We start from the raw sequence: 270,523 nt of genomic DNA on the forward strand, positions 1-270,523 counted from the left end.
ATTTCTGTCTTCATCTGACCTTGTAAACTCATTTTAATTAGCTTTGTTGTCTGACTCATAACGCATTTTTAATTTTGTCGACTTGTTTTTGCCTTGTGAAATTCTTGTCTCCAGGACTAAGGAGCCACAATGTCGATAAAGTGCATATTTTCCCTCACTTTTAAGTGAATCTAACATGACCACTGCCTTATTTTCCATCATCATCCTCATCATTATTAACATTAGCCTCATCATCAGTGTTTACACCATCATCATCATCACAATCATTATCACCACCACCAACGCCAACCCCAATATCGAGAAGCATCCAGAACACATATTTGTTGAATTGTCAGTCATCCTGGTATCATAGCTGAAGCCAAAATAAGAAAGACACCCATTCACTATTTGTGACAACAGAACAGCCGTGAACATGGAGGAAGTATGTTTTTACTTGCAAGACACTTGACACTGGCAGTAGCTCGCCTTTGAATCCATCTCAGCCTGCCTGGCCTTTGACGAGATCGGAAGCTATTTGTTTTCATCATCTGCACTTAGAAGCACTTGTTTACTGTCGACAGCCGTGCGAACAGGCATGTGAAAACTCAAGGCAAGCAAAGGCAGCTGTTGTTTGGCCAACTCTTCGCGGCTATGAAAACCTCAACATTCTGCGTATTATCAGTCCTGCTGTATTGTAATCCCATCTTAAGTAATGAAAACCCTCTCCGGCAATAAAAAAGTGTTATTGTCACCTCCAAGTGACAATAACAAGTGAAATAAGTTTGGACGTTTTTGTCGCCTCCAATTAAAAACGTAACAGTGGTAGTGCAGCTTGTTTTTCGGGGACATTTTGATCTGCTGTTTGTAAAATATACTACAGGTGTTCCATTTTTTATGCTTAGAGCCTCCTGGCAATAGCCTCTGCAGTGCGCCGCGCTTGGACACCGCTAAACAAGTCGCTGTATTGGAAGACGTAGTGCTGTAATCTCCTCTGGGGTTACTGAGAGCTTTTAATTATTCATAGATTAATAGACTGTAAAAACGTGTGTGTCCCTAGATGGCTGCTTTATGTCCTATAACTCTAACAAGCTATTTTTCCTCAGCTGTGCAGAGGAAAATTGTCTTTTTAAGTGAGTGGGTATTTTCATCAGTGGGATTTACTCACTCTCCCATCATTGTTTACTGGGCATTTACATTTGGCATTAATATTTATGAAAAACCATTTATATCTCCTGTAGAAGTGGACTCCTCTGAAGATCTGGATCAGACAATGCAAGCTGTATATTTACAGCAAAGAAACCTTATTGGAGGCTTTCAAATACAGGGTTCTGACCATAGGACTTGAAGGGAAAGGCAAAGGACACTTCTTCATATATCCTAGTGTTCTCCTTTGGTTCAGCTAAGATGGCTAGAATCTTAATAATGCTGTCATGGAAACAAGTGTTATTTCATGTGTGGTTGGTGCATGAGACTCAAAGTTGGAATGTTCGGTTGCTGGGATGTTTAATCAAACGATACCAAACTAATGCTCATTTCCATATCAAATATTCTACAGGGGGCATGCTATGTAAAACAGCCAAATTACCATTCAAGAAGGATGATTTGAATAGAAATGCCCTTTAGCTTGATGCAGATGTTGTGGTTCAGACTACCTTGTCATCGTTATGGGCATCATTATCGCAGGCCAGCTAATGCAGAAATCTGTAATTCATACTAAGCCATTACATCACCACATGGCCATCTTTGTAAGTAAACAACAGGTGTTGATAATTAAATAACAGGCTATTGTGATGAAACAGCGACCAAAACCAAGGACCTGTTTATCTGGCCATTAAGCAGCATTTTTTTAGGCATCATTAAAAAATAATGTCTTTGGTGATATAATGACAGTATCCAGCAGTGGCCAGTAGCCCGTGTGTATGATTCTTTGTATCATTATATGTACTTTCTATATCTGTGTGTAGAGAGGGAGAAGGCATGTTTCCTAAATAGTAAGGGGTTTCCACCGTTTACTGTTCCCCTGTCCCGGCTTTGTGTACCGGAAACTTGGATATGAATTCTTCTTGGGACTTAGACATCTCTCTGCCTTTATGATACCTGTAGCAGCAGCTCCGAGGAGACAGCATGCATCTTTTTTTTTTTTTTTTTTCCAGAGACCAAAATGAAATCCAATTATTTTCCGTGAGCTCTCTCCTCTAGCACCTCACTAAGCTGCTCAGAAAGTCATTCATGCTGCTCTTGAGTCTTTCCCTCTCCATATTTTTTTTTTCTGATAGTCTCTCTTTCCCTCTAGCTCTTGCTCACACACACACACACACACACACACACACACTGGGAATGTGTCCAACAGGTCTGTTTGTCCAATAGCCTTAGGAACAACTTGGAAATTTGGGTCTCTCTACAATACTGCAATGATTTTACTTTGATGCAATGATCCTTGCAATTTAACATGTAGATTCAAAGACTTTGGACTTATTTTAAACTCCACTAAACCAGTTTTTGTAATGCAGTAGTCTCCCACCTTACATTAGAGTAAGTATATTTATTTAGATATTTTCATATCTACTAATTATACATGCTCTTGTGGTTATTGAAAATTACATTCTCGCCTCATTAACTCTGTGTGTAGCTTCACCTCTGCTTTTCTCCCTCCACTTCTACTGTTCCCTTCTCATCTTCTTCTTCCCTTCTCCTCTTATCCCCTCATATTCTTCTTCTCTTCCTTTATACTTCTCTTTTTTTGGGACGCTGGATTTTTTTGTGTGTGCAATACATAAAGAGATCATATAATCTCCTACCTTGTCTCCTTTTATTTTTCTCTTGTCTCCATTTATATCTGTCTTCTCTTTTTATCCACTCTGGTTATTTGCCTCCACTTTTCTTCGACCTTCTTTGATTCCTGTCTACTCTTTCATTCCCTTCTTACATCTTACTGTAATCTTCTCCTCCTCGTCCCCCTTTCCATTATGTCCTCCTCTCTTCTTCTCCTCTGTGTCCTCCTGTTTTATTCATCCCCTCCTGCCTTCTCTTCTCCTTTTATTCTTTTAATTCTCCTCTCCTCTGTTCTCTCCTCTCCTTTTATTCTTGTGTTATGCTCTTCCTTTATTCTTCTCCACATCTCTTCTTACTCTCTACTCTTCTGTCCCCTTCTATCCTCCTCTTATTCCTCTCCTGCCTTTGCTTCTATCTTTTCTGAGTTTTGGACCAGAACACAAACCTCATACATTCACGGTTTATTGACAACAATATCTGAGATCTGATGATTCGGTCCTTGATATGAACTAATGTATAAACTAAATAGCAGGTCAAATAACTTTGCTTTTTATTAGCAATATCACAGTCAGATGGGCTGGTTAGTGACCGCTTAATGTTAAAAGTTTATAGTCAAGGGTACTGTAGGTGAAGTTTGCTAGTGTCAGCTAAAATAAACTAACAGTAGCAGTTTTTGCTGGTGATTTCAATCTTAAATAAACACAAATAGACAGCTGATGAATATATAGAATGATATAAATCATCTATTTACCACCAGACTGACTGAACTCTGACTGAACTAAGCTGCACCTGCATCCCTCCACTCACTGATGTCTGCCACTGAGCCGGCAGAGGGAGAGCTGAAGGGGGAGTGACAGGACGAACCGTGTTGCCCGCCCAGGATTGAGCAAACTGTGAAATGTATACTTTATTGGTATGTGTGCACATATATCACTTCAATTATTCAATGTAATTATACTAAACCTTATAATTTCCAGAATGCCACAATTTTACATTATGTTTGGTATAACAAGACTAGGTCAAAACCTAGTATATGGCTGGACCGTGTATGAGTGTGCCACGTGCCACAGCCGACCAATGGTGTAACTAACTCCGCTGTTGACAGGGGTTAAAGTGGGATTTGGCAGGTGGGGGAACCCTGTTTCGGAGGAGGGGGGGGGGGGGGGTTCAAAATAGTAATTGAAAACAAATTTCCTGCATTTCTACGGGGGGTAGATACATAATTGGTGGGGGGGTCAGAAAAAATAGTAATTTAAAACAAATTTCCTGCATTTCTACACCACCTAACCTCTTGGATTAAGTCAAGAAACAGCAACCCTGTATAATGTCAACCAAAAATGTAAAGATTATGTTATATTACTAGATTTCAGCATTGAGGTGCTTACATTCATGATCTTGCATAGGCATACTAACCTAAAAAACCTATTACTGGGAATCATGAGAAAGTTTCAGAGCGACAGACACAGAGCGTCCCCGTAACCATAGCAACTCACTCTCACTCCTGCCTGAGAGGAGAGGGAGAGACGCTGAAGAGCTGCTGACTGAGATTACTCTGAGCAGCATGCATGGGAATAAATTACAATATAATAATAATATAATAATAATATAATATATATAATAATATAATATAATAATTTGTGTATATTTCTCGCTATTCAGATGGTCTGAATAACTCTGCTGCGCTGTGCTGCTCTGTCTCGTCTGTCCTGCTGTCAGTTTCCTTTTTTCACGTCACGACGTTATCAGTTATGAATTTGTTTTTCACTGCGTGAGAAAATAGACTTGTGGCGTGAGAGCGTGTGATAAATGTCAATTGCGTGAGTCTCTCGGTCAATGCGTGAGAGTTGGCAGCCCTATGAACTCGCTTGTCATTATTATGTATGAAACTGCCAATCAGATTTATTTACTTATGTATAGTCCATACATCCATACTGATCGTTCCAGCGCGTCCCGTCTCTCTCTCCACCGCTGTCGTCTCCACCGCGCCCATGGCCGCATTGATCCTGCCGATCCAAGCGCCAGGCGCTCTGTTACCCGTCGGTGCCGAAAACGCTGTTCGCCAGACACCAGGGGCGCATCGTCGTCGGGACCCCGGCCGAAATCTCGGCCGGATCATCGGGAACAAATCGGCGCCCAGCTAGTGCCACTGGCCGGAACCGTGGCCCCGGGAAACTTCGGGAAGGTCGGCAATAAGCCCTCGGCATGATGAAACCTCCATGCTTGTTTGTGTCTCTCTCTCCCCTGACAGAACAGAGGATTTCAGGTGGACTGAGCTCTTGAGCGCATCGTGATATGATATAATTGTATAGATTCTACTTTAGCTTCAGCTTACATGCATGATATTGGTCAGCCTGCTTACTGTGTGGGAGAAACGGGCTCCTGATCTCAGCGGAGAAACTAGACGGCGGAGAAAACGAAACTTAAATTTCTGGCTCTGTGATCCTATGATGTGCCACGTGCCATGGCCGACCAATGGTATAACTTGATCACTCAGTCACTCAGTCAGTCACTCAGTCAGTCAGTGACAGACATTCGCGTTTGTAGGGCTGGCCCCGCTGTTGCGGTCCAGCCAAAAACCTTAAATAATGTAAAAACATCAAACACTATTACACATGTGTATTGAACGTTTTATTTATATTGCACTATCCAAAACACAAACCATTCCAAACAAATCACACTCAAAACAGAACACGGTGTGCCGTATAACAAATAAAATAAATTACAATGTGCAAAACAGCAGCATCCAACAGTTTTAGTTGTATCTATTAGCAGTGAAACATTGTAACATTGTCTTTAGGACAGATTGGCATTAAGAAAGACTAAGTGCCTCAGCTTAGAGGGGCTGATCCGGTTTCTTCTTTCTGTTATTACCTGCATACTCCCTGCCATCACCTTGACAAGTCGTGGGTAGACTGAAGCCTTGGTCTCCCACCAGCTCAGCGGGTCTGCGGCTCTTGGGATAAGGGGCTCCCCAAGATAGGATCTTACTTCCAGTATAGCATCTGCTGAGGGATTCCTTCTTGCAGTGTCTCCTGTTGCTCTTTCATCAAAGAGCCTCCAAACAGCAGACGTTTGTGGCTCCACTTCTAGTGCCCCTGCTCCCTCTTCTCCCTCTTGGCCTCCTGGTGGTGGAACCAGCTGGCTGCTGGGGCTGCATCTTGCTGCTGCTGCTGTTACTCTTGGAAGTGCCTCATCAACAGCTCCGTTGTCATTATAGTAAAGGCCAGCTTTTTGAACCTCGGGTCCAGTACGGTGGTTTCTGAGAGAACAGTACTGTATTCCATTCTGTGGAACTTTCTTTCCATAGATGCACAGAGAGCAGTCACCAACTCTGTCACTTTCCCTGTGATTACTGTTCCTTCTGTCTGGTGGTGGGCTGTTATTCTCTGCAGACCCTTGCACAGGAGTAGCATTTTGGAGGCTGTCACGTAGCTGAAAAAAGAGAAAACAGTAACTCAGAAAATTATGCTTTGTTTTATTATGTGGTTTATGGACTTTGTTCAGTTTATTCTTGTCTATTATTACTGCCATTCACCTCTAATATGCACCTCTAATATGCAATTATATAATAATAAATAATGTAATAACAATTATCCACTGTACCTGTCTGCACTGATCTCCACAGTGACCTGCTCAAAGGGTTCCAGCAGTGCATGTCTCTCGCACTACCTCCCCTTCTTCTTGGCTCAGAGCATCAACAGGTGCATTGATAATGGCCAGTGTAGAGATGATTGCATCCTTGGACTCCAGAACCCGTTTCAGCATATGAAATGTTGAATTCCACCTCGTAACACATTCTTGTTTGGGCCTCAGCTCAGGCATAGCCATCTGGTGTTGAGTAGACTTCAGCTTCTCTGTGGCTATTGTGCTCTTATGGAAGAATTCCACCATCTCCTTCACTTTGTCCGCTGTGGGCTTCATCACCTTCAGGGCATCTCTTACAACCAGGTTGATTGTGTGCGCGAGACATGGGTGGTGGGTCCATTTCAAGATTTTAATAGCTTTGTTATGTTAGCTGCGTCACTAACACAGCAAACCACTTTGTTTTCTACTTGCCACTCTTCACTCTTAGCAGTTCCTCTGCCAAGTTCTCTGAAGTGTGTCTGTCACTAAACTCATAACAGTCCAGAAGACAGGACACCATTTTATAATTTTCAATGAAGTGACATGTAACAGACATGAAGGAAGTGGTGGCTCTGGATGTCCAGCAGTCAGTTGTCAGGCAAACTGCTGTAGCCTTTTTAACTTCTTGCAGTGAAGCAAGTTCTCTGTCATACAGTCTTGGAATGGTAGTTTGGGAGAGTGTTTTCCTGCTTGGAAGAACATACACTGGATTAAGAGCATGGGTGTAGCTTCTAAATCCCTTGTCCTCCACGATTGAGAATGGTTGGAAATCACTTGCAATCATTTTAGCCAATTCCTCATCAACTGTGTTTTGTCTTGCTGGGGTCATGGCCTTTGGCGTAAATTGGCTTATAGAGCTCTGGGTTGTAATAGGTTGTGGTGTACCTGATGCCTGAGGTGTGGCTGTAGACACTGCAGCAGCAATGGTTCCAGTAGACGCACTAGCTTTTCCATGTTCAGTAGCAGGCACGCTAGCTTGCCTTTTTTCTTCTAACTGCACTGTTGGATGTATAATTCTAATATGCCTGTAAAGGTTGTTAGTAGACCCTGCTCAATATGATATTTGTACCTTGTTGTCTATGTTATTAAAATGCATCCAAATGCTACTTCGTTTGCGACTGTCACTCATCTTGTTTTCTGCTGTTCTGTCTGTCATCACATGTGATTGGTCACACGCACATACACATCAACACAACATTCAGTCAGTGCATGGAGTGCGCATGGCCGAGCAGTGTGGCAAAAAGATCATCCTATTATTCTGTCTTTTATTAATTTACCAAAAAAAAGAAAGAAAAAAAGAAATCGTCTCTCAGACAGGAGCCGGCTCCCATCGTTCACTTAAAGGAGCCGGCTCATAGAGCCGACTCGTTCGCGACCGACACATCACTAACTTGGAAGCCGCTCCAGCCAACTGCACGGCTTTTCATCCACGCTAGCTGCACGCAGCTAAGAAATCAAGGTCTAGCTCAAGTGACAACTAATAATTCAAGTCAAAATAAAAACATATGAACTTGGTGACAATACCAAAGCAGCTAACGTTGAGGTGAGGAGAGCTGTGTGCACGTGGATGATTTGACAACCTGGAGCTCTGCCCTCTGGCTTCATGGTTTGCCTCATTTGTATGAAGCTTAAGGCACAAAATCTATTTTAAAAGGCAAATAATGGGGCAGTGGCGCTTTCAATATTGCTTTGATTTTGACGTATTAGCATACTCCCAATATCCAGTGTCCATTACTTTTGCTCAATTCAAACAAAGTTGCAATTTAGAAATCCTGTCTACCTTGGCTTTACTATATTTGTATTTATGTCTTGGGTGCTTGCTTGTTTTATTTCTTTTTTGACCTTTTTTTGGCACACCATTGACAGTGGGTAAGCACTGTCAATAGTGCTGTCAATAAGCACAGTAAGCACTGTCAATCGCTGTCACTTGGTAGTAGCGTGCCTGCTGCTCATTGTGTTGAATGGAAATCTAATGTTGACACGCTGGAGACGGATGGCTAGTGTGGAGGCAGGGTGGCCTGGTGACTGAGCCTCCTTTCAGTGTAATTGAACAGTCTCATTTCAGTCTCATTTCAAAAGCTATACCTATTGAGAAAAAATGCTGTCTGGAATTCTTCAATATTATTCAAGTGTGAGTGTGGTCTTGTAAGCAAGTATTGTAAGCAAGGTTCTCAAGATCACAAATAACACCCATTGTATTGTGCTTTACAGACACACCAGCATTTTATAATAGGCTACTAGGTGTCAGGGTTTAAAAAAAAGAAAAAGAAATGGCAGATCATGGTCATATTTTATGCAAAAATGTGTTATTTGTCTGTAGAGCTCAGTTTCTGATTCCACCCCCTCGATCCAAATATGGACCTGAGCTCTGTCTGCTAACAGCTGAATCTCAATGCATGGCTGGTCAGAGGATTCACACTGTACACCTGCCCTGCTTCTGAAATGGAACGGCTTATATTGTTCGGGGGCTATTCTGCTGGGAAAGCGATGTTTTATGGTCATATAATGACATTTGCACTGCTTTTTCCACACAAACCTCCATCTACACTGCTGAAATAAGCATGTAAGTTTCGAGGAGGTGACAGCAAAAAAATGGAGTGGGTCTTGTATAGATGGGTTTCTCTGCAACGCCACATACAAAGTGAGGAATACAATCAAATATTTTCTATTTCTCCACTGTTTTTTCAACATATGCGCCCTACGGCAAAATAATGTGAACTGTTCATTTATGTTCCTGCTCACTGTCTTAGTATTAGTTATGTAGGCCTATTTATCCATGCTTCCCAATACGACGCAGCTTATCATAATACATTGAACATTATCTGTAAATTAAATATGTATTACAGACGTAGATGAAGCTCTGTCCTATAATCACAGAAGGAAATAAGCAGTGAGGAGCATCACCAGTCCTTTTCATCGGCAGAGGAAAGCCAGGGTGTGTGAGAGTGCAGAGCTTTAGGAGGCAACACACCAAGATTTCTGTATTATACTGTTCCCCAAACCTCTTACAAATGTGTCTACTAAATAGACCTAATTGGACTGTAAGTAAGTGATCAGCAACCAGTTAGGTTGGCAGATTGGCCTCAGTATCTGTGGATGTAATGTGATGCATGAGAATAAGTAGGCTACATAGTGTGTCCTCTTTCTTTACTTTCTTCTAACCAAAACCCAATTTCTTAAATGTCATTATGTGGTTAAGTTACAACAATCAGCTCACTGCTAAACACAAGAAAGGATGAAATATGATCAACTTGTGTTTCCAAGTGACCGCCATCCATGGCAGTTAGCTAACGTTACCATAAAGTGCAACATGGCTAGCTAAGTGCAGCAAGTGTCAAATCAGCTGGTATGCTAGCTTGCCAGTTGCAAAATTAAACATCTGTAGCTCTGTCTTTGTAAGCATCTAAGCAACATGACAGACAAAACAGTCACAGCCAATAAGACAGTAAAATAGATAGCTGAAGTAAGGCAGTAAGGTGTTGACATTAAGCTACTGATCATGTCACTGTATAGTTGTGGTCTGCTAGCAATTAATGCAAGCGTAAAGAGTTGCAAATGTTGCTAAATGTAACGTATCCTAGCAAAGATGCAGGTAAAACAATATAACACCAAGGTGCGCCTTGGGAAGATAATTGAATGCAGTGCCATTATACTGCTACTGGAAAAACAATGATAAATCAACTTTCCTGCCCCAGGGTTGGGTGCGCACCTCCCAGTGTTTACAAACAAGAAACAGATCTATAGGTCAGTGAATAGATTGGCCAGTGGCTCTTCGTGTCGCTCAACGAAATCTCTCAGGTTATTCCAAGATAAGCCAGGAAGGAAATATACAGCTGAATGATGTAGGGAGGAAGAGACAGCATCAGCTCATTTCACCTCTCTCTCTCACACATACTCAATTGTTGTCTTTCTCTTCTCGCTCTTTCTTCATTTCACTTGTTTTGTCTCTCTCTCTTTCTTCTTCTCACACCACCCACATAAAACTGGCAAAGGGTGTGAGCATGTATGTACTTGTGTTTTGTTCTGTTTCTGTACAGGTATATTTGTGTGTGTGTGTATGTGTGTGTGTGTGTGTGTGTGTGTGTGGGTGCATGTGTGTGGGTGCATGTGTGTATGCGTCTCTGTGTGCTTGTGTACAAGTGGAACTGCTGAGAAGTTGTCGACTCAACAAAAAGAAAACTTCAAAAGCATCTTCCAGCGAAGCCAACAATTGTGAAGCCACTGTTGTGTGAGAAAACTTCCTCTGCTACTGTCAACATCCTGGACTTCAATGGAAACACAGCAGGAGCACAGAGAGAAGGCACTTTAATTGGAATCAGTCTGAAATGTCTTATTTGCATAAAACATGAACAGACAGGCATACATACACATGCGTACACATGCACACATACAGCGAGCACATTGGCACGCGCACACACACTCAAAGACTGTATTCACTTAGATAACCTGCGAATAATCCTCCTGTTTTTTTGTTCCTGGTACAGATCAGAATATGCCCTCCACTCCACTTCACATTACAGCTCTCTTTTAGCATTGAAAACTTTTACAAAAGTTTCTAATGTCTCAGACTTCAAGTAGGAAGTGTCATTTTATCTCTTGTCAGAGACTCTTAGTATATACAGTAAGAAATGTAACATTCTGGAGCCATTCAAATTATTATTCCACTTGTGTCAACTCAAAAGAGTGTCAAAACTTCTTTTTACTTAAAAGCAAACAATATTAATAGCATTGTCAGAGATACACAGTTTGAGAATCGGGAAACTTTGACAGCAGTTTGTAGTTTACAGTGTGTAACCCTGGTTTAATTGTGAGTCAGGGCATGATGGGATGGGGAAACAGTCTGAAGAGTTCAGAACACACTTTGAAGGGAGAGAGCCGATCCCCCCAAAAAAAGAGGGGGATTAAATCTGTGGGCCTCAAAGAGAAATGACATACCTCCGGATATAACACGCTGAGCCACAAGCAAGCAGATAAAACATTCAGGAGTGGGCTGTGCTGTCTGACAGTCAGTGTCACTGCAACTCAGCACAGCTAAACATATGTAGTGTTACAGACTGGGATATTGTCCTGCTGGAGTACAGGAGTGAGAGCAGGATCTGATCCAGTTTCATTCCCTCTGCAGCAAGACTCCGCAACAACTCAACATATTAATACTTTTTTATTTAGGTAGCACTTTCCAAAGTTACAAAGTGCCTTACAAAGGAAGAAATAAATAAGTAAAAAATAAATAAATAAAATCAATAGTAAAAGAAAAAAAGCAATGTAAGCAAAGCAGGCAACATCAAAGGAAAACATAAAAAGGGAGGACAAGGGAATTAATAAAAGCTCATTACATAAAAGCAACTCTATAAAATTGAGTTTTAAGAATTTATTTAAAAGATGATGCTTATTTAGCCAGTCTGCTCCTCAGACAGCTTGTTAGCAAAGGCCTGATCATCCTGCTTTTAATCCGGACTTTGGAACAGCCATAGGGCAAGCTGGGGTTGTATGTGTTGCCGACTTAATAAAAGTGACGTAAAACAATTATAACTATGAATTATATTGTACTGCACTGGATCATATCATGAAACCACGTCGACTTTAAAAACTACACCTGTTAACACCAAAGAGCTGTTGTATCACAGTGTTGTAACTAAGAGAATCGCTGAACAAAATATTGAATTAATGTGTTGACTTAGCCTCTACAGTTGGAAAATCAATACTTCCTGGTATGTGAATATACAGCGCACCAGCCTCCAGTTGGTTGATGCTTATTTAACTTCTACCATACCGCCTAGTGTACAAGCGCACATTTGCAACCTTATGCAGCGCTCTGCACCACCTAAACAGTGCATACCATAATTCCCCTAAGCACTGTTGTTATGCATGAACGAAGAAACTAACACACAGAGCCCAGGTCTTATAGAGGTGCTCCTCCCAAGTAATCATTGTGAAATGCCTCTGTACACACATCCACACAAACATCTTTGTACATCTATCCTTGTGAGGACCTTCCATAGATTGCATTCATTCCTTAACCCTCACCAATACATGCCTAACCTTAACCCTTAGCCTAACCTCAAGCTAATTCTAATCCTAACCGTAAACCCAAATCCTAACCCTAAACAAGCCCCTTGTAGAAGTGAAGATAAGAATAAGAATGATAGATAAGGATAGAAGTACAAGAACACACAGAGAACACAGAAACAGGCAGACAGACAGAGCTATACACACAAAAATACACACAGATGCACTGCTTTCGGGCTGTCCTGATAATTTATTCAAAGTTTGCAGAAAAATAAATTAGTTTGATTAATTTGAAATGAGTCCACGGTGGAAAACACCTTGACCTCTTTCAGACTCTGGAAAAGAAGTGATGAAATGGAGGGAAGTGTGGGGGCACAATTAGTGGATATTGCTTTTCGGCTTGAACATGGATTCTGTGGCCTGCTTTCAAAAATGAATTCAAATAAGACACCAGAATAAAAGAGACGGTGGGAAAAGCTGAAAACAGCACCATTGTGAGCACTTACAAAAGAAGGTGACATTTTTCTGTCTCTCTCATTCAAAGCGCACGTAAATGGCCTCTGAAATCAGGTAATGTGCTGAAGTGAGTTACTTTGTCAGTAATGCTTATTAAGTTATGGTGCATGACATTTTCATATAAATAAATGTCAGTTTTGCTACTATCCATTGCCGATTGGGATAATACAATTGTGAATCAACCTACATCCAGCTCATGAAAGGTTTTACATTTGCTGTCCCTGGTGTTTGGTAAGTCTTTCCCTGTAAAAAATTCCCTACTTACGTTTCTGGCAGCAGCAAAGAGGGTTTGTTTGGAATAGAAGAATAACTAACATATATAACATAGCTGAGCAGACAAAAAAAGGGCCGGTATCTATAGGAACTTAAATTTTATCAACCTAAAATCCAAGGAAAACCAGTGTATCAAAGGTGTGTGTAAGCAGCTCAACTCAAAAAATAAGACCTTAACCGGAGTATGGCCAAATGCCAGATTACTGACCTGTCTTGGCAGGACTCTCTATTAGGACTTATTCCAATGCATTATCACAGCGAGGTCAGAACGCAGGTCCAGCAACAGGGGCCTGCATTGAGTCATGGCCCAAAGCTGAGGCTATCTTTGTCATGAAAACGCTTAAGAAACTCTGGGCTAGGATCTGGGCTAGCCTGTCTACTCCTTATACCTCCTACACACCAGAGTCATGACCATCAGTGCAAAAGGGTTGACCTAAGCTGACCCCACAAAATGACCCTAGTCAAGTGGACCCTACCCAACCCTCGTATCAAGTGGACTATTATAACTGAAATGTTGTGGTAAGTGTTCGATCACAGCTATTTAAAGACGTGTAACTGCAGTGTCAGTGTTACTGTGTTGACAGGACAGGTTTTAAACACTTTTTGGGTGCAACTGTTGGAGCTTGCTTCAGCCCCTTCAGTGTGCATTGGAAAGAAGCGCTCCCGGCCAGCTGGAGTTACATAAAGCTCTACAGTGTCTATAGTATGACCAAATTGTGAACACATTCAATTGTCATGATGGCAAAGGTTGAGTAAGGCCCACACACACACACATACACACACACTTCGCAGCAACAGGTTCATGTAGAAGCGGGTTGCCAGGTTTGACGAACCGAATAAGTCCCACCTCCCCCTATTTGATGATGCTGTGTTTTTCCTGCCAAAAATGTGTGAAGTGACACTGTGATGGCGATGTGTCATGTTTTTAAAGTTCACTCCCTGTATGTTGCAGTTGCACGCAGCGCATGACCAGGTTAGGTTAGTGAATGCATCATGATGCTGTCTTGTGAGAGGCCCTATCATGGCAGGAGGGGCCCTAAGCAGCTGCTTAAAATGCTTAATGGGTCGGGTCAGCTCTGCTATGAGGCTGCAGTGTTGCAGCATAATGCGGTTTTCCTGGATTGTGTTTGTGACATGGGACATCTTTCAAATCAGATGATGGGTGGAGAGTTAATCAGATCAAAGAGGGTGCTACTGTGTAAATATCAACCACATGCACACACACACACACACACACAAACACATACACACTAAAGGTAGACGTCACAATTCGCTTCGCTCCTAAAAAGTTCAACCGCAAAAGTGCTGCTTTTATTTTTTATAGTAATTGGCTGCTTTATGGTCTTTATCACTGGAAGCATCATTACATCCTGACTCAGCTGAGATGGGATTCCAACTCTCAGCCTCAATAGCAACCGTCTTCAATTAACCAACCATCTGTTCAGATGCACACTCATACAAATGAATATGTACACACTCACACGCATCATATATGTGCTTATATCTATGCACAAGCATTCAAAGTCAAGCATGCACAGAGAAAGAGTTCTCAAACAGCACCTGCTGATCTAATTGCTAGTATTTGGTTTATCCCCTTCTCAGCTAGTGTTTTCATTGGATTCCATGCTTTATACATATAAGATTAGATTGGGGAAATATTAGTTTTTGATGACAAAATTCAACAGATTTCTAACTGCCGTACCCCTGTGCATGTGCATGTGTGTTTGCATTGTTTGGAAAATACATGATACATGGTACATACAAAATACATGATCCAAGTGTGTGTTCAGCTGCAGCTCTTTGCCCAACGAGGCCCATGCATGTTTCATGAAGAGTTACAACAGTTCAGTGTTAAAGGCATTATATCATGTATACTATGTCATCTAGGGCAAAGAGAGCAAAGAGAGAGAGAGAGAGTGAGAGAGAGAGCGTTAGAGAGAGAGAGAGAGAGAAAAAATTAATTTTAATATACAGCTGATCCTGAGGTTGCATTCACTTCATTCATTTCAAATGCAAATTTAGTCTCAGCATTAGCGCATTGTAGAATTTCAATTACATGATTAGTGCCATTACATTCAAATTTCTATCTCCCAGAATGTTAATTTGCTCCCTCTACAATATATCCCCTCATATTCTCACCACAGCACCTAATACATAAAATCCCTGTTAAGGAACACTGTTTGTTTCCATACAAGACAATATTCTATATTGGTGGCCTTAACATCAAATGCAGCATTATTATATGTGATAAATAATCGGTCTCAACAGATATTCAGTAGATTTTTGCCTTTCATAGATATACTGGCTTTAGTGTAACTGGCTGAATGTAAATGTACTCCATGACTATAGAGATCAGATTTGACACCATTAAAATAACTCATTCCTCATAAGTCATTCCACTCTCTTGTCAGCCACAGTCTAACTGACAACTAGAGCGGTAACGGTTTCTGTATTGACTCTTTTCCTTCTCCCTCGGCCTCGCTTCCAATTTACTTGGTCCAGTTGGCCTCTGTATGTAGCATACAAATCTACATCAGGGTTGGTATCTTGCCATACAATGACCATCAACACCCAGTTTCTGTACCCTTCTGCATTAGTATTCTTGGTTAAAAATATACCAACGTCAAAGCATCTTAGATAAGTTGTTTTCCCCCCTTTGGTTTGCCCTGACAAATAGTCAATGGCGGACCTCTCTCCTGGTGCTGGCATGGTGCTAAAAAGAAGTGAAATGAAGTGTGGAGAGACGTTTAGACACTTGAGATTACTTCACTCGGCCAGCTCAGTGGATCTTTAATTAGGGGAAAGAAAGAATGTTTTCCTGTTTAATTAAGTATAGGAAGAATGTTTCCCCTTTCATTAGTGAGGGCCGGATGTTTTCCCCTGGCAATTAAACTCATGTGACAGACGTGCAGGCCATGTTTGCATTTCTGAAATTTATTTTGAAAACTTTGCCAAAAAAGTTTTGGCAATGAACTTTTAATCATAAGCTGATGCCCAGTCCATCTGTCAATCCTGTCCATTCTTCTGTCCTTCAATCCACTAATCCATCCATCCATCCATCCATAACCATTGGAGGTTGGGGTGCTTTGGTTGCTGCTACGTCAACTCAATTCAATTTGGTTTAGCAGAAAATGTGAAAAAATTAAATGTCTACAGCCCATAGTGGACTGAAGTATCAATTTGAATGAAACACAAGTAGCTGACTGTCTAAGTCTGCCACAAATCCCTTATTCAATTTAGCACAAAAATCAACCACACTAACTGATGCATCCCAATCTGAAAACATCTTACTTGCTAAGTGTATATCTATCCCTTTGCCCATCCATCCATCCATCCATCCATCCATCCATCCATGCAGTTGACCTTTATACTCGCCAAACTCTCTCCTGGCTAATTTTGTGGGGTCATGCATGGGGATTCTCCTTTCCACTGTGAGGATCTGTGCAAGACAGAAATAATTGCATTATTGGCACACTCAAGTAGCAATGTTAAACAAAGGGAAAGCCTTATTGATTACGGAGTGGGAAGCTTTATCGACAGTCAGCACCCCTGATCCTCTGGAAGAACACACACACACACACACACAAACCCACACACACCCACACACACTAGGATGTGAACTAGGAGAGATGCTGAGTACCATTTCTTTTGTGATGCCCTTGTCTCTGTCTTATGATAAACCAAGGTCTTTCCATGGATCTGAAATGGTTTGCATTCATCATGGGTTTACTGCTGTTGCTGTGTTTTCCAGGAAGAATGGCTCTGTCTGGAATCCTATTGTGGTTCTGTAATGGAATTAGCTTCCCTTACTATAGCCTTGTGTTGTCATTCATTGACTATATAGCCTGTTTGGTGACTGTTTATTCAATAGCTAGTTTTTCACTGCAAGGCGAAATGGGGCTTACTAGTGCTAGGGATAACTGAATCTGCTGATAACATGGGATTAAAAGCCCTATTAAACAATAGCTCAGCAGGCACATCACCTCCAATCGCAGTGGAATACAAACAGCATCGCCAGAAGTTTTGTTTTGGAAGATATTCAGTGGCATAGATAAAGAATAAGCCCTGTTTATCCTTGTTTGACAATGTAGAGGGAGCTGCAATATTTGGAGCAGCTAAGGTCGGGGTGATGTTATTTACATGTGATGGAAATCATTGCCTGCCATCCCAATTTCATGAAATGGGCCACTTTCTCAGGCACATGAATGACAATGGTGCGCAGAATAGCCTTACAATATGGGTAATGTCATTGGCATTCCATTCGTTTCTGGCAGTGGGTAAATAAATCGGAAACCCATTGCAAAGCGAGTGAATATTGAGTTATGTACAGCTTGTTCCATTGTGTTTTGCATGGTAATGGCGGTTTAAAATAATCAACATTAGCTATTTGAAAATCATGGTTCCACAGCCCAATTGGGACCTGAGAAGCAGCAGCAATATATCACAGTACCCAATTTGTTTTATTGTAGTAGTCCAATCCTGTAGTGAAATTTCTCAGATTATGTGTGTGCTTGTGTGTGTGTGTGTGTGTGCGTGTGTGCGTGCGCGTGTGTGTGAGAGAGAGTGCCTGTATATCAGATGTCATTCGTGTTTATAACGCAGCACCCAAAGTAAGGCCAAGGATCAGTGGGCAAAAACAGTAGACACATTTCACACACACACACACACACACACACACACACACACACACACACACACACACACACACTCAAATACCGCTGATCTGTTTATTCTCAGGCTTTAAAAGCTCTCAAGCTCCACTGAATATCTTATTATTAGATCAGAAAATTCATATATGACTCAAAACAAAGGTATGTATGCACGTGTGTGCATCCAGGTGCATGCCTTGTTGTGTGTGTGTGTGTGTGTGTGTGTGTGTCAATGTGTATTTATCTGCATATATGGATTCAGGAATTTCATTATTATGCTGCACACACATTCACCACATTGCTGTTGTCATTCCAGCTATATTTTCCAGTTTTCGTGCATAGCATATCATCATGATTTATGTTGAGATAAACACTTGCCTGAACAATCTATTTCAGGGATGCCCATCATTTTTGACATAGAGAACCAAAGGCCTTTAAGCTTTGTCATTATGGTGATTACTAATATACTTTGTCATAAAAAGCAATATCAAATTGAATCCACAAAAAAATCAAAGTGCATAAAATAGCACAAATAGAATATTGTTTTAATCTTTAGGAGGGCCTTTGACCACTGGATGCTGTTCTATTCACTCAGGTTAGCCAGACCGCTGAGCGGGCCGATCAAGAACGCTCTATGTCCCTAACTGACTCACTCCCCATTGTTGAAACACACATGCATGTCAGTCCCTTTGTGTAGGACATTGATATAACTAATCTACATTCACCCTTGAGCAGTTGCTGTTGGTTTATTTGGAAAAAGCTACCTGCAGACGAAAGGTAAGCTATCTTTCATTTAGTTTACTGTCTGGTGTGTCTTCTCTTGTATGCACGGATGTATGGATGTATTAAGGTATGGATGACATTAAGGTTCATAGTTTATATAGCAGCAGCCGATGCACAAGTACACTTGCATATTCAAGTTTGTTGGCACCAGCTGGAGCTCCTGTTGTTGCCGGACCGCCGAGTGACTGACTCGCATTGTTGAAATGTGAAATGGATTGCGAGTCTACTATAGATTCAAAGCAGCTGGCACAGGGCTTTGCCCAAGAGCCTGAAAATGTTGTCCTACGTCTCATTGACTTTCAGTGGAGAGGATGTATTTTCTGGAACCTACATACGTAAAGAGGGTCCAGTACCAATTATAGACAGAAAATCATGGGTCAAATGTTTCGATTCCTGACAGACACTGTTCCCCACAGGCTGCATTCGCGGTCCGGCAAAACTAGGCTTACCCAGTCTTGTTTAATCACATGTTTGTTGTGGATAAAGATGGAGCAAAAGAGGACCTGTGAATGTGAAAAATACACGTGACAATACTGGAATATAAAAAAAAAAGAAAATCTCTTGCCTGTCCTCCCGCTACTGGGCATGTGGATGTGTGATTTCATAACTGTGTTTATCTTTTCCTGGGATTTTCTGGCTGAGCATTTTTAATTAGCTTGCCATAATGATCCCTGAGTAAGCCGACTAGTCATCTAACCCAAGGCCTGTTCATCAGCTATGACGGTGAGCATCAGGTTCTCTTTATATACCTGGCTACTGGTACCCTATGGATCTTTATCTAGGCCAGCAACTTACCATTCTGCCCACACATATTATTCTTTCACACACATTCTCACACTTATTGTATCTATCTTGTTTGTTCGAAAGCCTGAGGTATTTTTGGTTTGTCTCATGTGGTGTGAATAAGCTCTGATTCCATGTGTCTTTTTGATGATTGTGAGCAGAAGTTGAGGTGTGTGTGTGTGTGTGTGTGTGTGCGCGCGCTTGCACTCACACTTGTGTGACTTCCTCAGAACAAAGCATCACCATTCCTCTTGGGCTCTTTCTTTCTCATAAGCAAATCAACAACTCTAAAAAGCACATTTTGCTGTACGCTATAATGTTTGAGATCATTTTTTTCACAGCTACAATCCCACCTAGGACATATTTTCCTTTATTGATGTAAAGTGATGACAATGCTTCAGGTCTTTTGTTTTCATCCTTCCCCATTACATTTTTAATTTTACTCAATGTCAAAAATAAAACCAGCTATTCCTTGTTTTAATCAATTAATCAATCAATCAGTCAATCTAGTGTAGAGTTATACAGTTTTATATACAGTGTACAGTATCTATAGTGGTGGTTGTGTTGGCGGTGGCGTATGTGTGTGTGTGTATTTACCAGTAATTTACTTTGCAGACTTTTGTTATTTTGCAGTTTTAGCTTTGCAATGACAAGACAATGACTGTGTCCTTTGACTCCTTATGACTTAATGATGCTTTTCAGCGCTGACTTACATATGTGAGTTAATTATAAAGAACACTGCAGTGTATACGGCTCCTGCTGGATTAATCTTTTATACCTCTCAAACAAACACATCTCACTCACTGCTGTGTTATTCAAGATCCTCCCAGACAGCTGCGAGCCAGACAGCTCTGTGGTTGTCATTCAGCTGAGTCCAAAACATCAACATCAAAACACACTTCACCCAAGAAAAGAGGTGATCCTCAGTCAAGCTTTGCCTGGGTCTCACAGAAGGTCTTCATCAAGGCAAGACTGAGGCTAGAAGGACAGATGAGGAAAGGGCATATCATCCCAGGGAGCCAGAGCGGACCATGCACAGACTAGATAGAAGGAGATAAACAAAAAAAACAAGGGCTAACATTTTTAAGCATGTTTTTAAGCTCTTTTAACCTGTTTTATGTTGGTGAGTAATACATTGCAATAAAAAAATACAAACAAATGAGTCAGCATGGTGTTTTGTGAGTGGCAGGGCAAAAGAGTTTTGTCTTTTTTCATATTTGGTGGGTAAAACATGTTTCACTACATATGTCATACTCTCATTTGTGTACTTTGTTTTATTATTCTAGGACAAGGGAGGTCCAAGGAAGCATATAAGTACTATTAATGATATATGTTAACCATAAACCAAATGTGAAATAACTGCCATATTACACAAATGTATTGCACAGGGTCCAATTTGAGTTACACTTGTTACAGAATGTAATGAATGTGTTACACTAAGGGCCTTTCACATTACAGAAGGGATATATCTACCACCACTTTCTTTTTGAATGTGAAAGCCAATGGTACTTTTTGACTTTTTGACCTGGTTGCGTAAAATCTGTAAAAACCTCAAAGAAATAGTGGCTACAGGACAGATGTTAACACCTTAAACTACTGTGCATTACAATAAGAGCACAAGCTAAGAAGAATAGTAATCCAGCATCCAATCAGTGAGAACGGGAAATCCAATAGTGTCGCTATGCATTTCCAGTTCAATTTAATGCATTGCACACATTTTCTCTGCATTATGCTGCTACATTGTATATGTGGGAGACAAATACAAGAGGCCAAATGTACAAATCCAGAGAATTGGATGCACATACAAATACCCCATCTGTCTGTATTCCCTTTATTCAGAAATGTAAAGAATTCATAGATTGGTGCACACAAACACTTTGTGTCAGGCACATTACATGAGCTCATTATGTGACCAAAGAAAACTCTCTCTGGGAGTGTGATGCCAACATGTTTGATGCTTTTGAGAGATACTGACACTGCTAATATAGCGCTGCATGTTTCACCAATATATGACACTACTGTAAATCAACACATTATATAACACCTAACCTGAATATAGCTTTGCAAGTCTTCTTTTCAGTTCCTCTGTACAATGTGACGAGGATGTTTTGGCTTTATCGTTGTCGTATTCTGGCAACCTACTGAAACGCGGATAAACTTGCAATGTGTTGACTGACTGACCGTTTGACTGACTGCTGTGTGTGTGTGTGTGTGTGTGTGTGTGTGTGTGTGTGTTAAAAGATGAGATAAGATAAGATAAACTTTATTGTCCCTGCAGGGAAATTTGTCATAGTCATTGTGGCAGCAACACCAAGGACATGAAAACAGCAACAAACAGCAGTTTAAGATAAAAACACATCTCACACACACACATCATCGTGAGGTAAAAAAACACATCATACAATCAGTTGATTAGATAAAAAACATCACATTGTGGGATAAATAACACATACACACATCAAGGTGGGATAAAAAACACATCACACAATCAGTGGATCTGTTAAAAATACATCATACACACACATCAAGGTGGGTTAAATACATCATTCAATCAGTGCATTATAAATAAATACAGAGAGGGAAAGGTGATACTGTGCTGGTGTAGGAAATGATGGAGACAGGAGATCCAAGTTGTTAGGTTTCCAAACCTGCCTGCGATCAGTGAGAGCAACATGTTATTGTGTCTGTAGAATGCATATTAAAATATACATGGATTCAAATATTAACAAGAAAAATATCTACAAGGGGAGGATTTATGTGTAAGTATGGGTGCATGTGAAAAAGGTGGGTGGGGGTGGGAGGTGAGTCAGCTAGATGAAAGGTTGTGTTGGTGTTACAGGTTACACAGGTTTCGACAGGTTTTCCATCACCCTGTTCCCATTACTGTTGACATGTATGTATATGACAGTATGAAAGCTGCACTATAGGCAACTTCACACTTTGGCGGCCCCAAGTGGCAGTGAGAGATAACTGTTTGAATTTGTTAAAGTTTGAAGGAATTTTTTTTTTTTTTTTAAAGATCATTTTTGGTGACATTTTTGCTTTTATTAGATAGTCCAAAGTTGAGAGAGACAAGAAAGACTGGGAGAGACAGGGGACGACGTGGTGGATTCAAACCCGGGACGCTGTGTTTACATGGTACGTGCCTTAGACCACTGATCCACCAGGATGCCCCAAGGTTACAGGACTTCATTACCCACAAATCATGTGATGTGATGCCAGCAAACTATACACTCCTTGAACCTAATGATACGTGCAATTCAAAGCGGGAATTCAGAAAATTCCCAGTTGGTAGGTCACGATTACGACCTCTGTGCGTCCAGTGCTCTAGGTCAGAAAAACCAGGGAAGAAACATTTGCCCAAAGTAAAATGTTCCTCATGCAACAGCTAATGCTATGCCAATTATATTTGGCAACGTTAGCTAGCTACTTACAGTAACTGTTGTATGTGCAACTTTACATTTCAAATTCATGTCAACCATTTACTACAGAAGTGTTTTGATAGATTTAAGGTAGGCCTAATGCAATGCTGATAAATAGTACATATTTTGATTTTTATAAGCATTGCTAATAATGCAGCAGTGTATGCCGCCAAAATAATGTGACATCAAATAACTGTATCTTGGACACAAAAAGCACATTAATGAATATATATGTGATTACGGGAAGAGGAAGGACAATTTACAACCACTTTTTTCAATATTTGAGAGAACATTTTATTTATGCGACCGAGTTCAAAGATACAAAGCTACTGAAATTTGAATGGTAAGAAATATTTGATCAAATATTTAAATCAGTGGTTGTAAATTGTTCTTATTCTTCCAATAATAACAGTGGTTTCACTTATTTTGCTTTACAACTTATTGAAGGTGGAGAAACACGCAGGCTATCTAATATCCAATATCAAGCTAACTTCACTTCTACTTGTAGACGGCACGGAGGTTTTAGAGAAAGCTTAGTGCTCGCGAGAACTGTCGTTGCCATGGCAAACTTGACTGCCGTCAATAAAAAGTGACAGTTGCATTATGGGCAATTGAGGCTACTGTCGGTGAAGATATTGGTATCTCTTCCTCTTCTCTCTTCTACCATGGATTTCGATGCAAAATGGTGAGTCTAGTAAGAAGCCCTTGCTTTCTGAGTGACTGACACCAAAACATGACGTTTAGACCTACCATTTATGTTTCAGTTAGCTGAAAAATGCTCTCCTTTCAAACTCCATTGTAGCTGTGCTGCAAATATCTCGATGTGAGGTAAGGTTAGGGCGGGAGAAGATTGGGGTCATGGTTAAAGTTAGATGTTGTTAGCTAGAAAAAAAACCTCGGCAACGTTACAATATGGCTCTATGGGGCTGTTTCTGTATACCACACAGATTGAGTGCGTCTCAGTTTACAAGCACTCAAACCTCAACACATTTAATCAATTTTAAAATGAAGTTGACAGAAAAAAAAATCTCACATGCTTTTGGCCCCAAGAGGCAGGCTAGTTTACTAGTGGTACAATGGTTCAGAAAAAAATTGGAACATATCTCGTGTTGGGTTCAAGGTTTGTGGACTACATTTTGCTTGACTGCTCCATATGAAGTTGACTATTTGAAGAAGAGCTTCTACTTTGCTGCTTTTTGAAGAACCAGTAATGGCCCCATACAGCATCATCTTATTTGATAAACCATTAATGTACCCCCACAAATAACCCACAGCATACTTTGCCTTAGCAACATGTGGTTTATATCATATTATCTGTCAGTTGCTATCGATCAGTCTCTCCGGATGCCCCTACCTCTTATGAGGGCCAGATTTCAGTATGCCATCTCTTATGTAGGTAATTTAAAACTGTTACTGTCAAAACCCTGAGCCTTAGAAGCATTCCTCACTTTCCAAATATCCTCCATGGCTTCTTTTTCTCTGTGGCTTGTCAAACTTTGATGAGACCTGGGGGAATGATGTCTTACCACTGCATTTCTGCATTTACAAAATTATACAGATTGCCCCAAGGAGTGCTAATTACAGGTAAACAAATAAATGTTTTAATAAGCCAAATATCTCACAGTGTAGCCTAAGTTTGACTGACATGAAATTAGGTGCACATGTCCAGTTATCTTTGCTATATTGAATTTTCTGCCATTTTGAATTTTGAGTGGCTTTTTCATTTTTTGACATATGAACCAAAAACTTCTTGCATAGCCTATGGAGACTAAATTACTCATGCTACAAAAATTATATATATTCTACACTGTATACTTATAGCCTACTGTTAAGGACGTTTCTTAGCCCAAGGGTTGCTGTGCCTCATTTACTGACATTTTTTTTTTATTATTTATCTTTACCTTGTTATTTTGTCAAGGGAAAGTTGACTGGGCAAGCTTGCTTTCTTCCAGCAACGCCCTATTTCACAGTCATATTGTTCCACACATTCACACCTGGCAGCTGCACAGTATAGGCCTAACCACAATCCTCCACTGTTATCTACTAAGCAGCGAACAAGTTACAAAGTCTTCTGAATTTTACACTGCTTTTTTGTATAGGCTATATTGTTGTATGTTTTAATGTTTCATTGTCTATTATATTGTTTCATGATTAGTTTCTATTTGTGGCCGAGATAAATCCAGGGGCAAACTCACAGTAGAGCCACATACTTGGTAAATAGAAATTGGTTCTGATTCTATAAGCAGCATGGAGAGAAGCCAGCCACTAGAGGCTGCACTAGCAGAGACACAGTATACGAGAGAGATCAATAATGAGAGAGAGACAGAGAGATCAATGAAGACACAGCAAAAAAGAGATAGTGAGATAGAATGCAATTCAGCGAGAGAGAGAGAGAGAGAGAGAGAGAGAGAGAGAGGGAGCGAGTAGCAGCGTACAAGCTTTCAGCCTGAGAGAGAGAGAGCATCCTGCTCACTAGAGTGAGAGAGAGAGAGAGAGAGAGAGCGAGAGAGAGAGTGTGGAGCACACAACCACGTTGCCCGTCCTCTTATTTCCCACTGCAGCTGTGAGCGGCAGAGTGAGCGGAGGAGAGGAGAGAGCACATCTGAGTCTTGTGGAAACAGCAGGACCACGTACCACTTGGCTGAGAGATCGATGCACTTATGCCACACCACACAGGACGAGTGAGCGGCCTGTAGGACATCTGTGTCCTGCCAGATTGAGAGAGAGAGAGAGAGAGAGAGAGGAAAACAAGGAGAGGAAGATTAACCAAGGCCAATTTGAAACCTTTCAGCTGATTACTCAGAGCAGGTGAGTTAACTTGTGCTTGTGTGGAATGGTGATGGGTGGCCAGCAGCTGCATTCTTTTTTTGGCAAGAGTGGTTAATTGTTAATTGTGTGTATGTGTGTACATGTGCGTGTTGGGTCCAGTATATTCACTTATGTGCATTTGTGTATTCATTTGCCTGTGTGTGTGTGTGTGTGTGTGCTCTCTGTGTTTTCACATGCATTAGTTTGTGCATCACTTGCAAACATAATGTGCAAGCATAGTCATATAGCCAGATGACTAATTAACTGGGGAACCTCTGTATCAATCAAGTCGTTATCTTGCTGAGCAGAGGGGAGCGCAACAATAGCTGCTTAACGACCCCCAAGCTGGTGCTGGTATGTGTGTGTGTGTGTAAGTGTGTGTTTTACAGGATAGTCGTAACAGGTGAAACGCCTCTGAAAAACGGCCACTTGAGCCATTTAATAGAGTCATTGAGAGCTTCCTTTGAGGTAATTAATTGGAGTTGCTGTCTTTACATGGGAATGGATGTGTTGTCCAAAGCCGAAGAGTATTCTTCAGAGGTGCAATCTTTTCTTATCAGATTTACTTTTTCCTCTCACGTTATTCATATCTTTGGATGAACATTTAGGGATTTGGTTTGAGTTTAAAGGGCCAGGTCACCTTATTACACATGGTATGACTATGTATGTAAGCTACACACATATGCCACTCCCACACATGCATGTATACGAGACATGTATGTGACCAGAGGTCAAAGTGCAGGGATAGTAGAAAAAGTGGTACCTCTGGAGCAAGTACAGATTCAACTCATTGACAGTTTAACTGGGATAGACTCTGAGACCCTCGGTAATTGGATGTTCACTCTACTGATCACCCCCGCCGCCCCTTTAGTTTTACACTCAATTTGATAAAAATATCTTGAATGTCGAGCTCAGGTATGACGATATTGTGGGAGTTCAGTACTTTCAAACTTAGTGAACCCCATGTCCAATCTAATGGATCTGCAGAATAATCACAAATATTTAAATTGTGCATTTGCTGACTGTTGTCCTCAGCTAAATGCCTACCTTTTCGGGCAGTTGTTAGCGAGAAAAAGCTTGAGAACCTAGCTCACTAAGATTAGTTCTTTCATCATTGACTCTCTGTAACTTACTACTCAGGTAATCTAGCTGTACTGATTTACTATGAACTATGTTGGCATTTTGGGAGGGTGTAGGCCTATATGTACCCTATCTCTCTCTAATTACAGAATGGTTATCTCATCTAGTTTGCAAATACTGCCATACTGTATGTGTCCCGTCTCTGTCTCTCTCTCTCAGAATCTGTCCCTCTCCCTTTCCTCTGCCCCCCTCCCCCTCTCCCTCTCTCTCCCATGTCATCCTGCGAAGGTTATTGCCATATATCGAGTTGGTCTAATTTGTCAAAGTCAGCTGGACATATTGTCCCATGGTCACAGCAGGGGAATGGGGATTCAGTGTTAGGTATTGGCACAATATTGAAACTGGTGGTGATATATACAGGACCTGAGACGAGAGAGGGAGAGAATATATGTGTGTGTGTGTGAGAGAGAGGGAGAGACAGGCAGAGAGAGAGAGAAAGAGAGAGAATGAACAGTTAGCCTGTACAGACATAGAGTGACAGACTGACAGAAAAACACAGAGAAATAGCTAGAGACAGAAAAGGAAAGACGCTGAACCACAGAGGGAGAGAAAACAATGCTGATATTGATGTCAAAAGAAACTCCATTTTCTTGCAAACTGTGAATCTGAACAGTTAATTTCTGACCCTGCCTTTTGACTGTGTGTGTAGGCTACGAATGTGGAGGCATGAGGTAATCGGTCTTTGGATTCATCATATCTTGCACGGAGCTTGGCTTTCCCTCTCTCCCATGTGGGTCCCGTGTCATTAGGCTGAGCCACAGTACAGACTCTGAGAGCTTACTCTCTCTCTCTCTCTCTCTCTCTCTCTCTCTCTCCCTAGCTGCATTGGACTCTCTCTGTCTTTCTGTCTTTGTCTTTAACTCTCTCTTGATCTTTATCCATTCTTTACTCACTTTCGCTCATTTCTTACTTACTCTTACTTACTACACACACTTTTGTTCCTACTGTATTCCCACCTGGCCAAGGAGCAGACGTATCCATACAAGTACAATTACATTTGAGGAAACGGATGCTCATAAAACATGCATCGCTGGTTCAATGTGGAATGTGAATATGTATGAATAATGTGGTTGAAATTCAAACGACATACAGGTTACTGTACTGTGGAACATATATTATGATTTTAATGTCTGTGGTTGGGAAGAGAATGTGGAGAAATGTTCATGTTATCCTTCAGAATATTGCATTTGAGTTGATTTGGAGGATTTTTCATTGGGTCGTGCATTACAGTTAAACTGTAAGTTTGCTATGGATATCCATAAGAAATTATATGGTGATGGTGACATAGAAATGTGATGATAATGAAATCTTACTAACTCTAAACAAATGCAGTGATATTCAAATGGTCATTTTCACTGTTCATATTTTACTGTTTGCATTTGTTGTGAGTCACTCTCGAAAAGTGCATGAGCTTAATGCAAAATGTTACTATAAATTGCTAAAGGAGCAGGTGGTATTTGTTACGTTTTTCTCAGTTTCACACCCACTGTGAAAGGGATTATCTCCGCTATTTTCATTTCTCTCTGTTTCCAAATCATTCACATTTACTGGAGTGCCAATGGGCAGCTGAACAAGATTGCAATCGTCTGTGTGGTAATTAATAATTTACATAATACTTCATTCTAGGGGATTTTTATTTTCCCCTGCGCCAGTGTTGATTGTGTTAGCTAAGCAACTACCATTACTTATCGTTAGGAAGACGGTAAAATGTGGACATATCCAACTCTCATTAGCAATTGCATCATCCATCAGATACGGCACAATTTCAAATCAGAGCAGCAGTAAAAAAAAACTGCAAATGGAAGCAGCATGTAAATACAGTAAGAGGATGGAGATCTTTCACAGTTTGTCCGGCTCTCTGTCGCTGTAATTGGAACTCCTGTATCCAACAAGCAGGCACATTTTTTCTTTTGTTTTTTTTTTGTTTGCTAATTAGATTAGCATTGTTATTTATTTATTTATTTTTTTTTAGAAATGAGCCCATGAAATGTTTACAGTTATCTAACATAATTCTCCACACTTAATTGTTTGTTACACATATTGTACATTTCAAGTTGTGCTATTTACACAGTCAGTACGGAGAAGTACGGAAAATTTTGCACAATCACAGTATTCGCTTCCTATCCTTCACCTCTGGGTTCATCTTTTCAGAAAGTAATTGTGGCTTAATCTGGGTGATACAATTTATGTAGGCTCTGCTCTGATTTATGTTTGCAGAGCAGAGGAGCCACACAGGGGTGTATGTCTGAACAAAATGTGGTCTTATTTTCTTTCTTTCTTTCTTGCTCTCTTGCTTCCTTGCGTTCGTGCTTTCCTGCCTCCCTGCCTCCCGAGGGGATGCCACTTTAGCTAACTGGTATACAAATGTTCAGGCTTATAAGGTTGGTTTCCCAACATCATTTTCACATTGATCTACATTTTCACTATTGGCTTTTAATGGAACAAAAATATGCTTAATACACTACAGGGGTTTTGCGTAGGGCAGGGTATTTGGGACTAATTCATGCCTAAAGGTAGTTGTGTCGTGCATCCACTCTAATGCTAAGGCCCTTTTAGTAAACCCAACACTGGAGACAATGCCAACAGTGAACAACACAGCTCTTCACTGTTTATCTCTCGACCACAAGGCACTTTATTATCAGAAGACGGATGAATGTAACAATTATGCTGATCTTATCAAGGCACTTTGTGTCTGACTGCCCTGGGCCTCACACAACACTGTGTGAGCATCTCTCTCATTCTCTTCTCTATTAAACAATCTGTGCACTCATTGAGCGAGGCAAAAATAATAGATGAAGAGCAGGAATGGCAATGTGACAAAGCGGCAGACGGAGCAACAAGTCAGCAGTTTTTGGTGGTTGGGAATGCCTGATCTGTGGAGATAAATTCCAAATAGCCCCCAAAGGTGTTGAGTCGCAGTGCTGAGAGCGGGGAACTCAGGAATCAATGGCAGGAGGCCTAAGAAAACGTTTTTCTGTTATACGGTATACCATTGACAAAGAACATTTATCTTATCATGCTGTTTTGATCTTGTGTAACCAGACAATTGATTGTGCTGTAAAAGTGGTTGGAAATGGATGGAAAAAAAAAACAAAAGCAAAAATGCGTATATCATAGATGATTTACAGAAGCAGGACAGGAGCTTTGGATTGGGTTTTTAAGCCTCCTGGGAGCTTTGCTTTACAGCATGTGTTAAACACAGCGAGGGATGGGAGGGAGTGAGGGAAGGGACGGGTGAGAGATAGAGAGAGAATGACAGAGCTTACAAGGTTGTAAAAGCTTTGGAGAAAAGTGAACTGTCCACTTGAAATAATAGCAGGAAATGTGTGTGAGATAGAAGTGAGCTTTACAGTCATTTGAGTGGAGTGGAGCTCTTTTAGCTGTCCATACAGTACAGTATATCTGTAAGGCAAATTTCCCATGAGGGATGACAGAGTTGAACTGATCTGAACCTCCTATTGATTTAGATCATATCTCAGAGCACCATAGAGACATCTTCACCTTGATCTTTATTTAAATGCTTGAAATCGCAGACATCCAAATTGCTTCCTTTCACAACTGTTCATCAAAGCAGTTCAGAGTTCACCTGCACGTTCTGGTTTGTAAGTACCCCCGTTTCCAGGATCCATGGCATGTAGCGTTGCATTAAGAAATACTTTCCGCAGCCAGCTTGTACTGTATCTCTTTTACAAGCGCCTGCCTTATGAATCTCGTGGGGGTACGCTTGAGAGGTTTTATTTTTATCCCCCATCCTCTAGTCCTCCCCAGCGTTTAGTGAAGCTGGGCAGGCCATGTTAATGATCCTCATTAGCCAAGGAGCTGGAATCCAAACTGGAATTCTTCCACTTGCACCATTACTTTTTAACATTTGGTGTGCCTCTCCCCTCCGTTGCTGTCTTCCTCTCTCTGTCTCTCTTTCTTTATGCACCCCCCCACCCCTCCTTCTCCAACCCCCACCATTTCTTTTTCTTTTTCTGTTACTCTTTCTTTGTCTCCCTCTCTCCCACCTGAGTGCCTGCACTGGGAGAATAGGCTGTAAAGGTCTTCCATCTCTTTCAACCTCTTCTTCAGACGAGCCTTTTTTTTTTTTTTTCAAATATATGTTTACTGCACAGTGTATGTCCCTGGATGTGGGCATGTAGGTGTGCCTGTGTGTCTGTTTGGGTGCATGCACGTGTGTGTGTATGTGTGTGTGTGTGTGTGTGTGTGAGATAATGTGTGTGTATACATGACTGTGTGCATGTCCTGTGAAAAAGGAAGGAAGTATTCCAGATGACCTCTGCTACCAGTTGCTTTTTCTCCCCCACTGAGAGGTAAAAAGCTTAAAGTTCAGGCGTGGAGCCCCCTCCAGGCGGCCTGTGAAGGATGTTCAGATATACAAACATGTCGGCTCAAGAGACACCTTTAGCTGAAGGGTAAATATGCTCTGGCTCTGTTTATACAACAACTGTGCTGCAGTGAGAGGGAGACGTTGTTTGATACCTGGCTGACTGGGGGATTATCTGAAGCGGTACAGTCCAGGCCGCAACACTGCATCATTTTGATGCTTATCTAAATGTTCTGTCTTTATGTAACCTTTATTTAGGGAGGGAAGTCACACTGCCCACTGAGGGGGAAAAAATCCCACTCAGTGTGCCCTGAATACATGAATTATCCTGAAATATAGGTTTGCTAGGTTCTGGTAAAATAAGTCTAATTTGCATTTTCGAGGAAGCTTCTAATTGCAGTCTCAGTGAGTCTCAGCGATGAAGTAAGGTTAATGGATTGCAGTTCTACCTTTTTTTCTGTGTAGTGAGGGATGTTGCTTGATATTTGGGTGTCTGGTTTTCTCGAACAAATCAAGTTCACAATTTTACTGAAGATACTTTACTAATAGTACAATATCATCAATAAAAATAATATTACTCTTTCTTGTCGGAGTGCTGTTTGACAGCTAGCTTGTTGTTTTATAGATGCTTTTGCTTTTGCTGTACACGCATCATTGCTACAGTAGCTCACTTCATTCATCTGAAGCTACTGTATAGGTTGTAGCTAGACAAAAAAAATAAAAAATAAAGCTTATTCTCCCTTAGTGTTCTACTGTAAATGCTTGATTTTTAGATTTGGAAGGTGCATCACGTTCTATTAGAAATATGTGCTTATCAGTAGGTTTGAAGTTAAAGCTGTTACAGTGTGACATTTGGGTATTTATCTAACACTATGTGCACTGGCGATTGGTGAGTTTGTGCACAAAGCTTAAAGACCTTATTTTCCTAGTTTTGGCCATTATGACGATTGATTGTGCTCAAAATTTCATCACTTGGTTCAGTGTTGAGCTTAACATAGCTCCAGTTTGTCGGGAGCGCTGCTCTCCAATACACACCCAGAGGGCAAACACACTTTCAGCCTCATTTATATGTTTCTTCATTGATTTTATTCTAATTTAAAGTTTGTGTTTTGTTCGCATCATTTCTTTTAGTGCATTTTTAGTGACACTTCATTGAGACTACAAGAATGTGCTGTTTTTTCACTGGCAGTTTGAAATAGTCTAGAGTATCAATAATAATGAGGACATAACTGAATTATGGTTCTATGCTGCAGCTTCTTAAACACAAATATGTCATAACATAAGTGATATCTCTGTCCACTTATTACTGCGCAGCACCCACTTCATTTTCACCCCAGGATAAAAACTCATTTGGGTCTAAAAAATACTTTTTAAATGAGACACGGCTGCCACCAACCAATCAAACCTGTACCTCCACACACCGGTTAATTGCATATGTGATTAAGGACTAAGACAGCTATTTGTCTCCGTGAATTTTCCATCTGTCTGCAATTTGCCAGGATGGTGTCATTAGCTTAATATGTCCTTAGCTCATACAAAAAGCAATTCTCATTCTGAGCACACACTGAGCAATTATAACTGCTGCACTTGCCCCATTTGCATAGGTCCATAGAATATGCATTCAGATAGATTAGATTGTCCGCTTAATATGCAAAACAGAGCTGTTTTGAGCTTGTTTTCACAAGTGATATCTAATAATTGGGCTGACTGTTACACTAGGTGCGCTTTTTTGTCTGATACAAAAGCACATGAATGTCACATCAATATCTCTCAGTTGTTACAATGAAAAACGATCTTTATTGAACTCATTGCATGTAAATTTCACCCTTTCCAAAAGGTTGTAGTGGCGTCCTCTGGTCATGTGTCCACCTCTCTCATCTTTAGGTGACAGCTTACCCCAAGGGTGATCTGCACTGTTAACATCAGAAATGACCTTAGAAATAAAGCGAGCATTTCAAGGGACTTACAGTCATATGAAGCAAAGGCCAAGTAAGGCAAAGGCAAATCAAATGATGTGTGATTGGTTAGAGGTTGAGTTTGAACTGTTTGTGTAGTATGGTGTGTGTGATGGAGGATGTGTCTAATATTGGGTGTAAATGTCCTTTTGAATGACACACAGAACACGAGTGGTGATGAGTCTTGCTAGCTACTGAATTAATTTCATTGTTATTTTAAAAAACTTTGCTAATTAGGATTTTGTCTCAAACTTTATTTGGTTATATAGGTGGGGATTTTACTATTATTTAAGTGCAGACCTAGTTTAATAAAATTTAACTCTGAAGAACTTGATTTCTTCTCTCCATAATTGCTTTGCAAACAGTTTAGATGGAAACAAAATCTTCATGGCTTCAAACAGAATAAAAAAAAAATAGCATTAACTCTGACTTCGTTCCCATGTTCTGTATATATATGGCGCTGCCAGGGCACAGGTTTCATTTTTGTTTACTTCTACATAAAGGATTCTAGTCTATTATTATGGGGAAAACCTACTGTACAACACAACTGTCAAAAAACAAACAAGCAAACATGAGACTAATGTGTGATGTCATCAAGCAGCAGTTTCTGAAGCTGCTCCACAGACATAGTGTGTTCGTTGCATTTGAGTAAGCTGCTTTTTTTTTTAGATGCTTACAGCACTAAATCTTAAATTGAAATTGAAAACTGATTTTCACTGCTGCCCTTGAATATGCATCTGTGTATCCCACAGCTGGGGCTTGTACAGCTGCTGTACTTAAAGTATTTTTATTGGCCAACATAGATTGGAGAATTTCTCACTCTACGATACAACAGTTTGACCATGACATCAATCAGTGCAATATCTCAGTCCTTACACCAAAGCATATTCTGTGTTCTATTTGTTGTGTTGCAACCTACACTTACATGACATTCCCCATACTCTACAGGCTTTTCATTGATCTCTCCCAATCAATATCTACCCCTTTGGAGGTAGATGAAATGATGAGACATTTTTCATCCTACTTTCATAGGGCTTCACTATGCACACCAGAGCTACCATTTGAAAGCCATGAGGTACCCTGCGGTCCTTGAAACCCAGTTGGAAGCAGGGTTCATTCCATTACACATTGTTTTGACCGTGTTTTGCTGTCAGATGTGTGACAGTCGATGATCCCTTTTACAACAATTGTAATGCTTGAACCCCTGAATAAGAATGACAAAGTAAAATACCATTATATACAATGTGTAATACAATCCTTCCCATCTTCACAATACACAAATAACAAGGCCATTTAATAACATTTATGGGGTTCCACTACATGTTTAAGAACTATACCCTTCATATGCCAATAAGGAACAACTAATAACTACCATAGTTTTGTATTATTTTCGGGTCAATGCTACAAACAGCATTTTCAGTCTCGTTCAAGACAAAAAAGGTATTTGGTACAGAGCTATTCTTATTGCAGAGTAACAGGTACATTAAATTCAAATACATTTGTACAACATGGAGCCAAAAAAAACAACAACCAAGAAAAAATAAAATGAAAGAAAAGTAGCAAGATTTAACTAATAAGATCTACTAACTGCTTTTGGAGAGAGTAATCCAGGAATTCTGCATCATTAATCTGTACACTGCTGTCTAAATCACAGGGATTTGTGACATTTCATGACTATTGGCTGCAGCAGCATCCTTTTCACAATAAATTAATATGTGCAGTGGTAGTCACATAAGTGCATAATAGTACATAACAGTAACACAATGCAGCGGTAGTTTTTCTGTTACCTTTACACCTCTGGAACAATTAAACTGTAGTGCTCTTAATTATTGTGGGGGTTTGAGAACACTAACTGCTGGAAACCGAATAACTTCCTGACAGCTACTGGGTCGCTAGGCAGTAAGTACTGCTGTGCCGCTGATTAAATTCACCCAATAATTAAGCAAACATCATTGATTCCCTGCAGAGAAATGGAGAGAGCGTGTCTTCGTCCCCATGCTTCCTGTAGCCCCTGCAGCGGTGGGCCAGTCAGATATCTGTAATTTGGGAAATGAGCAGAAGTCAATTCCACTTAGACAGACAGTGGCGGTCGGACACATTGATGTTCCATGCGTTGTTGACTCCCCTGATTTTTTTTCCCTCCCTGACTTCCTCTGTATAATTGACAAAGCGATCGAAGGAAGTGAGAATGTGCGTGCTGGAGAATGATTACGTTTGTCTGTGTGATTTTGTGTGCTGATATTACTTTAGTTTTTGAGCAATTTAGGACATTTGTGAAGGTTTAGGGTACCATTTTTAAAATGGGCTAAATCTAATCTGGGGTTTAGATTTATGGTATGGTTATAATTTAGGTTTATTTTAAGGTTAGGGTCAGTATTAATGTTAAGTGTATATTGCTAAGAATTAAGGTGAGGGTTGGAGGTTAGTTAAAGGAAAATTCCAACCTCTTGCAATCTTACACTGTTATATATAATCAGTCTATGATGTTCAATGTGTTCAAGGAGTTATTTTGTGATGAAGTGTTGTAATTTTTGTGTTGTAATTTTTGTTGTACCCACTTTCCCACATCTGTGTGGGCAGATGGAGTGCAGACCACACATGACACAGGCACACACACACCCACACCCACCCACACACACACCCAGACACACATTCCCACACACTCTTCAAAGACAATCTGTGCTCATAGTTGTGTGTTCGTGGGTATCCCTTCATGTGTGAGGGTGTGTGTTATTTCTCCCTCCTTGTGCTGAGAAGATTGTAGTGCTGAAGACATTGAAAAGTCTAAGGAGCAAAATAATGGCTGAATATTTCAAATACTTGAAATAAAAGGATACAGTTGATCTATCCTATCTTGCTGGCAATGTGTGAACTTTTGAGGCCACATGTCTTTACTGAGTACACCTCAGCTCCTTCAGCTGGCTAACGAGCCTATGTTTTATGTGTTGCACTCCCCTCACTTCTCAAAGCGGAGAATAGTTTCTGAAATCTTAATGTGACAAGTAGAAATACAGCACAAATGTATCTTGTGATATTTGAACTGTCTTTGCTTGGAGCGAAGCTAAAGCAGGGTGGAAAACGAGTTTTCTTTCATACAGAAATTGAGGGTTGGGAAATCTTTATTCTTGCTCTCATGGTGGCTGCGAGCGATAAAAATGAGTAGCTGGTATTGCACACAGGGAGCTCATGTTCGATTTTGTTTGATTCTGTGGCTCAAAACTGCACTGAGTCTATTCAGAGTGCAGCCAAAGTTAAAACCTTGAGGGTTATAACTGACAGACTCTTCCTGCTTGAGCATCACATCTATCTAGATACCCATCAAATAAAAATTCTTCCAAAACATTTTAACAAAGAAAGCGTTTCAGAATGTTGGCATGAATTCAAAGTTTTTGGTCATAGCATACAACCACTGACTACTATAACAATCGATATCTATCTGTTGTAATTGTAAGAAGATACCCATTGTAAATGATTGAAATGCTTTTCAAAAGCAGTGGGTCTTGAACTTTTTCCAGTCATGCTCCCCTTTGAACATTTTGAGATTTGAGATTTTCACCACCCAGCCTCCCTGACAACCAAATAATAACAGTTTATATTGTAGTTACAACAAATGTTTTTCCTAGGTAAGTAAAACAAAAGACAAGATGCAACATACTGTATGTTCAATCTGAAATATAACATGTCCATGTTTAGCCTGCTATATGTGTTTCCATTGACAATCGATAGCCAGTGGTGTTTGCCGCCAAATACAACAGATTTGTATTTTTTTCAACTGACTACAATTCATTTGCCTCAAATTCTCTGACTCCGCCATGCCCCTAAAACTTTTCCATTTATTTCAGGGCGGTTTGCACTTGCGGCTGCCAACAACTGAACTAGAAGATGCATCAGAGGCTACACTTAAATGCACCACAGGGATACTGAAGTATTTCATTCTGGAGTTTGTGCATGTAAATGCCAAGCTCACTAGAATTAAAAAAAAATTGGAGTCTTCTGTTTTCTATTCACAAACAAAACTGAAAACTCCATGCTAGTTACGAGCTTGCCATGTGGGAGCGAATGGATGAGTAATGCAATATTGTTTTTCATTAGCTATGCTGATGTTATATACATTCGTTTATATATTTAATTTGTTGTTATGGTTAAAGCAAAGCAAAAGTATGACAGCTTTATTTCATGCAACAGGAAACCTTGGCTACATTCACATCACAAGGCTTAATGCTCAGTTCAGATTTTTTGCTTTTTTTTTTTTTTTACCTGTTCTCATTCATGATTGAAAAGTGACCCATATCTGACATCAAGTATAAACAGACCTCTACTTTAAACTGGCCGCAAATGAACAAAGACTTTAAAATAACATAACATTTACTTTAACATAATTATGAAACCTACATCCAGCAACCATTTTAATGAAAAAGTCCAACATACAATATTCAGCTCACTACAATAACTTTTACTATAAAAAAAACATATGTTATAGTATTAGTTTACTTACTTTCTGAAGAAACCAGGGAAATTGGTATAAATCCACCGGCTACAAAAACACTTCTGCGCCCAATTTAAATCAGAAGAAGCTTTCCAAACAGCCGCACTGACAAATCGCCATAAAAGAAACAGTTACTTTCAGTTCAGCAGGGGCTTATAGTGAAGTTTACACCTGCGCAGGAAACCACAAAAGAGGCAGTTACTTTCAGTTCACCAGGTACTTATCATGAAATGTGTACATGCACAGTTCAACACGGACCTCAGGAAAAGGAGAGAAAAAGGCAGGCTCCTGGACAAACCGGAAAACCCATTTCCAGAAGCCCCATAGTGGTAAGCTTATCAACTGGAGGATTCAAAATTGTATTTCAAATTGTATTTCAAAATTTGTCCTGGCTCCAAGATATTTCTCTTACAGTATGTCTCATTTTGAGTAAGGCTACTTTTGTATGTAGCTCATAAAAACAGTTACAGATAGCCTTTTCCTACCATTACTTATCTTGTTTTGAAGCCACCCACCCACATATTAGCACATAATGTGCTGTTGTATTAAAGTATGTTTCAGGTAAAATGATAAATTTTGCTTTCAATAGGATTAACTATAGTGAATGTGAACAAAGCCTCCCTGTGCACTGTTTCCCTCATAAAGGCCTTTCAATGGTTGGATGGATTTTAGGGACACTCTCTTTTGTCTGAACATGATGATTTTTAAACTAGACCGAATGAGTCTGGCAATGTTAATATTTCTCATTACAGAAGCTTGTCCACCCAGAGAGAGCACATACAATGAACTATTCTTCTCTCTTTTTCCCATTTTCTCACTCTGTCTCTCTCTCTGTCACACTTTGCGGTCAGTTTTCAAGCCTTTCACACTGTAAGCCAAAGGAAGGATTCAGAATTGGCAGAGCGGCATTGTTCCAATCAAGCTAGTTGGACTCAAATCAGAGCAGCTCATCAAAAAAATCTTTCACTGGGTTGTTACAGTCTGGGTGAACAGCAAAGCTGAAACACATTATGTTTTTCATCCAACAAAAAAACTTGATCATAAACCTTATTCTTAACTAGAGGGTAATTGTATTAATTGCAATTTAAGAGTTAGTTATTTGTCTTCTGGGACAGATCAATCAGCATTGTACTAAATGATTCTCTCCCCCTGAAGAAACCAAAGATGTAATCTGTGATGCCTTGTCAGTGTACAGCCTGGAGCTGCTCCATTGGCAATGAATAGGTGACTGACTTTCTGAATCCACATTCAATTTTAAATGTCATTTCCAAATGATATTTTCTTTATAGTTGCACCATTAAGATCTGAACTATAAAATTTAAAAAAAGCTTACCTTCTGAAAATCATTCTGGGTACTGCCACAGTCACCTTCAGTCAGTTTTTCCAAATCACTGATCTCGGGTTGTATCAAACTCTTTCAGAGACTAAGTGAGCGCTCACTTACACAGACCAAACTGTCCTAGGGCGTATAAATGACATAATTCAAAGCTGGAATTCAGTGACATTCCCCTTTAGAACTAACCTTATTCTCACTGGAGGACTTATCTCTAAGCTTGAACAAAGGCAAAATATTCCGATCATTGCTTTCCATAAGCTTAAGCAATTTTTGATTTCTGCAGCTTTGCCAGTCTTTCAGTGATAACAGCCAGCCTTGATCTCTTGTGGGTGAAATAGGAATTAGCGAGCTATGCCAAGTTAAGATTTATTGAGATTGCTACAGTACCAGTTGCTGATAGAAGATGGCCATCATCTTTTTTAAAGGAGAGCATTGGTATTTTGTCTTTCTCTAGGCATTAACGTTGTCTACTGTACTGTTTGTTTAAACATATAATTACGGTATCTGTCATTTAATATGAACGGGAAGGCAATACTGATCCCTGATCCTCTCGTCTTAATTTCTACCACACTGACAATTAGGGCTGTAGTCAACCAAAGAAAATCTTGGTCGACTGAAATTCTACCTACTCTTCCAGGGGGTTCCCCAAGCGCCGGCTGCCGGCTATTTAGCCGTCTACCCACCTCTGTCTGGCCGGCTACTTTTATAACTGAATATCACTAAGGCTACGTACACGCTGCCAGAATTTGGTAGTGACAACCGAATTGAGTGAATGTGCATATGTATGGTACACACTGGAGCAGACCAGAGTAACATTACTGCGTATGTACGGGAGTCACTCCACTCCTACGATCTCACGATGGCTGTAAATAATGTCTGTAACCATAGTAACGTTTACTTCAGATCAATATTGCGGCTACCATTGCCTGTATTTTCGGTTTACTTGACACCAGTAACCAGAGACGTCAATTTATCCATAAGGTCTTAATAAACCACCACTGACGGCGGCGTCACATTCTCTTTTTTCACCGCATGGACTTCATAGTTTTAACCGCAACATTTGTGCCGAAGACCGCAGAACTGGTAGGAACAACTGCAATGTTGAGGAAACAGACTGGATAGAAACACTGAGAATGTCTCACAACACTTACCTCCGTCTCTTTCAAATTAACGATGGTAATGTTACGTAACGTAACAAGTGTTTCACCTTACTTCACATAACAAAAAGTTGTCCAGTCTGGTTCTGCTACACCCTACTCGGGATTCAGTGTCAATACCTAATTTTTTCAGGTTGTGAGTTCGATTGTAGAATGCAGTTGTCACTCTCCTTAATAACTGAACTGTCAACCGAACTGACAACCCTATTTAGTTGCAGTGAGTATGTAACCATTTCTGGAGTTGGGAGGGTCTAAAGAGGCTATTGACTGAAAGTCATGTTAATCTGCGCAAGCCATTCTCGTGCTTGATTTTGATATTTCCACCCAAATTTAACCAATCCTGTCAAGTCCCACTTGCACACTGACTCCATTTTGCCAATGTTCAAAATATAAATGGGAGAAGTAAAGGGAGGAACAGGGAAAAATCATAGGGGCTTCTGTTTTAGGAGGGTTTGTTAAAGCCCCAGTATGCAAGTGTTATGACCATGTAAAATTGGGGCATTTCCTCATTATTTATACTGATTTATGTTTCCATAATTATTGGATCTCAGTTCTGTGAATACAGTAGTACTCAGCAGAGGGATCCAGTATTGCTCTGAGAAGACTAAAATATGAACTTTGTTCTTATATTTATTACTATTTGTTATAATATTTTTGTTAGCCTACTTATTTCCTACAATTACAAATTGCATTTCTGCTCTGAATCAAGAAAGTACATTAAACATTCACAATTAATACAGATTATCTGTTTATTTTTCAATTGAGCATTGAGCCTTTAATAAAAATGTTTATTAATGTTATTTTAATTGTCATGCTTTCATAAACAAACTTAAGGTTTGTTAAAAAGTGACATCACCAGAAAAATGTATCTTGCCGCCACAAACATCCCTTAGCCGGTTACTTTTCCCATCTGGCTGGCTATTCAAAAATTTGGGGAAGCCCCTGCTCTTCCAGGGCTCCAGACTAACTTTTCAGTGCTACCAACTTTCTCAGTTGGTCGCACCAGCACATGATTTGGTCGCACCCTTTTTTTTCTTTCTTTTTCTTCGTAAATCTATGTATTTCTCATACACCACCGTGCCCCCGGGAACCTTCATGCTTTTGTGTCTCTCTTTCCGCCGACAGAACAGAGGGCTGTCAGGTGGACAGAGCTCGTGCATGTGCATGGAAAAAACGGCAATATGATGTAAATGTATAGATTGTGTGTGTTTGTTTTGACTTACCGCGGTCCCTCTGTCCCAAATGCATCAAGCCAGCCAGTAAAAACTCCGCTGTAGACTGTTAATACACAGTGCGTCCCCCCCTGTACACGCGCCCTGATGATGAAAGTGCGGGCAGGCAGAGTGCAGGTAAGGAGAGACCGAGTGAGCCAGCGAAGAAGAAAAAGTACTACTTTCAACCACAATGGCAACCACAAACGCAGTACCCGTGCCGGAGGGGCACCAAAACAGCCTAATCATCATGCACTCGCACAAATGAGTGAAATTTTAAAAATCTGCACGTTATCTCTAGATTAAAGGGCAACTTCGCCGATTTTCAATCAGCTTTGTATCATTACAATGTCAGTAGAAGATGTAAATGAACAGTGTTTAACTTCCCTCCATGTTGCCTGCAGCCAGAGCTCCCAGTTCATTTGCCGGCAAAAGGACGACTACAAACTACGTTTCTGCATTTTCTGTAGTGGTGCCTTCAAGGACGGTAAAATGTGGGTCTCCCAAAACACTCCTGTCCCATGCTACGCTAGCGATAGGGAAAAGCAGACACTAATATATCATACTACTAAATACTTTAAAATATCAGTATATTTGGAAGAAAACTAGTTTCATGATACGAGGCTGAATATCGCGCTGTTGAATCAGACACAACAGAGTCTGGAAGAGGAAGCGACTACCGGACCGGAGTGACGTTTCAGCCGCAGCTAAACTAAGCTAAGATGCTAAATTTCTCCATAATTCATCCAGAAGAGCTGAATCTAACACAAAAAAACAACTAGCTATTAATGGCGGAGCGGAGATGTGGCGCCACTATTACAACTTATGAGGCCGAATATAGTGCTGTGGAATCAGACAAAACAGAGTGTGGAGGAGAGGGCGACCAGGGGAGCTGTAACAGTGTCAGCCGAGAGAGACGCGCCTGCACCGGGGAAGGCTGAACACCTGTGAACGCCCGGTGACGATCGTCAGGGGGACAGACAGAAAACTCCGCGCTGCAACAAACTTCACGGTGCTTTGGTGAGCCTGACTTTGTTTTCTGACAGAATATTATATCGGACTTTGCCAACTCTGAATACAGAACAACAGCGAACAGCGACTGTGTTAACTTTACCTGTAACTTGCGGCTAAATGAAAATAAGCCTCAGTAAAGAGATATAATACTACTTTGTCTCTGCTAACTTTGTCTTTGGTACTACACTGACCGTGAACGCACCGTCAGAGTCAGTGACGCGTGCAATGCATTCTGGTTGTTGTAGGATTCCCCCTTAAGAGCGATATGGGGAATCTATAGCCGTTTTCTCAGTTTTCTCTGGTCATAGGGCTCCAATTTCAAAAATAATTGCACATTTCTACTACATGGGTGACATGGGTGACTTTTTAATAAATCATCATATTCACAGCAGTGAAATAGGCTTTTAACTAAATCGGCCACAGTGCACTGAGTGCTCTCCACCTGGTAGCCTAAATGAATTATAAATAAACATAAAAAGCTATTTGCAGCATATTAAATTATTTTTAACCTAATTATTTTAATCTGAAAAGATGACAACAGACTCAGAGCCTACCAGCGTGCGCCTGCCCATATTCATATGATTTCCGAAAATAGAACTATATCAACTGGTGATCCCAGCACAAGAACTATTGAGGAATATACAAAATAATTTTAAGATAATTGTTTTTGTCTTATTTTATTATAATAATAATAATAATAATAATAATAATGATAATTAACAGGACCCTCCACTATTGTTCCAGCCTGCACTGTGTGATTTCCGAACATAGAGCTACACCTATGGGTGTGATCTCAAAAACACAAAATAGCCTATTAACTTAAAGCTTTTACTCTTAAATACAAAAAGGCAAATCCATTTTTAAAATGAACATTTATTAAACAAACCAGCTCAAGGCGAGAACAATTTAGGCTACATAAAAATCCTGTAACAGAAACGGGCTCAGCCGTTTGGATTTTTAATCACCAATAAGCTCAAAACTGGTGTAAAGGCTGAGCATAATTTAGTGGAACACCATAATAACAGTACTACAGGTTATTAAACATTTTAAAAAATCTCCAAAACGAAATAAAATGCTTAATTCAAACAAGGCATAGCGGGTCTCTAAAAAGAAAGTGCACAATTCCAATATCGCATTAGGCTCCAAAACGAAATAAAGTGCCCAAATCCAAAAAGCACTATAATCTCCAAAACATAATAAATGTGCACAATTCCAAAAGGGCATTATAGTCTCCAAAACGAATTAGGTTGGACGAGTTCAAAGTTGTGAAAACGGGGGTGTTTTGACTTCCTGTCTTATGAGTCTTATAGTCTATTAAACCATATTATTAAAACAGAAACACATTTGTTGAGTAAAATATACAGTGCTCAGCATAAATGAGTACACCCCCTTTGAAAAGTAAGATTTTAATCAATATCTCAATGAACACAAGAACAATTTCCAAAATTTTGACAAAACTGAGTTTTATAGAACATTTGTTTAACTCATAACATGAAAGTAAGGTTAATAATATAACTTAGATTACAAAATCTTCAGTTTTACTCAAATTAGTTGATGCAAAAATAAAAACACACCACAACAAAAACTACTACATCTAGTATTTTGTATGACCTCCATGATTTTCAAGGACAGCACCAAGTCTTCTAGGCATGGAATGAACAAGTTGGCGACATATTGCAACATCTATCTTTTTCCATTCTTCAAGAACGACCTCTTTTAGAGCCTGGATGCTGGATGGAGAGTGATGCTCAACTTGTCTCTTCAGAATTCCCCATAGGTGTTCGATTGGGTTCAGATCAGGAGACATACTTGGCCACTGAATCACTTTGACCCTGTTCTTCTTCAGAAATGCAACAGTGGCCTTAGATGTGTGTTTTGGATCATTGTCATGTTGGAAAATTGCACGACGACCAAGGGCACGGAGTGATGGTAGCATCTTCTCTTTCAATATAGAGCAGTACATCTGTGAATTCATGATACCATCAATGAAATGCAGCTCCCCGACACCAGCAGCACTCATGCAGCCCCACATAAGGACACTGCCACCACCATGTTTCACTGTAGGCACCATGCATTTTTCTTTGTACTCCTCACCTTTGCGACGCCATACAGTTTTGAAGCCATCAGTTCCAAAAACATTTATCTTGGTCTCATCACTCCAGAGTATAGAGTCCCAGTAGTCTTCATCTTTTTCAGCATGGGCCCTGGCAAATCCTAGGCGGGCTTTTTTGTGCATGGGCTTTAGGAGAGGCTTCCTTCGTGGACGACACCCAGTGTACGCCGTATTGTGTCACGGGAAACAGTCACCCCAGTTTGGCTTTCTACTTCTTTAGCTAACTGCAGAGAACTTGCATGGCGATTTTCTTCAACGCTTCTCATCAGAAGACGCTCCTGTCGAGGTGTTAACTTCCGTGGACGGCCTGGACGTCTCTGTGAGATGGTTGCAGTTCCATCTTTGTTAAATTTTTGTATCACTTTTGCTACAGTATTCTGACTGATGAGTAAAGCTTTGCTGATCTTCTTGTAGCCTTCACCTTTCTTGTGTAAAGAAATTATTTTCTTTCTCAGGTCTTGTGACATTTCTCTTCCATGTGGTGCCATTGCTGACAGCATGAAATGGGAAGGGGTTTTCTTTGTTAAGTAACACCCTTTTATAGTCAACTGTCTGCTGGACACCTGTTTAATGAATAATTAGACTCACCTGTGGTTGAATTCTTGTTAATTAGAATTTTGTAGTCTAAAATTTAGCTTTGCTCCTAAGACTTTCATTGGGGTGTACTCATTTTTGCAACATGGTCTTTAATGAATTTGTTAGGAAAATTACTTTTTTGTGTGTGCAAATTAACCAATCTTGTTTGCAATCAATGGCCCACATTTGTGGGAGTATTTTGTAGTATAGTATCCCATAGAAAATGTTGATTCTGAAAGGAAACTAAAGGTTTTCTGACAAATCTGTTGGGGTGTACTCATTTATGCTGAGCACTGTATTTGAATATTATTTTTATTCATAATCAATGTTATTTCTAACACAATATAGCCTATCACTCAAAAATAAAATACATCAGGTCTGCATATGTCCCTCCCGCCCCCGAAAATAATGGATTAAGAAGCGCTTTTCTCCTTATGAAAGTAACACCAGCGATTGTCCGACCAATGAGAATTTAGTCGGACATGAGCATATTGACCAACCAATCGCCAACCGACCAGAAGGTGTCAGTCCTACTGACGATTGATATAGTAAGTAGGAGCTAAATTTATGCTCATGTGATTTTTTTAAAAGCCGTTTGAGGTCAGTGCTCCTGCTCTTAAAAACATCATTGAAAATGGCCAGCTGACAGTAAATGATGTATATGGATTAGGTTAATAATGTATTGTGGTCAAGACCGCGGCATGGAAATTGAATGACGTCTCCTCCAATTTAATTCAATTTCAGTATGACCTCTGAGTGTGTGTTGACATTTGTATGGGTGGGTGGGGTGGGGGCTTGGGTGGGTGGTGTGGGGGCTTGGGTCGGGGGTTGTTACGTAGTCCAGTCTTCCAAAAGGCACTGACTGACCTTTATCACAGTGTATATCAACTGACACAACCACTCATTTTAACTTTTCTGCATCTAAAACCCTTTTCCCCTATTGGAAAAGTGCACGACACAGCTCTGAATTACCCTCTAAATGGTCATGGTATCTAAAAAGGATTCTATACAGTACCAAAAACATTAAAAATCGTATTAAAATATTATTTCATAGTTTATGAAAAGCAGCACTTTATTGCCGTTATGGTGAACCTTTTGTTTTTCTTCACTGACGTATTCACAACTACTTTAGAAAGTTTGTGTGGTAATGAAGCGGCTAGCAATGTCACTAAATAATTGTCCACACTTATCCCACAAATGCTGGATGCACTCAACAATGGAGTAAACCAGATTTGTCTTCCCTGCTCAATGATACGCTGGGTTTTCTGTTTGTTTCTTATGCACTAAGTGAAATTGTACCAGAGATAAGTCGTCATGCTGAAAGAGAGAGCTGTGTTCTGCGATAAGGCAGAGAACCGTCACAAACGACAAGCTCTGCCATTTTTTCCTGCTTTCTGCCTCTTCTCCATCCATTCCAAGCTTGAGATGGTTTTGAATATGGATTCATTCTGAGGTGTTGATAATTTGAATTGGAACTGGTGCAGTAGATGCAGAAAACCCCCAAATGCTGTCAGTGTAAGCTTACAACAAAAGCAATTGCATGGTGGGAGAGAGAAATATTTCATCTCCAACAATGAGACAAGGTGGCTAATCACCCAGTTCATTTCTAATTAGCAACATGAGTGGTGTAGGGAGTGTAGGAGAATAGCAAGGGTTGTTGTTGGTAGCTGGATGGACTCTATGTTTTGCTGTGTGTTGCTGCTGTGATAGGCCCTTTGCCTGGAAACAGCAGTGGCTTTGCATCCAGCAACACCAGCCGTGGTCACACGGTGGCAAGTGATGCCAGGAAAAAAAAAATGCTGAATAAGTGGGTGTTTGGCACAACGTAGTGCTATTCTTTAATGACAGGTGCAAAGGAGAGATGTACAGTAGGCCAAATTAAGAAAGGAAACCTGTCCACGGTCATTACTTGAAACATCAGAATAAGAAGTTATGCTAGTTAGACATCTGAATCCTTGAAGGTATGATTTTACAATTGGCTTGCAAACCTAATGCAAACTGTGCCTTGGATCTGCGGTGAACTGTCACATTGAAGTGTAGTGAAGTATAAACATGCACATCGCTGCATATTATGTATTGTTATTTGTGGATATTTTGTGCCATGAATGTACAATCCATAAAATATCACATTGCTTATATTATCCAGGCATATCATGCTGGATTAATTTACAAATATGATTGAAATGCTAGACTAAATATTCCCTTATTTTAGAGGCTGGCATTACTTTTGACACTCCGCAGTCCTCCAGTTGGCTGCTACAGGCATGTGTGAGAGGAGAGCATGGGAGCGGGAAGCCATGAAACAAATTAGATAAATGTTTTTTCTGGAGGAGCGTTTAAATGGGATGCGGGAATCTTATTGAGCCAGCCATGCTTGAAATTGGGTGAAATCACATATTAACAGAACACGGAAGATTCTGCACTCACCTTTTGTTAACTCTGGTGCTCTTGCCATTGTCTCCTATGCAATCCCTTGCAAATAAGACCCACGTATATGAAGTAGGCTTGGATGAGAACATACACACGCACACACACACACACACACATGCACAGGCATACACACCTCACATCAACACTCTTTTTTCTCTCGTCTTTCTCTATCCACTTCACTACACTCAAAGCTAATTCAAAGGTCACTGATTTTGCCCAACCTGACTGTAATTTTCAATATAACCACACAAAGGTGCAGTGAGGGAATATTGAAACCTACTGGGGTGGAGAGGCCACGGCTATATGGAATGAATGAAATGAAATGTAGGAGAAAAATGTGTGTGTGTGTGCACTGTGCGTGTGTGTCTGTGTGTTTCTACAATCTCCCTCTTTCACATGCACACACATACCTACAAATCACCTGCAAGATAGGGTTTGTGTTTGGCTTCTTCTTTACAGACACTTCAGGTGCGTTTGATTTGCTTTGGCTGATGCAACAGAACTAAGTGGAGCGCTCCAAAAGAGATCAACCTGTTTCCCCTTAAGCAGGCCCAGATCCATTCAAATGCACCTAGTGTTCTTGAGAGCACCTCACACCTCCGATGTCCATAATGAGAGTTTAGAGGACAGTTAGACTTTCAATTACACAGTTTTGAGTAAGAAGTGAGACAGGAGGCTTCAACACTACTTTAGTTTGGGCTTGTCTTTAGTCATGAGGATTCATCTTTTTTTGTCATGCATTTCTTTTATTTACATAATCCTTAAGCAAGTAAAAGCAACGGTGAACCAATGATGTGTTTCACAGTTTGTTTTCGTCAGCTTCCCCTTGTGTAGAGACGGGTAGCTCTTCTTTCTCTCAGGTTGCTGTGACTGTACATATATTAAGCCACTAAGACAGTGACGGGTAAAGGGGGAATATTCCCTTTGCCTTTTTTAACCTGCATGTTTGTGCCCCCTCCCCCTCCTCTCATGTGTCTGCTCATCAAAGCTCTGTTTCACACCTTTAGGGCCATCTTTTTATCTTTATACATTTTAATCCTCAGTCCCCGCGCTCCCCGCTCATCTCCCTTTTCTCCCCTCCCAGGGTTGCCTTTGAAATCTGCCAAGGCAATGTACTGCCGTCTCAAACTTTTTTGCTTTGAAATTGCTTTATCAAAACTTACTTGATTGTAACTAAAAGATTGCAGTGAATTTAGAGACTCGCACTATGCTTTTTGTGACAGATGACTTTACATAATCTACATAAATACAATGTTCAATGCCAAGCAGACATATTAACTCTATGTATATCAGATAGCTTTATGTCTAGTGTACGTTAGATAGCATTACCTATAGTGTGCATTTCCAATAATCTTAATATAGAACATAGATATTCCATATAAAAAGGCTGAGGCCTCTTCACAGGAAAATGTGTCTTTTATTCACTGCGAAAGTGAGATATAAGTGCTGAGAATAAACCATCTGGTGGAAGTTTAAAAAAAGAAAATGGTCTCATTATTTCTCTTAAAGAAAAAAAAAAAGATGACCGTGAACTGTAAGAATAAGAAACTGGAAAAAATAAATAACACTTTAAAGATAAGTACTCCCAGAGATACAACGCCTTTTTTTGTAATTGGAATGTTTGCAAATCAATCCTGTTGGACAAATCTAAGTAATTGTTTCATGTCTTGTTTTCATCACACCCCCTGCTCATACACAAGCATTACTCGAAACTTGAAGCAACCTGTTACTACTGCTGACTGTGGATACTAATTCCCTTGTTCTTTTGTGCCATTTGGCTGTTAGTTACAACTGGTGTTAGTCACAGAGACAGCATCTGTCCTCTTTCTTTCTCTCTCTCCATTTTCTTTCTCTCTCTCCATTTTCTCTCCCACCAAAGTGGCACAGTTAGTAACTTGCCCAGACAGACAGGCAGACAGGCTAATCGAACAACCATCCAAATTCGAGGTGCCTTGTCCAGACGACAGACAACTAAAGCTCCGCCGCGGCAGCACTTGTTTGGCTCCGCCTTGGCTGAGACCAAGTGCTCCCATTCACGGCCTGTGTGTTCATATTTTATGGTTTTGTCTGACCGATGTTGTGGTTCTTGTGCGACACAATGGAGGCTTGGGAGGGGAGTTGTAAGGTTCACAGGGTTCGATCCTCTCTACTGGACTGTTTTCTAGTCGCCATGTTTTATTTTTTGTTTCTCTCACTCCCTCTCTCACTCTCTCTCTCACACACACATACACACACACTCTCTTTTCGGCCTTCCAAAATTGTCCAGTGCCAGACATAATTCAAAAAAGACAAGAAACTCCTTGTTCACTGTTCCATATCAGTCAATTACTGTCTGCATTTGTGTGTGTGTGTGTGTGTGTGTGTGTGTGCGTGTGTGTGTATGTGAGTGGGGTGGGTGGGTGGGTGTTTGGGTGTGTAGGTGGGGAGGGTGTTAATTGGGGGGGTTGGTGATTTTCTGTGTGTGTGTGAGTGTGCCAAAATAGGGGACAGTGTGGTGAGTGTGTGTGTGTGTGTGTGTGTGTGTGTGTGTGTGTGTGGTTGTCAGCCCTGCCTGTGTTAACTAACAAATCATCAGTGTCCTAATTTCTGTGTTGCTTAGAGGCTTGTTTCCAGTCCATAGACAGATCTGACAGTGATCAATAAGCTCCTGTCTGTGTGTGAGTTAGTGTGTGTGTGCTTGTCTGTGTGTTTGCATGCGTAAATGCGTGTGTGTGTGTCTGTGTGTGTGTGGATCATTAAGCTCCTCCGGGAATGACACTGTTCTGTTTTCAATTGGCAGAGTTCGGGGAATGGGGCAGTCATGTCATGGAAACAACTGAGCCTACATAGTGTTAGATAATCAGACTGTTCTGCAAAGTGGGATAGATAGCATGACATTACATGGCACCCCTCTGAAGTGGGTTGACGGGTTTCTTAGCTGGTCCTGTGAGAGGCTTCAAGGCATGATGCATCATTAATCAGCACACCTCTGTTATTAGGAGCTTTAGCTGAGCCTCAAAAAATTCTATTCATACCCAGACTGAGTCTCAGGGGTACGGCTGTTTTGTCCCAAGCCCAATGCTGTCTAAAGCCTGAAATTACTTTTGATGTTCTGATGATCAATATTTAATATGAGTATTTTTAAGCAATACTTTTGAACCCAAGAAATTAAAGCCCATCAGGGTATAAATGTCTTGTATTTGTCTAAATATTTTAATTGGGGTGCTGGGAGATCAAAGCCCTCAAAGAAAAAGATTTGATCAATTTGTGTGAGACAGCTTTATTGTTTACTACTCATTTGGAGCCTAAATGTTTGGGAAGATGGGCTAGTTTTACAGGCAAGGTCACCAGATTGAATCTCCTGACTGGTGGTAAAATCAGTGTGGAGCAGGGGAATGAGCAACACTCACATCTCCCTCAACAACAGCCGTCAAGGTGGCAGTTGTTCCTCCAGCAGAGCTGCTCAGCAGCAGCTCTCAGGTGTGAATGTGTGTAAATTATGTGAAGCGGGGTGGTGCTGAAAGAGCAACAAAGAGCAAGCAAAGAAAATTAGTTGTGTCAAAATCTTGCCAAAATATTGTGTTGTGCATCCATCATAGTTGGACTGCATCATGGGGGCCATTCAACTCCAGTAGTTATTGTATGAAAAATTAATAAAAAAAAAAAAATGAAAGAAGGCGCCCATTCTGCCCACTCTCCTTTTAAACGGACTAATGGGATTATTCCACTCTTCAAAATCCTATAAGCCAATGGTTTCTAATCATTCAGCCACCAGATATGGACCTTTTTTTTTATGAAATGTTTGTGATTGAATAATATTCAGTACTCATTTAAAAACTAAACCTATTACAGTAGGTTATTTTCACACAGCAATGTCTCACTATAGTTATGTAAAATTCAACAAGTATAAAAAATTGGGCTATAAAAAGATATATTGACCTTTGTCATTTGTTGTGATAATGAAAAGGGGGAACTATTATGTGTTTAATATATGTTCTCTTAACTCTCTGGTTAACCATCCGGTTGACCTTTTTAGGATACACTGTATGTGAAGAAATACATTTCAGCAAAAGTCCATGTTTTTGAAGTCAATGCTTTAATCAGGGGAAGAGAAAGAGGAGGTATGTTTTTTCAGCCTGGGTTAGGAAGCTCTAGTTCTCCTGTAGTTACTGGTGCCTACCTTCATTTACAAACAACACCCCCCCTCCCAAACTCCCAACATCCATACCAACCCTGATGAATGACAAAGGTACAGTGAATCTTTTTCACATAAAGTGAGTGAAAACATGGTGTTTTGCTTCCAGCTCAGGTCTCCTTCGTAACGGGACCGTCCTCTTCTCGTTCTTCTTCCTACAGGCTAGAGAGTAAAAGCATGTGGAAGCAGAGAGAAAATCTGATTCAGAGATAACCTAATCATTCGGCTTTGGCCTGGCAGCCCTTCCCCTGGCAGAGACACAGTGCAGGTGGCTGTCTGACGGCCATTGGTATTCTCTCCAACAAAGTGTGCTACTCAGATCAACTCTACAATATACCACTGGGAATGGGATTAGACCCTGTTTGCTGAGGCCAGGACACCAACTCTTAGTGGAGAAAAAGTGACACTGTTATCGACACTTCCCTAACCATCTCCAGATTCATAGCACGCACTATGCGTATCCCATGGGATGAAGCTGGTTCTTCTGTCCTAATTGTCATTGGTGGATAGGGTTTGATTTACTTTGCTGCTGTTGTGACAAACTGCCTTTGCTCCAATTTTACCAATCTGCATTTTTTCCATTGAAATGAAAGTTCCCACATTCCTTTGTGCTGAATAGCTTTTGTGACTCTTCAAAAATAAATAAATATAAATATAACCCACTGGATTATCAAAATGCATGACATCACTCTGGTAGTGAGGCTATTTCTAGTAATCCTGAAAAGCTGAAATTTTGGATATTCAAGAGGCGCGTTCCTCAGTACAATGCTTCTACTCATCTCTTTCTATAGGATGTATAGGAAGATGAAACACTCATAAATTTGTACCAAATACACCAATCAAGAGAGCAGAACGTGCTCTAAAAATATGTGTCGTCTAATTATAAATAATTTTAATTGGAATGGATTTTTTAATGAAAAAGTCACAACAGAATTATATATAAAAAGGAGCTGTGCATCCATCTCTTGTCTCATACTTTTTTTAATTAAAGGACTATAGTTGAGGAGCTATGTATTGTCCAAAAGCGAAATCCCATTATGCGGTTGCATTCATATCATAATTATGCCCATCTCTGCTAATCCACCAACTCATTTCATTGAGTCTACTTCCAGTTGACTAAATCCCTGACTCTTTCTCTTAATTCATTACTCATGCTTTGGTTGACATTTACTGAATTCATGGTATATGGGTGTAAATTAATACCATTATGAAATTGCTGGCTCTAATTTGTGGTGATTTAAATGAGATAAAAAGCAGTTTTGAATACTAAAGTTGAGTGACTTTGTATAATGCAGAAAATACGCATGGTGCAGCCCTGAGAACTGAAATGAATGGCCCTGGCAATTGTTTGGGATTTAAGAGTAAACTCAACCATTTTGCATTAAATCTCCTCTCTATTATGATAACATGCTACAGGCATAAACTGTATGTGTTAATGTGTGTGTGTCTGTTTGTGTGTGTCACTGTGTGAGTGTGTCATTGTGTACTTTTGTGTGAATGTGTGTTTGTGTGTGAGAGAGACCGAAAGAGATACAGCAAAAGAAAGCGATAGAATGAGAAAATGTCCAACCAAGAAAAAACTGTTCAGGGATGAACAGGTACACAGTGAGACAGAGCTCTAAATGTCAGGACCTGTGCAAAGACCGGTGAGGGAGAGAGAGAGAGAGACTTCCTGACCCTGGTCGGTCCCCTATTGAGCGTTGCCATGGGAACAGGTGTCAGAGCCCAGATGAAGGGCACTGGAGGTTGAAAAGTGTATGTGTGTGTGAGTGAGAGAGTGAGTGACTGGGACGTTGCGTGGTCCAGTAGTCTGGTCATTTGTCATCAGCAGTGTGAAGACCAGTGTTGTGGTGCTCACAAGTCACACACACACACACACACACACACACACACACACACACACACACACACACACACACACACACTCTCTCAAGCCACTGCCACTTTAAAGAGATATGAAGCGAGTTGCTAAAGAATTCAAACCGAGACCCCCTTGCTGCTGTTGTTCCCTTGAGCAAAGCATTACTGAGGATTTAAACTTTAGGGCTAGGAGTTTGATTTCCACTTGGGTCAGTCATACTAAACATTTCACAGTGGATAGGCCATTGGATGACACAAAAATATAGGTAACGTTTAAATTAACTGATTCATTTAGGCTATTTGTCCATTCAATCGTTCGTCGAGAGCACTCACAGTACTTGGATAGAATCATCCACCAACTGGCGTTTCTAAAGTACTCTCTGAACGAAGACTCCAGTCAGTGAAAATAAATAAAAAACATGAATTTAAATGAGGGCTCTGTTGCAGCCATGGCGGCCAAATCATGTAGCAAATCAGACACTGCCAAGTTATCTATGTAAGCCAACTGGCTCTCTCCTAAGGCTTCGGTCAATCACACCAATAGACCGCCCAGATCTATCTCTCTCTTCTCTCTCTCTTTCTATCTTTCTGTCTGTTCTATGATACAGGCTGGGACTGGAGCTGGGGAAGGACTACACCACCTACTGGTGCTGTTACTGCAGGGTCAAAAGAGAGACAATTTAGGCTGCCCAGTGGTCTTAAACCACAGCACAAGAGGAGGGTTAAGTGGAGAGGCTGAAGCCCAGTGAGAGACAGAGGAGAGCTGAAAACAGTTCAGTGGCCAAGACCTCAGTTAGGAATCAGCCCAGCGCTGATGCACAAACTCCAAGTGCTTTTGCTGAGTATCAGTTAAACCATTAGTGATGACACAGCTAATTCATTAATTTGTTAACAGATTAAGAAAATAAAACCTTTGGAAACTGTTGCACATCAGATTTTGGATATAAACCAAGGTAACATTTAATCACAAAGAACACATTTTGCATGGTTTGTCTATCAGATTCAGATTCAAAGCTTCAAAGCTAGAGAAAGCTCTGTTGGCATGAAGTAGAATTGAGTGTTGCCAAAGCATATTACAATAGTACAGGATAAAATAAGGTACAATACAGATGAATATTGTACAATAAAGGATATGCAAGTAATTATCAGAACTAATTTTGTTCATATGATAAATATGATTATATACAATGCTATGGACAATACATAGATATGCAATACATCCTTGACCATTTAGTCAGTAATGAAGATTATAACACAATGAAACATATCTGCCAGCAAGTAACATTGTTTTCTCCTCCTCCCCAAGATCATTGTAAATATATACACAGTATGTAGACCTTAAAAAAGCTGCAAAACTCCTCTCATATTGTAGAAATGTTATGTTAAAAACATCTTGCCCTGCTAAGAATCTGCCCACAGCTAATGCAAACCATTTACACAAGCCAACAAAAGCCATGCTTTGTTTTGGCATACAATGTTTGATGATCTCTGTAATAATTCCAGGCATAAGGCTGAGCTGATGCCTTTGAAACAGACCCTTCAGCAGCCAGTGTTTGATGCGATAAGCTTGGTGACACAGTTCGGGCCTGTTGTTGAGCCTTTCTCAGGCCTCCGATAATATCAGATCTGTTTTGATGTATTATAAGAATATCTGCAAACCCTGCTTGTGATGCCTCTATGATCTCCTTGTGTGATTTCTTTATGCTTTTTGAACACCAATATGATGGAAAGACAATGAGAGAAACTGGTCATTAAATATGGAATATAACATGAGTCTAAGTCTTTTGTATTGTCTTCTAGTTTATAACAATGTTCAGTCAGTGGAAGAGACACCAGCCTTACGCATATATTTAAAATTTTATTCCAGCAACGCTAAACCAACGTCATAAGCACAGCTGGACCGCAGTCATAGAAATGAGCGATGCCCGCTATTTGGATGCTGCCGTGTCTTTTTATGACTTTTCTGGAGATGGTGTCAACTCCCAGTGACAAATGGTGGCTCTCAAAACCGTATCGTCCTGTTCAACAGGTAAATCATTCCACCTGAGCAGCTCCATTTTGTCAGTCTGCCCTGGGGGGGGGTTTCAGATGCGAAGAAGGGAGAAAAAAGAATGTGTGTGTGTGCGTCTGTGTGTGTGCGTCTGTGTGTGTGCGTGTGTGTGTGTGTGCGTGGGTCTGTGTAAGTCTCTCATTACCTTTTAGAATAGGAATAGGAGAGCAACTCTTTGAGCCTGGAGATTTGTGACACTGAGTTCAGTTGTGGGTTGATAGCAGGTGTTATAGGGTGTGTGTGTGTGTGTGTGTGTGTGTGTGTGTGTGTGTGTTTGGATTGGCCCTCACAGTGTGAAACAGTCTAATGTGCAAGCAACATTTAGCAAGAAGCTCTATTTTAATGGTTCTGAAGTCTATTACACTGGTGGTGCCACCTGGCTATTCTCCTCAGCAGCTATACTCCTGATATGAGTAATGGGCTTGGTTATTCTCTATCCATCCCTGCTTTATGAGCTCTGCATCCTTAAATGAGTCCACACTCACAAAAATGCAGAGATAAGTTTTGCTGTGAAAAGACATTTACATTTAAATCATGATCGGAGAACAGTGGCGAATATTTATCCTTCCTCCTGTTTTATAGACTCTTTCCTTATGAGTTTATGAACATTACCAAAAAGAAAGCGGTAATAACTTTTGCTGCAAAGTTGGATATCTCTTTGTTGGAGTGTACATCACAGCGCCGCATTGTGCCAATGCAGATGAGAAGGCAGGAGGAGGCAGAAAATGAGCTCATTCATTGGGCTGGAGTCCCCATTCTGCGAGGCTACAATCCGTTCCTTTTGGTGCCCGCCAGCCCCTTCTCTGCTGCCAAGCAGCTGAATCTTTTGCGGAGTCATGGGCAGCATGGCAGGGCACCGTCGAAGGGAGAAGCCAAACTGATCAGTCTTTTCAACTGCGGCCAAAAGCTGCCACCATAATAAAGTTAGGCCTTGATCATGTTGTCGTGATCCGCAAAACACACAACAGAGAGACAGAGGCAAGTACACAGACAGGCAAACAGACCCATCTCTGCTGACACACCCCTTCTCTCTATCTGCTCCTTCTTCTCTTACTCTCTCTCCATCTTTTTCTGTCACTGTCTCTCTACCTCTCTCTATGTGTCTCTCTCTGCCTCTCCCTTTTTTCTCTATCTCTCCTCTTCTCCAATCTCTCTCTTTCCCTGCTATCTTGGAAGCAATAACAGGTGCAGGTTTTCAGCCTCTCCTCCTGGCTGACCACTCAGAACCTCTCAAACCCACACACACACGTATGCATGTATGCGCAAACACACACACACACACACACACACACCCTCACATTCACTCCCCTGACAGGTTGAACAGTCAGGACCATGTGTTAGGTCCAGATGGGGCTGCTCTATTACTCTGGTTGGCTGGACTGGACTGCATGCATGCACACACACGCACGCGCACACACACACTCACATGCAAGCATAGGCACACACACACACACACTCATCTGGATGTACACACACACAAGGGCATAAGCACTTGGACATGCACACATGGATGCGCACACCTGTCAGAGTCTCCCAGGATCGACCTCAAGCGTTGCTTCTTCCGGGCAAATGGGAGTTTAATTATTTTAAATACTTGCAAAAAATTAGGGCCATGCTATTTATCTTCTTTGCAGCCGTACTGTCCAGCTGATGGCGATGTAAACGGGTCTTAGGTCAACATAAGGCTTTACGAATATGGAGTGATTTATTTGATGTCTGGCAGAGAGCTACATGTAAATCTAAAGCACCCAGCAATAATTTTCTTGCTAAAGTCTGCAAGAGTATACATCTAATCTGGGCTATGATGAGCTGTAACTGTGCATCTTATGTTTAAGGCCCTCCTCCAGGGACTTCACAATGAAATGAGTACAGCATGGCACAAACACTTTCAGGGTTTGCAGTTTGAAACCCATCGGGGGAAACACGTGCTAAATAAAAGCGTGCCCTCATTGAACTGTAAGAATATTATTAGAAATCATTGGTTTACAACTGGAGCAGACACGGCTGTGATTCTCCTGCTGCACACCTAAACCTCATTTTGACTGAGATTGTGAACCGTACAACTCTTTGAGATGCAGGCCTTCAACTCACTGAGCCAGTGCCTAGTAAATTGCTTGAGGGTCTTGACAGTTTTGTCAATATGTTGAGTTTTTATTGTAAATAGTTCGCAATATTAGAAAAGTTTTGCCCCATAGGACAAGAGGGTCCGTTTTTATTGTGGTTAGTTTTCTAGTAGAAACTTTTTTGTATCCAGATAATAAACAATATCTGCTTCTTCATTGTCATATTTTCAACTGTTATTTGTTTGGGTTATATGGGGTGGAACGGTTATTAGGTTAGGTTAGGGATAGATAGAGAATAGAGACATCCACAATTCTACCTCTGGTGTTAAAATAGATTAAATTACAAATTGGTCCATAACTACTATATTACAAAGTCATTGTTTTCCCTAACAGACATACAGGGCTTTAAAATGTGGAAAGCTTTTCAGTATCTCCTTCCCCCCTCGGCTGTGAGTATGTGCTGGTGTCTCTTACTGTACAGTTATGGTAAATGACATTACAGACAGCATGGTGGCATTTGCTTTATCAATCTGCAAAGGGGAAATGTGGTCAATTCTGAAGACTCAAGGAAGAAGTGGTGAGTTGAATAGTTGAATAAAAATATATTGGAAAGGTGAAGACTCGTGAAGGATAGAACAGAATATTTTTTCAGGGAAACATGGACTGTCCTGGCAAAGGTGTTTGCTTGAACCCCGAGTGACAGTGAAAGGAATGGATTAATGGATTGAAGGATGGAAGAGTGAACAGAGCAAAGGTGGGACAATTTGGTCTGTATTCTTTACCCAATGCACCTTTCAAAGTTAATTAGTGGTTGCCATTTTGCTTCTTAACTGCTGAGCACAATAACTCAAGTGACGACAGCAGTTCATGAGCTTTATCCTGTTTATTTATCAAATCCGCATGTGTATATGCTACATACCGGAGCACCCAGAGAGCTACCTATTTATCAATGGCCAGTGTTGCACAACTGATCATAAATTTGTGTAATGCATCAGATTGTGCATAAATGTATTTTCTCATGGTTGAATTATGGCTGTGCTGTACAGCTGTGGGCCATAACTCTGCCACACCATTGTTGTTGTGGAACTGAAATAAATTGCTTGTGCTTGCTCACCAAATAAACTTGTATCTTATTTTATAGGGTGCCCTCCTGAATAATTGGCACCATTGGTTAAGAGCAGCCGTAAAGTGGTAAGGCATAAACAACACAAGTAATGAATTACTTTCCACACTCAGAAAATTAAAAAATTATCCCGCATTCGAAATAAACAGCTTGTCTCCTTACTTATGTTGTTTATCTTTTTCATTCTTTTTGGCTTATTTTCTACCAAGGCTGATAATGATTCAGGGGCCACAGTATAACATCCCGTTGATTTATATGATTGCAAAAGTTAATTAAATGATTTAGGCTAATATGCAAATGAGTAATAGCTACTTTTAATGTTTAATATTTAATCTTGTTAGTTCATGAATTGGAACAGGGAGACTGGAAACAAGCAAAACACCTCTAGGGACTGTGTTGTATATACAGAGTTTACTTTCCCTGAGTTTGTTTTATTCACAATCCTCAATGTGTATGGAGGTATAAAATGTATATATTTATGAGTCACATAAATTAGCCTTAAAGGGAATCTTTACCGTGTTTAGTTTTCTTCAGGGAGGATAGGCACTGCAACCTGCTCAAAATATTTTATAATATTTTCCCTTTATTGAAATAGTGTACAGGCTGACCGCCCATTGCACACCATCCCGGTTTTTGTGGGAGTATTTCCTTGTCCTCAGTTGAGGGTCTGAAGTTGGGGAGGGTGTCGTTTTCATTTATTGTTTTCATAATGTGGGTATCGTGAAGCCCGTTGAGACTGTAACAGTGATTAAGGCTATACTAATAAACTCGACTTGACAAATGCTCTGCTTCCGTCCCTATTCTAGCAGCAGGCGCAGAGAAGTACAAACTGATGAAAAAGGATGTGGTGCGCGCAAATAACTATTCTTTTACAGATGCAAAGAAGCAAATAATATGTTCATGTTAGTTTGAACAATGCCAGGCCAGTGCAATCTGTACAAAAGGTCAGTGCAGTGAATGGGCAAAGAATTACATCTGACTGAGGGAGCGAGTGACTCAAGGCAGGCAATTCCTCGTTATCGGTCTCAACACCAGCGCTTGTTAGTCTTTTTGTATCACAGAGCCGGTAATTATCTCCTTTCCTCTGGGAGTGGGTAAGCTAAGATTATACCTTCAGAGACTACTTGAGTTAAAACTATGCCATATTATTCTTTGGCGGATAAATCAGTAAGGGTCACCTGCCACACTGGCCAGTAACTTATGCCTTGGTTATATACAGTCTTTGGTTTTTGCCTGTTCTCACATACAGCAGCAAACTAGCCTAACGCTACTTCAGCATTAATATCAAAATGTTAAACATTCCAACTTCAGCAGAGAGAGTGTTTGTGTGTTTGTGTGTGTGTGTGCGTGTGTGTGTGTGTGTGTGGTGGTGGGGTTACACTTAAAAATGCTCTCGTAATTTGAATTCTGTCGCACTTAATGCTGAATTGCAATCTGGATCCATTATGAGTGAGTGAGCAAGCTTTAAATTAACACACAGTCTCTGGTTCAACACAATTAGCACTGAAAACAGGTAGGGTGACATTTCTTTGGAAATGTGTATTAATTATTTTGGCTGGTAAGAATGATTCAGGTAGGTTTTTTTTTTTATGGCATCAGCCCTTGGCAGGTGAACTTCCAAGATACTGACACCAGTGTGTCTAGTGCTAAGCTTGAGAATCACAGGAATACACTCTGTGGGAGCAAACAAACGCAAGCTAAATTCCCTTGTCTCTTAGCATCCCTGCTTTAAAGCGATAAACCCCAAATCCCTGTGATATTTCATCTCTTTATCAACATCATTGTGGAAGCGCTGCCGACTACGTTCTTGTTTACTCAGGATTTCCCCCTGTCGTCTGTTCTTCGGGGAGCTAAATCCCTCTCCTCCTCCTCCCCCTCCTTCTCCTCCTCCCTCCTCTTCCTGCTCCCTGACTTCTCTACATTTCCCTGCCTCTCTGCCACCCTCTGATTAATTACAAGGTCAGTATAAACAAAAGGGAGCAGTTGTTCAGATGTTCTGCTATATCATTGGCCAGGACTATATTCATACTGTAGCCTTTCATTTATCAAGACTCGACCCTAGCCCGACTGGAGCCATTGCCTGCCTCAGTGAGGGCGATTCCAATTAATATAATGGACTCGTGGGTTGATGTTTTTCTCAGCACTCGCAATAACGCAGTCATTTATATGCTGATTTGCCATTTTTCAGTGTTGCAGGCCGCTGGACGCAACCCATAAATCCAAAGGGTGGCTCTGCAGGGCGTAACTCATCAAGGACATGTTTGGTCCCCAATCAAAACAACACTGAGGGATTTGACATTGAAGATTGAGCTGGTCTGAGCTGTGGCGGACTCGTACATAACGACAGGGTGTAGCATCGGTCTGTTGAGATTGCTTGTCTCAGCGGTATCATTAAACAAATCCCAACATTATCATCATACTAAATCATCATCCGTAGTCAGTACTGATAGATAAAATGGGGATAGCGTGGATGATTGATACCTTGTATTCATGAGACCAGCCAAAAGTAATCCAGTCAATGCGTGTTGTAACTGCCATTATTCGTCCTCAATGAGATCTAATCAGGGAAATGTATGTATGAGGTGTAATCCTCATAAACTGAAGGGCATGCATCTGTGGGGCATTTCACTCAGTTGAAAATTGTTTTAACACATTTTTTGTGTGTGTTTTCATGATATTGCAATGATTGCCGCATAATTCATAATTCATCTTTGGAGTAAGCCTGTCCTTTGTTGTCAGACACCAGTAATTTAATCACAAACACCCTCTTTGCTTACTAAACTGTTGATATACTGAAAATACTGTGTGATAAACATGTCACATATTTTTTCAGGGTGTTGATATGCTGCAGGGCATTTTCATATTTACCTCCATTACGGGGTTGGACGGGGGTTATCTTTCGCCCCATTCTGTCTGTCTGTTTGTTTGCTTATCTGTTAGCAGGATAACTAAAAAATGTATCGATGGATTTGCCCCATTGGTCATGGGGCAATGAATAACTTGTCATACCAATTGGCCAAAGGGGGGCGTGGTGCTGGGCCTCGCTTCTTACACAAAGGCATATAACATACGAACGGATTTCCATAACACCATCAAACTTTGTGGCCTGTCAGCAGACAGAAGAACAGGCAAAGCCTCCATTATTGGTCCAATCAAAAGCATCTGGGCACTGGAGAGCTCATTTCCAGTTTAGACATAACAGTCCTGACAATTTTTGCAAAATTTGGTACAGTGGTAGAAGAGCAGCCCTAATGGCCACTGAACAGATATAGTGCTGATTGGCCATGTGGTGTTGCAATAATCGGCAAGAATTTGAACAGGCATATCTCATATCCCATTTGAGCACCAGACGTGAAAATGTGTGCATCTCCTAACGTGAAACAAGTTGGTAATGGTAATGGGGCATGGAAGAAATTATTAACTTTTGGTGGAAATCTGACATGTGGAACTGGCATATCTTGACAATTGCATAGCGTTGGCGGAGGTATGCGCTCTACTGAGTGCCATCTAGTTTTGTAATGAGTGTATTTTTCCCCCTGTTGTATGTAACATCTCTCAGTACATTGGTACACAATAAACACACTGATCCCCCACAGGGAATACCTAGAATTATTCCACACAGTCTTTTGAGAATACAATGTAAACCATTAATCCCAGTCCTTTCAGGGAATATTCACCTAAAAAATATTATTACGAGAAGCACTTTTTGAGAGTTGATCCCAACACATTGGTAGGCTATGCAGCAAGCAAACACACACTTGTTCACAGTGAGGAATATGCTATTCCATCACAGAGAATGCTGTATGTACCACCTACATTGAAAAGCCTTTTGAAAAGCCTCTGGGTAACCCAGTGTTTGTTTTAAGAGTATAAGTTCATTCCAGTACACTGATACTCGACAACTATTCACTGATCCTTCTCAGGGAATATATTCCCTACCCAAAAAGATTATGTGTAAAAGCAATTTTTTAACAGCTCTAGAGCACGTACTGCACTTTAGACCATGGTTTCCTTTAATGCATACGGTTCATGACAAACTCAGTTTTAAAATAATATTTAATGTAAAGACAAGTACCTAACAAACATTCATTGAAGCCTTACAGTGTGAACGATAAACTGTAATATCTAAAAAAACGCTACGCTCAAACCTCTGCAGATGATCCAGAACGCGGCGGCGCGTCTGGTCTTCAACCAGCCCAAAAGAGCACATGTCACTCCGCTATTCATATCCCTCCACTGGCTCCCAGTTGCTGCCCGCATCAAGTTCAAGTCCTTGACGCTTGCCTACAAAGCAGCAACCAAAACGGCTCAGACCTACCTGAACTCCCTCATTCAGGTCTATGCTCCCTCCCGCTCACTACGCTCTGCCAAGGAGCCACGCCTGGTGCTGCCACCACAACAAGGCCCTAAAGGCTGTTTTATGGTTATAAGACAAGTGTCCGTCGACAGTGTCTTAAGACAAAAATGATGTAAAAAAGTGTCGTCCGACAATGTCTTGCACCTGTCGAAATTTGTAAGGTCGCAGACGCCGTCATTGATTTGTCTTACATTTTCATTGGTTGGCTGGACCAAGCATTCTATCGTTGCTATGAAGATGGAAACAGCTGTCTAACTAATTGCTTCGGTCGAGCGGGATAAAAGTAGTAGTATAGAAGTAGCCTAGTAAAAATAGTATTGGATGGCTTTGAGGAGAAATTGGCAGAACAGGTGAGGAAACATCCTCATCTGTAGCCCACGACTCATCACGAAGGGATTTTAAAGACAAAAAACAGCGAAGTGGGGGAAACTGCTGCAGCTCTTGGTGCGGACGGACATATTGGCAGCAAAACAGCGATAGAGAGGTCTTCGTGACAGGTAACGTTAAGCTTATAATGTCCGTTAATTTACTATAATGTCAACTTGATTAGCTACTGTAGCTCAGTGTGTGTGTGTGTGTGTGTGTGTGTGAGAGTGTGTGTGTGTGTTTGTGTGCGTATTTGAGACAGCTTGTGCAGACGTCTCCCGATACGTCGTTTGAGCATAAATGCCTCAGTGTTGCCACACTTTTCGTAAGACACCTGTCGACACTTGTCTTATAACCATAAAACAGCCTTAAGTCACTAGCCAGACTCTTCTCTTCTGTGGTTCCCCGGTGGTGGGACGAGTTACCAAACTCCATTCGATCTGCAGAGTCCCTCTCAATCTTTAAGAAAATGCTAAAGACCCAGCTCTTTAGCAAACACCTTCTCACCTAATGGACCATGTAACCAAACCAACCAAAAAAAACAAAAAAAACAACACCTTATATTTATTTGCCTCTATGCACTCTATGCATTGCCTCATAGCACTGCCTTGTAGCACTGCCTCGTAGCACCTATGTCCTGTTGGACCAGAACTTAGCTTTATGGCACTTACTCTCGTTGTTCTCTCCTGACTAGAACCTTGCTTGTGTTGTATGAAAATCTCATGTGTACGTCGCTTTGGATAAAAGTGTCTGCCAAATGGGAAATTTTAAATCTAATTTTCCAAAAGCCCTAGCTCGTATTTACTTTTATGGTACGGTTTCATCCGAGACCATTAGTACACAATCAATTTGTAAAGACTCTTGAGTGGAGAAACATAAGTACTCAACAAAAATACACTGTAGATCTCTCAGAGGATTTATAAATGAGGCCTGGTCCTCCAGGACCGTTGTTAATCTAGACCAAGGTCACTACAGTGGCCAGAGAGCTACCCTGTTTGTGTTTTGTGTGTGTACACATGTTTTTGTTTGTGTGTCTCTGTGTGTGCATGTGTACGTGCACACGTGTGCAAGCGTACATGAACACGTGTATGTGTGTGTGTTTTGCGTGTACCTATGTCTGTGTGTAGAGAAAATGAAGACCCACACACTCACCGCCAGACAGACGGAGGGACGTGAGGCCTGTGCAAGGTCAGTGTCACCCAGCCATGACAAAGCACCAGTGTTGTAAATAATAAGAGCTCTGACCTTTTACAGGAGCTAGATGGGCCATTTATCAGCTCCACGGGCCTAATGTCCACTTCTTTATCTGGAGTTTGTCATAGCTAGTACAAGCAATGAATGGACATTCATGGTTAAATTTATTTGCATAATGAAAATCTGTGACTCAGTTGAACAAAATGTCAAAAGAGCTACCTCATTTAAGACAGGGAGGAACACACGTCAACTGGGCAGAGGTAAACTTTTATTACCCATTTACTATCCTGGGGTGGTGCGATAACACATTTTTTATTTTTTATATTTCTTTTGTCCTCTGTCTGTTGTCTTTTGTCATATATAAAGTAGCCTTTGGTTACAATTGGACATACAGGTGGTACATTCACTTGTGTACAAATCAGCAGTTCAGACCTGGTGTGCATGATCCCCCCTTTGTCTAAAACAAACATTTATCAAAGGAAGCAGCTATTGATTTATGCAATAGGCAGTTTCATTTTCATGCTGGGAATTGATGATTTGATTGTTCAAACGAAGAAATCCACATACATGAGCAAGATATAGAGTTTGTTATTTAGCAAAATACAGTAGTACATGGATCATTTTTGATACAATATTAACTTTTTTACATAACCACAACACTTTGTCTGTAGTCTTAATTACATTGCTTGTAATGGGGTACATAGATTCCATTCCTTAGAAAATCTCTTTTTTACAGCATGAATTTGAGTAATTCTCTTTTGAAGGTGAATTCTTGTTCATCTGCAGGCATGGTTTGGGTTGGCTTGCTTTTCTGGTTTATCTTGCATTCCTCCTCCTGGATATTGGATTTTGTGGAGGAGGGATATTTCCATTGCACCTCTCACCTTGTTTGATAACTGTCTGTCATTGGCAAAAGACCGGAACCTTCTTTCATATTGCCCTTAACCTCCGGAGGCACTGAGTGGTATGAGGCTAGAAAGCCACAACAAAAGAAAAAAAAATGAAAAAGGCAGAAGGCAAAAGTCTCAAAGAAGTATTGACGCGCACCGCCGTTTTGATGGAAGACTACTGGGACCACACAACAAACCACTAAGACTGAATTTATCTTTGCTTCTTTCAAGGGCCTGACTGAGTATCTACAGTAACACTCACTCTTAGAGCCATTTTGAAAATGAAAGCCCTCGCTATATCATAAGCTTCACTCTGAGCAGACTAAACCCAGCCCCCTATTTCTTGTGTTAGTATTGTTTCAATGGCATCTCTACTTTATTTAATGGTGAACGAAAGAGAGAAAAGATGGATGTAAAGACAGGGATGTTGATACGACACAGCTGGGACCTGCAGTCAAATTCACAACACCAGAAATATTATGGTCTGTGTCTTAGCCTGCAGAGCAGACTTGAAAGCCCCAGGCCTCCCATTCTAATAAAGGGTCGGACATATCACTCCCATATTGCTTGTCAATAAAGACGATGGCCTCTGGGAGACTGGACATGAGAATAGCTTAATAAAAATACACTTCAAATACAGTTTACAGCCTCACAATAAATCACACTAACTCACGGCAACAAAACAATATGAATATCTATGTTTGTAAGCTTTGATTTTTATTGTTCTGAAAGACTGTCTTGAGAATTTTGCGAATATTTGAGAATTTCTCATTGTTTACACTCACAAAAACATCTTGTAAAACTAGTTGCTTTTATTTGGCCTTTGCTTATTCAGGGCGGTATCTTGAAATAAAGTATTCCATTTTTTTTTTTCCATTTTGTATTTCCTTAGGGGATCGATTAATTATCTTGTTACTTGAAAATTGTGATTTCAGTCAGGTGTTTCTCAGTCCCAAATAAAAATAAATACTTTATTTCTCATGTTCCTTAATATTGCTAAAAAAGTCCTCTCAGTCCATCCTCAGTCTCATCGCAACTTTTCCTCCAAAATGTCTATAATCTTTGCAAGGCTGCATTTCCTGGGTTGTTCAGACCAAGGACCATTTCTTCAAATGCAGCCTAGTTAAATATTTTAGTTACAGTATTTGCATCAAATCTTTCTCTACGGCTAGTTTAGATACTGGACAGTGTTCCTGCTGAAGTGCAAAGACTTTTCTTTATTTAATCATATTCTTTCTTTCATTTTATTATTCATTTTTGAGCTGTAAGGGCTGACAGGTGAAGCAAAAAAGTGAAATGGCATTAGATCCAAGCCCTTAATACTCTCCTCCTGTAAAACCACTTGTCCAAGACCTTTTCCCTGCAACCTTGACATTTTCACACTCCTTAAGTGGTGTCGCATAAGGACAGGCTTGGCACGTGAGTGAAGCAGATGCGACTAAATGTAAATGAAGACAAAGGGTCCAGCAGGTCTTGGTGAGATACAACAACAGCCTTTTAAAATCAGCAGAATCCTAACAATGAACACAGAGGAATTCTGTCCTTGCCAGTGTGCATCTTTGACAGGGTGTGTGATTCTTTTTTGCTGTTGTTGTGGTTTTTGATTAGTTCTGTATGAATATTCTATATATACACTTCTGTACATACAGAATGTGTACACATAGACACACACACACACACACACACACGTACAGTATATATAGTATATGCAGTATAAAGAAACAGTATATACAGTATGAAGACACAACAATGTGAAAAGAAAACATCCATGTTGAGTTGTGTGCAGACACAGTCATGTAGATGTTGATGCTTCAGCACGAAATTGAGGGCAAGCAGCATGTTTTTACATTTATGTGTGTATTTTTGCATTTGTGCGTGTAAACAGTTGTGTCTTTGTGTTTATTTTTGTCTGTGTCTATGTGTGCTTTGTGCATTGACCTGTTAAGAATACTTTACGCGCCTCCTACGGAGGAAGTCGGATCAATGACCCGGGTGCTCTTGAGTCCCTCCTATTGAGGCTGGCAGGCCGGGACATTCAGAGCGAGCTAGATGAATCGGGCAGCAGCTCCCCCGATCGATAATGATCTGGACTGCTGAAGGAGGCAAAGAAAGTGGGGAGGTAAGCGTGGGCCTACGGCAAAATGCAAACATCTGTGTTTGTGCAAACCAATTAATCGCAAGGGCTTGTAACGGCACTGATCACTGAACGTCCCCACCCTCGCCTCCTCCTTCATTATTGCTGCTTGCCATTCCCTCACCTTTTTCCTCGCTGGTCTTTCGGTCCTATCTGCCATCTGTCTCTTTCCCCCCTCCATGCCATTTTCCTCCGCAGCATTCTATTTTCATCCCTTCTCCTCCGACTCCCTCCTCCCACTTTCCTGAACCCTCTCCACCTCTTTATCTCTCATTATCCCTCCCTCACAGTTCTTGCATCAACCTTTCTAGATTAATTTTTAAGCCATTTCTGCATGTATACAATGGAGATAAGAGACAGAAAAGATGGTAGCAAGAGAGAGAGGATGACAAGCCAGATTTAAGTTGGGAGTACATGTGTGCCCTGAGCCCTCTGAGGCACTATAGGCCACCCCTTCTGTCTGTCTTTCCATCTGCTATCGTTCCTCAAAGTTTTGTACAAATTCCTAAAATGTCACTGCCTCTCCTCTTCCTCGGGTTCTAACTTTTTCCTTCCGCTTTGCTTTCCTTCCTCGTTCCTCCCTTTCCTCCCCCCCCCATTCCACTTAAACCCATTCCTAAAATGTCTCAGCCTCTCCTCTTCTGTCCTTCTGCATGTCTTGCTCCTTCTCCTTATCCCCCTCCTTACTTGCCTTCCTGTCCTTCCTTCTTCCCTTTTTCGGCTTCTCCTCTACCTCACATTCCCCCGACCCACCCCCACCTACACACACACACACACACACACACACACACACACACATAATGTTGAATTAATTCCTTCAACGTTCCTGCTCACCGTCGGTGGTCCTTTATCTCTGGGCGATGTGGAAAGGTGACTGGATGGCTCCCCATCATTAAAACCTCATCATCTGAGATGACACTGTCTACTGTTATTATTTGACTTTCACTTTTTTTCACAAAGGATGTGTTCATAAAATCCAATTGGCAGATGACTCTTTCACTGTGATTTAATTTAAGGTATATGTAACACGGAAGACAGAGTAACGCCAATGCTTGCGAGATAGAGAGAGAATTAGACCGAGAGAGAGGGAGTTAGATTGATAGCAACACTGGCTGTGAAAGAGACACAAAAAGCGAGAGAGAGAGAGGGAGAGAGGGGAAGACTGAGGCAAAAGAGAAAAAGATGGAAATGTCAGAGTGGATCATTTCAGTGGAAGACATGTCGGTCCATTCGCTCCTGAACAGAGGCATCCTAAAGGTCACGTCAATAATTCTCCTGTTTCTCTAGCTGGCCATTAATCATTGGGCCGTACGTCTGTCATCATAGGGGGCTAATGAGATCTACATAGATCATGTCTTCCTTTGGCTGGAGGACAACCCCGCTCTTTAAAAAAACATTCTCATTGATCTTGTTTTGCTCTCAGAGGATCCACGTGTGTCCAGAGTCTGTGTCGTGCCGCATTCCCAAACCATTTCTTCTTTTATTTTTTGCGCGTTTTAGATCTGGACACATGTAGGTAGTTTGATGGGGCTTTTGAAATAATGCGTGCTATTATAGAGCAAATCACATGAGAGCATGCTATTCATGATGGATGAAAGGTCCATTTTGAATCCAGTTTGTCCTACCAAAAAATCAGCACATACTTGGGTTAGGTTTGAAGTGAACCCTTAAAACTGACTTGTCTTAGTTTTTTGGTTTTAGAGAGTTCACTCATTATTTAAGAAGATGAATAACTCTATTCCAGGCTAAAAATCAGAGGACCAAGGCTCTAGTCAGCAACAGAGACAAAAGTTGAAGCTGCTCTTTGACAATGAATTGGACACAAGCTTTGTATCATTTAGTCCGCTTCGGAACATCTGCCCATATTGCCTTTAAACTTGACCTGGATTCTGTCACTGTATCTACACAGCAGGTCCCCCATTCACTGTCAGTGGAACAGCTCCAAGATCTAATTTGTAGCTTTTGGAGTGCATTTGAAGAGTTTGGATCCAAAATGAAATATCCGCCATTTGAAAGAAGTGGCACATACAAAAAAGCTAGGATACTTAAAGGATAGTAGGTAAACATTTGGTTGACAAAATGATAAAACTTACATAGACAAACTACTTTCCCCTTCACAGCTATTGAATGAGAGGAATTGAGTGAACTTCAGGCAATGTTTTTTTTCTAAATGTGTATATCGAGTTTTGGAATCGAACTCTTCATATGTAGCTTTGGGAGAAATTTATTCATGCTCACAAATTTAGACTGAACTGTTTTAGTCTTTGGGTTAACATTTGAAAATTCTGCGTTAAGGCCATATTTGCCCTTTATGTTCTATCTTCAGCAGCTCAGGGCTTGTCTAGCATAGCTGTAATATTGTATAACTGTAGGCAAATTAGAGTTGGTGTTCATAAATGATCACTGGTATAACGGGGAAGTTTTGTTCTTTGAAAAATCAGATATGAGGCGATGTTGCATAATACTTACAAGATTGTCTTCGCCAAAACCTGACATAAGGCTCGTCCAAATTAAACCCCCACATTCATCAATCATCCTGTCAATCAATAGATCAATGATTCTGATCAATAAAACTCTCATTTAACAATGTCAACAGAACTATTCATCACACTTTTGTAAACATAAAGGGGATATACAACTGGGACTCAGTTCAAATAGCTGACTACAAATGACAGATTGTTGGTCAGTGATGACTCAACCTTTTTAGAATAGAGATCCAAAATCGCTTTACATTTGTCCGACTAACAGCCGGATTGCCCGCTTGCCAATGAAAGTATCCAACTCAGTGAAACATCTTTGTTGCTATATTTGTTATTTATGTGTATTTTAGATAGACAAAGCTTGACAATGTTTTGGTTCGAATTTTCAAGTTATTAAATCACTTACAGTACCTTTTGTCACTTACAGTATCTACACACAATAACCTCAAAGTCAAAGTGGATTTTTTTTTCATTCCAGTTTTTACAAATTAATTAAAAATGAAAAGGTGTAGTCAGTAAGTATTTAACCCATTTGCAGTGGCACTCCAAACTGAGTTAAGGTGCATCCAGATTCCTTTGAATGCCTCTACAGCTTGGTTTGAGTTCACCTGTGGCCAGTTCAATTGATTGGATAACACAAACACACATGTCTATATAACTCAAATAGATGTTAGTGCAGGTCAGAGCAGAAGCCGTACCATGAAATCCAAGGAACTGTCTGTAGAATTCAGAGACAGAATTGTGAGGGGGCTTAGATCTGGGGACCCGTATGGAACAATTTCTGAAGTGATGGTGGTTCACAAGGGCACAGTAGGCTCCATCATTAGGAAATGGAAAAACTATGGAATTACCAAGACTTCCTAGAGCTGGTCGTCTGACCGAACTGGGTATGTGGGCAAGAAGGACCTTGATCAGGGAGGAGACCAAGAACCCAAAGACGACTCCTGAAAAAAAGGCACATGACCACATTCCTGGAGTTTGCAAAAAGGCATGTGACAGACTTTGAAAGCATGAGGCAAAGTGCTTTATCTGGCAGAAACCGGCCACAACTACCATTAGAAAAAAACAATAGAAACCTGTCCAGTTTTCAGCTGAGCTGCAGCACCATCTACCCCTCTGTGCGGTGCATTTTGCTTTACAGCAGTTCTGTGTTTCAGCTGTGGGCTGATGAGCAAGCAAGCTGATTAAAAGACCGCCAAACTTCTGCACTCATGGCAGGCACTGTGGGGTAGTGTGCACACACACACATGCACATGTGTATGTGTGTTTGTGTGTGTTTCTATGTAAGACATCCATGCCAGGCACTAGTGGGGCGGCTAGTGCACTGGATAATAAATATGTCATTTATTATGCATTTCAATTAAATCCAATATACAGTCCCTGTCACTGTGATTACCAAACTGTCACACTCAACTGGCGACACTGACAACCTGTCAGAATAAAAATAAGAATGTTTATATCAGGATTATTGGTGTGTGCGCTTGTGTGTGTGTGTCAGTGCTCCCACGTTTGTGTTGCGACCAACAATGACTTCCATATCCTGTGCACCCATTTATTTCAGTGCATGCTCTTTAGAATGATAGATAATGCATCAGTATATTCAAAGTCATTGTATAATAGTAGGCTAGTTGTAATAAACCCTTTCATATGTTCAATTTCTCTCTCTCTCTCTGAAATACTATATTGTAAGCCTATTGTTGTATAATGGTCTGAATTGTTTTTATGTTAGAGAATCAAAGTTCATAATATGAATCATGACGAACTTTGTCAGAATGATCAACATGGTTTTGAGTTGTACTGTGCTGCACACTGTCATCGTTTGTCATCCTTTGACATTCAAAATTCAAAACGTAGAGAAAAGGCAGCAATTCCCAACAAATAAAGGTAAAAAAGCTGCAGAGCCCCTTTGACTTATTTTAGGCTTGTGCAATTGTTAATAATTGTTGTGCTATTGTCCTCCTCTCTTTTATTTTCCCTCATTAGCCCCCACATGATATTTGAATAATGCATCTTGTGTTAGATAACCAGTGGTAACGCTTGAAAGCAGAGGATCATAAGCATGAATGCTGTTATAGAATTACAGAGCATGTATGTATAAAAAGTGAACTTTTGGTCCGTTATTTGTTACAATACTGGAAACTTAGAATGTTGGTTTTACATTTTTCAGATCATTGTACCTGTCTAAGACACTAATATAGATTTTTTTTAGCAGAAAAGTTTCAAATAAATTGATGTTCACAGTGTTATGATGGATGTATCTTCATATGGTGCCGTCCTGATGACACGTTCATTTTTAGGCCCACCAATGATAGTTCCATCGGATCTTGGTAATTATCACTGGTGCCTTTATTTCCTCTATTAGTGGGAAAGGAAAATGTTGTGTCAGCTGAAGCTAGTGGTCAGTGCAGAGAGAGCCAGACTTTGTACAATTATTCTTAGGTTAATTTATAACTCTGGCCATAGACCATGCTGTATACATTATGTTCTGTGTTACAAAACCTGATCCAGAGCCAAATGGAAATAAAATTCTGTTTGAGGTTATTATTTAGGTTATTATTAAAGACAGGTATATACATGGAAAGGTTGATGCAATATATTAATATCTGTTTAGTATGTCTGTAGAAAGTTGCTGGTGGGTAGAGAGCGGTGGGACAATACAGCAGGGTCCATTGTCATTGCTGTGATTAGTAGGCGATTAATACGGTCAGCTATACAATCCATGTCCCTGGTGTTGGTAGAGATACGCTGTCTTGCTCAAGGACACATCAGCAGGGCAGATGCTTGCCATCATGGGGCGGTCTCCCAAATCGCTACACCGCCCTGCTGTCCCTTTAATGGTTTTTGCCAACAACGAGAATGCCATCCACCTTCATCCTCAACAACTTTTTTTCTGAAAAGTTAAGGATAAGCATGAAAAGGCATTGGGGGGGCACAGAAATCTTTAGAAGCTGTGTAGCTGTGTAGTGTGTAGCAGGCAGAAAGGATTGCAAAAAGTAAACTTTGGCAATACCAACCGGGAATATTGGAAGCTCAAAGTAATATTATGACAAAATAATATAGTTGGTGTGTATCTCGTATCTCAGAGGAAAGCTACTGATGGGCACAGAGAGCTTGGAAAGCACAGCAGGGTCTTTTAGGACTCCAGAAACAGTAATGGACACTGACGTCTATTTATAGTGGGAACAGCTAAAGACAGTGAATAGAAAGCTGAACAAAGAGAGAGAGCAGAGCCACAGGCAGTGTTTTCATAACGCTTTCATACAGAGTAGGGCAGATAATCTAATCCAAAAGAACTTTAGCATGAAAAAAAAAAATCCATTCAACTATTTGTTTTTATACTTTTTAACATTTTGACCATTTCTCATATTTCTTTTTAAGCAAGGGAAAATCTCTGCCAAACAGTGAGGTGATTTTGTCTGAATGTGATTTGTTGAATATTCTAAAAAAACAAGGTATATTTCATTAAAGCAAGTGAATTATTTTACCCTATAGGCAGACTTATTTTTAGAGCAAGACATGCAAGACAGGATGTCTTGCATGTCAGACAACATCTTGTCTGATGTTGAACTAACAGTTGTCAATGTCTGATGTTGAACTAACAGTTCAACATCAGAATTCATATTCTGAAAAGTTTGATCAATACACTATACGAGATTTGTTGCAGCTGTGAGAATACTCCCATATCATCAGGGAAAAAAACAGACAAGTCTCTTATACAGTACAGTGGGTGTTCTAATCACTATTCTGACCACAGCGTCTTATGTATTTGGGAGGAGCGAGGAAAACATGTTTTTGAAATTCATCTTCCCCAGCTCTCTGGGCTATGCCATAAAGCCACAACATGATTTATTCCTCTTTCTTTTGACATATCCAAGAATTATGCTCCATTTTAAGAAATCCCCGAAGGTACTAATTCATATTCTCTATATGATTGGACCATCAATACTGAGGGTAAGTGAAGGTCGCTCTGACAGCTTTACGGGTTGCCGGGTTTGCCTGCCTTATTGCCATTGCTTCACAAAGCTCTGTAATGGTCTTTTTCCAGAATTGCTGATTGCATTGTACTGTGACAGACGGCCAGTTCAAAAGATAGCAAATACAATCAAAGCTGCATTAGACTGAATGCGACCTCCACTTGCTTGTTCCTGATAGATGGTTGATAATACAAAGTAGCTTGCCCTGGTCCTAATAGCCTTTCCTCAAGGCTTGTATTTATCAAGCTGTCCTGGAGTAGTAAGTAATCTAAAATCATTTTTGTCACTCAGGTTATTATAAGTGAGATGACCAAGGTGACCTGTTTGCCACTGATCATAGATCAGTACTCCAACTTGGTGAACATTCATTAAATTCAGGCACTGGCCTTGCAATACATTTTGCTCCAGGGCGAGAGATTTCATTTACTGTCAAAAACAATAACAACAGAGGGAACAGAGGTTTTACAAAGGGTTGCAATCTATTATAAGATTTGGAAAGATCTTTTGTCCAGTTCATAGCTAGAAAAAAATATAGAACAGCACAAGCCTGGTTCATGCTATATTAAGTATTAGATGAATATTTATGAATTGTCCACATCTGTAATTGATATTAATGATCTTTCAGTTTGAGCGCGCGTTGCCCACTTGCTAAGCTGACATGTAGGTCTGCCCACCTGTTATGAATATTTATAACATGTTAGTAGACAAAGGGGAGGAGGCACATTATGAGTTTGGCAGAGACTTGGCTTGCTGGTGTTACTTCTATTCCTCACTTGGTAGTCGTGAATTGTCGCTGTCCAGGGTGCTGAACTAGTGAACTGGTGATTCTCAGAGGTGGGGGATTCTCTCTCTTTCTCTTTCTCTTTCTTTCTCTCTCTCTCTCTCTCTCTCTCTCCCTCTCTCTCTCTCTATCTCTCTCTCTCACTTTGTTTCTCTCTCTCACTCCCATCCTATTGTCTCTCTCAATCTACGCTTAAAGCAATCAATGTGGACAACTACTCAGGACAGCTGAAGTGCCTGCGGAGAAATAGATGAAGCATGAGTGTGATTAGTATTGCAAGTGATGGAGTGGCTTGTTCAACCACTTTCTTGCCCTTCACCTTTCCCACACCGAGGGGAAGAGAGAACAAGATTAGAGAGAACGAGAAAATAGAAAGGCCTTATTCACCTTGACCTGCAAAATAAAGGTTACTAAAAAAGTTATGTAAAGGTTTGGAAAAAGTGGTCTGTAATCAGTTGTACTGCTGCCACTGAGTGCTGCTGTATAGTACATGATGTCTGTGTACAGCATATAGCCACTTCTCTCAATTTCCCCTCTCTCTCTCTCTCTCTCTCGCTCTCACCCTGTCTCACACTAAATGGAAAGCCTCTAGGAGTATGAGTGTCATAAGTATGGCTGTGCATGGCAAAACAATTGCAGCCTGTCCACGGCATAATAGACGGGTGGAAGTGTAAGTACTGTGCGCCATCCATGAAATCAATGGTCCACTGCCTGGTGGCTGGCTGACTCTCTCCTCAAAACACACCCAAGCGGGTGCCATAAAGGATGTTTATTAGGCTGACAAGTCGACACTGCGGCTCTTTGTCATGCTCTGATAATAGGGGCCAGGCGCAGACCGGCGGAAGCTATGCTTCAGCTGGTTAGGAGACAGACAACCCCTTTAGGGGTGCCGATAAGAAAGGAGAGGAAAGTAGAGAGGAGGGGAAAGGAAAGAAGAAAGAGGGAGGATGGTGTATTAGTGTAGTTGGTGCCTGTCTCATGGCTGGAAGAACGAGGAAGGAAAGAGGAAACTGAAGAAAAGAGGGGAGGGAAGGAGCAGAGATAAGAGCGTTGAGGAGGGAAGATTGTGTTGTGCAGTCAGCGCTTGTTGGGAGTGAGGTCCTTTGACAAACAAGACAAGACCCCCCTCTGAGTGGCAAATGGTCACATTCTAGGTAGGCCTGCTTCATTGCCATTTTAAGATTTCAAAGGAAATGTTCACCGTTCCCATGGTGATGGATTTACTTGAAACACTCAAATGCTTGTGGCAGGCTTTCACAACATATTTAGTGCATTGGGGAGATTGCAAAATGTGTCCAGGACAATTGTGGCATCTGTTGAAGATTTGTTCACATCTCTTCTCTTCTCCATCATGCCCTTTATTGCCTCATTTCCCAATTTAACATAGTTTGAATCATATATACATTGAATTATGCCATAATGAGCGGCTCTAGATTCACTGTGTGCCCAGACCAGATGCAAGCTATAAATCAACTAATCAATGGCACCAAAGTGAGTCCCTGAACAATATTGTAGGAAAATGGCATGAATGGGCCTCATTGATTCAGCCTCACAAAGTCATTATTCCTCCTAGAAAGGCTGACCTTGAAAGACAACAAGGGCTGTATTTATCACTCTACACTAGAGAAACTTATTCTCATCCAAAAATGCCCCGCTATGTACAGTAAACTACTATAATTGAAAGTGTTTGCTCATTTATTCTAGATGCATAATAATCATTTTACACAATACAGACGTCTTTCCAATCAGTGGCACCTCCACCCCCAAAGTCATCTTTTCACTCAGGAAACCAGGTCAAAGCAAGAGAGAGAAGTGGCGATGGGATGGGGTGTTTAGGAATTTCTTGCAAACTCATCATAAAATAGTGCAACACACCTCCATTTTTTCCAAGGGTCAGTCCTTTTGAGTCAGCTCTGCGGAAGGAAGTTCCCAGCACCATTATGTCATCTGGGACAAAAGGACGGAGGGGAGAAAGCGTTACGAAAGAAGCTATTTTAATTAAAGCTGGCAGATTTACTTGCCTAGCCGGGTTTAAAGCATAGGCGGTCCAGGCCGATGGAGGCCAAAGTGGCGGTTGTAAAAATGACTTATGCCAAGCAGGGGTGGAAAAGAGCCCCCTGAGGGACGGGCGGGGGAATTAAGGTGGGCGGTTGGAGGCTGCTCTGTAATGAGGACAAATAGCTGAGAAGTTGGTCGTCTGACAGAAGGTCTGGAGTTGGCCAGGGAAATATGCGAAGAGCAATACTTTTCTGCTCCTGTGACATTTTGGCTCACACAGTGTCACCCATGTGGGAGAGAAAGAGGGGGAGAGAGAGGGAGAGATATGGAGAGGGAGAGATGATGAGGGACAAACTGAGAAAGATGAAAAAACAAGTCTCAGCACACTATAATATACCCGCTCGCCACTGGATTAGACAATAAGCTATAACACCTTGCTGAGCATGGCGGAGTCATTCGACCCACGAAATCAGTGTTGGGCTCGTTACTCGTGTGTGTTAATGTTCAATGTTCCTGTCATCCTTTCACTAATGAGCACTTACAGATAAATTAAGCTTTTCTACCATTTCTCATCTAGGCTAGTGTCCATGTCAACTGATAGGACGATGACTGATTATGATGAAATGGGTTGGGTGTAATTAATAATTATATATAATAATATAATTATAATTATGAAAAATATAATATTAAATCTGATCTAGAGAGGTGATACAAAAGTAAGTAATTCACTTTTGATTGGCAACTGTAAAATTATTACTGAAATTGAAATAGTACTTTGTTACACTACTCATTGAGAAAAGTAATAATATTACTGTAATGCATTAGTGAGTAATGCTTACCACCTATCACTGCACACTTTGAATAGATTGATCACATGAAACTCAGGTTTAATTGCACTGAATATTAATTTTCTGTTGATACAAAAACTTTTATCTATCTTGTTAAGACACACATTATTTACCATGGCCAAGGAAAATTGCCCATCCTCAGCTGGAATATACAGTTCATTGTGCATAATTAATTTTGTTGTATACTAGTCTATACTGTTGGGAGTTCCTACATCGATAGTGATTGTTTTTAGTGAATTCCAGGTCTCTCTAACCGAAACACCTGTTTGGCATCGATCTCCAAAGTCTCAGCTGGTTATCGGTTGTCATTTCAGAGGGAAAAAAAGGTTTCCTGTCACACACATTACCAAATGTAATTAGGCTCTAAAAAACAAGAACAGCTCATTCATTTCCTTGTAATTACTAAATTAGTATTAAACTGTGAGTTGACGCAGAGACCTAAGTGTTCCAGCAAGTGAATCATCATGACTGAGCTCTGTTCCTGTTCTGCCGCAGACTTGTGTTAATCTAATGACCATGATACATGGCCAACAAGTATAATGCATTTTCATTATACTTTGTCTCTTTACATCCCACTGTGTTATCCGCATCGATTTTGTTTCATTTGTCCATCCCCATCCTGGCTGAAGACAACATCGGCTATTTACTTTACCACAAAATAATGGCTGGAATACATCAGCTTCCCCAGTATGCCTTCAGGTGCTTCCCACTAGTACATAAGTCCCCTCCAGTGCCAGCAGATGCAGTAAATTGAATCTCTTATTTCCTTGTTCACTGTCGATGGGCAGTTTTTTCATTTTCTAGAAAATCAAATCCAAGTGTAGGATATTTAGTGGCAGTAACAACAAGTAAATAAATCGCAAATAATAATGAGTAAACAACAAAATGATCAGGAAAGAGGGAGTGCATAGAAGTGAACCCAGTTTATGGAGCAGAACATGGCCCATGGACTTCCACCCCTCCTGATTCTGTGAGGCGCAGGAGGGACTGCAGATTTGGAAATGAAACACAGGCCAACAGGCATCCATACATGTTGGCAGTGTGATAAATGTCACACCTGCCGCCTTCCTGCTCGAATGCTACAATAACTCAATAGCCCTGCATGTGTCTGTGTGTGCCTGTGTCCAGCATCCACTCCAATAAACACTGTTCTCCTTGGATGTGTGTGTGTGTGTGTGTGTGTGTGTGTGTGTGTGTAAATTCTGTAAGTGGTCCTAAATTCATTAGCATCCTGCTCCTTCTCTAGGGACACACAGCGACAAAGATAAGCAATGTGTGATTTGAACCGTGCCTGTGTGTGTGTGTGTGTGTGTGTGTGTGTGTGTGTGGGCAAGCAGGGTCATACTTTCTAGTGTGCTTTTGGCAGCCGTCAAACACGCGAGTGTACATGTGTGAAGTATGGTGCATGCAGCAGCTGTTGACTGCTTTTTGTGCCAAACTGTGCAGAGAGGAGTGAACGAGGGGCCGCCTTGTGATATTAGTGCTGCGCCCGACACTGTACTTCTATGTTTTCAAGGATTTGCATGGGGTGAAAATCAAGCAACCATCCTCCCTTGTCTTTCTCTCTCATTTTCTCTTTGTCTCACCTCCCACACTCTTATTGTGATTTGTCTTTATTCTCCCCTCCTCTCTCTCCCTCTCATTCTCTCACTCTCTCTCCCAAGCAGTTGGATGTCCCCAGGAACGAGTGACGTGATGAATTGATTGCTGTGAAAGAATAATCACACACACACTCCCTCTTTCTCAAAGGCACTGGCCGCTGCGACAGCAGATGCGACTGGATGTATGTCAGCACTGCTGTCAGATTTTCTTTTTCTCTCTCTATAATGGAATTTATAATTTATAATCACCATCTGTAAATTCCTTTATTTATGTCTCTGTCTCCCTGACTCATTTTGGAGTGAAGATGGCTCTTTTTATCTATTGTGAATAAACAAAACAAAGAGCCGGGGCCATTCGCTAACAGATTTGCCGGGCATGGTGCCATCTTGAATGCAGAACAGAACAATAGATGCCACTTATTCTACAAAATCTAGAAAATAGCACTCCCCACCCATCCAAATGATCAAAAGCATGTACGGACGCACACTCACACATGTACACGCACATGCACAGACACACATACAGAACAATGCCTACAATATAATCTGTCTATCTTCAATGATTGTCACAATAATATCTATCTTATTGTATACTCTTCTGCTTTGAACTGGGGTACAAAGCCCCTGGTGCCATTAACAAAGAAAGTATATCCAAGTCTTTGCAACTCATTTTCTTCGGTTCAGATTATCCTATTTGGATTCTGAAGGACACAGTTGCATCCAACTGTTTGAGTTTGCCTTGGTAATTTTCCAGTTTGTGATTTTCAGCATAGAGTCTGTTTGTCAGACTTTTTGCCTGGCTTTACCAACTCTTAAAGAGTGGGATGTCACTCAGCAGGACACCGTAGAGCACCGGAGACACTCAAAATGCTGCTGGGAGATGGACATACTGTGCCCACAACTTTTGGCTTTTTTCAGTAATGAAAATAGATAGCAAGTTATGAGCGGGTTACTTATAGAGTGGCTGGGAGGGAAGAGCTATTTAATGAAGTATGGGGCCCATTCCTTGCCCACTTGTTGGATATAAAGGTTTGATGCTACCTACCTTAGCATAATTTGTATTTGGACCAGGTACATGCTGTTTATGCTATGTAGATTTCCTAGGGTGTTATGTTTTTTGTTTTTTTTTGTTTCTTGTGTCTTCATTTTAATGCTCTGTGTTTTGTGTTGGTTGTCTGGCTAGATTTAAATGTTATTGCTGGACTGCAGACTTTTTCTTTTAGTTGTTAAAAAAAGAAGACTGGACAGACAGAAAGAAGACATATTATATGTCAATTCATGTAATTGTAATAATGTAACTGTTTTCTCAATGTAAATGTCTGACCAAAAACAAAACAAAAAAGTAATGAAAATAGATAATACAATGTCACTGCTGTATATTTTACCCAACCAGTCAGAGCATGGATGCATGGAGGCATGGAGACATGGATGCATGTGCTTTGACTTCTTTTCAGCGTCTTGCTCCTAGACATGTTCGCCTACCCATCTTCTGGTGAGATTATCCTATTGGGGAAATCAGATGTGCCCAATATGGAACTCCTTCTGTCCTTTCGTTTTCCAATCTAGAGCCTGTTATTTAATATTCCAGTTTTCCAGCTTAAATTCTTAAAGAACGCTGAATTGTACGATATTAGGCCAACAGGCATTTGATCATATTGACCGATTACAATTATACTACCAAAACACACTCCACAAACTCTCTCTCTCTCTCTCTGATTTATCTCTATCCCTCTGAACACTCACTTTAGTTGTAGTATGTTTGAGTGTGTGTGTGCGTGCGCGTAAGTATGTGTGTGTGTGTGTATGTGTTTCTGTGGGTGTGTTCTTTCCAGCTTGTAAGAGGTAAATAAATATTTATTTCAGGCTCACACCTGACCTTGTAAAGATACCCAGGCAGAAAAAAACATAAATCATCACACTTTACACAGGTTATATGCAGAATATAACCTGAGTGTAATGAATTCTCTCTCTCTCTCTCTCTCTCTCTCTCTCTCTCTCTCTCTCTCTCACTCTCTCACTCTCTCACACACACACACACACACACACATACACACACTCATTGTTTAAAGATAGAGAAAGAGAGTGAATCTTTGAGTATTGAGCTTTGTGACCCCCGACTTCAGTTGAAACTACTCAGGGAGATTGGTAGCAGGTGCTTATGTGTGTGTGTGTGTGTGTGAGAAGGAGCTAGTATCAGAGGGTGCAACCTTTTCTGTTGCATAAGGTACTTGTCTTATGGGCTACTCTCATCATCCTAATTAGGCTGCCATATTGTTCCAGTATACTCAGACTTGCAATCAGTGAGCCGGTGTATGCTAAAAGTTCAAGTGTTTATTAAGTATATGTTTAAAGCACCTGTATCACATATGCACACATATACACACACGCACACACACACACACACACACACACACACACATACGCACACAGTGCCAGTGTCAATTGCCTCTATCTGTATCAAGTGCTGGCTCATGTCTCAAGTGGAAAATGAGGGTCATTCCTGTTGTCCTTTAAAACCATTATGAATGCTAATCATCTCACTGGCACTGTGATGTATGTGTGTGCAATGGTGACACAAACAACATGAAAACTCAGGGAGAGATACTGTGTGTCTTTAAACTCCATCCTCTCCAAGTCTCTCTGATGGAATTGCAACATAAATCCCAGGGCGGGGACAGAAGTGAGTTCACATGTATAATGGGTGAAATGCATCTTTAACCTCTCTCCTCTCTGCGGACAGGTGCAGACCAGGAGACCAGCAGTAAGAGGATCAGCTACGTGCTCTCAAGGTGAGTAGGAACTTCAAATGCCTGTGGGCTTTTGTGGTTTGCGCAAGTATGCAGCATGTATGTGTGCGTGTGTGTGCATCGTTTATTTCTCCCCCCCTGACATTCAAGTCAAGCCCTCACTCGGATGGGTGTGTGTATGCACAGTATGCATATGCATGTATGAATTTGTTTACATAATGAACAGCGAGTCGCCATGATACCTGAAGCAATTACAAAAATAAATATAATCATTACATTTTCTTTTCGTTGCGCGTGTTTAGGATCCTTCGACAGAGTGTGCTGCAGAGTCTCTGCTTCTCTCTATTGGTCTTTAATGTCTTTTGAAACCCCTTTATATTATCAGTCACAGCAAGGGTTTCCTATCTGGGGCTTGGCTAGACAGTTATTTAGATAAGCCAAGAGCCATTCGCTGTCTATCTGTGTCCCTAGATATACCCGTTAGCTGCATTAGCACTGGAGCGTATAGGAGCCATTCCAATCACTGTTGAATGTGCGCCACATATCCTAATGATCTAGAGAAACCATTAGTCTTCTTGTGATGGGTTTACTATGTGGCTAGATCCAATGAGGTACTCTATTGGCTTTCCACTTCCACAGCCGTATAAAAACCATTTGCTGGTGAAATAACGTAATGGATAAAAGTAGGTTACAAGCACTCTAATTTACGCTGCACCCTCCCTTTCAAAATTCAAAGGGGCAAAGGTTTTGATTGTTTTTCTGAACACAACATACTTAAAAAAGAGTCAAGAATCATTTCCCTTCATAATTTCAAGAAAGTTCTTCTGTATGTTCAATGACCTTAGGTTTCTGTCACGGCACTGCCACTCAGTTTGCATCAGGCTGATTTTGGTGAGACACAGAATTCTTGGTTAATCCAACGGTAATATCTGACACGCCTAAGTCTTCCCATGACACAGAAGTGAAAGCTACAGCCTTCTCAGTAGTTAAAGAGATGGCCCGGGGCAGACAAGCCCTCACAGAGTTGTCAAGTATTAGCAAACCAAGTTTAAAGTGACGACTCTATACTGTTCGGTTTGCCTTGCAGCTTACTTTACTATTCATTTGATTTGAGCGTGTCTGTCTGTGTGTGTCTCTCTGTATTATCTGCAACACACACTCACATGGGGGATGATTGAAAGAATGAGAGTGAGTGAGTGAGTGTGAGAGAGAGAGAGAGAGAGAGAGGGAGAGAGAGAGACAGAGAGAGAGACAGAGAGAGAGAGAGAGAGAAGCCAAATTAATCTCAAAAAGACAATTGAAATCACCAGAGAGACAAATCTCATCCCACACATTTTCTTTTCAGAAGTAGAAACCTTTCCTCTCAACACTTTCATGATGAGCAATTATCCGATGCTTCAAACAAACTAGCAGCCTGCTTCACATTCATAACAATGCATACAGTAGCCTGATTTACACTACAGGCTCTAATAAGGCAAACGGGATTACTTATTATTTGTGTTATTCAGTAATTAAGAATAATTCAAACAACAACTGACAAAATCATTGAAATGTCGAAAACAGGACGTAAAAAACAAGAACAAATTCAGGTAAAGCCTGTAAGAGTACATATTTTAAAGTAGGTGTCTTAACATACTGGTAGTCTAGTCTGCTAGTTTGATCTTCTTCTACAGGCCATCCCAAAGCCTAGATGCCCAGATGAAAAAGGCAAGACTTCCTTTATTTTTAAAATCACTAAAAGGGACCTGGGGACTTTCTTCTGGTATTCATGGAATAAATAGTCCTTCTTTTAATGATGTTTCTTCACTGGAGAGAGCATGACGGAACAGAAGGGAACAGAAGCCTGCTTCATCAAAAGTAAGATGTGGTCATACATCAAGTTTCAAGTTTATTTCCATTTACATAAAAATGTATCGAAATTCTTGATCAGGAGCCTCACGGCATTCAGGCAAAAAACACATAAAAGACAGGGTAAAAATAGAACAAGGACACATAGGAAGCAAGAATAAAAAAAAGAGTTGCCATTAGTGGACAGATTACCAAATTTATATCCACTCACACCCCTCACAAATTTTCTGTAATTCACATTGCATTTTCTAGACAACACGTCATTTGATGTCAGCAGCACTATATTTCAAGCAAACACATTTATGTTTTTGATCCTGACTTACAAATACCCTTGCTCTACTAAACGCTGTTTTGGCCCTGCAGTGGAAAAGCACCTAGAGTGCATTTCGGGCTCACAGTGGTAGGCGGAGTGGAGGAGGGAGGAGGGCGCTGCATGTTTGCCTTTCTAATTACTTCTCATAGGAACCCAGCCATTGATTGTTGCAAATGCCCATTGATTTTTAGCAGGGCTCTACACAGGCGCACGACTTGACTTTTGTGCTAAATGCCACGGGACGACTGACGTCTGTGTGTCTGTGCTGTCAGTGACATCTGTTTGTCTCTGTGCGTTTGTGAGTGTGTGTGTGTGTGTGTGCATGTATGCGTTTGTGTGTCTGTATGTGTGCATGTAAATGAGAGTGGATGTGGAAGCTGACGAATAGGAAAGCCGCTGCATTCCATTTGGCCCGGGCAGCCTAATCGAGAACCATCGATCTGGCCAGGGGGAAACAGTGTGCTTACTTGCACATGGAGACAGCCAAAGGCTATCGGCAAACTGTTTGTTCTCATTGGATAAAATCACAAGATTTCCCTCCCTGTGGTCTAAACAGATCACTACCTCAAAAGGTCAGAAACAGTGCCACAACTAATCAGCCAGTCACTTCAATATTTTTGGGAGCAAAATGTTAAGTGATGCCACATTATTCAATATAGAGCTTAATTATCTGTTAAGCAATTTTGCCTACATTGCACATCTTGAGATGACAATATTTTATGTGGAAAAGAGAGCCAAGTAGACACACAGATATAAAACAGCTTTGTCTGTTTAATCCAGTGGGGAGAGCTGCTAAGTTTTAGGTTTTATTTCCCAAAGGGCTCAAAAATAGTTCAAAGAATCTCACATAACTACGTCTTCACCAAATGGCATACAGTTAATTTTCCACTCTTTATGGAAGTGTCATTGTGTCGCTCATGTACTGAATAAGTATGATGACTGTAGGGCATGCCATGGGTGCAAGTAGCTACCATATTCAGACATCATATTCCACCATTGTACAGTTGTCTGGATATGAAGGATCTTCTCCAGTCATGAAATGAAAAACATAAACCTAGGCACTGCAATTCGGTTAATGAAAGACCTTTTTTGTTAAGGGCTGATCATGAGAGAATTAGTCTTAATCATATACTTATGTGTGTATTAGCAAATTTGAAAGAGAATGCACATGGGAAATGCAATAGCAAATTGGAGAATCAGGGTATGCTTACACTGAAGAGCAGCCTCAACGGCATTTTGTGCTGATCATACGAAATAGTGGATTGCACATAACAACCAGCTGCAGCAGCTGCCACTATCAATAACCAGTATGCTTGTCCAACTATTAGACACTCACCAGAAACTTCACAACACAGCCAAAGTGCTCCATACTGACGCTTTATGATCAGAGTAACAACAGAATAACAACACTTTCTTCATTTTCTTTCTGGTTGTTGTTGTTTTCATAAGCTGTCAGCTGCATATGTGCAAAACCCCGTCTCTTCTTCCTTGTGATTGGTCGGCTCACAAAAAAACAAAACAGTCCACGTCATTTGTACTCCTCTAAAAAGGTTAACTCCATGGCAAAGCGCTTTGCTCTGCCTAAAAATATGCAGGTGTAGTCACTTTCCAAAGCAGATGTGAGACGTACACCTTGCAGCCACTTCCTATTTACTTTAAAGATATCGTGTAAAACAGGATTTCCCTTGCCTCTCTGATTATAAAGGAGTTGGAAGTGCTATCTAAACATTGTGAAAGTATCAAAATGTACGGTCGCCAACTAAATCCACACAATCCATATTAGAAAACCGAGCGTTTGGACTTCTGTAACTTTGTGGTGTCACAAAGTAAGAAATAACTGGCTAACAAAGTGTTTTTTTTCAAAGCAGTTGAGTGGTTGCCATTGTCTATTTACCGGAGAGTTTTCCCTACCTGTAGCTGCCGGCGCTGTGGTGTCTCACGATTCACTCTTGAACAGAACAGAGGGCCGTTAATATTAATGAACCTTAAAGGCACAGCAACAGAAACAGCCTGTTCTTGGTAATGCTCAGAGAGATGCTGGAAAATGTGTACAAATGAGAGTGTTTTTGGTACATGACACCAGACAAACAGCTTTTAATGGACCTTAAGACATAAAGTAAAACACTGGAAACTGTAGAATATGGGATCTTTAATGTAATGTAATGCTGGCAGTTTGAAAACAGCAGAATAGTGTGAATACGCTGTAAAGCTGTCCACTCTCTAAGTTTCAGCACTTTGAAATTTGAGCACTCCCTTTTGACATTTGCATTTCTCAGTAGTCTTTTCTTCAATAGTGGGAGATGGACTATCCTCATTACAAACATCATTTGATGCATTGTGACCCTAAAGACCTCCTTCAGAATAGATTCTAAGCCAGGTGGGCAATGTCCAGGATTCGGTTCCATTTATTAGATTTTCCACATCAGATGTGACAGGCCTAAAGTGATGTGACAGGCATCTCAACCGAGGTTCACAGCAGGTTTGGCGCTTGCCAACTAACTAGCCATTTGTGTTGGCTCTCTGATCCCACAGCACATGTTAGCACACACTCACTGTGTAATGGGTGTTAAGGACTGAAAGGTGTCACTCTCAGTTGTGAGTAATTTGATATACTCATTTGTTGTGTGGCTAAATGTGACCATGTCAGTCTACTGGGGATAAACGGGTTAACAGCAAGGTACTACACAGGTTGTGCTCTGCATATGTGAGTGGCTATAGTACTTGAGTCCGGTCCCGAGACCACTTTCCTGGTATCTTGGACTCTTCAGTTTTGTCCCTATTTATTTTTTATAAAGATTATTTTTTGCCACTTCTGCTTTATTGGATAGGTTACAGTGGAGATGAGCATTGGGCTGGGATGTCCTGGGCTGGAATATGGTATATGGTTATGTGCCTTAGCCTACTGAGCCACCAGGATGCCTGACTCGACTTTTTCCTGCCCATCTAAACATTTTCAACCATACATTTCTGTCCACCTGGTCCACCTTCGTTTATCTTTTCCTCAGCACTACAAACAATTTAAAGGATTTCACCTGTGTGTAAGTATACAACAGTCCTTAAACTTCTATGCATTCATTAGTTCAAATCCAATGCTTTAATTAGTGATGTTGATGGTTTTTTTAGTACAGAGCTCATGTAGATAGATCTACATCTCTGTTGACCTTTGAGAAACTTCTTAAGCATTCTTTTTTACATTTGGAAAGCCTGTTTATTGCCTACAATGTTTTGGTCTTTGTCTTGAATAGGACTCGATTTGCTCTGGTCTCGGTCTTGACTTGATATCGACCCCCTTTTGACGTGGTCTTGACTTATGCAGACTGAATTGGACCTGGTCTTGGTATTGACTCCAGGCTTAGTGAGTGGACTTCTGGACTTGGACTTCTGAATGAGACTGAATGAGAACCAAAATTGTCAGATTGTCATCTGAGATATAATATGTTTTTTTCAATGAGAAATGCGTGGATCATTCCCACACAGGTGGATTTGAACATTCCTGAGTGTTGGTTCCTCTGACTGTACCTACCTTTTATTGTGGTCTTTGGATTTGTTGTCTCAGCAAACTGCATACTTTAATGGGAATTTGCCTGTCATTGTTCCCAACACTTGTTCCTGTGAGAGGGTTTGAATAATGCAACGCTCCGTCCTTAACTTCCACTTGAATATATCTGTCTGGTCAGCACAGAGAGGGAGACACACAGAGAGAGAGAGAGAGAGAGAGAGAGACAGAGAGAGAGAGGGAGAGGGAGAGGGAAAGTGACAAAGACAGAGAGAGACAGGCAAAGAGAGGGAGAAACAGAGATACAGAAAGGCAAAGGGACAAAAAGTGAGAGACATACAGAAAGAGATGCAAGAAGAGAAAGAACATGAGTGAGAAAAGGGGAGGCAAAGAGAGAGGGACATACAGAGAGACAGAAAGAGATGGATAGGGAGACTGATTGGAAGAGAGAGGGCCACACAGTACAACATCTATATTAGGCTTCCAAAGGATATCTAATGTGATTTTCTTGGGTAATGAGACAGGCAGCCATTTGTAATTTTCGGTGTTGGTTCCCCGCTCGTCATGCTTTTCTGCGTTGTGTACCTACATCCCCGGACTGATTACTGAGAGGTTGGAGACGTTTATTTTTAGTTGTCTGGGAATGTCCGTGGACAGACCATGATGAATGGGAACGGTTTTCCATTGTGACAGCAACAACGGCGGCGGGATTGACTGCAGTGTTGGCAATAATACTGTCACTACATCACACAGAGAAAAACAGGGTTTTGTTTTGCTTAAAGTTAAGTTTAGTTTAGCTTAGTTTATGATGATAACCCACTGAGTCGGCACTATGGTTTCAGAAAAACGCAAACACAATTAGAGGCGGGTAGTTAAGTTTACTCTTTAGCATAGATTTTGTTTCATTTAGTTAATTTGACCTGATCGGAGTTTAGTTAAATTTAGCTATGCTTAGTTTTATTTCAGGTTGTTAGTTTCCTTTCTTTTTTGTATGATAGGGATGACTGCAGAGCTACATGGTCAACAGGAGAGTTGACAATATGGTCAGTGGGACAAAAAGACAGAAAGAAGGGGGTCAGCATATTGACATTAGTCAGATGCACAATATAGATCAATATGGTTCAATATACCCCATGTATAGCCATGCTCTTTTCACATTGGGCTACTGGCTTTTTCACGAACTCTGGTGGGTCACATCAGTTCTGTTCTGGAAAGTTCCACTCTTTTTGGTGCGAGATCTGTAGGCCCGGAGGGTCCATTTGGTCTCTGAGAAGGTTGTATCTCCAATTTTGCCCTTTTGGTTGTTCTGTGTAACAGCTGAAATGTTTGATGAGCCTGGGACTAACCAAATCCATTGTAAAATGTAAAAATTCATGAATGACAATGGGCAAATCAAACAGTCTTTATAAATTCCTGAACAGTGAGGTTTTTGCAGGTCACTGGCAGTTAATACTAGTATGAAGGTGCTTGTAGTATGCGAGTATGAAGGTCTTCTCAGGAACATTGAAATTGCAGTTCTCCTGAAGAGCCTCAGTACAAGCTGGCCAACATCAGTTTCTATACATCTTCGGTTCTTGATTAACAGGTACTGTACCACACTATCAGAGTTGTTCAAGACAATGAACTCCCATACAATTTAACTTTGTGGCAGGTTTTTTTTTTTTTTGGTAACATATTTTTTCAGTTTTCTGCAGTGCCTCTGGAAGCAATATGTGAGTCACCAAGGGCAAATATTTGTGTTGCAAAACACACACAGATGGCCAACTGAAGAGAATACATCCTGCATTTTCCGTGCACTGTTCTAGCCACGTTTTCTGAAATTTTGTAAAATGGAACTGAATAGATGTATCAAAAACTGCTTCTCGCCTGACCCGGTTGCCACAGAATATAATTTTAACTTTCCTCTGGATGGCGGAACAACAGTGCAGCTGTAACCCAACATAATTTTTAACTATAAATCTAGTTAAAAGTGGAGAATCTACTGTAACTCCCATGCTGCACTCTACTCATAGTGTCCATTGTTCCTTAGTTAAAGAGCTTTCTCCTGTCCTTTTGAGAACAGGTATTTCATCAGCCCTAATTTCACAGCCACTTTCACCCTCTTTAATTCCTCCATCTCCATTTTAAACCACCGACTTAAAGATCTTCCTCTTTCTCAGCCATCTTCTGTCATGGTCTTCCTTTATTCTTTTTCTCATCCCCCACTTCCTTCTCTCCCTTCCTCCCCCTCTTTCACTCACTCCCTTCTTTCTTCTCTAAGAAGACAAAGTCGAATGGCCCAATAGCATTTAATTGCTGTGGTTTTTATGTGGTCTGCTGAGAAGTAATAGCCACTCAGCACTTCTGTCCACAAGATAGATGCTGCCGATGCTTGTCTGGGAGTTGGCTGCAGCGTGGGAGCACGCCCAGTGGCTCGAGGAAGTGCAGGTGAAGTAATAAAAGAAAATGGTTCACTTGGGGGGGGGGGGGGAATCCCACAATAGATTCCATTTCCTTATTGGACACAAGTCACTCAGGGTCACACACACAAACATGAAGCGAGCACACACATACACGCACACCCACACAGACACAAACAGGGGTCAGAGAGGAGCAGCAACTTGTTAGCAGCACCCATTCACTGTGACCAGTCTAGTAATGCAATCGGCTGTTGCTGTTGGACAGGCCGCCATATGGAACCGGTCACAGGGTGACCCAGAGAGATTCAAACAGCAGGAAATCAAAAGGATTGCTTGGATCCCTGTGGTATTTCTGCTCAGCTGTGTGGTGTCACAGAGAGGATACAAACCCACATCTCCATATGCACAAGAACATTAAAATGAGATGCCCTTTTCAACACCTCTGTGTGTGTAGTTAAAGACAATACATAATGCATCAACACAAGAATATTAATATTGTGTGAACATGTGTTGCCGTTAACAAACCTTGAAATTGTTTATTGAAAAATATCATATTAGCATTAGCAGCATTTCAGGCCAACAAATACTATCTGCAAGCTCGTTCTTGAGCAATTCTAACAACAGTGATAGTAGCTTTTCTGTAAGTGCTTGATGTTGAAAAAGTGCCTAATGCTGAAAAACTCAAGTTGTCACAGCATCCCTTTTGTGAAGAAATTGCCATTTCTTAGCAATCCTGTAATGTCTGCAGCATTGATATTATCCTTTCTGTTTGGTAGTGGTAGACCTACCAATGAGCAGTATATTACACAGAGTGTGGCTAAAACATGACTTTTACTTGCAGAGTGGAGTGTATATAGTGTAAAGTGTAACCTCACTGGTACCACACATGACCCATCAGCCACATATTTTTATCATCATCATCATCTGGAATTGAGTCACATCTTTTGCCTTATTTTCCCTCTTTTTCTACTTTTTCTGCTTTCTTTTGTTATTAAATGCCTGTGCAGACACCAATATCCTGTAGACTGGATTAAAATCCCCACATGATTTTAACACAATAAACATAGTGAAATGAAAACGGGAACGGAGCCTAAGCAAAACTTTTAGATTGGTCCAAGAATTTAAACCTTAGCAGGGCGTCCTTCCCATGAAATTGTTTGGCCATTTAGAACAAGTTTCTCATAATTTTACAATAAATTGGCATCGTTTATTCCCAACTGAAACTGCAGCTCCCAACTGCAATTCTGGTGATCACAACACTCCAGTCAGTATGTTAAAATTAAATGTGGGGATTTGCCAGGAGGACTGCCTGCTGAAGAGCTACTGGACATGGAGCATTTTGAGCCCTGTTCAGGAACGTTGGGTAGTTATTCTATCATTGCATTGTAAGCAGTGGTTGCAATGTTTTAGCAATACCTTTTATTGAGATGACAAAGGGTTTGAGGTAGAAATATATTACATGTCATTCTTGACCAGTGACTATTCCTATATATTAAAGAAAAAAGACAACACAGCTACCCTATTGGAGTGCTTAATGTCTGATGTCGACCAAATTTCCTTACAATACACCAAATTTACAAAATCCCCAAAACACTTGCATTATATCAACTGCTACTGCTATGAATGGAAGTTTAGGTACAGGAAGACGTAGCCAATCCAAAGCAGTTTCTCTGTGTTTCTAACACTATGATTCCTTGCCAACATCAAGTACATGGAATAAAGATAACTCCTCTTTTTTTTCCATCATGAAATCATGCAAATAAATCTGCAAACTATTGAAAGACATTGTACAGACCATTGTTATACATAGTTGTACATTGCCATCTTAACACATCATGAAAGTGATTCCTCTACAGGAAGAGAGGCATATAAAGTACATCCTTTGCCAGCACTACAGGGTGCTATCTCACTGATAGTAATATAATGCCAAAGCAGTCAATCAACACCATCTGCAAGCCAGTGGGGGTTACGATCACAGGTTGAAGCACATGAGCAATCAGGGCCGTCACCTGGCCCTTAAACCTCACTACTGCAGTCAGTTCAGACATGTGCAGTTCAACACTGAATTAAACAAAATGTTACAGTCCCTTACAGGCAAACCAAGATGCTTGCTCACACTCCTGCCAAGCATAACAATTACCGAGGTCTGGACCTCAGTGCCCTCATATGTGGCTACGGCATTGAATAAAAATGAACCAGTGACGCCTCTGAGTGCTAAACATTTTGAATTAAAACAGAATAAAATCTCATAGACGATAGAGAGAGGGAGAGACAGACAGAGAGAATCCAACACTGTGGAAAGTAAGTATTCCCACTTTCATGTGCAATCTCGTCTGGTTGGAGTGGCTAAATGATTTGACTCCCTCTGCATGGTGCTATGTAACAATATTGCTGTTACAATAAGCACCACTTGTGTAAAATTGACTTGAAGAGCTACAGAATGAAATAACTTTTTATGATGCTGCACAGACATATCTTGGATTATAACTGATAATGTTATCCACAGAGTTATGGGATGAAGTTGTCCTTCGGTGCACACAAAGCCGTACCATTTACATCGGACTGCAGTGAAGTCCTATGAGCCCTATGAACACAGGAAGGAAAAAGAGATGTTTTTCTTTGAAAACTCATATTTGTAATATAGAGTTGAGGTTAAGCAGGAAATGGCTTTCAAAAACTTTACCTACACTACATAGAGAAAATGTTTTTGAAATCTTTGAGAGGAAATTAGGTATGGATCACACTATGTTATGTGATTACCTTGGAACCGAACCATGCCAGAGTTTCATTGAAGAGTTTAATTGCTCTCCATGTGATTGAATTTTGTTAGTCTCACCACATGATATAAATTCAAAATCTGAGTCCATGAAAAACCAATTACTTGCTTTACTGCTTAACAGTTAGGAAGCTCTCATTATCTAGTTAAAAACATTCACATTTTTAACTGAAAAGGCACCTTTCATTTGCTTTATTTAATGCCACAGTGTGTACAGAGTTTGTTTACTTCACACCTATGGAAAAGAGGCATGAAATTACAAACCTATTTTGGGTAAAGATATTATAAGCTATACTCAAAGGGTATATGTAAAAAACGATATTCAGAAGTCTCATGGGGGAAATACCCCTTTTAAGAGCAGAGCCAGCATGATCAAGTTTATGCCTAATTTCAGTGTCTAACTTTCCCTCTGCAATATTACTTTCATCCATTGCCTTGGCAGAAAACTTAAATTGAAAGTGACTTATCTCATACAGTAGATCCCAATGCTTCCAAAGTGCATTTAAGACACCCTGCAGAGATGTAATTATCTAGCACTTTAACAATGATAATGTTTCTCTTATGTTGAATATTTGCTTGCTTCAAGAAATGAAAATGGGTAACATAGGGAATGGCATATAGAGAAACTGATTCTGCAAAATGCTCATGCTGTGTGATGTCCATTTTTTAATTGTGCACAGTATAGGATGATTGCAAGTCAGCCTTAAATCACCCATTCCTCTTTAAACACAATGTGAGTGGCCATGCTGTATTTTCCAAGTTGCAGTGTTGAAAAAGCAACACTGGCACAAACTCTTTGTCTCTTGATATAATATAAGATGCACTTTTTTTTTTTAAACACTTTTGAACTCAACAGGAGTTGAGAGGTAAGCACAACCTGACAGTGGGACACATTTATATGTAAATGGGATGGGAAGGTAAATAGTAGAGCTTTATGCAAGGAAGGAGATGAGCATGATGAGGTGAAGAAAATCCTTCATAACACTGCGCACGGCTCCGTTTTTGTTTCTGACTAAACCAGTGAGATTATCAGCATCCTTTCAACTGACAGACAATATCACTTGAAAGGATGAAAGTTTCACAGTGCAGTTTCTTAGTAAATATTGTAAGCATGATGTATTAGCTGCAGGTCTTGGTTACCATACATCTGATTATCATGGTTATCTTTATGTCATATATTTCTCATATATTTGCTCGTCAACGGGATTTCACATGAATATAGTTTATTAGGGACAACTTCATTCACATAACTTAATAGGCCTGAAAATATTTGCCTTTCATTGTGAAGTTTGCCTTTAATGAATAAATAAATAATAAACAAAGTAATTACTCAAGTAATTACCATTAATCAATTACACATTGTCAAAAAATATGCAATTAAAGGCTATTTTAAGCTGCACTTTATACACAACCATACAGTATTGTCACATTACTACAATATTAAACAATTTACCTTGCAATGGCCCATTTTCTTTTCACAGCGGCACACTTAATAATATGATGGTCAAAGAATGAATAAAACAATTCAGAAATGAAAGTAGTTGGGTTGATCCAGGCATAATGGTTAAAACTTACAGGACAGTTTTTAAAAGCATTTTTTTCTGTGGCATCCACTCCCTTAATCTAGAGGTCTGAAGAATTTAGATAAGCTAATTAATTATTGTTGCTAATTAAAGTGCTCAGCAATATACAGTAGATTATCAGGTGTAATGTGCGTGGTCTGCAAACTGTCTCCAATATTTCTACAAGAGGTGTTGCAGAATTATCACCAATCATTATCATCATCATTCTATGAGGCACAAGTAAACACATTATACTTAAAACATTTCAAAAGTCTCCAAACTTACTGTAGAACTGAAACTACTAAATTCAATCTTTAATGACCGCTTGATTCATACTCGGTGAGTTCAGAGAGCATAGAATACAATTATACTTGTCATAAATCTCTGTGGCACTGAGAATTATAGTGAGGATGCACACAGAAACCTGAAAACTGACTTTAAAGCCCCAGCTAGAGGTTTGCATAACTGTGGGACTGCTACAGGTCTCGTGGGTCTTAGATTTTTGGGCACAGGTTTTTTTTTTTTTCCTTTGTTTTTTTGTAATAGCTCCAGGTAGATGTGGGCATTCATGTTACAATGCTGCAGGAGTAATGGAAATAGTTAAATGTGATTTAAATACTGCTGTGTAATGTGTTTGCATTGTTTCTAAAATGCCCACACTAGCAAGTCAGGACATCACTCTTGCTCAGCTTAATACCTCCAATCCCCGGCTGGCCTTGCATAAACCGCACGTTATAGCAGTTAGATGCACACTGCACTGTTAGAATTTGGCAGTGGAAATTGGAGACAAGTGCTCCAGTGAATTCATGCCACCAGCCTCGTAGCTAGCCGATCTAGTTTAATATTACCCTTGGTATTACATTATCATAGAATTACATTATCCAATCATTCTCTAATTGCAGGTCAAGGTTTAAAAGGGATTTTAATTGTGTGTGTTTTTCTGGGCGGGGTTGGGACTGGGTCTAGGTGCTGGCAGGCTATTGTTATAGGCCGGGGCAGAGCCGAGAAGGCAAGAGCCGCAACAAAACAAACTTACACCCAAATACATACTGTAGATTCTCGAATAGGAGTTGCTGATGAAACATAATGTTCACAGGCTGCAAATGCCCTCGGTAACTCTGCACTCACTGCAGGTTGAGCAGGCAGTACTGTGGCTATGGCCAGGGAAACATTTAGACACCCGAGGTCTCAGCTGGGGCTACTTTGCTACTCTTAGTCTAGGTTACCGTAGTGATTTGAGCGAGAGGTAGCCATTTGTCCTAGTTGAGCAGACAGTGCGGTAGTTATCCTACATGGAAAACAGCCCCTGGTGAAAATGACTTTCCATTACTTCTGACCCCATCTGCAAATGACGTTCCCCGCTGATAGGATAATTCGCTGCCTTACGAATCAACTGGGCCATTTTTTTTGTTGCCAGATAATGGAGGCATATAGTGTAACCTCACAATGTAGAAACACCTCCCTAAAAATAGAATAATGTATTCATCTTTTTTCTACATGTTTGGATGATGGATGATATTCAGCGAAGCTGTGAGCTTCCACGGTCTCTGTCTCCTGAACCTTACATATAAAACATTGTCATCTCATTTTAGTGTTCGTTCACATTTGTCATATTTGTCATGTTTTCATATTTTTGTATTCTTCCCCAGATAATGACACAATGTTTCTGTACAGTCAGCATCTTGGAAGATATATTGATCATATCATTAGAATGCAATGAATAGGAGACATGTTAAAATTGATTGCTGCATGATAAAAGAGATAGGGCTGATTCTGGAAGAGACTTGTTTTATTGTGTGACTCACAAATCAATAGCCTCACAATAACAAATTATGTTGTATCAAGTTATGTGCTCATAGCTATCTGTCATAGTGTGTCAGTGTATGCGCGTGTGTGTGTGTGTGTGGGTGCGCATATGTGTTGCTTGTTCATTTAGCAGTGAGCACTGAAGCAGAATTCTTGTGTCATAACAAAGCAAAAGAATCAATACAGAAGCACTCTTGATCTCTGTTCGCTGTATAACAAATATCACTGAAGCGAGTTGACAGCATAGAAACAGGCAACGAGAGAGAGAGAGAGAGAGAGAGAGAGAGAGAGAGAGAGAGAGAGAGAGAGAGATGAAGAAAAACAGAAGATACAAGCGTAAGAGTTCACATTTTTCATCTATATTTTTGGAGGAGAGAACATTTGGGTATTTTGAATCTACAAGCTTGCTGCCGAATAGTTAGATCAATTTCATGTGCAAAGCTGCAGCTCAAACTGGGCCAGCCAGCTAGAGGGATCATATGTTGAGAAGAGAAACATGTCAAGATGGTTGCAAGCGCATGAGTCACACTGCATGGGCTGTGTCACTTTGTGTGCTATTCTTAACTGTAGTGGCTCAGCTCAAACTAGGGAGAACTTTGTCGTGAACATAATGTAGTTACAGCATTGACAACTGTGTTAGTTAATAGCTAAATAGAAGTATGAAAATTGTAGCCGCACTACCATAGTCCCGATGCAGAATACTTTATTTTCTTATAAAAAAAAAAAACAACCTTTCGACAGCAACACTCTCAATAAAGAATTCTATATTGGAGCTGTGGGAGTGCAGCTACAATTTTTTTTTACTTTGAATATTTGTTCCTGTGGCCCAGCACCCCTTTAATATAAAGGGTTTCAACTCATGTCCAAGTTAATAGCTAAGTAAACATGAATTTATGTATTCACGCCCTAGTTAAGTAATAGTTCAACATTAGTGTATGCATTAACATGAGTTAAGACAGATGCATGAGCATTAGTTAAGACAAAGTGTTGCTGCTTAGTATATGACAGCACTGTTGTAGCAAAATAAAAAGTAAATATACTTATATCCACATTGTTTTTCCAATTTTCCTTCCTACAGTTTCGTCCTGATTCATCACATCTGCATTTCCAACATGCAAACCCTATAAGAGCGTCAAAGAATACAAACATCACTTGATACTTGGTGCTTGGCTTGAAAACACCATGAAAAATGAAATAGAGCCTGAACACTGAAATGCTCCAACACACACTGTTCATTGCATCATCAACATGCAAACCCTAGTACAGTATTCAGAATACCCTGTAGATCTTCTTCAGACTCACCCAGTACAATTATTTCATCAGCATATAATGGGATACCAACAATCTAACCACCAGTTTAGAAAATCTGAGTACAAGAGTTTCATTAAAGTGAAAACAGTGCTGGAGAGAGCACCCCTTGTTTCACACCAAATGGCATGGGGAACCACACTGTGACACACACTGTCTTATTAACCTGCGCACATGCAACAGATGTCTGATAGAGAGCCTCATTGGCTGCACAGAATTTTCCAGCCAGTCCAGAAATTATTGTCTAACCTGCCAAAGGCCTGTGGAAATTAATGAAACATGCAAATGTTGATTCACCAACCTGAAGTTTTGCTTGAATAACAGAGCGTGTAACAGAATAACTATGATCAGTGCAGTCTCTCGCTTCACAAAATTTGTTTTGCTCATCGACAAGAAGACCCAACTCTTCAAGATAATTTGAAAGTCTATTATTCAAAAGGGAAGGATATAGTTTATATGCAGTAGTAAGATTCATACATCTGCTCTGAACCATACTCTCATTTTTATTTGAAGATTTAGGAATTGGCTTCATAACACCCCACATTCAAAACAATATTTAAATCATAATCTGACAGCATGTCTCCCGTGGCAATAACTTGTGGTTGTTGTAACTGTTAAGTGAATGGGTGTGCAACATGTGTTATGTTCTTGCATGCACAGGCTGTCTGTGAAAAATAATTTGTTCTTGAGGTCAATAAACCTGACTGAGTAACCAAGAGGACTTAAGCATTTCATTTGAAATATCATAAATTCTGGGAGCTTTCCTTATGTCAGCATTCTCTATGACTTTCTCCGCTTCCTCAATAGTAAATTTTGTATTCAGAAACCAATTACATTTGTAAGAATCTTTACTCATTTCAACCTCAATTTCCATTTTTAAAATACTTCATCAGTCATCAAACAAAGAATAATTGGTACCTAAAAGAATAATTGGTACCTAAATATATGCAAAATCATTTTCCCATTTTTGTAAAACCACACCAATATCAGAGCTACACTCTTCATTTTCTGATTTTACTTAAGTTGGAATATGATTAACCTTTGTGGGACCTAATTTATTAATTTCATGCCAGTATTGTTATGAGTTATACGTTTGCAACTACTCAACATGCAGTGTGTATCCACGGTTAAATCTGCATTTACATAGCCTTTTATCCTTTTTTTTTAAATTTGAAAACGCATATTTTAAATTCATTCCTCAGCTCCTTTCGCTTCTTTTGTTGTCTTTACACCTTAGGAATCTCGTCTCTGCTGTTTGTTCCCACAGAAGCTGTAACTCTTGATTCCAAAAGGTTTATGCAATCTTTTTGATTCATTTCCGGTACTCTAATCAATGCACTGTGATGAGGAAGTATTGGCCAAAATGGCACTTAATTGAACAGGGTCTACACTGTAGAGTATGGCATCAAGGGCATACAAATACAGGGAATACAAATGCAGAATTTGTGTGTACATTATGCAGCGCTTATGCAGCAGTTTCCGCTGTTTTCACACTGATATATATAAATGTTTATTTATATATGCTTTAATTGTGGAACAATCTGTCAGGAACAGTACTCAAACAAAGCGATATGAAGCAATTTCGCCATTAAGCACAGGCCCAGTTGCCTATTTTACCACAAACATACAAAAAAAAAATGCATAGACTTATTAAATCCCTTAGGTCTATATCCCTTATCTTGTTCCCACTGCAGTGAGATTCAATAGAAATTGATTGAGTGGTGCTCTCCACCTCTCTCTCACGCTCCCTTCACAATCCCAGTCATCCTCCAGGATATCCGTGGCTAGACCTGGAGCCTTAACCTCTCTGCACCGCTCTGACAAGGGCTGGGCTGCCTTCAAAGGCTGATAGAGGTGTGTGTGTGTGTGTGTGTGTGTGTGTGAGTGTGAGAGAGAGAGAGAGAGAGAGAGAGAGAGATAGAGAGAGAGAGAGAGAGAGAGAGAGAGAAAGGGACAGAGACAGAGAGAGAGACAGAGAGACAGACAGAGAGAGTGACAGCGAAGGAGGGGGAGGGGAAGTTATATACAGTATACATACAGTATTTTGTGTGTAATGTACAGTATGTGTGGGTGAGTGGAGGAGGCAGTGTGTTCTAGGTAATTACTGCAGCTGAAACGGAGCACAGTGAAATGCTCCTCTGTCTTTCTCTGCTGAGAGTGGGACCAAACTGACATAAAATCATTATCGACTGTGCAACGCCTTTCAATTCAAAAAGATTGAAATATGCAGTCATCATTTTGTCCAACACTTTTGAAATGTTACACACAGGTCTGTGTGTAGTAGTTCTTACATTTGTTCTAGTTATTTTTTGCATACAAACACAAATATTTCAGTGGTTGTTAGTACTTATAAATGGTAATATAAACAGTAGAAATATTTTAACTCAGAGTGCACTGTATAAGAGCTTGCCTCGAGAGATTTGTTTGAATTTTGTTTATTCATTTTATTTTTTATACATTTTATTACACCATAGCCCACCATGGGTGCTAGGGCTTTCAGCTGCACTGCTCCCAGGCTTTGGAACTCTCTGCCCCCACACATTCGACAGTCTGACACCATAACAGCTTTCAAATCCCGCCTCAAAACTCACCTCTTCAAACTGGCCTACTCACTGTAATGTACTGTGCATTCCCCCTATATCCTTATAGTGTTACTGTTTTTATTCCCCCTCCTATACGTGTCTGCCCACCTTATGTCACTTGTTTTGTTTTGTCTTTGCTGGTGTCTTTGCCATGTTTCGTTGTTTTTACCTGTTTGAGCATGTTTCTTTTTATGCATTGTAAGGTGACCTTGGGTGTCCTGTAAGGTGCCCTCAAATAAAATGTATTATTATTATTATTATTACTAACTTATCTTACTGATTATTTATTAGCAGCAGAAAATGTCAACAAAGTCAAACAACGCCTCTTAGCTTGATTTTCTGGCAACTCCCATGGCCAAGGCATTACCACAGGTTCTACCTGCTAGACCAACTACATGAATCAACTGTTGTAGAATAATAATTTTAACTGTTGACAAGGTCAGCTAGCCTGAAACCACAAGGTGCTACACAGCTAGTTGTTCACATCACATTTCCATAACAATTAGCTAGGCCTACCCAACATGCAACAAACAACAGCTGGCCTCATGACCCCGCCCCTTTGCTGCCGCACAGCTCAGTTAACAGTGCGACTAACTTGAACTAACTTAGAACATAGAATCTAACCCTGTCTGCATTTTTGCTACACCACTGGGTCAGTTACAGTCAAACATTTCTAATTGGGAGATTAAAATGATCTTGATCTGTATCTTCATCTACAACAGGCTAGTTAGCAATTCAAGAACAAAAAACAGGAAAGCTTTATTCTGCTACTGCTAAAATTTTGTGCAGCTTTTGCCATCGCATTGTATTTGTTCATTATTTCTATTTAAGCCTGACTATAGCCTACATCGTCATATGGGAATTTGATGGCACAGCTGCTAACATTAGGTATTAAATAGGCTGGTAAGTTGTGAAATTACCAAAAAGTCTGAATAGGTTTTTTCGATGGTGTGCATGGGTCAAATCAAATATTTATTTGTGTCTTACAAAGTAGGTTTCTTTCCTTCAACTAATGTTCAACTAATGTAGTCAAAGAGCAACTAAAAGCTAGCATACACACACACAAAAGTGTGTACGTGTGCACTCACACACTTACACACATGTACACACACAGATTGCTCGCTCGTCTGTGTTTCTTTGGCTAGGGGCGGTAATGCCATTAGAAAGCTCCTAATAAGGCTCGGCATGGTTGTAGCACATTATTTCGACTGTCAGTTCTTCTGCACTCTCCTTTGATGGATACATTTTCTCATTCAAATCAGTAGGAGAAACACAGCTTGCAGCTTTAAAAGTAGGGTATTATTTCTAAACCAGTCGCTAATATGGTAAATGCAGGGGAAAAAAAGACTATTTACTGTCAGACATTACATGTCAAAGTCCTCCATTGCAGTCCATGGCGGGCCTGTGAAAGGCAAAAAGCCTAGCGTGGGTTTTCATATCTAATGTATTTACCTGCACAGAAGCTATCTGTGTTGGCGTGACAAATATGCAGAAGACCGGTGTATTGACCTCAGTCTGTGAAAAGCAGGTGATATGAAAGCACTTTAAAAAGCAGTTGCTTTAGAGTCTGGGAAGATACAAAAAGAAAAAGGAAAAGAAAATTCTGTGTTCATCCTGGGGTGAAGAGTCCTTTCAGAGCTGCAAAATGTCTTAGCTTTTTGTTCCTGTGTAAATTTAGCAAGCCAGTGGCTTTTCAGTTTGTGCCTATTCACAAACATGTGAGCATGTCTTGATCTTTAGAGCACGACACTACAGCTTGCCACAGAGATACTCACTGGCCTCATTAAACCTACATATATCTCTATTCGATCTTAGCATAGGACATTTGTTTGACCTCTTCATGTCTGAATGGCTATTGATATTTTAAATGTCCAGTACAATGATAATCGCATTTCTCAATTTCATGGTATAATTTAACAAAGGACCTGTTAATGTGAAGTTACCCAAATTATCTATGATCTACTTCCTGGTGTAAATGATGTCAGCTACACCCAGGCTTTAATGAATGCTCTAATTGGTCGACAGTATCCATAGTTAATCAGGTGTCCCACAGTCTGTCAGACAATAGTCAACTAGCCAAAATCTTCATGCCTCCATTGTTGCTGGGTGCCTGGATATTTGTTCCCCAAAGATAGAAATATTGGCACAATCATAGGGAAGGTTAGGCTCTCACTCAGTCCTACAAGCTTTGTACCATCTCAAAAACTGAAACATATGATACTCTTTGTGTTGAAATGAACATCAGACTTCCTGGTTGAGTTGAAATCATTGTACTGGATCTTTAAATGGCCAGCCAGTTGTTTGTGAGGTAGCAACTGAAAAACTGCAGGTTCAATCCCAACAGGAGGCTTTATTTCAGTTTGAGCTGGATGGGATCAGTATTACACCTACAACACCCCCACTGCTCCAGACATGTTCTTCAGCAACTTCCCTAAACTTGAACACCAAAGTGCTCCAGCGACGCTGCACTGCAAGCAGCCCCTCTAAAAAAATGTGTGTGTGTATTAGATTGTGGACTGTGTGTGTATCTTTTGGAGCGATATACACAAAAACAAACTGCATCTCATACTTTACAACAGGTAGGCCTACTTTCAGCCAAGCAATCTGATTGGTCAAAGATGCATTCCAACTGTGCTGGTAATTCCCATAAAGCACAGCTAATGGTGCTTTATTGGTTGCTATGCCAACATCTGGGAGGGAGATAGTTAGCAATCTTTATCATTTTCTCTTTTATTCCTAGTTATTTTGACTACTTTGAAAAAGACTTTTCAGACAGTACATGTGCCATTTTAGATATAGTAGAAAAAATACATAATACCCTTGAAAACATTCTTTACTGTGATTATGGGTACTTCGGTAACGTGTATTACATCACTCTATAGTCACAACAAAGTCCACTTTATTATTTGGTATTATTTGCTAAATACTATTAATCTTAAACTTCCCTGTTACTTTGCACTGAGGGATGGATATAGGAGAATTGATGACAATGTATCAGGTGGGTGACATTTTTATGTGTTATATTGAGACAACCGGAGTAATGACAGTGGCATAAATTCTCAATAATATTGTGATTGATTGAATCATAATTTTGAAATTGTAACACTATTAAATTGTGGAAGTTAAGTCGCTTCCTGAATCAATTAATATGGATCTGCCATTACCTCGCTACCTCTGCGGTTTATTGTACTGATCTCCGCTTCAAGGCTTTTAATTTGTAGCAACCGTGCTGGAAGATTGATTTATGGATTTTTAATCAGTTGTCTTATTTGACATGCAGATGCATCAGATAGCCTGTGGATACGCACTATTAATTCTGCTGCTTGTTTACGTGCTTAGCTCATCCTCTTGTTGTCTTTCTCTCAGTCTGTCTGTCAGTTTGTCTCTGTCTGTCTGTCTGTCTCTCTGGGATTGGTTAATATCGAAACTAATAGTATAACGTTAAGGACCAGTGATCAGGCTTATCCTGCCTGAGACCTGAGCCCTGCTGTGTGCTGTGTGTCTGCCTGTGGTTGTGTGTGTATTACTGCATGTTTGGGGGGCTTGTTTCTGTTTGTCTATATGTGTGTGTGTGTGTGTGTGTGTGTGTGCGCATCCATTTGGCTTAGCATCCTGATTAAATATATGAATTCAGTTAACCATAGCTCAGTATTCTATGTAAACATCCCTACAGCAACATTTACCATACAGACACAAACAAACTCTCTGATTCATTAGCTGTGGACTGCCGGTGCATGCACACACACACACGCACACACACGCACACACACACACACACACACACAGACAAACACACACAAAACCGCAGGCGGACACGCAGCACACAGCAGGTCTCAGACCGCGTAAGCCTTCTGGATCACTGGTCCTTAACGTTACGTACACAACTGGAATAAAAAAAGGACTTTACTTCCTGAAAGGATATAAAGGACATGCTAGTCTGTCTACAATATTTTGTGGGACTGTGTGGGCAAAAATTAAGCTCAAATTGAATAAAATAATTTTATTATTTTTTGGAGACCCAAACTATACTTTTTTGGAGCTCAAGAAATATCATTTTTATTCCCATATTAGCACATATACCTCCATAGCACATTCCTTCATAACTTCATAACCTCATAATAATTCATAACCCATAGTAACCACCATTCATTAAAAAAAACAAAAAAAAAACAGAACATGTTAATAGCTTTGGTGCATACTAGCACATCCGTTATAGCTTGTAAATCTGTCAGTGAAGACACTGTATCTTTTTATTTATTCAAACAGTTGGAAAGCAGAGAGGCAGAAAGAGAAGGGGAGATACAGGAGAGAAAGTTCTGTGTGGCTCCAGGGATGACAGGCTTAACACTTGACTATCAGAGCACAACAGTATTCTATTATTATTCATTAGTATTTTATGTTATTTATTTATTTGCTGTATTATTTTGAATGTGTTGGGTTGTTGTTCACATTCATTTTTGTACTGTATCTGTATTGCCATTGTGAATTTATTGTGCCTTTATTGTGGACATAAACTGAACTGAACTGAACATGTGAAATCGAGAAAATGTGATGCACAATTGCAATATTCCTGTAAATGTTCCTGTTTGTATTTCAAATAGTAAACTTAAGATGAGAAATCGAAGACACAGAATATTGCATACCACAGCTAGAGTTTGTTTTCACAGTATATGGATGACATTAGGCAACAGCAGTAGTCTTCTGAACAATGGGATCACCAGTGAATTTCATTTTCTGCTCTGTAATGATAACAAATGTCTCATTTTCCAGCTCCCCTCATTGGCATAAATGACCTAATGGCATTCACTGACAGTGTTGACTTCATTATTTAGCTGGCACAATGCAGCAGTTTCTGAATTAATTGTTGGTATTTGAAAAGCAGCTCCCTTAACATAAATTCAACAATAAACAATGGGTTTGACTAACTGTAATTACCTCAGCAGAAAGACACAAATATTATTGTCCTCATACCCAGTCATTGCTTGCATGAGTTATGAGTTATGCACATTGTTTTTTCTAAATTGAAAAGCCCTATTTATCATGTAAATAATTATGCATGGGATTATTTGGAAGCATGAGGCTTTTTCATTACTGAAGAAGTCATTTCAAAAAGTGTCACATTTATCCTCAAAACAGGAAATAACTTTGCTTTTGACACTTCATTTTGTATTTTATTAAAACTTAACATCTGAGGTTTTAAATTGGTCCAAAATAGAAAGACTTAAGAGAGTAAAACTTCTATTAGCAATTTAAAAAAATCACTTTAGCGTTACAGGCAAAACATGGTAATAACTGATCATGGCTAAAATGTTATATGTTTAGCTCTACCAATCTTATGTAAAGTGAAACCCAGATTATTCCAGTTGAATATGTTTATCTTAAAGCATCACCTTTGCCCTTTGGTCTCTTTTCCCTGTTTTCTTTTCTTCTCCAAAACTTTTTCTACTCCAAAACTCCAATATAGGACAGTTCTCTATATGGAACCTGTTTGATGACACGGTAAACGACTTCTATTTTCTTGAGGAAAAAGACGCTCTGGAACCCATTTTTCATTGGTGTAAAGGGGGCCAGAGCAGGTTTTGGTATGGCAGGTGATGAATGGTTAGTGGGAGGGAATCCATCTGCTGCATCAACACAAAGGAAATGGGATCTTCCACTGATAAAAAATTACACTCTGAAAGACAAGCCTGATTCACACAAGATCCAGCCTCACTATATATGGACTGCACTCTGTGTGTGTGTGTGTGTGTGTGTGTGTGTGTGAGTGTGTGTTTGTCTGTCTGTCTCTCACTCTCTTTCTCTCTCTGTGTCTCTCACTCAATCCTTCTCACCCTCTTTGAATTGCCTCCCCTCCCTCTCTCCCTCTCTCTCTCTCTCTCTCTCTCTCTCTCTCTCTCTCTCTCTCTCTCTGTCTCTCTCTAGCCACGCCTCATATCTCTTCTTATGTCTATCTCTCACTTGATCACACACACACACACACACACACACACACACACACACTGGAATCACCAGTGGCTGTGTGCCGTCTTGACTAAATACCAACTATCTATCATGTGAGATATTTCATACTCTTTCAATTCAATAAGCCAATGTGATTTATGTAGTGGCTTGGGTGGCTTTGGTATAGACTCAGGTTAAGGTTTGAGAATAAAGGCAATAACTAACATCCATTTCTTTGTGAGTTCAGATTTACATAAGTTTTATTTTTACATAAATCAGTGTTAACAAATTGGTTTCCTAATATCTATTCATGTAAGGTTCAATTTATTATGACCTTGTAATTAGACGGTTCTTTTTGAGTGTTTTGTCAAAACTGAGTTAGTGACATACACCTATCCTATGAGTGCCTATTCATATCTGTGTGGTATTATGATTTTTGAGGTTGTAATTTCTAAAAGAAACGGCCTCATCTCCATTTATCTCAATGGATGCTGAAAACTTAAAAACTTAAAATTAGCTACTGAGACCATAATCTCTTGTCGAAAAAATGTATTGACTTTACATTTTGAGTGAGAAGCTGGGTTGTGGTCCCATTGACTTGAATGGAGTTGGGCGGGATTTGGAGTCTTTTTGGAGCCGACCCTAGCAGACGTTAGAGGAACTGCAGCTTTCAGCCACTTCCTTATTGGCTTCAAAATTCACCCGTGGTTTTGGCCGCTTGGTTTGTGGCTTAGTTAGCTGCTAGCTCTAGGCTAGGTAGCAGCTAATGGTATATGGCAAGCTATCTAGCTTGCTGGGCAGCTGAAAAAAGTGATAATTTCCTTCTAAAACAATTGACCTGTTTTATCCATCACAGTAATGATTATGCATGCAAACGTACTTCTGTGATAGTCTAAACTACCGCTGCTAAATATACAGCTAAATTCCTGCCAGGCTTTAAAACAATACTATCTGTCTACAAGGTGGTGCCTTCTATGCAGCTTAGTATCAATAGCTTTGACACTATTTGCAATTGAATAAGACTTGATCATTGGCTGTGGAGATGAGCAAGGCACAGCGCCACATGGCTTGTGGTTGGCTGAGTGAAGAGTGTTAGCCCACTGTTGGCAGCCTTGGGGAGACAGCTGCCTTCCAGTCGTCGCTCAGGGAAGAAAAGTCCCTTTTACCTGGAGGTGTGTTAAGAAAGGTCAGTGGGAACTGTGGAAGATGAATTTGAATTGGGAAAACAGAATCAGAAATTATAGTAAAAAAAACAAAACAATAATAATTACAATGAATTTCAAGCCATTCCATTCATTTTCAAATTGTGCCTTACAAATTCAATGTTTGAATTCATGTATTTAGCACATTCTTTTTTGAATACAATATTTCATATGTGCATGAAAAATTCAAATGTATACAGTTCAAATACAATCTCTGCTGGCACTAATCTCTTTCCATATTTCAGTATCAAAGTAGTCACTATGGACTACTTTGATTCTCAACATCTTTTCATATTTTATTGCATTAAACCCAGTGCTTACAAGAATGGACACAAAAAGGCAGCAGATGGCAGCTGTGAATCAAGTCAGCAAGCAAGGACATTACTCCTCTGCACCATCCTGTATAGATTATAAGAATGCAAAGACTTGAAGAGCAGTATGCCACAACCACAATTTCCATTTGCATTCTATTCTTGTTTCATACCCATTCCATTTTACCTACTTTTCATTTTAGAAGTTGCATCAGTAACCCATTCTCTCTAGCGTTCTGTCCAACAAATAACCCTCTGAAATGATATGCTACTGTTGCTTAGGCTCAAACCAAGATGGAGGAATGTAAATTATTTATTACAGGCATTCATTTCTGTTGTCTTACAGTTTTATTTATGCTCTGATTTTTGCGATAACAGCATTTTTGGCGGCTTCTGGGCCAGGGAATAAACTGCAGGGAAGGATTTTGATTTACATTCAAAAGTATTTCCTGGTGTTGCTCCCACAACCACAAAGCAGTCAGTGACTGAGGGAGGAAACAATCATCTGTAACTTTCTCCTCTGTCACAGTGGGACAGCACATGGAAGTAATACAAAAAGCGTGTGTGTGTGTGTGTGTGTGAGTGTGTGTGTGTGTGTGTGTGTGTGTGGGTGTGGTAATGCTAATGATGTGAGATGTCTATACTAATGTTTGTGACTGAATAGAAGTTCTGGTTTGTGAATTTGTGTCTTTGCATCTTCATGCTGGTGCGAAGTATCTTTTGATGTGGCTTTTCTCTGAAAGTTGAGAAAACACTCCAGGTATTTGGCACATTTCCTGAACTAATTAAGCAATTGTCTCAACAAATATGCACAATACTGTAATACTGTAATACTGTAAGTGTGTAATGGACAATGTGATGTCACTGATCAAGTGGAAAGCCTTAAAGCCATCCTTCATTTTTCTGAATATTTAATTTTAACATGCATATCATGTTTTGAGTTTCTGAATGGTAAACGGTGGGAAATTGATGCTAATTCTGGTCAAAATCTTAATTTGACTGCAGTTAGTGTTGGATCAGGGGAAAATAATTCATGCCTTGGTTCTTCTCATACTGTAGTTGTTTTCCCATCCTTCTCAGATGACATTGATTTTCAAAAGTTGGCTGGGATGGCAACTTTAGTTTAAATGATTCAATAATTCTGTGAGAAATCTTGCAGTTTGATCGTTTTCCACACTTAGAGGAAAAAGTAATATTTTAGGGCATTGCTGCACTGAAAGACATAATCCTATACTGCTTTAGGGGTTTAAATGAAAACTGTATCAAAAATGTATAGAGTACAATGTAAGTATACAATGTAAGTTTACATGTACTGTAAGTAAGTACATTTGGGTTTTGATTTCCCCTATGAAGGGTACAGAGTGAGAGAGGTATCATCACCCCTTGCTGTGTTTGAGGATCTAGCACTGGAGCCTAGTTCCTTTGTTTATTTAATCAACCCTCTTCGCTGGAGGAAACCCAAGTGAAAACGACACCATTTTTAGAGAATTTGCAATTCCTCTGAGGTGAAAACAGCCCAGCAAAGGCTGTCATTTTATCTCTCAGAGGGTGAGCAATACACCCTCAGGAGCAAACAGGGCTAGGTTTTGTGTGTGTGTGTGTGTGTGTGTGTGTGTGTATGTGTGTGTGTGCGCCTTAGGAGGTGAGCTGCAACAGAAACCCACAGCAGCAGACCAGACCAGGAAAGCAAAGTACTTTTTTCTTTTTTCATGTTGATAAAGGAGCCTCGATATGTCCCTGTTCTTTCTCAGCAGGAGAATGTGTATGTATGTATGTGAGCGTGTTTGTGTGTGCACTCTTTGTATATGTGTGTGCGCTTGTGTGTGTGTGCTTGTGTGTGTGTGTGTGTGTGTGTGTGTGTGTGTGTGTGTGTGTGTGTGTGCATTATGCTTCCCTGCCACATTTGTTCCAAATGGTCCATTGTCGTATGAGGGGCATTGGCAACTTCTGTTAGCTGTGTGTATGTGCGTACTTACTTACATTGCTTATTTAGAGGAATGTCTCTGTGCTTTAGCATGGCTATACTGCCCATAGATAAAGAATAGACGAGACTTAGAGGACAAATGACTAGTCTGTGTGTGTGTGTGTGTGTTCCTACCTGTGGTGTATAAAGCTTTACCGTGTGTTAATATGTAGTGTGTGGGAGAAATGAATAGGCCACTTGTGCCATGCTGAAAGTGCTATTTGTGTCTTTACCATCACTTGTATTACAATTTCTTTCTAGGGAATGTGAACTCTCAAGGTAGGGACGAAGTAGTTGGATTGTATAATGGATGTAATGCTTATTTAATCTCTCCCCTCTCTCTGGACAGGTGCAGAGTGACAGCAAGAGAAGAAAGTAGTCACACAAAAGGTACTACACACACACACACACACACACACACACTCTCTCCTACGTGTATAGACACATTAACGAACATCCGTATTTTTCCCTCCAGCTATAGAGTAATGTTCAATTTAATGGTCTAATGTGCCTTAATGACTGCTTTATGTGCATAGACTTATTGTGCATCTATCAACCTCAAGCACACATCTAATCAGACAATTAGCCCTCGTCTTGGGTTATTTTCCATGTATGCATTCATCACCATAACTGGCTTTTTAATAAGAAAACAAGTGGACTTGCAGTTCTCTGTCACATGGTAGCAAACAGATATATACAAACGTATATATTTATTTTTTCCCCGAAAAAGAGTGGGGACTTTGGACTTTGGAGCTCCTTTGCTGTACAATTATGATCTGATTGTTTTAACTTATTAGCTTCTATATGAGCTGTTCTGATGCAAACAGCACAAGGACTAATATGTTGAATCATCAGATGTGAGTCTATTACTTTTGATTTTGCAGCGTTATGCTGCAGTTTTGTGCATGTGCACAAGGCTTAATTCTGCTAGAGGCCCAGAGACTTGCATTTGTGACTTAATGCTGCTACTTGATCGCTACAATATGGGGTTTAGACCAAAGAATGTGTGCTAATGCTGTGGTGTGTCTACAAATAGATTAATAGATTTGTTTTCCACAATAGAGATTTTAGAATTTGCACACTGAGCTCAAAGGAAACCATTGGGGGATGTAACATCTTTATCATCTTAATGGAACAATTAGAGTCTGTCAATTGCAACAGAGAAAGGGAATTGCAGGGAGGGAGGGTTTGGAAGGGAGGAAGCAGAGCGGAAGCAGGAAACAGAGAAAGAAAACGAGACAGTAGAACAAGTAGAAGGGATGAGAAGAAGAGCGATAGGGAGGAGAGTAGGAAGGTGAACATCAGAACACGCAAACATACACACACATACGCACATTCACACAAACGTACACTGAGCGAGAACCGAGGAAGATGGAGAGAGGTTGAGAAAGTGAGGGAAGCAGCGTAAGCAGAGAGGAGACAGGAGGTGAGAGTGACAGCAGTGGAAGCCTTTGATCTCAGGTTTCTAATCAATGGGGATTATGGTCTGTGTGCCTGTGTCAGTCCTGATTATGGCAGCAGCGGCAGGAGACAGTGGTGCAGCCGGAGGAGTAGCAGAAAAACACAGCTCCTTATTCTGATGAGGTCTTCCGGCACAAGTCTGTCTAAACGCATCTTACACCTGAAGTGGCTGACAGGGCTCAGAATTACAATGTAGAAAAGGAATCAGCATTTAGAAAGCAATGGAGAGTGAGAATGCAAATCCAAAGTGTAAATGGAATCTCACTCACTCCCACAGACAGTCTATAGAGACTATACTGTCACGCATAAAAAAAACCCCACTTAGATACTACATTGTAACTGTAATATGGCAGCAGTGGAGGAGTGCGGTACAAATTCTGCATCTCCACTGCAGGGAATAAACGCCGAATAAATGACACAGGAAATCATATGAAACGTAATGTTTCAGAAAACTATAAACTGCCATGTAAGGACTGGCAGAGCCTGGAGAACTTAAAAAAAAAAATCTTTCAAACCAAAATTCTTTCAAGTTCCGCTCACAGCGAAAGCATCTTTCCACGCATATCTGGGGAGTTAAGATGTCAGGATTTCACTATATAAGACTTCTCTGACGTTTGCCTGAGACAGTTCTTGGGGTATTGTGGATCTTGTCGTGTTTTTTTCTGTCTATATATTTTTTTTTTGCACACTGCATCATAAATCACAACATGCACAGTACACTGTTATTTTCATACATGGTGTTAGGGTGATTAACTGCAGTGTTTTTTAAGTTTTCACAAGTTTCTTATGTTGCTTAGCAATCAGCTAGTCAACTCTCATTCCCTGCAATAATTATCTGCATTGGATTTATATATATTCGTGTATTGCAAGGACTTTGACTCTAACTGTGACTGTGACTGTGAGTCTCTAATGAGATGCTCCCGGGAGCACAGAAATCAGCGTGGTAGACAGAACTGGGTGCTGTCTTAATGAAGTGGACCTCTGGGGCTCCCCCTCACTAACACAGGTCCATACTGCCAACTGTCTAAGGTTAGAAAAAAAATACAACTGAGGACACGATCATTACAACGGGCAGTGAGTACTTCAGCTTGTTTGGTTGTTCATTGAGTCCTACAACTAGGGTTTTTTTTTATATGAAAGTCCTTTTTTGCCTTGTTTATGCCTGATAGTCTGAGTAATCAGGTTCTCATGAAGTCATCCCATGATATCATCTTCTACTTTTTCATTCTAGTCATGTAGAGGCAGACTGCATCTTTTCCAATATTAGTCTGGTTGGATGGGAAGATCAAAATTCTAAATAGTTCTTCTCTTGACAGGCACTCAAAAAGTAAAAGGGGAATATCATTCAATTTAAAGATAACATTTAGAATTTTCTCTGTGCACTTTTTACATAATGGGGAAAAAAAAAAAAACAAAAGTTTTGATATTTTCCCTTTAACCATAAAATCACTGGCTTCTAGGCAGTGGTGGGTAGAGTACTGAAAATCTATACTCATGTAAAAGTACAATTACTCCCATAAAAATGACTCAAGTAAAAGTGAAAATTACCATTTGAGAAACCTACTCAAGTAAAACTAAAAAAGTACCTGGTTAATAAATTACTCGAAGTACAAGTTACTTTCCATTTTCATATTTTTTAGGGTGTGCGGGCCAGTGCAAAATAATGAAAAACACAGCACTTGTTGATAAAAACTTCTTAGCCCTTTATAAAACAGAATATAAGTCTGTTTAACTCTAGTATTTACAGACATTATCAAAGTAACCAAACCTATTAAAGCCCCAAAATGCAGTAGATACCGAATATAATAAAATGAATTAAAACGTTTTTCTGTTCTGTAGTATTACTCCCTACCAAGACCTCAGTCAATCAACTAGAGAATGAAAACTTTGCTCCATTCACATTTTTCATTTGGGGATACCCATTTGTTGGAAGCTGCCTCTTGTTCTGGGTTTTGCTCTGTCATCATCGCATCGTGGTCAAAAGACAGGTGGTGCTTATTTTTCTTCCAGGCAGCTGGCAACTTGGCATCTGCAGTAGAGGTGCTCCTCGCGCGCCCCCCCCCCCCCCCAGATTATTGGCTCAAAAATCTACTTGAGTAAAGAGTAGAAGTACACTTTAAAAAAAGGAACTAAGGGGCGCCCTGGTGGCTCACCAAGTAGGGCGCGTACCATTTGGCTCAGGCCTTCCCACAGCGACCCGCGTTCGAATCCAACCCGTGGTCCTTTGCTGCATGTCCTCCCCCCACTCTCTCTCCCATACCTTCCTGACTATATCTCTCAAATAAAGCATAAAATGCCAAAAATAAATCTTTAAAAAAAAGGAACTAAAAGTACTCTTTTTTGTTTACTACTTTTTTTTACTCATGTGCGTTACTTATAACGCGTTACTACCCACCCCTGCCTAGTAGGAGTCACAAGCTACTGTAGCTCTATTGCTTGCTTGCTCCACTTGATTTGTGTGGAAAATTCTTATAATGCTAGTAAATCTTTTTTTCGGGCTGGGTTACTCAAGTTCGGTACTTTTTTAGGTACCGACCAAATCAGATCGGTGCTACCGCGTACCAAAACATGTTGAGATAAACGGTGCCAACTTTCTTTACTTTTGTCTTTAATTCTGGTGCAGCCAATCTCTAACTACGACAAGCCTTTACAGAGGAGCTCATTCATGCACAACACATACTTGCATAGCAATTAAATTACTTTTCTAAAATGATGAATCAAGCTTATATCGCAGGTGCAGGTGACTGACTGTTTATGTTAATAAGAAATCTAGCTAACGCTAGCTAAAAGCTAAAGCTAAAATTGCCTAGCCTAGCCTGATGAGTCAGATCCATGGAATGCTACGCAAGCCACGCCTCCCACAGGGTCTGGCATCTACGCATTGGCTAATTACAAAATACGTCTCGGTATTCTGACTTACTTCAACTGCTTATAGACTTACCGGGAGGGTGTGTGTGGTCTTGTCTCTCTCCCCGCAATGTAAACATGATGATGTACAAGCAATAAAGTATGGAAAAAAGCTGATTTTAAGATAAGTTAAGATAGCACTTTATTAATCCCCTTGGGGAAATTCAGGATTTTTGAAGAAAAATAAAAGATTCTAGGCTTTACAGCTCAGGAGATATTGGCCAAAATGTAAAGTTGCTTGTTATAGCGCCACCATCTGCCAGCCAATCCGTGTAATTTTTTTTTGCCTGAGTAGTGGGGGTTGATTTGAAACCTAGCCGCCAAATTTGGTTGCTGTAGGATTTACATTCTCTGAGATAGAGATTGTTTTAGGGCAGAAAAGAAGAAGAAGAAAAACAAAACCTTGGACTATTATCCTGTACAGCCTGGAGTCATTTTAGTGACTCAGTGATCTATTCTGTTAATTCATAGCCCTATCTCAGCAAAATTAGACAGAACTAGGTTATTATATCATGCGACATTTCAGCAAATTAATCAGCATGTAACATCCAATAATGCTGAAAAAATAGAGTCACTGGAGCAAAATGAATGGCAATCGATTTTCAGACAAAATCATAATAGTAAAGCATTGCGCTGATGTAAGTTGATTATAAAGTGACTTATTACCCCAGAACCAGTCCATGCTTCCACTTTCACAATTTTCTTAAACTTCTCTCAAGCCAAGGAACAATCTAATTAGGCTATCTCTTGGAAAAAAAGCAAGAAATATCCTCTAAGAGATGCTTTTTATGTATACTGTAGCTGTTCCTTCACTGGTGAGATTTTATTCTACTCCTACCTTTGCTCAGTTTAGACCATGCTGCTGAAACAGTGAGTGCAGTCTGTCTCGGTGACAGGATCTCTGCTAATGAACTGGACCTTTGTATCTCCTCCTCAATAGGCTATTCCTGGAACTGATAGCATCAGAATCCGATGTTCTGCTACAGCGATGGAGCACAGATAGCTGTTCAATCTGACCTTAACTTTGTATATATTGGAAGCTTTGCCAATTTGACCTTACTGTAGCTCGTTCAATACCGGAAGGCTTATCAGTCTGACCCTACCTCAGTCCCTATTAACGATAAATCATTTGGGCTTCTTAGAAACCTGAACTATCCCTTAAAATATGATAGTGATGCCTGAGTGGGTGTTCTTTACTGTGCAGGTACAAATCACAGTAAAGTATGTCCTTAAGGGTATCATGGCTTTCTAACAATGGCAGAAATCCATAGATATATTGTCAAAGATAATATAGACAAGTCCTGACCTTGTTTCCATTATGGTCTGTGTAGTTTCTACATCTTAAGCAAGGTGTTGACAGGTTGGGGTTAAGAAGGTGAGGGGTGGGGTAGGAATACAGACCCTGGCTAGGATACAGGAAGAGTTAGGCATAAGATTATACTACTACCAATCCAATCTACCGACATTCTAACAAAGCCAATATGCCATCAAAACAAGCTACTATAAAGCATCGTAAATACAAAAGGGCAAATGCACAGGACAACTAAAACAACAATAAAAGCAAGAAGAGGCACTTGAGCTGCCTAATAACCTGCCATGATCACCATGATATATAATAGCCAGCTATGTTAATAAGGTAATTAATTAAACCTAATTAATGCATTAATTGTCAACTATTTCAATGTCAACATTGTTGTCTTGAGTGGTATTAATATGAACTCTGTATCTTAAAGCATGAACGAGTAACAGTAGGTTACAAGAAAATCTGATTTTCCTCATTGCTATGCAAATGTATGCAGCAAGGGGGAACCTGTGGTATAAGAATGAAATTTCTATCATGTATTGTCCTTGAGCTATTGTGTTCACAATAATGTGTCTGCATGCACAGACAGATGCCATGGTGACATAATGTCCTGCATACCATGTTCCATAGTGGCAGGATATAAAAAAAGCAAATACAGACCATAGCTGAAGTAACAGCAGCCCTAAAAGTGAGTTTTAAAAGAGTTTTAGCTTGATCTGATCGGGCTGGTTGTTCAGAACCTATAGGGGCGCTGATGGAGAAAGCTTGATCATCGTAGTCTAGACTGTGGAACGACCAAAACAGAGCTGCCTTAGGATGTCAGGCTGTGATTGGGCTCATAAGGGCTAAAAGCTCAGAAATACAGCTAGAGGTGTCTTAAAGGTGATGAATCAAATTTTAAAATGAGTCCTAAATTGCACTGGTAGCCAATGAAGTCAGCCAGGGGCTACGTAAGCCAGTCCTTTATAAGGTGATGCTTTCTGACAATCTCTGTTTAATTCCACCATTAAAGACCAATTAATTCTGGATATTTTTTTTTTTTAAAGATTTATTTTTGGCATTTTATGCTTTATTTGAGAGATATAGTGAGAGAGAGACAGGAACGTATGGGAGAGAGAGTGAGGGGAGGACATGCAGTAAAGGACCATGGGTCGGATTTGAACCCGGGTCGCTGCGGGAAGGCCTGAGCCAAATGGTACACGCCCTACTCGGTGAGCCACCAGGGCGCCCCAATTCTGGATATTTTTAATGGTAAGTGGGAATTTTTTCCACTCCATAACTCCATTATGCAAGAATGAAACCATAGCCATCATGGATTAGTACCTAAAGAGACTCAGGTTAGCAGTGCTTGCAGTAGTGTTATGTCCGTGTACCTCACCTACCCTCATAAAATAATTCTCAAGGTACTTGACCAGTCAAGATTGTGTAGCTGATTGTGTAGCTTATGTTAGATGGCTGAAACTCCCCATATCCCTTCAATAATGAAAGCCCTACCAATCTCATTCTAGCTTGATCAATAATGAAAGGCTCACCAATCTGTCCCTACAGTTTGTAGCTCAATCAATAATAAAAGCCTTACCAATCCAATCCTATCTTTATCAATGATTAAAGTCTTACCAATCTAATTCTACTGTGACCCTACCTCAATCAATAATGGACGTCTTACCAGTCTGACCCTAGTTAGGTCAATAATTGATGACAGAGAAGGTGGGACTCATTAAAGTAAAGGTAAAATGTTTTGGTAACTTCAGGGAAAGACTGATTGGTTTCAGGATCCAAGCTACTGCGATGGTAACAAAACCTTTATTTCCATGCAGCTATTACATCCATTCTCTCTTTGGACATTTAGCTGATGCAGTTTATGTAATTCATACGTCATACATTTATATCTTTTGGTATAGATGTAGTATTTTTTCCAACGGTGAACAACCATTGCAGGATTTGCATTATGTTATTTTCTTAGGACAGTTAATATTGAATATATATATCATTCCACTCCTGTTTTAAACATGATTCCACTGAAGCATTTAGAGTTTTTGACAGTTCTGAAATGTCTGACTTGTTTTCAAGCATATTAAGGCCATCTTTCACACTCCGTTTTGTCAGAATGATATCTCTTCTTTTTTCTTTTTTTTCCTGCCTCTGGTGTGGTAGGAAACTCAATTTCTGTTGACAGATACCAGATTGCTCTGTGTCCCCAAATTTGCGGAAGTTAATGAAAGATAAGGCAAGCAGAGAACAGAAGGATATCTGCATGTGTCATATACACAGGATATTTCACTAAATTGACAAATTAAAACCACTGATTGGCACATAACATCCATCGCAATCATTGACAAGCCATAAACAGTATGTAAAACATGACTATTACATATCACTTCAACTTGATTACATACAACATGCAATATGATTGATGCTGCTTTAATTAAGTGACCCTAATCCTATGAGATCACTAAATTCAGTAACTGGTTTGACAAATACGGGACAATAGCGCCACAAATCCAGGCCCATATACCCATAGTAATGCCTGTCAACAAAACTTAATGCCACACAGGTTTTAAAATAACCACGCTGTTGTGGTTCTCTGCCATTGAGCTGTTTATTTGGTAATTGAATACAATCCCTACTGAGAGCCGGGAGCACCTCTTTCCCGCTCTGTCGTGGCATGAGCATCGAAGAGACAGCAGCAACAGAAGAGCACGTCAATCCTTTTGATCCTGCGTAGTTACTTTATCATCTCTCGACAGCTTATGGTATTGGATTGTTGCTGTGTTTTTGTCATTTCAACCCACCTTTAAGTCGTAGACGAGAAAAGAAAGAGATAGCACAGGTGGGAGGAGGATGTTTTTTTTTCCCACCTATTTTTATGAAAGGTACAGGAGAACGCGTTGTCATTTCTGTCCCACAAGTAACATAAGCCTTTGAAAGAGGAAGATGAAAGGAGAGAAATGACTTATGAGGAAGAGAGGGAGACAGACCTACAGACAGAAGCGAAAACATCATGAGGTGACAGACAGAGCTTTTTCAAGTTTTTCTTTTTTTTTTTTTAAAGGTAATGCCTGAGCAAAAGAGACGGGGAGGGAAAGAGGGTTGGAAAGAAAGGACAAGGGAGGAGGAGGAATGAAAGCGCATGTCAAACCCCAGCGCTGACAGGCCGTTTGATCTGTTCTATGCCAGGTAGCATACGTGGGAAAGACAAATCGCAAAAAAAACAGTACTGGTTTCTGAAAACCTCATAGGTGTAAGTGTTTTTGCAGCTGAAAGAAAGTACAAAACACACGGCGAATGTCACGATAATGAACATAAGGCAGTGGGAACACTTCAACAAGAATAAAATACACAGTTGTAAGAAGGAATACAGGCGATAATAAGACACAAAAAAAGCCACATTTTGCTTTGTTTTGCGCAGCCTGCACTGGTTGTAATTGCTTTCATTTCATGGCTCAAATGCAAACTTTTAACTTTAAGCTCAGTGTGCTGGCACTTTCTTTCTTTCTTTTTTTTCTTTTTTGTCCATTCCAAAATGACCAGTGGGCAGCTCTGAAATGGAAAATGGGTCCTGCTAAAAGCCATCCATTGTGTTCGGACAGAATAGCAGAACAGTGGGTATTCAGCTGCCAATGTACAGTGGGAGAAAAAATTCTATTCAATTCCTCCTGACTCATAGCTGGGTGAACTCAAAAGGACTTCAGCATTTACCTTCACTCACTCAATCTTTATCTGTAGCGCTCTTTCCCCTCCTCCATTCTCTCTTTTTCTCTCCTGTGCCCTTTCTCTCCATCTCTCTCACATGTCTCTCTCTCTCTCGTCCACTTTCTCTCCCCCTTCTGGTACCTTCCTTATCTCCCTCGCTCTCTCCCGCGCTCTGCTCAACCGATTTCTCTTTCTGTCTGAATGCCTCTCTTCCTCCGTCTGCTCTCTCCGGATCTCTTTGTCACTCTATCTCTAGTTGCAGTTGAGAATTAATTTAAGACACTTACTGTACGTGGAATGAGACGAACAGCCTTCCCATCAGAGGCTAAGCAACGTGTGGTGCTATTTACAAGCATCATTACAGAAAACTGAGAAAAAAGTATTTTAAATTAAATGTACTGACAGGATACTCTGCTGATAAACATTCAAAATATGTCACCGATGATTGGCTAATCACTATTTCAACTGCCCGATCCCAAAAAATAAATAAATAAAAGAAAAAGTTTCAATTGCCGGATCAGAAAAGCTGTTGAACGTATGTTCTAAAAAGTATGAGCCAATTTGCGGGAGTCGGCAGAACATTAGCAGCATAGACATGTCGTCCATCTGCCAATGACATTTTGTTTTGAATTTCACAACATATGATTATAGATTAGAACCAGTTTAATCAGGAATTTTACAATTTATACTTGCTGTGCTATGATGCGCTGTTGTTAGTAGAACATCTGGGTCATGTCAATTGGTGATCGGACTGATTGAAATGATGGTGGGCTGATCACACTGTTAAAAAATAGGCCCCAGAAAACCTGATGGGTGCATCCCTACTACATATAGCTGTATAAGGCAACATACAAGATGTTAAAAACCTTAACTGGATCATATTTTGTCCCACAGAGCCCCGTATGGGAGCTTTTTTGTTGTTGTTATTAAGTAATTGAGTGGTTTAACTGTCATTCCAATGCATTCTCTAATTGTTTTTTTTTGTGAATTAAACTAGAGTGACTTTAAATGATTCATCATTTTGCTGGGGACCCCCTGGAACCCCTTCAAATACCACTTTGGGTCCCTGAGTTCTGGATCAAAAGGCATTAGACAAATTAAGTACTTCCAGGAGAGCCAGTATAGTCTAAGGCACGTCTTTATTGCATATAATCATAGCGCTTTCTGTACAAACTTGTTTATACCTTGCTTGATAAATGGGTCCCAGTGTGTGGCATACAGTATGCGGTCATCAGCAGCATGAGGTCATATTATTCGAAATAGAATGGAATCCAATTCTTGGTCCCATCTTTGCTCCGAAACAGCCCTGAGAATGAGAAAAGGGCTTCTGCAGCCCTCAGGTTGCAGGAGCAGCCAATGAACAGAGCCCAATGGTCCTGAAAGACAAGGCAATTTGGCCAGAGTGATGGGAATAATGAGAAAAGCATCGTAATGTTGCCAGAGTCCAATTTACAAGGTGGAGAGAGAGAGAGAGAGGGAAACAGGGATGGAGAGAGAATAAAGGAACAAGAAAGACCGGAGCGAGAGAGAGAGAGAGTGATCACCCACGCAGGAAGGCCTGGTATTGGTTTTGTGTTCATGTTGAGGTGGCTGCACATTAACCTGTGCAAATGGAGGTTATGGCTTCACTTCCATGGGGCTAGCAAGGAGGGGATAACAGGGCTGCTGCCAGAAAGAGCGAGAGAGGAAAAGAGAGAGAGGGAGAGATGAACATAGCAGGAAGAAAATTCAGTCTTTCCATCTCTATAAAGCATTCAGCGTCAGAATCAGCCGTACACGCCTCTGGAAAGACAGATTTACTGTGCAGAATGAAACACTTTAGAGAAGGAGAGAAAATGAAAATCCTGACAGAGAGATAGAAAGAGATAGTGAAAATAACAACTAGAGATAATGAAAAAAGAGAGCATCAATCAAAAGAGAGACAGAGAGAGACGGTGATAGAAAAAGCGAGAGAGAGACAGTGATAGAAAAAGTGAGAGAGAGAGAGAGACAGCGATAGAAAAAGTGAGCGAGAGAGAGTTAGAGAGAGTGACCAACAGCGAGCAAAGTGAGATCTTCAAAGGAGTGAATGAAGTCATGGGTGAGGAGTGTGAAGTGAAGAAGGCAGAAAATCACTCTGGTGACTTGGCCACTTTCCCCTCTCCTGACTCCACATTACTGTATGACACGGCAGTGTGACAAGACCACTGATTCCACCAGACGGGATGTTTTCCTTCCCCCTTGTTATCAGTGCAGGTCCTAGTCCGCTAAAGAAACCCTGACATCAAACCAGCCTGCTGCCTCTAACGCCTCCCTTCCCCAACAGACCGCTCACGATCGCGGCGTCTCTCTGAACGACCGTGCATTTTAGCAGTCGGGGAAACCCACAGGAGATTAGCATCGCAGCTGGATTACAGACGGCTGCGCGCCGTATTGCTTCATAAACGATCTCACTGTCCCTTCTCTCTACCCTGAAGGAATAGTGACAGCGAACTGCTCCCGAGGCTCGCTTATCTGTCCGCCGAGCCCCCAAGAGCCACGGAGAGAAAGGAGACCCCATACGCAGATTGAGAGATATGTCGACAGGGCGGACAGTGAGCACTTAGCAGGGAGGCGACAGTTTAAAAAGCCCCTGGGCCATGGAAAGAGAGGGAGCGGGAGAAAGAGACACACAGAGAGAGAGAGTTAATGAGGCTACGCAGTTCATAGCTTTCCATAATCCAACTGGGATGCTAATCTCCTGTGGGTCCCTAACTACTAAACACACACACGCAAACACACACACTCCTCTGCACACATTTATGTGGAGAGAAACTGTGATCATGAGCGGTATGTAGGAAGGGAGGCATTTAGTGCTGCTTCTCATTTATGGACGTCAGAGGTTTTTCTCTTGTTCTTGATCTCTGTTTCAGCGTGTCTCTTGAACTCTCTTGTTTGTCAGTTCTCGTTTCCATTCATAATTACATTCTTGTAATCGTTTTTACGCTCTCTCCCTTCTCTGATTATATTGTGGTTTTATGTATTCTATCTTTCTCTGCACACATCTTTTTTGTTTTCCCTTTCCCTGGGCTTTCATTCCTGCTCTTTTTTTCTCTCTCAGTATATTCAGACTCCGCGTACACCTGGTATTAAAATGTGATATGTATGTGGTTAACTTCTCTAGATAAGGAAGAAACCCATGTTAATGCACCACCTCTGGAGGTGTTCTGGCTCACACTGTGATCAGATCTCAGCCCGAGTCAGCCAGGTGTAAATGCAATCTGTAGTGTGTTCGCATTTGTGAGAAAGCCCACAGGGTGAAAACGTCATGACTCATTCTAAAGTTTGCCATCCACTCAGCTTCACCAAAGGGCTCCAGCACCATCCGCTCCCACCAGGCATCGCTCCTTTCCCTCATCCGTAGTGAAGGAGTCACTGAAGTAGCGTTCATAGCAGCTGCCAATACTATTGCGGCAAAAACAACCTGTGCTTTGCGTTGCCTCCTGCGAAAGAGTTGTAAAAGGTGACCTTTTCCGCCTCATATGAAATGTAAATACAGGCTGTACAATATTATGACCCTACATCAGCCATGTTTGTTTACACTGACAATACCTCCCCAGCAACCCGCCTGCTTTCCATAGAATGCAGGCTATGAGATCACATATAAATACATAAGGGATAATGCCCGACGAGGTGTCCATTATCAAAACCATATTATTGGACGACAGGGAGGCCAGAATTAATTCCTGATTATGGACACCTCGAAGGGCATTATCCCGCTTATACCATGGTCATTTGCCAAAGAAAAAAACATGAAGACCTTTAATTTATATTTTCATGCGTTTTGTAATCAAAATCTAAAGTTTTTCACAAGCCATAACTCAGTTTCCCTGGTAACACCTGAGGGTTTGACTAATGCCTGGAACAATCATTACCTTCCCATAAGGTTCTTATGCAATGGAAACGTTGTTCACTACTCCAGTAAATAGGACGAACCTTAGATACGATTTGGCAGCGGGAGATATTTCTAGTCTGCTCAGCTCATAGAACCCTTTGGCTCAGCTATGAGCCAGAAAGCTAACTTTATGCTAGCAAGATTCAAAGGCAATAACACGGCGTACGGTTGACAAACAGTAAATATAATTTAACAGTATGTTTAACAAACAAGACTAGCTAGCTATCCAGCCATGTCATTGTCCCCAAATAAATATCAAGATTTTTACGAACAAATGAACAGAGTGCTCATTTTAGATACAGGCTGATACTACGTAGCCAGCGCATTAATTAAGAACGGTGAACAGACAGTTTCAGGAACTACTTAGTAGGTGTCCATTATCAGGAATTAATGGACACCCTGCAGCCAATCAGAATCGAGTATTCACCCAGACCATGGTATAACAGGTGGTAATGCAGAGGGCGTCATCGGATTGATCATTATCCTCACATGCTATACAGATCACATTTTGTTACCAGGTGTAAATCGGGCCTTAGCGAATTCTTACATTCGACTATGCAAACTTATTTTTAGTTTGTGTGTTATTGCTCTGTTAAGAGGATACAAAATTAACATTTTGCAAAATCCTCGTTTTCTTTTTCTTTACTAAAAGCAGCCGTAATCGACTCCTACACCTCAGAAACAATACACATTTTAAACTCTGATCAGGTGTTTACTTTAAACTGACAGTTAAAGTGGGTTTTACTTTCATATTAGCTGCATTTTTGAGGTGGATGGAAGAAAATGAGATTTCTTCAAAGAAAGATATGTGAGAGACTCAACACAATGAAAATGCCTTTTTTGTTATATTCTTCCAGCGGGCTTTGAGATGGGATCGTCTCTCCTCTCCATCACTCACACTGATCAGTTAAAGACTAATGCTAGTTGAAATCTTATTTTTCATTGATGGTGGTGTTCTTTGTGTTCGCGTCCTCCAAAACTGAACTGAAACAATCATTAACGCCACCACAATATTTCTCAGCAAAAGAGAAATTTGCATTTACATTAATTCAAATGTTACAGCACACGAGTGGCCAAGGTAGCCAAGGACTATTTTTTCTGACATCTTGGATTGTTGGCTGGCCCGCAACAGCGGGGCCAGCCCTACAAACGCGAATGTCTGTCATTCACTGACTGACTGACTGACTGACTGACTGAGTGATGAAGTTACACCATTGGTCGGGCGTGGCACGTGGCACATCATAGGATCACAGAGCCAGAAATTTAAGTTTCGTTTTCTCCGCCGTCTAGTTTCTCCGCTGAGATCAGGAGCCCGTTTCTCCCACACAGTAAGCAGGCTGACCAATATCATGCATGTAAGCTGAAGCTAAAGTAGAATCTATACAATTATATCATATCACCGTTTATTTCGATGCATATGCGTGAGTTCAGTCCACCTGAAGCCCTCTGTTCTGTCGGGGGAGAGAGAGACACAAACAAGCATGGAGGTTTCATCACGCCGAGGGCTTATTGCCGACCTTCCCGAAGTTTCCCGGGGCCACGGTTCCGGCCAGTGCCGCTAGCTGGGCGGCGCTTTGTTCCCGGTGATCCAGCCGAGATTTTGGCGGGGGTGTCCGGCGAACAGCATTTTCGGCACCGATGGGTGCTAGAATGCCTGACGCTTGGATCGGGAGGATCGATGCGGGCCGTGGGCGCGGTGGAGATGACAGCGGCGGGGAGAGAGACGGGATGCGCTGGAACGGAGATCAGTATGGATGTTTATTATTCTGTATTAGCAGTCTACAGTGGAGTTAGTTACACCATTGGTCAGCCGTGGCACGCGATAGCCATATACTAGGTTTTGACCTAGTCTTGTTTTTTTTTTGTTTGTTTGTTTGTGTTTTTATTGAAATTGAAATTGTCCCACACAGCTCCAGTTAATTTGAAATCTAGGTTTACTTACTTTACTTACTTAAACTCTCATTATCATTAATCTTAGATTAAATTAAACAATTTTTCTGAATCCAAATTAGTCTACTATTGAGTCTTAAAATAGTAAAACAAGTGAAAAGAAATCTGCCACTTTGGGGACATAATATCAGTTGTTTCCCATGCAAATCAACTTCTTTACTGTAAAAGATTTCCTTGAATCAAGCGACACTCTTGCTTAGGTGAGTGATCTGCCTTATTTCAAGATATACTCACAAGACAAAACAGGTGAAACTGCATTGGAAAGTAGTGAAATATTGTCACCCCAATGGCAGATTGAAGAAGAAGAAGAAAAGCTGGATAGAGGGAGCAGGAGAGGAAGTGAGTGGAAGGTCATATGGTTTTGTCTCTGTATTTTTAGTTTTTCACATCTAATATTTCAAACATACCAATGGAAGAGGAAGTTCTTGACTTCTGGCATCCAATAAGACCTTATACGGTTAGAACAGCCTTGAGCTTCTACTCTACTGTATGTCCCTACACAGTGTGAAATATGTATAGCTACATTCTGCACGCAGCTGGACTGGATAATTAGTGCTGTGAGGAGAGAAAGGTGAATAGTTTTTTTTCACCTTCATGTGCTTCATGCATCTTCTGTGCAGTCTTACCTGCTGCCAACACTCTGCACAAGCACCATTTCCTTCAATAGATCACTAATTATTTACTTTTTAAATGCGTATTTCACTCTCATTTAATTAAGCAGAGTGGCTAAGAATATACTTCTAGGCACATCAGAAGTTAGTGCTATAGGTATACAACTATTAAGTATTAACTTTCTTTACAGTATATTATAGAAAATTAGGTATTAATCTGATTTATATATATTGTTTAAATTTGTATCTTCACATAGTCTAGGTAGGATTGTCCCTTGTGTTATAAAAATGATATGGTTTTAGTCCAGAAAATAGGACACTGTAAATTGTTGGTTGTGAAACACATTTTGAGACAAAGGCCGAAAGGAGAAACTCTGGTTCTCAGTGTGGGTGCCCAGTTTTTGAAAATGACTCATATTGCCATGGGGACCTATAATAGATAGATGGATAGCTACTTTATTTATCCCGGAGGAAAATTCAGTTATCAGGCCCAAGACCAATTTTAGGTCATCACTCATGACCAATACTTAGAGAAAATAGGTTGTGAATGATGAGGTGCTGTCATATGCTGGAAGTCAAATGGAATGGAAATTATATGTTGTTGTAATATGTACAGCAGTGTCTAGTCTGTAATGCACAGTTCTGCCTGTCAGACACAACATTATAATCCATATAAATGTCAAAATGAAAGGCTGCTGTTTCATATAGATGCAAAATGTATATTTTCCTCCCTCTGACATTTCACTTAAGCTTTTCTACTCTTTCTCTCACTCCCTCCTTTCTTTCTTTCTTTCTTTCTTTCTTTCTTTCTTTCTTTCTTTCTTTCTTTCTTTCTTTGTGTGTGTGTGTGTGTGTGTGTGTGTGTGTGTGTCAGGGTAGATTGAATGGACTAGCTTGATGGTAATAGCCCGTGTTTGTGTGTGTGTGTGTGTGTGTGTTTACCCCTGTATCTCTGTGTGACTTTCGAGGACATCTGGGAATAGACAGACCAGCTTAATGGTATTAGCCTGTGAGTGTGTGTTCGCATGACTTTGGGGACATTATGGAAAAGACAGAAAGCTGTTTTCGAATTGAAGTGCTACTGCCGACCTTTGAAATGATGGTTCTTATGAAAAATATATACGATTTTGTATGAACTTTAAGAATTGCACATTCAAACATCCGTATAATGAATTTACACAACACAAAAATATAGTAAATTTATTTTTTTTTGCTTTTTTTTTTAACTGCTTCATCATTTCTTTCAGTGTATTAGGGCCAAGTTGGAGTTATGTGTCATTTGATGCTCCTTTACTCTCTCCCATATCCAAGTCGACATCTATAACTATGTGATGAAAGGGCTCTTTCTGAACCCTCCACATGATTAAGAGTGGATCAGTATCTCAGTGTAATTACACTGTGCATTTTTAAATTCAATTCTGTTCTCACATCTCCTTGACAGTGCATGCCCGAAAACCACACTGTGGATGAAAGAGGGAGATACTGAAAGACAAAAATTCAAAAGCTCAGTTCAGAGAGAAATGTAATCTAACCAAGATTAAAAACGGCAAAGACAATATGAAAGGTGTGTGTGTGGGTGTGTGTGAAATGGGGGTTCATTCTTTGATCAAATGTTGTTAAGGGTTTAGACCTAGTTATGCCTGAGAAAGTGTTTGACAAAAAGTAGACTCTGAGCAGTTCCAGTTTTTTAACCTACATTCAAATACACTTTTTACCTGATCTTAAAAGAGAAACAATGCAGTTCCACCCAGTAATGCTGCATACAGTAGATATCATGTCATTCTAAAAAGAAGGCATCATTCAACCTTGTACTCTTCTCAGTTGCCTACTCTTAATAATACAATGTGTGAACTGAATGTTTCAGTGCTTAACGCAACCTCCATTGGTTATATTTAACTTAACATTTCCTTTTTCACATTGTATAAAGTGCCTTTACACAGTGCCTTTATACACTTCTGTTTTAAACTACACAACATAATGTAGTTTTTGCAGTTTGTTTTCACCTCATCCAATTCCTCTAAAGAAAGTCACCAGACAACGTGTAAAGTGACACAATATTATTTCTTGGTGTTCTCAAATTTAGACAAAAATTTAAAACTGAAATTTAGACTTCTACACACTCTTATATTATTTACCTGTGAGTTAATGGGAGACACGTGCATGCGCACACACACACACACACACAAATGCTCGGTTTGTCATCAAGTTAAAAAACTTCACAGAGTTGTTGTTTTTTTTGCACTTACACACTTAGAAGCGGTGGGTGGCTGGATCGAGAGGCTGCATGCTGTCAGATCTAATTACTATCAAAGCAGGTGGACTGCTATTAAAATGAAAGGGTGGAAACACTTGATACACTATGTGCTTGTGTGCAAATACGGTTTTGTGCGTGTGTGTGTGTGTGTTTGCCTGTGTGTGTTTGTGGGTTCGCCTGTGTGAGTGTGTGCCTGTGTGTGCAGATTCTGCAGCGTGTGCGCTTAGTTTTGTGTTGGCTTATGTGCTCGTCTAAGTGTGTGTGTTCCCTCTCCTGGAAAAAAAGAGTAAATTAAGCCAGTTCTTGGTGCCTGGAGCATGTTGATTCTCTTCACTCTGAATGAGTGGGCCCGTCCTTAATTGAGCCTCCATGAAAAACCTCCTCTCGTTGTGCGTTGAGATGCTTGTGGGCATCAGCCTGCACCATGACCCAATGACTAAAGTAAAATCTTGTGACTTTGAATCTCTTTCAAACTTCATCAGTGCTGGTTTCAAAACTATATATAGAGTTGCGTTAATGTATGGTGCTATATTTGGCAGACCTTTAAGAGCAGTATGCCTTAAGGCAAGATACTTCCCATTCACGGGACTTTTCTCGGTTTTGTCTATATTGAGATAAAAAGGATGTGTGACACTTTTTCATCTCAATATACCTCTATTTTTACCTCAATTACTTTGTCCGACAAAAGAGAAATGTAATTTAACATTAAAGTTAAAAAAGTTAAGAAAATATTATTTCAGCCAATTGGTATTGTGGAAGAAAACTCTGGATGCGAGAGTGGCAGTTTGACAGGTTTATTCTATCTGCAGGGAGTCAAAGAACTCAAAATCTGGATGATTACACAGTTTTATAGTGTTGAATATTCATGATTATGTTAATACAGATATATATAGAATATAATTAACTTATTGGTGAAAAGGTATAAGGTCATATGAACAAGACTGAACAACCAATGATAATTATAGTTCTAGTACTTTAAGGAAATGCGTAATAAGAGGTGACCACCATGACCCATTTGCATTTGCAAATTTGCTCACAGTTTGTGTGAGAAACACACAAGATGTTACTTTTAGAGTTTTACACTTAAGGTGTAAATATGGGTCAATGGTTACGTATTAAGTGAGCATATAGGAGTGTTGCTTAGTACTTTTCCATTTCTTCCTCAACAGTATAAACTACAATACAACATTACAACACAATGATCTACTTCATATCATGCTTGTTGCAGGAAATGAGTAGAAGATCCTTGCAGTGTCCTTTGTCATCATCACATCTTTTAAGCTTGTACCCTGGCTGGGTTCTGTGGCTCGCCAAAGCCACACTGCTTCAGCTAATGGCTGTGAAAAAGACTGTTCCAGTTGGCTTTGTCCATCTCATTCCTTCCTTTCCTTTCTTCATCTATATGCTTCTCATTTGTTTGGTGAATTCAGCAGTTAAACGGCTCGTGTCGTGTCGGACAGGAGCTGCTCGCATGACGGGAGATTTGAAAGTGGAACATTTTCCATCTCTTTGGTTTAGGGAGGGAGGGATTGGTTTGGAGTCGCACCCTGTTCCGGCAAGGCCAAAGTCATTTATAAAAGCATTAGTGGCAGTGTCTGAAGTGAGGCATGCTGTAGATTGTAACATATTACCTTCACTGGCTATGTTTCCCCCATGGGTGTTTTGTAATATACTGTATGTGTCTACATTCTTTATACGACTGTTTCAGTTCACCACACACACCGACAAACACACACACACACATGTACCGCACACACACATGTGCAAAGGCTGTGCGACTTAGTCTTGAAGTGGAGGATATGCACAGGCAAGCACAAAAGATGCTCCTGAAGTGTGGAGTCTGTATATAAGAAATCTACGTGAACAGAAGTGTGGGACATTGAGTATGCATCTATTTCAAAAGTATTCCATTTCCCCAGAATGAGACAAACTTAAAAGGAAAGCATGGCTCGCACACATTGGTATTCTCTCCGTTTCCCATTTATGTGCAAATACACTGATGTTTCGACATCTTCCCCCTAAATGATCAAAAAAAGCCTGAGCTCGTCCGGTGTGATAAGAAGACTTCCATCTGGCTCTCGCAGTGGGCCCCGGCTGAGAGCAATAGCTGCTTCAGCAACATGAGATGTGTTGTTGTGATAAAAGATTCTTGACTTTCCACTACACAGGCTCGTCTGTGAGCTGGTTTTGAAATCCTGCCAAACCTTCTCCTGCCCACACATGCATAGGCATGAATGCACTGGCACTCAAGGGCAGGATGCATACACTCACAGTCGAGAACACACACACACACACACACAAACACACACACACATACACACACACACACAAACATACATCAAAACCCCAGTGGTCTGTTTGATGGTCATTTCTGGCCCTTGTATGTAAGACACAATAAATCATTGCATTTTGATCTTATATAACCAGCTATTGCCATACTGAATCTTCACGTTTTTGCAGACTGAGCTGTTTGATTTGAAGCACACGCTTTTTAAATGCCACATGCAGAAGACATGACAGGAACATAATATTGTGAAATATGCTAACTTTGAGATGTACTGTTTACATAAAATATGAAAAACAATTTGGTTGGACTATTGTAGGATGACGTTGCTGAAACTGTTTCATCGTCCTTGTATATCATCCTTGGAAAAAAAAAAAATCAATCAAAAAAATCAAAGTCAATAAAATCGAATAACCACCGTAAAAGCAAACTTCAGGTCTGCAGGGTCTAAGCATTTCTCTCAATCAGACAGATTTCCACAGCTGTGTGGCCACTGAAGTCTGCCACGCTTCAAAAGATATTACCACTAGGATGATTGTGTCAAAGGTTCTTATAGCTTTTCAGCCCGGGACCCAAATTTGAGAAATGTTGTGAAACCCAAGTCTAATGAAACCATAGTATTATCAATTGAAACCCACCAGAAAGCACAAGGTAGTGTAAGCTAAGGCTGGATTATTGCAAGTGCCTGTGTTTGTGTGTGCTTTTGTGCTGCGTTCAAGTGTGCTTTTGTTTCTGCATGCTTGTCTGCGCCTGTGTGTGCCGGTCTGCTTGAAGAATCCAGATCAGTTTCCCCTCTATGTGGTATTTGTTTCAGTTTTTCCCTGTTCTCTCTCCCTCATTCTTTGGGGAGGGGATTACAGCGGCATCACTCAAACCACGTCTCTATTGAAATCCATCTATCAACGTCGTCCCTGAGCAATATTTCTGTATCTCTTCCCTGTGGAAAGATCAAATGTTTGGTGTTGCACAGAGAAATATATTCAAAGGTTCTTAGCCAGTCCCCTAATCCCTGGAAGAGTTATTTCTTCCTAAAACCAATTATTGTTTTACGTCAGATCAAAGACGTTTATTTACCATTTACAGAGGATAAGCTGATGCTAGTGGGACTCCCCACACCAGAGGCACACACACACACACACACACACACACACACACACACACATCATGCACATACACATACTGTATGTTTTCATGCTGGCACACAAACAGTTGCACATGCACGGCCATACATGTGCATTCATGCAAACACACAGGCATGAAAACACACTTACACCAGGGATGCAGATATATACTGAACAAAAATATAAACGCAACACTTTTGTTTTTGCTCCCATTTTTCATGAGTTGAAATAAAAGATCTAAGACTTTTTGTATGCACACAAAAGGCTTATTTCTCTCAAATTTTGTTCACAAATTTGTTTAAATCCGTGTTAGTGAGCACTTCTCCTTTGCCAAGATAATCCATCCACCTGACAGGTGTGCCATATCAAGATGCTGATTAAACAGCATGATTATTGCACAGTTTTATCTTGAAAAAATACATTTATTAGGCACTGAACCATGGATCTCACGACTAGGGCTACAGATATGCATGTAGTATGCGCACGCACGCGCGCACGCACGCACGCATACACACACACACACACACACACACACACACACACACTACCTACTCATCTACACTCACCGAGCACTTGGCAGCAGTGCAATGCATAAGATCATGCAGATACAGGTCAGCAGCTTCAGTTAATGTTCACATCAAACATCAGAATGGGGAAAAAATATGATCTCAGTGACTTTGACCGTGGCACAGTTGTTGGTGCCAGATGGGCTAGTTTGAGTATTTCTGAAACTGCTGATCTCCTGGGATTTTCACGCACAACAGTCTCTAGAGTTTACACAGAATGGTGCGAAAAACAAAACATAACCTCTTTACAACTGTGGTGAGCAGAAAAGCATCTCAGAAAGCAACACGTTGAACCTGGAGGCGGATGTCACTGGTAGCCGGTTGACACTGAGCTGAAAGCTAATATCTACCCAGTATTAGCAAGGTGTTCCTAATAAAGTGCTCGGTGAGTGTATATCCCCATGAAACATTTTCTTCACCTCTCTCTCTTTCTCTCTCTGTCTCTCTCTCTCCCTCTCTCCACTCCTAGGTCCATTTCTCGTTCTTCCACTGGTGTGAGTGGTGAGTGGACAGGAGTGGTGAGGTTTGTTCCCAGCATGCCACTGGCACAGCAGCATCACCGGGCCGCCATGCCCGCAGCAGGTTGGATCCTGGCTTTGGCTCTGTTTCTCGCTCTACAGGTAGAACATCCATTCAAACAAAATATCCCACACCCTCCTCCTTCACTGAAGAGTTGCCATGGGCTTATTCATTATCAATGATTTCTTTTCACATTCATAATTTATTTTCAATCTACTATTTTTGGCAGCAGACCTAACCACTTGACTATCTCTGGGCACAACTCCATTCAACTTCTATCATATCCAGTTTGGAAAGCTCAAACAGTAGTGATCATTCAAACTCTCTGACTGCATATCACTTGACGTTTTCTGAAATGTTTTTAAGATGACTTATTAACTGCTTTCCCATACATTTCCCTCAGAAAATATATAGACGTCTTTAGTTATTTCTGCTCATGATTTATTTTCCCTTTAAATGTTACATGCTTTACATTCGTATTATCAAACCTCAGAAATTCCCTCCAAGGTCATTGTCAGATGTGAAAAAGTACAATTCCAAACTGGTGTGTGCCACCAGAGATATTGAGAGTTTGTGATGATGGGCGTCCATCTAAAAAATCACAGGAGGGCCATGCAATTTTCTATTTTGGCCCAAGGAGTGTCACATATTACAAAAATGACTGCAGGGGAGGGCCATCCAAACTTTAAATTAATAAAATTTGAACATTTTTTTTAAAAAATTTTTCTACACAAGCCAGTGACAAAATCCTAAATATATTAGAACCATCTTGGTTTTCCTCCCCCTGATTTCCTTTATTTTTTGTTGTTGTCTTCATTCTGCCATCCTGTAAACCCAAAATATCAAGGACAAAAACAATTGAGAACCCCGTTGGTCCATACCGCTCGGAGTGTGTTTTTTATTTCATACTGTCTCTCTCTCTCCAGGGTGCCATTCATGCTGCTCCATCAGGAGACAACAAGCTTGTGCGCACCACCAGAGTGCGGAGGCAGGCCCCAGGGGGCGATCTGCCCCCCTCTGCTGCCCCGGCCAACCAGACCCTGAGGGAGCAGCCCATGGTCTTTAACCACGTCTACAACATCAATGTACCTTTGGAGTCTCTGTGCTCGGTCGACCTGGACGCCTCTGCACCGTCGGCCCCAGGTGATGGTGATGTCTTCTGATCGATCGTGTGTGTGTGGGTTGGATCTCTCTGTAGCCATTTTATCTGCTGTCTTGCAGACACAAAGGCGCCGTTTGCTCACACACGTACAGTCACACACACACACACACACACACACTGTACTTGTAGTTTTAAAGCCTAAAAGCCTCTTTTCTTCTCCCAGGTACTCATGCTGAGCTAGGCTCCAGACCTGTTATGGAGGGACCAACCGGACCAACAGAATACACTGAGCAGACAGTGGATGCTGACAGCCAGGTATGGTAATTTTTTTTATTGTCACTGTTATTTTTATTTGCGTTTAATTTGATAGTAAACCTTTGAGAAAGATATTTGTGATGACATGGACTGAGACATGAAGAAACTTTAATTCACGACTTGAAGGTGGAGGCTGCCTGGTGTGATGGGTAACAGTTGCTCTTGATTTATTCATGTCCTGCAGCATCCTCATATCTATGTCTCTAATTTTGTCTGTGTTTCTCACTATAGTTGACAGATGGCATTATCCTGCACATGTAGCAATGACTCACAATTCAGACACAAAGTCAAACCGTGGATAATACAGTATATCCAAAATTCATAGACACCAAACCAGTTTTTTCAACTCCCAAAACTTTACATTTCAGAAATATCAGGTTTCTGAAGGACACCGACAACACTAACATCATCACTCTTTGTCATTTGCATAGTGATGTTTAGGCTGAAGTGTTATTTTACCCAGACTGAATAATAATTAAGAAAATCAGCATTGTCTCATATTTCAAAATAGAAAGGAGAATTACATTGTGTTCTCAGTCACAGACAAAAACAAAACTAGATGAATGCACTTTTTGTATATTTTGTTTATTTTGTATATTTTGGTTTTTGACTTTTGACTATTTAGGTTACGATACAAACATTTAATCACAACAAAGTCCTCGATAATAAAGTATTCGTCTCGTTGTTCAGGTAACATTCACTCACCGCATCAACATCCCGAAAGCAGCGTGCGGCTGTCCAGCAGCAACCACAATCCAGCAGCTGGCCACCAGGGTGGAGATGCTGGAGAGAGAGGTTTCCCTGCTCAGAGCGCAGTGCGGATCTGGATGCTGTGGAGAAAGCTCAGCCATGGGTGAGTACTGTGTAACAGTGGGCAGAAAATATGGGTAAAGTTGGCACACTTTTTCATGTTGTTTGTTTGTTTGTTTGTTTGTTTGTTAAGTAGTTTTACCTTTTTGACAGCCCACAAGAAACTTTTGGTATCACACATAGAGCTCTTGGAAGCTATTTAGAAACCCTTAGCAAGGATAAAACAGTGCAAGAAAAACATTCAAAGCAGACATTTTAATTTACGTGGCAAGAAAAAAAGAAAATAAAACAGGTAGAAAAAATAGGCAGAAAAAAAACTGTTTATACCATGGATGAATAATTTGGGATAGTACAGAGAAGAAACACAGCAGCAGAATACTGATGCTGGAGGGAGAGTTTTCCCTTCTCCATGCACAGTCTGAGGCCTTTGCTATGGGTAAGAATTTAGTTCAGCATTCAGTAGGCGCAGCCATTATAATAAGAGGGGTATATGGACTGGATAGAGTTATAGGGTCTATGTATAGTTCGTTATGGTTAAAGGATCTGCTCCAGTGACACCATCACCCCATTCAAATATTTTCTGAAAACATTCCATCTCAACGGAGAGAGTATGATTATCTCCAGCAGTCATGATCCGAATCAAAATGAGGCTGAGGTGTGAAGCAGGGGAAGCAGAATGGAAATTCACAAAATGTGCCTGATTCAAACAGCAAGAATGTAGTTTCTACTCTCTCTTCTCATTGATTTCTTGAGATTTTTTTTTAGATAGACGTTTTCTTGCTAAGACGCTAGTGGATAGTGGTGGGAAGAGCTTAGTGAGTGGATGGTTTCAAGACATTTGGGTTGAAATATATTGTAGCACTAGTAATGTCAATTTAAGTTGCTGGGACAGATCAGATCCCTGAGTGGGGAATGGTGAAGCCTAACACTGAATAGCACCTACAAAATTCTGATCATGTTAAATGGATATGGTTAAAACATGCAGTCAAATATCAATATCAGGCCAATAACAATATCTCTAGGGCAATCTGACTGTCTGTACTCCTGAAGTCTGAACGTATAGGAGAGTGGGTGCAGGAATGTTTTCATCTTTGAATCAGATATTTTGTAGCATAATATTTATTGCATGCATTTCCTCCCAGGCCATTTGGACTTTGTCCCAGGCTGCAGTGGCCATGGCAGCTTCAGCTTCGACCTGTGTGGCTGCATCTGTGAGGACGGCTGGACCGGCAAAAATTGCTCGGAGCCACGCTGCCCGGACGATTGCTCCGGCCAGGGCGTGTGCATGGAGGGCGAGTGCGTGTGCGACCGAGACTTCGGAGGGGACAACTGCTCAGAGCCGCGCTGCCCTGCGGACTGCTCAGGCCGCGGGTTGTGTATTGACGGGGAGTGCGTGTGCGAGGAGTCCTTCACTGGTGAGGACTGCATGGTCGGGAGGTGTCTCAATGACTGCTCGGACCAGGGGCTTTGCGTCAACGGGACGTGCCAGTGCCGGCCCGGGTACGTGGGTGAGGACTGCTCGCTGGTCTACTGCGCCAACAACTGCAGCAAGAAGGGAGTCTGCAAGGAGGGATTCTGTGTCTGCCAGGAGGGCTTTGCAGGGGATGACTGCAACTCCGGTAGGCTATTACTTTTTATCTTTCCCATCAATTTGGCCCTCTGACTGTTGTCAAGTATAAAGAGTAGTGATAGTTCGTCAGACTTTCGAGGTTAAATTCCCCGAACCAGAAAATCTGGGCTGGGGAAGTGGTGGAATATTGTACTACCCTACCCTTAACACTCGCTGTCAGTGTGACCATCATCGACTAGAGCAGAAATCCTTCATAAACAGAATTCAGAATGCTATTCTGTGACCTTGGACAATTCAGACTGAATCTGTGAGCAGGAACAAGTCTTTCTCAAAGCTAGAGACAAGAGGTGAAACATTTTCTGTTAGAGTGTCTCCATTGCCCGGGGTGATTTTCCTGGGATGTAGACATGTTTTCTGTTTAAGAAAATTTAGCACTGCTAGGGAATAAGACAGGGGTGTAGAAATAGTGAGTACAGAAAGTCAGTCTCCAAATCATTAACAATTGAGCAACTCCAGAAAATGTCTCTTGATGACAATATATAATTGAGTCTTGTTTCTCTGGTTTTCTTACCGTGAGGAAGTAAAGGTAAGAAGTCAAGGGTTTATATGCTGATTCTGTTGCCTGAGGCAGCTTGATGAAGTGCACTACCAGACTGTGACAGACCCTTCATTAAGGTACTCTTAAAGGAAAAATCCACCCTTGGATACTCTTACGCTGTTAGATACCATCAATTTGTGATGTTCAGTGCATTCCAGGAATTACTTTGCAATAAAGTGTTGCAATTTACTTTTTTGGGGAACACACTTACCCTCAACTTGTCTTGTTTACTTCTACTTCAGTTAGTGATTTCCTACATTTCCCAGAATTACCTCCTACATGCTTTAGACTGGTAGAGAGAGCAAAAGCAATAGCGATAGAGTAGTAAGGTTTTCCAGTTGAGAGTGGAGAGAGAACAATAAACTGTGTCTGGTTGTGCAAATTACACAAAAGTCATCAAAGAGGGCATTGTGTTCCACACGCTACCGATGACAGATTGGCAAAGACACAAGCTGACTCTTGGCCAGTTATCTGCGGGAATTAGAAAAATACACCATTAAACCACAAAACGGTCCCATAAATGCAAGGCACATCATCAGTTGTAACAAAGTATGACTTCAAGATAAAATGCAATTATCCCTCGATGGTGTCTAGTAACCGCTACAGGCTGTTCTGTTAGAAGACACAAGGTTTCAATGTCCAAAGTTGAGGAAACTAATAAAGTATTCACACAATCACCACAGTCCAATCCACTCCTTAATTCTAAGTGTTGAACATATTTGTGATTCTACAAGGAAATTAAATATGAATAGCTCGGTCAACAGCTTCAAAGAATGCTAACATGATAACAGTTACCATGAAATAGCTAAGCCAACAACACCTCACATGGCAATGGGCAGCATTAACTCAAGCGGCCAAAACCACAGGTGAATTGTGAATTTTGAAGCCAATAAGAAAGGCAGGCAGCAATTCCTCTAACGTCCGCTAGGGGCTGGCTCCAAAAAGACTCAAAATCCAGCCCAACTCCATGCAAGTCAATGGGACTGTAACTCTGTCTAACTTAAATGAACAGTGGGGGGGGCGCTATATAACTACCTGATAATAAAGAAATAGCTGGCCTTTTTAACATCAATAGCTGTCTTTTAACAAGGTATAAACAGGTGGACTTTTGCGTCCTGACACCATGGTACATGGTACAGACATTATGTTGCCATGGTGTCTGTGTGTCTGTGTAGACACATTCTTGTGAACATAATGACTCAAGAACAATACATGATAGAAACTTCATAATTACACCATCAGTACACAGGGATAGGCAACCATGCGCCACGGAGGGCCGAGAGTATGCAGGTTTTCATTCCAACCAAACACTACACCAGGTGATTTCACTGATCATCACAGCCACTTCAACCAGAGATGGGGGACTAATCTGCAAAATCTGCTGGTGTAGTTTCCAAAAAAATACTGATTCATCTTGTGACACATTGATTTACCAGTTGCTTTTGTGGTCACATCAATATATAACTCATAATAATGTTTGAACTGTCAACTAACTGTGCAGTTACATCCATTTAGCCATGCTCAGTCTTTTAGTCTTTTTTTGTATTTTGAAGTCAGTGTATTCAGCTGAACTTGGCTCCCCTGGGTTACACAACAAACTATCATCATGCCAAACAACTTGCAAGATTGGCCGTATTTCTCAGTTAATGGGCGTTCTCTCTCTGCAGTAGCAGCTGGGTCCACAGGTCGTAGCCTCTCTGAAAACAGGAGTCGCAGCCGCATCGTTTTTAGTCTACGTGCAGCCATGAAAAACAAACCCCTCTGTGCTTTAAATGGAGGCAGTGGGGCGCGTATCTGGCTGGAGACAGCTGAAGGTGTAACAGCATTCATTTGTCAAAAGTCACATTCACCCGGGAAGAGAGGTGTCACATTAGCTGCAGCTGAGGCAATTTCTGAGCCATGCTAGCCTGTGTTCAAAGCCAGTTCTCCACGCCAAAACATCAGATCCCCCTCTGCCATCTGCCAGCTGTCAACGATGTCAAGAATAAGGAAAGAGAGAGAGAGAGAGATAGAGAGAGAGACAGAGAGAGAGAGAGAGAGAGAGACAGAGCGAGAGAGAGAGAGAGAGAGAGAAAGACAGCAAATCATATTACTAAGGCGTGATACCTCCTTGCTGCCTCCCCATTTTATATCTGTACCGAGTGAGAGAGTCAGAATTGCTTATTTCTTTGCAATTAGAGGCTAAAATAGCCAGTGCTTGTAAGGGATAGTTTGCTGAATACAAAACGAAGCTGTTCAATTACCAGAGACCTGTAGGGTGGCAGGCTTAAGTGTTTCATATTATCAAAAGTCGAAGAAAGCGGGATGTATTTTGGCCCTCAATTATGGTGGCCTATTTTCTCACACTATGAAAAATAATAGAGGCTGTTGAATTTAAACTGTATGTTTTCGGCATGTGGTAAGATATATACATAAAAAAATATATACTCTCACAGAGCAGACATTAACTTTTGCTGATGATCGTTATTATTTAGCCATCACAGCGAAGGTACCCCACTGTCACTTAGATGAGTCGTGGGGTGATGCCATAGCAGAAAAAGGAGCAGTCATATGACAGTCTCACACTGTTGACATCTTGTGAGTGACTGTTGTGAGAAATGACATTACATCTCTCACATAGCTGTGGCTCTACAATGTGGCTTTAAAGAGCTAGGCTGCATATCAACACAGCTAAAAAGAAGTTTGATACAGTCTATTCTATTCTATTACACACATGCATTGTATGTAAATGTCTCAATCACAATCAGTGGCCAAAATCAAAGACTTTTTATTAACAACAGGTCAGTGTAATTGGAAAGCCTAACTTTTAGAAGACGTTTAACACTGTCCATCTCATCTCACAACAATATGCTCATTTCCGCACACACACACACACACACACACACACACACACACCTAAACAGGATTTGACAGCCATTTCTCAGGCAGAGAACACACAATCTCTTTGTATGCCATTCACAGTCTGTCTCAGCAGCTCGAGGACAAATAATCATGGTTTTGACTGAAATGGTGTTTTAGTTTTTGACAAAAGCCCTTCGACATCCAGAGTCATTCTGCGGCACTGAATAGAAATTGATTCTTTTTTTTTCTCTCTGACAATGCGTCTTTGACAGCCTTTATTTTGGAGCTGTCTTTTTGCCAACCAAATCTGAGTAGAGAAATGGGAGAGAACAGGAATGTGTGACTGGTCTTTAAGCAAATGTCTAGTTCAGTCCTCATCTGTTACAACCTTAAGCAGACTGTAGGATGAGAAACCATATTTGCCTCTCAACATGGGAAATCCCGCAAGCCTTTTTTGCATAACTCAAACTAATTGACTTTTCACCAGTAATAGAACATAACAGGCTGATAACTTGTGATGAGCTTTACTGTGGCTGTGCACTATAGGCACGTTCACACCAAGCACGTGTGGAGTGGTTTATTTAAACTGTGGAGCGTTTACTCCTTTACAGTAATTTGATTTATTTGGGCAGCTAAGGACAATGCCATTCAAACTCAGGTGTACACCAAATAAGTGCACCAAGACTGCTTCAAAAGGTGGTCCAAGCAAAACAAATTGGTTTTATGAGTGTAAGGAGACTGATGTTAATATCTGATAATTAGGAGCTACTCGTGTTTGGAAAGTATAAAAATGAAATGAACCAAGGGCAAACTGCAATCTGGACTAATGCTCACATTTAGCTATTTCTTCATGTGTTCTTAACTGGGATGAACACCAGAGAATGTGAATTACAGAAAAGAGAGCAGAAAGAAAGTCAATCATGGTTAGCTAAGGTTAGAGGGAGTGGAATCAGATTTGTTTTGAACCAAAAATGTACACCAGTTACTTGTGAGTCCATGTGATATTTGTTTGGTTTACTTGTAACTGGGCAGTGTGAACTAAACTAAACTAAACAAACCAAATACAAAATGCAACAAAGTATTTTTTTTCCACTGAAGTTCAAGTTTGTTTATTTTAGCATAGAGCCCCTTATCACAAGCATGTCTCAAAGGACTTTACAGACAATGAGCCTAGCTAGATCCAACTGATCAATAATCAACCATATAACAGAATGGTATAAGACAAACATAACGAAGCAGAACAAAGCATAAGACACACAATAGCAGATTTTAGCAAGACATAGCAGCCATATCCTATAGCCTTAAACCCTTGAAGCACCCAAGAAAAAACTCCCAAGAAAACCTTATTAGGAAGAAAAATGGAAGAAACCTTGGGCCGGCCAAGTTAGGTCACTATGACTCAGACCAAAGTAAACAAAGTGTAGATGTGATCGCCCCAGACAATTAATCTTTGACCTGCATGTGGAGAGAGGCAAGTGAAAAACTATGAATTTTTCATTTGAGGATCAATAGAGTATCAAAAATGTGCACTATACAGAAGTGTTTATGTATTGTACACAACCCCAAAAATGTAATATTTAACATTTTAAGTTGAATTTTCAGTTTAGTCAATTCAGCAAATTGACAAGTGAAATACCATTACGCAAAGCACCCTGAAGGCAAGTTGGTCCTCTGATGATAATGCACTGACCTCAGTTGTCTGCTGCAGTGTTACCCTCAAGGTTTTAGTTCGGTAGCTACTGCTGTATCCTCCTATGATAGCATACTGATTAGACCTAATGAGACTTTAAGACTGCAGGCGAGCTCCTTGAATAACTTTCAGCAAGTTGCCCTTTTGAAACAAACGTTAGGAAGAATGCATGGCTGATAATGTGTTTCACAATTTTTCAGACATTTCAGACAAAGTTTTTGGAGAGGTGAAAAAGTAGTCATTGCATTTAATCTATTTTGGAAGTGATATTGCCAATGTATTTTATAACATCTTGATTTTGTAGATTAATAGTTAATCTTTTTTTTTTAATCAGTTGTGAGCTACTGTTTCTAATGTTAGACAGCATGGCTACAGATATTCATATAATAATCTCTGTTAAGATATCCCTTTCACATAGACAGGGCATTTTAGGTGATTTATAGAAGCAGAAACAGTGAAAAATGGCCTTTCACCCCCTCAGTAATATTCAATAAATCATCAGTAAAGTCCAATGAGACATCGTATCTGGCAATTACTGTTTTATATGTAAAAAGGAGAATTGTTGTTTCATTTTTAGATACCCCAAAGTATCTCCCTACATTTTATCCTACATGGGTAGAAAACTGAGGGTCTTAGTATGAATTGTTTGTCTTTGTCGGTTGATTGCTTAGTTGGTTGATTCATTCGACAGTGATGTTACAAGGCTCCAAAAAACGAAAGAACATCAGCCTTAATCCACCTCCTGTCTTCATTTATTCAGTTAATACAGGTCTAAAATGCAAGCTTACACCTACATGTATATATATATTTTTTGGCACCAGCACTTCCTGCATGACGAGCTAAAGATGTATCATAACACACTGATTAATAGGCAACAAAATGCTCAGGCAGAGTGCATCTAAATAACCTTTGGAGAGCGATCTGCATGAAATGGCAAATCATATTGTCGGCAAACTACATTGATTACTGTACCATTCACTTTCAACTGTCCCATTAACTTTCAATTCAGACTGTTCAGGAAGAGATATGTCATTATTATTCAAACACTGAGAACAAACTTTGTCATATTTAAACTTCCTACAGTACATGAAAAAAAGATATAGAATCTATGCGTCTGTTTTCAAATGATCAGATATCAGGATCTGAATTTAATGAATCGAGGTGGCCTTTTTTAACCTTGTTGAGCAACTTTTCAGAGCAACTTTTCTGAAGTGTTTTAAATTGCCTCACTGGGGAGTCTGCCCCTCACTTGCTTTGGGGGTTGAAGCCTTTCAAGCAGCTCATCTGCGCTGCCTCCTCCGTATCCTCCTTCAATCACTCTTCATCTTTCCCTTGGATTATTTCTACGTCTTTTGATTCCGCCTTTCCTCACATACTTGAGACGGCCGGGGCTAGTTGACGAAATAAATCTCGCTAAATGAATGCGGCATGAGTTTCCCCCACTGCGGGGTCAGCCTTTCGGAGTGGGAGAGCTAAGGGCCCATCTGTCGAGCGTGTGTGGAAGTAACTGAAACGGCTAGTAAAGTGTCCAATGGCTCCCTGAGGAGGGCTCAGTGCTGTGCCACCGAGCTCCGTATCACAGGATGTAGAGATGATGAGGGGGTGAGAGGTTGTTAATCACACCATCATGCTTAGTGCCTGTCCTTTTTCTCTGTTGCTGCCTGTCTGCGCCTCTCCCTCTCTCTCCGTCTGTCTCTGTTTATCCGTCTATCCTCGTCTCTGTTTCTGCCTAATTTCCTTTGTCTCCGTCTATCGGCTAACAACCTGTCTATCTCAGTCATTTAGTCCTCGGCCACCTCTTGTGTCTTCTCCTCTTCCTCTGTTTTCATCTGATCTCTCTCTGTGCCTTCACTCTCTTCTTTTAAACTTTTTGTCTCCCTCATCACCCCTCGTCTCCTCCTCATCCATGTCCTTCCCCTTCACCTGTCTCGCCTCCTCTTCTTCATTTGTGGCAGAAGGAGCTGTAAACTGATCCCCTCTTGTTTACGAGGCCTCCACATTTGCATTCGACACCACCTCTCAGGTTTATGGCTTGACTCTCTCCACTTCACCCTGTATGAATGCCAATGCCTCTCCCTCTCATGTTAACACATAGCCTCCTGTTGCCACAAGCACCGGCTACTTGACAGGCTGGGATGCACATGCACTATTTAGTTCTTCTTGAGCCTGAGAGATGCTCAACAAGCCACCGGGATTCTGTTGTTTTGTTTTGTTTTTCTGTACATGAAAGTGCAGGTCATGGAAGGCACCTTCACATGATTTAAAAGGGCACAGGGTTTGGAGTTGGGATTTGGGAATTTGGGATCATTTAAAAAAACAAACGAAACCTTTGATTCAGAAGAGTTGTAGCATTGGTATAAACATCTGCTTAATATTATAATGCATGCAATGTACTAGCCAGGTACTACTACAGTAACATTGTGGTTAAATCTATCATTGTAAGGTGCAAATAAATAAATAAATGAATAAATAAATAAATGTAAAATACATGTATCCTCTCCTTTCTGCTTTATCCCTTCTGTTTTATCCCTTTACTCCAGATATAACAAACATATAGCTGAATTTACATTATGGTTAAATCTATCATTGTAAAGTACAAATAAATAAATACAAAAATAGAATAAAATACAAAACAAACATATAGCTGAATTATGAATGTAAAACATATATAGCTGAATTTATTTTTTTAACATAATTCCTCATCTTCGTCTTCCTCAACAGTGGCACCTGCCATGAATCTGAAGGTGCGCGGGGTGACGGAGCGAACCGTCGACCTGGAGTGGGAGGGGTCGGTGGTGCTGACAGATTTCCTGGTGACCTACACACCCAGCAGCCCCGGAGGTGGGTACAGGGGAGCGTACTGGCTTTTCACCACAAGGGATGCTGTCAATTCAGTTTCGATTCAGTCAAAACATGTCCATTAATAAAAGAACATTCAGGACGAATCTGTCTCTGTATCTTTATCTCATAGGTGTGCAGCTCGAGTTGAGGATCCCGGGGAACACCACCGCCTGCACCATCTCAGGCCTGGAACCGGGCATGGAGTACAACATCAATGTCTTCGCTGTCATCAACAACAGCATCAGTGTCCCCGCCAGCATTACTGTTTCCACCTGTAAGTGCAGTGCTGTGGCTTGTTTTGACATGCAGGATGTTCCCAGGGGAGCCATGTTTGGACCACAAGCATTAGAATATTCATTTTACTATGTCGATGTAGGGCACCGTAAAATATTTGCTGTCATACACGCATTCATACATGCACACAGCCATGCACACGGAAACACAGCCTTTCTCTCGCACATTTTGTTTAATCTTCCTGGTGATGTTTCCCAGTGTCAATAGAGTGAGAATACCACCTGCTCCTCTGTGCCAACTGGGTGTGAGTCGTACCTGTAACACCTGCCTGGTGTCACTCACACTCTAACACTCACACACACACACACACACACACACACAGACACACACTTACACACATACATGCACACACACATGCGCATATGAACATGATCTGAATGTGTGCCTCCTGCCAGGTGTTAATGCCAGGCTGTCAGACATGACAGCGAGACATACCAGTTGCTTCAGTGCCTATCAAAAATATGCAAAGTCGCCCAAGCCTAGAATAAATAATGGACCGTTTTCAATGGTAAACACAAAATTATAAACATCAGCTGATGGGCGGCTATGTTATCATTAGAGCAGTCTCTCTCTCAGCTGGTAAAATTATCCTCCATTTCACAGATAAGTGAATTTAATTTCAGTGATAGCGGAATTTGGAGTAATAAAGTCAATTTAGGGCAATTAAGCTTGATGCAACCATTTTTCAGTTATGATATGATTTGTTTTATTGTCTTTGCTAAATTCAATTATGAAATGTAGTATTTGATTATGTGGAAAGATTAATGGGGACACAGCTGTCTGTAAAGAAAGTAATTTTAGAATTATGTTAATTGAAAGTGTGAGCTCGGGCTATCTTATTGTATAAAAGAAACCATTGTAACAAGGGATTTGTATAAAAATAGCATCAGTGCAGTTTGGTGAAATCATTGCATCTCCAAAAAGTGAACTTTCCAGGAACTGAGAAAAACTGCTTTATGACCAATCAAACGTGTTTTGAATGTGTTTCATGAGGCAGAGGGTCATGATACTTTATAAGAACATAACAGATGACGCAATCTCTCCTCTCCTCTCCTTTCCTCTCCTGCCCCCCCCTTTCCTCTCCTCTCTTCGTCTTGCCTCGCCTCTGGCTTGATTCTTCCCTGTAGAGCAATTGTCTTGGTTTAAAGAGAAAGATAGAGCTCAAATAAAAGGAAAGAAAGAAAGAAAGAAAGAAAGAAGGCAACAGAGGAAGAGAACAGACAGAAAGAGAAACGTGAGAGGGAAAGGTTCAGCATCAAACAGCATCAGAGTGAGATGGAGTGATGATTTATGGGCTTTGCGGGACAGTGGAGACCAATAATACATCTCTGGCTACCTCTCTAGATCTCTCCAATCCCGATGGTTTACTCTTCAAATCCATCACCGAGACTGCAGTGGAGGTCCAGTGGCAACCGTTCTACTATTCCTTCGATGGATGGGAGATCAGCTTCATCCCCAAGGTAAGGCTGCGTGAACACTTAGTGTGTGTGTGTGTGTGTGCTTTCAGCCCCAGTGTAAGACTGCAGACCATGCCGAAAGACAAGTCCAGTGGTGTGTGTGTGTGAGAGAGAGACAGATAGAGAGAACGAGAAGAAAGATTGACTTCGACTTTTTATGTTCTTTATGAATCATCTTGCATGAAAGCAACAGAAGAAGAAAATAGCTAACACCTTAACACCGTGCCTACCCTCCCACACACACACACAGACACACACACACGCACACACAGATGACAATACTGTGTTCATCTTGCTTGTTGACCCATCAAAAGGTTCTTGATTGAAAAGCATTGTTTTCAAATCTCGCTAATGCCACTCTCTAAATGACTTTGAGTTCCTGGGCAAGGAAAGGGAAGAAATTGAAGGGGGATAGATTTGGATTTTCTTGGGGGCTGTTCGACTTGAGGCCCATACCAAATTAGACAAGAGGATTGTCTAAAGCTTATTGGTTATTAGGTGGATGAGCCATTAAACCCTTCTCCGAGAATAACCCTTCCTAAAACCATAGCAATGCCAGGTTCAAAGCCAGAAAGCAAAAACCTTTCTCTTTAATTCCCTCAAGTAAACTCTCGGCATTCAGGTACTCTAGGTACTCTAATCTCTTGCCCTCTCACTGTAATTGGTTTTCTCCTCTAAGGCGTTCTCGGGGGAAGATATCCTTTGGTTCGGCCAGACACAAAGCCTTAAATCTGGAGTTTAGATTTTTTTTGGGTTGTTTTTATTTTGAGCCCTATTAAGGATGGGAAGTTTCTGAATGCAAAGAAAGAGCAATGGGACCCCTTAGTTTCCTTTTTACCCTGCCCTCCCTTTTTCTCTCCACTCCTTCCTCACTCCCTCTCTATTTCACTATCCCTCGGTCCAGATCCCCATCCCATCCCTCTCTACCTCAGAAGGTACGCTCCATCCCTTCCTCTCCCTCCTCCACCTCTGTCTTTCTCCCCCTTCCTTCCCTCTTTCCTTCCTTGCTCCCCTCCCTCGCTCCAGCCGCAGGGGAAATCATATTAGGAGTCGGCAGTCCCACCCCCTGTGGATTTAATCCAGAAATGGGGATTGTGAATTTTGACAATCTCGTAATGGAAGTAGGCATAAAAGCTTTGGCCTATGGGGACAAACACAGAATTCACCACCCTGCCAAAAGCAGAGAGAGAGCAAGAGAGAGAGAGAGAGAGAGAGTGTGTGTGTAAGGGAGAGAGAGGGGGAAAGATAGACAGAGAGAGAGAGTGAGAGAGAGAGAGAGTGAGAGAGAGAGAAAGGTTCAGGACCTGAGAGTTAACCCTGTCAGGAGAAGCATCATATCTGACAATGCCATAAAATGCCATTCTACCACTGCTTGTATAGTGCTTTCCTAATCTATTATGTAACATGTTATATTTTGACCATTCAGGAATCAATCAATCAATTTCTTTAATTACTGACTAAAAAGTCAGGGTTGTTGAGCAAACTACTGCAACTCCTTTAAATAAATATTAAATGGTGCAGCTCTGATTAGGGTTTCCCTGAAGTATCTCATTGTGATTCATTCTGTTGAACAGTCAAGCGATGGGGCAAAGCTCAAAGGTCAGGCCGCATGATGAGGCAGTGCAGTCTGCAGTATTCTCCTGGCATACGACATTTTGTCCTCAAATAATGTCAACATGGACTTGAAATAATGCGAAATCATGCCTGTGGCTGTAACACTATTCAAATTGTAGTTTGCGAATCACTCCAGGGAAGAAGACACAGTGCCAGGCAGATGCCAATGCACAATTTGAAATTCAACCGACTTGTGTATGAGATTTGCTCATAAAAGCCTCGGAGGCTGCGTAAGTGTGGGTTGGAGGAATTGAGGTGAGAGAGGAGACGGCCTTAAAGATAAAAGTGCGTTCCAAACATTCCCTTCTTGTTATACTGTACCCATTTTTTTACATTTATTTCATCTTAATCTCACTGGTTATTGCCTATTACGTATATTACACTATAAGGAATAAGTGGAGAGACGAGTGGGTGCGCAAGTACTCATTCCATGAATTGCAAGCAGTTAGTTCACTATGACTGAAGATCTTTTTTATAATGGTTATGATTACGTAAGATTTAAGTGCTTCGTCTTTTTGTGTGTGTTTTGCCTACTTTTTGGCTGTTGGCAATTTTCCTGTAATACTGTATGTAATGTGTGCAAGTAGTGGGTGCATTTTTTTCACTGTATATATATCAGCTGTAATGCTTGTAATGCTGTAATGTTTCTGGGTGCAGTTGCTTGGCCACGGAACAGGATTCAAAATGAAGTAATCATATTATTTGATTATTTACAGTGTTGGACTCAACACTCAAAATAGTAACGTATTATTTATTACTCTTACTCATTTCAAAAGTAATATTATAACTTTACTTACTACTCCCTGGGAGTAGTAATAGAATCACTACAAACTGGCGACTGCATCCTCTCTTACCTTAAAAAACTGGGATAACACAATTACCTGTTACTGTTATGTGTTACCGCCCAACCTGCTAATTGAATTGAGGTAATTCACTGGATTACATGACTAATTACTGTTTAAATCCAGGAAATGAGCAATCTGTAACATGTTCCACTTCAGAATAAGCCTTGATACTACAGGCTTTTGGGAAACTTGGAGCAGCAGTAGGTGTAACATCTGTCTGTCGGCAGGAAGTCCATGTGGAACACCGGTTCTCTGAGAACAGCTGGGAATAGCGGGGGCTCCATATGGATGAGTGACGGGGCAGGGGAAATATACAGAGTGCTGCCTCTACAGAATGTGGCCTGAGCGATATCACTGTAGCACACAGTACACACACATTTTTGCCATACAATGCATTTTTGGAATTTAATGTGTTGGCTTCAAATAATTACAAAGCCTCAGAAAATCTACTGCATAAAAATAATGTGTGGTCATTTTAGCACATAGAAGTCGATTGTGACGCTGCATATGTCATTGTTTATATCATTACTGGTGACAATATGCTTTTTTCTTTCAAAATCCTTACCTTGTCAGAGAGAATGCTACACGGATTGTTGCCAGACATTTACTCAAAATACCAGTGTTGGACAGACAGGAGTTCCAATCTCTTTTCATCTTTTCACTTCTAAACTCTCTATTTTTCGCCCAGGACAATGATGGAGGGATGACAGCACAGCTGCCCAGCACCATCACTTCCTTCCTGCAAACTGGTCTGAGGCCAGGGGAAGAGTATACGGTCAACCTGGTGGCTCTCAGAGACCAGGGTCGCAGCCAGCCAGTCACCGCTACCGTCACAACATGTATGTATTTTAATTAAGACTGTATCATATCAAGGATAAACCTTAACGTTAGGATATAATAGGGTTGCTGTTAGGCCATAAGAAGTCTGGTGGTGTCATCAAACTTAACTAACTGTCATAAACAAGAGTACATCTTTCCCTGGGAATATTCACCTCTCGGTCTAATTACCATTGATGGTTATAATGTCGGATCAGTAGTTTACCCACCTAATCAACTACCACTGCACCACTGGAGCACAATGCATCATTGTGGGCAGAGATAGGGCCAACATGTCACTGCTGCTATCACTGACTGTACATAATTTGTGAGCTTTTCATATTTAGCAGTGTGATAGTGGGACATTTTCCCTTGACATTAAAAGGTACTATAGGTACCAAACAAAAAAGACCCATTTAGGAATTGTCCTAACAGCGGTATTCATTCGCCAATTACTTCCTGCTTACAGGAAATAGTCACCACTGACTGATACAGAATATATATTAGGATTATATATTTGTATTGCTGTTACTACATGTATGTAGCTGAAGTGGAATGGCTAAAATATAAGATAAGTTGCAACTGAATGGCCTGAGGAGGAAGCATGCACCAACCAATCACTGTTATCGTTAAATATGTACATAACTAAAACGAAAATATATGTAAGCTATCAATGTCATTGAAAATAAGGATAATAACAACACAATACTTGATTTGATAGGATGACATATTCACATGTGCACACACAAGCATGTGCACACACATACACACAGGTGCAAACACAAACAGCACAATCTCACAGTCTGACTAATGCCATAGGTGTACAGTATTCCAGGCACTCTCCGGACGCAAATCCTGTTTAAACACACAAACACACACAGTGCACACACAGCTAGAGACACAGAGAGTAATGGCAAGTGTCACCTTGACATATTGGTTGGTCTCCCACCAATTATGTCCTTAATGTAAACCTCACTGAGGTATTGCCCCGCTCCTCACCTGACTGACACTACTTAGACAGGTATAGTAGATCCAATTCAAATCTCGTCTATAACAATTCAAACTCCGCTGTCTGCAGTCAAAACACCATCAATTTCCTGTCAAGTCTTTATGTTCTTTCTCTCGGTTGTAATTAAGTATCCATTAATAATTCATGGGGTTCTCTCATTAATTTTTCACATTGGCCCACTGCAAGACACCTTATTGGATAAAGACAAATTTGAAGTCACTCAATTATTTATAAGAAAGATTTATCCTTCCTTGGAGAGAGAGAGAGCAGGATGAGGAGAAGGAGGAAAACCAGAGGGAGAGGACGGCTGATGTGGGAATTGGTCCTCGGCAACTGTCTTCCTCAGGCTGTTTTCTAGGACGAGACCCAAGGGGCCAATTTCTAATACGTCAGGGACTGAGGTGGACCTGCAATACGTCAAGCCAGAGTCTGAGACTTATTTAGATCTCATAAGTTTAAAGAAAGACTTTAAAAGAGCTTGTGGTTCTGTGTAGCTTAGTGGGTAGAACATGTCATTCACATTACAAGGGTTGAGGGTTTGACTCCCCATGGGGCCAACAATAGAGAACAAGACTAGGTCAAAACCTAGGATATAGCTGGACCGTGTATGGGTGTGCCACGTGCCACGGCCGACCAATGATGTAACTAACTCCGCTGTAGACTGTTAATATACAGAATGAAAGTCCATACATCCATACTGATCTCCGTTCCAGCACGTTCCGTCTCCTCTCTCCGCCGCTGTCCTCTCCACCACGCCCACGGCCCGCATTGATCCTCCCGATCCAAGCCCCGGTCGCTCTGGTACCCATTGGTGCCGAAAACACTGTTCGCCGGGCACCCGGTCACGCATCGGCGTATGGACCCCCGCCGAAATTTCGGCCAGGTCACCGGGAACAAATCAGCGCCCATCTATCAGCACTGGCTGGAACTGTGCCCCCGGGAAACTCCGGCAATAAGCAAGGGCAATAAGCCCTCAGCGTGCCGAAACCTCCATAGTTGTCTGTGTCTTTCTCTCCGCCAACAGAACAGAGGGCTGTCAGGTGGACTGTGCTCGCGCATATGCATCGAAATAAATAGCGATATGATATAATTGCATAGATTCTACTTTAGCTTCAGTTAGCTTCAGTTAGCTTCAGCTTACATGCATGATATTGGTCAGCCTGCTTACTGTGTGGGAGAAACAGGCTCCTGATCTCAGCGGAGAAATAAGATGGCGGAGAAAACTAAACTTAAATTCCTGGCTCTGTGATCCTATGATGTGCCACGTGCCATGGCCGACCAATGGTGTAACTTCATCACTCAGTCAGTCAGTGACAGACATTCGCGTTTGTAGGGCTGGCCCCGCTGTTGCGGTCCAGCCAATAATAATGTACTCACAACATGGAAAACATCCATGTTGAAATAAGTGTTGAGTCACGCACTGTTTCGGTTGATTCCTCAACATTACATGATGCTTGATGTCTGTTTTCCAACCGTAACAAGATCATTAATCAAATCGATCCTCATATCACTGAAGGGAACTGTTATTAAAGTTGCAGCTCTAAGCTTCATCTCTGCTTGGCAGCAGTTGTCTTTGTTGAAAGAAATAAAAAAGAACAGGTTAATAAAGCACAGATGAGTGCCAATTATCACTGTTCCTATTTCCTTCTTTTCCTTCTTGACATTGTTGTCTCTATGAATGACAAGGCACAGAGCAAATTGAAGTGTTTAGCTAATCCCTCCTGTGCTGAACACTGAAAATGTGTTTTCCTCATCACGCCTGATGTGTTTTCTGTTCTTCACACCTAATTGTAATAAGTGTTGGGTTTTACAATAATCAGCATGGAAACAATTTAATTATGGTTTATGTTTTGCGCCTCACAGTGATAAAGCCTATTGTCTTATGTCAGGTCTGATAAGTTTTACATGGTTGGCTTTTGGGGAACAGCGTCTTCAGATAAAAGCTCCACTTCCACCGTGGAAAAGCTTGAAGCAGGGACTGTTAACATTAACTTTCAGCCCAGGACTCAAATTTGAGCCATTTAGCCAAACCCTGAGAACACAATCAGTCACACAGTGGTGTAGTAGTAGGCGGGTACACCGTTGACAAGGTTACCACACCTGAATGACTATACTGCATTCATAACACTAATGCGGTGTGAAAAATTAGGCATCAAGACCTTAGAAGACAATTCTTTCACAACAATTTTTGCTTTGTCTTTTTTCTTTGATTTTCTCTATCTTTCTTTCTTTTCTTTCTTCACTTTCACAGTGATTGACGGCCCCACTCAGTTGATTGTGCGGGATGTGTCAGACACCGTGGCGTTTGTGGAGTGGACACCGCCAAAGGCTAAGATTGACCAGATAGTGCTGCGTTACGGCCTGGTGGGAGGAGAGGGGCCGCGGACCACCTTCCGCCTCCAGCCCACACTCAGCCAGTACTCTCTGCAGGTGAGTGGTAGGGGTGTGTGTGTGTGTGTGTGTGTGTGTGTGTGTGCATGTTCCTGCGTGATTGTGCATGTGCATGTCTGCGCTTGTCATGCTTGTTACACTGTCTATCCGTCTAGATGTACCAACTGCAGATAGAGTTTGTCTGCCTTCTGTGTCTGCAGATAAAACAAAACAAAAAAAAATCCATACAAAGAGATTAGACAGACTGAAATGTTCCTGTTTTCTGTTCTGCAGGTTCTGCGGCCCGGCTCACGTTACGAGGTGTCTGTGAGTGGCGTAAGGAAAGGAAACGAGAGCGGATCCATTTCCACTGAATTTACTACCGGTGAGGACTGACAGCAAGCAGATGTGGTGATGTGTGTGTGTGTGCGTGTGTGTGCGCGTGTGCGCGTGTGTCTGTCCATGAGCATGGAACAGTTGATGATCGGTCTACCATGTACCATACTGTCTATCCATATTGGATATGGTGGTGAACATCTGTTCAAGATAATTCATTTTTGTTCACACAAAGTTTGTGCAGAAGAATCACAAACCGATCTCTTTTGGGTGCAATCAACAGATGCACTATATCAGAATAGCAACTCAATCTAGAGTAAAAAGGTATGCACATGATGTCAAAATATATACTTCAAGCTTATTTAAATTAAGTAAATCTGGTTAATGACCTATGGGACATCCAACAAGAAAACTACTGCATGGACAGTGAAGTTGTCAAAATATACATGGTAATGACATATGATTGCTGATTTAATTACTGATTATCTGCATGCACAGTAACTTCTGCAGTATTATATGTTGATTACTGATTAATGTTTTTTTGTCTGATAATGTGCATGTGCAGCAACTGAAGATAATCTACAATAATTTATATCATCTGACATATAACTATTGGTGTTAACAGTGTAACACTGACTTCATTTGTGTCTGATGTATAAACTGCTAATGTTGGCCTGTGCACCATTTCTGAGGATTGGTCTCAGTGTCCCCAACATTGTCAGTTTTATCGTTCTTCTCAGAGATTGATGCCCCCAAGAACTTGCGGCTGGTGTCCAAGACCTCCACCACACTGGAGCTTGAATGGGATAACAGTGAGGCTGAGGTAACTAGACCAGGGCCAAATAGGATGTTCAGTTAATTCTTATCATTTGTTTTCACCCATTTGGAGTGGGGTATGCAACATAGGACAAAACAACAGGCACCAGAAAGTTTAATCAATCTCAGGAAAGTATTAGAAAGTCACTTTTAGTACATTATATCTCTTTTTGATTCACAATGCACCTAGCAGTATCTGTATATTCCTGTAAACCCGGCTTGATCTGGTACTGATCAGTTTAAAACAAATTATTTGCTTATACTATTCAAACCAGACCTGGAGGTAATATGAGGCCATGCATGCCAAACCTTGCAGAATAAGCAGCTCCCTCAGGAAATGGCAATTTTGTTATATATTTTGTCATATTGTTGTTTGGCTTTTTGAAAAATAAGCATTTCCTGAAAATATTCCATAGCCTTTACTGGATGGTCAGGTCACAGAACAACTCCTTAAATACCCTCTATATCACTGAATGTATGTTTATGATGTCCTTTGTGTAAATATGTGAACTGGTCATTTGCCCAGTGATGGTGATACACAGGTAACTGTCAAATTAAAGGAAATGATATATTGAAAACAGGTGGGCTTGTTTTCTGCTTGCATGGTAAAGGCCAATAACTGAAGTGCAGATGACTCCACCAGGATGGCAATGCCTGCATTCACAGGGTGCAAGTGGTCACTGCATTTTTTAATGAGAATGAAAATGAATTAAAGCGTGTGCTATGGCTTTCTTAGTGGCACTTCCAGGACTCACTAACAACACAACCAGTCTCTCTTGATACCTATTAGCGCTACAAATGTATTGATTCTTATGATTCTGTAGAATGCTGACAGCAGAAACAGGCAGATATAATAACAGGGTAACAAAAATGCAAACTAGACTATTTGATCTATCAACAATCAACAATGAACAACAGTACTAACAGTGAGGCTAAAGCAGCAGTACTAAAGCAGCTCTGGCCTAGCACTTTATATGACAATAGGTATTAATGTTTCATTCATCTTGGTAATTACCTGCACAAATGTTAGCTTCAGTTTGGTGTTGTAAATGTTTAAATGTCATTTTTAAATGTAGGTGGAGGGCTACCAGGTGGTGTACAGCACTTTAGCAGGAGACCAGTATGATAAAGTCATCGTACCACGCAACGAGGGGGCCACCACTAAGACGACTCTCACAGGTAAGGGAGGAGGAGGGATGTGTTGTTTTAAGTTTTTCATTCATTCATTCATTCAATCATTCATTCATATACATGCAGATGCTCATTTTAGGGGTTCTTCTTCTTCTCCTCCTTCTTCTTTTTGGTTGCACTCTATAGCTTTACCACAAGGCTATTTTTAGTTTCTACATTTTTCAAATGGCAATATGTCATGCACCATTTCACCTGCAGTTGCAGGACTTTCACTGAAATATATTCTATCTTTGAGATGTAGAATTTTTCTAAAACAATGAATCAAGCTTATATTCTTACTGTCAAATAATTTGCCCCATGGACTTGGACCCCACTAATGGTCGCTTGCGGCTATATTTTGTCGTAATTATTCATTAGCAACATCTGGAGGGGTCTTTTGCTCAGGGCGACTTTTTTGCCTGATGTGTTTAGTGTTATCACAGTGCATCAATGTGTATCGAAGAAGGCGGGAAGTGGTTCTGTGTTTTACATGGCAGGATTATCTCCAGAGCTAACACCTGCCTGACAGGCTACTGATTGTATCTACAGAAATGCTTGTTGTCCTGCGGGCACATTGAGAGGTTGTCAGAAAGGAGGGGTCAGCTGGGATGTTTTCTGAAAGGCCACGGCACTGGAAAGGGCACAGCCGGCATAAGAATAGAGGGAAAGGTCCTCATGTTATTCTATGGAGCTACAGCAATCGATGCTCTCTGTCCGCTCTCACTCCCTCTCTGTCACTCTCATTTTCTCTCTCACTCTCACTGCTGATCTCTCTTTGTCACTCTCTCGCTCATTCTGGTTGCTCATCAGTCTGTCTCTATTTCTGTAGTTTGAGAAGCTCACTGTTGTCATATTGATTTGAAACTGATCAATTATGCTGCTGGGGAAAAAAATTAGCGAGGATCTGCAGAAATCATACTGATGTACATGTTATTTTCCTAGACCTCATCGCTAATGTAGACTTAATAGGCTGTTATGAAAAATTCCATCTAGTTGACATGCACTGTGTGTGTGAGAGAGAGGGAGAGTGTGAGACAAGTCTATGTGTGATGGTGTTCTTTCTATATCCTGAATTAAATCAGTGACTGTCTCTCTCTCTCTCTGTGTCTCTCTATCTCTTTCTTCCTCAGACCTGCTGCCAGGCACGGAGTATGGCATCGGCATCTCCGCCATGAAAGGCACCAACCAGAGTACACCAGCAACAATGAACGCCAGAACAGGTAAGTGAAAACCAGTGATCGACACGTACATGTAAGCCACATTGAGTGAAACACAGCAACGCTATGCTGGAAACATCACAGCAGGCCAATTTGCCACTTTGTTATTCTAATTCGCAATTACTGCTGTGGGTCAGTGCTCCCTTTCCAACCATTAAAAGCTGTTTTAGTGAAATTAAGCAAATCAGATTTTGGCAGGACTGGCGCTATTTGACTAAAGTCTATGGCTGTTTTATATTGCTGGCTTGGGTCAAAGTTCCCATTACGGCATTTTAAAGCTGTGATAATGCAACACATTCCGCTAATGGGCCTGTTTTTACCTCACTGTTCGGTAAGCTATTTGAATTTGTATTGTGTATTGAGTTTTGCGTCTGACGTAAAAAAAAACGTATATATATAAAAATAATGAAGTAAATAAATAAAAACCTTGACCCCATTTAACCTTCTGCTGAAATGTTGTTATTGCATGGAAGTGCTTTAATCTTTTCTATCATGCTGGCTGTCAAGCACATCCTTTTTTTTCCAGATGCCGTTATTTCAATGGCTGGAGGTATTTTGCACTTTGCTAAATTATGTCTCAATTTGCCTCAAGTGCCAGCTCTTTCTACCCCCACTATGCTGTGCTTTTTAACTCGGTCGGTAAAAGGCACTGACTCAATCCCATCTTTCTCGAATAGTTTCAAACATATGACAAAAAGCTCTTTAATGTCGGGTACACAGCAGTTCATTTGTTACTAAGTGTGCGCTGTTGAAAGCTGAAAACATCATGTCCATTAACAGCGGATCCAGTTCAGGTTACCAAGGTTTTTTTTGCCCACAACACAATTTGACGAGAGCAGGAGAAGCAGCAAGCGTTGAAGGCTGTGGGAAACAATGCATCAGAAGATGAGATGAGAATGAAACTTGAATGATCCCGTGGGGAAGTTGGGTCATTGCTGCAGGAAATAATAGGACACAGATAAGAATACAGCAAAGAGAACGTAGTGAAGATTAAATACAGTATGTGGCGTCTTCAAGTTAATACAGAGCTCCTTTTGGAAATGAACTTTCTGGAAGCCGATTGTTCCATTTTAATCAGTAATGGTCATTTCTTTGCTGTCACTGCCGCAGCAAAGAATAGGATATAGATAAGAATACAACAGATAGAATATAGTGAAGATTAAATACTGTATATAGCATCTTCATGCTAATGCAGAGCTCCTTTTGGAAATTAGCTCTTTGGAAGTCGAAAGTTAAATTCTAATCAATATTGGTCATGCCTTTTCTGTACACCCACATTGGCATATTTACATGGGAAACGGTCTAAAACTGCTCATGCAAAACTTTTTTTTTTTTCCTTGTTGGTGAAAATGTTTCGTATTCCCTGTCCAACCTGCCCAGCGCCATATGCAGGTTGCCGCAGGCTCACTGAATTTTACCCTAGGTGTTTTGGCTGAGATCACGTGTCCCCTGTTTTAGGTCTGGATGTGCCGTTGGATCTGACTGTGACGGCTTCCACAGACAACACCATCACTCTGGTGTGGGGTGTGGTTCAGGGCCCCATCGACCACTACAAAGTCACCTACACATCCTCCTCCGGCGTCACTTCTGAGGTGAGGCAATGGATGGATGGAAGATGGATAGATAATGGATACAAATACAAGCACTTGAAAGCAATAAATGAAAACAAATATAGACTTGATTTAGCAAAATCAAACAAAATCAAGCCTATATTTGTGCTCATTTGTTGCTTTTGTTAGCACTATTTATAGCAAATAAACTACTTTTTTGTGCATTATACGGTTTCCCACCTTTTCTTTAGATAGATAGATAGATTGGTAGGCAGGTATATACTTTACACACCTTGATTGCGAGATAGTATCCACAGAAATCCCACTGAATCTGTCTTTTCCTGCTTACTGCCTTCTCCCTGTCCCAGCTGACGGTGCCTAAGGACGTAACCACCACCACTCTGATGGACCTTGAACCCGGGACGGAGTACACCATCACTGTAGCAGCGAGGAGAGGAAGGCAGCAGAGCACCGCAGCTACCATAGACGCCTTCACAGGTAGAGGGAGGGAAGAGTGAAATCAGAACTTATGTGGAGATTGTGAAGCATTAAAGCAACACCTTCATCTTTGGAATTTTAATTGTAGTTTTGTCACAAATTCTTCTTGCGTTGAAGTTTTTGTTTTGGTATGTCAACTACTTGAGGAATGTATTAGCTTATGGCTAGTGGTACTTATTTCTGTTTGTTAAAATACAGTAGTTGTAGTGTCATGGCATACACTAAGCATACTTTCAGACGTTTTAAACAGATAGCCACTGCAACAGAAACATAATTTTGTACAGTTTAGATTGTTATAGGTTCTAATGAAGCATCCGTAAAAGCATCATTATATTTCCGAGATACACCCAAGGAGCAAATGATGATGAAATGGCAGTGGGGATGGGGACATTATTATTTTCCTGTGCTGCCTTGTTGTCTTTTTCTATGCAACAGTTGGACACCCTTGTCTTAAGAGTATCAACAGCATGCCGCAGCATCAGTTTAATTCATGCAATTATCAGACTGGACTAAAATAAATTCCAGCCACAGATGTTTTCTCTGTTCACATGAAAACATGAAAGATTGGCTTGTTCAGGTTTGCTGCACAAAACTAGGAACACATTTAAAAACAGCAGTGTGTAATGAATCTGGATGTTGAATATAATGAAATACAGTGTGGTGGCAGGAAAGGTGAGTAAAACTGAAAGAAAATGGAGGACCACAGAGACTTTGAAGAAGCAATTAGCGTAGGTAAATTATTCATGTCAGCTAATGAGCTCGCTACAAGTGTTCTCTAATTGCACCCCGCTTTTTTGCATCTAAATGTATCTATGTTTCTCTTTCTTCTAATTCCTCATTCTACACCACCTTCTCTCTCGGTCTTTCTGTCACTCTTGCCCTGTACTCTCTCTTTCTCTGCCTCACTGTTCCCTCACTTTCTGAGAATTTCAATCACAAACTCAGTTCTCTTTCCTCACAACTCACGTCTATCGATCTATCCAACTATCTGTCTGTTTCGCCTATCAATCTATCCAACACTGTTCATTCTCTGTTATGTTTTCAGAAAGGTTGATATGATTTTCAGCAGCACAACGGATGGCAGCAAAATGATGGCCATGTGCTTACCTGCTGTCAAACTTGTCATTGTTTTCTTCCCATTTCTCATCATCGTCTCCATCTCTGTCTTCTTCACCATGACCATCATGGCAGTTGTCACCATCACAGCTGTCATCATCATCATCATACTGATCATCACAGTCACAGTTTTGTGTCGTCTTTGGTTCCTTTAGTAGCATCACTCTCTAACCATCTACAGAAGAAGAGAGAGAGAGAAAAAGATGATAGAATGACAGACCAAGAGAATCAGAGAAGAAACAATTAATCACCTGTCATCTTCTCATTCACTATTCACTCGGCCATACTGGCAACATCTGTCTGCCTGCACTCAGGTGAACTCATCATAAGGAACAGATCTGGGATTATCTGCTCACAAACTCTGAGCCTAAACCGTGAACAAATCCCAAACTGCCCCTGGAGCTCCCATCTGTCTTTCAGTCTGTCTGTGTGTCCGTTTGTCATTGGCATACACCATTTTTTTTTAAATGTTTTATCTTTGGTGATCATCGCTGTGGTATTTTTGCACTGCACTTCCCAGAAATCACTTCACAATCAGACAGTGTGTCCAGTACTGTGACGTCTTTTTCCTTTGACTACCCAGTTCTTCTGTTGCTGCTGACGTAACTGTAAAATACATCACTTCCTGTGCACCAGAGGATTTTTCCTGGGAAAGACCTACGTGACACATGTGTTTAGAATGGCAAATGTAAAAGCTTTCGTCAGCTGGGTGTACTGTAGATTGAATCACTATTGTGTTATGTCAATTGGCAATAGAGAGTAGCAAACTGGACATGTATTTATATAAAGATGTTGTGGATTATTATTTTCAAAAAGAAAGGCTTCCGCACACAATCTCCATTGTAAGCTTCACATAATTTATTCAGTGCTACACTGTCCTCTTTTTTTGGTCTCTAGCACCTTTCAAAGTTTTTTTTTTTTTTTTTTGTGAGGGTGCGGTAGTCCCACTTCTCTGCAGATTATTACTTTAAAACCAATACTTTCCTAAAATCCAATCTGTCATTTTATCTATCACAGTAGCACTGCCAATATTAGTTGGCAGTGCTTAGATACAGTTGTATCTTTCACTTTCTTGAGTCCGTATGTCTCTGTCGTACGACACAGTCTGTGTCTGACTTGGGTCAAATAGTATTTGCAAATAATTATTAGTATTTATTTTAACCTACTTAGAGTATCAGATGGGTGGGATTTGCCACATAGGATAATGCAATGAACAATGAGTGCAAGAACGCCTACACAATCACAGCAAAGTTTTTGGTATTTAACAAAATCTGAATTGGCCTGATGTGGCAAGTAAACCCACATACAGGTATCTGGTACTCCAAGCAGGCAAGACTTATATTTTTCTAACAGAAAAGGATAGATAATCATTCATTTACAGTATGTATTCATTTACATATTGACTAACTGATCGATTGATTCATTCATTCATTCATCCTTGCATTTGTTCACTCTTTCATTAATTTCTTCATTGATTCGTTCTTACCTTTTTCCACACTGTTCAAGATAAGAAGTTCTAACCAACAGCAGGTGTGAAGAAACCCAAAACTCAAGTCAGCACGACCTTCAATAAGGGGAAATTGTACCTCACCTGCATTATCTACATACTTGTGAACTGTTCAGAGCTTCTCGTCAGTAGCACCTCATTCATTAGCATTCAGGAGCCATCTGCAGCTTGTGTGAGCTGTATGTGTATCTGTGCTGTGACCTGCAAAAGTGTCTGTGAGATCCAGGTGGCTCATGAAGTTGCCGTGTCCTGTCACCTACGTCGCATCCTTGTGATCACCGCTGCTTCTTGCTGAATTTTACTCCACCTGCCACTGGCTTTTGACTCATCATTAACAGCTGCACACACCACTGTCACTGTTGCCACACCATCATCACCACCACCACCATGGCCACCACATTATACCAACAGTTGCTGCTTTTCTGCTGCCATATTTACAATCCATATTTATAGTACAAAAGCACAGCCATAATCTACTGACCTTATATCCAAAATGAAGGCGGCAACATTATCCACGGACAATTTTACCTCACATACTGCATGCTATCTACACATTTATACTTAATTCATTTCACATCCTCTTTAATTAGTTGCTCTGTCTGTTGCAAACTAGATCATATTAACTATATCATCTCCTGTCCATACATTTTGACAACATCATCTCTCCATTTCCTCATTGTGAACAATTGCATCTTCATCCTTGAATTATCTCATTACTTTCTCCCCCTTGTGACCGATTAAGTTATTACTTCCACATGATTGTGGTCTGCAATGGCTCTCACCTCTCCCACTAAGATTTCACCCAAGGCTAATCTTCTCAACTCTGTTATAAACGATCTATGACACTATTCAGGACTACATCCATCCATCACTGCATGACCCGTCTCTCATCTTCATAATGACAGCAGCTACATTTCCTTTGCCGTTTTCCTGCTTGTGGCCGGCCTTTTACCTTCCCTTGAAACTCCACGGTGACCTTTGAACCCCCGTTCCCCCAGGGATCAGGCCCGTAACCCACCTCTACCTGTCAGAGGTGACTTCAGACTCGGTGGCGGTGGCGTGGAGCGCCCCAGCACCGCCCGCCGACCTCTTCATCCTGAGCTACAGCTCTGCAGATGGAACCGACACCTCTAAGGTGACGCTGGATGGCTCCAAGACGAGGTCGCTGGTCCAGGGGCTGCTGCCGTCCACTCAGTACACCATCAGTCTAATCACGATACAGGGGGACGTTACCTCTGAGCCTGTTACAGCTTCCCTCACTACAGGTGAGTTGCTTGGACTAATGGGCGAGGGGTAGGTAAGTGTCACACAGATGCAGCCAGATAAACATGCACAGCACAGTAGAGGGCTGTGGTACAGATCATATCAATGGGTTCTCATACAATGTTTGAATGATATCTTCAGAAAAAGTTATGCACTCTTGATTCGTACCACAATATACTGATGCATTGGTTCGTACTATATCTACACATGGCCAGCCACACCTATAACTGCGCTAAAACAGCTTTGGTTAAACTTAGTGTTAAGGTTAGGCAATTAAAACAATTTGGTTAAGTTTGGAGTAAGGTTTTGGTCATGGTTAAAGAAGAAAAACTTTTGCTGAAAATGAGTTGAAGGCAAATGTAAATGCCCATTACCCACCCGACCTCCACACCCTTTCCCTTGTGCTATTTCAATGTCAAACTACTGCCTGTTTCAGCCTGTTGAGCCTTGCCAAATTTTGTAACCATAACTACAGATTTTATATGAGATCGGGCTGATTGTATTTATGGATGAGTTAGACTGTTCCGTATGGAGTTTATTCAGGCAGGTTGCAGTGAGATGCAGCCAAGTGGAAAAGAAAGGATGGAGGAAAAACATTTAGAAGGGAAATGGGAAGGAGGGAGAGAGGAAGGAAGAGGCTATGAGGGAGAAAGGGAGATAGTGGAAGTGAAAAGGAGGAAAAGGAAAGCAAACACAACACAGTTTTGAAATTAAATATGTATTCACAATTCACACATTTAATTTGCATAGAACTACAGTAGAATTACTTTTGTGATTAAAGATTTGCCTTGGTAGCTTGTTTTAGTCTGCTTATATGCCAGATGAGTGAGATTTGTCACATAGATGCAATTTAAATGTCTGTAAATGTATATTTACACCAACAAATCGGGAGAATCAGCATTTAAACCTCTGATGGTTACAGCTACATTGAGTTTCGTGTGGGGTTTGGTGGAAAAGGCAACAGCTATACAAGATTTTCAGGTACAGCGGCTTCATCGGCTCTGCCTGTTTGATTACTGAAAATTGAAGTTTTGGGTACAAATGCCCGCTGAGTGCCACCTACTGCTGTTTGGTGATGCATACTGTGCAGGCGGTCAAGTAGGGACAACAGCAACGTCACAAGGTGCTGCTGATCGATGACCCAGTGTTACTTTGTTGTTTATTCCAACCCCAAGTGCACAATGGGAGCATCTGAGGATATCTGAGAAACTGCTGACAGAAGGCGAGCACTAATGAAGGGCAGGACAGGAAGAGGGAGAGAGCGGAGGGAGAGGAAGGGAGGGGGGTGCAAGATAAGGGGCCAAAACCTGTCCATATACATAAAACTTCCCAGAGTAAGAAAATCAATATGGTTTTGCTTTGTAGTTTATTGCACAACGATAAAAAACTCTTCATCAGCAAACCCTGTCTTCCATCTGGCCATCCATTTGGACACTTATTTTCTTGTTTAGTCTTCCCTTTCTTCCTCTCCTTATTTGCGTTCCCTCTCTTCTGCCTGTGCTTATTTGTCTGTGTCTGTTTCTCTATCATCTCTCTCCCTCTCTCTCTTTCTGATTTAAGATTGCTACAACTGCACCGCAATAACACTCTCTACCTCTCATTTCTTCCTTAATGTGTCGGCGTGTAATCTGTTGTTAATTGGCTTAATGTGGACAGGAAGAGTGGCAAAGCTGTCTGAAACAGTTGTCTTTGATGCCGAGTCTGCTGTTCACACCTGCGAAGAGAGAGAGATGAGGGGAGGGCACATCTTCTCCTGCCTGAGGAAAAGACAGAGAGGAAGGAAAGAGAAACGCTGGTTTCCACTTATAGGGGAGAAGGAGAAAGTCAGTGCGAGGGAAGACCACATTTAAACAAAAGAGATATTAACTCTGTAGCAGTGCCAAAGACACCTGCATGCTGTCATCTGATTACTGTGCCAGTTTCATATAATATCTTGGCAGGTTGGAGCTCTCTCACTCTCACTCTCTCTCTCTCTCTCTCTCTCTCTCTCTCTCTCACTCTCTCTCTCTCTCAATTGCTTTCTCTCTTTACCTTCACCCACACATCATGATAAGCAGATTTCAAGGGTGAAATTGGATGGGGATTTTGAGACAGATGTACAGTATTTCTTGCACCTGTCTTTAGACTGTGGTAATTTTGGAGTCCTGCCTTATATACCGCATCTTTGTATAGCAGCGCTGCCGTCTGCCTTGCCTTGTATAATTAGGTGTGCCGTTTGAGTGTTTCATTTGCTCAGAGCCGGAATGATTATGTTTTGTGTGTTTAGACGTTGGCCTTATTCCTCAAAGTGTCAACCACACATAGGCCAAATATTAAAACTGCAAATAGTTTTTGTAGTTTGCTATACAGTAACTGGCTCATACACCGGATGGTTTGCCACATCGGACTTTATGATTCAACAAGTCAGTTTAGTGTAATTATGATTGACACGTTACCTGACACTGATCTATGGGTAAACTGATCCATCTCAAAGCAGGTTAAAACAGACACTCAATAATTATTTTAACTACTAGTTGACACGGTTCTAGTTTCAATACTGTCCTTTGTGCATGTCATGGATGTTAGTTATGTTTCTACATATTTGTTCAGCTGTCAGTTACAATAAACTAACAAAAAAAAGCAAGTTTTGAGATATGTGGTCCAAGATGATTAATGCAATAACGGTGTTACAGCGCTTGTAAGTTCATAGGTAGGCACAGTTGAAATATTGTCACTGGTCTTGGCTCCCATAAAGCCAGTGGTAAATCATGATTTGGGTCACAGGATTGCGATAATCACTGTGACCTGCGAGTGTGAGGTTAGTGCAAAGGGAGCCTTAAAGTAATTAAGTCTTAGCATCACATTCATTTATTAGCTTATACACTGCAATGGACCTATAACTTACAGCAGATATTTCTGACAGAACCTCTCTGCAACTGTTGCTTCTTCCTGTTCGGCCCCTCGGGGAGCAAATAAAAATTTCCAGCCATTATTCCTGGCAGCCAGCCCTGCCAAACCAAACATAATTAGCGAGATATGCTCACATGAATAATCACAACTTATATAAATGCTGTGGTATTTCATACAAGTGGAATTTAAATTAGTCCAAGGCCAGGAGTTATAAATTGCCCCCTCTGCTTGTGAATAATAGCCATTATTCTTTTCAAAATAGGGGAGAGGGAGTGGAGTGGTTGGTTTACAAGGTGTGCCCATTTGGCCCACTGTCCAAAATCAGAGAGGGAAGCAATCTTTCATTCTCCTCCTTCTCCTTCTCTCTTTCTTTCTCTTTCTCCTTCTCTCTAATAGCTAAGGACCTCCCATCAGTTTAATTGTTTGCTCACAGTGTTTTCGCCATAACCTTTTCCATGGCAGCTCGATGGTCTCAGGAGACACATAAAACAAATTGTCAGCGGGGGGGAAATCTCCTCCGAGTAAACCAGGCTCAGTCACAATGCTAATGCCTCCCATTGTGTTCTTTTAGCTGGGCGCAGCTTGCTTTCTCCTGAAATATCTTTTGATGGTTGTTTTTTTTTTTTTTTTCACAAATTTGCATAATAAAACCGCCTGTGCTTTCACAGACGAAGGACAGTTCTGTTTATGTAAATGTAATGTAGAGGGGATTAAAAATGGACAAAACAAGCATTATGAAATGCTTGGGCATTCAAGGACACGGATTCTCTTAGATGTTTTTTGTGTGTAAATTCCTGAACTTACTAACACGCCACATAACACGCTCCTGTTGTACTTCTGTGATGAAGATGAACACACTTGTCAACACTGAAAGCAAGATCGCCCTTTTAGACTTAGCTTGGAACATTCAGGCTGTCATGTTGACAATTATAGACCATTTTAACAATTAACCTGCCCCCCCACCCCCCACCCCACCCTCTCTCTCTCCTCTTTAGGAATGGACCCACCAAAAGAGATGGCTGTGTCCTATGTGACTGAAGACTCAATGACTATCTCATGGGTCAAACCACTGGCTCCATTTGACTACTACAAACTGTCCTACCAGTCAACCAGAGGTAGCAAATAGATACTGCCATGCCTTCCTCCATTGAATTATTATGGCATTTATTATATCAGCATACACACTGACATATATTTATTCGTTCCATTCAAATTATCATGGCATTTTCTGTGCTGGCTCCCCTTGATGTAAGGCTAGTCTAGTGTACAAACGTATGCAAGTATATGATTCAATAAAATGTTATCAGTAAAATTTAATAAGTATTCTTTATACATTTAGTAATCAATCTGTGTTGCAAAATGCACTGCAACTGCACTGCAATACACATCACAATTTAAGTAAAGATAAAGTAAATAAAACAAACCAGAATAAATCTCAGAGCTATTTCGACAGTCCTGATGTTGCTCTCCTCTCCTGTCTCCTGCAGGCCGAGTGGACAGCGTGGTGATTGACAGCGATGTGACCAACTACACCTTGTCCAGTCTGTTTCCCGCTACTGAATACGAGATCAGTCTGAACGCTGTCAGAGGCAGCCAGGAGAGCAAAGTGGTCAGCACCTCCGTCTTCACAGGTAGGGGTCTAATACTTAAACAGAATAGAATAGAAAAGAACGACCAAACAACCCAACAAACTGCATATCCACCGTCTAGGAGCATAAAAAGAGAATCCTCCTCAGATCTTTTCTTTTCAAAGACATTATTTAGTCTTGTAATATGTCTCAGGCAGGGCTGCACAGCCACACAGATGTGGATTGACATAGGTTAGAGCAGAAAAAGCCCTGTAATAATGTAATAATAATAATAATGTCATATCGGCAGCAGGTCGGTTAAGATGAGGCAGCCTAGTATTTTTAGGGTTTCCTGGTTTGGACCCTTGTAACAACCGTGCTGCCGAGGCAAAGGCAGCCAATCTCCATCTCTATTTAGTAGGAAAATAATGTGATACAACACCACAGGCAGTTGTTTTCAATGTGCTATTGTGGCATTCTGTCCTTGTACATTGTAAAATAATTTGTGATATATAGGAACTATGGATGTTTTACGTAAAACTCTCGATAGCCTTCCCTTCGTCAGCGTGTGGCACAGGGACAAAATGTTTTCTATATTAAATGAAGAATTCCTCTTTCTCTGCAGGACCTTCAGGACAATTGTACTTTGCCCAATAATAACAGCTGTGTACTGGGAGATGTGTTTAAAAAGAGCAACGCCACACACACACACACACACACACACACACACATTCACAATCCTCAGACAAACTCTAAGGACACAGCTGACATTGCAGGAGGTGCAATCGGTGTTGCTGCAATAGATGAAACTGTCCACTCCATGACCCAGTAATTGGTAACCCACTCGCAAGTCCACCTCTCTCTCCTCTATCTCTCTCCTTCTCTCCCTCGCTCACCTCTTTATCCTTTTGCCTTCATTCTCTCCATCTCCATCTCTACCCCTCTCCTCTGTCTCTCCATTTCTCTCTCCCTCCTCTATCCTCGATCTTTCCGTCTCTCCTTTCTGTCTCCTCTCTGCTTAATTTCTTCTTTCCTTTATTCTTCTTTCTCTCGCTCTCTCTCTCTCTCTCTCTCTCCTCTCTTTCCTCAGTCTGTCATTATAAGTAAGCACTCTCAAGCTCTAACTCTCAGATTCTTAACTTGGTACTGAATCACAAAGATACAACTCTCGCACAAACTCTCGCACACACAGGACACACACACACACACACACACACACACACACACACACACACACACAAGCGCGCGCGCATATAAACTCGGTACACCGTTCTCCCCTGTGAAGGAACTCCACTAACCTAAGATTAACCCACTCTCCCAATGCTGTATGCATAATCCTTCTGTGTGTGTGTGTGTGTGTGTGTGAGAGAGAGAGAGTGACAGAGAGAGAACAGAAGAGAGGAGAGGATTGGAGAGGGGAGAAGAGCAGAGGAGAAAGTGCGTTTGCATGCCAATGAGACCTGATTCACCAGGACCCGGCAGGTTTAAGAATCCACTGAGAAAAGAGGCCAACAGAGTTTCTGTCTCTCTCTCTCTCTCTCTCTCTCTCTCGCTCTCTCTCTCTCTCTCTCTCTCTCTCTCACTCTCTCTCTCTCTCTCTCACACTTGTCTCTTCCCCCACCATTCTTTATTATCAAGCCCCCTTTTCTAACAACCCCAATGTACTTACAATGAAGCACAGCCGTTGGGGCTGTAACAGCCTGAAAAGAACGAAGCTCCGAAGTCAAGCTTGTTAGAAATGGTAAATAACATTTTCCTCGCAACACACAATGCCGACTGGGGACATTTTAATACCGCATTCAACAACAAAAGCAAACAAGGGATTTGGAAGAATAATCCAACATTGTTTAGCCAAGTATGTAATGAGCTGAAAAACACGGCAGTTCCTACTGACTTTATTTCCATAATCAATTATTGTCAGGAAGGCTAAAAGACCAGGGAACGGCATTTGATTTTGCCAACACAGTATCTACTGCATATCGAAGATGAATTTGGGAAGGTTGATACCAAGTGGAATATGTGAAAGGCTCGTTTAAGGGCTAATGACGATGCTCATTAAAGCAGTGTCAGGCCCGCTAGTAGAGTATCACTCTCCCCACAACTGAGGTTCAGAGAAAGAGCATTAAAATCTTCCTTACTTACTTATCTTCTACCAGTTGTGCCTAGAGTGGACAAAAGTAGGCATCAAGACAGAGAGATGAGAGAGAGAGAGAGGGAGAGAGAGAGAGAGAGAGATTAAAATCAAAGATAAAAGTTTCTGGGAACCAACTCAGATGAGACATATAAATAGAAAGAAACAGACAGAAGGGCCAAAGGACATATTGCCAGGCAGAGGGATAGATGGAAAAAGAAATACAAAGAGGGAGAACAGAGAGCTTGAGAGTGAGAGTGAACAAAGACTAAGAGGCAGACAGACAGACAGATGAACAGTGGAAAAGAAAAAGACAGGGAGAGAGAGAGAGAGCGGATGGTGTTCCACTCCGAAAACCTTTTCTTTTCTTGTCAGAAAAACAGCGAGGCTTGTTAGGCTGGCCCTGTGGCTTTGGGCCACAGTTAGTGTGCAGCAGCCTAGGATTTTCAGGTGTGCACTCTCGGTGTTGAGAAAACATGGACACACACACACACGCACACAGACACACACACACGCACACAGACACACACACAGACACACACACACACACACACACACACACACACATACACATACTGCATTAGTGCACTTACACAGACACACGTACACCAGCAGTCTCTGATAACCTGCATAGGCTTTTAAGCAGGGAGGCAGTGCAGCTTCCACAGTAATGAGTGGGGATGCAGAGATAGACTGGGGAGTAAACTGTGCGTTTGCTACTGTCTGGTCTACACAAAGACCGCAGACGCAGCACAAAGCAGACTGACCTCATAGCCAGCCAAGCTACAGAGTTACAGACTAATTAACCAAAGGGAAGGCTACTGTATGTTTATAGTGGAAATCGACAAGACATTTGGCGACATCTTTGGTGATAAGCGGTCATTGCTGTGGTGGTTTTGCCCCGCACATCCCAGCAATCACAACACAACTACGAGTTCAAAAGAAAGAGATCCACATCTGCCTCACGCCTCAGTCCCTTCTAGTCTTTGCAGATGTTCAATCTAGTTTTGGCTGGAAGACGGACACTTTCCTTTTTAGTACAGTAGTAGTCTGTTTCTTCTTCCTTGTATTTGATGAGGTTCGATGTAGGTACTGGTTTTTTCCTTGTCTGTTCAGCCGAGGTGGCTATCGCTGCTCATGCTAAATCTCCAGTTCTTCTTCTGTTTATTCAAAACAAACTGCTGTTTCTGCAGCTGGACACGTAAAATTGTGTTGCAGAGTTTTTTTCCTGCAAAAGACCTGTCCCCTGCCAGGTGTTTAGAACGGCAAATGTACAAGTTTTTTTTAGGTTGAATCACTGTTGTGTTATATCAATATGCAAAAACGAGAAGCTAAATGGACACTTATTTATATAAAACTGCCACAGATCATGATTTAAAGCAATATTCCACATTGGTAGAGTATTTTTACTTATTAAGCACATATATCTGTAAACACATACTCACAAATGATGATATTCTTGGTACAGCCAAACACAAATTGGCCACTGAGGACTTGAAGTCAACACCACTGAATTACTTACAATTTTCTCATTTTCTTTCAAGCTTTTTTATTTATTTTTTTTCAAAAAGACATTCTTGGGCTATTTTCAGTGAAACAGTTTATTTAAGAATGTGAGAATGGTTTGACGGCATTCAAATATTTCACAGTTATATTCTCTCTTTACTCTGCAAACTCAGCCTCCTCGCTTCCACACTGAATGAATTTCAAACATTAGTGTTAGTCACCTATTAGGGCGACCAAGAGATGGAGAGCAATGATTGGATTATCACTATCCTTGAAGAATGAGGGGGGTCTATTTATTTATTTGCTTTTTTTTACCAGCTCTATACTCCATCTCCATTGCTAATCTAATTGACTTGGCAAGCCTCCACTAAATTCAATTAAACCATTTTGCAATTAAAGTAATGATTTTAATCAGGTTTGTTCATCTACTACGGTGATAAGAAAGACTCGGAGTGACTACGTTGTGCTAATGAGCACAATTCTATTTTTTTTTTATTCTGATGAGGGCATGGCAATATTAATTACTTCATCTGGGCAGACCTTTAGAACACATGCTGTATTCAGTATTCTCCCGCCACACTCTCCGCTGTGCCAAAATAACACGCCTAAGGAGAAATTGGGGTTGAAACACTGAGGTTAAAGGTATAATTAAATTCAAACTCAATTTTGGCATGTCCGCCAGCCTGCGAATGAAATTAAGAAGAGGGTGGGGAAACAGTGAGCTCTGGAGACTAACTGAGACTTTCTACAGCGTATTTGACTGCATAATTTCTCTTTGATGTCCGCTAGAATTGAAGAAACAGTGATCAAAATGGCGAGGAAAGTCATTATTAATCAGTGTGAATGTAGCGTTCTGCTGTATCTGGGTTTCTATAATTATAACTCAGATATGGGTTGAAATAATGGTTTTTCATTCAAAACTGTTTAGGTGTACTTGATATTTCATGCAATTGTGCCACATGACTGTTGTCCCCAAAGTAACGTTGTATTTGCATATTAAGAAATAAAACACACCTCCTGAGTGTCAGTATGTGCACAAATACATAACTGCTTAGAGGCACATGCAAACACACAAAAACACATACACACAGAAAGATAAAGCGAGGGAGAGAGAGAAAAGGAAAGCAAATCAAAGTGAAAAAACAACTCTGATTTCCTTTCATCATATGAACTCCATGATCTTTTTGAGGATATTGTTTTTGTGGGATGTTTTTTTTTTTTTGCATCTGCGATAGTGCCTGGTAAATCCTTACACGACTCAGCCAAAATAGGCCACCATTATTGCAGCAAACATTTCTTAATGATTCACGAGGAGGCAACAACAGCATGAGACCAATAGTGCAGCCTGGGTAAATTATTTTATTATTTTATTCTCTTTACTTTTCCATCTGTTTCCTTTGCTGTCAGTTCAGATGATGGCCCCCAACATCACCTGACAACTTGTTATTATTGTTATTTTATTATACTGTATATGATAATATTTTATTTTTCTCTCTCCTATCTTACCTGTTGTGTTGTAATCCTAGCGATGGACATGCCAGCTGAGTTGACGGCTCTGAACATCACTCCACAAGGAGCGCTGCTGAGGTGGAATCCCCCTCTGTCCAGCGTCGACAACTATGTGCTCACCCTCACACACAACCAGGGTGAGTGGTCAGGACCACCGTCATTGAAATGTTTTAGTTATTTTGCAGTTCATTAGATGACATATGAATAGATGTGTCATTAACTATCAGAGAAGAAGAACTGCGGGCCACAACAACATGTTGTACAGTATATTTACTCAATCACTGCAGTTTTAATCTCTCCTACATAATAATTTAGTGGTAGGTTTCAGTTCCCCCAAACCAGTCATGTTATCCATTTTGTCCTGTCATTCAGTGATATAGATAAAATCATCCATGCTTTTGTCTCTTTGATGCCTTGTACACCTGCCTTACTCAAGCAACTATTTCATGGTTGGAAATAGTTTAAAATTTAGCTGTGCAGCTAAGGACAATGACCCCTGGTTGGAATCACATCATCCCCATATTGCCCACATTACAACGGCTACTGGTAAGATTTAGCACCGATTTTCACTTACGAGGCTTTGCACGGCCTGGCACCATCTTATATTAGTGAACAATTGACCCCTCATAAAACCGAATGGTCTCTTCTGGCCAAGGGCTTCTGGCTGTCCCTCGATCGAAATTAAAATCTAGCCAAGAGGAGAGGATTGTGCGTTTGCTGTTGTGGCACCCAGGCTGAGGAAGAGCCATTCAGCAAACTCTAGAGAATGTTTTAAATAGCGCCTTAAACACACATTTTACACGCTGGCTTTTTATTGATGCTTTTGTCTGTATGTTTCATGTTTGCTTGTGTTTTGTGAAGCACTTAACCGTAACCTCGGTTTTGAAAAGTGCTATATACATAAAGATTTACTTGCTATTGGTAGAGCGGAGAGTTCCAAGATATCTGTTTTGCACAAAGCAACATTAACATTGGCTGCAGTAAGCCTTTAAGTAAGTTTTTATTTTGTCACATAAGCCATGTCCATAGGTAGACAGGCCAAAGATGTCCATATGGCAGAGCCAAAGCATAATGAGCGGATTTGTTCCAGGTCATTCAGATGCAAACACAGCGTGTGGAGGTTCGACAGGTAGTATCAAAGTTTGCCCATTAAGGAGTGAGATATCAGTGTGATACTTCCTTCGAGCCAGCGTGGAACCATCTGTCTTGCTGCCTCTGAACAGTTCATGATGATTGGTTGAACTTCTAACCCTTGGCACAAACATTGCCGTTACACAACACTGCATAAGTGCAGCCTATGTCTTCACACTGTGACAGCCATATCCAGATAGGTAAAAGATATCCATATTGCTCGGCCCCTCTGAATCAGTTCGTAATTTGTTCCCTGAACCCGGTGGATGATTGCCAAGTCAGGTAAACCGCAGATACTGCTTACACTTGACAGGCACTTAAAAACCAGCCCCAGCCATTAGCCAGAGAGCTGAAATATGAATGTGTAGCAACTCCAGTTCGTTTCAAAGAAGTTTAATTTTTCAATTAAACATCTCCGGGCGTTGGCAGTCATTAACCATTAAAAAAATAATAATTTGTAAACTTGTACAGCCAGTCAAAATGTTTAACTGCTCTTGATCTCAACCATCACAATCTCTCTAACTTTCAGAAATTGGCTGGAAAAAATGTTATGGAAAGCATATTTCTCATGTGTCCGTGACCCTACTGACTAAGCCGTGCCTGGAGTTATCCAGAGAAATCCGTATTGCTCAGCCCTCACAGTCAATGTGTAATTTACACCCTGACTGAGTGGATTGCAGTCAGGCCATCTCAGATACAGAGACAGCATCTATATGCTGGACAGATACTTGGAAACCAGCCCCAGCCAATGTCTAGAGAGCTGGAATGTAAGTTGTGGACAAATTCCCATTAGTGTCGGCGTCATGCATCACAAAATTGATTTTTGAACATGTGCAAACAGTCATGCCCACATAAAATCTCAACCATCATCGTATCAATCTGCCTGACTCATCTATAAAGTAAATAATATATTATGTAAAAATATATTTTTTTCTCACTACTGACTAAGCCAAACTCAGATAACCACTTTCACTCTTGTGTAATTTACACACTGACACTGACAGGTCAGCTGACAGGTCAACTCAGTCAATAGATCCAGCAATCATCCTTATGCTCAACAGACACTTGGAAACCTGCCTCTAGGCAACATTGGCAAATTGTTACAGCTCACGTCAATATCACCATAAATTAAAACTCTGCAACCCACCACGCTCCTGCCAGTGAGCTATTAACTCTACACTGTCTTCATTAAATGGCCTTTCTAGCTCGCTGCCTCCTGTTCACATGTTATACTGGTTATTTTCTTAACCTGCAATTTTTCACAATAAATTAAGACACAGTTTGTTATAATTGAAGACACAGACTGGTAACCATGTGGTAATTTATCTGTATTAGCTAAACAAATTGGTCAGGCTGACATATTAGAGTCATGAAATTGTTGTAAAATGATTTATGAAATATGCAATCAGATATCAGAGATCAGGCTGAAGAATGTAAGTTTCCTCAATTTTGCATTTTATGTATATTATAATGCATAATCCTGTATAATATACTGGATGCACAAATTAAGTTTTAGCAGTACAAAAGATATTTATAGTGTTTCTCCATGTCACACATGACTAGTCACCGGAACTAAATTTCCCAGATGAAATTGATTTTTAGTGAAGAATGCTTCGACCTGGAAGCTGATCCTAAGGAGCCAACAGTACAAGCTTTGAGATTCAAATTTGATGTATCAGCCAAATTAGCCAGGTTGGAGTGCCTTTATGGAGCCTATGAGAAATAATTTAGTGTAAGCGATTTAGTCAAAATTGAAAAAAGAAAATGAGTGGGACGGTCTAAATATAGTCAGAATGTTGTTGTAAGCACTGAAACGTATGTGTGTCTTACCTCTGTTTTCCAGTGGCAGCTGATACTTTCCTGGTAGAAGGCAGCAAGCAGGAGCACCAACTATCCAACCTGAAGCCAAGCACCACCTACTCTGTTGCCCTCTACGCCACCAAAGGGCCCCTGACCAGCGGCACCATCATTGGCAACCTCCAAACACGTACGTATCCATTTCATTTTGTTGCATCACCACCCATTTTGCCATTTCTGCCATCAAAACACAGGTGTTTAGAATCAAATCAAAAGAATATGCACCATACCAGTTTCCACCATGACCCTGACCTGGGTAAGTGGCAAGAGAATTGATGGATTGAGGGGTGGATGGATGGATGGATGGATGGATGGATGGATGGACCTTTCTTGGGTAGATCAATGATTTATTTGTCTACTAATTTATTTATTTGTCTATTTATTTATTTTTGACAAAAATTCTACATAGCGTGCAATGAGAAATTTGATCCTTTATCCCTGTGAAACACCCCTGGATCACGAAGGGGTCAGTGTCTGGCTGAAGGACACTTGGCATGGACAGACATGGCCCCTGTTCTCACTTACATTGTGAACATTTCCTACATGCATGGAACAGTTCCAGCTGCATGGAAGACTTCAAATGTGTGCCCCATACCCAAAACTTCAAACCCCAGCACTCCTAGTGACTGGAGGCCCATCTCATTAACGTCACGCTTGGGAAAAATACAGGAAAGATTCATTATAAATAAACTGATGCCAACAGTGATGTCTGAATGTAAGAACCAGCATGCCTACCTCCCTAGGTCTAGCACCTTAACTGCCCTTGTTAAAGCCACACATTCTTGGTTAGTGGCTACAGATGTAAAACAGCAAACAATGGTGAGGGTGCTGCTGGCTGACATGTCTAAGGCCTTTGATAGGGTGGACCATGCCCAGCTGTTGCAACATCTGGCCAACACAGAGCTGTGCCCTAGACCTTTAGCCTGGGTACACAGCTACATGACTGGAAGAAGGCAGAGAGTGATGGCCAATGGCACTTACAGTCCTTGGTCAGAGGTTACGTCTGGGGTCCCCCAAGGAGGCGTGGTCTCACCATACCTCTTCCTCCTACACATGTCCACTCGGAAGACACATTGGACATTGGATATGCTGACAACGTAGGACTGTCTCGGGCCACCCCCTTAACAAATATTTATAGTGACACCTCAATGGTGATGGAAGCCCAGCAGCTGGATAAATGGGCTGCATCAAACAATATGCTGCTCAATGGAGAAACATCAGTGAAACTGAGAATCTGCTTCTCCAGAAACCCACCACAACTTGCTCCTCTGTTTCTCGGGGGACAGGAAGTCCCGGTTGTGACCACCACCAAGTACCTAGGCTTTCACCTGGACTCAGCGGGGACACTGACATTGAACAGGTAGTGAGGAAAGCCTCTAAACGGCTGCACTTTCTGACTGTTCTAGCCAGACACGGCCTACCCTGCGAGGACCTGGTTACCATCTACACTGCTGTGGTCAGGCCGTATCTGGAGTATGGCAGTGTCCTTCTGGTGGGGTGCACTAAAAGCCAGGCTGCACTACTGGAGAGGGTGCAAAAGAGGGCCCTCAGGATCATCTCCAGAGGCTGCACCCCACCACCGCAACTCCCATCTCTTCAGAGCAGGAGGGAACAGGCAGCCATTCAGCTGGTCAAAGAGATGACACACACACAACATCCACTCCATGACTTGCTCCCACAGACAAGAGCAGATAAAACAAACAGACTGCTACGGAACAGCAACAATTTTACACACATCCAGTACAGAACAAACAGGCTGAAAGCAGCAACCCTGCCTACAGCAGTCAGACTGTACAATACAGAACTGAATGGAACAAAAGATGGATAGCTGAAGTCTTTGGGGTCTGTTTTTGTTTTTGTTTGTTTGTTTTGTGTTTTGTGTTGTATATTGTTGTTTTTTATGGCATTTTAAAATGTATGCATGGTTGTATGTAAGTGTATGGTTGTATTTTGTAAATGCGTATGTATGAGTATGAATGTATGGGTGCATGTGTGTATATAGATATGTATAGTTTTACATTTTATGAGGTACAATCATGTATAGATATATTTATATTTTTATTAATGCAAATTCTGCTTCTATTCAGTTGTTAACTGTGAGCATGAATACTAATAAACTCAAACAAACTCAAGAACTTTCAGTGCCACTGCGGCCTGGCTCCCCACCAGATGACCCACTACACTAAATATTATCTCCATCCCTTCTCTATGGCTGCACTGTGAGGAAAGTTAAGGGTGAAGGAATTGTTCCAGTTTAGCTGAGTTGCAGCTCCTTAAACTTTGTTTTTCAGAGTTCCTGAGAAAGAAAAAACTTTTCAGTCAGCAGAGGCGTTTGTATCCCCCAAGGAGAGCCAGGCGACAGAGTTACCTGTCCTGCACTGCGGTAGAGAGAAGCTGCTCAAAACAGAAACAAACCCTGACAACATGAGAGGGCAGGGCTGCAGAAACCTAACTTCAAAACATAAGTGGGGCTGTAGAAAATTAGGTGTACCTCCAACCATGTCAATGCTATATATGCATATAATACCTCATAAATAAACAAGTGTGCTTGGCAGTTTAAGGTGATTCTAATTTGGAAACAGAGACTCTGTCTAGTGCCTCTTGTGCCTCAACGCTTCTCCAGAGAGCAAAATAAAAAAAGCCAAGCATTTCCACCCCAGTTGTAGCTAGACTCCTTCAAATAAAAGTAAGTTATTGTGATGTAGGCAACAACATGGAGTGAGTAATGAGGAGGAGGATTTTGTTCTGTTTTGAACACGACCGTTTATTGAATCAAGCAATCGTTAGATGCTCGTCTGTGTCACTCCCCTCCCCTGAGTGGAGCAGACACCAGTTATTCCACTCCATTTTAGAGTGAATTTGATTGGGTGGAATAGATCAAAATAGATTGAATTTCTCCATACTAGAGAAAGAACGTCTAGCTCACCGCCCTCTCTATTAAGAATAAAATATATTTTGTGCATCTTGAATAATACCAACATGATTAAATGTTTGTTCTGTGATTTCAGAATAAACATGTAACTTGTAAAAGTGTAATATTGATACATTAACAATGTCTGAACCTGTGGTGCATTTTGAGAACAATACTGGTGATATCTTCGACTGTACAGTAATTCTACTATCTTTTATATATTGTATTGTGTTTAGAGGCGAGTTTATATCCACTGCATTGTTGATTATGCATTCTTTGTAATTTATCTATGAAATTATAGGCTTAACAAAGCTTTTATTTGAAGCTGAAGTAAGCCCTTGAGGGGAATAATGCACAATTCAAAAATTATCTTATGTGGTTGTTATGGCTTTGGATAACTTTATCTGTATTTGTGAAAGTGAGCCACTTTCTGGCAATGTTGGAAGAATTGAAAGTAATTGTGTACCGGTGTTCAGTCTGGCAAAGTTCCACTGACAATTGACAACTAATGGTAGAATGACATAGATAATTGTGTGATTGCTGAGTCAGCAATCACAGGATTGCTGATTGCTGAGTCAGCAATCACAGGTATAATCTTCTCGCTCTTTATTTTTCTTATTCCGTATGTTTTTTGGCACCTATCTACTCCTTCATACTTACATACAGCTAGAAACGCCATTCAAACTTTAAAATGTTCAGCTTGTTTAGGACATGGTTGCTTGTATTCAACTTTTTGAAATCTTTTATACTTTTTGAACTATTCAACTTTTTAGTACCTGTTTTTACAATGTAAGTCTATGGGAGGACTGTTCAAACCATGCCCTGTTTGAACTCCAACTACTCTTTCATACTTTAAGCTAGACACTCCATTCAAACTTTAAATGGGTCACCACTTTTAGTACTTTATAACTCTTTTTCAGCTTTTTGATACCTTTTGTACTTTTTGAGAAATCACAGTTTAAGTTTTTCAACCTTTATAATGGGACACTATGGAGCTACGATGGAGTGTGTGATTTGATAACACTCTAGCAGACTGTACAGGCTGTGCTTTTTACTAAATTCACACATTTTTGAACTGTGACAGTTCACACAACTTTAACACTACATACACATATTATACATCAAACCCTTCAGCTACTTCTGCCCTCACTCACAATGTCAATATGTAAGCGATGTATAGTTTTTGAGATATTAACGTTTGTTCAACACTAGTGTTTCACTCTATTTCACAGTAGTTTCTGCTGTACTGCTGCTCTCTTACACATGCAGCTCTTCTGCTTATTTCACTCTTCTCCATTTCAACATGTCTTTTACATATTTGCATACCTTTTTACTTCTTAGTATTAATATATTTTAGTACATTTCTAACATTAATACTTGTCACTTTCTTACTTTCTATTTTTTCTACTGAATATATACCTACTCTTCATACTATTCATACTTCTTGTACCTTCTAGCTTTTCACAAAAGCCTTTCTACTAACTATAGTTTGTTAGCCTTCATAGTCTTCATACCTTTCATAATCCTTCCACCTTTTACACATAAGCCTTCCTACATATTTTCTTACTTTTGTACTTGTTACTATTATGAAATTTTAGTACATTTCTAACATTATTACTGATCACTTGGACACTCATTACAGCTCCTTCACAGAAGTGTTTTAAACTGCCACATTTCCCACAGTTTTAACATTATATTCACATATTACACTTTGCTTCAGCTGCTTCAGTTTGAACAGATGATCCACAATCAGTCACTACTGTACATACAAACTACATACAGATATTGTACATCAAAACCTTCGGCTACTCCTCCTCTCACTCCCAATGTAAATATAGAAGTGATGCAATGTATAGTTTTTGAGTTATGGACGTTTGTTCGACAGTAGTGCTATAGAGACTGTACACAGTAATTGAGTCTAACAGAGCTGAACACACACACACACGCACACAAACACAGCTACTTGTAAGTACATAGTACCAGTACGTGTACCAGTATGTGCCAGTATCAGGCTGTGTATAGTCTGCCACACACACACACACACACACACACACTACACATTGGTACACATCCACCAGCACACACACACAGTCACACAAACACACACAGCTACTGGTATGTATAGAGTACCAGTACCTGTATCAGTATGTGCCAATACCAGTATTTGTATAGTCTGCCACACACACTACACATCGGTACACATACACCCGCACACACACACACACACACACACCCACACACAGCTACTGGTATATATATATAGTACCAGTACGTGTACCAGTACGTGTACCAGTATGTGCGAGTACCAGTACTTGTATAGTCTGCTACACACACACACACACTATATATCGATACACATCCACCCGCACACACACACACACACACACACACACACAAACACGGCTACTGGTAAGTATATACTACCGGTACGTGTTCCAGTATGTGCCAGTACCACTGTAGTCTGCCACACACACAATATACATCGGTAGACATCCATCTGCACACTCTCACACACACACACACACACACACATAGCTACACGGCTACTCTTTATTACAGACGATCCACGGTCAGTCAAGTTCAGAAACAGGCACATACACGGACACGCCCACACACACACACGTGCCTACACATACCACATATGCTAGGTATTTGTTATTATGGGCTGTTAGAAGCAACATTTTGCACTCTCAGCAATCACACGCATTTCCTCCAGAAAATGTACCTTTCTTGTAGTTATTGCCATTGTCTAGTTGTCACTACTTACTCTTTAATTATTGCTCTTTATATCCACTAAGTACTGGTAATTACATGCAATTATGTGGCCTACAATCTATAAGCGTTCCACTGAACTTATAGAGAAATTATCAAGCCTGAACCAGAAATACACCCTGATGGACAGAAAATCATTTTGGACACCGTCATTTTGACACTCCTTCAGTCTTTTCCTATTCCCTTCTCTCTGGAACTGTGTGAGGTTTACATGGGCTGTACCCTGTACTCTACATTACAGATGTATGTGCCAGACAAATGCCTCTCTGTTATTTCTGATAATGGGAAACGTGAATGTTCACAACAACAGACCCAAGGTTCCCTAGGACACTGGAATAACAAAAATTAAATTTAGCGATACTGCCCTTTAAATTTTACCTCATTTCACCAGGGAACTAAAATTCAATAAAGGCACAATGAGGGCTAATCCCTGGGCTTAATCAAGCGCTACCCTTTTAGCAAAAAAACTAATTTATAAACACAGTTTTTGACTAACTTAATTTGTATTAAAATGTCGCAGGCCATCGGGCACTGCTACTCAAGTGCCAGCTCCCCAGTGTGCAGACAGACACATTTCTCATACACAAGTACGGACATGCACACACACACACACTCCAAAACACACACACAGATGGTACATAAATGCATGCAACACACACACACCCACACACACACACACACACACACTTGCAGACACGCCCTCCCCCTGCTGGTGTGATGCTGACATGTAATCACTCCAGGGGGTGACTGAGTTCCCTCAACTTCAGAGGGACCTTCTCTGCTTGTTAATTATAGTCCCTAATTGAATTCCTGAAGCCTGGTTATGCTCTGCTCACACAGCTTGTTTTCTCAGGCTGTTCCGCTCTGATAGAAAATGTCACATTGTGAATGGCCTGTGAAAGGGGATGAGAGCATTGATTGGATTGGTTGACTATTCTGGCTTTGGCTCTGTCACTGTCCCTCTGTGTCCGCTGCTCCGTTTCTGTCTATTTCTATCTGCCTCGCTCTCTTTGTGTTTCAGTTTGCTCGTCTCCCTGTCTCTGTGTTCTTGCCCATGGAGTTAGGGATTTGTAGTCAGGGTTTACATAAGGCCATAAATGCATCTTCAAAAGAAGGAAACAGCAGCCAGTGGCTGTGGCTGAGAAGAAAGGGCACCAGTTGGGGCTTAAAGTATGGAAATCCAACTTGACTAAGATAAGAGCCGTGATTTATCATAGACATGGCAACACAAGCGGGTAGCCATACACTGGTGTGATTCCTTCTACATAGTTAAGTCTACTGAGGGGGTATTTCAAGCCAGAAGAGTGAACTTTAGCCTATGATTGTAGGTACGTTGCAGTTTCTGAACTGCTGAGTGGGCATCAGCTGTCCCATTAGCCTGTTCTTGTTCAGATTGATGGCGAGGTTGGAAATTATTGGGTGAAATACTAAAATATAGCATTAACCCTTCTGGAGGGGGTGTGGGCCTAAATTAATAACTGTGATAAGAGATGCCCACTTGATAACCCAGCGACATACTCCTTGAATACACAGGCCAGCTTTCTTTGCTCACCTAAGTTAATTGCATTAGCACAATTGATAGTTACATCAGATCCTTTGTATTGGTAAATGTCTCTGTATGTGTCGGTGTATCATTTTCTGTCTCTGCCTGCATTTCTCTGTCTGAATATCCGTCTTTTGCTGTCAGTGGGAAACGGTATAACTAAAGGATGAGGTTTGGAGTGGAGTTGTTAATTGCCTAACTTTTGCTTTCTTATGGATGTGGGGTTTTACATTCTCTTCCGCTGCCCTTCATCCTTGTATTCCTTCGTCTTCATAGACGTTTGCAGACAGGTTCCTCAAGGTTTCACATGAATTGATAAGGTTGAGGGAAAAGTGGTCAGAGGTCAATTAAGGTTCCTTCCTTCTGGTCAGGTCTTGGTTTTCTGTAGCTCTGGATGGTTTATCCAGGCTCCTGTTGAACACATCAGAGAGAGAGACAGAGAGAGAGAGAGAGAGAGAGAGAGAGAGAGAGAGAGAGAGAGATGAGCCGAGATCATAGCAAAATGTGGCTGAGACTCCCTCGGTCATTCGGTCTCGCGGCGGTGCTTTGTTGCTTCCTGAACCTCTTAACCATGGCTGAGAGTTGTTGTCGTCAGGCCTCCATGCCTCACAGCTCAACACAGAGTAAGAGAGCTTGACTCCCTGAAGGCTGATATTTAAGCCATGGGGCTGGAAATTAGGGATTTCGCTACAGGTGTGTCCATAAGCCTATAAGCTGCAGCACCTGGACTATTTTTCCTCAAATGCGTCCACACCCCAGCTTGCCAAAAAGTACTTGGCAAGATTTTGAAGCAACACAGATCCTCGCCACTGGGCTTTGACAGACAGTTGTTCTTACCAAGTACTGGGAGTGCCTCTATTACAGAAACAAAATCAGTTCTTTAATTATTTCGGTAAGTTAGGCATTTTTGATAGATGTAATGTAATTATAATAATTTCTGTCCACACAAAAATGTGTGTCATACTTTGTTTTATGTTGAAATGTTTGTTGTAATGTAATCATGGTTATATGGCTCCTAGTGAATAGCAATAATCCTGTATTCAATTTCAACATTTTTCAAATTAAGTGCTGCATCTGTTTCTAGGGGCAGAATCATGCACTGCCCTCTATGGGCTGAAACGTTCGACCATGTTGCACTTCTGGCCACACCTCAATGAAAAAATGAAAAAAACAATTTTTTAAGTTGGACATGTGATGTTGAATAAAGTGAATGAACATTGAAAAAGGTCATTAAAAGGCAAATTCATAACAACTTTTGGACTAAATGATCTACAACAATGACACATTTTCTAATCAATCCTGAATAGCCGCCACTTTTTCTCTTTCTTAATACTTAAGCCTCATTAGCGTCAATGTCATTAGTGCCAGACAGTGTGAATGGCTGTGGACAGCTACAGCAACAACAATCCAGCCAGCCAGTGAGCCAAGTCTTCTTGTATTTCACGCCTGTTTTTATTGGTGTGTGTAATGTTAAGAGGTACGGAGGTTCTCAGAGGGATTAATAATTGTAAGCGTTATAATTATTCCAGTAAAACAGGATAATCTTTTGGATTGAACAGACTGGCAGTGCACAAACAGCATGGGCGTCAATTGGGTATGACACAGTATGGCACTCACAGTACCTAAACATGAGTATAGTTTTTTATCATTATAAGAGAGAAATTATCTAGCAAAAATCCCCAGAAATCTATTTGGAGGCCATATATAAAAAAAAATTACATCATGGGACCAATAAACCTTCTAAGTTATGTCCGTCTGTGCAAGATAGTTTGGTGACCTACGTCTAATAATTTATCACACCGATGAAATAATAATATCTTGTCAATAATCAGTCTTTGCTCCACTTGTCCCCCGAAATATAGAATTTGGTTTTGAAGTTTTCATGGCAAATGATGTAAGATACAGGAACTTTGACATGAGGTTGGGTGTAGTGAATCGATGCCCTTGGCAAAAAGCTTACTGCCTCCATATAATATTCCCACAGTGATTTCAGATGTCTGGTACAGTCAGTAAATACATGAACAACTGCTTGACCTGCAACAATCAATTTGTGCATAGGACTTGACCACAAACCCACAAATGTGGGTTGGAGAACATATGATGAGTCCATGTGTAAAAGAGCATTAATAGCATTTGTCATGTATACCTAACACTTCTTTAAAGATCAGTTTGTGTGGCCTGTAAATTTATTTAAACATTTCAAAGTTGTCTGCCTGTTGTAATGCAGCCCGGTGCTGTCAGAGTATTTTTGGGGTGAGGTAATCTATTGATACGATCCTGTCCTGCACCTCTTCCAGATCTGCCTGCGGGGAATTGATTGTGGTCGTTAGGATTAGGCTATAACTTTTGGAACAAATAATGAATTTAATGTGGAAAATGGAAATTGGTATTAGGCTATAACTTTTGGAACAAGCAATGAATTTAACTTGAAAAATGGAAATTAGGATTAGGCTATAATTTTTGGAACAAGTAATGAATTTAATTTGAAAAATGGAAATTAAAACTGGGGAATAGGTTTTTGAACAAATAATGAATTTATCTTGGAAATAGCTTACTGCTGATATTGAAATTTAAAACAATAATAAAAGATTTGACCAATTTAGAACTTTTTGAATAAATAAGTTTAAATGAGTTTAAAATAATATTAGAATACTTATAACTAGTAGTAGCAGTAGTAGTAATAGTAGTAGTATTGTCACCATATATAATGATCAGTATAGGGGCAGTCAAAGCTGAGAACCGGTTAAAGAAGCCTGCTTGTGGTTCTGTAATTTTGTCCATGATAATCTTTACTTTCCACTATCACAACTCCATCTGTGGCATCCATCCTACCAGCATTTGATTCAGTTCATCAGGGTCAATATATTCGTATATAACGTATTAGCCACACATCATCTGGGCAGAATCACCTAGTTGCAAATCAGTGCAGAGATGCGATATCCACTCCGAACAATAACTTCCCCGCTCTCGCCTTCCTGCATCAAATTACCGCCGCTGCCCTTCCCATCTGCTGGCCTGTGTGTGTTTGTTCCTATCGCATTGTTTACACAGTGTGTTAATGAGAGATTAGATGGAGCCAAACCCAATCATCTTGTTCTCATTGTACAATCCTCCGTGTCTGAAGATAGGACTTCAGCACTGCCAGGAATTCAGACAACACCTGTTCACCTGCTTGTGTACACTCCACGCACAGGTTTAATTGGAGGAAGAGAATGGGAGAAAAGGACAGCGAGGCAGATTTAATTGGGGAATGGAGAGAGAAAGAAAAGATAAAGTGAGTGCAGTTGTGGGCAGTCACTCCACCACCCCTCTCTCTCTCTCTCTCTCTCTCTCCCTGTCTCATTTATCCCCCACGCACACAAATGCAGCACCAGTGTCCATCAAGATGAGGAGGTGACAAGAACAAAAGATAAACTCCCGTTCAGTCTCCGGCACGCTGAGGGAGAATGGCAGCCTGTCAGATAAGGGGAAAAGGGGGTGGACAAAGGATGAGCAGGCGGGAAGAGTGGGAGAAAGAGGCAGACAAAGATGGAGATAAGGGGGAGAGAGCCAGGAAGAGGGAAACCACAGGTCGCCATGGGGACGGGGAGGAAACCGATAAAGAAAAAGGGAAAAGAGTAGAGGAAGAGGTCAATAAAGAGGAGAGGAGGAGTTGTCAGTGTGGACTTCAGTATAATCTGCAATGTGCTTTTATCTCGTAGAGCTCTCTCCCTCTCTCACACACTCTACTCTCTCTCTCTCTCTGTTTCTCTTTCTCTTTTTTTCACCCTCTCTCTCTCTGTCCGTCAATCCCCCCGTCTCTGTATGAGGGTCTGCCTATCATTGTCTCTGAGAGAAGGCACCCTGCGTCCTCTAGGAGGTTATCAAGGCGGGCGCATGCTGTTAATTACTGAGCTGTCATTGATCCTTCAGTACGTGCGCACACACATACGCACACACACACACACACACACACAGTGGATTTATATGGAAATGAGAGGGCAGTGTGGGGCTGAGTGGGCGCTGTGGTGTTTCCTTGCGAGTGTGTGTGTGCGAGTGTGTGAGGTCTGGGTTCAAGTTCGGGTCGAGCTGTTGAGCTAAGAGCGTAAGATAGGAAGTCTTCGGCCCTTCAAGTCTTCAGGCAAAGTATTCTTGTCAGGCGGCCTCTAAAAGACCGTGTTATTTCCACTATGGAGGGAAGAATGGGAGCGAGAGAAAAGAGAGTGAGAATCAAAAGGCACCGAGTCAGACAGAAAGAGAGAGAGAGAGAGAGAATCAGAGAAACAGACAGCGGTGGAGGAGATATCTTAATCTCATATTCACAGTGGTGACGTTGGATTGCACAGCACACCAGCACAGTGCTTCGTTTTTATCAATCCCTGCTGCCACGCTGCCATTGAGCACTGTTCTGGCGACTGTCTGACGATGTGTGCCCCAGAGTTGATGATGTAACTCCAGGAAACTGATTCCCCAATAGAAAGTCATCTATTTTGTATCATACACTAAAATGAGGTTACAGTGTGTCAAATGCGTCTCCTGCTAGTCGGATGATCAAGATATTGACCCAGAAAGGGTGATGTAAGATGTGGAAACTGCGGCGAGGGTCTTTGTGATGTGGTTAAGTATCAAGGAAGGGCAAATAAAGCCTTGTTTAAAAGCTATTTGGGGACTGGAAATGTACTTGGGTGGTGTGATGTAATGTGTGGTAAAACATGGGGGGGCTTTCTGATCCGGGGCCTGAAAAACTCCTGAGGTTGTGATACACAGCGACTAAACATGGTGGCTCCTTGCTCTTCTCACTGAGTAGTTAGAGATGTGTTTATCGAAATCGCGATATGGCCTACTGCAATTTTCAAAACACAGGAGGCGCAATATTTGTTAAAGGCGAAATGTGTGTCAAAATACCATTTTAAATTAAATATTGTCGTGCTGCAGAGATGTCCTGGCCTACACATCATATTCTACAGACTTAAGAAAACATCTTTGTTTGGTACAGATCCCTGCAAAAATCACACCATAATCATTTTAATACGTTTTTCAATGAAAATGAGAATAATGATGTAAAAATTATCATTCCCTCTAATATCGCAAATCATATCACAATTGCAATATCAGTCAAAATAATCGCAATTAGATATTTTTTCAAAATTGTTCAGCCCTAGGTATTACAGAGCAGGGCTCCTTAACCATCTCATAGTGCATTTACAGGTGCAGGAATGTTTCATTGTTATTCTTTTGTGTGTGTTTTTTTTTTTTTTTTTTAATCCACCTTTAGCAATGTGGATATACAAATATTAGCTGAGCTAGTGAGCTCATTTTCCATGGCAATATTCAGAATCAGGGTGTTCTCATATGAAATTTGTACCCATACTTACGAAAAAAAATGCACCGTAATTTTGTATGATATTCTATGAATCGAGTGAAATAGGTGGGCCTCACATGAGTAAAACAGGCAGTAGTTTGACATTGAAATAGTGTGGTGGTTGGGGTGGTGGATGGGTGTATACACTTGGGTTCTATTCCCAACTCATGCAAAGAAAATTTCTGTTGATAGTTAAGTCATTTTTAGCAAATGTTTTTCTTATTTAACTATGGACAAAACCTTATCCTAACATTAACTTTAAAGTTTTAGTTGCCTATCTGGTTGGCCATGTGTAGGTATAGCACAAATCAAGGGTGCACAAGTTTTTTAAGCTATCACAGAAATGTTGTAGTCAGAATATTCTGGTTATCCATGTACACAGAATGATTCATTAGGGTGATATAAGATGCATGTAAACAGCTTATGAATACAAAGGGTAAAAGATCTTAACTGATAAATGAATGTACGGAATACCCAAAAAGAACAAAAACGAAAAATTCCCACATACTGAATTTATTCTGACTCAGCACTCCCACACTCTTTGCAAAGCCTGATAGTTATCAATGTGGATCTCAAATGAAGAAAGCTGCCTTACTGTAGGGAGCTGTAATTTTGGGACCTGGTTGCAAAATTACAACACAATAAGAGCAACAATTACTCCATAATTACCTCAGCAGTAACTTAACAATTTACAGTTTGGTCTAGTGAAGAGGGATTGATCTGTCATTTTGTCCAAATACGATTATGCTACTACGCCGGAGCGTTATGATTAACCGGTTGGAAATAATTTGAATGCCGGCAATTCGAGTTTGTCCCCAATCTGCCAATCTGAGGGAGTAACACGAGTGAGAGCACCCCGCGCACGCACACACACACACACACGCACACACACACACCCCACTTGTACATACAAAAACTGTGGTGGTCCAATCAGAACATCGGCCTCTTCATTACTGACTCTAATCATCAGATTATCAAATCCTCCTGTTTTTTTTTTTGTTTTTTTGTTTTTTTTCATTCATTTCAAGAGGCTGCAGATATTCACAATTTTACAACAACAAAAAAAATTATATTAAAACACAATTCCTTTGCATGTTAAAACCATATTTTCTCCACATTCAGTAAATCATCTTGTGAAGGCCCACACCCCCCAGTTTGCAAACCACTAATTTACAGTATGTTAATTTAAATTAATCTTCTTCTGTCTGTCCGGTAGCCATGGACGCGCCCCTGAACCTGACGGCCAGTGAGGTGAACCACCGCAGCGCGCTCATCTCCTGGCAACCGCCAATCGCAGACATCGACAACTACATGCTCACCTACAAGTCCGCCGACGGCAGCCGCAAGGTGCGTAGACGCATGCCACAAAAAGACACACAGACACGTGTGCACATACACACTCACTCACACGCACTCTTTCTCACTCACACACACACACACACACATACACACTCAAATACAATGTAGATACCATATCAAATTTTATGCATGGTAATGTCTTATCTGCAGCCAAAAAGTGTTTCCGTATCTAAATGTATTTACACATTCTGGAAATGCTGCAGAATATATTGCCATGCCGCACTTGTAAACACGCAGCAGGGAGATAACCGCTGGAGAATGTGCTTTTGTTAGTCCATATACCTGAAAATAGAAATCTAATTCTGTAGATACTGTAGAATATCTTGAAACTCCTTCCTGGATTTCTGCAAAGTGGAAAATGTTCCCAATTTAATCAGCGTTGTGTACCTGAGGGGGAGCGGAGTGCAGGAAAAGAAAATGAATGCAGAATCATAACTTTATGACAAGTACTTCTAAAGAGACAAAATACAAATCACCCCCTTCAATCAAATAGTCCCTTGATGTAGAGCATGCAAGCATACGGACGCACACACACACACACACACACACACATACACACACACACGCACGCGCACAAGGGCACTACACATTGAAATTGCCTGTCCAATAGAGATATTACTTTAATGTGCCCTAGTAGAGACATTATTTATTTTGATTAAACTTTTTGATGCGGCTGAGTAATGGTAATAAAGCACATTAGCAAGTGATGTGCGGAACGCAACACGCCTGTTAACGAATCGACTGGAACCATTGCCCATGATGCTCTGCAAAATAAATTTCTCTCTCACTGGCAATTAGGTCACACACACACACACACACAAACACACACTCACACGCACACACACAAACACACATAGGCTACCCTCTCTCTCTATCTCTCTATCTCTGTATCTCTCTCTCCCTCTCTCGCTCTCTCTCTCTCTCTCTCACACACACACACACACAGATTGTCTCCTTCAATGCCCCCCACAGTAATCAGTTGTTGAGGCAGTGCATTTCTGATGTTATGTCTGACCTTATAAATAAACAAGTTTACACATAAATACACACACACACACACACACACACACACACACACACACACACACACACACACACACACACGCACACACCCACACACACACACACACACACACATCCATGCTTACACAGCAATCATCTACCACAAGAAATGTTATTTTTATTCTTCTCTTTACAACTCTCTCTGTCCCTCTCTGTCTCTCTCTCTCTCTCTCTCTGTCTGTCTCTCTCTCTCTCACACACTCTCACTCTCTCCCCCTCTCTCTCTCTCTCTCTCTCTCTCTCTCTCTGACCTTGTATGTGTGGTACTGGTGTGTGGTTGACCAGCGGGTGTCAGCCATGCACAAAGAATGCAACATACAGTAACTTGAAACTATCTACATTCTCTGGGTTTTTTGCTTCTAGTTGAGAGAACTTCACTTGTTTCCAATACAAATAAACTTGTTTAATTGTCTTGAATTGATGGTCACTCTAGATACTAGTGGAGTGTTTTGCCTTATTCTGCCTTATTTCAAGATATTGATACTTGTTTCCAGGGACAACTTGTTTTCCATATGAGAGACAAACTAAATTATAATTTTTATGATGTGTATCCCAGACTGTTTATGAATATAAAGAGAATATTCCATCATTCCGTCATTCACTACTCCTGTGCCGGTTCTCCTCACTGTAATGTGATGTTCCTTGATATAGTAAATCATACAGTAATTGCCTGCTATGCTGACACTATAACCAGCACCTTTTCTGTAAAAAACAAAACAAAGTAAGGAGCCTGTTCTTTGTTTGTGTTTTTGTTTTTAACTTTACATTTCTATTTTCACTGCCCAGTTTTTGAATAAAGCAACTACCGGCCATGCTTGTTTATACTGTATTTTGCTCAGCTCTCCATTTCCCCTGGTGAGCTCCCTCAACACCAACTGCCACAGTTTGAATTAAAATAGTTTACCAACAGATGAGTCATACCACTCAAGTCCATAGGAAAAATGATCGCTGCAGCCAGAAATTAAAAATGCCCCTTGTGAGATTCTCCCACAGTTTGCTATTCAGCCTGTTTTCCTTCTTAGGAAGGTAATGGACTTTTATAATTTAGAGCGAGTTATCTGTGAGATTAATCCTTTATCTGATCAACATTTACTTAATAGTGTGTAAATGCATGTATCACTATAAGTAACGGGCATGTCTGGAGAGATAAAATCATAACATTTACACTCGCGTGCATGCACACAGGCACACTTCACACACGCAAGCACAAATACACACTCACCGCACAGCCAACCAACCTTACACACACACACACACACACAAAGCACACACACACAAAATCGATACCGAGTGTATAAATGCACGTATCATCCTTGATAAGACAGGGCCGTTTCACTTGCAATAAAATTCTTATCTTGACCCTGAAATCCAGTCAGATCCATGGAGACAGAGAGACATCATTTACCAGCTGCTCCGCTGCATAATTCACATGGACATATTGCCTGGAAATGTGTGATTTTTTTCCAAAATGGCTGAATATTTAATTTTTACTCGTTCATATTTTATGTGTATCCGAGCCAACCATAGATAACACACAGACACACACACACACAGGCACACATGTATGCATGCGCAAGTTCAAGTTTCTGTGTTACCTCACATTCATCAGTTGAGTGCGTTGCCAGTTGAGTATGAAATCTCTTCATGTCTCATCTGAGAAAAATACGCACACAGGAATGGGCAAACTTCTTGGCTGTTGGCTCCTTAAGATTGTCTCTAAAAGAGGATTTGTCAGAAACAAAGGGAAGCAATTGAACCGTCATGACTTTTTCACCAAAAATAGAAACTTTCGTTCTCTGATTGTTTGGCAGCTTCTCAGCCTGGCTGCCCGATAAGACCCTTTCATCTCTTTCTCTCAGTCTAGTTAACCCCCCTCCCCTCCCCTGCATCCCCCACGCTTCTCCTTCTCACTTCCTCCTCAGTCTATTTTCCCTGAGTTATGGCTCACTAATTTTTCACATATGAAGCACAGGCAGGCAGATTTGTTCCAAGGTCAGCAGAGCTGTAACTTTTACAAATACGATATTTAAATGGACCTGCTATCCCTTGTTTCGGGTCCCGCTAAACGTGACTCTGCTATTGGTGTTGCTGGTTAAAGAAAATGATAATATTAGTATGAAGCGCAGGCAAGCTGTCAGGATTTTCTGGAGCAAAAACAGCTTGAAGGTTTCTTTGTTGCCTTAGGTCTTGTAAGACTCCCAAGCTCAAGCGAATGTTTTATTAGTGACTCATGGGGATTCTAATGTGGTGTATGTTTTACCCTGAGATTTATACTGAATAAATGTATGAAATTATCTCCTTTAGGAAAACCACTTTCCTTCATCTAATATCTTTTAACTCCTTTGTGTGTATGTGGATTTGTGTGTGCATCTGTGCATGTGTATATGTGTTCCTGCCAACTTGTGATGTGTGTGTGTGTGTGTGTGTGTGTTTGTGTGTGTGTGTACTAGGAGCTGATCCTAGATGCAGAGGACACATGGATCCGTCTGGAGGGACTGGCTGAGACCACGGAGTACACTGTCAGGCTCCAGGCTGCAAGAGGACTAGACACCAGTGCCATAGTCTCCACTACCTTCACCACAGGTAGACACTCATTCACTCACATTCACACACAAGCACCCATACACATACAAAATGTCTTCGATTTAAGCTCAGAAAAGTGATCCTGATGGAAATTAGAGTTTTCTTGACCACACAGGTTGCAACACACAGAGTTGCACGTTTGTTTTTGTTTTGTTTTTTAATTAATCTTTTTGCACCACATTTCACAGTACAGGAATAAATGGGTGCACGATAATGGGTCCCCAATGTCAGAGAGACTTTTCACCTATACCTCCCCTCTAGCCTGATGGGCTAGACTTCCCATGCAGCTTTAGCTGGAAGGTGACTGTCTAGAAACCTGAGCCAGAGCTCAACGATGTGCTCTAATTGGAATAGGCTCTCAACCTTTGAGTGTTAAGTTTTATGGGTTGCCAGATATTTCACTCATACGAGGGTAGGCAGCGTTGTTAAGTTGCTAAGCACCTGGAATTGACCTGATGTACAACAACATGCCAAAGGAAAATATTAATACCCATTGCCATGTTAAAGAGTAAAAGAGTATGGTTAGGAAAAGGCAACCTCCCCTTATCACACAAGTGTGAACTTGCTGCTCAAGGATGCATAACCTTTCTTTCTTCTTTGAGCACAATCTGCCTGATTTTAGCACCAAAGCTAACTGAGTTGTTCACAGCTTAAACAATTCGCAACAAAAATCATATGAAGCCTGAAGAGGTTAGAAGAAAAAAGCAATTTGTGCCTCGTCTTCACTCCTGCGCTGCTCCCTAGGGAGTCGTCTGTTTGCAACGCCTCAGAACTGCGCCCAGCACCTGCTGAACGGAGAGACGCTGAGTGGTGTCTACACCATTTACATCAACAGAGACCCCAGCCAGGGCGTGCAGGTCTTCTGCGACATGACCACCGACGAGGGCGGCTGGATCGTAAGTGATGGTGGACATACATCTTCTTTTAATATCACTTTTGAAAATATCAGTCACTTGTCTTACTGTATGTTGAAAAAGAACGTAAGTAATGTGGGGGGATGGGGTAGAAGAAAGGGAGGAGAGAAGGGGAGAATATCAAAGAGAGATAGAGTGATGGAGTGAGACGACAACAGATGCTTGATCATAACAATACCAGATTGAGAGTTGGTGGATATCACTGTCAAAATTACTAAGGTCACATAAATCCTTTTGATTGCAGCAGTATGTAAAACTCTGAACAAGCTGATGAAATGTGGCGATAAAATGGGATCAGGTACTAGATTGGAGAAATATTTCACTGATCACAGTCACATCATCGCATGTTTGTGATCAGGTGTTCCAGCGCCGACAGAACGGCCTGACGGACTTCTCCAGGAAGTGGAGCGACTACCGGGTCGGCTTTGGAAACCTGGAGGATGAGTTCTGGCTCGGTAAGAATCTTACTCTCACAGACCGAATCTGGGCAAAAGTACAGTACATTTTGAGTGTCCCTTCAAATGTATCACCTCAAGGAAATTATTCTTGTCTGACCCAAAGGCTCATGGGCCAGGAGCTTATCTCTTGTCTCTGTGCCGTCCGACGGCTTAGGCGTACATCCCACTGGACAGGATCCCAGTCTGTTGCGAGGATTTACCCCCAATCCACCTCTTGTTTTTGTGCTGAGCGCTGGGCAGAGAGGCATCAGGTCCAGTTTCTGAAGTCTGGTGTGACTCACGCTCCCCCACCCACCACATTATCAGGGTGGACACTAACCATTAGAGCATTGATCTAGTCTGTCATCTGGAGATTCATGCTGAACTTCATTTATTTTGACAGGTGCCTAAACAGCTCCCGTAGTGGAAAAACATTACTTGCAGGATGAGATAAAAAAATGTCTCTTTATTTTTTGTTTTGTCTTTTTTCATGTTGTGTTTTTTTGTGCTGTATGTTTGCTGCTTTACTCACTTCAGAAAAGTGGTTCTGCTGGTATGGTAATTTTGGTGTGTGACCTTCTCAGCCCTTCATAGTGCATTGTTTTGTCCCCCACAATCAAATCAGGAGAAGGACTATCGGTCTCTCTCCATTCATTCATTCGTTTGTGTTTGTTTGTTTGTTCATTCATTTGTTTGTTTGACTGTCTGTTTGTCCATCCGGTCGTCCATCACACATGATTTCTCAGACACCTCCGAAATGACGCATCTCACCCCCTTGCATGCCAGCATTTTCAAAATAACTATGTTTGGCCCAAGGGGGGCGCTACAGTTACAGGACAAAAGAAGGTGCCATGACTCAAAGGGAGATTATGTAACTGTAAATTACTGTTGCCTTGTTCCCACTTGGTCTCTCCTGTCACCATGTCCAATACATTCCTACACTGTTTTATGGGTTAGACTCATATTGAGCTGCAACCTGCAACCCATTTTGTACTATCTGTGTCCCAGTTTTCTGAAGGCTGTATTACCCTCTTTATCTGCATGCCTTCTCCATGACTGAAGTGGATTTAATGGGTAAAATCAATAGGGGGGTCATAGCTTTCACTCGGTTTCAATTGATACGTCTATTTTATGGAGAGCGAAAATGTTTCCAATATCTTGTACACTCAGCGTAGCCTTTCTTATAATATTTGCCAGTGTCTGTGAAGATTGAGAACCACCGTGCAAGGCCATTTTTCGCTCATCTCATCTTTCACCACTTGACTTCACAAAGTCTATCCGATTCATTACTGGATGCTCTGAAAGCTCATCTCTCCTTGAAATGACTTGGTAATTGTTTTTAGCGCCGCTCTGATTCAAAGACAAAACAACAGAACAGCCTCACTGTTTTATGGACTGCTGATTATTTTTTCCCAAATCTCATTATGAAACAATAATTATATTCATTACAAAATGTGCAGATGAGCTATGTTTCTTCATGGGCCAGTTTTCATGTTATTGTTTTGGTGGGGATGATTAAAAGAAAATACTACATGAATATTTCATTGAATAAATCAAGACCTTGAGAAAGATGCTTTTTTGAACCTTTTTTTTATGAGAGAAATTACAATAACACTGGGGGAAGATTGTATGGCATTGCATTGTCAACACATTATACCAGAGAGAAGTCTGATATTCTGCCAACTCTGAACACAAGATTTTGGATCAACATACAAGATAGCTGCCATATGTGGAAAAACTATATATAGTATAGTTCTCTCACTGCACAATCTTTTGTTTTTTTTGCAGCGTACAGCGGCAAGCTCTGATCCATTAAGGACTGAGCTCACTGTAACAGTTAAAAGTGATTTTAGATGTCACCCATCATGCATCTAGCTGGCAACTGTCTTGCAGTAGAATTACAGCGGTTATTGCAACCTAATTCATTTACAAATGTTGTATAGCAGAATATGTACAGGCCTAATGTAGCGCAAAAGTCTCTGGTTATTTCCTCTCCTCACATTTTCTTACAGCAGGAAAAGTGAGCAGAATTGCTTTCCATTGGTATCAATAAATGTTTGCTATCCATTTTTCTTCAACAAGGAAGAGTGGAGCAGTTACTGTAGTGCAGGATACCTGATGTAAATGGTCGGATCATTATAATGGTACGATTACCCCCTCTGGTCCAAGCGGATAACACATAACAATTTATTTTTACATAAAAATTCACTGCATCCCATGCAGGAACGCGAGCATAAAGTGGTAGCCATTTTCTTTTCATACCTTGTAAAGTATGATGGATGCTCATTCACAAAGTTAAGCAGGCTACACGAACAGTTTGAAATGTTTTCGCTGTTTCTTAGACCTGAAGGCATGATGTAGCATCAGTCAGCATGCTGCTATCTGAGCAGGATCCTGACAGGGATTTGCCTCATGCTGTGGCGCTTTTTAAACGGCTGTGTCTGTACCTTATGATCTAGAGCCGCCGAAGCATATCTGGTTGAATGGGTAGAGCGCAACATTTCATCTGACCTGTTTCCATATCAGCTGAATCAGCAATAATCTGCCCCACTCCGCTCCTGGACTTACCGGACCAGGGCGGCAGCATCTCCAGGGTCTTGAATTACTTTGTTCAGTGTTTCCGAAGAGGCACTTTCCCCCCTCCATTCCCTCCCTCTCTCCTTCCCTTTACTGTACTCGGTCCTCTCAGTCCATAAAAGCAGCTTAATGTAACCTCAGGCTGCGGCACATCAAGAGCTCCCTGTATGAAAGCCTCTCCCCACTCTGCCACTGGGTTACATGACAGCAAGGAACAGGGCAGCCTGGTTCTACTGTACAATAAGTTCAGGCTGCTGTGTGAGACCGACCTGTTAGTCTAACACAGATCCAATGATTACCTTCTGATCAGCGGAGTATTTGAGCATTTGGTTGCCTAATGCATATTTTAACCAGGCGGATTTACAGTATGCATATCCAATTATGGGTGTACATTATGAACAGAGAAATCGAGTACGTCCACACAAGAAGGTAGTTTTCATTTTCAAGAGGGAAATTATGTACACTGTTATCCATAGACATGATGGTTTATTGTGTTCTGGTACAATGTTGGAAAAAAGCCCTCAAAATTTAGAAATAGTTATTACTTCTTTTGTCAAATTTGCTCTACAGAGTCATTGGTATTCTACATGTCCCTACTCTTCAGACCTATTTCTGTCATGTGGACCACTGTGGACCACTGTGGACCGCTGTGCCACAGAATGCCTGACCACCCACTCCTAACTGTTTACAGTGCGACAAGTGTCCTATAGGCACTTCATCTAAAATTATATGATCTTTACATTAAAAGAAAATGTTAGTGTCATACAGATGGTCACACCGACTTTATTGCAGCTTCAAACCATTTGACCTTCATTCTTATTTCTTCAGATTAGGTCGCTGTTGTAACGCTGGAGAACCATTATAGCCAACATTTAGCTAATCACCACCACTACACACAGCATTGCAATATATTGGACAGTATGGAGCCATAAACAGTGATATTAAATCCACTCACACTGACAAGAAGAGGCACTTAACTGGCCAGCAGTAAAGAATATGCAAATTAAGCTTTCATTACTATCTGTTACAGTTTGAAAACGGCCGGTTTTATTGCTGCTTGAGGGCAATCTATTCTCCCTACTCACTGACCTTACCCTGTTTCATGCAGAACGCAGTGTCAGTTTGATGATGTAATAACACAGAGAAACCGATGTGGCTGTATGCGATATGTGATCATTATCCCATTCTCTCTTCCCCTCTTTCTTTTTTAATTTTCCCACTTGTTTCTCCATAATTTCCCCCTTGTTTATCCACAAGAGTGGGAGAAAGGCTGGTAATAAAATGTTAAGAGATGGTAATGTTGGCAGTATAATTGGAGAAGAGCACAATACTGTGTCCAAATGCATTTTTAATCCCCACAATTTCTAATGGAGCAGCCTGATCCCGTAAAAACGCTGCAGAAAAAAATGAGTGAAAAACTATGGGTGCTAGATTAATCGCTGATGGCACAGTATTATATACTGCAAATTTGAGTTCACTCAGTGTTTAACAAAATCTTATTACAGCAATTGCTTTTCCCCTGTCACCCTTAGGGTCTTAGGGTTGTAACATTGATTTTATCTGCTTCCCACTGACATATTACAGCAGACTTGGTTTCTCCCCTCTCCCTGATTTCAGCTCCCCATTCCTTATCAGCAAAGGCTTGAAGATTTGCTTTTTTCCCAGGTTCTGAAAAAAGTGTATGGAAGTGATGTTTCTGTTGGAGGTTAAGCAGGGAGGAAGGCTCCTTTCCAAATGGATGCTTGTTGTTGTTGTAATCTGATAGCGAAGGCAGTTCCAATCTCTCAGGTTGGTGTGGGGCCTTATCGTCACAGAGTATGTCTCGGTTCAAACGAGCCTCATATCTGCTACTTTGGAGATAGGGAGCAAAGCGGTATATCTCCAAAAGTTGCGACATGTGGCATTTGTAGGGAGGATAGTGGCAGTGTCCACCACTTCCGATAATGTCAGTCAATCCATATTTTCCAAAGACCAGCTGGCAAAGATGTCTAACATAGTGCTTATCAGGATTCAAACATTTAACTTTAAAAACAGCAGGCAGAAACATACCATATCTCACAGGAAAAAAAACAAAAAATTTCCTAGCTGTAAGTAAGGGCTGTCAAGTGTCAACTTTATATGAATGCACTCAGTACGGCTTCTTTTAAAATGCAATACATATAAAGTGGCATCTCACATCTGTGCTGTCAACAAACTGAGCTACTGGCTTGTCCTCTCGCCATGTGATGCATAAAGTTGCTCAGACATGCTCAGTATTCTGCGCATTGTAGCAAAGTTATCTGTTTCTCACCAGCTATGGGCAGCATCAATCACTACAGAAGAATTCAAACGAGCAAAGCCGTATTTCCATTCACGTCAACATTCTTCAATTTAGCTGCTAATATTTAAGACAGCTGCCGTAATCTTTTCTGTGGTCACCAGAGTTATGTGTGTATTATCTCTCGCACTTTGCAATTTGTAATGTAATGTCTAGATGATATCCAAAAAAATTGCCACCTACATATTGCCGCTGTCATGTGCAAATCAACTTAAGAGATTTGATAAAAGTCCAGGACTAGAGCTATGGTTACACTCGTCATTTCAACGTGATTTTTGAGATCTGATTCTAAAGACGGGATTTTTATGACACACTTGGCCCGAAAACGGCTTATTATGCATCTCCTGTGGCTGTATGTATTTAAATCTGCGCCTGCATCACTTTTTCTTACTCTCCTTCTCCATCTCTTAGCTTGGATTGTATATGTGGCTGGATTGAATGCAGAATACACAGAAATCCAATCACAATGTGAGCCTAACCACTTCCATATCTGGCTTTGAAGATCTGACAGCCATGTGATTAAAAAATCTGATTTTTCTGCGTCCGGACCTGTGACTTAATCTGTCCTGGAATAATTGGATGATAATATTTGCATTGAGATGACAGGTGTGACTGGCTCTGACGTTCAGTCTGTGTCTCTGAATTCTGAAATGCAATGTAACGTGTGTTGTTTGTAACGTGTGTTGTTCCTCCCCAGGCCTGGACAACATCCAGAAGATTGCTGGTCAGGGTCGATATGAGCTGAGGATCGACATGAGGGACGGACAGGAATCGGTCTACGCCAACTATGATAAGTTCTCCATCGGAGACGCTAGGAACCTCTACAAGCTGAGGATAGGAGAGTACAATGGCACCGCCGGTATGTGCTCGGATAATCACGGGGAATGTTTTTTAAACGTTTGAATAGATTCGTTAGCCTACTGTATTATTGGGCTTTTTACTTGGCTGTGTGGATGAATGCCTTGTAATCAACACACTTCCCCTCACAGAAATGAAAACACATTCCCATCTCCTCCCTCTGAACTGCCATCTTCCCTCTCCTTTATAAGAAGGGGTGCAAGGCTGTATCTAAAGCCTGTCTGGCCACTCTGACGTCCGATTACAGTCTTTTTACACATATCTCACATTTCTGAATCAAATTCCATAATCAGGTCGTTTTGGAAAATGTCCTCGAGGGCCATATAAATCTTTCTTTCTATCATGTCGGACTATATCTGTGGTAAATTTTGTGCTTTCCCAGCGCTCCACCTTTCCTTAAGAACAACTTGAAGTGAAAACACCTTCCCCTTCCCTCCTCTACCATCTGTCATGTTCTTTCTGCCTCCTCTCCCCCCCTCTACCTTTTTTGCTGCTTTATGCCTCAAACCCTCCTCAACACTCCTCCACATCCCCACTCTTGTCCTCCCTCTCCGCTGCATCGCTCAGTCTGTCAACATAACCATATGCCAGAATTACCTGTCATCCCCTCATGTTTATAATTACAATTCCCTCACTCTCTCTCTCTCTCTCTCTCTCCCTCCCTCCCTCTCTCATTTTGCCTCAAACTGATTCACTCCACCCGGGCTTCTTTTCTCTGCCTCTCCCTCTTCCCTCCATCTCTCCTCTCTCCCCTCTGCCTCCCTTTGCCTTTCACCTCCCCCTCCTCATGGTATTGTTCAGCGCAGCCATATGCCGGTTTTTGCCTGACATCCGCTGATGTTTCTAACTCTCCTCTCGTCTCCTCTCCTCTGCTCCCAGGTGATTCTCTGAGCTACCACCAGGGCCGGCCCTTCTCCACGAAAGACAGAGACAATGACATCGCTGTCACTAACTGTGCCTTGTCTTACAAAGGAGCCTGGTGGTACAAGAACTGCCACCGGGCCAACCTCAACGGCAAATACGGCGAGTCCAGACACAGTCAGGTCAGTCATTCCATCGATAAACTGATTGATCAAGGAATAAATTAATCTATTAATCAGTCAAATATCTATATGTCTTAAATCAGAATGTCAGACTCAAACATTTACAAGCGTTTACAGAAAGCACACTACAAAATTTCTCACTTTGAAAGGCCCTCACCTCTACACTGTAAATTCAGCTGACATTAATCTTGCAGCACACTCATCCATCTATCCTGACAAATTACACTGACTGGCCTGATGGAGGCGCTGTAATAAAAGGTCAAAATATGAAACTCTGAAAGGTCGTAGCTGCTACATCACCAGTCCATTTTTGATTAAACTTGGAGGGATGATGCATCTTGTTACTGATTAGCCCAAGGGGTGCCTGCATCATTTTTAGTGGATGATGTGTTTACTTGTTTACTTTGTACAGTAAAGCTTGAGCTTATCCGAAACCTCGCTCAAGTGAAATGTTCCGATTACTGAAATACGCTGAAGGAGCAGACCAAAGTTTATTCAAGACATGAAACATGCATGCACCTGTATTTGATAGACTTAATACAAGCTAGTACCCCTATTTTGATGTATTTAGATATCACATTCAGATGGACATGCTTGTTTTGTTCAGTAAGAGGGAGTGAGTGTTGAGGCCGGGGCGTCTGATGTAGCTCTCTCAGCTTGACGCTGAAATGGATCGAGAAAGAAGGAGAGGCGTTGTGTGGGGCTTTGATTAGGCTGCACTACAAAGGCTTGCACAGACACAGTTCCTCTCTCTGTACTCTACCTTCCACTCCGTCTTTTGATGACATGAAATGCAACCAGGTGGGTGCAAAGATGGACAAACATGAAAACAGACACACACACACACACAGAGAGAAACTGGCTCACGGTTTAAGGCTGAAAATGGGAGGGTTGTGGTGGTGGCGAGGGGATTAAAGGACTAGAATAAGAACATAAATACAGTAAGTTACGGATTTTTTGCACTCTTGCCGTACACCACTGAGTTTGTGAAGATTGGTTGTCATCTACGCTACACTTCAACTTTCACTAACTTTCACTTTCGCTAATCTACCTAAACCGAGATTTATTTTATAGTGTAAACAGCCTCCAAAGTAGATTTTTGTTAAATTGCCAACCAGTATACACAGTCTTCAGCCTTAAAACCTTCCTTAGGTCTATCTTCAGCACAGTAGAGTCTTTTAAACTTTTTGGTACAAAGTCATTTTCTCAAATGCCTCTACCACCAATGGTTCTCAAGCGTGGAAAAAGCCCTATTGATTTAAGCAGACCTGCCTTCTGAAATAACCACTTTTCCTCTGTTACAGGGTATTAACTGGTACCACTGGAAAGGCCATGAGTTCTCCATTCCCTTCGTGGAGATGAAGATGAGGCCATTCAACTACCGCAGCATCAGCAGCAAGAGGAGGAGGTCCACCCCTGTATAAGCAAAACCCCTCCATCCAGCCCAGGGTTGTGGATAAATGGAGTTCGGACTGTGTTTAACGCTCAGCTTTAAACACAGTTGCTAACGCTCAGCTGTGTGTGCGCCATTGACTCACTTATTAGCTTGTTGCAAGGGAATAGTGCTTTGGAATGACTGACTCTGGAGGGATTATTACAAAAAGCTACTGATATCGTATTAATATTCCTATTTATAATATTACAACACATTATTACTAATATGCTACCAACATTCAGAAACCGTTGGATCTATAGATGTGATCAAAAAAGCACAAAACATGGCAGCCTGGGTGAAAACATGGCCGAACTCCGTCTATCCATGCTTCTGCTCCTGCCCAGCTTTAGCTGTCTTTCCCTGCTGTACTTCTAGCCAGATGATAGAAGACACTGTATGTAATTTATTAAATAATTTGAATGACAATGGTTCTATTTGCTGTAAAAAAAAAAAAAAAAAAAAGGAAAGGCAAACCAAGAAGCTTTTTTTCTGCAGTCTGTGATTTGCCTTTCTCTGGGATGTGAGGAAACGTGCTCAGAAATGCCCTCCTGAGCACAAGAGCTAGCATTATTTTAACCGTTAAAAATAATAACACTTTTAACAAAAATATACTGTATATGCCCTTAAAACTCTTAACTGTAAGATATCTCTATTTTTATAACTGATATTGTGACAGAAGTCCATCTATTTCATAATATGATTTGATGCCTTGGTTTTTGAGACCTCTATTAAGTTAATGTAATCATAAAACCAGATCATGACAAATACCAGACTCACACCAGACACACAGGAGATACAAATCACTGCAGTCACCAGTGAACATTCAGCTTTTGCAATCACCAAGCAACGCACCAGCAATAGATTCAGAGTCATCTATCTCTTTTATTTATTTTTCTGTCCATGTTACTACTGATTATAACATCCTTGGGTTAAATATGAAATCAGTATGAAAATAACGATCAATAGCAAAACGCTATTTTTCTTGTTAGCCACACTGAGACAGTACTTGCACTATGAGCGGGAACACAGCAAAACTATTGTTGTTCATTCAATATTTATTCCTTCCCTTGTTCACTCTTTAATGTATGTGGGCAGTATATATTGTTTCCTAACAAAATGCAATACACTGATATAAACTGTTACCCCCCTTTTTGTTGATGTGATTGCTTGCAGAGATGGTGCTGATAGATGTAACATTTAACCAAAGATCTGCATGATGAAGACTAGGCCTACTGCTAAGAAACACGCCAGTCAATTTTTGTCACCAAAGTCAACGAAGCAGCTTCTCCCCTGTATTCTCAACAGACTCTCACTTCTCATGGACCATGATGCTGATCTCGTCCCCAGGCGTTCTTTATGCCATGTGAACACTGAGTGCCATGTGAAAGCAAGCCATGTTGGGCAGCGTGCAAATTTCCGCCTCGCCTCTCTCTCCCGCTAACAAAGCAGGCAGAGCAGTGGGTGGAGCGAAGCCGTGTCTTTCTTCTGCACCCCTCTTTTACTTGCTTCATTATTTAAGCTCCCCAGTGAAACAACAAAGTCACCAAACATGACAAAGAATGGATTTTTCTTTTTTTCTTCTTTTTTATGAGTGGGGTGGGCATATTCTGCACCGTGCCCACCAGGCATTTCTTTTGTACAGTGTTCACAATGCAGCACACAACATTCACATAGGAGATGAACATCATGACAGTGCCAATTAGCTGGCTGCAGACTCCAGTTCATGGATGCAGTCTTGTTTTACTTTCCTACCTCCTCTGTGGTAGGAAAACTATATCAATAGAATTTATCTATAGACAAACAATGCACAGCTGGTTAAATCTCCTTTCTGGCCTCACAGTAAAACTATAAACTAAGTCGCTATTCATTGTCCAGTACAATCTTTCAAACTAAATCTCACCATCGCTGCAAGCAACATTTGGCCTGCTTTGTTTAATATTCCAAATACCGATTACATTTAATTTTTTTCCCTTGGAAGAACTGGAAATCTCATTCCTCTATGTATTTCCATCAGTCTCTTCAATTCTGTTTTCTCAATGAACTAAGAAAGCAAAGCAGGCTTGTATCATATGACTGTGTATATTTTTTTTTGTTTTTTTCCCATTCTTTAGACTTGAAATCAATGGTGATTCTCCCTTCTATAAACTACTACTAATATACTCATGTAGGGATAGGGTTCAAGATGATGTGTCTTTTGATGTGTTCCCCCTTTAGATGCAAACTAATTCAGAAAGCCCTCTGGAACATTTCCACTCTAACCCTTGTATTTTTAACCTTTGTTTCGTAAACACAGTGTTGTTTTAAAGGAAGGATGGAGCCTATTGCATGCTAACTAAATTGCAATCAAAAGCTTCATGATAAATAACAAATGTCATGAGAATGTGTTTTATTTTGAAATATAGTGATGAGTTTATTTGCTGACCTGGGTAAAAGTCGCTCTTGAAATGGTTTGTAGGGTACAAATGAGAAGTTAAAGTGCAATTGACTTTGATTATCAGGCACATAAACTGTCGTGGAAGAGCAAAAATGACACTTGAGACAAAATAAATCAAACATACCTGAAAATCGAACTAATTAACACGACTGTTTCAACCAGTGACCTTTCCCAGGTCTGATTTATCTCCACTGAGTTCCAAGCGTCAAAGTGACTGTTTCAGAGCTTCTCATGCAATCCATCTCCCATAGTGGTTTCTACTAGAATAGGGTATATGTGCTTATTTCATTAACTATGTAGATGAAGTTTGCCTCAGTGCATTTTTTTGTGCAAGGAACAAAGGTCATGAAGCTTTGCAGAAAAGGAACAGAATGTATGTAACTAACAGTGTGAGAGATTTCTCTTCTGGCAAACCATGAGGTGCTCTTTAAATTTCTTTCAAGAGAAACGTTAACTGATGTAACTTCAGTTGACTTGCAGTTATCTTTAATAAATTTCAGTCTGTTGTCAATCAGTTAGAATGCCACAGTCCATATTGTCCTGAAGGAAATATGGTAAATCAAGTTTGACAATTATTCTGCTGTAGAATAGCCTGTCTGGCCCTCCACTTCAGGTTTACTAATTGAATCCTGTGTTAATGAAATATTTTTCTTTTACCACTTGCCATAGATTTATAATGTTGCTACACAGGTATTACTCAAGACAAACCATACAGTTGCATCCAGTGTTGTAATCAAGAATTCAGTAGTGCCACTCTTTCAGCAAAAGCTCAACAATGTCCATAATTAGTTTAGAAATTGAGAAAATGCAACCATAGCCCAAAGCCTGGTTTGCATTTATGTGGAACCGGGTTTCCCAGACTCCTTCAGCCTGAGCCATAAATTAAATATTTAGCCTCTCAACCTGAGAACGAGGCTTTTCAAAACATATTGCACTTCTTGTAATTTCTTGTCATATAAACGCTGTTCCTCAAATTAAACAGAGAAAGAGCTAAACGGTTCTATTTTCTTGATCCCATGAATAATGTGATTCCCTACAGCATCTAATAAAAGGATCTGTGTTCCTCTTTACAAACCAACTGGACGAGTTACCTGACAAGGAGAGGACGGTGTTAAATAGGCAATTTTGAAAATTAATTTTCCATCATGTCAAGGGTGTACTACTCTATTAATTTTCCTCAATATATGGTATCAGGTTTGAATAGAGCGACTTGATGTTCTATCTTCTCCGTTACTGAACTTGAACTAAAGTCTTAATCACTGGAACTCACTCACGCTGTGTCAACATTTAAACACTCAGCAGTCTGCAATTTGTTTCCCTTATTTATTTCAGGGCTATTTATTTTCAAAATGTAGTAAAATACTTTTTGACTGATGCAACATTGTAAAAACGATACTGTTACTGTCTATGGTAAAAATACGAAAAATTATCTTTATCTTCATGGGTTTACTTGAGTTAATTAACCGATAAACCTTCATAAATAAGCCAGATAACTGCATTGATTTTAAATCTTGCCATGAAAATGTAAATGTTGAAAAAGTGTGATCTTGACTGTTGAAAAGCTCATATATGCTGAAACTAAGGATTTATTGTTGGATAAACTTGGATATTACCGTCAAATTTAGCTCTAGTTTGACATAAACATGTACTATATAGTTCCTTTTTTAATACATTTTCTACATATTAATAAAATATTCAAATGGTCTATTTGGTGTCTTCTATTTACTGTTTTTGTTTTGTGTGTCTGTTGATTACATGCTGACAAAAATCTAATTCCTGAATGATTCTAATATATAAATGCATATATAATGCAGCTGTTAGAGAACTGTATGATAAGATGTACAATACCCTCGCATGAACTTTGTGGTTCAGAAGCGTGTCGTTAGATTAGTTCATGACTGGAGCCAAGTTCCATATTTCAAAAGAAGTCAAGCTTGCTCTCTGTAGCGCTCCTACCCTTTCTGACCCGCATGAAATAATGAAATGGACCAAGTGCAGACTGAGTTCATGTCAGACATTCTTCAAAGTTTCTTCGGCTGTAGTTGGAGGCCATTCAAAACTGAAGTGAAGCTACCAGCAATTAGAAGTGAATGGCTAAGGTACAATAATAAGGGTCTGCAATGAGATTTGGCTGCTCAAAAGTTCCCGCAGAGGAAATCTGACTGATGCACAGACACATACGGACAAATGGTGCAGTTGCATGGATACATGTCTGAAGACTCATACTACAACATAAAGCTTAACATTGAGCATTCAAGCACATTTATTAGGAGAAATGATTGTGCTTGAACAGATCAAACTGTTTGGAGGAGCATTACATTTCCTTAATTTCAGAAAAACAGATTTTTTTTTATTTTTTGGAGATATGCAAGATCAATAGAATGCAGAGCAAACGAATGAGCGCCTCAGTTTAAGGGAGATGTGTTGCACACTCTTCAGACTTGCTGTATCATTAGCTCTCATCTGAGAAACACACACTCACACACACACACACACACACACACAGTTATGATTTAACAAATTTCAGAGCATTTTTGAAAGTGTCCATCGATCTCAGGCTCACAACCAAGTCTGGGTCAAGCTTGAATAAAAGAAATGATCACATACTTTACCAGGCTAAAGTTTCTCAGCTTTTATCAGCTGCAGCACTCTGACTTTATCTCATGCTTTCTTCAGGCTTGCCAAATCTTTTGATTAACTGGCCATATTAAAAACAAGATGGATGAGACGGTGATATACATGGCTGATGTGAATCTGCCTGTACAGCGAGTTTGTTCTGAGCATCTCAACTCAAGCAGAGAGAAAAACAGCACACATGCATGCATGTCAACACTGTACACACACACATGCACACACACACGCACACAAATCTTATCACAGTAACGAATGCCCAGATACTCGCAAACCCAGCAGTTTTAAGATTCACTGTATAATTACGGCATGTTCTAATTATCCATTAATTATCCATTTAAGCGTCTGGTCAGCAGAAACACCTTGGTAAATAATGAACCTTCGTGAAATTTGTGAATATATTAGAGAGTCAGACACAAATAAATAAGCAACACAGCATTTCTAGTGTGGGAAAGGTCAGAGAGACGGGCTCAGCCATGTTCAGTCTTTATCAAAACAAAACACATCACTGGTGCTGCTGGGAAAACAGACTGCTCCAACTGTGGCTTGGCTTGGTCATGCTGTAGTGCTGTGTGAAATAAAAATGAACAAAGATAGTGGATTCATACATAAACAGGCTGCTTGATACTTTGATTTGATAGGTTGCTGTTATTGATTATTTGTGGATGGACACTACAAGAAAAAAACAAAAACCTTATGTTGTGCCCCGCTGACCGATCTTAACTTTGCCCCTACTTGTCCCCTTTTCTGCAATTTTATGTCATTATATTGAGTCTAAGAAACACCTGTGAAGTATAAGCATTTTTAGTATTTTTTTCTGTTGTGTCCCTCTAATTTTGGGCATAACTTGGCCTGCCCCAATGTGTTCAATATCACTGAAATATGTTGCATGCTAAATCATTATAGTGAGGGGTACAACAATTATTTTGGAAGAAATCATACAAATTATCACTTTCCCAAACTTTTTGCAAGCTAATTAGCCATTAGCCACTTCCTAGCCAACAGCTCAGTAGCTAACTAGGCCACACAGTCAAATTTAGCTTAATTTATTAAGTTGATATGATGGTCTCAACACAATTCACCCATCAACATAAAATGACAAGATTTGGGTCTCTATCAGCATAAAAAAAAAATTAGCCACCATTAAAATGTGCAACTCTCTCACCAAGTGGGGAGAATAAGGCTAAATCATTGGCTGTGGAGAGGAGCGTCACAGTGCCACATGGCTTGTGGTTGGCTAAGTGAAGAGTGTTAGCCCACGTTGGCAGTCTGGAGGAGGTGACTGCCTTCCAGTCAACACTCAGGGAACAAAAGTCCCCTGGTGCCTGTTTCTGGCATTCATAACACGCCACTGCTCTGATTGGTTTGTCCGCCCCTCTGCCCTTGCCCTAAACGTCAGATGATTTGTCGACTCCAGTAAATGGCTGCATCTCAATGTCCGGTCTCACATAGCTTCATGGACTTTGAGGTGAGCTCAAGCTAAGTCCCCAGTGCTTAGGCCTGTTTCACTGCAAAATCACCCGGTGCTTAAAGGCTCTGATGTGAACTTGTGGAGCCTTCCATGCAGACTTTTAGCAAGTCTGCAAACCTGCAGACTTTTCAAGGGGAATTGCCCATAATCAGAATCTCTGACCTCAACAAATGAGGACACTGGGGAAATGTCTAAAAAACTGTCAACACATCAAGCATGACAGGTGTTGGCAGGAAAAAGCTTATCTGTAAATGTATCTATCTTCCTAGTGTAACATTTCATTTCATATACAGTTGATTGTATCTTCAGAAAAATGTGTGTCCGTATCTGTTTTCACCCGATCAATGAGAATATATGATCAAGTACATGTGGGCTTTCCACATGAGACAGTTATGTTGCTGTATCCAAGGCAACGTGTGATGTCATGAAGCCTGTTTCATTTCTCCTTTTTATATAATTTCAAGCCCTCACACCCTCTCACTCACACACTACGCTCAACACGTTGCTGACATGGCCCTTGAGGGTTCAGTCTGCAAGTCAGGATTCACAAACTGACCATGTTCTCACTGGCTTGTTTCAAAGGGGCATTTTTTTTTTACTGTAAATACAACTCTGGCAAAACAACAAATAGTATAATCCCCCCCCCCCTTTTTTTTTTACTGTGAACAAGGAACATCCAAGAGTGTGAACCCATGAAAAGCATTAGATTGTCCAAAAAACAAAAAAAAGTTGTCCGGACGAATATCACATGGCAAAATATAACAATTAAATTTGAGACGTTCAAATCTAATTCCAAAACTATGTGTTTCACTGTTTAGACAGCAATGAAAAGATTACATTTGCAGCACACATGGCCAGAAAATCAATTGTTTCTGTGCAGTGTAAATCTAGATAAGGCATAACCAAGTTGATCCTGGCAGTAACAAAATACTAAATACTGTCAAGACTTTTGCATTTCACCATCTGTTATCATTCGTGAGCTAATCACAATAGACTTTAAATGAGCTTTTTAATAGCTTCAATAGCTTTTTAAATGAGCAGCACAAATGCCAAGTATCTCATGGTCAAGCAAACAGAAGGCATCAAATGCCTTTTGTGTGTCATCTGCTTCTGCCTGTCTCCTCTTCTCTTTCAATGCCGCTACCCTTCCTCCTCTCCTCTCCCCATCCATCCAATAATCTCTCCATATCTCTCCACAGGATGCAGTGCAGAGTGGTGAGGGGGTGAAGTTGATGAAAAGCGGCGGTGTGAGCTATCCCCAGTCTCCCATGCGGCCCTAGAGTCTCTTTACATCTCACTGAACCCAGAAAGTTAACAGGCCCTGGCAGGCATCTGAATAAGAGGGAGGTGCAGCCTAGATCTCCCAGTTAGAATCTCTCTGTGATAGCGTTGTAAACACTGGCGCTTAATTGGGCAAACGGGCCGGTGAACGGCTTGATCTTCTTGAGGCGTTTATTGATGCTCAAAGCTCCGTGAGTTGGCATAGGGGAGCCGGAGCGTGTGAGCGAGGGCCTCACACAACAGATGAGCAGACGACATGAAGATTTGAGGATTCACAACCTCAGTGGAGCTGAAGGAAAGGTAAGAACTGTTGTGCTGGTTGATCATCACCTTCTACTACTTCTACTGTTTCTGGGTTTTTTTTCTTTTAGTGAGGGATCACAAGTGAATGATGAGCAAAATAGCTATTGTGTAGAGGTTAGGGCGATGTGTCTAACCATTCATAGAGGGTTTCCACTCCACTGCACACCAGAAATTTATGAATGAATGCATGGAGGGTATTGTGCCTACATACAGCAAAATAAGAGTTTTTTTTTTCTTTTTGTGACTGATTACCTTAGTTATGTTCTACACTTACATAAGACAAAATTAGTCATGCAATTAAATGTATAAAAATCTCTACAGTTGGAAAATGTGTATTCATAAATGTACTCCAAATTGAATTCCCCTTTAAATAACCCTGTACTTTTTACAGTAAGGCGTAAACCATGGGCAGAAACCCAACCCATAAAAATGTATCTTTCTCTTTCACTTTCCCGCTCCTCTCTCTCGTACGGGCTGGTCTGTAAGTTTCGATGTGAGTTGACACTGTTCAGCCAGGGAGGTTATGCCTCGAAAATCAGCTGGACTGACAGCTGGGCTACTGGGAGAGAGAGAGAGAGAGATAGAGAGGGAGAGAGAGGGAGAGAGAGAGAGAGAGAAAGAGGAACTGAAAAATGGTGGTTATGAGGCGGCTGTAATGAGATATGAAATTTAAGGGGAAGAGTAAACCAAGAACAAAAGATGGAGTGAGAGATCAGTTAATTCTCTTTATTATTATTTTCTTTTATCTTTTAGAAGGCTTCACACTTCCTCTCTTCTTGTCACGTTTTCCTTCCTCCAATATGAGCATCTATGAAACACTGTTAATCCTCCTCTCCTCTCCTCTCCTCTCCTCATACCCTTATTTACCATGTGGTGACAATAAATTCTCTCCTCTTTAGGTAGCCTGGACATTGTGTGTCTAGTTATGGCTCAACTGTGAGTCACAGACTGGATTTTGTCAGGATCTGCCTCTACTTTGTGTGTCTGGCTTTGAAGAAATACATTGCCATTTTGTATTGAGGATTTAAGGCCAGATAGGGACTGGAGTTGTATTTTTCCAGTCCTCCAGTCTGGCACCTTAATGCCCTGCTCCACCAGTCGAGCTATACGCAGGACCTCAGGATGCATTCACATATCAGAGCATACACACACACACACACATGAAAGTGCCTCTTAAGGCTGTGGGGCCGGAGGGCTGAGCATGGCAGAGAGTCTGTTCAGGGCTTTTTCAGATCACCTCCAAAATAAGTAATGCTTCGTCCCAGAGACTTTGGATAGTGATTCACTGCAGAGGGCACCGTGCAAGCAGGGGTGTACATTGTGTGTGTGTGTGTGTGTGTGTGTGAGAGAGAGAGAGGGAGAGAGAGAGACAATCAGGGGAGAGGAAGGGAAAGAAATTGAGAGCTCAGTCTGAAGCTGCTGATAGCAGTGAAAGGAGTGATCCATTATGTATGAGTTAGTGTAATAATATTATTTTAATGAGTAACTGTGAATAATGAGTGATGCATTACTTTTTAAAATTAGTATCACTATTGCACTCTGCTGTTACTTATCATTTCAGTGATGTAAGGCTGCCTTGAGATCATATTTCTCTCAGTTTTATGTGTTTTCACACATCAAAACAAACTGTTGTATTTATTTTTATGTTGTCTCAGTAAGGATGATGGCAGGTCTGAGGCAATCTCGCTGAACCTCTTCGTCATGTAAAAACACACTATTTAAGTAAAAAAAAATGTTGTGGTAAATGCCAATGGGTAAAGCATAGCTCTAAATTATGTGTCTTAATATTTGAATATTAAATATTCAACAATGCACTTTACCTTTTGGAAATAACTTCCCCGACAATGGAATGAGATATAGAGAGACAAACTCAATACACATAAATTATTAAGAACTTCTGTTTCGTGCTTCTAGTTTCAGATGATATGGGGAACATGGGTGATATATACCTGAATTATATCATCTTTACTATAACAGATGCAGCATTTTGATTTATTACTGCTGGTTCCCTATTTGCTGAAACAGCCCAGACAGTTATGATGTTATCTCTAGTAGACAGTCTTGCAACTGCGGAACATTATATTACTCAGGCTCACTTCTGTCTCTTGCAGCACACACAGGCTGATGCAGCTCAATCCACAATGCCTTCAAGCGATTTAGATGACTGCAAGTGGTAATATATGAGCTCTCTTATCATCAATCAACACATGCATACCTTGTTCACTTCAAAGTCTCACAGCATAGTCCTTATCATATGATAATTATGGATGGCATCAAATATGGTAGTATATATTCTATTATGTATTCAATTATGACACAAGCCAACGTGAATTTATTCAGTTTCACGAGAGAAGTTGCCAATCGCTTTTTGAATATCCAAATATGGTTACTTTGTACATTCTACAAGGCCCGTGATATCATGCTGTAATGTGAGTAGGATTGTCAATATTTATAATTTTTAACAAAAAACCATGGGATTTATTTCCAAGAACAAAGTATTTTAGGCTCAGGAATAAACAAGGAATGTCAGGAATGCCAACCCCAATGCCTGATAGGAAAAACACTTACAATGAAAAATAGAGAGAAAATGCTTTTAGCTAATGATCATAACTTTAGCTACTCCCCAACTCTGAAAACAAGTCAGGGATCCACATGCACATACATATACAGGCATGTGTGCATAATGTTTACAGCCTTTGTACAGTATGACAGTATAACTAGGAATAGTTCACAAGAAAACAGAGGATGCAGTTCACATCCTCTGATATTACATAAAATAAATAGGTAGGTAATGGACATTAATACAACTTCAGGACATTATTTCTGGTCTTTTTATGACAGCTGCAAAGAATAACAGCAACAATTAATTTTTCACAAGCTTGGGCTGCTTCCAGATGAAGGGCTCAGCATCTGTTCCACTGTTCCTGTGTAGCTCAATGAGCAGAGGGTAAGGGTAGAGCTTTCTTTCACACTGGGGCCGCCCATACAAAATAATATCCACTTATTGCACTGTAAGGTGTTCCGGACAAAGGTGGCCACCCAATGGAAGCTGTTCTGTCAACAATATACACTGATTAACAATGATTACCAGGAGAGAGCCAACTAATAACAACAGGAATAATCACAGTGAGAAAAATGAGGCTGAATAGAGTTTGCAAGAAAGAAAAATTGTCATTGTGTTGTTGTTTTCACTTGTTGGCAGGCTGAAAAATACTAACTGAACTGGCTTGCTGTGTCAAAATATTTCCTGCAGAGCTACCAATGAGAAATTAAGTAACAGTCTGCATTTCTATTATCATTCTTACTTAAGACAGTGGAGACATTGTGTGAAGTCTTGTCATTTTAAAAGAAAAGGGAAGGAAACAGGAAAGAGCATTCTTAGACTTCTTGGATATCTCATGAGCACATAAGGTCGTGACACTGTCTGCTTTCTTGTAAAACTGTCTATTAGACAGTTCTATATGTGGAAAACACCAGGCAAGGTCTGCTGTTAAAAGATAATGAAACAACAATTATTCTATAGCGTTAACTGACTCCACCACACAAATTTGAACTCAGAGACATGCCCAATCAATCAATAAATCAATAAATCAATAAATCAATAAATCAATAAATCAATAAATCTATCTATCTATCTATCTATCTATCTATCTATCTATCGATAAACTTGAATATAGGCAGCTGCTTTTGTGAGTTTTAGATTGATGTTTTTTTGTTTGTTTTTTTCCCTACGCACCCTGAACTCAACTATCTCACCATTTAGAATCTCCATGACAACCCAAAATATTGTTTATTGTCTAACCTGAGTGGGATTTGATTCCCACGGTGTCTCATTGTGCTCATTCTGTATTTGGAAATACCGGGGAGCAAAGAGGAACCTAGAAATCCCCAGTGATTCAGATTAAGCACTTTGGAAAAGTACTGTAGTGTTTCTTTATGTACTAAGCTGACAATATCACCCTTTGGTTATTTATTCAGTAAAATAAGTTCTGTTCTTCACCAGCCGAGGATGAATAGTGAAATATCTATTCCCCAAATACCGCTGGTGTCATATGATAGCTACTCTGGGAATATTTATTACTTAAATGAAGTGCAGTGTGTTAAAAAAAGCTCGGACTGACTTCATAGTTGGAATGTGTGAGTAGGTCCCCCTGTAAAAGCCTAAAGTTTACATGCCAACCAATAGCTTCGCAATGATGGCTTTTCTTCAGAGCGAGTATAGAGAGGCAATTCCTTATATAGACTAATCATCTCTCTCTCTCTCTCTCTCTCTCTCTCTCTCTCTCTCTCTCTCTCTCTCTCTCTCTCTCTCTCTCTCTCTCTCTCTCTCTCTCTCTCTCTCTCTCTCTCTCTCTCTCTCTCTCTCTCTCTGCCTGTTTTCATAGTGCCGGGCCCAAACATTTTACAGGACTGAGTCACAGCCTGGGTTTGCCTCTGGGGGACTGGTTATATTAGCACATTATTTCTGGAAAGTTGTCAGATTCCAATATAGCAACCCTTGAGTCACTTTTCATTAACACTCACACTCAAAAACTCTTTGTGAGTGGACATACATGCATACTGCGCTCCTGCTTCTGTGAGTGTGTGTTTGTGTATGTGAGTGTGTGTGAGTGTGTGTGTCTGTCCTTCACAAAGCTGCCAGAACCAGCTGTTTGTTTGCAAGTTCATCCAGCCATTCCACGAGGCTTCAGCTAATGCCACTGGTAATGTCATGATCATATTTTCTGTTATCATGATCATATGATCAGTGATCCAGTGTGAGCTCAATAGAGCGGTCCTTCCTGAAACCTGGCAAGCTAAAGACCAGAGTTGGAAAAGGGATACACTGTTCTAGCTTTCCCTCAGGTAATTGAGAATACGGTATATCCATTCAGTAGAGGGTCACTGCAGTGTAAATTGAGAATAAGGTTTCCATGCAGGAAATAGGAGGTATAGGGTTGTTATAATATACGCGAAGAATATGGTCTCCATCAAGGAAATGGCAAATAATGTAAACTACAATCATGACAGATTGCTATGGCAGAAATCCCCCATCATGCACCTCCATGTGCACCGTAGCAGCCGCTGCAGCCTACTCTTTCTGGATGAATGTACAGTAGACCTAAATAGGCAAACTGTAGCACAGGATCAGTGTCTCTGTAACAAGTGCTTTTCCAGATCATTCCTCATGTCTTCTGACGGGTGAAAAGAGGACAGAATCAGAGTTTTCCATATGATTTCTCCAGATAAAACTGTAGCTGTGCGTTGTTCTATGCAAGGCGTGCAAAAAAAAGATTGACTTCTGCACAGGAAATCAAAAGGAGGAAATGGAATGCATAGTGAAATCATTATCATATAAACTGCTGTATATAAGGGTTTCCATCAGGGAAATTGGAACTGGATACAAAGGTCATTAATCAACACTTGCATGAGGTGACTGGACACTGTAGCAGCTGTTTTGATATTGCTTTACTGTATCGCGCCATGACTACACACCCTGCCATTCAGCCAACACCCTCTGTGTTGGCGGTGTGTGTGTGTGTGTGTGTGTGTGTGTGGGTTTGAACTTGTCACAGACACACCTGCAGACAGGGTGAGGCTTGTCTCATCAATCTCCACAAAACCATGCCCCACAGCTACTATAAAACAAATGCCCTGCATGTTCATCCAGTCAGATGGTCAGGAAATGTTTGACGAGATCACCAGACAAAATGTTTTCATCTCGCTGTGGATCATTAAAAAATAGCAGCAATGATCTGAAAACGTTTTTCTCACTTGTCACTTTTTAGTACCAATACTCTGGTATGATTTCAAATTTCAGCCTCCAATAAAGGCTTCAGGCTGCATCTGTACTGAAGTCCCTGTTTCATTTTGAAAGCCAAAACATGGTGTGTACCCACTTTTCTTCTGTGTTTTACAAATTCTTGGACAGGTAATTTTGAGACAATGAACAATACAGAGAAAAATAAATTGTTCTTCTAAAATGAAACAGTCATGTGACCTGGCTACTCAGGCCCAGGCACATTGCTTTGTGAGTTGATGCATTACGTTCGCAAGCACAAACATGTGTGAGGACGCACATGCAAGCTAATGCACAATCACTTTTAACTGAGTCCTTTCAGGGACGGAAAGTAGATAGTACATTACTTAATGTCCAAAGAATACTTTTTTTTTTTTTACTTGAATAAAAATCCTCTTTTGCTTGACTGAACTGAAAGGGCATTGACCACTACCCTGCAGGCATAGTGAACTCTGTGTGTGTGTGTGTGTGTGTGTGTGTGTGTGTGTGTGTGTGTGTGTGTGTGTGTGTGTGTGTGTGTGTGTGTGTGTGTGTGTGTGTGCGTGTGTGTGTTACATATCACATCTATCTGCTTCACCTGGTGCAGTGGGCTTGTACACTTTCGCAGCTTTCATTTCTCCTTTCTATTCTCATTTTGAGTCTTAGATGGGTGGAGTAGTGTTTGTTTAAGCTACTAATTTAAGGTTATACAAAAAATGAGAACAATTGCCTGTGACTTATAGTAGAGTGCTTTGTAGGCTGTGTTGCAAGGTCTTCAAATCTGGAGGCACCTCTCTTTTAATGTTCTAATAATGGGAAATTTGACATATTTAATTTACTGTTGAAGTAATATATTCACATTCTCTTATGCAGTGTATACATACCTCATTGACACTCTCTCACTCTCTCTCTCTCTCTTTCTCTGACATCATTTGGTGCTTGTGTGTGTGTGTAAAGTAACCACAAGAATTCAGAGCGAGCAGCACGTCATGCAGGAGCACATAAGCATAGACAGAGGGCCCATTCTTACACGGGGCGGGCAGGGTGCAGTGACGCTGCGGCCGAGAGAGACTGACAGAGAGAGAGAGAGAGAGAGAGAGAGAGAGAGAGAGGAGAGAGAGAGGGAGAGAGGAGAGAAACAGGAACAGAAAGTGAGGACTTGTCAAGACGTCTGGGTGAGAGGGACCAGAATAGAGCAGAAGCCATATGCCAAAACAGCAACAACAGAAGTTTTCAGCAGCTGACTGGATAAGACAGGGGGAGACCTGGCCTGCCACTTCAGAAGTGCCTGTGGGTAAGGTGCCTCTTTCAAACATCTGTTGAGTGGCAGTGACTTGAAATACTTTTAAACCTTCTTTTATAATAGCTTTTGGTGCTTTGTGTTGTGTGCCTGTGGGTGAGGAGTGACAAAATTGATATTACTGTGGCAGGCTCTGTAAAAAAAAAAAAAAATGTTGTTTTGGCAACTCGCTCCATTGGTTAGATCTGACAGGAAGTTGGTGAAGTTGCAATGATACTTTGACAAGATTCATGCATTTGCATTCTGCATTTGGAAACCACAGACTGTCACTACAACATGAAAAAGTTTAACTTTATTTCATTTGTTAGAATCTTTGTGTTTACTGTCAACCAAAGAATGGCTTTCGGCTGCTCAGTTTAATGGACCTGCGCAGAAAACATCTTTTGACTTGAACCTTCTGGTGATGACGGCTTTTAAAAAAGTTTATAACAATTTCATTTGATAGTCTGTCCTCCACAGACTCTGTACTCTGCTCTGTTATTTGGCTCATTTCACTTAGCCAGGATCAAAGTTTACAGTAGCCTGACCTGTAATGGGCTAAGGCACTCTTTCGTCTTGCTCGCTGTAGAGAAGTGTGTTTCTACAAGCTATCAATAGGCCTGTAGTGACCATAACTGGAACTGCTGGCATCAGTGATCAAAGATATTCACTGTTTTCTGCCAAGAGATATGGATAATGCTACTAAACATTGACTGATTCACAGTTAAGAACAGTCTTGGACTGTTAAATAGCTGGCAGTAGTTGGTGGGCGAGGGGAAGCGTAACTGAACATGTCCCAGTAAGAATATGAAGAGAGACTGAGGAGGGTTTGCTCTGACCGTGTGCTCGGGGCAAGTCATTAAAGATTCCTGCCTTGCCTTCTGTCACAGCTCTGTCTTTTGGGTCGCACATGTTCCTTAAAAAGCAGCGGGGGCTAAGTGAGAGCAATCATAACATTTTTCTCAGCCCCATCCTGGCTTTGTGTGCCCCTGAAATGGCCTTTTCCTGTATATGAATGGGTCTAGGCCAACACAATGTCATGAGAAAGTACCCAGCCGGAGCTTTGTCTTAGAATGACAATATTGTCTGTGAGGAACATTTCAGCAACATAAAATGGACCACTGAAATGTTTAAAGCCTGGGGCTTCATATAAAAATGTTTTTGGATTTCATCTTTCACTTGACTGTACAATTTCTTAAAATGCGGCTATACTTTATTTGGAAAATGAACTGTTTTTGTTTTTAGCTGTGTACCTCTGTCTTACACCTTCTCTAAATCACAAGCCACCTCCAGCTCAAGCACACATGAACATGCTCAACAATTACGGTGTGCACACCTTCAATTAGTGTCACTGACATATACTGTAAATAGACCCTGCTGAGGAAGAGATTCTTGGCACCGCAATCCTGGCAACTCCTGTGTATCCTTCAGCACCACCACCAAGAGAAGTACGTCATGTCTGAAAGTGGCACTGAGCTGGAGAACTTTCCAAAGTTTATAAACAACTAGTCTGACATAAATTTGTGCTAATGCACATTGGTAAAATCAGATTAGATCATAAGACCTTTCTGTGAACACAGTTCTTGGTAAGGACTTAAAGTCACACTGAAATGCTAATCTGTTATTTTATTGCATTTTTGTATGAAAATCTCATTAGTTTTACTTTATATTTAGTGTGGACCTCATCATATACCAGGAGACGTACCTAAAAATCCTTGATAATAAAACCATCACAGATTTTTTAACAATCCCGCCCCTCCCATCAAATGAAACTATATTTCTCTCCCTAAACTGATGTCCCATTGGTTTACACTTTCGATTGATCCTTTCGTATGTTCTGCCCCAATATCCTGTTTTAACAGGAAATACATCTTATTAAGGAAGTACGATGATCTCAGAATGCGGTTTCACTGTGACTTTAAGCGGATATAGGCCCTTGATTGTCTTGTGTCTTGTCTTCACATGACAGGACTGGGCTCTACAAGATCCTGACAGGATCAAAGATGTTGTAAATATTATTGAGACAAACGCTTAGAAGCTTTCAAACCTTTTTTTTTTGACATATACGCTCTTTGTCTGATAGTTCACCCATGTTTTGGGATGGCTTACAATCATCTCATTGTTCCTAGCCAGAGACTATTATTGTTATAACACTTAGTCACTTATCCATTCAGTGACCTTAATACCTTGTTAGTCAGTTCTTTTATACAGCTTGATCACACCTATTTGCCTCTCTTGGGCTTTATGCTGTTCACTCATTCTCTCCTCCTGACTCCTATCTATTGTTCAGTGACTCTTTGGCTGGTGGTGTTTACTCCGTCCTCATCCTATGAGAGTGTCCCAACACTGATGATGCAGCTCGGCCAAGTTCTGTCAGCATTACAAAAGAACCTGTAATCACAGCAGATAAAGTCATTAAGGGTAATGTCTGATACAATGATTTCCAACAATATGTACAATCTTCGATATATTATGCCTAAATAAGAATAAAAAAAACAGAAAAGTTAGCTAGTTAGATCAGCAACCAAATAATAAAGCTTGTTGTGCTTTAAAGACTCTTAAAGCCCAAGTGGAATACAGGTTTGACATATAAATGCTTGGTCTAAATGTCTACCTATTTGTCCTCAGGTCTCAACTTTACTGTAATTTCCTGTAATGACAATAAAAATAGAAACGACCACATCTCTCAGTGTAGACGTTATTTATTTTTCAGCACTGTGTCGTTTGAGTGCCATGAGAATACGGTTTCTGAACTCTTGGTATGATGTGTCAGCTGACTCTTGCTGCTTAGCTTTCAGAGCTCAGTTTCCTGTTGAGTAAATGAGCAGGAGGGAAGTTGGAAGGCTGACTGCGGGTAAACCAATTTCACACATGAGACGCAACGCACCGCGACAACCACGCCAAATCTATTTCCTCTCCACATGCAGGTGCACCTTCCTCGCTCTGCCTAAGAAGCAGCCAAATGTGAGATGAAAATCTGACTAATATCTTTTTTCCTCCCCTCTGCATACAGAATACAAAGACGCTCTATAGCTGTGAGCTAAAGAGCTTCTAAGGGACAGACTTAATCAAACGGTGTTTGAAATGCTTTGGAGAGCTATAGTTGTTTTACGCTATTTAAATGTTACACGTAAAGTGGCCAATGCAATATCTTCAACAATAAAAAACACTATCCGTCACCTCAAAGCCCCAGACTTAATCAAACAGCTCACATTCTCAGAGAAAAAGGAACAATATTGCACTTTTATCTCTCAGGCTGACTGCTCTTTGAAATCATTTGTAGAGCTACTTCTCCTCGTCAGGTAACTAACCGCGGGTCTTCTTCTCCTCCAGGAGAGGTGTGAAGGGGAGATTTCATCTGAGGGCAGAGGAAAATGTAACAATCAGACATTTATGAAGTCCTTCGCCTCGTCCCATCTATCAGTCTCCCCCAATGGGAACCATTAGCCTGCTATATTCAGATGAATCTCCTGCAGCCATCCCCTCTCCCTCTCTTTCTACCTCCCCTCTCTCTTTCTCTCTGCCACTGAGTCACACTTTCTCTCAGTGGGGCTCTTAGAGCGATTGACTACCTCTCTCTCTGTGTCTCGCTTTCTCTCAGACACAATCTCCCTCCATCCCTCTCTCTCTATCTCTCTCTCTCTCTCTTTTCGCTCCCTCTTTCTCAGTGGGACTCTTAGAGAGATCTGCCCTGAATCCTGAATGACTCCTCTGCAGTATTAATGAGGGGAAAGCTGAAAATCTGAAGCTGACACTGACAAGGGGAGAGAGGGGGGAGGAGATGGGAGGAGGCAGGGGAAGGGAGAGAGGGAGGGAGGGAGGAAGAAGAGAAGGAGGTGTGGGGGCGGGGGTGTCTGTGGGAGACCAACTTCAGTCTATATTCACTTTCTCTCTCTTTTGTTCCACAGAAACACCTTAAGTCTATCACCTCTCAACACACCCAGCAGCTGGATTAAACTAAAGTGAGAAAGAAAGGGCAAAGAGAACAAGGGGAGACTCCAAAGGACCAAGAACAAAGAACAAGAGGTAGAATGTCAAGCAGCGAAAAAACAAACTTGGATGAACCCGTGCTATAGGCCCTTTTTCCTTCCTGCATCAAGATCAGAATCACCATAAGTGGAGGATTTCAAAGTCAATCTTCTCATAAACAATTGATCTGTCGGCCTCTAGGATTTGTTTAAAAAATGCTTTGGTCTCGAACCCCCCGGACGGGACATTAAGGAAGACGGCGTGTGTGAAGTCGGCCCCCATGCTTCCAGCTTTCTGATCTAACACAAACAACACAAGCCCAAGCGCATACACAAGCATCATACCCTCATCAGATACTGCTGCGCTGACAGGAGGCTATCCGAACTCCAATCAGTGGGCTGGTCCCAGCTAAGAGTGCTGGTGTAGGAAACAGCAGCACATCAGAGGTCAGGGGTGAGTTACCAGCAAAAATATCTGACCTGACAACTGTTTGGTTTGGTGGATGTTTGATGATTCTATCCAACTTTTCTAACGGAATCAGGAGTGTGTCAACAAACTGTCCGATTGGGTGGTCCAACAACCTCTCTCTTTCAGTCCTTTTCTTTAAAACTGTTGTAATCTTGAACCTCAGATTACTTAGTAAATCAATAAACCTTAAAGTTAAAAGGAATTATTATTCAACATCAAAAAGTTGAAAATCCAGGGTGACCTGAAAGTAAAAAATTAAGACTATAAAACTTTATAGCCTGAGCCAGATTAAGTAAAAGAAGATTCAAGTTTAATTAACAGCATGTCTTAATTGCGTTGGTGGAGGTGTGATGTCACAAGCAGCCTAATACGCGCATTTGTCCTTTTACAATATTATAAACTTCACGACCCAATAAAGGATTTATTGAAAGTTTACAACTGGTGCCAGGCAGACTCAATAAAAGCAGTCACAGCTTCATGTCCTGAAGCCATGGATGGGAAGACAGACAGCATCGTGGATTTTTTCAATCAGCTGTGGAGCTTTGCTACGGACAAACACAACCAGGGGGTCTACAACACGGTCTGCCTGGTGGTCCTGCTGGCTCTTCCCCTGCTGGTCCTCCTCACTTCCTTGGTGGTGTGCTGCCACTGCTGCTGCTGTCGCCATGCCAACTGCTGCTGTTGCTGCTGCGGAGACACCACGGCAACAGCGAGGTCGGAAACGAAGAAGAAGAAAAATGCGGCGAATACTGAGGACTTGTGGATCTCGGTCAAAACCGGGCCGATGACTCCTGACAGGGTTGCCCTCGCCATGGTGTAGCGATCAGTTTTGAAATTGCTGTTCCTGGATCAGATGGTCTTGACTGATGCAATGGAGCGAATGGATTGTTTCAAAAGTGCAAACTTCAACTGTGCTGGACTCAAAGGAGGCTTACAGAACTGCTTAGAGTAGTGGAAAGGACTTCAACTTATAATGGACACAGATCTGGTTGAAATATGTAAACAGTGTACAGAGACTTGTCGTTTTGTATTCATATGATGTAGTATTGTTATGATAATGTTTACAACATTTGTTATGATGTTTTTATTGCATGGTACATAAAGGAAGACGTATGCTACACAAAAGCACATGAGGTATTAGAGACATATAAATGATGGTGTGTGTGTGTGTGTGTGTGTGTGTGTGTGAGAGAGAGAGAGAGAGAGAGAGAGAGAGAGAGAGAGAGAGAGAGAGAGAGAGAGAGAGAGAGGAGGACAGTGTTAGTGAGAGCACTTTGTTCCTAGAGCTTCCATGTGAAATTCATTGCCTCTACATTTGGGAGATAGAGCCAATTTAAGGACCGCCTAGTGCTCAGAGGGCTATAATACTGCCTAGTTCTTACATTCAGGTTGCAATCTACAGTTGTGATTCCCTGATAGGAAAATGACTCTCATTTTCTACCAGTTTAAAGCCATTGAGCTCCAAGAAGTTGAACTCGGTGCACTTGGAATGAAATCTATAACTCTTTTTATCCTCTTGAAGTCTTTTCCTGGACTCGCTTTATCTACTTAATAGTGATTCATAGCCGAGAATTAGAATACAGTATAGTCCACATGAGAGGCACTTATCCTACTTATATGTTCATTTCAATTTTTTGAGACTCTTCCGGTGTTCAAGTTAAGTGAGCCTTAAGAACTATTCAAAGCTATTTCAACTCACATATATTTTTCAAATGTTTAAACCTATAAGAGAGAGGAGTGAAACACTGAGATAATCAAATGCTTTGGACTTCAAAAGTGGATTGCACTGGCAGCGCGCTTTTTTTTTTATTGTGTGACATCTCAAAGCCCAATTAAGCAGAAGCATCTTAGCAGTGTGATCATCTTTATGCATCTGCTTATGATCTTCTCGCCTCAAGTGCTTCTGGGAAAACAGGCCCCACTCATTCCATTACTGTTCAGATGGACACCTCCCACATGGAAATTAGGGTTTGTCTGCTGTCCGTCATGTTTAGAGAGAGGGAAATCACACTTGTGCCGCATAATTGAGCTTGCAGTGTAAAATGAAACCTCAGCAGCATTACCCAATCACCAATCAGTGTTACAGCTCTGACTTGGGGGCTTTCCAAAGAAACAACCCCATCAACCTATTCAGATGTTTTATTGTTGAGGAAGCAGTTTTTGTTGTTGTTTTCACAGTATAGTCTGTATTTGTCAGAGTGAGACTACTGAGCCATTATCACTGACCTGGGCTGGGTTTCCCTATACAGCATTGTACACTAAGGCCATTATAGAAAAGGAACAATATAAAGCAAGATAGATGGGGAATTTTGCCAAGAAAACTTAAGATCTTGATTTACCCACAGAGATTTTGTCCCTGTTGACATTTACCACAAATGTCCTCAGTTCCCTCCAAATTTTGCCCATGTAAGTAAGATCATCTTTATTCCATCAGTGTTCTCCCTTCATGAGAATCTGAAATTCAAACTGATTATAGATTTTCAGCACTCTGGTTTTGCAGACAACACAGGTCCTGTTCAGATTATTGAGTTTTGCTACCATCGTCACTGGAGACTTCTATCAGCATATTCAGAAGTAAAGGTTTTCCTTTTCTACTAAAAATGATCATTAATGCGGCCATGCATTTGGTAATTTGTGCATTCGTCCCACTGCAGTTTGCTCCGTGGCTATATTCAGTTACCATGGCTTATCAGTGTTCAAATCCACTATACAGTATATGATATTTTGGATGATATTTTCCATAACCTTTTCCACTCTATGCTGTTAACCTATGATATGCTGAACTGGTGGTTGCGTTCATGAGATCACTTTGTCTTGGTTTGTCTTGCTTGGAGTGGTTTTGTCATCATATTCACACCATTCACCCCTTTTCTTCTCAACACCTGTTAGGCTTTATTTATAATGTCGAAATAGACCGTGTTTAGACTTCCCTTACTGTGTACCCATCACATTTGATTTGCTGGGGACTATGTGATTCAGCTGCACAAGTCAAAGGGTGGGAAATCTATTTTTTTTCTTTACTGCTTCCCTCCCTGCCAGTTTGCTGTGATCAGAGGGAACAGAGGCGGGGGATTTGTCATCTGTCTGAACAACAAATCTGCCTTCCTGGATATTTTTTCTATACGATAGCACCACTTTTTGATCCCACCCAATTATGCATGACATTGTATGTTTAGGATGTTTTTTTGTTGTTGCACAGTTGAACAAAATGCTGAGGTGATCTTTCTATTTTTTTTTTTTAATTATATGCCTGGCCAGGCTTTGTTGGTTCCACTGCATGCATAATTTATCTTGACATATAGTGATACAGTGATGAAGGAGAACACAATGTGGAAGAAGACAGGAAGAGAAATAAAGTATTTTTCTAGCTTTGTTGAATCTCATTTCTCCATTACTAATATAAATTGAAGTTAACAGAGCTTTTGAATTTTGACATTTAGTCATTATCTTTACATGTAAGCATGTCACATATTACACAAGCTGCACCACTGAGCATGGCTGCCAAGACTCAGACAGCACACTCAGTAAAATGCAGGAGGCATACAGTCACTGCATTTATTTTCAGTATACAAGCCCCCCCATGGGAATAAAGCCCCTAACCATTTTTTACAGAATGTTCAGAGACTCTACCTATGGAGAACTGCAACTATAGCTGGGATCAGTTAACACATTCACACATCTACTGTGTATGTTTCTAAATGGCACTTAAAACATGTCTTATAATGTTTTTCTTTGTTTTTCTTCCATGTACTATATAACCACATGGGCACAACATGTTTAAAGTGTAAGAATTGGCAGATTTTAGATTGCAAAAATACCATTGGTTTTGGATGCTACAGTATATAGGCTACTACATCCACACAAACAAAAATGTTTGGTTAGACAATGCAATCAGTCAGCAGCTCTGCCTCTACTGATCTTCATGAATATGCAATTTTCATCATCTGTTTGATGGCCATAGTGGACTAATTTTGGATGCATGAAATCATCCTGGCTTGAGGAACAATTCATTTCAGACAATATTAACAGTTTGCAGGCATATACTTCAGGAAGTTTATGTATTCTGGCGCATGCATCCTGAGATTTTAGCAATCTTCAGATGTTTCATTTGTTTATCAAAGTTGGAAAAGTATTGTCTCTAATGTTGCCATGTCAAACAACATGTTTGTTTATGTCAGTCTTTATGGCCTAAGGAGGTGTTTTTGGCAATTATCCTTTATCACTTGTCATCTCGTTATCGTGACATGGAGGAAACAAATCAGGCGGCTTGCTTCAGATTAGCTATCATCAGTATACCTCCAACTCCCTGACAAATCCTTTTTATCGCTGGTGTTCTTAGCCAAGACGTGATAAATTGTAAACAATAATCAATATGCTTAGAAACTCATGTTTTGAATCGCTGGTGGTACGTGTCCATCTTAGCACTTAGTTAACATGCACTTCCTCCATAATGTATGCCATGCTGCTTGGATTTGCATCTTGACCTTGGGGTAAATCAGCAGTAGTGATTTATTTTTCCATTTCACATTATTTTTACATTTATGTATATTTTGTCAATTCAAAGTTAATTACAGAACAGAATTTAGTTAAGGGAGACATTTTCTGATAATTAATACCGTTAAAATGCATTAATACCAGGTTAATTCTCCACACCCAAAGAAAAAACCTTGTGAAAAACCCAGCTCAAGTCAAACATGCTGCAAAAACTTTGTCCTCTCTGTTCTGTTCTGTTCTGTTCTGTTCTGTTCTGTTCTGTTCTGTTCTGTTCTGTTCTGTTCTGTTCTGTTCTGTTCTGTTCTCTGGTCTTTCCTTTTCTCCTTCCATGACACAGCAACCCCTCACACTCCACCCCTTTAAACAAACACTCCCTTGTTACAACATTACCAAGCTCTCTCATGGAAAAAATGCATCACACTGAGCCTTAGGTATAAGTGTGGACCCAAGTGAGCAGACACACACATGCAGACAAATGTGCATGCCCACACACATACACACTACACACACACACACACACACACACAGAGAGAGAGAGAGAGAGAGAGAGAGAGAGAGAGAGAGAGATTAGCTACTGATCTTAGACTAACACTAATTTCAAGCACCATTTTATCAAATTCCAGTTTGGAAAAGTGGAAAAATGTGAGCCAAAACGCATAGATATACAACAGAGTGATTTGGTACAAAAGTTCTCTACTGTGAAACATACAAGTCAGAGAGAGATCTTCACCAAAACACTCTCAGTCACCGGTTGCTGGCAATTACAAGGGGAGAAACATCTTGTCAATCAAAATCAAATGCAATCAAATGCACTGAATATGTTGTTGCAGCTCAGCAGGCAAGGCTGGGATGGAGCCATTCCAAAAATATGAAAAAAAAATAATACAAACATTTATTTTGAAAATGAGTAATCCCAAATCTCAAAGAGTCTAATGACCATAGAGGGAAGAACCAGGGCATGCCACTCACTATGTATTAACTTGACACAAACAAAAAAGCATACACACAAATACACACACACACATACACCACACATTTTTATACTTTTAAAAACATTCCTTTCTAGTACATTGAGACAAGACAAGAGGGAGACAGAGCGAGTGATAGTTATCATTCCCCCACCATAAGTGTTGCAACTGTGCTTTGCTGCATGCATGAAGAAAAAGGCCAAGACATAAACACATTTGTGAGAGAGAGAGAGAGAGAGGGGGAGAGGGAGAGGGAGAGAGAGAGAGAGAGAGAGAGAGAGAGAGAGAGAGAGAGAGAGAGAGAGTTGGACGGCATAATACTGTCTCTCCGCATTGTGTTTATCCTGCCACTAAGCAAGCCACTTGCCCCGCAGTGCAATGGCAGGAACCAATCTCCTTAAAGTAATTTGCAATCACTGTGGCCGAAAGGGCCTTCCGCATCAATGAGCTTTTGTGAGACATTTCATTTCAAAGTTGAAATGAAATTCTACGCTAGAAATATTTGCCACCAAATTTTATGCAGTGGCTTTCTCTTACTCTTATTTGATTTCTGACATAGAAAGGCTGTCAGTGGCTCAGTGATTAGCAGCACTGTCGCCCCACAGCAACAAAGTCCTGGGTTTGGATCTCGGACCCGGTCCCTCCTGTGTGGAGCTGTCATGTTCTCCCCGTGTTCCTGTGGATTTCCTCCGGGTGCTCCGGTTCCTTCCCACAGCCCAAAGACACGCAAGTCAGGTGGGTGTGAGACTTTAAATTGCTGTCTATCTGTCTGTCTATCCGTGTTTGCCCTGTGATGGACTGGCAACCTGTCCAGGGTGTTTTCCTGCCTTCCGCCCAATGCATGCTGGGATAGACTCCAGCCCCCTGTGACCCTGAACAGGAATAAGCCTACAGTCCATGGAATAAGTATGAAAAATGGATTATTGAAGACTCTCAGACTCTCTTTTCATATGTTCATGAAAAGAGAAGTGTTAGTGTTGTTTTTGAATAGATTATATCTCATTCTTTGTATCATCGTATATATACCATTTATATTCTCTCCATACAGTTTTAGGCACTGTACAAAAATGCACAGACAGTCAGTGTGCTGCTGACAGCAGACTGACAGACACCAAATAGGAAAACTGAAAAACCATAGATCATGTTATGAAACCAGACACCAAACACTCATCTGTTCCTTGGAGTAGTTGCTCATCTCAGTATGACGAAAGTACTGGATGTGGAGAAACTGCTGCACTTTTGAAAAAAGATTCAGCTAAAACTCAACTAAAAAGATTGCCAACATTCAAGTGCTTATGGCTTTATTCATGCAGCCTACTGTCTGTTCATGCTTATCACATTACATTACTGTAAGACCAGCTTTGAAGTAACATTCAGGCTTCTTGAAACAGATCACTAATGCAAACTCAGGTGTTGTGGAACAATATTGTAGGCTACCTATTTTAACTGTGAGGAGATGCAGACTGTTCAAACCATAGAGTTCGGCTAACTTGTTCTATGTGCCCTTTTGTGCTATATCTAATAGCACTAATTAGTATTTCTTGACTATACTGTATATAATAACATCCTACCTCCAACCTTCCAAAAACTTCTCAGCTACCATATTCACATGTTTATTATCAGCAGCAGTGGAACAAGATAATGGAGCTAACATGGCTACCAGAGATGGAAATGCTCTTGAGGCCAAAGCTATCCTCAATTTAGGAAAAAGGACATCAGTGCCAGAAGTATTTCATGTCACATGGCTTTTATTTTTTTACTGTAAATGTGTGGCATGAGTAGGAGACAACAACTACTACAATATCCGTTTGAAAATACAATCATTGAAGAAAATATTCATATAGCCTATAATCTTTTTTAATTCCACTGTGACTTCTAACCTTGAATTCCTGATTGAGGATTGGCTGGAGTAAAACCTTATGGGCCATGAAGGCTTAAAAAGAAATTTTAGGGGACGCAAAATTTATGAGGGGCAGGGGCTACAAATTAATTCTGGCACATTAGCAGAAAGACTGATTGATGTGCTCTGTCCTTGTCACATAAACTAATAAAGTTTGTAATAAAAGCGTAAAAATGTAATAAAGTAATAAAGTCAAAGTCAAAGCAGTATTAATAACCTTTGTCAGCGGTCCAGAATGAAAACAACACTTTGGTCATTAAGTTCCTGAGGATGAGGCAAGAACCTCAATGAAATTCAGCCTTATTGGCATACGATATGGGCACATTACAATGATTGATATGCGCTGTCCTTATCATATAAAAGTAAAGCAGGAGCAATATGGCCATTCCAGACGTCCATTCATTGTTATTTTCTTGCTCGTTCTGCAGAGCCTAATGTGATCTGACAGTGTTTGTGGCACAGTGACAATCTTATGTGACACAGCCAGCCAGCTTCATAATCAATAAAGTCAGGGCTCTAACTCGCTAATTGTCTACACCTGACTCTCGCAGTCAAAACACAAGCTGTTTTTTCTTTCAGTTTTATTTTATTTTTTTTTTCATTTTTGCCATTATGATAATACTACTATACACAGTGAAAGTTGCTCTTCACTTGCAACATAGAATATGAAATAAACAAATATAATACAAATAACCCAGGCTGCAGCCCTAGGATAAAAAAAAGGTAAAAGGTATGCAGTAAATGAAGATAAGAGTTCTTGGTTTTTCTGAGCTCACGCAAATCTACTGTGGCCTGGTTTGAAATTGAAGTTTCCACCAGAGTCAAACTGGGGTCAGTTTGATTTTTTTTTTTTTCATTACAATTCGTTATTTCCCTCACAACATTTTGACCGATGCACTAAACTCTTGTTAATGCTACTTCATTTCAAGCACTGACTTCAAAATAACTCCAAGGCAAGTTTTCTACTGGCCGCTTTCCCACAATCACACTAAACCCAGGAATTTCTGATATAATTTCTGATCTCGGATCTGATATTCAGTGTAAACGAACACCTAATAAGTTACGATTTCCTATGATGCCCATCGAAGTGTGTTTGCATTTCACAGTCCAAGACCTGAGACTCACAGGTGCCGACACAGGCGATCCATCCTTTATAGCCACACTAATATGCAGAGAAATGCCCAAATCTAGCGTGATGGCGAGTAAACGGCTGACAGCAGTGTGTTGTGGTTTTAGAGGGAGGTGTTTGTGTCTTTCTCCTGCGAGGCTGTAGTTCTCCTCTTCTCTCTGGCCATCAGCGACCTCCTCTTCCTGCTAGACAAGGCTCCCAAGGGTCGGATCTTCATCTCGGTGAAGTCCAGGGACACCAGGTGGCCCTTCCATGGCTCCCAGTTCACTCCCTGGCAGAGGGGAGAAGAGAAGAGTGAGAGAGGAAGAGATGGGGAGGGAATGAAGAGAGAAGAGAGAGGGATGAGAGAGTGGGCAGGGGAGAAGGCAAAGCGTGGTTAGAAGAGGAAGAGTGGAGTGAAGCAAGATAGGGGAGACAGGAGAGTTGAAGGGTCAAGAGATGGAGATGAGAGAGAGAGAGAGAGAGAGAGAGAGAGGAAGAGAGAGAGAAAGGCAGGCGGGAAGACAGACAGGCAGAATGACAAACACTAATAAATACCAGCCTCTAGCTTCATTTCATGACAGTACAAACTTGTTTTGACTGTTATTGCATTTCATCAACAAACATTGCGGGAGATATCTGGAGCAGCAATATTATGGATGAAATCTTGACAAGAGCAGAGAAATCCCCTGGCATTTCCTTCGGTATCAGTCTCCCTTAGACATAATAACTGTTGTTGTTACCCTATCAGCCTGGTAAAAAACACTTACGTTTTATACCGGGTGTGAGAAATGTGTTCTCTTATCAGTGCTGATGGATTCAGGGCATTTCAGCTTCACCTCAACAATCCAAAACAAAACAACTTAAAGTAGGCTGGGGTGAAGCTTGTCTTTGATTGCTGACCAGGGAACTGCCTCCCTCCCACAAATCCTGTACTGTAGCATCATTTTTTTTTTTTTTTTTTCCCCATTTTGTAACTTGGTTTAGAAAAGATCCTAAATAATAAAGATGATGTTAGCGATAATGGTGCTGAGGGCTGTTTGATTATGATTGTGATTGTGATGATGATAATTATTATTACAAATAATAATCTTTGTGTTGTTGTTATTATTGACAGCAATTGTAGTAGTTGTAGCAGTATTATGAGTAGTAGTAGTACAAGAAGTACTTATACTAGTAGTGATATTGGTAGTATTGTCAGTAAGGTATTATTAATAAACAATGAGAAATAAATATACAAAACAAAACTCTACTCAACTTCTTAACTAAAACTGTGTGTAATAACTGTTGAATTAATCAAGAACAGCACTCAATGAATATTTTATTTGCCACAAAGAAATCTGGGCTGCAGGGGCGCCGGAGTGGCAAACATTGAGAAACCATTAGGAACCATTAGTATGATTATTCAGTATCATGAATGATAGATTCAGTCTTCCTCAGACAATAACGCTTTATCTTACCTTATGAGCCAGATTTAAATACCAGGATTTTATACAAAGTTTGAGAAATCTGTCCTCTTATGGAAAGTGATGGATTCAGAGCATCACTGCCTTACAGGACCCTGACTATTAGCTTGGGTTAGTATAAACCTGCCGTTATATAATACTATCAGTGCCATCTATTGGTGTTAATGCACACTACACCAGAGAGCCCGACTTACTTCAACACCATGTCCTAGATTTTTAACCGGCAAGATCTGTTTTGCTTAGTTAATGTTGCGGCAATAACATAAAGGTATGATCTGAGACACCTTAGGTTAAGAATTCATTTTGTGCAAGTGTATGTGCATGCATATGTGTGTGTGTGTGTTTGTGTGTGTGTGTGTGTGCAGACATGTGTCTACTGCCACACAAAACCAGTTACAGGAACCATTTGAAGCTCTTCTTTTTGCCCTTTTTACCCCCACATTGGTTGAGCTAAACCAAGATTCAGCACATTGGCTACATACCGCTGCATGAGAAGAAATCACAGTTTGTGCACATGATCCAGATAACACCTGTCACACAACCACAAATTACCAACACATAGATGCCTCCCTGCTTACTCACCAAACTGTGCCTGTTGTCACCCCATTTGCCGTTGAGGTTGGCCAGGTGACAGTTCTTGTACCACCAGGCGCCGCGGTGGGTCAGGGCACAGTTACCCAGAGCGATGTCATTATCTGAGTCGACAGTAGACCAGGGCCGGCCCTGGTGGTAGGTCATAGCATCACCTGGGGAAAGAACAACAGTCATCAACAACTATAATAATTAGTAGTTCTCAAAAATATACATGACTCAACCCCCCTCCCTACGCCCACAACATATTTTTGCAGAATTTGCTCACTTCTGACTTCTTTTCCTGACGGAAGAAATTTAATAAAATGCCAAATCTAAGAAAGATATGTTATCTCAGCATATTGTGGCATGTGTAGACACACGGCCCCACTTGCTGTGCCTCTATATCTGTCTGGTTTCAAAGCCTACTAAATCCCCGCCTTCGTCAGGTACTGCCTTCCCTATGCGGTCTCTGTCTATAACTCTGACTGAATAAAAGTTTCTGAAACAAATGCTCCATCTCCGTCTGTATTTGCCAGGCTTCAATGGAAAAGACAGGTTACAATGATCCTGGGTGTAAGAATTTTTCATCGACCCCCTTCTGTAACTGAATAGTGAAGATGTTCTGTGATCGTTTTATGGAGGATGGAGACTGGTATTTACTCTTGAAGGGATAATTAAGCTTGATGGGTCCAGGTGCCCACTGCTTGAAACCCCTGTCTGTCTCATTGGCTCCCCTGCCTCTATCCTTCTCTATAATTCCTGCTGTCTGAGCAAGGTTTCAGGAAAAAGCACAGCACAGCTTCTACCAGCTGTGCTGTTGTATCTGCCTGCCTTCAAAGCCAAAGCTCAGACACTGTCTCCTCAGTATTTATAATTCCTATAGTTTGAATAAAATTGAAGGAACAAATGAACCCCACCAGCTGTCCCACTGTATGTGCCGATTGTAAGTTTGAACTTCTGTTTGACCGGGGCAATCTTGAAGTTGTCATAGACGGCGTACACCCTCTCTGAGCCGAGGCCCAGGTCAAACCTCAGCTCGTACTGGGTGGGAGTGTTTGTAAGCTCATAAATATTGTTCAGACCTGGGGAGGAGGAGGAGAGAGAGAGAGAGAGCGAGAGAGAGAGAGAGAGAGAGAGAGAGAGAGAGGGAAAGAGAGGAAACACTTGATTTCTCCATCTAATGAAATACAATGCCATTTCAATTTCTGAAAAAAAAAGAAAAGAGCAAAAACATTCCCGCACTCACCAAGCCAGAACTCGTCTGTCATGTTGCCAAACCCGGCTATGTACTGTCTCCAGCGCTTCATAAAGTCCAGCCTGCCAGTGTTACGGCGCTGGAGCACCTGAGACAGAGCAGGAGGTGTCACTGAAAGCTGCTACACAAAGGTTTCAAACAAATCTGTGTCTTTCAGTTGTTGCTATTGCCCATTCTCTGATTCAGCTATCAAATGCCACCACCAATTACCATGACTATAATTCATATTATTTATTCATTGCAAAATATTGATAATGATTAACATTCTTATCTGGGGGAACTATCGTGTGCTACTATATCAATTCAGTATGTTTTATTGGCATGAATGTCAGGTGAGCAATATTGCCAAAGCGTCAAGGATAATACAATTATAAAATAATGCTATATATCAATATCGTTGCTTACCAGCCAGCCGCCTCCATCAGTGTCCATGTCGCAGAAGACCTCGACTGGTTTGGAGCGGTCATTGTTAACATAGATGGTGTAGATGCCACTCTTCTTATTGCCATTCTTCATGATCTGAACGCAGTCCATGGGGAACGGGTAGAGCAGGCCAACTGGGGGAGAGGAGGTGAGGTGAGGTGAGGTGAGGTGAGGTGAGGTGAGGTGAGGTGAGGTGAGGTGAGGTGACGTGACGTGACGTGACGTGACGTGACGTGACGTGACGTGACGTGACGTGACGTGACGTGACGTGACGTGACGTGACGTGACGTGACGTGACGTGACGTGACGTGACGTGACGTGACATTACATATTGTGACAGGACGTAGCATGGAGTGATGTCATTGTCTGTTGTGATGAGGTGGCATCATTTCACACAAAATGACATATATTTATTATACGTATATATATATTTTATATTGCATGGTGTAACGTGATATGATACGCCATGGTATAACATGACATGACGTGATAGGATGTGATATGATGTGCCATGCTGTGATATTACATGATGTGACATACAATCCACTGCAGATCCACTAAGAAGGTGGACATATTATATCACATAATTTCATATAATTTCACATCATATCATATCATATCATATCATAAAATATGACAAAGAAGAAAAGAGCAGAACAGAATAGATCAGAAAAGGACACCTTGCACTTTTTCAGTGGACTTGGTCCCTCACAGCCAAATACTATAAAAGATAACAGTAGTAACTGAAGGCACCATACAGTAGCGTGTACTGACCTGTTTTGAAGATGGTCTCCACCACCTTGCTCCTCTTGGCTCCCCTGTAGGCAATCAGGGTGACAATGTAGCTCTTCCCCATCTCCAGACCGGACACAGCAAAACGTCTCTCCCCGGCTCCAACCTGCTTTTCAACAGTCTGAACAAAATACAGAACAGTTACAGTTAATCTTTCTGAGCATGCAATGCTACTACCATTTCAACCAAGTAAAATGTTTAAGGCATGATACAAATGCCTGTGACCAAGTCTACAGTATTGATGACTAATGATCATATATCATTCCTTAAACATCTCATGTAGACAGGCAAGAAATCAGTATAACCAGTTCTTCTGAAATCTTGAGATTTCCAGGAATAGATCAATGCCCACATCTACAGTATATGCATAACTTTACTACTTTACAGATGAATTTGCTACTTTTGCCACAAGAGGTCAGTGTTCTACAGAGCTTAGATTTATGCACCCCCAGCCTCTATTTTAAACAGTAAAACCCTAAAAGTGTGTTATATAATACAAATGGTATTCTCATGCTTATATAGGCAAGGAGAGGACATAAAATGCAGTATTATATAATTCCTTACCCTGCTTTTATCACGGGTCACTAAAAGCAACTGTAGCTCTACTTTTACTAAAGGGAGAATAAAGTGTTTTTATGCAGCTTACTGCAGCGTCAAACTAAGTTTTCCAGATGAGGGTGGATCCTTCATATGTACCAGTTCTATAGTGATAAATGCATAAGGGTTGATCTCTATATTTCCAAATGGTGTGACAAAGAGTATAATACCTCAGCGGTGTCATTATCATTTTGCAGGTGAGGAGGAAACCATGGAGGAATCAATCTGAGTCAGCCAGTGTAGGAAAACTCATGTTGCCTGTATAGAGGCTATATTCTCCTGCCTGAAGATTGAAGATTTACTGTTGGCTCACTCACTGGCCAATGCACATAATACAGCCAACAACAGAAAGAGTTTGAATCCCTTTCATGCTGTCTTATCTCTTTGCAACTGCTTATCTGTTTCTCTTCTCTTCGGCAAGAGGAGTACCACAAAAACTTCTGAAGTCGGCCTACCTACGTTAAAATAATCTATGCATGTAAGCTTGTGTGTGTATGTGGTGTTAAGGCTACACAGCTCTATACCTCCATGGTGCCGTCCTCAGCTCTGTAGGTGAGGATGTAACCCTCGATGTCAGCCAGCGGAGGGATCCAGGTCAAGGAGGCAGACTCCAGAGTCACATCTGTAGCCTTCAGGTCCTTGGGGGCATCGATGTCTGTGGGTCAGAGCGGAGATCAGAGCGGCTTACAGCAGAAGAGTAAGGTGTGTATTTTATATTCATTTATGCATCCGTATGCTTGCTCATTCATTCATTCATTCATTCATTCATTCATTCATTCATTCACTCAGCACTGGGTTGGGTGAGTAGAGGGTTTTGGGGTTCACAGTTTATGCCAACTGTGAGTGGAGGGAAAAGTGGGGATCAATTGTAAATGACCCTAAATTGGAGTATTGTCTGATGAAGGTCTCTGTGTTTGAACTTACCTAATTATTTAATATTTCTGTTAAATCATTGTTTAAATCCTCCCTGTCCTTATTATTTTTAGGTTGCACCTTTGCTCCAGTTTTCAGAGTACAAACCTTTCTCTCACTCATGAGATGTGAATTAAATGCTTTTCAAACACAAAAAAAATATTTTATTGTGCAGCATTCATCCCTCCTTATTCCTTTCATCCACCTCAAATGGTAAATGTCACATTAAGGTATTTGACAGTTATAGACCTCTACTCTTTGTCAGCCTGAACTACATGGCTGTCATTCCACCCGAAGTGCAACAACAGCCCTGTCAACTGACCAAAGATGATTCTTTTTTTTCTTTTCTGTTTGTTTATTACGTGCCTCCACAGACACAAAATTACAGTTCTGTCTAGTCATTGTCTCTCTCATTTAACTGGTATGGGGGATTAAGCTGAAACAGACACTGACTGTCAACATGAAGCCCCAGGGAAGATAACTTGTCTGAGACAAAGAGGTCTGCTGTAATGGAGCCTTAATCTCCCATAGGGTTTAAGAGGTTAGAGAAAAGTGTCTTGTGAGCCTGTGTGTTACAATTAGGTACAACGGCAGTAAAAACAATCAATTCATTCAAGTTACTTATACAAATTTTAAAATCACAAAATAGTATAAAGAGTGGCTAAATTTAATTCAGTTAATTTAATATTGCATATTCTTGAGTGGAAAGCACTACTTTTGAAAAAGTCTGTGAAACTTGGTGATGTTGGTTTGAGAAAGTTTTAACTGAAACGTTAATGGTGCCTGTTATTAGGACCAATAAAGTCACAAATGTAATAACACTCGCCTTTATGCATCCCAGGTGATTTCTCCTGGGATGCATAAAGGCCTGTAACATAGATGGCTTCCGATGAGTTACGACGAGACAAGTTTATAATCCAAAACTCCGGCCATTTGCTGCCTAATTGAAAAAAATGCAGCTTTAACTTAGAGCTCCCAGATGATTTTACACAGATGATCTGGCTCACACAAAGACGTCCCTGTTCTAACCCATCCACCATGTGCTGGTGCTACTGTTTTTACCCCACACAGAGTTACGAGATGCGCCCAGTGACCTAACGCGGCCTGTGGGGAGCATATCCTGCCGGTACAAGAGTGCTTCGGGGGGGAGTACGTTTAGACTGAAAGAGTTTTGAGTGCCCTATGAACAGCAGTGTGTATGCTGGTCATGGTGCAGGCAAAAACAAGAAACATAAAATGTAATACGCCAAAGGTCATACCACAAAGAGGAATGCTGGGATGTGGATTTGTTTATGTGCAAATAAAATAATAGCCTTACTATGCAGAGTGAACCAGAGGAAGCTGTACTTATAACATGTTGTTTCCTTGTTGACTATATTTAAGAACAACATTTGCATGCTTTTGCTATAAAGAATACAAACCTATCCTCAGGTCCAAATGGTTTTCAGGTGTCTCAAAAAACTGGTGGTCTATTCATGGTTTGACTGAATTACTTACAGTATAGGCAGTTTTGTAGGTTTAAACTGACTAATTGAATTGGGAGTTACATTTACTTACAACTCCCATAAGATAACAGAACATAACAGATGATCAAACCATCATAAAGCCATTTCTATCCAAACCCAAACACCCAGATGTCTGCCCATACAGTTCCTAACCCCTGATGCTTAACCCCCGACCCTTGTGTATCCCAGTGTAGCCTCAAAGGAAAAAAACAGAAGTCAACAGCATTGTCACAGGGAGCAAGAAAAGGGGGTACAATTACAACATATACAATGGTGTGTTTTACTCACTTACAATGAAAGATATTCACAAGATTTGTTTTGTAATTCTCATTGCAAATTTCAGATCGTCACGTAAGCCTCCCTGTAACAAAGCTGTCCACTCCTCCCTTTTTTCTCTTGAGTGTAGTGACCTGACCTGCCTCCACTCCTGGAGCCCAAATCCCAATTCAGTGCTGCTTTTTAGCATAAACTGACATATTGAGATTTCTTATCATCACCATATGAATGGAATTAGACCTAGTCCTCTTCATCTTGATGGTAGTGAAGGAAGAAAGCAATTTTGCCAGTAACTCTTTACTTTGGTATCTCATTAACATCAATTTCTGGATTGCTTTGGATGTTAAATGAAGTATAAAAAATTCAGGAGGAAAGGGGCTTTAATATTGACAGAAGAAAAACCTCCCTAATCGTTGTGCATTAACCTGTCTCAGCTTGTGTTGAGATCTTCCTGGTGGCTTTGTCCCCCTTCACAACCCAGATGTAGACAGTGTAGAGGACTCCAGGCCTCAGGCCAGTCAGCCTGTAAGAGGCGCTGTCAGGCCCCACTGGGATCTCCGTACTGGAGCCCTCAGCAGAGCTGTAGGTAAGCATGTAGTCGTCAATTTCTGCCTGGACTCGGTCCCACGACACGCTGAAGCTGGACTCTGTTTCATCTCTGGCCAAGAGGTTAGTAGGAGCATCCAGCTCTAGAGGGAAATGTTAGTGGAGGTGGTTATTACACTACTACAAACTACAAGATGTGTTGTTTTATTTCCATTGAAATGGAAATGAAAGAATGCATCGCATGCATTTTCTAAAAAATATTAGGTTATACAGTGGTGAGTACATGGAAAATAATTTTCTTCTTTTGATTCCATTGGAGCTGATCTTTACCAAAAAGATATCTGATCATCAAAAAATGAGATACTCCCCAGACAAATGGACCAGGCCTAACTATTCTTATTCTTATTTTTTTTATCAATATCAAATGTAGTAACCTGTCTCAGCTTGTGTTGAGATCTTCCTGCTGGCTTTGTCCCCCTTCACAGCCCAGATGTAGACAGTGTAGCGGACTCCAGGCCTCAGGCCAGTCAGCCTGTAAGAGGCACTGTCAGGCCCCAAAGGGATCTCTGCACTTGAGCCCTCAGCAGAGCTGTAGCTCAACCTATATCCGTCGATTTCAGCCTGGACTCTGTCCCACGACACACTGAAGCTGGACTCTGTCTCATCTTGGGCCAGGAGGTTAGCAGGAGCATCCAGCTCTGCATATGAAGTCATGGTTATTGGAATAGTTCAATTATACTACGGTTGAAAACTGCTTTTAAAAAACAAGCTGTTGTATTTCACACATTTGCCCCCTTACAGTTGCCTCAGTGCACTGAAAATTTGAATGCCCGTGCTCAGTCAATCAGGACGAGCCTATACATCCCTATGGCAATTCGCCCTATATAAGGCGAGCACACCTACACTCTGCATCCACTTTTCATCAGCGCCTGAAGATGACACCACTGCCGAGGATGGCTTTGTCTGACACTCCCTGCCCTAGACTGGTCACCGCCATCAGTCCCAACATCCAGCAATGCTTCAAGTACCTCGGTGCCAAGCATGCATCTCTGGGGATGGCGGATACATCGACTGCCAGGCCCAGCAGTCGGGAGCCATTTCTACCGCTCCCAACTGGACAATGCGCTGGCTGCGCACTTACTGGCTCTGCTAGTTGGTCAGGGAGTGGGAAGCATATTCCACTGCAGACCAGGGATAAGCGGCCAAGTCGGCAATGTGAACAGTGCAATATGTGAGATGCCCAATCTGGGCAAACCTTTCAAGGTTTGCCTCCTGAAAGGGACAGCCTGATACGTGCAGGGTTTTCTGCAGCCATTGTGCAGACTATCCGGGGCTCGTGGGTACAATCCATCATTTCATGCTATAAAACAAATTGGTTGGTTTTCCAAAAGTGTTGTGGAGAAAGGAATATCAATCCATTGAATTGCTCAATTGGGTCTATTCTCTCCTTTCTCCAGCACCTGCTAGAGAAATGGTTGGCACATTCTGCTCTTAAAGTTTATGCGTCAGAGATCTGATCTTGTCATTAAGGTTTTGGAGAGAGGTCAGTTTTCGGCCACCCTCTCCTAAAACATTTTCTGCTGGGGGCCTAGGAGACAACATCCAGTGATACTCTCTGCCACAGTGGGAATTGCCTTTGGTTCTCAAAGTCCTCTCTAAAGAGCCTTTCAAGCCTATTAGGCACATCGCTCTTAAATTGTCGTCATTTACTTCAGCTAAGAGAGTGAATGATTTGTGACACTATCCGTCCACCCCAGCTGTTTACTGCCGAGAGGAGATGTGAGTGGCGATACACTCAGACAAAACCTGTCCTTTACACCTAAGAACATTAAAAGTTCTTTTAGATCTAGGACAATTCAATCGGATGTGTTCTATCCTCCTCCTCATGCTGGAGAGAGAGGGGAGAAACTGCATTGCTTATGCCCAGTGTGTGCATTGGCATTGCTATGTGGAGCACACACCTACGCGCTATGAAGACAGAATGGCTGGCAAGCTCCTGTCTAAACAGAGACACTGGCTTACATGTTCAGGGGCAGAGACCCTCCAGTGGCTATATGTTCGCATTCTGCATGAAGTGTAGCAGCATCAACAGCCTTATTCAGTGGAATAAGCGTGAAGGAGATTTATACAGTGGCGTCATGGTCGACGCCCTGTCTGTTCATCAGGTTTTATCTGTTGGATGTGTCTGGGTCTTTCTCCAGGTCTGTGCTTAATTCTGGGACACAGCTTTGCCCTCTAAGCCAATAGAGCCCTGTTAGAGGGCGGAGCCTGTGTGAAATAGAACGATAGTTACACATGGTAACTCTAGTTCTATGATCCCAGGCGGAGCCCTCTAACATCAACCTACTGCTCCACGAGTCACTGAAAACATAGTGGACGCAGAGTGTAGGTGTGCTCGCCTTATATAGGGCAGAGCGCCATAGGGTTGTATAGACTCATCCTGATTGGCTGAGCATTCAAACGCATTCAAATTTTCAGTGCGCTGAGGCAACAGAGGGGTTTTATTGGCTTGTGATCAGAGAACAAGAGTTCTATAATCATATAACTAGAGTTATATAGAACTAGAGCGCAACTATTGATTCTGGTTAGGTTATCATGTAGGAAATTGAAAGAGACATTAAATTAAGAATTTTTTTTCTGCTTTATGCTTTTATGCTATCTTTTATAGTTTGATGTGGAAATTGTCTGGTCAAAATAAGTCTGATATCAAGTGTGGTATTATGTGAGCGTGTGTTTCTTAGCATATCTGATATGCTAAGAAACATAGGCCCAAAAACTAATTTTCAGGATGAGCATTTCAACCCAAATTTGGCCTTAGTTGGTTACATCAGTGCTTTGGAATTAACAGAAACTGTCTGAGACCTGTTTCGGCTTGTGTCGAGATCTTCCTGCTGGCTTTGTCCCCCTTCACAGCCCAGATGTAGACAGTGTAGTGGACTCCAGGCCTCAGGCCAGTCAGCCTGTAAGAGGCGCTGTCAGGCCCCACTGGGATCTCCGTACTGGAGCCCTCAGCAGAGCTGTAGGTAAGCATGTAGTCGTCAATTTCTGCCTGGACTCGGTCCCACGACACGCTGAAGCTGGACTCTGTTTCATCTCTGGCCAAGAGGTTAGTAGGAGCGTCCAGCTCTGCATGGGGAGTTATGGTTAGTGTAGACGACAAAAGCATATTACTACATCCTATGCAAACATAAAGGTAACTACACACCACTACTACAAACTGTAGCAAGATAAAAACCACCCACCTTCAGTCAGTGTGTAAGAGGTTAGAAACATTGCAGAAGATATCAAACGTGGATCAAAATGGGTAGATGGAGTTTGGGAGTTTTAGTTAAATCTCACCCTTTTCCCATCAACAGGTTTTGTGTCTGTCCTTGTTTGTCTGACAGACGAAAGTTGAAAAATATGTTCTTTTAGAAATGCTCAAATCATCAAGTAGGACTAACCAATAAGAACCTACTTGAAACATCTTCCATTGACTTTTGAACCAAAGTTTGATATCATATCACATGGTTGTGTAATGTAAGTATAGGTACTATGAATTACAGTAAGTACTATCCTATGAGCTATGTTAATCAAAGAACATGCAAATATAGCACACCACGATTGCAAACATTAAAATGCTGCTGTAAAGAAGGCATTTTATAAGAAACCAGAACCAGCAATGCTGTGTCCCACGAGAATAATATTTTTCACCATTTTATGTAGCGTTACTACAGTGTAGCCCTTACTGAGACTCAGTAGTCTTCAGTATCTTTCTAGACAAGCAGTAGATGTGGCTGGCTTAACCACATGGGCCATGGCTGATCCAGGTTCATTCATCTCCTTAATATGCTTCAGATCTGTGCCAATAGATGGTGTAGTCGTTAAGGCTCCTGCTACCAGCTGCAAGATGAATCCCACCAGAACCCTCCATCTTATGTCTTTGCTGCTCTACATCTCTCTTAGCGTCTGTACTGTGTAAAAAAAAAAGGGGAGTGAACTGTCTACTCATCTCTCTCATCATAGTAGAAAACAGTTGCTGCTTACCATATCCATTGTGTTACAGTTATTGCGATCAACAATTCAAAAGGACACACGCACGCATGCGCACGCACACGTGCACGCATACACACACACACACACACACACACACACACACACACACACACACACACACACACACACACACACACACACACACACCTAAACAGGAATTGACAGCCATTTCTCAGGCAGAGAACACCTGCTGACACCACCAGCCAGTAAAGCGGATTTCAAGCCTGTTTCAGATGTTTGTATCCAAGGGGGTTTCCCACTGTTTGACGTATGAGTCATGTTATTGGAGCTAACATGTCTGCTTCCCTCGTGAAAAGGGATCAGGAAAAATCTCAAAAAGGTGTATGAGGAAGGATTGCAATTGTGTAGTGCAGTACAGCTGTGCACCACGAAAAGTATCAATGGGATAAATTAATGGGATAAAATGTAAAGGTAAGTTAAGGTACATTAAAGTATACATTTCGGAAAGATCAAAACTCTCTAGTGAGAATAATAATTTTTGTTACAGACTAGGCAGGACTATAGATTTGGATTTACTGCTCGCTGCCTTGTCAAGTTTGTGCTTCCTGACAATGTCAGAGACATCTGTTAAATACCATCAATACAAATGTGAAAAAGACGCTGCCTCTTTTCTGTTGCATATAGGCTATGTGGGTGGAACAACTCCTAAATGTTCTGAAGGTTTTTGCTCACTGTTTTCAACTGAATTTAATGGGTCCTTTGAGCCGGCTTTGGTGACTAAGCAACATTTTCTTACAGACATCCAACCTCAGGCTAAGCTAAACCGCCTTTAAATGAGGTGTCCAACCTAATTATGTTAAATACCCTCTTCAGTACAGAGTGAAAGTTTCCCTCTTGGCAGTTAGGCGAAGAGAGGTTAGTGTGCTGATGGTGAATGTCTACACTCATTTCTTTTAACTACTTGAAACCAGAAAAAAAGGGAGATGACAAAAAAATAACCTACACACAAACGATTAAAGAAAGTGGTTGTCCATTGTATATTAAGGGTATATGAGGTAAGAGTTTCTTGCACAAAGGAGCTTAAGAAAGAGTGAAACTTGAACCATCTTTCCTCCTGTCTGTTCACAAGCCATAAAGATCAAGGAAGCAAAAGAAATACAACGCCTGGGAGCACTTGAGGAACTGAGGACTCACAGGTCATCCTGTTCACATGTTTAGCCATTAAATGTGAGCATACAGAGGACGAAGACGTTTTTATTTACATCGCACGCCCACCACTGCAGGCCCACCACTGTGTCCTGGGAGATACAGGGTTAGCAGTTTACCTTTTGTGTCTTACCTTTTGTGGAGTTTTTCAACAAGCACTCATCAGGATTTCTTTTTTTTTCCAAACATTTGAAACATATTCGTCCAGAATTTACTCAAGGGTCTTTTGTGAAGCTCTTCAATGGCTGACACACTCAAAAGATCAGATAAATCACACGCCCCTGTAATGAACTCAGGTCGAGTTCAAAGTTTACCTGTCTCGGCCTCTGTTGAACTCTTCCTGCTGGCTCTGTCTCCCTTCACAGCCCAGATGTAGACAGTGTAGAGGACTCCGGGCCTCAGGCCAATCAGCCTGTATGAGGTGCGGTCAGGCCCAACTGGGATGTCCGTACTGGAGCCCTCAGCAGAGCTGTAGCTCAACATGTAGCTTTCAATCTCTGCCTGGACTCGGTCCCACGATACTGTGGCAGTGTCCTCTGTCTCCTCAAGGGTGACCAGGTTGGTAGGAGCATCAATGTCTGTTTGAAGAAGAAGAAAAAGAAGAAGAAGATAGAGGAAGAGAATGGAAGATGAGTAGGGTTGTTGAAGTTTGGAGAAAATGAACTCACTGACCAAGATGAAGATTAGAAAGAAGTTGGTGAAGATGATATATAAGACGAGAGGCAAGAAAGTAAAGAAAAGCCAGATTGGGGCAAGAGGATAGAGTTCTATCCAGTCCATCCAAATTTGTTCCAGAATCTGTACCCCCAGCATAAACACTGAGTTTCACTTCATGGTCAATGTGGTCCACCACAAGTTTTGTTTTTGTGTGGGTACTGAAGACGACAAAGGAATCAATGGAAATGTATACTCCAGCTCAAGCAACAATTCATTCATTCATTCAGAAGTTAAAAGTCTAGTGTTAGATCCCATCTTCTATAACATAACATGTTCCATTTGGCGAGCACTTTTATTCAAAGCTGTGCAGTACACTGAACGCCTACACATCTAGTAAAGGTGATTGACAGTCTCATTGTACCCCCGCCTCTGTGAAGCTCTTCAATAATGGACACATCCCTAACACACATCCCCACTCATGGCCTTGCTGTATTCATTTAACTCCGCAGGATGAGCTGCAAAACGAACAGGACGCCAGGGCAGAGGAGAACACAGGGCCTCTGTTTGTATAGTGTCAGCGGGCCCGAGGTATCAGAGGAGACATATGGAAGAAGCAGCCAGAACAGTGGGTGGTGCATGTGTGTGTGTGTGTGTGTGTGTGTGTGTGTATGTGTGTGTGTGTGTGTGTCTGGGGAGGAGTGTTAGTCTCGATGCAAAGGGATTAGTTCAAGTCAAGCCTCAGTACCATCACTTAGAAAAGAGGGGAGAGACAGCAACAAAGAGAACAAAGAGAGGGAGAGAGAGAGAGAGAGAGAGAGAGAGAGAAAGAGAGACAGACAGAGAGACACACAGAGGGATAGTAAGAAGGAGAGATGGAGACAGAGAGGAAGTGAAGGGAAATGTAAAAGCAATCATCATTTAGGGTAATTCCTCTGTGGCTCGGTCAAGGTCAGTCCTGTGTCACCGTGCCATCCGCATCATGACAACTGATTAATGATGCATCCAGAAGGAGAAAGGAACTGCGTAACTGTCTCTCTCTCTCTCTCTCTCTCTCTCTCTCTCTCTCTCTCTCTCTCTCTCTCCTCTCATGCTCTCATTCCTTTTCTGTCCTTGTGGCTTTAGTGCTTGACAATCTTTCATAGGTTAAACCCCAAATGCAGCTGACATTGCAGAGCCAAAACACTTTCAGACGCAATTTATAATAGCCTCTTTTTTTATTGTGTCGCCTCCAAGGCCTAAAAAATGAGAGATCGTTCAGTAGCCTGCTACAAGAGCACTTGTCAGGAACCATCTATCTGCCCATCATGCATAGACACACATACACACACACACAAACACACACACCCATACAGAGACACACAGATACACACACAGACACACTTCAGTAGCATAAAAAATGGACACTTCTCAGAGAGCGTCTAGCTTTCCATCTTACTTATCGAATCAAGAATGTAGACAGCCACAGTGCCGCAGCCTGTATCCATCCATCTAAACGCTTGGTCAAGTTTGTTGTTGTGAACATATCAGCAGTTATGGAGAGCCTAATGGTGTGGTTACTCTGAATACTGTAAAAAGCAATTTAACCTCCCAGTACAAAATGTCAACAGCATTTTGGATCACATTATTTGTATCAAATAAATCTAAATCTAAAATAAGTGAGTTTGTGACAGGATATTTTGCATTTGGTTTGCTCATTATGCAGCATGAAGTATCACACAGCTGTATTTTGCACATTGTTTGTACTGTTTACATGACATTTTTATCTTTTTGTGTGTAGTGATAATCTGTACGCTGTGACCATAAAGTATTAAAATTAGTGTACAGGCTGGGCTGTTTTGCCAAGCTTAACCCTTGGTTGCAGTGCATTTGCGTTTCATGCTGTATGTCAGTTCAGACAGTAAACATTTCCCATTACAACTACTGATTTCCCTGTTGCACAACTGAACTCTTACAGTAATGGGACCTGACAGACAGACAGACCAGCCTATGAGAACTGTGGCTGCTTCCCCTCTGGGCCAATAGTGTCCAGTTTTCTTCACTCATGGTTATGAGTGGAGGCAGAGGGAGAATGAGGTGAATCTTTTTCTGCGCCATCACGTCAAGCTGTGTTTGAGCTGATGGAGCAGGAAGCCAGAAGGGCTCCTGTTACCCACCGAGGCCTGTTTGACACACCATGGATGAGTAGGCAGATTGTTAGTAGCCTTGTGTGATTTGTAACGTGTCAGCTACTGGGGCGTATGCTGGTGGTCCAGGTCCCAGTAGTAACCCCCATGTTCCGTGGACATGGTGGTGGCAGGTAAAGTTACATTTTGCAAAGTTGCACAAGTAGAAGGCCTATAGCCACTGTTTTTGCGCAGGCTAAACTTGCCAATTGCACATTCACATGGAATTATTATCAGGCAACCACCTCAAATGTGGGTTACAGTTACTGGCGGTGAGTAGGGTGACCCACTAATAGCCTTTAACACCCACACTGCTGGCATTGGCTGTCCTTCCTAAAACATTGTACTCACCAGTGCTTTCAGTCTAATATGTTGCCAGTGAAAACACTGGAAAGAGAAGCTAACCTGTGAATAGGAGCTGCCCAGGACCAACTACAGGGGACAGGACTGCTTAGCCTACAGTTGCCACTGTCCGTGCACCTGCTGAACAAACTTTAGCTAGCTTTTTACCTTTTACTGCAAATACACTAGACGAGAACTGCTGGTTAGTTTTTACCCTTTATCACAAATACATGCAGTGGGAACGGTTTAGCTTTAATTGTACAGGCAATTTGAGGAGAACAATCCTTGACATTTTCTATCCTTTACTGCAAACCTTTTGATAGGGATGGGTAGTCCAGAGTTTTGTTACCTCCGCCAAGGTGGTTATGTTTTCGGTGCCGTTTGTTTTTTTCTTTGTTTGTTTGTTTGTCTGTTTTCAGCAGGATTACGGAAAAACTACTGGCCCAATTTTCATGAAACTTCGTGGAAGTTAGCATGGGCCAAGGAAGAACCCATAAAATTTTTGAGTGGATCCGGATCCAACTCACGAACAAGCAATAATAGCACAAACGTTGGTGGAGGTCTGCGCTCTGCCCTTATAGTTGGCAATGAAACTGTCATTTTTATCGATCACTAGTCGGACAGCCAAAAAGAATAGAGTTAGTTAAAAGAATCGGTCTCACCAGCTATCAGTTCTTCCCCTTATCCCTTACAACCAATGGACCCTGGTGGTTGTTATTTTGTTTGCACCTTTTTCAATAAAACTTGCATTCAAGCTACTCCAACCTCGGCCTCCTTCTGAACACTGCTCTCCCTCCCAGAGAGAACTTGGTGTTATAGTGTTACCCTGTGAACAGAGAAGTATTGGAGTTCCTGGGGCTGTTAACCAAGGTGGCGTAGTTGTTACTCTGCAAAGCTATCTTGGCTGCGTGACATATACAGTATGTTATTAGATTTCTTCTGAGGACCACTACTTTCAGGGGGGTGCCTTGCATTTGCACACAAACTGGATTGAGTTACACCAGACGTTCTACCCCACTAGCTACGCAGCGACAGTGGCTACCGAGCTACAAAAAAAAAAAAACAGTTGTGGCTTTGGCCATGTGGAAAACAGTTTATTCATTATGGGTGGCATGCTCAGCAGAGTGCAGACCACAAGACCTACAGTAACAGGCAGTTTTTCATCATTTACACCCTCGCAGCCTTGCTACTGACAGCTACAGGTCTGTGAGAGGGGCCAGGGGAAGATATGTGTCAGTAGGGTGTCATTCTTCTAGTGAGTACAGTGTGTTAGGTATGACATGACATTCATTTCTTTGTGCAGTGCCCTAGCACTGTTTTTTTTTAAAGTCCATTTGCACTGTAAGCAGCTCATAAGTCTTTATGACAGAATTTCCTGGGCTATTCTGCCACATCTAGAAGAAACCAAACTGGCCTGAGATGGGGTCTTTCATGGGTCTTTGGCGCTGTAACTCAGTGATTATGGGTGTTCTCACTCTCCCTGCCACAATAAATGGTCCTCTCACCATCCGACTACTGTATTGATGGACATACATCTTCCTCTATTTTGATCGACAATCCTTCAGACCAACAGAGTCTTCATTTTTCATCAGGTTGTAATAGCCTAACGCTGTCAAAATGGCGTCACAGGTTTCGATATATCAGTCAACTGAGGTGTATTACATCTCAATATGAAGCAAATCAGTAGAAAAATGGTTGAGTGGATGATGCTGACATAGGATGTAGACATGTAGAGGTTATGCACACAAAAAGAAAAGAGGAATACACACACAAAAAGAAAACTCACACACTTCAACACGCCAACAGAGACATCTCTTACCACTTCGATGTAGCAATGGACAAAGAGTGGCTGAACTCAAATACTGTGAGTTTGAGTTTGACCTTTCATGACTCTCTTTCATTCATGTCCCTTCTCGCTCTCTCACATTTTCACTTGTCATTTTCCTGACATTAGAGATAGTTCAAAAAAAGCGCTGATGGACGTGTCTCAGCAGGCGGGGAACTCCCGCTGGAAGCTGTCTGGCCAAAGCTCCGCAGGACTCCCTTCAGTGTGTCCAGATAACACAAAGACTCAACATTCAACCCTTTTACCTATGCCAAGCCCATCTGCTTTTTGTTATATGGCCCTCGGTGTAAACTTTATTTAACCTGAATCTCCAGCGGCAGTATGAGGTGTTTATGGGCCTTATAATCTTTTGGCAGGTTATTGACTATGAACGTGCGAGATTCAATCGATTGTGGTGTTCTCCTTAGCGCTAGCCATCCAAACTATCACTGTAAATCATTTCACCCATTTCACTGACGGCGATAATATGATAGCACACAGCATGGCCACACACACACACACACACATTCCAAAAGTCCGAAAGAGAATGATTTGTGACTGTACAGCCACACTGGAGATAAATAGTTCAACTAAAAATATCATGGCCTTCAATAGGTATGCAGACTATGCATTCCAGCCTTCACATTGTTTTTCAAGGAACAAGTTGCAATTCCATATTCAATACCTATTACATATTCAGCACCATTCAAAACATTTTCTCTCTGAATAGGGTTTCAAAGCTTTGGGCTACTTGTGTCATCTTGCCAGCCTCAAGAGGTCAAACTCTTCAAGACAAATCAATCACTCACTTTTTTTTAAGATTCAAGTATATTCCCCATGTTGAAAAGCCATCTCTTAACCATTGCTGTTGATCTCGGTAGGTAAGAAGTGTACTTCATAAGTTGCTGAGGAGAGGGGAATATTTTCTCGTTACTTTCTGAGAAGAGAGAGAGAGAGAGAGGGAAAGGACAAGTGAGAGAGGAGTGAAAGAGAAGGAGAACATGAAACGAATGTGAAAATAGATGCCAAGAGTGAACTGTGAAAGAAACCGAGAGAGAGAGAAAGAAAGGAGTGAGAAAAGGAAAAAAGAAACAGTGAAAGACCGATGGTAAAGGTGAAGAGGAGGAGATGTAGGAAAATGTTGCTATAATGGAGCCTCTATAATGGAGGATGTCAGGAGGCAGCTAGCCTCTGAGGACAAAGCTCAGTTTCATTCCACATCAGTAGCTAGACAGTAATGCATTATCTCTACATAATGACATAATGAGATTGTTCTCTGTGACCTATTGTTTTTTACCCCTCCTATTCTTTCTCTTTATTTTCATATATATGGTTTACTTTCTCATTTTATCCTTATTGTCTCGGTGTTCTTACATCATTCCCCCCCCCCCCCCGTATTTCTTAAAAATTTTACCCTCATTTCCTGGTGTGACGACAGTATGCCTTTACTGTCTTCTTTTTCCTTTATTTTCTCCTTATTTTATAACGATTGGCCCTTTGTTTTCAGTCTATTTCTCCATATTTCTTCTTTATTGTCCCCTTATCTCTCACCACGTATGACCACACTGGCCCAAGGGAAACAGCAGGTTTCCTGAGATAATACGTGACTGTCCCTCCCTGTTGCACCGTGCCAGTCATCATGAGCCAATACCAATTACTATTACCATATCCAAGCAGCTGCAGTGGACAAGCAGGGCTGAGGACTATCCCTTTAATTCACCTTTAAGCCTTTTTGTGCAACACCTCAAATGAAGGATTGTTGCTACTGAAGTGAAGACAAGCCACTGTCTGCTTGGTGTAGATTAGCGCACACACACTCTGACACACACACACACACGTGCAATCACCTCACAAGTAGGTGGCACACACACACACAAGATTAGCTGTGTCAAAGGGTCTTGAGTACCTGACTGGCTTCAAAAGAAAAGAGGTGATTCTTGAAAATACCTGGCTAACACTGATGAGTAAAAACCATTAACTTGGCTGCCGCAGGGTCTAGAAAAACAAAGTGCCATCAACCCAGGCATAACTGCTTTTGAACTGACTCAGCAGGGGTGGGATGAGAGAGCGAGAGAGAGAGAGAGAGAGAGGGAGAGAGAGAGAGAGAGAGAGAGAGAGAGAGAGTCAGAGACAGATAGAAAATAACAGAGAGCACAAAAGAGAAGAGTAATGGGAGTAGCTGAAGACCTATCATGCCATTATGGATCATTTATAACAGTCAGTCAGATAATAAGAATATAAGTGACTGTCTGTCCAGACCAGCTGTTAAAGTGAAGCTTTTCAATGAATTCCTCCTCACGTCCTGAAAGCAGTCCAACTCACGGTTAGACCAAATAAGGATAACTCACTGCCTCGCCGCTATACCTCAACAGCACCAGATGGATTCGGTAAATTATGGACCGTACTCACCTCAATCATCATGGCGGATCTCTGAGTGGTTACACAATTGGTATCATGTTTCTCCTCAATGACCATGTTCACCACAGCCATTATAACCTGTCCAGATTATTAAGCCGTAAACTCTGGCCCTCCATCATTAACCCACAATCATAGACTCTTGCTGGCTGTATTCATTATGCTATCATCATTGGCTGTGTGTGAAAGGTAATACCAGGTTGTGTCATATGGTATGTCAATATTGTATGTGACAGATTATGTGTGTTTTCTATTAAGTCCTGACCACTGTGGAATTGTAGATGGTTTGACACGGGATAGGAGGCGTCTTTGATGCCGAATCCAACTCAAAATGGTCTGGAATATGAATATCCTAGCTGTTGCTTCATGTGTTTCATTTCTGCAAGTGGCTAATCTGAACCTGAATTTACTCACGTTTACTTACTATACTGTATATCGCTCTAATCAAAAGTGTTACCCAATTCAGACAACCAGCTGTTTATACTGTATGACGAGTGACGGTGTACACCATGTATCAGTCAATGTGTGTGCTGCACCTACTTGACATAACTAGATAAAGTTAGATAGACCATCACTTGTTGAAAAGCACATTACCACATTAGGTTTAAATGGATCATGGACACTGAAGTAGAGTCACTGACCCGTGACACCGGTGACGGAGGAAGATTTTCCCTCAGTGGCTCCCTTGATGGCCTGCACTGTGATCTGGTACTCTGTTCCTGGCTGCAGACCTGCAGAAACACAGGTGGACACATCGTTTAGTCGCACCACAGAAATGGCAGAGATTCATGAAATGCAGCCTGTTCAAGTGCTATATTAAATGAATGTTATCATAAAAATTGGGTGTTATTTAAATGTATTTAAGTAAGAATAAAAGAGAGGTAATTGTCCCATATCTGTGATGTGATATGATATATGATGTGATGTATGATATTCAAATGTATTTGTTCAATTTAACTTTATTAAATTTTATATTATATAATATGATATAAATTCAATCGATTGCATGTATCTATATATGTATGTCTGTGCGTGCGCATGTGTGTGTCTGCATATTTATGTGTGTGTGTGTATTATGTCTGTGCACACTTCTTACATGACCTACCCACAATAGTGTGTTTGGTGCGGACCTCCTGACTGCTCTGTACGTTCAGCTCCTCTTCCTGTCCTGCTGGGTCAACGTGTGTGAGCCTGAAGTGGTCCACCTCAGCTTCTGGGTTCTTCCAGTCCACCTGAATAGAGACTTCCGTCTGGCCAATAACTCGGACATCATCAATAGCTGATACATCTGGGAAGAATAAAAATGTTCATGACATTAACAACTCATTAATAATTGGGGAGCAAGGTGGAACAGTAAGTAGAGACACCACTCCCCGCCCCGCCCCCACATGTCCTTGAGCTAGACACTGAAACCCTACCAGCTCCAGGGCTGCTGTCCTGTAGCAGACCCTGACCTCTGACCTCCCTGTGGGGGACAGGGTCAAGCCAAAAGAGGATTTACCCTTTGGCTCTCAAGAGCATACCACAAAAACATATTAGACTATTGGGATTATTTGCCATAGAGACAAAGCTCTCTCTGCCAAATTAAGGACACTACATTCCAGTCCTTACTCTCATTAGTTCTGACTCTTGTCTCTAGGCTACACAGATACCATTTATCACTGACATGTCAGGAGAGATAATGGGGTTTAATGCATGTTAACATAAATACCAGCATAGAATAATCACTGATCAGTCTCTATCATGTCAGGGTAAAGAGACATTGTGAATGAGTGAATATAATAATGTTTGTGTTAAACTATTGCTAATTTGATATATAAATGAAAAATAATCAATCGCAGGTAATGATATTTGTAATATACTGATGGAATATAATGGCATGTAATAGAATGAGAGTCCAAATTATATTATCAAATGATTCTGTTTCATGTCACAACTTTTAAAAGTGTAAAAGAGTGTTATAATGTTCCATGATAAAAGGAGAGACTGAATTGTTCCAGTCCACCAAGACAAAATCCTTTGTGCGACCTATCTGTCTGATACTGTCAGTCCCAGGTATATCCAGTATAGTGCATGTGCTTGTATGTACAGGTAAGCACCTTTAGGATATTGGTATCACCAGTAGGGATGTCAACATTTGCACTTTTTGCACATTGACACTGTGTTCTGTCTTTGTGTTTCCATTGGACCGTACTGGAGGTCCAATGAAAACACAGACAAAACACAGTGTACCAACAAACCAAAACAAAACAAATTGTACCAAATGAAAAGGGTTAGCAATTCTAAATGTCAGCTATGTGTTTTTCTCAGGGAAGAAAAACATTCATTCAAAACCCCTTTTGAAGTAGATTGTTGTTTGAAGTTTAAAAGCATGTGACCAGAGAAATGTCTCTCATGCTGCGTGTTCGTCACACAACCAGATGCCAGATGATGCTGTTTTCTCATGCCAATAGAGGAATGCCATGCTCTGTGAGGTTTTCCATGGCTAACCACACATTAGAGTTAAACCCAATCTCTCTCTCTCTCTCTCTCTTCACCAATCATGTCTGGTGGCAATCTCTTTCTCTTCATGTCTCTCTCTTTTGCCACATCTGTGAATGCGTCCGATTTCCATTAAACACATCCGCAGAGCCATTTCCTTGTAATTAAACGGACTAATGTAATTACCTTTAAATTTAATGGTAAACAAACCAGGGCTTAATGAAACACTTTGTAATGACAGGCTTCAGCTTGTTCATTACCTCTTGGCTTGGGATTTGTGTAACAGAATAAGCTGTAGATGGAGATGTAAATGTAGAAAAAATGTGTTCGCCTCATGGGACACAAGTACATTGTAAGTCATTTCGCATGAGTGGAACTGACTGTCCATCCAATCACACCATGAATATTTATTTTATGTTACACACATTTTTCATGTAATGTGCCTGTCTTTCAAGAGATAATATAAAAAATAACTGAGGCATTTCCATTTGGCCGCCATTACTATTCTTTATCCATTAATTCTCATTCAGGATTTGGCTACTGAGTACAATTTTGCATGGCCCTATCCTGGGCTTAAAAATAGTTGCAACAAGCTGGAAGGCTAGTAAAATTTACATCCCTATTCTTGGTTATGTCTGAAAATAATGTCACTTCCCCAGAATGGATTTACCAAAATATACCCATACGACTGCATAACACCTCCTCATATCTGGTACTTATTTCTCCCCTAAAATGTGGTTGTTTAACCTGAATGTTCCACACATTTTAGCCAGAACATGTCACAACTCCCTTCGCTAAAAATACTTGACATTCATTTATTTTCATGCCTGTTCTCAAGGCTAGTTACATTTGACCTAAAATGTGGACATTTAATCCACAGAAAACCTCAGTCCACCGGGCCTCGAGCCACACCTGGCCGCTCTCCCGTACCTTTCATAGGTCACATCTGCTTTTTCTCCTATTAAACCACTGACACATTTAAGCCAACATAACCCACTCTACCCATTTCTTTCATCGGTAGTGGCCTCTATCCTGAAAAGTGCTTATTTAATCAAAAAACACACATTTTAAGGCTCAGCAGCCTTGATCGCAGCTGTCTGTCCTCACCTGTAGTCGCTTCAATCCTGTCCGCTTCACTTTGGATTTCGTTGATGACGGCGTATACTTGGACAATGTAGGTGACGCCTGGAGTCAGCCCAGTGATCAGGTAGGAGTTCTCTGTGTTGGGCACCCTCACCTAGGTTGAGGATGCAGAAAGGTTGAGCCGAGTAAACCAATCAGTGAGTTATAAAACTGCACTAGACAAGAGTTTACTGTATCGGCCTAAATCACAAATTGAGGCTGCAATAGTGTCCCATTCCCCCTGATTCAGATGCAGTAGATTCATTGCCTAAATTAAATGCTGGTGTCGGGTATGGACACTGGAAACACTGGAAAACTTCTTCACCCACATAAAGTGATGAATCAAAATTTAAGCGCAAAATACACAATGTCCTACACAGCAGCAAGCGGGCTCTTCGAGAGAAAGCTGAACTCACCACATTAAATCTTTTGCGTCTTTGGTATCTTTTGGTATAAATCAACAATAGACAGGTTGCTTAACATGAGCATGTGGCGTTTACTGACGTCATGCTACATGATTTCTGGGTATATACCTTATTCCCACGCTAGTCAATTTGAATTTATGTCACACTTGTCACGCACAGAGCAAGTACAGCCCATGCAGCTATGTTATAAATGCACATCATACAAACGTCGGAAATCAAAAACATTCATCAGATTCCCTACTGAAAAACATTAAAACAGATGGATCTCAATAATGCAGAGGGATACGGTAATATACTGTAGCTAGTAGCTAACTAGCTAGAAAGCTAGCTAACTTTCATGCTAAATTCAAGCAGTCATTGTAGGTGTTTCCAAGATTACTATCCTCTCTTATGTGTCGAAGTAATGCTAGTTTTATATGACAAACGGTGAATGACGGAAATTCAAAATGGGAATAAGGTCAATAATTCCAGCAGTTTTCAAACAATCTCTCACTGCCATTTGGTCCCCGAACATGCAAAGTTGCCTAGTATGTACAGCTTTAAATGTTTTGCTTCACTCTATCATTGATGTTTGTTTGAACAAAAAAAAATACATTTTTAAAAGAATTGTGGCCCCATACTGTTTTTGTGGATAAATAACAAAAAAAACAAAAAAACGTTACCTGCTCCAGGGAACTCTCATCATCCTTGGGGTGATGGGTCAAAATGTAGTACTGCGCCCCGCGAACAGACTCCCACTGCACCAGGAGAGAGACATCAGTCACCCGGACCAACTGCAGACCCTTAGGGCCCAGGACTGAGAGAGAGAGAGAGAGAGAGAGAGAGAGAGAGAGAGAGAGAGAGAGAGAGAGAGAGAGAGAGAGAGAGAGAGAGAGAGAGAGAGAGAGAGAGAGAGAGAGAGAGAGGCTGTGATATAATAACTTTGTGATATGATCTATATGATCTATTTTTTTATATTGCTTTCTTGACTGTTCTCCATTTCCCTCTCTCTCTGTCTATCTTTCCGTCTGTCCCCCTCACGCACATGTGCACACCTTCACACACATTCACTTAAATACAAAAAAACACACCAACACACACTCTGAAAATTCACATTTAGGCCTCCGGTCTCTTTTTACCTGTCCCCCTTACACCCTGTGAGAGAAGACCAGGCCAAAGAAAAGCACTGTTTTGAACTATGAGGTTTCTTCCCAAACCTGAGATGGAAATCGGGAAAAGATATTGCTTTTCTGTGGTTACAGTGTGATACAAGGCCAAAGTTTTTCAATTGAGATGATGGAAAAAATATGGTAGGGGGGCGAATAAGAAGGTATATAACCAGGGGGGAGTACAATAACAAAACATGAGCCAAGAGACAGGAGACAGCAAGTCAGCAGTGTTGGGGAGTCGGGCTTTCCACGAGCGAGAGGTATTTTCTGTGGTGCGGGGAAATAAATGGTAGATGGTGGTGAATTCAAAGAACTAACGCAAAGTAGAAAGAAGAAACAGTAGGATACTTTAGGGGAGAAACGTGAAGTGGGTGCTAAAGGAGTCCCCCATCACTTTATCCGGCAAGGAATTCACATCAGGTTTGGACGTTGTTCCACAAGGCAAAGTCAGGAAGCTTAATGTTTTCCTAAAATTTAGCAGGAGCTTTTCCACCCAGTAGCAGTTAATACTCCTGTTGCTACTCTAGGCACGACTAGCAACAATCTTCATCTTTAAATAATATTTCAGAACAGCCGTCGGGACGAATAAATTAACATATAAAGATCGGAAAAAGACCAAGCAGACGGAAATTTGTGTCTTCTCTGATTGGAAGTGATAGAAGAACATTTTGAAGGAGAACATTACTGTCTCAAAAGAGTTATATTTGGACCTCATAAAAAAAGGCAGGGTGTAAATCTGCAGTGAGAGGACTGAGAGCCAAGGAAACAGCAGTATTGTGTTCAGGTCACATGGAATGGGAATTCAATCAAGTCATATTTTCTGGGTTTTTTTTTTTTTATTTCCTCTCTATCATGGATTCTTTTATAAAGTCTTGCATCCCAGCATTTTAATATCAGACATTTCAATAAAGTCATTTGAGACAAATCACACACACAGACCCAGTTAACTTCATGTTGTAATCCTACATTGATAAAGCAACCTGCATTAATCATTTTGTCTTTGAATGTGCCTTTAATTGAAAGAAAACTATTTGGAGACAGTCAGAAAGCCTACAGTAACAACATTAAATCCAAAGCATCTGCACTGTGTTGATCTGGCTCTAAAAAAAATCAACTAGGCTCCCTCAATTTAATCATACCCATATAATCCCAGTTAGATTTGGCTACTAAACTGTCCTCTTACTATTTAACATCATGAAATTTCTATGAAATTACACACAGGCAAGAGTTCAGGCTAAAAAATACTACTATTGTTAAAGCACCACTGAGTTCAAAACCATGACATCTGCCTTTGATATTTGCCATTGGATAATGTCATTAGAGCTACATTGCTAATGTCAATGGCATGAAGTGAAAGCGCATTAGGCCTGATGTAAATTTCAAAGCATCACTTCAAGAATCATATTAATGTCATCACCTTGGGAGCAGATTGACGTCCATCAACCAGGTGTTGAAATGGACACTGGCCACATAAAACAAAGAATGTCTTGACTGTTTTGCTTTTGCACTTTTTCTTCACCTGGTGCTTATTACTACTATTTTCGCTAACACCTAAAATCAACACAATCTATCTTTTTCCTACCTCCCACTCTCCCGTCCTCCCTCTCTTTTCCTCTGACATGGTGCCACTGCTGTTGTTGGATTCCATTCAACAGCTCCTACACACGCAGCTGTAAATCTGCCTCGAACCCTTTACCTCTGCAGAGCAAACACAGCCAGAAGAACCTAAACCTCCATCAGGGGTTTTGGATAGCTGACCTGCTACCATGCAGACTGTACACTCTGCTCTAGTCTCTCAACTATGGGTCAGGACCTGAAATGGGTTGTGGGCCTTCTTTTGGTGGATCTGCACACAACAAAAGCTGCAACGAGGTTTTATGATTCCCATGATGAAGCGGTTGAAAATCCCCAGCTTTGAAGTATGTGCCTTGCTGGGTTAAATGCAGTAGAAGAGAAACATAGACAGGGATGTTGCCATAGGAGATTATTTTAAAATAGTCTGGTGAGTGTCTCTCCCTTCATCTGGGGCCAAATAGACTTAGACTTTGACAAAGTGAAACATTCAGAGCCATTCACTTGCAGTCAAATAGCCAAGATCTCTCAAGCTTTTAGCAATTACTGTCACAATCGCCAATGGGAACTCACTGCGTTAAGCTGGCAATGCTGGGCTGCTGCTCATTTTTCTGCTCGCCTGTGCTTAAAGTGCTGCAAAGTGCAAAGTGGCACCGCACTCCCTAGGTGGTGCAGTAACAGTACCTGGGGTGCTGTGAGTTTAGCAGGCAAGGCGGTGATTATTCAAGAGGGCCAAAGCTAGAGGGAGACCCAAAAGACCAGAGGGTGTTCTTATATCCCTGTGGTATTATGCGCCTGATAAATTGTCAGTAGGCCCATAGTTGCTAACACAGGTCTTGGGAGTCGCCCACTAATCCGGTCCTGTGAGCTGCTATAGCAAAAATAACTGTGTGAGAGATGCTTTGAATTCCACAGTAGTAGGTCACTGTGGCCATTAGGATAACTGCCATGACTTTAGGTGCTATAAGTCTTCAGTATTTAGGCAGGTCCTAAAAATATTGACAAAATTATATCATGGCAAAATTATGTGAAGGTGAATTTGACAGTAGGGACCAGTGTCATATTTTTATGGGTCCCAGAACTCCTTGCAGCATCTGTGTTTTCTGTGCGATAACGCCAATATTCACCGCTTGTTGCCAACAGAGGCAACAGAGGTGCCTGGAAATAAAGTGGTGACTTTTAAATCTCTCAAGAAACACAGACTCACCTAAATGTAATTCTGGGCCATAAAAGTTATGACACTGCACCCCATATATATATAATTTACCCACACAAGATCAGGGCAACATATGCTTACCCAGTCATCTCTACAGAACTCATCAAAAGCTGATAGAAAGTGTTGCTGGCAGCTGGAATAAGAATTGCTAACAGGGACAAAATGAATATGGACATAGCTGTCTGGAAGGAACAAAATGAATGGAAAATTTAGTGATGGTCATATTTTCTTGCTGAAATTCCCATATTGCCATAAAACGTGCTGAGAATCATAGCCATAAGAATATTCATATCACCGCTGGGGCTTAGCTTTATTGTCTTTTTTACCTCATCTATCCATGAATTACAAAGTTAATACATTTAATGCACTCTACAAAGTCTACTTAAAACTTAATAATATGGCCTACCCAGTGAGCAGTGATTCCCAGGGATGTTTTAACTTTTTTTTTTACATAGAAGTTTGTGTTATTGTGTATTTGAACCAGCTTACCCAGTGAACAGTCATCCCCATAAAACCCTTCGTCGCAGATGCACCGGCCGTCCACACAGCGGCCGTTACCGATGCAGTCGTTGGGACACCGCTGCACACTGCAGTCCTCGCCGGTGAAGTGCGGGAAGCACACGCACTTCCCGTCCACGCAGTGTCCCTTGTCATTGCAGTTGTCCGGACACAGCAGCTGGCTGCAGTCGTGTCCCGTGTAGCCCTGGTGGCACACGCACTTCCCATCCACGCAGCGCCCGTTGTCGTTGCACTCGTCGGGGCAGGAGGACACGGAGCAGTCCGGCCCTTCCCATCCCGGGTCACAGAGGCAGCTGCACGTGTCGTGTTGGTAGGTGCCATGGCCGCTACAGCTTGTGTCCACACCTAGGGAGAGAAGGGAGGAATTAACCCCCATCCTACCGACTGGGGTACCCGCAGACCCCAGATGTATAGGCTACTTTTTGTCATATCTCACAGGTGCTTTATTCTATCATTCCAATTTTCCATGACGTTGTCAATCAATTTGTTCCTAATGACTTCATATCATTGTTTTCTGTTTCTGTTTTAATTAGTGCTTTTCAAAAATACCAATGTATTGGGGTCTGGTGGACCCCAGTCAAAAGCACCCAATTCCGCCCATGCAGTTTTATTAGATGGAACTATTTGTTGAGTTAAAAATAATAATTATACATAATTTAATTAACTGTAACTTTCCGAAAATAATCTGTTTTTTTTTCCAGATGACATTAATTACATAACTAATCCCCAGGGACCCCAGTCGGTAGTCCTTGTATGTTAAATATGTTGGTAGGAGGTGTCTAATGTGTGGTAGATAGATAGATAGATAGATAGATAGATAGACTGATTGATTTCCTGCAGCAGCACCCCCCCCCCCCCCCCCCCCCCCCCCCCACACACACACACACACACACACACACTGGGTAAAAAGTTGACCATCTCCAACTCATTGATCAACAATCATAATACATAATGTTGTCAAGCTCTACTGTAACATCAAATTACCTGCTGCTCCTTCTTTCCCATCTCATCCCTGAAAACACCAGCACTTCATACAATAATTCATGCAAACATTTACAAATTCTGCTTAATTAACCAATTAGCAAACAAACTAATTATAATTTGTGTATACAGACAATCCTATTATGGTGTGACAGCCTACCTGCGGCACCGCCTCTCCCGCAGCATCCCTGAGTACACTGGGTCTTCAGATAGTTGACTTCTTCCTCCAGCCCGTTGACTCTGTACAGCAGAGACTTGAAGCTCTCTGACTCGTCACAGTCACACTTGGGAGTCTGCAGTCTGATGTTGTGTCTGAAGACGATGTCGTTCTCTCCATCCACAGAGGTTGTGCTCTCTACACCTGTCTGCACACCTATAAAATACAACAAAATTCAACCTGTTCATTACCACATATACTGTAATAGGTTCCAATATTGCACTGAAATAATACAATAAATTGCATAAACTACAACCTTAAGATTCCCGATGGAACCATTTTTGGACTAAATAAGTGTAGACAGCAAACAACTGCAGACAGCACAAACTATACCAGATAGGTTAAGTTTTGAAGTGCAAATGCAATTTACATGTATTGGGTGAAATATGTAATGAGTATGAGTATGTCTAACACCAAGCTATATTCCCTCTACATAATGATATAATGTCCACGTCCATCCTTACATGTAAGTTGATTCTGTTTCTGGTTGTCAATCTCAGTGAAAAAGAACACTTTAATTCTTCCCATTTATCTCACAAAAAGTATTTCCACTTCACTTATCACTATATTTTTATTCAGATTCTTTCCAACATCAACATATTTTTCTCATAACAACTTACTGTAGCAATCCGAGTATATACTCATGCTCATATTCTTACTCTTGGCCATACTCCATCTCATTTGCATTCTCACTGTAGTTTTTATTCTCATATTAACCTGCATCGTCCTGGGATGGCAGGCTCTCTAGTTTACAGCTGGAGCTCCCTGGGATGTCGATTTTATAGACGTGGCTGAAGGTGACTCCCTTCTCCGGGTCTGAGGAGGCCGGGAGGCTGTCGGCAGAGCTGAGGCGTGAGATGGTGCAGAGCAGGGCCAACAGGCACAGGGCCCTCCAGAGGAGTCTAGTGGTCATGGCTGGAGGAAGAGATAAGAGCAGAGAGGTTATTGTTCATTTACATAAACATTTATTAATGTTCTTTTATAACATAAACCTCCAAGACACACATGCAATGCACACAAGACAGACAGGAGATGGTCAAAAATGTTCACAAAATATTCTCAATCTGATTTTTCTTGTCAGTCAAGTGAAGCTCAGGTGGCAAAAAATGGCAAGCTGGCTTGACGAAGTGAAATGGCATTCCCTTTTAATGAGCCACACATAAATTTGTCTAATGTAATATAAGGATATACACAGCATCTACACATCTACACTGCCCACACACACACACACACACACACACACACACACACACACACACACCACACATTGATGTGCTGTTGCAGCCATTAGAGGTAAGAAAGTGTGAAGCTTTATTAAGACAGAAAATATTTAAATGTGTTGCCTGAGAACAGTGTAGCTTAGCAAACTAGAGCTGTCTTTCAACTGTCTTTCATTCAATCATATTTGCTCCAGTCTGATGTGGCACTGTTTGGAGATGTTTGAATTTAAACAGTGGTATTGGCCAAATACTCTCTTTTGTGGTGGAAGAAGTGACCCAGATGCAGATTTGTCATTTTTGAAAAGGGAGTGCACCAATCAGGACATAATCAACCTCCTCACTGCTGACTGAGTTGTAGTTATCAATTTCAATTCCCAGTCTCTTAGACAGGGTGGCATGAGACAAGGCTTCATTTAGAGATGATTAAATGTTTCCCCCTTCACCATTTCTTTCAAATTTCACTGTAGGTTTATAGATTGTCTTAGAGATGGCATTTTTAGCATGAACTTGATGAACTTTTTTGTGATACTGACTCTTCAACATGGCAGATGCTTGCTGTCACGGTGGAATGAACCCCTTAAAGAAGTTCGCCCTACCCTGCTGCCCAATTATGGGTCCAGTCACTGTTTTATAGGGAGCTGAAGACAGAAATACTATCTGGATGATGAATAAGTTACATTACATTCAGTGGGGCAGGCTACTGTATATTTAAACTGGGGAAACCTGAGCCATTATATCACTGTATGTGTGTGTGTGTGTGTGTGTGTGTGTGTGTGTGTGTGTGTGTGTGGGTGTGTGTGTGTGTGTGTGTGTGTGTGGGTGTGTGTGTGTGTGTGTGACGTTCCCACGCCACAGAAGGGCAGCAGAAAGTGAGCAGTCATCACTTTGCCAGAAGCCCTTTTGCTCCAAACCATTAATTGTGCTCAGTCAGGCGTTCGGGAACTTCAAGGAGCACGGAACTTTGTCCTCAGTGATGATGTCATTGTGTCTAATGACAGTGATGTCATACTGTATGACCGAAAATCCTCACTGCGGCTTCCCCAGGAAAGCCAAATTACATGCTTTTAAAATAGCAGGCCTGATATAGCTTTCAAAAGGCTCTTTCAGATTTTTTTTTCACCTCAAAAATCGCAGAGGTGAAGAGAAAAAGTGATCCGGTCACCAAGTATGTCAGAATTAAACATTCTGGTGTAAAAGTGTTTAAATAGATCGGTAGCAGAGGGAACTTCTGGTCTAACTGCCCTGAACTTGTGTGGTCTATGGAAACAGAAAACCTCTAATAGAATGACTTTAACCCTAGTAATAAAATGGATGGGGGCCTCCACTGTGATGCTTAACAACTGGAAAACTGCAGAGTAATATAGCATACTTGCTTTAAGGTTGGATTAGTTTGAAATGGTGTTGGTCAATGGAATATGCATGCACTGCAAAAATGTGATACTTTACTGTATAGATAATCATAGTTGATAGAAACAGAAATATATATTAGCTTGAGTCCATGATCTATTAATGTCTATGACGTCTTGAATTTATCACAGACTTGGATTTATTGACATGATGTTTGGCTCTAAGAAAGCCTTTCCTCAGAATCAAAGCAGGAAATTCCTTTTTTTTCCTGTTTTTTGAACAAAACAAATGTTGTGTTTTTGCTGGACATCACTTTAGCAACTATAAAAGCTGGATAACATATTTGTATCTGTTAACACTAAGCTGTTTTCTCAGTTTGTGAACCTAACACAGCTTTCAACTTACTTTCTGAGGAGATGAAATTAGCCAGTTGGAAATCCTGAAATCAAAACATGGCTCATTGAGCATCAAAGACGAAGAAAGCAGATGGAGAAAGTAGAAAAAATGTAGAGAGAAACAGATCCTGAGGATCCCACTGGACACTGCGTGAGCAGTGGCCAGGACATTAAAATGTCAACAAGTAGACCTAAAACCTGCAAATCTTCCAGTCACCGTAATGATACTATTATCAGATTAACAGAGCTTCTCAGCAGGGAGCTTAAGTACACGAGAATGACTGACATTCAGAGTGGTATGGAAAGGACTTGAATGTTTGGCATTTTAAACGTCTAACGTGGAAAGCTCCTTCACTTACACAATCGGACGCAATTTGTTTTCAGTAAAATAAACCTTGGCTTAAAAAGCTTCCTTCCGACGATTTACGCAGGACGTAATTCAAGCAGCTGTGTAATTCGCAATGTTCCAGAGTCATTTTTTGTGGGAGACGATTAGACATGTAATTACTATGAACTGTGTCTAAGTTGTCCAAACTCAATATGCCTGACCTTGTTTGCTTATTTTAGCTGTCTATTCCATTTCTGCTAGTAAAAAAGCTTGAGGTCGGAGAGTGGTGGAGATCCAGGCTATGACATCACCTACAAATTGCTTTAAAGGCCCACTTGACCCTATGTGGTGGCACTAAATTAGACTTTAATAGGTGTTTTATCAATGGCCAGGACATATGTTAGGAGGGCAAACCAGAGAGAGGAAGAGAGAGAGCAAGAGAGAGAGAGAGATGGAGAGTGAGTGAGAGAGAGAATGATGGAGAGAGTGTGAATCAATGACAGACTAGCAGTAAGCCACATTATAGACAGTATACTAGCCGTGTGGAATGGCACAGAGTGCTGGCGCGCAGTGATGCTTAACGAGTATGTTTATAGCTCCCTGTCAGGCTTTTATTTGATGCTCGCCATTTTCAAGTCCTTTTCTTATTTCTCTTGGAGGAGATAGCACCGTGACCTTCCAAGCATAGCAGAGGGCTGCTAAGAATGTCCTGGTGTGGGAGAGAGGGACCGATGGAGGAATAAATGGATAGAGGAAATGAGGAAAAGAGGGAAGTGGGATAGTCAGATTTGAGAAGTAGGAATGGAGCTTAGTGAGAGATGGATGGATGGAAGGCTGGGCGTATAGATGGATAGATTGATGGATAGATAGATGGATGGATGGACAGGGTTGAGGATGGGGGCTGAGGTATTAGAGGGGAGATATCATTGAGAGTGGCATTTTCCATTTATTTGACATATTTTAGTGCGATCAGATGTACAGAAGTAACAGTGAAAAGCTGAAATGTATAGTCATTGCCATTTCATCATAGTTGCTAACCGTATAGTCACCTCTTAAGGCCATTTAGATGTTGCTAAGTGAAACCAACCAATCAGGGCTTGAGAAGGGGGGTGGACCCCCAGTACAGTCAATCAGAGTAGTGGCTCATTTTGCCAATGTATAAAGGCCTATACATTTCTGGGTGGAGGAGAAGTGCTGTAATATACATTATTATCCATATTCTTGAGAAAAAAACAAAAAAACTGGGACTCAGATGATTATAGATGCCAGGTAATGGCATAAAATACCCCTCTAGGATGGATGGAGCAGATGAGGGTTGACTGGTGAATGGACAGATTGTGGACCACGGAAATATTTGATGTTGCCAGTTTAAAGTGGCTGTCATGAGACAAAGGAGAAAAGATGAGCTTCCGCTCCATTATTATGAAAACAAGGGGGATTTATTGTATTTTCTCCAATGCTTAAAGTGAACCCTTGGTTTGGCATCATTTCCCAGCACACTCATAACTAAATCAAATTTGACTGACTTGGCATGTGACTGTCATTAGCCACTGTAGCAAATTCTAAAATGCTGAATGTGCATTGGACTGTGGGATAAAGTGGGAAAACAGAATGTCTTCAGTCCAGGGGACACTGTCTCTCTGCACATGGTCCATTCAGATAGAATTTCAACCTGGCTTTCAGACGGACTCAAGTAAAATTCAACATGACCATAAACACAGTTAAAAATTCCTTCCTGATAATAACTTTTCCTTGTCAAAGCAGAGCTATGTCAATGAGCCTGTAAAAAGTTTGTTGACTATGTGTAATGTGTGTTCACTCTTTTATAAGGGGACAGCAGTGAGTGTGATTGTGCCCATGAGTGTGTGTGTGTGTAAGTATGTGTGTGTGCACGCATATGTGTGCGTAGCTTGTAGTTTATGGCTAACAGGGACTTCTCTAAAGGTAACAACACCAATTTAATCACCTATAGACAATACTGTCTGGTCCCACAGACACCTTTCACTGACAGCTGGTTGACAAGCTGTGAGACCTGCTAGTGTGTGTGTGCGTGTGTGTGTGTGAGTGTGTGTGTGTGTGCGTGTGTATGAGTGTTTCTAAAAATCACTCTTTAAACACCATCTCTATTGATATTTGTCCAGCAACTAATGAAACATCTGATACAAAGGAATCAAGAGTGCTCCCATTTTGTGAATTTTGTGAGACTGTGAATGCGATCAACATCAGGTAGAGAGAGCAGAGAGAGAAACAGCGGGAGGAAAATGTATATTAGTAAGACAGAAACAGAAAGAGGCAGGAGAAGAAGGCTTGGTCAGACTGAGTGCAGTTGCCCTATCCTCTCTCTGGAGAGCCATTAAGCGTCAGACAAAAGGCCGACTGTTTCAGCAGGTTTCAGCTCAGGATGAGCCTCGCTGGGCCAAACCAACAAGCCTGAGGACAAGGAGAGGAGAGGAGAGGGTGGAAAAAAGAAGGGGCTCGGGCTGCAGGTTGCGTTGTCTTTATATGCGGTTGCAAATTCTGCAGTGTTTGTTGAATTTCCCCTTCCTCACAGCAGCTTGCAGGCAGAGGAGGGAAAATGAAAATGAAGAGAACGAAGCTGAAAGCAATTATCGTCTGAGAACGGAGGTCATATCTTCATGGTTCTGTCTGCCTCCCGCTGCCATCCAGACTGCAAGGAGACCTCGATAAGGGCCTGTTTCATCAGGGTCACAGACACCCCATTCCACTCAGTTAGATGAAAACCTAACCCATTTTTTCCATGGATTAATAAAATAACCTTAATCTCAGACAACCGTGGGGTTTTGAAATAATAAAAATGTGTTTTGAGTAGGTTTCATGTGACCCGGGGTCATGGAACCTACTCAGCACATGAAGGATGACACACATTTCCAATTTGAGTCAGAAAATGAAAAAAAAAAAAACAACAACCCGTAACTGGAGTTGCGAGGTTTCCATCCAGCTCCGCGTTATGCAATCCAAACACTTTTTATAAGCCACCCACTCAGAGTTGTGGGTCTCTCTCTCTTCTTTTCTCTTTCTCTCTCTCTCTCTTTCTCGTTCTGCATGGCTGTGGTCCTACATCTGTAGTTCATTTGGTCGGGGCTTCTGTGTAATCCCTGAGCCAGCACAGTAGCATTAAAGGTAAATCTACTGGATCGGCAGCGCTGTGTGAATCGCACACCAGCAGATAGTTATTATATTATGTCTAAAAAATATGTTCTCTTAAAGGGAAGTGGGGCTGGCAGGTTTGTTGACAGAAAAAAATAAGATCATCATTTTTATTGTTTAACTGTTAATTTGATGGTGCCGTGATGGTGGTGCACTGCCACAAGACACATCAAAGGAATATATGAATCATGAACAACTTTCTCCCATTGGTTGGAGGTACTGTCACAGTCTGCTTTACTATTCACTTTTTATTTATTATTTTATTCTCTGTAGCTGTACAGTCATTGATAGGCTGATGATGGCTATGTGAGACAGTGACTGATCACTAATACACATGCACACGCACACACATAAACATGTAGGTGAAGATATTTTCATTGTATTTCACATGCACATATGCAAAGAATACAATATACAGAATTTTTACAGATTTTTTTGACTCCAGAAGTCATGAAGGACTTAAATACTGAACACCTACAGTACAACCACTCAAATAACCTCATTCAATGTATCAAACACCATGACCGTAATGCCATATCTCTATAATGTCTAAACAAATATTCGTCAAGCCTTCCAAATTGGAGTACAGATCTATGATCACTGACCAGGATTTCCTAAACTCTCTCATAAATAAAGAGCAGCAAGGCAAAGCCAATCTCAGATAAGAAAATCTCCAGTCCTGAAACACATGATAAATACCAGCTCTCAAATTGTAGATTTTAACTGTCGTTTAAATTACTAGGGGGTGAGGGTAGGGGGGGACTTAATTCATGCCTTGCTATCCATCATATCAGAGCAATGAAGATAGAGAGGAAGGTGTGGGAGAGAGAGGAAGAAATGGATGAAAGAGGAACAGAATGAAAGAAAGAGGGTTGAGAGACACAAAGACAGAGTTTAGAGAGGACAGAGAGAAAGGGAAAGTAGCTGAAAGAAAGACAGAATTTAGAGTGTGATGGAGAGATAGAGAGAGAGAGAGAGAGAAAGACAGAAACAGAGAGAAAGATAGGGTATAGTCAAAGGGAAGGAAATAATGCAGTGTAATTGCTTCCTTCAAAATGACCATATGAGATCATGCAGAAATAAACAAGAGAAGGGAGCAGAGCAGAAAGTGATGGGCTTGATGTCTCCCTGAATTAACAACCGGCACCACAGTTTTTCTATTGATTTGGATCGAAAATTGCTTTAATTTACTATATATCCTGATGTGTCATATCCTAGCCTCAAAATCCATAAAAGTGACTAAATAGTACATAATAAAGTTCAAAACATTATGTGGGATTCACTTTAAATCGCTACTCCCGGTGACTTCACGGGGGTTTTTAGTTTTTAGTCAGAAACTCTCGTAAGAATCAATGATTTCAAACATTTAATTGCTTTGGACAAAACGTAACAAATGAAACTTCTAAAACAGTCACACACCAACAGTTTTTTTTAGGTTAATGACGTCTCTCACGCATATCGAATCCTTCAATAAATAAAGATAGTTGGATAGTTGGGTTGCATAGTGTACGAATCAAGTTCAATAACAAAACACTGAGAGAAATGACAAAATTAAAAAGTCGCCTTACCCTTGCAGTTTTTCTTTAATAGTCTCTCTCTCTCCTCTTTCTCCCCTCTCTCTCTCTCTCTTTCTCTCTGTTGCTCTCCCTCTGCCACCTGTTGAACGGCTAAGGCCAGTGATTTGAAGACCCCTGCACTACCAGTGGCTCTCTCTTTCTCTCTCCCTCCCTCCAATTGTTAAAACCTCTCTTAAATGCCTATAGGCCAATGGGCAGTTAGTTTGGGAGTGTCTCCTCTCCTCCTCTCCTCAAGTGATGGAATGAAAAGGGAGAGGGAGAGTAGGAGAGAGAGATAATGAGGAGCATTCCCTTCTTTTTTCTGGAGTTAATCGCTTTGTAAACACACACGCACACAGGCACACACACACACACACGCAGGCACACACACACACACACACTCCTTTCATTCTCTCTCTCCCCCTCTCTCTCAGGTTGCCTCTCCACCCCCTAAACTTTTTTCTCACTTTTTAATGACTGATTTTCTTTTCCTTTTTTTTTTCTTTTTGCTTTATATGTTTCCGGTTACAGTAGCAGAAATGAACGAAATTAATCTCTTTAGCAGAAGGAGCAGGGACTTACACACGGCAGCCGGAGAAAGGTTGGATTGACGGGGGCCAGACCAAAGCCAAGACAAACCTGGAGTTGGTGGAGGAAATTGAATTTGAAATTGAGAAAATGTATTTATATTTTACTCCAAAATCAAACTTATACACCTGAATACACAGGTGGAATACAGGTAGAAGCTTCCATTCAGCCAAATGACAGCGATGCAGTACAGTAAAGCAGTGGCATGCACAGACACTGTCAGAGGTGGAGACAATAAAAATAAAAAATAAAAAAAGAGCAAGAAACATTTTGTAAAAAAAAACAAAAATCCTATGGTGGTATGCGGCCCTACCCTTGGAAACAGATTTTATCAAAAGACGTTTTTTTCTTTTATGTTTTGATGGGTAGCAGTTAGAGACGCAAAAATTTTGATTCGATTTGAAGTTTGCATATTATTCTTTGTGAAATGTTCTCCTGTTGTTCCCCTGAAAACAAGCAAATACAGAAAATGCTGTGAAGAAACAGAACAGGCTAACTCCTCCAAGCCAGCATCAAAACCACAAGCCTCACTACTCAAAACTATTCCCCCTCGGATACTATTATGGAACACTTGGAGAGCACAAAGTCAAACAAAATATGGCTCTTTTGTTGAGTGACTGTTATCAGATTTAGCTGTGTTGCGATATGTTTTTGGTTTCTGCTGTGCGGGAATCGCATTTAGCACAGCTTGAAATTGTGCAATATCAACTAAATGCACACACACACACACACATGCACACACACACACAGACCAACAACTACCACCGTCATCATCACTAAAGACCCCAGGTGTCAAGGTTAGCAATAGTTTACGCTGACAGGGGCTGTTTGTCTCTAAATATATAACTAAGGTTTCAAATTAGTGTGGGAACAGAGGGGAGAGCGGGATTGTTAAAGTGAAACCGGAGCTGAAGCTTGGAGGCCAGGTGTTGGTGGTTAAAGGACAAATGCTGCTCTAACTTTTGTTTTTTTATTGTAGCTTTCTGCCACATTTTACTTTAAGGTGTGGTCATTTTATTCTTTTTTTTGTTACCAATTTTTTTATTGATTCATCCATATATGACTTTGGCTGCTATCGTTCCCCTTCCCCATTCCCCCTCTCAGGCTTCTTAAAAAAAAATAAAAAAATAAATTTAGATGTACAAGTTTTGTGTATGTGAGTGTCAAGCTAGCTAATAGTACAACATTGTTTGGCCTGTTATCTATAAAACATCTATAGTACGTTAATGAGAACATTTACATAATTAGGCTGGGTTAATTAAGTAGTAAATGTATAACTGTAGTACATAGTCCATGGGAATATCGGAAACATATTGAGATCGCCCTAGATATTACTTATTGACAGAACACGGTAAAGTACAACAATAATAAAGGCAAAATAAATCATTTTAAATCATTCAGTCATTTTATTCTTGTGCTCAGTGACGATGCAGCAGGGATGAAAATTATGGGATGGAGATGGGATGGGGTTTTTTTTAATCGTATAATCGGCAATAATCGCAAAGACAAAAGAGATGATACTGGTTGGCTCTGGGAAGCTCATTTCTGTCATTCTATGTGTAGACAGCTTTAAGTCAGATATGTCGTTAGAAGGAAGCCAGAGGAATGAATGAGCGACCGGATGCTCCATAATGACACAGTCATTACAGACAGTTAACACTTCCTCTAGACGTTAAGATGTAACTGTGGAACATCCACATCACCGTCTTTAATGTTCAGCCTCCAATGTGCTCCAACAGCAGAGCTTTCTAC

The 270,523-nt window shown here is 40.9% G+C and overlaps 3 protein-coding genes across 8 annotated transcripts; 2 read left to right on the forward strand and 1 right to left on the reverse strand.

The window, feature by feature from the left end:
- Positions 1-80,723: 80,723 nt before the first annotated feature.
- Positions 80,724-201,465, forward strand: tnr (tenascin R (restrictin, janusin)). The gene is made up of 30 exons (XM_071520807.1): positions 80,724-80,745; positions 81,994-82,042; positions 132,039-132,189; positions 133,015-133,231; positions 133,414-133,505; positions 134,196-134,358; positions 135,458-135,934; positions 143,736-143,855; positions 143,986-144,129; positions 145,494-145,609; positions 148,754-148,904; positions 152,142-152,320; positions 152,555-152,645; positions 153,319-153,419; positions 154,489-154,591; positions 155,713-155,802; positions 157,258-157,391; positions 157,718-157,847; positions 161,469-161,735; positions 165,618-165,737; positions 166,110-166,253; positions 171,354-171,473; positions 174,311-174,454; positions 188,108-188,238; positions 191,763-191,895; positions 192,640-192,791; positions 193,168-193,264; positions 198,838-198,999; positions 199,878-200,041; positions 201,346-201,465. Exons 1-30 carry the CDS (start codon positions 80,724-80,726, stop codon positions 201,463-201,465), a joined length of 4,284 nt encoding a protein of 1,427 aa, XP_071376908.1.
- A 15,045-nt stretch (positions 201,466-216,510) lies between these two features.
- On the forward strand, positions 216,511-224,442 carry LOC139645156 (uncharacterized protein KIAA0040 homolog). Of its 3 annotated transcripts, none has more exons than XM_071520786.1 (2): positions 216,511-216,648; positions 220,542-224,442. In XM_071520786.1, exon 2 carries the CDS (start codon positions 221,561-221,563, stop codon positions 221,888-221,890), a length of 330 nt encoding a protein of 109 aa, XP_071376887.1. In that variant the 5' UTR covers positions 216,511-216,648; positions 220,542-221,560; the 3' UTR covers positions 221,891-224,442. The 3 variants fall into 3 exon arrangements, with proteins under 3 accessions (XP_071376887.1, XP_071376888.1, XP_071376889.1); XM_071520787.1 differs by having other exon boundaries at positions 216,517-216,644; XM_071520788.1 differs by lacking the exon at positions 216,511-216,648 and adding an exon at positions 218,895-219,054.
- Positions 224,443-228,279: 3,837 nt separating this feature from the next.
- Positions 228,280-268,340, reverse strand: tnn (tenascin N). Of its 4 annotated transcripts, XM_071520776.1 has the most exons (19): positions 268,196-268,340; positions 260,887-261,084; positions 260,113-260,325; positions 258,942-259,316; positions 255,179-255,312; positions 254,077-254,206; positions 251,594-251,776; positions 251,130-251,219; positions 243,402-243,665; positions 240,748-241,011; positions 238,320-238,583; positions 237,765-238,028; positions 235,171-235,301; positions 234,032-234,170; positions 233,240-233,391; positions 232,826-232,922; positions 232,497-232,661; positions 231,589-231,752; positions 228,280-229,832 (listed from the first exon to the last, which is right to left on the reverse strand). In XM_071520776.1, exons 2-19 carry the CDS (start codon positions 261,080-261,082, stop codon positions 229,665-229,667), a joined length of 3,393 nt encoding a protein of 1,130 aa, XP_071376877.1. In that variant the 5' UTR covers positions 261,083-261,084; positions 268,196-268,340; the 3' UTR covers positions 228,280-229,664. The 4 variants fall into 4 exon arrangements, with proteins under 4 accessions (XP_071376877.1, XP_071376878.1, XP_071376879.1 ...); XM_071520777.1 differs by lacking the exon at positions 238,320-238,583; XM_071520778.1 differs by lacking the exons at positions 237,765-238,028; positions 238,320-238,583.
- Positions 268,341-270,523: the final 2,183 nt, after the last annotated feature.

Source organism: Centroberyx affinis, unplaced genomic scaffold, assembly GCF_046629955.1.
Source record: "Centroberyx affinis isolate AG114_WGS23_722 - 3 ecotype Tasmania unplaced genomic scaffold, CSIRO-AGI_Caff_v1 ptg000826l_1, whole genome shotgun sequence".
In the NCBI taxonomy this organism is placed as follows: Eukaryota; Metazoa; Chordata; class Actinopteri; order Beryciformes; family Berycidae; genus Centroberyx; species Centroberyx affinis.

What these genes read in the sequence shown, in the direction of transcription:
- tnr (XM_071520807.1), top strand. Translation starts at nt 80,724, where the DNA reads ATGTTCGCCTACCCATCTTCTG. An exon ending in GTTCGCCTACCCATCTTCTG is followed by an intron (nt 80,746 to 81,993) that starts GTGAGATTATCC and finishes CTCTGCGGACAG; the next exon opens with GTGCAGACCAGGAGACCAGC. An exon ending in CACCCTCACACACAACCAGG is followed by an intron (nt 171,474 to 174,310) that starts GTGAGTGGTCAG and finishes TCTGTTTTCCAG; the next exon opens with TGGCAGCTGATACTTTCCTG.
- LOC139645156 (XM_071520786.1), top strand. Translation starts at nt 221,561, where the DNA reads ATGGATGGGAAGACAGACAGCATCGTGGATTTTTTCAATCAGCTGTGG.
- tnn (XM_071520776.1), bottom strand. Translation starts at nt 261,082, where the DNA reads ATGACCACTAGACTCCTCTGGAGGGCCCTGTGCCTGTTGGCCCTGCTC. An exon ending in TGGGGATGACTGTTCACTGG is followed by an intron (nt 255,313 to 258,941) that starts GTAAGCTGGTTC and finishes TCTCTCTCTCAG; the next exon opens with TCCTGGGCCCTAAGGGTCTG. An exon ending in CTCAACACAAGCTGAGACAG is followed by an intron (nt 238,029 to 238,319) that starts GTTACTACATTT and finishes ATTTCCCTCTAG; the next exon opens with AGCTGGATGCTCCTACTAAC.